The sequence below is a fragment of the Anser anser genome, assembly GCF_964211835.1.
Source record: "Anser anser genome assembly, chromosome: 25".
NCBI lineage: Eukaryota > Metazoa > Chordata > Aves > Anseriformes > Anatidae > Anser > Anser anser.
This window is the reverse complement of record NC_139746.1, coordinates 6086426-6337673: the sequence shown is the minus strand read 5'-3', so window position 1 is coordinate 6337673 and position 251248 is coordinate 6086426. Positions and strand designations below refer to the sequence as shown.

At 49.3% G+C, this 251248-nt stretch overlaps 9 protein-coding genes and 2 long non-coding RNA genes across 32 annotated transcripts; 6 read left to right on the top strand and 5 right to left on the bottom strand.

Annotated features, from left to right (window-relative positions):
* The first annotated feature begins 9222 nt into the window (after positions 1-9222).
* Positions 9223-22012, top strand: LOC310886292 (3-galactosyl-N-acetylglucosaminide 4-alpha-L-fucosyltransferase FUT3-like). The gene is made up of 2 exons (XM_083810690.1): positions 9223-9521; positions 12304-22012. The coding sequence occupies exon 2, from the start codon at positions 12312-12314 to the stop codon at positions 13398-13400; it is 1089 nt and encodes a 362-aa protein (XP_083666816.1). The 5' UTR covers positions 9223-9521; positions 12304-12311; the 3' UTR covers positions 13401-22012.
* Positions 22013-24371: 2359 nt separating this feature from the next.
* Positions 24372-78940, bottom strand: NRTN (neurturin). 4 transcript variants are annotated; one of them, XM_083810687.1, is made up of 14 exons: positions 76484-78940; positions 74351-74435; positions 73556-73711; positions 71322-71937; positions 71095-71195; positions 70353-70595; positions 66925-68785; positions 65404-65560; positions 58928-59077; positions 58272-58516; positions 54401-54521; positions 44376-44657; positions 28469-28799; positions 24372-26981 (listed from the first exon to the last, which is right to left on the bottom strand). In XM_083810687.1, exons 11-14 carry the CDS (start codon positions 54410-54412, stop codon positions 26533-26535), a joined length of 1074 nt encoding a protein of 357 aa, XP_083666813.1. In that variant the 5' UTR covers positions 54413-54521; positions 58272-58516; positions 58928-59077; positions 65404-65560; positions 66925-68785; positions 70353-70595; positions 71095-71195; positions 71322-71937; positions 73556-73711; positions 74351-74435; positions 76484-78940; the 3' UTR covers positions 24372-26532. The 4 variants fall into 4 exon arrangements, with proteins under 4 accessions (XP_083666813.1, XP_083666814.1, XP_083666811.1 ...); XM_083810688.1 differs by lacking the exons at positions 44376-44657; positions 54401-54521; positions 58272-58516; ... (7 more) ...; positions 74351-74435; positions 76484-78940 and adding an exon at positions 42039-42610 and having other exon boundaries at positions 28469-28708; XM_083810685.1 differs by lacking the exons at positions 44376-44657; positions 54401-54521; positions 58272-58516; ... (7 more) ...; positions 74351-74435; positions 76484-78940 and adding an exon at positions 42039-42607.
* LOC310886293 lies at positions 51804-53141 on the top strand. The gene is made up of 2 exons (XR_014575263.1): positions 51804-52018; positions 52091-53141. It is a non-coding gene; the product is annotated as an uncharacterized lncRNA (long non-coding RNA).
* Positions 78941-78985: 45 nt separating the features above from the next.
* Positions 78986-86279, top strand: DUS3L (dihydrouridine synthase 3 like). Of its 2 annotated transcripts, XM_083810682.1 has the most exons (13): positions 78986-79089; positions 79341-79638; positions 80070-80654; positions 81296-81337; positions 81433-81585; positions 81682-81798; positions 82150-82215; positions 82303-82413; positions 83038-83134; positions 83693-83768; positions 84065-84253; positions 84349-84477; positions 86092-86279. In XM_083810682.1, the coding sequence occupies exons 1-13, from the start codon at positions 79019-79021 to the stop codon at positions 86162-86164; spliced, it is 2007 nt and encodes a 668-aa protein (XP_083666808.1). In that variant the 5' UTR covers positions 78986-79018; the 3' UTR covers positions 86165-86279. The 2 variants fall into 2 exon arrangements, with proteins under 2 accessions (XP_083666808.1, XP_083666809.1); XM_083810683.1 differs by lacking the exon at positions 86092-86279 and having other exon boundaries at positions 84330-84464.
* Positions 86280-88498: 2219 nt separating this feature from the next.
* Positions 88499-91040, top strand: PRR22 (proline rich 22). The gene is made up of 4 exons (XM_083810689.1): positions 88499-88623; positions 88720-88867; positions 89022-89105; positions 89237-91040. The coding sequence occupies exons 2-4, from the start codon at positions 88765-88767 to the stop codon at positions 90142-90144; spliced, it is 1095 nt and encodes a 364-aa protein (XP_083666815.1). The 5' UTR covers positions 88499-88623; positions 88720-88764; the 3' UTR covers positions 90145-91040.
* Positions 91041-91191: 151 nt separating this feature from the next.
* On the bottom strand, positions 91192-93590 carry LOC310886289 (la-related protein 6-like). The gene is made up of 4 exons (XM_083810684.1): positions 93337-93590; positions 93000-93176; positions 92556-92766; positions 91192-92305 (listed from the first exon to the last, which is right to left on the bottom strand). Exons 2-4 carry the CDS (start codon positions 93164-93166, stop codon positions 91295-91297), a joined length of 1389 nt encoding a protein of 462 aa, XP_083666810.1. The 5' UTR covers positions 93167-93176; positions 93337-93590; the 3' UTR covers positions 91192-91294.
* A 723-nt stretch (positions 93591-94313) lies between these two features.
* Positions 94314-154177, bottom strand: RFX2 (regulatory factor X2). Of its 8 annotated transcripts, none has more exons than XM_083810674.1 (18): positions 151156-151198; positions 125014-125123; positions 122213-122302; positions 121123-121202; positions 120130-120394; positions 115195-115269; positions 109757-109938; positions 106941-107060; positions 105764-105879; positions 104740-104858; positions 104304-104416; positions 102127-102278; positions 101151-101248; positions 100353-100502; positions 98680-98888; positions 98199-98352; positions 96518-96560; positions 94314-96364 (listed from the first exon to the last, which is right to left on the bottom strand). In XM_083810674.1, the coding sequence occupies exons 1-18, from the start codon at positions 151181-151183 to the stop codon at positions 96255-96257; spliced, it is 2214 nt and encodes a 737-aa protein (XP_083666800.1). In that variant the 5' UTR covers positions 151184-151198; the 3' UTR covers positions 94314-96254. The 8 variants fall into 8 exon arrangements, with proteins under 8 accessions (XP_083666800.1, XP_083666801.1, XP_083666805.1 ...); XM_083810676.1 differs by lacking the exon at positions 151156-151198 and adding an exon at positions 154022-154177 and having other exon boundaries at positions 94315-96364; positions 125014-125126; XM_083810677.1 differs by lacking the exon at positions 151156-151198 and adding an exon at positions 154022-154166 and having other exon boundaries at positions 94315-96364.
* An 8539-nt stretch (positions 154178-162716) lies between these two features.
* Positions 162717-165248, top strand: LOC310886247. 2 transcript variants are annotated; one of them, XR_014575253.1, is made up of 4 exons: positions 162717-163140; positions 163433-163515; positions 163767-165008; positions 165125-165248. It is a non-coding gene; the product is annotated as an uncharacterized lncRNA (long non-coding RNA). The 2 variants fall into 2 exon arrangements; XR_014575254.1 differs by having other exon boundaries at positions 163433-165008.
* A 2140-nt stretch (positions 165249-167388) lies between these two features.
* Positions 167389-184969, top strand: ACSBG2 (acyl-CoA synthetase bubblegum family member 2). Of its 5 annotated transcripts, none has more exons than XM_083810573.1 (15): positions 167389-167531; positions 171417-171546; positions 173878-173957; positions 174427-174668; positions 176204-176292; positions 176869-176989; positions 177441-177521; positions 178008-178157; positions 178358-178534; positions 179212-179393; positions 179661-179894; positions 180597-180814; positions 181771-181910; positions 182736-182982; positions 183355-184969. In XM_083810573.1, exons 2-15 carry the CDS (start codon positions 171422-171424, stop codon positions 183462-183464), a joined length of 2196 nt encoding a protein of 731 aa, XP_083666699.1. In that variant the 5' UTR covers positions 167389-167531; positions 171417-171421; the 3' UTR covers positions 183465-184969. The 5 variants fall into 5 exon arrangements, with proteins under 5 accessions (XP_083666699.1, XP_083666701.1, XP_083666698.1 ...); XM_083810575.1 differs by lacking the exon at positions 167389-167531 and adding an exon at positions 167713-168044; XM_083810572.1 differs by lacking the exon at positions 167389-167531 and adding an exon at positions 170626-171048.
* A 572-nt stretch (positions 184970-185541) lies between these two features.
* MLLT1 (MLLT1 super elongation complex subunit) lies at positions 185542-218424 on the bottom strand. Of its 3 annotated transcripts, none has more exons than XM_083810578.1 (12): positions 218210-218424; positions 214781-214961; positions 211460-211542; positions 202848-202991; positions 201132-201257; positions 198704-199248; positions 194964-195061; positions 194036-194147; positions 192606-192705; positions 192308-192379; positions 190437-190508; positions 185542-189949 (listed from the first exon to the last, which is right to left on the bottom strand). In XM_083810578.1, the coding sequence occupies exons 1-12, from the start codon at positions 218219-218221 to the stop codon at positions 189821-189823; spliced, it is 1674 nt and encodes a 557-aa protein (XP_083666704.1). In that variant the 5' UTR covers positions 218222-218424; the 3' UTR covers positions 185542-189820. The 3 variants fall into 3 exon arrangements, with proteins under 3 accessions (XP_083666704.1, XP_083666702.1, XP_083666703.1); XM_083810576.1 differs by lacking the exon at positions 218210-218424 and adding an exon at positions 217435-217707; XM_083810577.1 differs by lacking the exon at positions 218210-218424 and adding an exon at positions 217435-217704 and having other exon boundaries at positions 194964-195051; positions 198703-199248.
* A 13766-nt stretch (positions 218425-232190) lies between these two features.
* On the bottom strand, positions 232191-245273 carry ACER1 (alkaline ceramidase 1). Of its 4 annotated transcripts, none has more exons than XM_083810718.1 (7): positions 244937-245273; positions 242915-243014; positions 236095-236209; positions 235581-235719; positions 234375-234512; positions 233617-233754; positions 232191-232806 (listed from the first exon to the last, which is right to left on the bottom strand). In XM_083810718.1, the coding sequence occupies exons 2-7, from the start codon at positions 243005-243007 to the stop codon at positions 232638-232640; spliced, it is 792 nt and encodes a 263-aa protein (XP_083666844.1). In that variant the 5' UTR covers positions 243008-243014; positions 244937-245273; the 3' UTR covers positions 232191-232637. The 4 variants fall into 4 exon arrangements, with proteins under 4 accessions (XP_083666844.1, XP_083666842.1, XP_083666843.1 ...); XM_083810716.1 differs by having other exon boundaries at positions 242915-243018; positions 244937-245272; XM_083810717.1 differs by lacking the exon at positions 244937-245273 and adding an exon at positions 243156-243416 and having other exon boundaries at positions 242915-243018.
* Positions 245274-251248: the final 5975 nt, after the last annotated feature.

The window sequence follows — 251248 nt, the reverse complement described above, 5'->3', positions numbered from 1 at the left end:
CATCTCGTGTACTTCCAGGAGGGATGTCTTTGCCTGGCAAGTGTTTGACACCATGCAGAGGGGATGCTTGTATATCCAGGATGTTCCAGAACTCAGACCCAATGCAGGCACCAAAAATAAGAGAAGACAAAAATAATTTCAAATAAAGCTTGACTCTTAAAAGCAATAAGTAACCTTGAGCAGATGCTGGCTTGCTCTTAATCTAATTATTTATCAGCAGGCCTGTGCAGTGCTGGGAGGAAAGACACACCAACCCCATCTTGTTGGAAAATGGGGCTTCAGCTTCTTCTGGCTTTTGGGTTCCAGCTGTGCCCCAAATTCAGTAGAGCTCTCCAGAAACATGATGTCTGCAGGCAGGTCAGCAGCATGGGTGAGCTCCCTATCCAAGGGCATGCTCTACAACCTGAGGGTACTGGTTGTGACCTGCCTCGTGCATGGTTCAAAGCACTTGGATGGTGACATTTAGCTCTAAAGTATAAGGTCTTGAATTTCTTTGGCCCAAAGCTGCTGCAGTGTTTTCTTTTTGAGTTCTGTGGTGCAGGCTCTTGGGGAAAAGCCTCCTACAGTCCAGCATGCTCATTTTACAGCCTCTTTCCCTGTCCAGAGTATTGCAGGGCTTTGCGCCCTGGCCAGGACGTGGCTTATGGGATGCCACAGCCTTTGGGGTACCCCAAAGGCAGAGCAAGCTGGACTGTCTGCCTGTCCACCCCACTGTGCCTGAGGAGAAACCTCTCGGGAGGTGGTTGAACAGAGCAGGCTTTGGTCTCCTTGCAGCAGACCAGCAGGCTTTGGTCTCCTTGGTCTCCTTCAGGCTATTTGGCCACATGGACCTGCTGCAAGAGGCTCAACTGAGCTTCACTGTCAGCATCCCAAGCAAGTGGCCACTGTTGGGTCTCAGGTCTCAGCATCTCTGGACAGCAGTAGGAAAGCTGACAGAAGGCAAGCCCTGTCCACTCACTGTGATGGCAGTTAAAGTATTTCTGGAGGAGCGCCCTTTCCAGAGTAAATTGTTGGCAACCATGCACTAATTCTCTTTTCATAAACAAAGCAAAGGAGATAAAAGCAGCAGTCTCGTCTGCCTCCACCTTCTCCCTCTAGCACAGTGCCTCGTGCCCTTGCACACCCAGTCCCGCATCTGGAGCTCATTGTGCACAGCTGCTGGGAGGAGGCAGATGGGAACCAGCTGAGTCTCCCTCCACACTGCCACCAGGTCCAAGTATGGTCCTCATGAGGGAATGTGTGAACAGTGCCCCACTTGGGTCAGGGGCCTTGGTTCAGATTGATGGCAGCTGAAGCATTGAAAAGCTGGGTGGTTCAGTCAACCTGTAAGCAGAAAAGTGAATGCAATGCACTGCCAAGGTGGCTGCAGTCTATTTGTAACAGCCAGAACAGCCTCAGATTTGCTCTGTCCCATTCCTCCCTCTCAACCAGCAGTGGCCAAGTGCTCATAAACATCCTGTTTGGGAGATCTTGTGTGTGCCCTGAATTTTGTCTTATCCCTAATGCAAACCTGTCATGGGCAACATGACCAGGGTGTTTCTCTCAGACGCTGCAATGGTGTGGTCAACTTGGGAGCTGAAACCTTAAGCTTCGGTTTTGGGAAGTTATTAGGAAGGCTGATTTGAACTTTTTGCAGTCAATGGTCATTGCAGTTGGATATCTCCACACAGGAAGATTTTAGTGGGGGGAAAAAAAACATACGACCACAATGGAAATGTTTGCATTTTCCCTTTGCAAGAGAAACATTTTCCACTTGGGGACTGGAAGTCACTTCTGTTTAGAAACTTGAGGACAGTACAGTACAATGTGAAAATAAACAGCAAAGTAGCCCAAGTCACTGCAGCCTAAAATGAAACATTGCCAAATAAATTAAACAGAGCCTCCTGATTGGCCCAAACTGAGATCCTGAGAACTGGAATAGACACCTTAACTGATTCCGGGCTCCACCAAAGCTTTTTCAGGGCATCGCCCAGGGGATTCTGCCACTGTTCTGGGGCACGATATCTGGGGGGGGGGGGGGGGAGGGGAGGGAACCATGGTGCTCACTTGGACTTGTCAACCCTGTAGAGAAATGGTGTTTTAACCAAGTCTGAATATAACAGATGGCAGCTGGGAGCTGGTCTCTCCTGGCATGGGATTGTGCCTGCCCAGACCCAGCTCCCCTAATCACTCCTGCCTCATCAGGGTTTGTTCTGTGCTTTCCTGACAAGCCATAGCTAGGGTGCTGGTTTTCATTAGCTGAAGGCAGGTGGTTCACTGCTTCATTCCCTCTTCCATCCTTAGGAAAGGTTCAAGGAAATAACTTGAGTCGAGCACACTCTGGGAACTCCTAAATGGTCCTCTCTGCAGGAGTCAAATTTTAGAGTAGTGTGTCCTGGGTTACTCTTTGCAATCTGAGACCTGCGGTACTTCAGCTACACCTTTACTTGTTTATCTAGATTCCCTCTGAAACCAGAGATGTGTCGCTAGCATGGTCCCCACTATAATTCGATTAGTTACGTTTTCAGTGACTTGCCTATTACATTTTCTCATTCTAGTCCCTCCTTTTGCCTTTTCTTGGAAAAAACAGATATTGTGCATACGAGGGGTCATTGCTGAATCTTATTTCTTCTGGCAACCCAAGTGTGCAGCTGGAGACCTGGATTCAACTGCAAGCAGGCCATCTCCAGGGTACAGTCCAGCCTTTTCAAAGGATGCTTTGCAAGGGTGTGTCCAGCATCTGGTAAAACCCAATCTTCTTCTTCTCCAGTTTAGGCTGTTTTCTTATATGTGGGTAGCTGTGCCTTGTCTTTGCAATCCCACCCCACCCCCAAAACACTTGGGATCCTGACTACACAGTGGCTAAAGTAGAGCCACTGGGTGTGAAAGAGCTTGGGGAGCTAGTGGGAGCTGCACATGCTGCCGTGGAAGAGATGGTGAGTTGGTGCTGGAGGTAACCTCTAGTAACCTCACCCACTCCACAGACTGACAGTGCGTCCACCCATCAGCCCATAAGTGGTACCTGGACCCACATCCAAACCTCAACTATAAAAGGAACGACTGTGTTTTTTCCCTTCCTTGCATGCTAAATGATTTTCATCTGTTGGCTTTTCTTTCTTTCTTTCTTTTTCTTTCTTTCTTTTTCTTTCTTTCTTTTTCTTTCTTTCTTTCTTTCTTTCTTTCTTTCTTTCTTTCTTTCTTTCTTTCTTTCTTTCTTTCTTTCTTTCTTTTTCTATTTTTCTTTCTCTTTCTTTCTTTCTTTCTTTCTTTCTTTCTTTCTTTCTTTCTTTTTCTCTTTTTCTTTCTCTTTCTTTCTTTCTTTTTCTCTTTTTCTTTCTCTTTCTTTCTTTCTTTCTTTCTTTCTTTCTTTCTTTCTTTCTTTCTTTCTTTCTTTCTTTCTTTCTTTCTTTCTTTTTTCTTTTTTTTTTCCACAGAACCACAGCAGACAAATGACAAATCACCCTTAATCCACCTGAACTGCTAAATCTCTTGGTAATCCCTCTTCAGCACATCTCCTATGCTGCTCCCCTACAACAGACCTTCTTGGTACCATTAATCAGTGACTCTGGCTCCCGCCTGCCTCATGGTACGTGCCTATGCAGGGAGACTCTCTCATTTATAAAACTTGGGGACCTCCCACAGTTTCCCATTCCCCGTGACCTTGGCGAAGGGGTCAGTGCACAGAATAAACCGGTTGAGAGGGAAGGTCCTAATATTTATATGGGAAGCCATTAGCAGGCAATATCTTATCTACCTTCTGTTTTGAAGTGGAGGCTGAGGGCGATAGCATTGGAGCTGCCTCTGAATGCCCTGACATGCTCTGTTTTGCCATCCACGCTCACAGTTGGGTTATAGCATGTTCTTATTGTTGCAGGAAGAGAGTGATGGGTGCAGGAGGATTTCAGAGAGGGAAAAAAAAAAAGAAAAAAAAAAAAGAGCTCAGATCCCTAACTGCTGAATTTTAAAGCCACACAAAAGCTCCCAAATCTATCCTGATACCTCCTCGGACAATGTGTTTTAGCCAGCTGGTCCCTGTGTGGATGATGTCCTGTTCTACAATGAGGCAGGCCTAGCTGGAGGATGGAGTGATCTTTCCTGGTCTTAGAACGTATTAACCTATGAAATAGCTGTAGTCTTGTGATCTCTCCTGAGCCTTCCCCAGATGTTGAGCATAGCTTTGAATGCAGAGGTGGTCAAATATTTTCTCCAGCAGAAAATGTCATGGAGAGTCTTTGGCAGTGAAGAAGAAAATGAAGATGAATGTGAAGATCCAGCAGTGGTGAGGTTCCTGCAGGACTTTTCATGTGAGAGGAGAGGCAGTGACTCCCTGAGAAGACAGGCACATAGGGCATGGAGGACCAGCAGGCATGCGGATGCTGGGTAGGTAGAATATCTAAACTGCAGCAATATTGCACACTGCTTTTCTGTAGGAAATGTGGCAAAAACCAAACCAGAACCAAGCTGAAGAATGAGGCAGAGGGATTCCAAATTCCCTGATATTTTACTTGTTAAATCTTCAGGAAAAAGAACCCTCTGCTCCTAGGCTGCTGTGTAGCTGTGGATATAACTTCATAGTACCCTTTTATCCAGTCTGTATCCTCATATGATGCTGAGAGTCCAGGTTGGGCTGGGAATGGGAACAGAAGCTTAGACATAATGAGACTCATTGGAAGCAGCAAAGTCGTTGGCATTGGGTTACCTCCAGTCTGCAGATTCATGGTAGCTGGGGTCAAAAACCACCAGTAATATCCAGGCAAAGGCTGGAAAAGTCTGCAAGAGTGAGGGAAAACCGACCTCACCACGTAGTTCACCAGTCTGAGAAAAGCGAATTCCCAGAGCCAAGAGAATGGTTGCTCCTCCTTTCCACTCCTTTCTGAAAGCCCAGCATGGGATGGTTTCACATGGAACAGAAGAAATCCATTTTCTAAACCAGAAAGTTGCCTCTTGGCAGCGTTCTGATTACATGTATGCGTTTAAAAATCAGGCTGTCCTGCACCCATGAGGGATGTTTCTATGTTCCTGTGTAGCTTTTGTTCTAGTTAAGTATCCGGATCTGTCTATTTGAATTGTTTGTACCAAGATGGATTTCTGAGGTGTTACTATTTGTAGTTGCTGAAATTCTACCCTGACACCATCACATGCTGATTACTAAATGCTGAGAAATGTAGGATCTTGGCTCTTAACCTGGGAAAGACACTTGATGACTTCAAGGAACAGGCAGGCCGGGGACCGATCAGGGGGAGGCGGTACACCACATGTTGGCCTGCTGCTGAACCAGGGAAGGAAGCATAAATTGTCAGAGAGAACACAGGGTTTTGCCTAAGTTACAGATGCCCATTTGCTGGATGGGCCAGGTCAAACATGAGTTCGTTGATGTGATAAACCAGGGCTCTGTTCATGTAACTGGGGAAGGGCCTGGTGTGGAGTAGCTGCACAGGGAAATAATCTTTATGTGGGCCAAATCTGCTTCTTTGTGCACCCAGAAAGATGCTGGAGACACACAGCATGTCTTGTTCCCAAAGCTGGTGGGAAACACCCCTCATTTCCTCCCAAGAAGGATGCTGGAGCCTTTCAGCACCACATGTGAACATGGCCCAGGCAAGCGGGGACATTGTCACTGGCATCTGGCATGGTTCAACTCTGAGTGCAGCACAAACAGTTGTTGTTTTGTTCTTCTAAAAGGAAATAGTACATTGTTGGGAGAGCAAACAGTTCATAACCTTCCTACACCACTCCCTGCCACTCTCCTGGAGGCTGGATCCCGTGGGTAGGGCTGTGGACCCAGGCTCCGGCAAAGAGTTAGACCCATGCCAAAGGTGTTGCTCTCCAGGAGGAGCCGTGGTTCCAGTGAGTGTGCAAAAGTGGTGATATAATATAGATAGGGCAAAAACATGGGGCTGTCTGACAGACAGTAGTAACATACTTGGCCACCCAAGGAGGCAGATGGCTAAGGGGGTGCAGGGTTTTGGGAACTGTTGGTGTTAAGGGCTGGCTGCCAACCTCATGCTTCCATCCCATTCTCTCTGCTGCCATGAAAGGGCTCTGGATCAGGTATAGCTAAATTCATTCTCAGCGGCTATATCTTTTCACTCTCCTGTTACCAGTCTTTGCCATGAGATGGGTCTGGCCTAGATGATCAGAAACCCATTGTTGGATGCCAACCAGGGCATGGGGTTATATGGTGAGGCACAAAAAACATGCTCGGTATCTTAGGACCTGTTGTACATTTGGGATTAGAAGCCTCCCATCTCCCTGATCTTCCTCCCTTACACTGGAAACCCACATGAGAAATTTGGCACAGTGAGAGTGCCTACCGGTACTCCTTTTATGTCTGTACGGGCAAAAAAGCTGAGGGTGATGAAGGGCAGCACCACCAGTCATCATGTTCGGACAGGACCTACCCATCCTACATGCTGAGGCCCAGCTGCATGTTTGGGACTACCACTGGAGCCATGCAGATATTTGCCTGTTGATGATCATATCCCAAAACATTTTTGTTCCTGTAAAGCCTTGAGAAAATGTTCTGCAGGAGATGTACAGGGAGCGGCTAGGAACTGCAGCTGTGAGTGCCCCAGGCAGAGTTCCCCGGTGAGATTTTGTGAAGTAATTCTGCATTCCTCCTGCTGCTTTGCCCTGCTTTTACACTTTGCTGTCAGCTGAAAGTGACTGGAGCAAAGAGATGTAGTGTTGTTCTCTGGTAGACTCTGCAGAAGTTTTTCAAAGGAATTGGAGGTACATGAAGACCTTTTTCCAGTTGTTTTTACTGTGAACATGTAATGCCTTGTCTTAAATGCCTTGGTTCTAGCAGAGGTATATTGCTGATGGGACTGTGAGACACATGTCATGTCCTCTTGGAGTCTCTGTCTTGGGACAAGGTGTCTGGTTGGAGTAATGCCTCCAACAATTCATCCCTTGTCTTCAGATGCTACATATGCAATGGGAAACTAAATGGAGACAGAGCATAGATTTAAACGTTGTCCTGTTATTGTCTGTACTGCACAAACCTTGGCAAAATTTTAGCTCGTTCCAACAAGTGCTCTTTGAACAGCATACAGACATGGTCTAAGGATAGTCCAGGGCCAGGACCATTCCCAGCGAACAGCCTGAATGTCGCTGCAGTGGACTGGAGAAAGCAGTGGGGATGGAAGCCAAGCTGGGTCACTTGGCCTCGGGGACAAAAAGTACTCTCTGTCCCATTTGTTTAGTAATGTAGATTAATCCAGTGTATTTTCAAATCTATTGCTGTGCATTATCTGCTGTGGACTAACTGTGCTAGGTGACCTCTTTGAAGGCAAATGATCTTAACTCTTCACATTCTCGCATCTCTGGGTAAGTAACACAAATTGCCCCACATAGAGTTCAGCCCTCACATTTTCCTGTACTCACCTGGGTGAGTGCTCAGCACCCAACACTCTGCAGTTGTTTGCTGGGTCAAGACAGGACAGTAACCAGGAAGCTTCTCTAAAACACGGCCTTATTTGTCTTCAGATGTAGGGATTGCTAGGACTGTGAATCATATAGCAATAAATCTTCATGTTAGCCATGTTTGGTCATGCCAATTCTGTTACCTTTGTTCCATCTGTGTTATAGCCTCACATCACCTTCTCTAGTAAGTGACCTGTCACAGCACTACATGTGTGCCACTCAGAACAATTCTCCATTCACAGCTTCATGACTTGTTTTCCACAGCTTCCCCACATGTTTTCAGTTGTTTAATTTACATTGACTACTCCTGCTAATTCAAGTTCCTTGTGGCCCTGTTTTTCAGGGGTACAAAAGTCTTGAATTTTCTATCTGCCTGAAGCTTCTCGTCTGATGCTACAGGATCCTTTGACGCAGAGCATCCTACAGTGTGTGAAAATTCAAATCTTTCTCCTCCACAGCCCTGAATAAAACTGCATCTGGGGACATCTGTGTATGCAGGGGTCTGCATTTGTGCTGCCGGCTGCAGAACTCATATAGCCTCAGGAAGAAAGCTGAGTAGTGCCTGAACATCATGACTGCATCTACCCTCGTAGGACAAGTCTAGTCTCCTGAGGCTAACCAGTATGGCTGGGCTGGGCTCATACTAAAGAAATCCTTTTGCCATCAAGGAGTATCCACATGCAAACTACCTTTAGGGAATGGTTGCTTGCTATTGTAATTCCCAAACAGCATCTGAGTCGTGTCTGGCATAGTGCTAGCTGGATCAGGCCAGACTTGAACCATGGGCCATTCCAAATTTTAGCCTCTGGATGAATTTAACCCAGAGCCTGTGCCCTCATGCTGTATGATTTACTAGCATAGGTGTAGCCTTTGTCATAGGGAAAGGGCAAGAAGTCACAGTTCCTCATGTGTGGAGTTCTAGGCAGAGAAGTTGAATGGCTGGTGCCTTCTTGGGCCTAGATGAGGAGCTGTAAAACCTCAGGGTGAGCAAACCATGAGTTATGTCCCCCATCCTCATTCCATGGCATATTTTTTGCTCTTATCTGTGCTGGAGTGCACCCAGGTCTGCAGGAGGCACCTGGACACACTTCAGGGGACTTCCAGCTCTGTCCCAGGAAACACACAACTACTGATAGAACTGTAAAATCTTCCACACACCCCTACTGCCCACTTGCAATCCCCTTGCCCACCCAAAACACTCCAAACTTTCATTAAAACTTTCTGTGAATTTCATCCTCCACCAACTAACCATATTTACTGTTGACTATATTTAAGCCTGATAATAACACATAATGGCTTTTTTTGTTCCAGCCAAGTGCAGCGAAGCTCGATGCTAGATCAATTCACTCTGGCCATAGCGAACAAACAGCCTCTCCATGTCCACAGACCGTGATGTACAATGCATATTCACCTGGGCTGGAGACACTCCAAAGCAAGGTCTGTGCTGCTGAACACAGGAGGGATCCCCTAGCCAGTCTTGCTCAGGTGCTCTTCTCTGAAGCTCAAAGTGATCCCTGAAGTTATCAGTCTCATGATGTGCTTCAGCTCAAGGTCCTGGAAAGGTGGCTAGAAGATAAGACCTGGCATGGGAATGGAGGCAGCTGTGTCATGAAGTCTGTTGGTTGGCAGGGGGACTCATAGACCTGGTGCCTAGACCTCTACTAGCTAGCCTTCCCCATCCTTCCCAAACAGAGATGTCCTTCTGTGACACAAGATGCAGAAGAAAGCATATCACATGTAAATCCTGGGGCCTGAGACTGCAAAGGAAGCAAACTAGTGCATGTGTAGAGGTGCTTTCAGTCATGAGCTATGCTTTAACCACAAGCAATGTCAGGGCTGCTTTTTTTATTATTATTTGTTCTTTAATTTGTCAGAGGAATCTGTCCTGGCTTCAGGACCATAATGGTCTTCATTATTGGGTGACGTATGTCTCGTAGCAGCTCAGTTCAAGGTGCTCAGTTCTCATAGCACACTCAGTTCAAGGTGCAGCGGAACACCTAGAACACGCCACTGATCCCTCCCCACGTCCTTGCTTTACTTTTTTCTTTTCCTGGTTGTGTCATTCACTTCAGTACTCCCCTACACAATTCACTTTCACACCGGGACCAAGCCTAGAGGTGAGTTGCAACATTCTTTTCTTTTTTCGATAGATATTGGAAGAGAGAGGGGCACTGGGCGCATCCAGGAGGGGGGATCTGAAGACATCTCCTTTCACCTCTGTTTGCAGGGAGGTGTTTTTTCCTTCTGTACTTTCATATCAAGCCTAGCAGTAGTATAGGTGCAACTGATATACAAGATAAGAAGTGAAAGGTGCCAGTCCCGCCAGCTTCTTCCAGAAATCCTGTTGTTGGAAATTTTACCGCTACCTGTAAAACCATTGTGGGGTGCAGGATGGTGCTGTATATGTTTCTTTGTCCTTAGGTCAATGCTGCGAATAAGGGGTAGAAAAACAAGCATGCAGTCAAGTCTGTCCTGTTAAACTTCTCTAAGAACTGTAAAAGCAACAAGACCCAGACTTTGGGACACAGACTGCAGCCCCATGCTCTTGGAGACCACAGCAACTGCAGAAAGAGCAAGTAAATCAGTGAGAGCAATGTGGGTGTTGCAGAGCTGAAAAACCAGAACTATTATCGGTACAGAAGGGCAGCTAGCAGGAAGCTGGTGATTAAAGGGCAAAGGTTTGTGCTACGACAGAGGCTGTCAGACATCATGGGAGGTAGTCACATAAGAGCTGGCTGTGCCCTACTATTCACAGGACACTGAAGAAAAACACAGTTACAAAGAACACCATTAGTTAGTACAGATAAACCATTTGGGGGGAGAATGCAACAGTAAGCAAATGGTTTTAGTACTCAAGGACCGTGATTATTTTTGAGCACAGTGGGGTAGCAGGATGGCGGTAATAAAAGGGATGGTGGGTCTGTTGATTCTGAGTCCTTGGCTTATAGGCAAGCCAAACAGAAAAAAAATGTTAAAGACTGCTAATTAAGAAAGCTAAATTCATTTTGCATCCCCAGCGCCAAGCAATAGACAGCAACCAGTCACAGAGAGGCATGCTGCTTAACAAAATGGCAGCAAAAAATGGTGGCACCTTGTCCTAAAAGGGCGATGCCTTTTTCTAAAATGGCAGCAAAATCAAAATGGCGCCGCTGCCCCACCCTTGCATGTACGTGTGTGGAGAAAGGCCTTCAAGGCTGCTGCATGTCCTGGTCCTGCCAGCCAATGACAGCAGAGCATGTGAGAAAGGGTGCGGGGTTTCTGGAGTAAATGGCTGCTGAGGCTTGCAGCAGAGCTGGGTAGTGGGACCGTGGGCCTGCACTGGCCCCAGGTACTGCTGTGGGCACCTCGGTGCCCACACGGGCCTGAGGAACTTTCCTCATGGGAAATGAGTGGTGGCAGAAAGGGGCTGACAAGAAAAGGTGGTGGGTGGTGGTGAAGGAAAGGCTGGGGTCGGTGGCAAGACATCTGTGCCTCATGGGAGTGTGGGTGTGCTGGCACCCTGTGTGTGGTGCTCTAGTGGTGACCTGTCTGCAAAGAGAATGCTGGAGGTAGAATCATAGAATCATAGAATATCCGGAATTGGAAGGGACCCATAAGGATCATCGAGTCCAACTCCTGGCACCACACAGGTCTACCCCAAAATTCAGACCATATGACTGAGAGCACAGTCCAAACGCTTCTTAAAGTCCGACAGGCTTGGTGCAGTGGCTGCTTCCCTGGGGAGCCTGTTCCAGTGCACAACAAGCCTCTCAGTGAAGAACCTCTTCCTGATGTCTAGCCTAAACCTCCCCTGCCACAGCTTGACGCTATTCCCACGGGTCCTATCACTGGTGACTAAAGAGAATAGATCGGTGCCTGCCCCTCCACTCCCCCTCGTGAGGAAGCTGTAGGCCGTGATGAGGTCTCCCCTCAGCCTCCTTTTTTCCAGGCTGAACAGGCCGAGTGACCTCAGCTGCTCCTCTTCCCCTCTGGGCCCTTCAACAACCCCGTAGCCCTCCTCTGGACACTCTCCAACAGTTTCACATCCTTTTTGTACTGGGGTGCCCAGAACTGCACACAGTACTCGAGGTTAAGGCAGCAACAGCGCAGAGTAGAGCGGGACAATCACTTCCCTCGACCGACTAGCAATGCCATGCTTGATGAACCCCAGGGTATGGTTGGCCCTCCTGGCTGCCAGGGCACACTGCTGGCTCATATTCAGCTTGCTGTCAATCACAATCCCCAGATCCCTCTCTATGGGGCTGCTCTCCAGCGTCTTGTCGCCCAGTCTGTACGTATAGCCAGGGTTACCCTTTCCCAGGTGCAGTACCCAGCACTTGATCTTGTTAAACTTCATGTGATTGGTGATCGCCCAGCTCTCCAATCTGTCCAGATCTTTCTGCAAGGCCTTTCCACCCTCAACAGAGTCTACAACTCCTCCAAGTTTAGTGTCATCGGCAAATTTGCTCAAAATACCTTCTAGTCCTCCATCCAAATCATTTATAAAAACATTGAAGATGACTGGCCCTAAAACGGAGCCTTGAGGGACCCCAGTAGTGACCATCCACCACACTGATGAGGCCCCATTTACCACAACACTTTGAGCCCTACCTGTCAGCCAATTGCTCACCCATCGCATGATGTTTTTGTTTAGCTGTATGCTGGACATTTTGTCCAGTAGGATCCTATGGGAAACTGTGTCAAAAGCTTTACTGAAATCCAAAAAGATCACATCAGCTGGTTTCCCTGAGGTAAATGTACCTCAGGTCTTCTTGCTATTGCCCAAGCCCCTCTGCGTACCCCCCTTCCTCTTCCCCCACCCCCCCACCCCACCCCCAGCTACACAGTGCACCCAGAGCCATGGCCATGCTGGGGTCAGTGTGTACCCATCACTCAGTGCCCTGTCTGTGGCGTTTGCAGATCCATTCATGGAGCTCATGGAAGGGAAGAAGATCTCATGGAAGAAATTCCTCATCTTTTTCCTCTTCAGCTTCGTATTCAGCTCCTGCCTCTTTGTTTCTCTTCATCAGTTCAGGACTCCCAAGCCAGAAGATCACAGTTCCCATCTCTCTACTCAAATGCCTCTTGCTGAAAATACCAGCACCCCACCAAAGAGTGAGCACAGGCTGACCATCCTGCTGTGGAGTTGGCCCTTCGGGCAACACTTTAATTTCAGAAACTGCTCAGAGTTATTTGGCACACCAGACTGTTACTTCACGGTCAACCGCAGCTGGTCCCAAAAGGCAGATGCTGTGATTATGCATCACAGGGATATATGTTGGGACACAAAAAGACTGGCCCAGATCCCCAGACCCCCATCCCAGCGCTGGATCTGGTTCAACTTGGAGTCTCCAAGTCACTCTCCAAACTTAGGTGCCATGGACAACCTCTTCAACCTGACTATGTCATACCGAAGAGATTCAGACATCTTCAGCCCTTACGGGGACCTGCAGCTCCTCAGCCAGCCCCAGCCCTTCAACATCCCATCCAAGACCAAGATGGTAGCTTGGGTAGTGAGCAATTGGCAAGTAGGCTCCCGCCGGGTAAAGTACTACCAGGAGCTGAAGAAATACATCGCTGTGGATGTCTATGGGCAGCATCACTTGCCCCTGCCCAGGGACAAGCTTCTTCCCACTGTGTCCCAGTACAATTTCTACTTGGCCTTTGAGAACTCACAGCACGAAGACTACATCACTGAGAAGCTCTGGATGAACGCTTTGTCCTCTGGCACTGTCCCTGTTGTGCTGGGGCCGCCCCGAGAAAACTACGAGCGCTTCTTGCCCCCTGACTCCTTCATCCATGTCGATGACTTTCCCAGCGCCAGTGACCTGGCACAGTACCTGTGGGAGCTGAGCAGGGACACTGAGCGATACCAGCACTACTTTCAGTGGCGCAAGTGGCTGAAGCCTGTGGTGGTGACCGGCTGGGCCCTGCAGGTCTGCAGAGCCTGTCACTTCCTGCAGACAACAGAGACCAGATACCGGGTTGTGCCCGATCTGTCTGAGTGGTTCGTGTAACTGCTGTTTGCTCAGCTCTCTGCTCTGTTGTGATCATTTGTTCCTTGCTGGGGTTGCAATTCTGTGGGTGAAATAGCAATATATAGATCATAAACCTGTTTCAAGGACTTTGTACTGTGCAAAAGTCCCACTGAAAGTGGCAGCCACATTGTGTGGCTGCCTGCTGCTGCAGGATGGCCAGGTCATGACCCTGGTTTGCCTCAGGCCCTCCCTGACTGCCTCTGGGGTGCTGCATCAAGATGCTCAACAGGCTGGAAACTACTCACTTTATTTTACAAGTCTGGGTTTTTTTTGGACAGCTTAGTAAGGCAGCGTGGGTTTGAGAAAGGGTCTGACAGAAGCACAATGGTGTAGGTGAGGTGCTGAGGATGCCCCTGAAAGCACTGTGATGTTTGAGCACCCGTAGCACCCTGTGGTAAGGAGATGCTCAGCAGGGCCATGTGATGTGCTGCCTCCTCCCGGGTGCCTGGACATGGCAACTTCTGGCAGCAGCTGATGCCTCTAGGCCGTGTGTTTCTGTGTTTGACCTCTATCAAGATTCCTGCTGCTGTTCAGGTCATACCACTGGAAACTTTCCAAGTTGGGGAGCCCCATTGCGTGGAGATGGGGGATCCAGCTCTGCCTTCCCAGGTTCCCTGCTGATACCTCCAGACATCCAGTGTGTTTCCCCAGTTGCTGCTGAGCCCAGAGCTGAGGTTTTCAAAGGTCTGTCCTAGCCCCAAGATATTTCCATGAGGAAAGTCAGCTCAAAGTCCAGCTCTGTGTATAGAGATATAATTGTTTTCTCCATCAGTAGCATTTAGTAAAGATTTCCAAAGAATTCCCTGTACATTTCCTTTTGCAGTCATGCTATATCAGATGGTCCATCCGCAAGACCTTAGCTTTAGGATTGAGAGTCCCTTATTTTCATTAGTGGCCTTTTCCACCACCACCACCACCCTTTTTTTTTTTTCCTCTGCTTTGCAGATTGGTTGAATATATTGATCATCACAAGCCTAAAAGTAAATCCTTCACTCTGAAATCTGAACTTTTATCCCCTCCCACTGTTAGAGTCTTGAAGAACCTTTGCTGGAACTTAGTGAACCCCTTTGAAAATTCAAGTAGCGAAATGTACCACATCGTCTTTAGCCATGGGCTTGCTAACTCCTTAAAATAAGATCAATATACTTGTCACATCAATAAAAATTGATGAATTTTTATTGCCTAATAATTGTTTCTGCCCCTGCCTTGGCTGCCTACAGACACACACCTCCCTCCTCCTTTAGCCCATAGCTCTTGGATGCATCAGCCAACCCTGATGTTCTTCCCACCTTTAAAGCCTGTTCAGTTCAGAGCAAGTGGAGAAATTCCAGATATTAACACTATTAACTGAGCTGGTATGGATCTGAAATAGAGATAAATAATATTCTACAGGTGAGCTCAGTGAGCAGTCTCTTCCTGTTGATGGGTGGCACTGGGGAGTTGGAATGGATGGTTGCTCATTTCACTGCTCTTGCTAGATTTGGGAGATGACACCTGTCCCAGGGTTAAATCCTTCTGCCTTAAGACTGCCATTGAGAAAGCTTCAACTTTGAGCATTGGCTTACAGCACTGCTTTTCTCTGGCACTGCCAGCAAAACTGATTACAAAATGGAGTGGTTGATTAAACCAAGCAGCAACAGGGCCCTGCGCATGCAGGCACAAAGTCCAGCTGCTTGAAAAGTATGTTCCCATTAAAAAAAGCAAATGTAAATTTACAGGAGCTGTTAGAGCTGACCTGTGCTGCATGTGTGAACACAGACAAGAGGAGCTTGCTCATGGCTTTAACCAACATCATATAAAAAGCCTTCCCTGGAAGACACCACAGTGTAAAGCCCCATGAACACCTTCAGATCACCTGTAGTATTTTTTGCTAGCCTGTTTTGAAGGGATGTGCTGTGGAGAGGAAGGGGAGTTTGCAATTGTCCTAGTTCCAGTTAGGACAGAGTTAATTTTCCTCATAGTAGCTGGTAGGGTGCTATGTTTTGGATTAGGATGAGAAGAGCGCTGATAACATGCTGATGTTTTAATTGTTGCAGAGCAGTGTTTACACCAGGCCAAGGACTTTTCGGCTTCTCGCTCTGTCCTGCCAGCGAGCAGGCTGGGGGTGCAGCAGGAGCTGGGAGGGGACAGACCCAGGACAGCTGACCCAAACTGGCCAAAGGGGTATTCCATACCATCTGACGTCATGCTAAACAATATATAGGGGTGGCTGGCCGGGGTGGGGGGCCTGCTGCTCGGGGATAGGCTGGGCATTGGTCAGCGGGTGGTGAGCAATTGCATTGTGCATCACTTGTTTCTTACAGATTATTATTATTAATACTATTATCATTATCACTATTATTATTATTGCTATTATTATATTCCTGTCTTAATAAACTGTCTTTATCTCAACTCACAGGCTTCACTTTCCCGTTTCTCTCCCCCATCCCAGAGAGGGAGGGGGGAGGGTGAGCGAACGGCTGTGTGGTGTTTAGCTGCCAGCCGGGTTAAACCACAACAGCAATGTAGGTTGTATTGGGGCTGGACATGCAGTTTTAGTCCTGCTGGAGGCTTGGTGTTGGTGTTTACTGAGATCACTCTGCACATTCAATAGATGTCTTAACAAACAGCCAATTCAGTTCCAGCTTGGATCTCTTTCCTTTAAGCAACCTCCCTTCCAATGGGGAAGCCAATGCTTGTGAATAGGGGCTTCACTGCACACCCCCAAGAACTGTTTGCACAGCCCCTCACCTGGCTGGGGGTGCTGGTTGCCACTCCTTGCCATGAGCTGCACCCAAGGCTGCCTGTGGCCCTCTGGAGTGAAACGTGCCCTGGACTGCCTGAAATTCTCCGTAACGAACCCACTAGCAACAAGTGAGTATTACCAACAGCATGTCAGCAAGGCAGGCTGAGTGGAAATTACAATGCAGCAATGTCATTAAAAAGGTTAAGCTTCCATCAAGCTGCCTTAGTGGTCTCCTCAGAAATAAACTATACTGCTTGGTGATGTCAAGAGATCAAGGAACATTGTTATCTGTCATGAAACGTAGGCATAGCAGGAGCGCTGGGAGCCCACCCAGCGCAGTGCTATGGAGCAGGTTGATTTAGGTCCTCACTCGGGTTGGTTTACAGAGGAGCTCAGGACAAGGAGGCAATGTTTCACCATGAGCTGCTGAAATTACAGGATTGCATCAGTTCAAAGAACAAAGGGACAAATTCCACCCCCACCCCCACCCCCCAAAAAAAAAATATATCACCAAGAACCACTTAACGGAAAAACATCCTCCTACCTGCTGGTTTAGGACATCCCCAAGTTGAAAAAAAAAAAAAAAAAAAAAAGGTTAAAAATGCCTTTCTAGAGCCTGTTCTGGGAAGGCACAAAGCATGGCCCTGCAGCCTTGGGCTGAGATGCCTTCCCCCATGTACGGACCGTGTCAGAGCTGGCACTGGTGGCACTTTCTGGCAATGCCACACTGTGGTGGCAACACACCCTGGGAGCGAGGAAACACAACCATTTTTGCAGAGCCTGGGTGGGGAAAGCCCCTCTAGTGTGGGGATGGAAGGGGAGCCAGCTACCCTGGTGGTCTGCAGGGAAGAGGGGCAGCGGAGGGACTGGATTTAAAACAACTGCTGGGGGTATGTCAAGAGAGTGAAAAGAAAAAAAAAAAATCTGGAAATTTTCAGTTTGTAAATCCAAAGCATGTAAATCACATTGCTGAGTTGTGAGGAAGAACCTTTTGCAACCTAGAGCAGTTTTCAAGTGGAAGGAAATGCCTTTCCCAGCATGAAAAACTCCTCAATGGTGAAGGGAAGCCCCAGGCTAGGGAGGCATGCTCTGCAGCAGGAGGAGCATTCCTGCAAGGCAAAATGATCTCTGTGGCTGATGACAGGTGACGCCACCTCACCTCAGAGCAGTGGCCAGCTTTGAGGTGTCAAAATGAGTACTGATGGAGGGAGGTGTTGAATTGCAGGAGAGCACCTGAAAGAGCTTTGTACTGTTTGTCATAGGCAGCCATGGGGACAGGGCTTGACACGTGCATTCAGTAGATGTTCTGCCTGCAGAGAGGGCCAATTCTCTCCAGTTTGGGCTATTTCCCCTTGTGGATAAACCCTTTTCCAACCACAGGGAAACCCAAACATAATGTATCCATCCCCCTTAACGGCTATTGCTGCTGCAGCCCCTCCAGCCATTGCCAGGGTGTGCTTTGGGAGAGCCTGCTCTGTGGAACAGCTGCAAGAAATCCCATTATTGCCTTGTCAGCCTCATAAGCCTGACTGCCTTTGCAGATAGATTCCTGCAGTCATTTGATACCTGTTATAAAGAGACGCATCCTGCAGGTTTTTGGACTCTGGATAGGGAATGGCAGCACCAGGGGGATCAACTCCTGCCTTTTGTGCTTGAGCCTGGGGTTTTTCTGGGAGCTCGAGGCCAGTGGGAGCAGGTTGGCTTTTATGAGCGTGGTTGCTGCTGGTGATTGCTTTTGGTTTATGACTGATTATCAAGTGCAGAGATGTTTGGCTCCCTGCTCTCGGTGGAGCTGCCATGGTGTTGTACCCAGTTGCATCAGTGTTAATACCAGAGCAGACATCCTGACTGGGTCAGCCTCATCCCTCCATGAGGCCCAGGGTCTCCAGGGTCCTGGGGGAGACCTGGGGGAGCCACAGGGCTCCTGCTGATCCCGAGGCCAGCCAGCCTCTGAGGCTGAAGGAGCAAAGGCTAAATACATATGCAGAGAGCAGTTTTATCAATGCTGACCTCACCCTCAGCCCCCAAATTGTACCACAGCCTTTGAGAGCGTGACAAAAAATACGAATTTGTGTGTCCTTGAAGCATTCAGGCCTGAGGATACCATGGGGCTTTGTTGGAGCTGGCCCCCAGCCAGGCTTAAACCATGGGCCTCGAGGAGGGGCTGGTAGGGACGCGGGGACGGCAGGACAAAATATAGCACAAACCACCCCGCAGGGATGCCTGTGGGTGACACAGAGCCATGCACAGGCTGAATTTGTTACGGGATGGGAAAGCTGACACCGCAACTGGGAAACTCTGGAAGAGGCAACTTAATCGAAGGAAACATCTGGAAGTCTGTGCCAGGGCCTGGGGCTGGGAGACCGCACTGAAAAGCCTCAGTCCTGGAACGCTGGTGCTGGGGTTTGCAGCCTCCTTGCCCAAAAGGTTTTTCCCATCTGCACCCACTTGGGTAAATGCCATATGCCAGTGCAAGGGCTGCTTCAGTCCCTCACAAAGATGATATGAAAATGCCTCAGTTCCTCCAAACCTCCCCTGTTTTTACCCAAAGGTGACAGGAGTCAGACTGAAATGTTTCCAGCTGACTCTTTTGGGCAGAGATGGTTCAAAAAGCAGGGAAGGGGAGAGGTTTAGAGGGGTATTTCCCCCAAAGAAGAGCAAAAGGCTGATCCTCATGGGGAACTGGGGAGATAATAACATAAAAAATTGAGTTTTGGGGGCAGGGTGTAAGTATAACTTTGCAATCTAAGGCTCGGGGTGGTCAGCCTTCAGCAGTGCTGGCAGGGCACGGGGAGCGGTGCAGGGTTCTCTCCCTCTGCTGGGGATGGGAAAGGGCAGTGGCCACTGACCCCAACCATTTCCAGAGCTTAGGTAATAGCCCAGTGCAGGGGACAGGAAACTGCTGTCCTGGCAGAGGGTGAAGCTGCTGTCTGCAGCCCCATTGAGCACCCACAGACTTTGCATCCATGGGACCCCTGCCCAGCAGAGCCACCAGGGCCATAAGAGAGTGGAGAGAAGAGGCGAGGCAGAGCTTGGGAGAAACAAATCCTCACCCACCCAGTGCAGTTTGCAATTTGGGAGGGTAACAAAAATGTCTTGGATACACCAAAACCCTGCAAATGCAGCAGCTGGAGCTTTCCGTGCTGAAGAGCTTCATCACAGCCAGGTTTGTCTTCAGTGCATGAAGGTGCCTGAACCAGCCCTGTAAAATCAATTATTTCCAGCTTTCTGAGCCTACAGGCAGATACTCACCGTGCTTTAGAAACTTGCTTCTCTTTTTGTCTGATGATACTGGGAGAGGGAACATGAGACTATGAAGACTGTTTTCTCCACAGCTGTCTAGCACCGCTGAGCTCCCTCCTTCCCTTGCCGCAAATCCCCAGCAGCAGCTGAAGCAACAGTTATTAGTGTTCCTGGACTTCACATCATTGGTATTGCCTTCTAGGAAAGAGATATGGGGAAAGACACATCTATATATATGCTTGATTTTTTTTATTTTTTTTTTTCTGGAGGCAGGCAAACTGTACACTCTGGTCTTCACTTTTATTGTGGGCTTTCCAGTTTGAAGTGTGGCTGGGTTTATTTTCCCACGGTATTTCTTACCAGGAGGTAATTGTGAGACGCTCAAACCATTCAGTGGGGTTGAGCACCCTCAGCATCCCATTTCCTAGCTGTTTCTTCTTCCATTTAACAATGAAGAAATGAGTACAGTACATCTTTTGGGAGCTTGGGATTTCAAGCTGGGGCTTTAAAGCAAGCATCAGCCAGTGAAACTCTCCCACATACACTATGCAAGCAGGCAACATACACCCAATCTCCAAGAAATTGCACTCAAAATCTGTGCAGCCCCAGCCCAGCAGCACATTCGCCTGCATGCTGTTGCCTGCAAACATTGTTTTCTTTCTATTTTTTTTGTTCTCTTGAACGAGTCAGATTTTCCAAGCAGCCCTCTCCAATTTGGTCATTATAACTTCAGTTTGTCCTCTTTCTTCCTTTCTTCCTTCCTTCCTTTCTTCCTTCCTTTCTTTCTTCCTTCCTTTCTTTCTTTTCTTTTCTTTTCTTTTCTTTTCTTTTCTTTTCTTTTCTTTTCTTTTCTTTTCTTTTCTTTTCTTTTCTTTTCTTTTCTTTTCTTTTTTCTTTTCTTTTCTTTTCTTTTCTTTTCTTTTCTTTTCTTTTCTTTTCTTTTCTTTTCTTTTCTTTTCTTTCTCTTTCTTCCTTTCTTCCTTCCTTTCTTCCTTCCTTTCTTCCTTTCTCTCTTTCCTTTCTCTCTCTTTCTCTTTCTATTTTCTTTCTTTCTCTCTCTCTCTCTTTCTCTCTCTCTTTCTCTCTTTCCTTCTCTCTTTCTCTCTTCCTCTTTCTTTCTCTCTCTCTCTCTCTCTTTCCTTCTCTCTCTTTCTTTCTTTCTTTCCTTCTTTCTTTTCTTCTTTCCTTTTCTTTTCTTTTCCTGGACAGGCTGGCAGTGGGATTACAGCCTTTCTCAGCTTCTTCAGCACACGCACACACACACGCACGCACACGTACAAGGATTTATGAGTCTCAAAAGATGCTTCATAAAATATTTACAGAGCAGAGCTTCAAGTGTGAGCATTTGACTCGGCCACGAGCCGTCCATGGCTGTCAGGCCTCTGGGTGGCATGATGGGGGGAATATAAACAGACCTTTTTTTCCATTCCCCAAAAAAAAACGCTATAAACCTTTGTGATTCAAAAGTGTTTTAGCATATTTTTTTTTGGTTCTTCCCCCCTCTACCCGGTGCCAGGGGCTTTGCTCAAGATGGAGCAGTTTTGTTTACAAATGTAGGAACTTGTACCCATGGGCATGCGATAGCTGCAGCCTATTTTTCAATGAAAAAAAAAAAAGTGTTTTTCTGGACAGACTCAGGGGGTGTTATGCTTTTACAGGACACTGCTGCAGGCTCTTCCCACCGCTCCATGAATGTGGTGGCAGCGTAAACAACTTACGGCTTAATCATGTGTTAAAACGAGCAACACATTAAATGCGGGAGATGCTCAATGTAATAACTGGGGGCAGCACTTGTTCAATGGGGGCAGTGATCACTGTGAGAGGCTGATGCCTGTTCAGTGCGGTCAGGAAGTTCGAAGCAGGGTTCGAATGCCCTGCAGATCTGGGGTGGGCACAGCGCTGCCCATGCCCGCAGCATGGAAACATGTCTGCATGCTGAACTTGGCTGGGATTCCAAACTGCAGCATTTCCCCCAAAGTGAAATATAAACCATCATAATCATCCTAATATGAAGAGCAACAGAGCCTCAGCCAATGCCTGTTGCTGACTGTGAGGTGTTTTCCCTATAAAATAAAACATGCTTCTAACCTCAGTGCTGCTTCCGGATAAGCAAATGAAATGTTTTTCTGGCTGACTGTATCTAAACCTTGCATCTTCTTCTCTTCTCTTCTCTTCTCTTCTCTTCTCTTCTCTTCTCTTCTCTTCTCTTCTCTTCTCTTCTCTTCTCTTCTCTTCTCTTCTCTTCTCTTCTCTTCTCTTCTCTTCTCTTCTCTTCTCTTCTCTTCTCTTCTCTTCTCTTCTCTTCTCTCTTCTCTTCTCTTCTCTTCTCTCCTCTCCTCTCCTCTCTCCTCTCTCCTCTCTCCTCTCTCCTCTCCTCTCTTTTTTCTTTTCTTTTCTTTTTTTGGACATGATTTTGTCAGAATCAGTGCGTCCCTATGGGTCACTTCGGCTGGAACAAGCCTTTGCGCCAACCCAACTGAAAAAGCCTTTACAAGCAGGAAGCAAGGACAATGATTCATGTGGCCAAACCAATACAAACCCATGCAGGCAATGCCCCAGTCCCGGTAACATTTTTAATTGGTGGTTTTGCATAAATATTGTTTTACGATGATGGAATAAAAGAAATGGGGGCTGTTGGCAGGAAACTGGAGCTTCTGCCACTCCTCCCTGCTTTCCGGAAAGAAAAGCTAAATTTCCCATTTCCCTGCCCATCCTAATGCCGTGCTGCTATCATTTACACATAGGCAGCAGTAAAAGATGAACGACAGAGAAATCAATGTAATTCTCCTTTTATTTTGACTTTACCATGAGTATGTAACAGTATCACACCCGAGTTTATGTTTGTTTAAAAAAAATCATACTGTATTTTTTCCCATTGTTTAGAATAAATGGTAAAAATGTAATAAATGTAAACTGCACTTGGCACCATTTGGATCAATAAATAAAATATTAATAAAAAAAAGAGAGAGAAAGAACGCATTACGTAGATGGCACACTATGGTATCTAAATAAATAACATAAGTTACTTTGAATAAATAGAGCGTATCTAAAATATAGATGCATTGCATCAACTTCTGCAGATGGTCGGTCAGACCCAACAATACCAGAAGGGAAATGGATTTACGCAGACAGTGCCGAGCAGAGTCATGGAGACAGGGCTGCCTCCACTCGTGCCCACCCTGCTCCCACCTGCAGCTGCCAAACCTCTGCTTTTTTTTTTTTCCCCTTTTTTCCTTTTTTTTTCCTCTTCTTGGGCCTCAAGTTTGAGGCTACGCCTTGTTTAACCAAGAACAAAAACATGTGGTAGCCCTATTTATTGAGAGAAGGCAGCTGAGGTTTTGAATACCAACGAAAAATAATTTGTCTTGATAAACTGGGAAAAATTATTTCTTCCCAGCAAGTTTCTGGACCTGTTTAAATAAGGAACACGACGTTTGCCAGTGCTTTCATCGAGTGGAAACAATGATGTTAGGCCCATTTCCCCCTCACAGATACCAAATCGGGAGTGAGCCCGTTGTCAGCAAATGGGATCCCGACTGATGCAAGTGACAGGCGGAGCCGAGCCAGAGCCAGCGCTGCTGCGCCTCGCGTGCCTCCGGCACCGGCCAGCATTACACAAACACAGGCGCGTTCATATAGAGATGTGTATAGTAAAACACAATGAAACGTCCCATAACTCATTGTTGGAGAGCCGGGATAACATAACACTCATATTTTGTGCTGTCACAACCACCAGAATAGTTTTAAACATCTCGTTGTGTTTCCAAACCTCCTGAGTTTTCAAACGCTGCGAAACACCCTTGCCTCCTGCCCTTGTGGGTGATGCTGAAGCAAGGCTGCAGCAGCGGATAGGCAAGCTGCAAGAAGAGACACACAAAAATCCTAAAACCACCCCCCGACAGATGTGACACACCATTGTTATTATTAACAATAAGTAATGCATGGGATGACAAGGAAGGGAGCCAGATGAGGTTTCGCTGTAGCTTTGAGGAGGGAATTTTCCATCCTTTTGCCTTTTCTGCATTGTAGACATTCTTACAGACAGCTCCAGCTCCTATTACAGCAGAGAGGGCCGTAGAAATGGAAAGCATTAGGGAAATATCAGTATTTCTATTGGAACCACATTTCCCTGCCCAGGCAGCAGCGGCACAGCACAGGACGATGCGGGCTGGGCGATGCTCCTGCAGCGGCACAGGGGGACTCAGTGTCACCAAGAGGACAGCCCCAAGCAACATGCACGACAGCGACACGCAAGCCAAAACCACCCTCAGGCGACAGCCGCAACAGTTGCGCTCGGCCCCGGTACTTCTCCAGGAGTCGTGTGGCTGTGAAGCCCAGCTGCAGCCCAGCTGCACTCCAAAAACCCCGCGCTCAGCGCACTCAGCCGCTGCGCCGTCAGCAGTGAATGTCAGCCACTTCCCCTGCTCCTCTGCGCAGGCGGGATGCCGATGGGGTGAAAAAGACAAGGCCGGAGGGGGTGGGGGGGGGTGGGAGATAAAGATTCAGCACAGCTTTTTGCATTGATTTGCAGCATGCACGCAGTGCATTGGGTTTTCCCTCATGGGTCCGAACTTTTGGGGTTGCAAGCTGGACATGTGCCATGCATGGGTGCGCCAGGGAGGGTTTTGCAGCTGGAGGGGCTGGGGTGCCCGAGCCCCCTCACCTCCCCACTGCTCCCAGCCAGGGGCGAGCAGGAGGATGGGACCTTTGGCCTCATACCTCATGCCAGGTCTGCTCTCAGCAGGCACTGCTGAGCTCTTGCACATCGCAGCACCCTAAAACCCTCTGATATTTCTCAAAACTTTCCACAAACAGGCTGTAAACAGACACTTGGGCAATGCAGCAGCTCTGAAATCCCACAAGCACCTCCCTGGGCTCAGGATAATGCAGGCAGGGGCAGCTGCAGGGAGTCCAGCTGCAAACCCTCCTTACATGGGCCCGGTGCTGCACTGCTGCTGCAGCACCTTCCCTTCCTTTAGCGCTCGAGTTCCTGCTTTTTTTTTTTTTTTAACTGGAGGCTTCTGCAACAAAACTAATTTTAGTTTTATAGTAGTAAGAACTGGAAAGCACCCAAGCCCTTGAGAGTGCCGTTATTATTATTAGATTTGGGTGTATTTTATTTTTTTTTAGTCAGGAGTGAGCCGCTTATCTGCCATGAGCAACCACACTGATAGTGCCCCTCTGCTGCCTCCATTCTACTCCTACTGCACAGCCCCTGGCTGCTTATTTTGGGGGGCATCTTTCTCATTCCCCTCCCATGCAGCCCTCACGTTGCTGCAGCACTTTGCAAAAGCGTTTTGCGAGCAGCCAGCTCCGCGCACCTGCAATGTCACACAGCTTTTGCCATCTCAGCAGCATTTGTGTCCCAGGGTGCATCCACCCGTGCCAGTGCCCCACAGACAGGCTTCACACCCCATGCCCACGGCACCATCTCCTTTTCCCAGTGGTGAGGGGGAAAACTCAGTGTTACAGAATGCAGGCTGCTTTCACGGGGACGCTGGGTGCACGGCCAGCCCTGCTGAAGGATGGTGTTTACATTGCGTCGCTACATCCTGGCTCCACTCAGCCAAGAGCGGCCGCTGGATGGAAAGCACAAAGCCAGCCCGGCCCCATGCAGGGGTCAGGCCGCTGCCGCCCCCCCAGCCTCCCACTGCCTGCCCTGTCGGGGGGGAGCCAGGGGCTGCTGCGTCCCAGGTCTGCACCCCAAAATCCCACATAGCCCCTGGAGCAGCACAACTGCTCCCCGCTCCATCACACAGCTGGGCCAGGAGCGGGGCCACCACTGCCATCGGGGCTGTGAGCAGAGCGTTTTCACTCGCGGTGGTTAATGCCCAGGACATGACACCAATATTCTCCTTCTGTTTATGATTTGCTTTTTCTGGGAAGAAGGCCAAGGGGAGAAAACCCATCAATCCCAGGCAACAAATTTAGCCTGCCCAGAGAATGCAAAAGTCTGCGGTCTCATTTATTTCTCCGCAGAGTAAACAAGAGTGACACTGCTGTAAATGCGAACCGTAGCCAAAGCCCAGGCCTGAGCCTTCTCCCGCGCACAATTCGAGCCCCACCACCCTGCAAGGCGATGGGAATTACACCCGTGCCGCATCTGGCAGGGCCAGTCTGGCTTTCGGGGGATCCCAAACCATGGGTGCTCCCAGCCACGCTGCCAACCCAGCTTTGCCAGTGGTCTCGTGGTGCTTTGTCCCCTCCCTGGTGGTGGTACATCTCCAGCCCCACTGCCCGCAGAGGGGTTGAGAGGTTAATCCAGTTACTTCAGATTATCCCGAGTTTTAAAAAGACAAGCCCAGGCTGCGGAGTGTGAGGTGATCACAAAGAGGGCACAAGCGGGCACAGGGAGCGGAGCCAGACCCTTTCCCCATAGCACAAACCAGTGTCCATGCAGCTCCGCTCCACACCGGGGAATCTGGGGGCATGGGACCACCCCTGTGCAGCGTAGGGACCCCAGCGTGGCTGCAGTGAAACCAGGGAACCCCACACACAGGGCAGCTTCAGCCCGTGGGGCTCAGCCCCCGCCTGAGGGCACCCGCAGCTGTTTAACACTCCCTGTGCCCGTAACACCCCCCGTAACACGCACTGTGCTTGTAGCACATCCTGTTCAGCACCATGGCACCACCTGCACAGCCCTGCAGTGCAGCCTCTTGCTCCTACCGCCCCACGCACCCTGGACTCATCACCTCCGTGCAGTTCACACCTGCTTTGCACCCCCCCCCTTCAGCTGGTGATCTGTCCCGTACGTGTGACACGCTGTGTTCAACACACCCCATGTGCATGCACCCCAAGCTTGCGAAGTGCCCTGCGTGCACAGCACACCCTGCGCATGTGTTGCACACCCACTGGCACCCCTAGACCACCCCTCAATGACTGCAGCCTCCGACGGCACTTACAGCTTCCTCTACAGTCCTGTACAGTCACATCACACGTGTACGTGAGCCAGGAAGCAGCGCTTGGGAATAAACGAGCATCGCAGTCTCTTCTCCTCCCACAGCCGCCACTGCCCCAAATGGGAAGAATCCCTGGGGCAGGCAGCGGTGCAGGGCCCGTCCCCATCCTCACCACAGACCGTGGCCCCTTGGCCTCGCTGCCGGTGGTTCTGGGGCATCGCCTCCGCCTGGCCGCCCCGGCCCTTCACACACAGCCACACTCCTTGGCCGAGAGCTCGTTGACGGTGTAGTAACGGTTGTAGGCATCCAAGAAGGAGACGTCGTCGTCATAGGAAAGTGGCCGGCAGCAGGGCCGAGCCCGGACCTTCTCCTTCCTGATCCTCCTCTTGCTGCGTACACTCTTCAGCGAGAGGTCGTAGTTCCTGACGGCTGCATCACAGGTGCCGCTGCAGTAGCGGAACAGCACCGTCTCATCTGACTCATAGCCCAGGCCCAGCTCGCTGACGCTTACCTCCAACTCCTTCAGGGCGCAGGGTTTGTGGCGAGCTCGTGCGCGCTTCATGCGGTTGCCCGCCTTGGGGAAGAGTGGCAGCTCATGGCCGCCTGAGTTCATGGCCTGGCTGTAGCGCTCCACCAGTGCCGAGATGAGCTGCCGGATCTCCCCCTCCGTGTAGCTCTCGAACAAGCTGCTGTCTGCAAGAAAAGGGGCGGCCATTAGCAGGTGTTCCCCCTGGTGGGTGTCCCCCGGAGCTGTGGATGTACCCCAGTGCTGGCTCCCTGCTCCCTCCATGCAAGGTTTCCCAGAAAATTGCAAAATTGAGCTCGACAACATGTTGCTAAACCACAGTGGCTGCTTGAACCAGCCCTTGGCCGTGAGGACAGGGAAGACACAGGGCCAGTAGCCACTGCGGGGCCACTCAGTGCCCCGGCCAGGTCGCACCCTGCATGCACGGGGCTGAGACCCCGTGGAGGTTCCTTGTGCTGCTGCCACCGCCACTGCCTGCAAAAAGTCAGGACCCACAAAAAAAACACACGCAACTCCCTCCCCTTTCTTTCTATTGTCTGTTTTTTCCCCTGCCCAGAGCTGTCCCAAACAGCCTCTTTCCCTGCACAACATCAAGCGCATGCTTAAAAGTGAAATTTGGGGGACAGAAAGCAGTACTACTATCTGTTGTGCTCGTCCTTTCCAGATGGCAAGTGGCAGCACTGCTGTGGCTAGGGATCAGGCAGCAGAGCTGCTCCAGCAGGAGCATGACACCAGGGCGTGAGCAGCAATGGGGGCACAGGCGGGTGCTGGCACCTGCAGGTGGACACGGGAGGACCCTGCGCCTCCACCAAGCAGCACAGGGGAATTAACGGTGCCAGCGATGGTCCTCGGTGGCATCACCCCAACTTGCAGATGTGCAAAAACATGGGTGAACTGCCTGGTCCCCACCACGAGGTGATGCTGCAGAAAAGCCACGATGGGGTGGTGAGAAACACCGACAAATTGAATATTTGTGATGATTCCCTGTTGCCTCAGCGAAAGGGCTGCCCAACAAATCCCTGTGCACACAACCATGGCCATGGCCAACAAGCAGACAGTGTCCGACACTGCTGGCAACATCTTTGTCCCTTTATCCTAACTCTGAGGCTAGGCTTGGTCCAACTCAGTGCCAGGAGAAGCATGGAAACGAGGAGAAAAGCATAATTTGACAGCTTGTCATCAATTTCAAAATTTCAAACCAAAAAGTTGTTCTTCTCGTTTGGAATAAAAGCAAACATGCCTGGGATTTCCAGCAAGTGCAAAGGGACGAGCGCAGCTTTGGGGGAAGTCGCTGCCTCGCAGCAGGATGGAGCTGTTCCCCCTTGCTTTGAGCTCCCATTTGACATTTCGCATTTTTAAAAACAGCATGGAAATTAAAAGGAAAAAAAAGAAAAAAAGCCATTTGGTGAAAAAAAAAAAAAGAAAAAAAAAGCAGCTTCTTTGCATTAAAATGAGCTGTTTGCATTTGGTTTCCCTGCATGAAGAGCTGATGTGCTTGCACAAAGCTTTGTTGCCCGGAGGCTGCGTTTTCCATGCATGGTTTTCTAGGGACCAGTGCCTCCTGACCCGGCTCCTTGCTAAACGCTTGTAACCCGCAGATGCAGGAGCAAGAGAGGGAAGGGAGGCAGCAGGGTGAGCACGCCTGGGTGAACACCTGAGGGCACGGTGGTGTCTATGGGCTCAGCCTCAGGCGAGCTGAAAACAGCCTCCGCTGGTGTTGAGCAGCCGGGGCGCGGGCGCAGCAGCTTACACTGGGCGAGCAGCGAGCTGTGGCGTGGCAGGGCCCGGGGGGGTCTCCGCGGAGCCGCCGGCAGTGAAGAGGAGGATGCCCGTGAGGACAGCGAGGAAGGCAAGGGGCTGTATGTCCGGCTTCCGTTGAACATGTCTCTACAAACTAAAATGGATAACATGGAACTGAGGAGCATCGATGCAATGGCTGCAAACTTCCATACCTTCATCTTAGAGCAAGTCAGAACATTGAAACTCTGCAAAACAGGCAAAACAAATATCCTTATTATACGGCCTTCGCCCGTGGCCCCCTCTCTCACCCCCAGCCCCGTGTCTCCAGCCCATCCCCTCCACCCCCGAGACTGGTCCAGCTTTGCGGTGGGGAAACTGAGGCACAGAGATGTGCTGAAGCCCCAGGCTGTGCTGCGCAGGGAAAAGGCAAAGGTGGCTCTTGGCTGGTGTGTCCCAGTTGGTGACAGCGGGGACAAGGAGATGTCCTCGTCCCATGCATCCCTTACAGCAGGCAGCCTCATCAGATGCATTTAAGCCTCCTTTCTGGTGCCTGGATCTCCATGTCGTGCTGGGGCCGATACCCCAACGGGTGGCTGCGAGTAAAGGACGGACAAAGCCACGTCCCACCCCCGCTCCATCGTCCTCACCCTGCACTGAGCTCCGCTACAGCCTGCTCTGCCCCCGCCAGCCACCGGCTCACCCAGAGCCCAGACCCCACTGGGGTTCAGGGTTATGCTGCCTGACCTCTGCACAAATCCCTGCCCCGCCAGTGGACCAACACAGCTGCCCCCGCTCTGTCAAAACTAGCGAAAAATCACAAAAACCTCAAGAACAGCCCTGGTGCATCCCGGCATCCAGCAACGCAGTGGGCAGGAGCAGCACCAGCACGCAGGGACCACAGGCAGGCCAAAATTCGGGGCTGCAGCGCGGGAGACAAACCTTGCAGGCGGCTGGGACGAGGCAGCGGATGCCCTTACCTGACACCGCTGGATTTTGTCCATCCAAAGCAGGTTGGACGTGGTAGGATTTGAGAGGCGCCAGCGCAACCCTGCTGGGCCGTGGGAGGTCGGGTCCGAATGCCTGCTGGCGAGCTGTCAGCCATTAAATCCCCATCAATGCCAGCCGTCGGAAAGCGGCACTGACTCGCAGTCGCCTCCCAGCCCCTTTTTCTCATTTCAGCTCCTCGCAAACTCCAAACATTTCTCCTTTTTAAATAAATTTTCCACAGGGGGGAGGGGATGGGAGGGGGAAGAAGAGAAGGGGAAAAAAAAAATACCCACTGCCCAGTTTAGCAATATTTGCCAAATAGAATTTACTGGGGGAAAATGTTTATTTTAAAATGGAATTTGACAGATTCACTTTTACCATTATTGTGGAAAACAATGAGAATGCTGTCCCATTGCCAGCAACACTTTATTTTACAGGATGCAGATAATTACATGTTAACTAATAGTAATTACATGCCCTGTAGGTTACAAGATAATTGTATAACCCAGCCAGAGTCTAAATATTTTCAACTGGGCTATAAACAATGCCAAGATAGAAAAAGAATAGTTTAGCCATATAAGGAGGTAAGAGCATGAAATCCTGCCGTGGTACCAGGAGGCAGTGCTGGCTGAGACACCGAGCCGATAAGCACCCGCTGCAAAACTCGTGCTGTGGCTTCACGAGTCGGGGCAAGTGCTCGCAGCTGGCTCATGGGGTGGGCACACACAGGGTGGACGGTGCTGGCCCCATGAGCCCCAGCAAAGCTGCCACAGGGAGGATGATTGTGGCCATTGGGTGTTTGCCCCACCATTAATCACAATGATTAAGTGCCTTGAAGCTGAGATTTCGCCTGTGAGTCAAGAGCTCAAGCAACTGGCAGGAGTGGGGAACAGGCACCAAAAACACTCACGGGCGTCAAATAGATCCCAGCGAGGCATCATGGCATGGCTGCTAAAGCACGCAGGGCTGAGAAAATTGCAGTTCACTCTCCAACAGCATGCAAAATGAAGGGGAATAAAAGCCTTAGGAAGAAACAGCTGCCTCAAGGGAAACATGCAGCGGCAGCTTTGGATGCGGGGAAGGGACATGGCCCGTGGTGCCACTCTGACAGCGGTAGTACAGGGTCCGAGCCAGGCAGGAGAGGCCATGGGCAGGGGCAGAGGCAGGGGCAGGGGCAGCACCACATGGCCAGCCGGCTGCAGGGAAGGGCCTCTGGCTCATTTTGAGCCCATAACATTTTAGCAGGGCGGTTTCAGCCTTGCCGCACATCCCATAAAACAGCCTCCTATTTCGGCAGCCAGAAATTGTGTCCCCCACCCGCTTGCTGGTGACCTTTCAAAAGACCAGAACCCTGGCTCCAGTGTGCAAAACAATAATAAAATATATATATATATATTCCAGTCTCTGCCTTCAGTTTCTCTTGCTCTAAAAAGCCACAGCCTACATGTGGCAACCCATGGGGAAAGCTGAAATTCGAGGGGGAGAAAAGGAAAAGTGCGCACACGCATCACAGCCCATGACTCACCCAGGCTGATGCTTGAACTGCGCCCTCCTGTCTTTTTGGTTTCCACCTATTCTAAACCCAATCCCAGCAACAATAAATAATTGTGAGTGCTCAGGGCTTCTGACACAAAGCTGTGACTGGACAGCCCCACACCAACAGGCACCGGCCCCCAGCTGCTTCCACGGGTGGCACTGCTCTGCTGGGCCCTGCTCAGACATCAGGGAAAGCCCACCAGGTGCAGCCCCTTCCCTGTCCCCATCCCCATAGCCTTCTCCCTTTTCCTCCCTCCTGCAAAAGAAGTTGGGGCACCCCAAGGACTGGATCTGCTGGGATGAGCATTTGTGGTGCCCAAAGTTTGGTCCCACTGGCACAGCCAGCAAGGAAACATCAGGGTCTTCCCAGCCCAGACCTTGCAGTCCCAGCAGGGCCTCGCTGCTGCTGCTGCTCCAGTCTCTTTGCCATTTCTCTGCAATGCAAAGGCGCAGGCACTGCCTAGCATCACCAGACCCAGGCCGACATGCTCAGCAGGGCAGGGTGACTGTCACAAGTCTCCGGGGTCAGGCTCTGCCACACGCCGTGCCCCAGACATACAGAACCACCACTGGGCTCCATGCTTGCAGCTTGTCCCACTGGCTCAAAGCCATTTTGTAGAAATGAGGGTGTGGAGCTAGGACGGCTCAGGGACACAGCCTTGACCGAGGGTGCCCGGTGCTTGTGCAGCCGCACCAAATGCCCTCCTGTCCCCAGGCAAACCGAGCATGCCCCGGGCACCCCGCTCCACTCTTGCTGCAGCTCTCTGGGATCCAAACCCCATCAGGCAGCAATGGTTTCACGGGCTGTTGCCACTGCAGGCTGTTCCTGCGCGTTTACATCAGCCCTGCCATACGGCCATGCTGCAGCAATGCGTGGGGACCCATGCCCTTGGCTTGCTGCAAAGAGGTTTTGGGGCTGAGTCCTGGCAGGGTTTGGGCACTCGCAGCTACGTTACAGCCCCATTATGCTCCTGGGCTTGATGAAAGGCCAAAGGCCTTTTCTCTCCCGTTTTCTGGAGAACAGCCCAAAAGTGCCGTATTCTCCTGCATCCTCCTGATAATCCATCAATTTGACCGTACAAATCCAGCCACGCTGTGCCTGCTGCCAAGCAGGAAACTCAATCCTGAAGGAGAAAACCCTTCCATCAGCCCCACTTTGCAGGAGCCAAGCACCAAAACCAAGCCCATGCTCCACCAGCCTCCTCCACAGATGCTCCACAGGTGGAAGAGATGAGGATCCATGTCCTGACAAACTGGAAATTTCACAAAAAACAACAGACAGCAGCACGGCCAAGGCTCATCACTTGCCGAGACTGGAGAGAAGCAGATGGTGATCTTGGCTCCCCTCTGCTGCGGCCGAGCCATGGGGCAAGCTCTCTGCACCTCTGCCTTGCTCCTAGCAGGGCTTCCGATTTCCACCCGAAGGAGCAAGTCCACCCCTCAGCCCTACAGACCCCCTCTGCAGTGCTTCGTTGCCCCCACTGCTCAGTAAAACACAGGATCAGCAGAGCCTGATTTCCAGTCGGAGTTTTCTTCACTCCAGCTTCCAAGCACTCGTGTTTCTGCTGCCTTTCCCTGAGAAACGGGAAAGCAGCGCTCCCGTTCCACAGACGGCACAGAACCCAAACGTATTTTGGGCTGCTTGGGCTTTGCCTGCTTCTCATGCTCTCAGGTTTTCTCAGAGCTCTTGTTTTCCTAACCACATCCAGTTTTCAAGCAGACTCTCACAATGTGCTTCAGGTGTCTGCCAGCTCCTCAAATCCTCAGCTCCCAATGGTGCAAGGTGAGGGGCAGAAGCCAGGGTTCATTCTTTTACCCTAAATCCTCCTTCCTGGGCGGAGGGAGGGGGAAGAGGAGATGTGCAAACTTTCGGTCCTTGGGCTTCAAAGCCCAGAAGCCAGAGCACCCAAAAGACATTATATTGTAAGTATGTCATAAATTTTCAGTCGATTCATGCTTCTGGGCATTGATTCATTATTTTCAAGCGCTCAGACTCGGCCACGCCATGAGAATGGATGAGACCATAGAGTGGCCGAGGTTTTTGGCAAATGAAACACTTGGAAAGATCAAGGCCTTGACGGGACATCAGAGAGAGTTTCCACCTGCCACACTGTTTATTTTAGTGCCTTAAATGGGAGCCAAGCTGCTTTGAAATCCTGGCTCCTCATGACTCACTCTGCAGGAATTAAACAATTTCCATCCCGACTCCATGCTGCAGCAGAGCAGCTCCGGGGCTGCGGCGCTCGTGGATCCTGCAGCCCTGGGTTCCCAGTGTGGCCCCACACCAAGGATGGCACTGGAGAAGCCTCTAGAGTGAGCAGCTCCCAGAGGCCAAAATACTGATGGTGGGGATGGGGACACCATGGTGTCCAGACAGACTTTTCCTCAAATGTTTCCTAAGTTCCTGACCTGCTCTTTGGAAATACAGCCCCCAAATGGCATCGGTGCATCTGAAAGCAGCAGGGTGGATGCTGTGCTGAGAAAGGCTGCAGTGAGACCGCCAATGTTGCAGGGTCAGAACAGCCCCAAAATGGCAAAACTGGTGGAAAAATGGGGAGCATCAAAAGGAAAAATGCCCCAAGCCCTGACCTGAGCTTAACTGTTGAATTTTCCTGCTCTTTTGACAGTAATCATAGGCAGTAAGGAGAGGAAGACAGAAGATATCCCCATCTCCAGCTCTGTTCCGAGGGTTGCTCTGGGGACACAGGATGAGCGCCACCGTCCCCATGCTGGTGACCCCTCGCAGAGAGCAGCCAGGGACACGGGGCACCCTACAAGAACCACACGCGAATTTCAGGCACCCAGGCGGGGTGAGGGCTCTTGGGCTGCTCAGCACTTCAAAGGCAAAAATCAGCAGTGCCCAGGGAGTATCTCCAACCACACAGCGGCCGCCAGTCTCCAGCCGCTCACTCCCTCCCCAGCTCTCCCCACAGGCTCTAACTAAAACCAGAGCCCGCACTCCACATGGTTCTGCTTTTGCCTAAGTGAAAACCGGCCTGGCACGAGGAGCTCCAGAGCTCTCCCTGCAGCTCAACTTTCCCTCCTTCACCTCCCAAAGGGCCGACCGCAGGGAAGCCAGCCCCTTGTCCCCTTGCTGCTCTGGGCGCCCGCAGAAGCCCTGCCCCGCCACAGTCTCCGCAGAAGCCATAGGGGCTAGGAGGAGGCCAGAAGGGGCCAGGCACTGCTGGCGGTGCAGAGGCCAGCGGCCAAGCATGCAAAGCCGCAGCAAGCTGCGTTGCTCCCACACTGACATGACATCTACATTCAGCCTGAATCAGGACAGGATTGGTTTACGTCCCTTTAAACAGATGGCAAAAAAAATTAAAAAATTTAAATCCCAAAACCAAATGAAACAAAACAAACCCCACAAAGCCACCATGGTTAAAATTAAATTAATAAAAGGCCTTGCCAAGCCCGTGTGATGCAGCCGAGGGCAGAGGGATGGAGCAGCAGCATCCACACTGCGCACCAAGCCATTGCAGTGGAGGGATGCCAAGGCTTGACTGTGGGTGTGGGGTCTCAGAGCAAGCAGCCAGGCTGGGGCACAGCTTCCCGGCCCCACTGAGCTGCCCCCAGGTTGCTGCCACCAGACTGAGCGGCCACGCTCTGGTCCCCATCCATACTGCCACTGCTTCCCTCGCTTCGGACTTCAGGAAGCGAAAGCAGCTTAAAAGCAGCCACCTTGCTGCCACCTCCCCACCCAGGGTGCCATGTCACCCAGCCATGGAGCTGGCAGCCACAGGACACGCCACGGCCCCACCACAGCCCCATTCTCTTGGCCTCAGCCCAGGAGCCTGCGGCACTGATGGGGACAGAGCAAACCTCAGCTGCCATCATCCCCACCACCTGGCAATGTCCCTGCTGATGTCCCCATCGCTTGGCACCTCTGCCAAGGGGGTGACTCCTTTAAAGCGTTTTATAACCTTTATAAGCTGAGTCAGTCAGTTCCAAGCAGCAGCAGAAACCGCCCTTTGTGATAAGAGATGGGTAATTAGAGATAAAATTACAGGAAAATGCTTCCTGATTGTATCGCTCAGTGTCAGCCAGAGCAGGGAGCTTGTGACAACGTGAAATCGCTCCTCTGGCAGGGAGAAAGGTGGGAATAAACAGAGACTGCAAAACAAAATGCTGAGATAACAAACAAACAAAATCAACAACAACACAGAAATGACTGTTTGCTAGTGGGCGGAGAAAATAAAAAATACGGTGTGAAATCCTTCCTGTCAATCTCAGGAGAATTCTCCCCAGAATCTTTCCCTGCAGCAAACCCAGGATGGTTCCTGTAGCCCTGCAGGAAATCAGTGATAACTCGAGCCAAAAAAACACCAGCAAGAGTGCACAGGCACTCAAGGGTGCTGGCAAACAGCGCTGCCACGAGCCCGGTCTGAGCACCCACCACAGCCTCCTGCATTGCCCAGCAGAACTTCTGCAGCCCCAAATGTCCCACTCCTGCGAAAACCTGATCCAAATGACAGTTTTTTTGGAGTGACGAGCCACCCTCTGACACTAAATAACCATGTGATGCCAGAAAGGGGTGGTTTTTTGAAGGAAACTAATTACTGTGGCTTGTTTGAACAATCCCAGTGCCTCAGGAAATAGGGTTAAAAGCTTAAATTTTGGCAGAGGGACTGAGCCCGGGCCCCAGATGTGCTCTCCTCTGGGCCAATTTCGACACTGCTGGTATCTACACACTGCTATGGCACCTGGCCCCTGACAGGGCAGAGCCTCCTCCTGCCCCAGCCAGGGGAAGCCACAGTGGGACCAGGCGGGCACAGCAGCACAGGGGCAGTGGGATGCCAGGGGAACGTCATCTGTGGCCGCTCTTGTCTTCTCCACTTGGCAGAGTTTTCCTTCTTTGCAGCCCCAGCCAGCGTCATGGTACATGGCGGGTGGCCTTGCTGCACCATGCCTCAGTTTCCCCACTGCAAAAATGCCCTTGGAGCATGACGGCCCTTGAGGGACACCACGTATTATTTCCCACCACCTTGACAAACAGGGTGGCGAAAGCAAGACCGCAGGCACTCGTGATGCCACTTCAAGCCTGGCACTGGGGAATCCCTCCATCTCCGCTGCCCTTTTCCTGATATCTGTTGTTTCTGCCCAGAAGGATCAGGCTTGTCAAGGTGCCCACCAGGGATTACAATGCTTTGCTGAGGGCAGGGAGACCCGATAGAGGTTTGTAAATCCAATTTGCACTAAACCCTTCCAGTGGGTTTTGGACGGTGCATAGCCTAATATCACATTAGCATTTACTGTCCGACTCCAGCAGCAGCTGCCGACATATTGAAGCACTTAGCGCTGCTCCAGAGCTAACAAATGAGGAATTCCTCCCGAGACGGCAACAGCGGCACGCTGGGAACGGAAATTTCGGCAACCCCGAAAGGTTGGTTTGGAGGAGGTTCAAAGTCGGGAGATGCTGGGATGAAGAGGGCTGCAGACGACAGGAGCAGGGTAAATAGCGGTGGGGCTGCGCGGCGCAGCACGTCACAGCCGCCTGGACCTTTGCATGCTCAGACGCCGATGCGGCCGCACCACACCACGGCAGTGCCGCCTGCAGCAGTCAGCCGCATCCCCGCGACCTGCCCGACGTCCTCCTGGTCCAGGGCTTCCCGTGTGGGCTAGGAGGAGCCACGCAGATTCCAGAAGCGCAGTGCTTCACTCTCTGAGCCCCGCCACCAAGCCCCGGAGGTCCCAGGATGGTGACACTCCAGTCTGTCCTGCCTGGCTGTGTCTCCTGCTGCTCGGGATCGGTACCAGCAGAGGCAGGAGCATGGCCTCAGCAGGACAAGGAGGGCAATGGCCATCAGTCCTTCCCCAACAGCTTGTCCCCCCCCCTCGACCTCCCACCTGCCTTGCAACGCTGAGCACAACCCCAATTTCCCTGGCTGTGGCCCATGCCAACCTCCAGACCCCCCTCACCTTCCCCGTACCTATCTGCGGCCTGGGCAGCCCTGCTCCAGCCCTCACCGTGCGGGACGTTGCAAAGGGGCAGATGTCGCGGCGGGGCTGCCGGCACTGCCCGTGGCAATAGGAAATTAAAGAAAGCGCTGCTGGAAGATAACGGCATGGCGGTTGGAGGAAGAGCCCCAGCAGGAAGAGGGATTGCTGCACATCTCCTTTGCGCTGCCTGCGGGAGCAGAGCTGGCAGGCACGGCCAAGCCGCCAGCCCCGTGGACAAGATCATCTGTCCCTGATCCATTCCTGGAGAAGGGTGGGAGCCAGACCCCATCCCCTGCAAGCCCCAGGCTGGGGAGCTCGCACCCCGAGTGATGCTCTTCCAGGGGCATGGCACTGCCAGCATCCCATGGGGTCCCGGCCGCCACTGCCCCATAACGCTGGCTCCTTGCTCAGCAGGCTCATGCCACCCAGATCCTGACTGGCTCCTTGCAGCCCCCCCAGGCTGCCTCCCCAGATGTGGGTGGGCACTGAACAGGAGCATCATCCCCTGCTGGGGCTTGGGACCGTGGCACTTGCATCCAGTGTGGCTCAGCAGAGCTGGCGGCGGACTCTTGCCTCCTTCAGCCACATGCGGCGGCTCCGCTGCTGGCACCGTCCCTCCCAGATGGCTCTGTGGAGCTGCTAAGCCTCAAAAATGCACTCTTAATAAGCCAGCACCACTTAACGAAGACAGCAGCTGCCCTATTAAATCGGAAGTGAGCCTTTCCTCAGGGACAGGGGCTGGTGGCCCTGGGCGGGACAGAGCGCCTGATCAGAGGACTAAAGGTGCTGCGGTTTGTCTCCGTGGCACCAGCACTGGTCCCCTGCCTTGCATGGGGGCATGCCATTTGCCTCTTTGTTCACCCTGGAGAGGGCAGCAGAGAGGGAAAGCCCCAGGGAAACACGAAATGTCCCCATGGTGCCTTGCTGGGAGCATCCCCTGGCTGCTCCTCACAATGCTGCCACCACTCGGGGACCATGGTGCCACTGGGATGGGGTTGTGGGGATGTGGGGGCTCAGACAGATGCTCCTGCTGGGGCCAGGAGGGCTGAAGGGCAGGACTGGGGCTCTGCCCCACCCCTGGGTGCCAGGAACAGCGCAGCCGCTCGACCACCACCCACCTTCACCAAGTCCAACAGCCCGGGTGCTTTACAGGGGAGGTTCAGGGAGCAACAACCGCCAGCAATAAATACACCACGTGCTCCCCGCCAGCCCCGTCTGGCCACAGCCAACAACAACATCATTAAAAGCAAAGAAGCCACCAAAAGCCATGCTGTTGCCTGGTCACTGATTTGAGCACTCGGTGCTTTTGCAGACAGCTCTGCTGCTGTGAGCAAGCCCCAGAGATCGGCAGGAGTGGCTCTCGGCCCCAGGACACAACCAACGTGCGTTTACTGGTGCCCAAACTGAACTGCCAGGGCCTGGAGTGAGCAGGGGCGCTGGGCTGTCAGCCCTCCTCAGCCCTGGAAGCTCTGGGGCTGGCTGCTTGCTCAGCCCATCCCCAAAATCCCATGGACTGTTTGCTTGCTTTAAATAGGCTTTGAGAATTGGCTTTGCTCAGTTCCTTCCGGGACACATTTTCTTCCTTGAGAAGGACATGGGATGGGCTTGCAGACCTCCTCAGCCCTCCAACGCTGCCTGAAAACCCCACTAAGGTGAACTCGAGGGCTCTCTGGAGCCCGGAGTCCTGTTATGGCAAACTGCACTTGTGGGCAATGTCCTTGCTCAGCACCAGGCATCTCCCAGGAGAGCTCACGGTTGCGATCCGAGCACTGTGCAGCCAGGTCCTGGTGCCACAAAGAGCTGCTGAAACAGAGCGAAACGCAGCTGCTGCCCTAGGCTGCTGCTGCTGCACCGGGGCTGTGCCAGGATACGGCCCCTGGCAGCACTGCGTCCCCAGTGAGGCCAGGCAGGGCTGCGCTGCCACCTCCCCGCAGCCTGGTGCCTGCACACTCGGCCTGGATAATGTTCAAAGGAAACCTATTCTGCTGGAAAAATGTGGTTCCATCCAAATCAAAACGTTTCACAAAAACCAGCAGGGATGTGACTGACATTTCTTATTAGGGGACGGACATGCTGGCAACGTGGCCTTTGAACAGCTGCAGAAGGAAATGCTTTTTGTCATCATTTGAGAACAACGCGGTGGCAAATGATTGTTTCAATTTAGCTCTTTGGATGCTAAGTTACAAAGTGAGCCTGTTTCGGGTTTCGTGACAAAGAAGCAAGGGGAGTGAAACTGCTTGTGGCATTTCCCTTCCCCAGGCAGTGGTGGAGGGGCTGGCTCGTTCCCCGTGCTGGGGATGCTCCTTCCTACAAGAGCGTCCCAGCACAACCAGCAGGAGCAAGTTTGGGTTTTCTCTTCCCCTCCTCCAGGCTCAGTGGGAAAAGACCATTCCAAACTGGCCAAATCACAGAAAAAGCTGAGGTGGGGGGGATTCCTCCGGTCTGACCAGCGAACAGTGGGGCTGGAGTAGACCCCTCGCCCAGACCCCGGGCCTGCATCGCTGCAGCAACTTTTGGGGGTGCTGAGGGACCCCGGGCATGGCTGGGGGGGTGGGGGGTGCGGGGAGAGATCCTTGCCACCAGCCCAAGCAAGCTGGGCCCTGAGAGCTGCCAGAGCAGGACCATGTGCTGCTGCCCCTGTTGGGCTTTGCAAAGGGTCGGTTCCTGCCAGCAGGACTGTGCACATGTGCTTTAGCTTAGACCAGCAATGAAAATGCCTGCGGCACCAGGGGAAAAAACACAGTGGTAAAACACACCAGTCCTGAGCTGCCCGACTGCACCTCCCGCAACGGGCACTGCGTGCCTGGCCCGTCCTTCCCCCTCCCGGCATCTCCCACTCAGTCAAGATTTGGCCCCACTGGGTACCACAGGCTGCTCTGGAGGGGGAGGCTGGCATCACCAGGCAGCTGCCAGGTCTTCGTGACCCCAAACCCACCCCTGCATGGGCACGTCACAGGATGGGGACCTCCTGGATAGGAAGCTGCCTGCCTCATGTGCTTAATGCCACCACGCCAGGCATGTGCATGGCATGTGGCGCTGGGGACAGTCAAGGTGATGCCTACTCTGGCCACACTACCAGCTGGGCTTCACTTCAGGCTACATACAAGGTACATTGGCCTCAGAAAGTGGATATTGCAAATCTTAGATCCTCCCTCGCAGCCTCCCCAGGGCTGGAAGTCAACCTTAAAAGCACACTCCGGAGAACCAAGCCTGACAGAGTTGTAGCAGCACAGCACAGCCCTGGGAGCGGGGTTTTACCAGGCAAGCAGGGAGAGCACTGAGCTGTGATTCACGTCTGCACCGTGGGAGGGCACCCAGTGCAGCTGCTGCCAGCCCTGCTCCGCGCCCAGCACCGCTGAGCACCCAGGGGTGCCCACATCCCAGGTACCGCAGCCGGGATGCTGGAGCAGCGCCAGCCTGCCTGTCCCCGGCTGTGTCGCAGCAAAGCTGGGCCAGGTCCTCTGGCTTACGGCTCAGGGGCTGGATGCCACAAGGGTGCTGGGTTCTCTCCTCACCCTACCAAATTCTGCAGCCCCACAGCCCAAGAGGAGCCCGGCCCCAGCACAGCGAGTGCCTCCTCTGCATGACAAATCCTGCTCCAAGCGGCTGCAGCTGTGGCTCACTGCACAGCTAGGGGGATACGGCACAGTGTCCCCCAGGGGTACACTGCACCTCCTTTGCTCCTCCCTGCAGGCAAGGCAGGAGCTGGACCAGGACTGAGCTAGCACTGCAAGATCCAGTGCTATTAAAAAAACATGAGATGTAGAAACAAAAAAAGTCTCTTTTCCCCACAGCCCAGCACTGGACCTGCTGGTGGAGGCATAGGACGGCCTGCAGCCCACCCTGGCTAGCGGGTAGGTGTCCGGTGATGCCCCCAAGGACGCTCGCGCCAGGAACCGCCACATCCCAGAGCAAGGCTCCCGCACAGCATCGCCAGCTCTGCTTCACAGCTGGGGACAGTGCTGCAGCAGGAGGCTCTGGGGCAGAACCTGAGGCCCAGTTACAAGCGGCAGCTTAAAAAAACAAACAAAAAAAAAAAGGCAAGTGCTCAAGCCTCCTAAAATCTTGTGCAGACCCCCCACCCCCCCCGGCTTCTCCACCTGGTTGCTCTGCTCTGCATCTTGCAGCATCTCAGCCGCTCCTACTCTTAAAGCCAGGAGCACACACGAATGTGGGAGTCTGAATTTGGGATCCACAGGTGATCCTGGCTTCAGAACCAGGACTTCAGTGCGTGGCTGGGACCCACACATCACTTTTGACAGCCATCAGCCATTCCTCCCACTGCAATAAAGCATGCCCTCGACCCAGCGCCGAATTGTGGATTGGCTCCCCAAGCAATGCTAGGATTTAAATCAGTGCTGGCTACAAGCTACCATATATGTGCAATAAAGACATCTGAGGTCTAGGTTGTTTTTTTAAAGCCTTCGTACAGACCACAGCAAGAGCGGGAAATTCCCTCCCTCGATGCTGGGGTGAAATTCGCCTCCTAGCCCCTGCTAAGCTCTGGATGCAGAAACCGCAGCTCAGAGGCGGCTGAACGCTGGCAGCTAGAGCTGGGAGAAGGTGACGGGGTTGCAGATGCAGGCAGACCGGCCACAGAGCCTTCCGTTTCTTAAACTAATATTTAGACAGGACACATTTCCCCCCCCCCACCCCACCCCCCCATGTGAACAAACTGCACCCTGAGCCGTCCTCGCCGTGTTTGCGTTTCTGCGCAGCGGGACGGTCTCCAAGTATGAAGCAAACTCCCTCAGCAGCCCCGAAGGCCGCCCCGGCACCGAGCGGGAGGTGGGTGGCTGGGGCCAGCCCCGTTTTTCGGGCTGCTCCCCCCCGGGGCGAGGGGCTGTGGCCCCCGGCCCGGTCCCACCGGGGTCCGGTGGGGGTTCCCAGGACCGGGGCTCAGCACCTCCGTGGCGCAGGGTCCTGGGGCTCGCCTGAGGTCCCCGGAGGAGCCCCTTCGGCCGTGGGCAGGATCCGTGCCAGGCTCGGAACAGGTGCTCTGTCCCCGTCGCGGGGCTTACCTGGACGCCGAGCCGGAGCGCAGCGCTCAGCGGCGGCTCCGTGCCGGGACCGGGACACGCGTGGGACCGGGGGCCGCCATGAGAAGGCTCGGCACGGCACGGCACGGCACGGCTCGGCACGCTTGGGTTCAGACCGGCACGGCTCGCTCTGGCTCGGTTCAGCTCTGGCACGGCTCGGCTCTGGCACGGCACGGCTGGAGCACAGCACGGCTCGGCTCGGCACGGCACGGGAGGAGGGGGGCCGACGGGGGGGGAAACTCGGCCACCGCCTCCTCCCCGCGGCGGGGGGCGGGTTTGGAACGGGCCGGCTCCTGCGCCCCGCCCGGGCCCGCCTCCGCCCAGTCCCGGGCTGCGCTGCGGGGCCGATCCCGGTGGCGGTGCCGCCCGCAGCCTCACGCTCCCCCCCCCCCACCTCCACCCCCCCGGGCAGGAGGCACCGGTTTCTTTTCCTCCCCCCGTTGCTCCCCCCGCATCCTCGGGGCCGCCCCGCACCGGGTGCCCGGACCGCGGGGCTCCGAGCATCCCCCCCGCCGGTACCCGCAGCCCCGGCACGGAGCAGTTCCCGATGAGTCCCGGAGCCGGCTGAGCCCCCCCCGCCCCCCGCAGCCCTCGGGATTCTTCACCTGCTGGAGGTACTGGTGGGGAGATTTCAGCGTGCCGTCCGAAGCTAATCCCCCCCGCCCCCCCGCCTTTGCAGCGCTTTCCCCCCAAAATGTTTACTAAATTGCTGCTTGCGGGTCACAAACTAACACCCTTCACGTGCAACACGTTTGGTTTTCATGTCACACCATTTTATCTAATCCCAAAGGTTCCTTTTCTTTTGCAGCTTTGCAGGAGAGAAAGAAAGAGTTCAGAGCAGCCTGGTGACAAGCCCCCCCCCACCCCCCCCAGCCTCTAATACACGCAGCACTCAGCCAGGCTTGGGGACAGTGAAAGAGCAGGGTGACAAATATCTAAGCTACGAGCTCCTGGCCCCAGCTGTAGCGATGCTCTAATATGGCAATTTGGGAGAAGTTATTTCTAATAATAAATAAATCCAGGTCAGTAATACAAAGAGCAATGTCAAGGAATTTAAATCCTACAAGAAACAACTTTTAATTTAGGGCAAATCCAGGACTCCGGCTGCTTGATGTGCTGCAGTCCCTCAGCCTGGCCAAGACCAGAGGGGCTGCAGCTGTCCCATTGTAGCCCTATTTGGGGGGAACGGAGCCCCTGGCAGCACCCACAGCTGAAGCCTGCATGCCTCAGGGTCAGGGTGGCCTTAGTGGGGATGTCTCAGAAGAGCCAGGGACACCCCATTCCCATCTCTGTCACTTTTCAGCTGTCTCCTACTGGGACAAACACTTCCCCAGCTGCATTCATCCCCATGTCCTCTCACCCCAGCGCCCGCAGGATTGGTTTAAGCATCCCTGTTCCTCCCCTGTCGCCACACAGGTAATGGCAGTCTCCTGTGTGATGACCCCACAAAGACAGTTTGGGTAAAAAAGAAAAAAAAAAAAAAAAAGCAGAAAGCACCATTGCTTCTCCTTCTCATGGGCTCGGTTAGAAAAAGAGAGTGCTTGCTGCTGTTTGCCCTGACACCATTACTCTCCAGAGTTAACAGCCAGTTGGTGGGTACCAGCAGACCCCACCTCTCTGTGCTTTTGCTGGAGCCTCTCTGCAAAATCCAGTGCACGCCACAGCACCAGATTTAGAGCCAGGCAAAGCTTTCCGATGTGGGAAACCAGCAGTGTGTACAAATAGGCATTGCCACAAAGCCACTCAGCTTAATGACTTTTTCCATCGTACAGAAATGCTTTGCTTACACGCTCCCTTCCTCCAGCCCCCCAAAAGTGTCTTTGTGTTTGTTTTCTGGCAGGTTTGGGAAGAAACGCGATCCGTGTTTTCCGTTGGCCGTTGTGCAACGCGGAGGGCACAGGCTGGGGCAGGCCGTGAGTGCCGCGGGTGCCGGGGGGGCAGGCACGTGCGCCCGCGCTCCCAGCTGGGGCACCCCTAGCACCTGGCTGCGGGCTGGGAGGGTTCCAGCTTTCCTGGAAACCATTGCATGTCGCACGGAACAAACAAACAAACAAGGACGCAGCACAGAACACTTCCATTTTCATAAGTGAGAAAGAGAAATCCTGTTTATACAGATATTTGTGGAAAAGCACTGGGAAGAAAACAAAGAGCAGAGCTAATTAACTTGCATGTGGGGTGGTAACTTGGCAGCCACAGGGCCAAGGGAGACCTGCTTGCTTTGGGGGACAGATTACAGCCAAGCTAAATGTCACCCTTTGCTCAGACACCCCCAGGTGTCCCTTCTGACTGTCACCACCCTGCAATCCCCAAAATACTCACCCAGCCCAGCTGGAAACTCCAGCAGAGCATTACCATGGGCTTGGGATGAGGGATGCCCGGCGTCTTGTGCTGCCCGGTACCACGAGTGATCCCAGGGGCGGGCAGGGTGGGCGCAGGGTGCATGCATTGAGTCCTCTTCCCAGCATGGAGGAACGCCGTGCCGACATGCGTCTTGTCTGCCTCGCCGGCACGCTCACCGAGGCTGACTGCTTCCAGCTGCCGGTTTAGTCTCATTTCACTTGTTGGGCTCAGGATCCACCTGAAATCAGTTGCTGGCCTTTCCTAGAATTAAACAAAATTTGGAGAAAAATAATAAAAAAATAAAAAATAAAGAGACGTGTTGAGGAACAGCAAGGAGAATCCTTGAAAGCCCCCAGGAGGCATGTGTAGCTGGCTCCAGCAGCATCTCCTGTGGCCGTGGCTCCTCTCTGTGCTCTCCCATCCAAGCAGAGCTTTGCCCTGATGGAAATCAGGATGTTGCATTGTGATGTGCGTGCCGGAGATGCAGAAGAGATTAAAAAAAAAAAAAAAAAAAAAAGAGCCAAATCTGGCTTTGGGAGGGGCATATGTGCCCTTCAAAAGCAAACCATGCTGGGGCAGACCCGCCCAGGCACAGATGAAGATATTTGCCAGAACTGCTCTTGGCATGAGGTGCTCTGGGAGGAAATGTCCATAGGAAATGCAGGGATCGGAGGTCTAGAGGGGAGAAACTTAGCACTCCCCTAATGGCTGGCTCATTCCTTCTCCTGTCTTCCTCCTATTTGTTTTTGCAAGTATTAATATGCTGGGACTGTTTTCTTTAGTACACGCTGGGTCCAGAGGGTTTCACTGGGGGTCTGGGATCTGGGTGACCTCCCCAGAGTGGTCTGCGGAGCCTGGCCCACGGTCACCATGGGTCCCCAGGGCGCTGGGACGAGTGGTGGTGATGGGTGCTGTTGGGCCGGTGATGCTGCCCGGCTGGCACCCCCAGCCCTGCCACACTGGCCACGCCATGCAGACCCCTGGGAGCCTTGCAGGTCTGGACATAAGTGTTGTTCTTCTCTCCGAAATGAGGAGGCTCCACCTTGACGCGGCCAGCTGCTCTGCAAGCAGCATCGCACGGCACCCTCATGGTCTGCAACCAGCAGAAGGCAACAGCTGTCCTGCCAAAACCCCAGTAGCTGCTAAACAAACAACTTAATGCAAAACAGCCTCAATGGAGCAGGAGTAAACGTGCCCAAGAAAGCGTCGAAGACATTACAGAGCCACAGCAAAAGCACATGACGTTGCAAAGGCTTTGCTGAGTGATCAGGAAACACAGCCTGGGACAATTTGCATCTTTTATTTTAACTAAAATTTTCCTAATGACGTGTGTAGTATGTTTAGTGATACGTAGTTTCCATCTACCCTGGGGAGTTTGCAAAGAGCCCAAATGTCAGGCTGGTCAGTTCTGCAGCCAGTGAGTGCCCGTCCCCACACCTTGTCCTTTGCAGGCTGTGTCTGGCAGGGCTGGCAGCAGCCCCTTCTATCTAAAGAGCCAGAAGTCCAGAGAGTAACCTAGTGGGCTCTGGCTTTAGGAGGAGGTTTGGGAGCTGCTGCTATTTGGCTTGACTGCCTCCTCTTGACCAGTCAAGCTATCCTTGATCCAGTTGGGTTTAAACTGGCCCCAAGCTCATGCCTTGCAGGATAACAGCAATCTGGGAGCAGAGCCCGGAGAGTTCCCTCTGCTCCTCGAGTGCTTCCTGGTTGCCGTTTGCACAAGGAGCCTGGAAAGGCTGCACAGTGGAGCCCAACAGGCACGCTGGCCCCGCAGAGATGCGGGGCTGGCAGGGAAAGCAGCCCATGTGCAGCCACCCAAGCAAATATGCACAACCCAGTGCCCCAAGGGCTGCATCTGCCCCATGTTGTGCACCTTCCCTGTGCAGCCCCAGGATGCTCCTGGCAGCGTGACCCCATGTGGTTGCTCATGCTGGAGGTGGGGAGGCCAGGAGCGGTGCCCTGCCAAGGCTGGAGGCTTGTATGAGCTGCTGCCACTCCAGATATGAGCAATTGGGATGCGCCCTGGCCTCGTGCGGTCTCTGGGGAGGCACATCCAGGCTCCACTTGTGTGCTCACCTCCTCCGTGTGATGCTCCCCAGCCCGGGCACACTGAGCCTGTCCAGCGCCAGGAGCTGGTGAGGAAACTGGGATGGCTCTGAGCAGCAGCATGCCGGGCTCTTGCTTCCTCCCTGCTCCACATGACAGAGCCTGATGCACGCAGTGTGCAACCCAGCGGTGTCAGCTGCAGCCCTGGCCAGAGCCCTGGTGCCAGGTACCATGCGCAATGATGTCTCAGACATCTTCCCTGTGCAGACATCTCTGCAGAACCATGAGAATCTCTGGGTTCCCACCTCAGGTTACTGTTCCCCTGGGCTCCCTCTCACAGCCTCACTTGCCCACCAGCCCTCCAGGAGATTACCAAGTTCAGGCTTGAGGGCTGGAGGGAGAGGAGATGCTGTGAACCACTGGAATGGAGTAAAAAATTGGGAACAGCCGGAAAGTACATGGTACATAATGTCACACTCAAAATCTACCATGAACAAGTGTCCGTAAACACTGAGGGGGAAAATCTAAGCAATTAAGTCATTTTCAATGTCAAATAGCTCATGGACCCCACATTTGGACATGACAGATGAACAAAAACATAGACATTAAAAATTCCTGAAAACTAACAAAGGAACAATGATTAATTTCTCTCTGTTCCAGGGCAATCACATTATATACACACAAAGGAGTCATAAAAATTCCTGGATGACGGAACAAAATCCTTACAGAGCTCCACAGATAAAATACAACCACCCTGGAAGGAGCTGGAACGGTCCTCGGAGGGAGCGTGCCTTAGGCTGGCTGTTACGTATCGTGCTGGAGAAAACACCTTCCCTGGAGAACATGCCCGTGTCCCAGCTGCGGCGAGGGGACGAGGCCCCGCGGTGGAGAGCCCCAGCAGCTGCCGGCATCGCTCCCTGGCTGCACGCAGCCTGGGGAGGGTTGAGCTGAGGACGTGGCCGTGGCAGCGCCAAGCACGTGCGGTGCAGGTGGAGGAGGGAGGGAAGCAGGTCCTGCGGCAGCAGGTGAGGAGGTCAGCACCCGGCCCTGCTGCTGCCCACTGAAACCTCCTGGAGCCCTGGATCCTGGCGCTGAGGGCTGCAAGAAAAATGAAGGGATAAAGGCAAATCACTTCAACCCAAGAGGGGGTTTCGTTCTTCAATTAAGAGGAAGATATTCCAAACCAAAACCACAAAGAAAATATCATTAAGAGAGGCCACAGTTTTGCTCAGTGACTGTTCACGGGCTTTCTGTGGGATGTTTTTCATCAGAAATGGATGTTTAGTCTGCAAAATTACTTAAGGAGGGTGCTGAGCAGTGCCAGGGGCAGAAGGGAGTTTAGGGGCTGCCTCTGCACTCCATGGCAGGCAGCGCAGGCACATACCAGGGGGACCGTCCCTCCAAGCACAGTAAACGTCCTCCCTTGGCAGCAAGCCCAGCATGGGGCCCCCCTTTGTCATCCCTTGCCTGCCCTCGCCACCACGTCCCAAGTGACCCCAGCCTCACCGGAGGCTGCAGCGCAGCTCTGTGCCCGCTCCTGGTTCACACCACGCTGCAAAGATGAGGACATCGCTCCCATGTCCTAATGGGCCCTGAAACTTTGGGATGCTCAGGATACCCATGCTCCTGTCTGGGAAAAGTAACAGAGGAAAAAAAAAAAAGAAAAAAAAAAAAGCAGGGGCTTGTGGCAAAATGTGGAACCATTCCAGAAATGGCAAAATGCATTTTTGGAGCAAGAGGATCAGGCAGGAGCCTGGGCATGCTCTCGCCCACAGTGCAGGGCCAGGGCAGCGGGGTTGCCTCCACCCCAGCAGGTCCCCGCAGCAGCCGCGTCCCCACCCTGGCCATCGCTGGCAGCAGCGGTGCCGGCGCCCTCCCTGGCCAGGAGAGGTGTGCCGGGCGAGAGCCATGGCAACTCTTACACAAAGTGTCAACAAAATCAGCAAAATAATGACTTTCTCATGAAGACTCCGGGGAGGCAGGAAGGCCTCAGGCCAGACCTGCCTGCTATAAAACAGGCTTTAAAATTTTTCAGCGGCGGCTGAAGCAGAACTGAGACGAGGGCTTGCTCCGGCTCCCTCACCTCCCAGCCAGGCATGGGATGGGCCAGCTGGCAGGGAAGGAGGCAGTGCCAGTCCCTGCCCAGCCTGGGGATGGGAGAGGGACATCTCAGATTAATCCTGGCTTTCATTTGGCATACATCTTGAAAAACAGTTTTCCTTTAAACAAATCCAGTGGTGTCAAAAATAAATAAATAAATAAATAAATAAATATTAATGGAAAAATTCAGCTAGAAGGCAGTTTTCTCAGATGCGTGTGAAACGCTCCTCCTTCGCAGGCTGTCACGGACAGCTCTGCACCTTCTGCGCGAGCAAGGCAGCTCCTCCTGCTGTGCCACTCAGCAGGGACTCAATTACACATATGAAGCCAACCCGGCCAAAACGCAGCCCAGAAGGGTTTGACACAAAGTTGGGAACCTGCCAAGAAATTCCTAATTGAAAGTAGTTACCGAAATATCTATCAGTGGGGTCTCTGCCTGTGAACCCCTGTCTGTAACGGTGAATTATGAGCATGCTCTGGTTTGAAATGAGGCAGAGTAAAACTAATCATATTTTTATGAGCCCCTTTTCCTCCCGCACGGGCTGAGCTTTGAGCACATGCTGTGCAGCAGAAGAGCGGCTGTTTTGCCTTTTTCCTTATCCATCTCCTTCGTGGAGTGACAGGTCAGATTATTGCCGGATCAAGCTGCACGCTGCCGTAAATCGTGTCCCCGGAGCCCCTTGGGCAGGCAGGCAGCACCAGGCTGGCAGGAGTGCAGCCACAGCACAGGGCTTTCTCCCACATCCACCACTTTCCTCCGGCCCCAGCCGTCCCCAGGGGCTGGAGGTCTGTGGGGCTGTGCCCAGGGCTGTGCTGCCGCGCGGTAATGAGCCGCCGAGAAGGATCCTGCCTGCTGCCTGCTGCGGCTATCTCCAAAGGGCTGTTTCACACCTCCTCATGCGCGAAGGTCACAGACCAGATGTTCTCTGTCAGCAGTCAGGTCCTAGTGCATTTTAAACTGGATTTAAGCCCTGCAGTCAAAACCACCTTCAGTTGCTCACAGGGAAGGGAAATTCATTCTTCGGGTGGCTGGGAACGCTCCCTTGCAGGGAAGGGGATGAATGCTGTTGCTGAAGGAGCGATGCTATGAGCAGTCTCTGGGACACAGAGCAGTGCTCGCCTTCCTGAGGTCTCTTCCAAAATCACAGAATCACAGAATCACAGAATCGAAGGGGTTGGAAGGGACCTCGAAAGATCATCGGGTCCAACCCCCCCTGCCAAAGCAGGCTCCTTAGAGCAGGCTGCCCAGGCAGGCGTCCAGACGTGAAACAGCTGTGGGCAGCCAGAGGTGCCCAGCTCTGGATGAGCACAGGCAGCCTGGGCACCACAGCAACACACTTCATCTTCCACCGGGCAGAGCAAGGATGCCGGCAGCTCAGCTACCAAATTGCTACACCCTGGGGAGCCCAAGCCCCTGCAACGCTGCAAGAAATCCCCCCAGGTACAGGCGGGCTCCCTGCACCCCTCAGGTCACCACGAAGCTCTGCATCCTGCAGGATGGCCCTTGGTGAGCTTCCAGAGCTGACCTCAGCTGCTTTGCAGCCACGGGCTTGGGGGCTGCCGGTCAAAAACCACCAACCAGAATTGGCTCTGCAACAGGATCGGTGCCAGTGGTGGCAGGAGAAGAAGCCCTGCAGGGAATTTGGGGAGCTCAGGCTGGTGCCTGCCTGCACGAAGAGGCCCAGCAGCTGCCTGCACACTCGCTGTGGGTCCTCAGGGCTCAGTCCTGCCCACAAGGCCACGGCCACACTCTGCTGCAGTTTTGCTGGGGGAAGAGATTTTGGCAGAGTTTTGATTTTGGCCCTGAAGGGGGGAGGGTTGGGATAACCTCAGGGCCGCCTCCTGTACAATCCCCTGCCACAGAAATGGGGAGGCCATGAATTTACAGGTGCCTGGCAGGTCTGCAAATATACCACTCAGATCAGTTGGCTGCTTTTGTCAGTGTTTATTTGATTTTTGTCTTGATATTAGGGCCCCTCACTACAAGAAGGACATCAAGGTGCTGGAGTGTGTCCAAAGAAGAGCAACAAAGGGTGAAGGGTCTGGAGAATAAGTCTTGTGAGGAGCGGCTGATGAGCTGGGGTTGTTTAGCTTGGAGAAGAGAAGGCTCAGGGGAGACCTTATTGTACTTTACAACTACCTCAAAGGAGGTTGTAGAGAGGTGGGGACTGGGCTCTTCTCCCAAGCACTGAGTGGTAAGATGAGAGGAAATGGCATCAAGTTGCATCAGGGGAGGCTTAGGTTGGATATTAGGGGAAATGTTGTTACCGGAAGGGTTGTGCAGCACTGGAACAGGCTGCCCAGGGAAGTGGTTGAGCCACCATCCCTGGAGGTCTTCAAGAAACGTGGAGATGTAGAACTCAGTAGCATGGTTTAGTGGTGGACTTGGCAGTACTAGGTTAAAGGTCGGACTGGATGATCTTAGAGGTCTTTTCCAACCTGAATGCTTCTATGACTCTCTAAAATTAAACACTAGCTCACAGCAGGGCCTTGCACTGCATGTAGACAGACTTTGCCCAAAGAGATGCAAAGCAGCCAGGGGAAGAAGGACTTTGTACACCCAGATGGAGCAGGAGAGGTTTCCAAACACCTGAGGCATTAACATGATGCTGAGCCACAACACCTTCCCAAGCCAAGCGATGGAGCCGGCTGCACACTTGCTCGGCAGCAGCGTAGAACAGGGTGGATTCGCTAAAACCACCAGAGATGCCCACTCCCCGCAGCCAAGCACCCTGCCCCAGGACACACGGACAGGCTCTGTGCCCCCCAGGGCCCAAACCCCCCATGCTGGAGCCATCACCACCACTGCGGGAACATGGTCAGCAGCCAGGGACCAGTGGCATCACCAGAACAGACAAATGTCCACAGCACCACTGGCAGAGGACACGTCGCTGCTGACTGTAGGAAGGCCTCTGGACGTGACATGTTTGAGAACACATTTCTCTGCTGACAAACAACGCACCCGGAAAGGTGACTGCACCAGTAGGAAAGCACTCTGTTTCATCTTCGTAATGCATAGCAAAAAATAAAAATACAAAAAATTGATTTCAGAGCCAGCCTTTCTCAGCCCTCTGGGCTGCTATCAAGATACGCAGCACTTATACCCCCCTTCCTCCACTGCCCACTCCACAGCCAATAAATCCTTCTCTTCATTAAACACTGCAGGTCTCAATTAATTAAATGAGCAAAACAACCACAGCCCCTTCAGCAATTAGAGAAGTGGCTGGGTAATTAGATGGAATGTTAATTTAATTTCCAGGAGGGGGAAAGGAAAAGAAAGAAATGAAAAGAAGGAAAGGAAGAACGAGTAAATTGGATTACATTTGACAAGAGGGAAATTAAAAGTCACTTAATCATAGAGCAATTAAAGAAAGATTCCTGACCTGTGTAGCTGGAAAAAAGAACCTAGAAGGACAGGACCACCAGCTTGTGTTGTGAATGATGCTCACTCAGATGCGACGCCAGCTGAAGGCCCCCATGTACGTGGATTTGTACATGGCTGCCTGTGGTAACATCCACCCTGGCTTAACCTTACCTTTCTTCTCCATTAGGGAAGCGGGAGAAGGCTGCTGGCCGGCAAACCACAGCTTCATCCTGGCCCTACCTCCAGCTAATGCTCTTATCAGCCCTCCCCAGCCCAGTAAGATCAGCCATCCCCCGCCAGGAGAAACAGAAATTCAAGGCGAGCCCGAGGCCGTGCTGCGGGGAGCGGATGCTGTTTTTCAACCACTGCGAGCATTACCCGGTAATAACCTCGCCCTGCACCACCAGTGTGCTGTGATGGGTGCCACATGCGCCTTGTCCCTTCCTGGGCACGGCCACCACGTCGCACACTGCCCCAGCGCCGCACCCGGCGAGGGGCAGGAGCTGAATGCATGGAGGCAATGGAGCTGCCCCAGCACAGCTCCTGGCAGCCTCCTGCCTTATCCCAGCCTGCGGCAACGTTCAGAGATAAAGGCAGGTTTTGTTCGGTTTAATAAGAGCTGGCGTGGCAGAGCCTCTTGCTGCCAAGGGCTGGCAGGCTGATTAATTAATCCACTTACCGCTGGCACCGGGAGGCAGCTCCTCGGCAGCACCACACGGGGACCCTGGGGAGGAGCAGCAGCAACGGGGCTGCTGAGAAAGGATGGGGACATTTCCTCCCTGCAGCGCTTTCCCTCCTGGGGCCCAATCCTGCCACCCGCACCTCTCCCTTTGGGTGCTGAGCCAGGGCTGGAGTGCAGGAGGGCAGAGCTGGGTCCCCATCCTGGCATGACTGTGTTCAGCAAGGACAGCCCATTCTGCAGTGTCCCTTCCCCATCCTTCATCAGGCTCAGCTCATAGCTCATAGCTCATCAAAGGCAAAACAAAGAGAAGTTAAATTTCGTTTAATGCAGAACATCTCCCTTCGGTAGTGACACGGAGGGCTGCAGCAAGGGAGGGAACATTCGCCCAAGTGGCTCCAGTGACCTCTTGCAAACGCAAAATCATCTAGCTGCAGAGCTGAAGGCATCAAACCCTCCAGGGCTAAACTGCCTGAGACAACAGCAAGGGCTTTGCAGAGTGTAAAACAGGGAGTTTATGCCCCAACAGTCATTTGGGAAGCAGCAGATTGCTCACTAACACTGATAGTCTGATTTTATTACAGAAACCTATGTGAAACAAAGCAGAGACCTGTGCAGCGCTCCGCACGCAGCCGGCAAGCAGCTCGCCAGGCTGCAAACGCCAGCGCTAATTCTAGTACCTACAACTCACCAGCTTTTAATTATGATGTGGCACATTCACAGGAGTCCAGCAGGAAAAATATTTTCCACCAGACAGACAGCTGAGTCTGAGTGCTTATTCCAAGGCTGGAAGCAGCAGTGGCAGTCAGTGAATGGAGGCAGAGCAGCGACTCAGAGCACCAGGAGGTGGCACGGGACAGCTGGATGGCCCCCACGCCACTGGCACGTGCCGGGCAGGCGCTGCGCTCGCGTGTGCCAAGGGAGAAGGCGGGCAGGCAGAGGCTGATGTGGCGGAGCTGGGACCCAGCCGTTGAGAGACAGGTTGGGGAAGGTGGAGCTGCAGCAGCACCCCAGCATGCCCCACCACATCCTGGGCGGCTGCACCCATGGGCGGCTCAAGGTGCTCCCCCTGTCCCCTGCCCGCTCGGCTCCCTGTAGCTCTGCCTGGTTCCACCTCCCCATCCCCACCACGCCGGGGGCCTCAAAATCCTTCTGGGTGTCTCTGGGGAGGGAACCATTGTGTGCACACTGCAGTGGCGTGGAATTTAGCATTTGCTCCCGCTGACAGTCCCGGGGCGAGGCACACAACCGCTCCTGGGGTTTTGCAGAGGTTGCATGAGCTCCACGTGCCCTTGGGATGCCACTGCCCTTCAGTGTTTATTTGCTCAGCAGTAATTATAGCAGCGTAATTATAATCAGCACTCATTTCCATAAAGAATCACTTTTCTTGGCTTCTGGGCCCCCCCCTGCTCCCCAGCCACTTGCCAAGACAAACCTTATGAACCTGACAGTGCCAGTTCGCTTTGTTTCTGCACAAAAAACAACATGATGGGGCACGAGGGTATAGGGAATTGGGTGGGTGGGGGGTGAGGGCAAAAGCCCCACTCCCACTCAGCCACTCAACTTGGCGGCCATCCCCCGGGCAAAACGCTGCTTGGGAAAGCTGGGAGCACAGCCGTGTTTACAGCCGCTGTCCTGGGGAGCTGCACGGCCGCGCTGCACCTCCTGCTCATGAATTAACAGCCAGCCAGCTCCAGCCCATCAATTCCCATGTTTGTACAGACCAGTGGGAACATTGCTGGCGTGCTTGCTCCTCGTTGCCTGCAAAAACAAGCGTGGATTTGCTGGATCAAGCATTGGGCAAGGGTCAAAACTCACCTTTTTGAGCATGTGCAGATCTTGAGGCCATCGGCTACTGACAGGTTAAAAGGTGTCCAGAGACAGAAGCTTGTCCTGAGTTCTCTTCGTTCCGTGCATCAGGCTGACTTGGCTTCTGCTCCTGAGAAACCAAAGACAAGTCTGTGAGCATGAGGCTGATTTTCAGGACTGTCCCTGCCTCAGCTTTTAAATAAAGCCCAGGGTTTTGTGTGAGCTTGGTGCAGGACTGCTGAAAACAGCTGCAAAAAAGCCTTCTCATCCACAAAACCTGCAGATGAAAATATTTACATTTTCTTCCTGTGCTTTCATGGTTTGCTTGAAATAAAAAAAGAAGCATTTTCATTTAGGAAAACAGTTTGCTTTTTTTTTTTTTGAGGAAAAAAAAAAAAACAAAGGTTGATTGACCTCTTCAAAAATTCAGTAGGTGAGGATGAAGCTGGTAGATAAAACTGCTGTTTTTCGAATCAGGTGCTTCAGTAAGCACTTGGAGAGCTGCTGTTGAAAAGCAGCTCTAAACAGGAGGATTTTCACTGCTGCCGCACATCATCCCTGTCAATCCTTGCCCTCACCTCGCCAGCTAAAACACTAATCCAAGCTTTTTGGCAGATCTACGAAAGCGGGGACTTGTTGGTGCAAGAAGCCTAAAGGGAGCAGCTCCCTGGTTCCAGGGCAAGACGAGGGAGCAGGGGCTGGGGGGTGCCGATGTCTAGCCACCACCCACTGGTGCCACAGGTGGAGCAGCAGTGTGCTGGCGGAGCAGGGGCTCCAGCAGCCTCAGCCTCTGCCTTGGCTGCCTTTCTGGACAGCTCGCGTGAGATACAGCCCCATGCGTGCCAGGGTTATGCTGGATAAAATCATCCAGGGCTTGTTCCCAGCCCCCCCTGCCGAGCCCCCCTTGCTTGCCCCGCTGCACTGCGGCCAGCTGGGCACGGGGCCTGACTGGGCAGACAGGGGGGAACTTTATTTATTTATTTATTTGTTTGTTTATTTGTTTATTTATTAACTTTTTTCCCAGGGCTTTTTTGGATTTAAATAGGATCAGGAAGGCAGGAAGAGTCTGGTCACAAGGGAGAGGATGTCCCTGCCTGTCTGCCCCTGGAGAGCACTTGTCTGGGCTTCCCGGCGCTCAGCCCCTGCTCCCTGGGATTTGTTTCCTGTCCGATGACGATAAGTCTCTCCTCACTTTTCCTCGCGCAGGGGGATCTTGCTACAGGGAGATCGCCCTGAGCCAGCCATGGAAGCTGGGGATGGTTTGCTGGGCACTTCATTTGTGTTTTAAGAGATGCTCCCAAATCACACTCAGCTCAAGTGCCTTCTCCTTCCTCTCCAGCAACACCTTGATGTAGGAGATGCTCCTGAGCCCGTGCGTTACTGAGCTGCTGGGCCCACCTCCAAAGCAGGGCCAGCACCAGTCAGGTGGCTTCGAGCCCAACAAAGGAGCTGCTGAATAGCTGGCAGAGCTCAGCCAGGGACTAATACTTTTTCACAAGCTGTTTACATTGCAGAGATGTCACAAATCATTCCCAGGCAGCTGGTGTGCAGGTGAGGCTGGCTCGGAGGGCGGCCGAGGTGCCTACAGAGACGCAGACAGCAGCCATGCAGGACGAGCGGCTCCAAGGTTTTCAATGATTTCATTGATTTCATTGATTGTGTCAGTCTCAAGGAAACGACGTTTGGGAAATAAAAGCAACAAAGCTCATCGCTGCTGCAGTTCCCAGCTACCAAGGTCAGTCAATAAGCAAAGCAGCTGGTTTGGGAAAGGGCTGGAGCAAAGCAAGGCTGGAAAGCAAGGACGCCTGCCATAAAAACCCTGGAGCTCCCAGACATGGTGGGGTTTTGATGCCCCAGGTGCCACCAGCAGCATTACAGCAGCGGGCAGCTGCTTCTCCTCTGGGACTTCGGTGCTTTCCCGCAGCTCCTCGGGCTGCAAGCCAAAACTGCGCAGGGTTAACAAATTAAAGAGATTTCATCCCGACCCGCAGCAGCCTCATCCCCAGACACATTTGACCCTGAGGTCCCCCCATGCCCATCCCAGCCTGGGGTGCCGCGAGGACGCTGCGGCAGGGCAGCTGCGCCCGCCCTGCCGTCTGCTTGCGTTCGTTAGCGCTGATTGCTCCTGCGGGCTTGGAGCCAGACTGAAACCTCGTCTCCGGAGGATACATTTTTAGACAGTTTACAGAATCTGGCTTCCTGCTTTTAAATATCTTGGGTTCTTTTGTTTCCTGTCACCTGGAAAGTAGGTGTGAGAAAAGTCCTTGTCCCCGAGTGACTCTGTGGGTGCTCTCGCAACCTCTGCAGGGAGCCAGGAGCGAAGCACCCTGTGGCACCAACATGCCGTGGAACAGGACAGGAGCGCTGTCCAAGCACAGGCAGATGGAGTGAAATAAAACAGCCAAAGGACCTCCAGGGACCAAAGGGACCAGGCCGTGCCTGTGCTGTGTCACCCTCTTGGGGCACAGAGCCACTCACACGCACAGTAGAGCCCAGCGCCACGCGAGCAATCTGCACCCTGCATTTCTCCTGGCCATCCCTCATTTTGGGGATCCCTTCAGTGACCAGGACGTGGCCACAGAGCCAGAGCAGCTGCCGAGGCGTGGGTCAGAGCCAGGTGCGCCCAGGCAGCACGGCACAAAGCAGGCTCTGTCCCGAGCATCTGCCTGGCACGAGGCACACTGGCACGGCCGCGCTGGCATGGCCACCACTGGGGAGCTGCAGGGGAGGCTCCGTGGCCTCAGGGGAGCAGTCAGAAGGCCTCTGCCAGCTCTGGGCTTCTCTTCCCACTGCTGGCTTAGGGGAGCTTTGGAGATGGCACTTGTCCCTGCACCATCCTCCTCATTCCTTTCTTCAGGGAGGCAACAAGTGTTTTTTCCGCAGGCAATTTTACATCAAGTGATGTTTGCTGGAGCAGGAAAAATGCATTTTTCTTACGCTGAAACCCTGTCAAAAGCTCTGGAAAACCATGTGTATTCTCTCTTTAGCAGCAGCTGCTGTCAGCAGCTTGGCACCCATCTGCACTCAAAGCCTGGGCTCAGAAGCCCAGCCCCAGGAGCTCACCCCTGCTCTTCCCTGGCTCAGCTCCCTGGGGGAGCCCCAGACCCCCAGCCCCCAGGGATGTTGCAACAGGGCTGTGGGGAGAGCTGAAGCTTCTCAGAGCCGCTGGAACATGAGAAGCAAAGCAGGAAGGCTCCTGAGGCTGTGGCCAGCTCAGTGGCAAGGGGATGCTGTGGTGCAGGCACCACGATAAGCCATCCCCATTCAGCCATGAGCTCTGCCCCAGCTCCTGCACCATAAGGGATGAAGCAAGGCATGAACCTAAGGAGAAGACTCTAAGCCTTGGGAGAAAAGGGATTTTGGAGCTCTGCTTGCAGCAACTCCAGCTGGAGGAGCCCAAGCACCTCTGCCTGCAGGATGCCCATGGTACGCCAGCACAGAGCGGGGTGGAGGATCCCCAAGGTGCCCCTTGCACCCCTCACGAGGACCCCTGTCACCAGCCACACCGGGGCCAGGCCTGCCCCAAGCCCTGGGCCACGGAGGCTGCATCCTGGCCTTTTGTTCTCGACAAGGGAGCGTGTGGGCAATTGGGTGCCAGCCACAAGAGCTTGTGCTGGTGCCTGCTTCCTCCCTTGGCACGCAGCAGTGCCGGGCGCCGCTGGCCAACTCCTGCTTGCGTAAACAGCCCAAGTAACGAAGATAAACGAGGCTGAGTGGCAGGGGAGGGCAGCACGGCGGCTGCCAGCCAGCCCTCCATGATTCAGGGCACGCTTAAGGGCTCCGGGGCCACACATTTGCCTGGGAACAACAGGACAACAGCATCCTGGGAGGTGCTTTATGAGTTGCCTTAGAAGGCCCAACACCCCTTTGGATTCAGTACCTGGGCTCGGTAGGCGGGAGCTTTCTCTTGTTCACTGGGTGCTCATAGCACAGGGTTGAGGCTGGGTTTCTACATGGCTCAGCCCAAGAGGGAGTGCTGTCCCTGCCTCCACGTTGCTTGTCCAGGGAGGTCGACATCCCTTCGGTCCACAGTGGCAGTCAGAGAACACTGGTCCTGGCAGTGACTCCGATGCTTCCCACTGATGCTGTCTCAGCCCTGGGGGGTCTGTGTCTGAGATGTATCTGCTAAGGGATACAAGAGGTTAACATTTAAAAAGACTGTCTTGAGCCGAGCTAATGCCATGGCAGAACAGAGCACCCATGCCAAGAAGCTTATCTGAGGCTCTTTGTGAACAAAGTGAACCCTGGAAGGTGGCGAGGCTCAGCGACGGGGAGCAGGGATGCACGCCAAGATCACTGCCTCTGGCCAGAGCAGAAATTTCCATCTTAGAGAGGAGCCACCCCGTTTCGATAACGCACACAGTTTCCAGCTGCGCTGCTCACCGTGGTGAGGACCAAGTCATGGCCCTGGCCCCCAGGAGCTGCCGGCATGACCTGGGGCAGCGTCACACGGCTCCGATGGGCTCTCATACCCAGTGCTCATGCTGCTTCCAAGAGGCAGAGCAAGGCAAAGTGTATAAATCAAGCCATTCTCACCTAAAAGTTGCTCTATGACAGGGACAGGAACTGGACACCCCAACCAAAAGACATCTGTTGGGGCAGTAGCTCCCAGGCACAGCACAGGGCAGGCATTCTCCCTCCAATGTGGCACATCCAGGGCTCTTTGCTGACTCCTCCAGCTTCTACCTTGGGACAGAAAATGGGAACATGGGAGAGCCCCGTGCCCACCTGCAGCCTCTGCAGTGACACGGTGCCTGTGCTTGCCCGCTTTGCACACTGCAGGTTGAAGCTCCCGCAGAAACCTCGCATTGTGCCGCATAGATACAATGAGCCTTTCAGCCCTCATAACCTCTGGAAATAAGCTTGAATGAGCTGTATGTCTGATGAACGGGTGGGAAAATCTAGGAGCAGCCAGAATTTCACAGAGGCCCCGACTCGAACTTTCTGCTTCCCAAATCCTCCTGAGGCAGCGCGGGTTGGGAATGGAAAGAGAGCGACTCCAGCCCAGCGCTCTTTCCATCCCAGCACCCAGCAGAGTCGATAAAAATCAGCTGTGACTGAGCGCAGCCCGCCCGTAATTGTGTGTTTATTTTTAATCGGGTGAATTGGTGGCTCAGCACTGAGCTGGGCCCTGCTGATTCCAGGAAACTTAATCCGCAGATCGGTCCTCCGCAGCTACCGTGCGGCCGCAGAGTGACCGTGGACCGGGAGCCGCAGGCAGCTGGAAGCAGCCCCGTTCAGCTGGGGCTTTGCTGCACCCCACAGCTGGAAAAGCCCCCGCAGCCCTGGGCTAAGCTCTCCAGGCCAAGGGTAAATGCAGCAGGTTATTTTGGAGGGGAGAGGAGGTGCAAGGCAGCCATGCCCGGCTTCTCCTGGTGTAAACCACCCTGTCCACCTGAGGCCAGGGGATGGGGTGAATGGCACAAGAGTCTCCTGCTGGTACCACGCTGCTCCTAGCACCCTGCCCAGATTTCCTTTAGGCTCCTAAATCAGTGCAGGAGGCTCCCAAAACATTTAATTCCCCATCTGTGGAACAGCAGCAGAAGAATAGGTCTGCCCGCTCCTCAGAGAGGCCAACAGAGAAGGGCTGGTGCGGAAAGCTCCCCGTTAGGAGCAGGCTGCACTGCCCTTATCCTCAGCACAGCTCTCCAGCTGATCCCCAGAGCAGCAGCTGGGTTCATCTCCACAGAGAGCTTGCTTTCAGCAATCCACGGCCAGCCTACCTTCCTGCTTCTGTTCTCTGTCCCTCTCAGTGGCCACCGGGGTGTGCGGCGGTTGGGAGGTGACAGGGCAGGGGGACTACAAGCGCTCTGCAGCATTTGGCCAGCTCAGGATGTGCTGAAGTTGGAGCTAAGGGTGCTCCTGGGCCATGCAGACCACCAGGTTCCTGCCACTGCAGCTCATGTAATGGAGTTTGGCTTTCTCAAAGGATTCCCCATTAGTAATAGGTTTATCTTGATTTTTACTTTCCTTCCTTTGCAAAAACTCTGTTTGGACAATGAACAGCAACATCCTTGCTCCATACGGATGGGGATTAAAATGAGCAGACGCTTGTTTGCTCATGCTAGCCAGGGAACTGGACCTAAAACATTCAGCAGCGAGTTTGTCTTTTCCCAGCTGGAGACTTCCCACAGCATGTCTGGAAGCCGGGTGCTGTGCCCGCCCAGCCCCTGACACACAGGGAGCCCCCACATGTGGTCCACGAGCAAAAGGCATCCCCTGGTGGACCTTAAGCCTTGCTAAAGGTAACCATGCAGGTCAGGATAGAAATTTTGTAGCTGCTTATGGCCATGGAAGTAACGATGCCGAGGGCCAGGAGGATCAGAGCTGATCCTTCCTGATGCCTGGAGGGTGAGCTGCACTGGCCACGAGCTGCAGCTGCTTCCTTGCATGGGCTGGCCAGTTCTTATGGAATTGGGGTCAAAGGGGCCACTCTTGGCATGCTCAGAAGGAGCTGCTGTTGCAGAAGATTCCCGGGAAGCCAGTCCCACCCCGCTGCCTGCTGGCCAGCACCCACAGGCACTGGCTGCCTGAATGGAGGAGGGAGGCACCAGGCAGGAGGCTCTCCTGCCACGGAGGCTTCCCTCCAGTTCTTGTGTTACTGAAGACATTTGCTGAAGGAAGAAGAATGAATAAATAACAAAGGCGTGTGCCAACAGATGGGCTCTAGTTTGTATTCTCAGAGGTGCTGGCTGTTTCTGAGATTATTCCCTCTCCTTGGCCAAAAGGAGAGGATCAAGGGAGCCAAGCACCTCAGGGCTGCTTCTCAAGGTGATGGCAGATTATCCGGCTTTTTTGCTCATCACCAGCTCTAGCTGCAAGGACTGACAGAGCTGCTGCCCTCAGACCTGTGCTAAAAGACACAACCTTGCCTGGGCACAAGGACGCGGAGATCAGCCTCTAGCACACATTCATGCACTGCATCGCTGGGGCACAGGAGCCACCTGGCTTTTGTCCGAGCAAAGGCTGGGGGTTCCTTGCTGCAGACCCCGCTCACACCCACACCTGCACCCATGGCGCAGCAGAAATTCACTGCGGCACAGCCGAGGACCGGGTGGGGAAGGAACAGAATCGATGGCACTGTGGGGGAACAACACCCAGCACCAAGCAGAGCCCAGGGCACTGAACGAGCCTCATCCAGACCTGCTGCTGTCAGTCAGGAGCAAATGGGGTGAAGGTATCCGGGGAAACTCGTGGTCCCAGATCCCCCACCCCATGCACCAGCTGCCAGCATCTGAGGCTGTGGGATGGGGACAGGGAAAGTGGCCCTGCCGGTGCCCAGCCAGCCCTTGCACTGTGGCTGAGCCCCGCTCACGGGCAGCGCTGCTGGATAACGGATAACTCATTAAGCAAATTCCTCGCTGCATGTTCTGTTTTCCTAGAGCCCCAGCCAGACCCCAAGACTATTTATCTTGGCTTTGAAGTCTCCGCCCCTCACTGTGCAGCATGAACATGTAACCGCAGAGGTTTAACAGAAACCGGAGCAGAAACCACCACCAAGGCTTGCAGGCGAGGGGCCCGTCCGATGCCTGCAGCTCAGAGCTGTGTTAACCGCTGTCCTGGATGGCACCAACCGGGGCTCCCAGACCCACTGGTGAAGGAAGGGCAGGATGCACAGGGAGCAGGTGTCAGTGCTGATACCTTCACCCCACCGGCCCTACCCTGCAGCCCTGGGTCATGGGGCTTCACCCCAAGTCCAGCACAGCCCTGTCCTGCAGGCATGGAGTGGTGACTTCTGCAATCCCCAGACAGCAGCCCCCATCCCTCCCCTCTGGGCAGATTTCCTGCTTCTCCGTTATCTGCAGCAGCAAGAAATCCTGCCCCAGGGCTCTCCTGTGCTTGCTTTCCTTTCCTGGCACAACAGTGTGCCAGGCACTGCACACCTCTGGTGCCAGGTGGGTTCCCCTTCTCTTGGAAGACTTGGAAGAAAAGACAAGAATCAAGACAGAGCAGCCTCACTGGTCTGTTGAAGTCCAGAGCAAAAACCTGCTGCCCTGATGACTGCCAAGCATCAGGGAAAGCCTCACCTGCTGCTGTCAAACCAAAGCCCAGGCAGCAAGATTTTGCTCCATGAGCTCCCCAGAAGCTCGTCCACTCTGATGTCAAGCAACTCCAGCACTGAGGTTCCCTTGCTCCCATTAGGAGACTCTGAGGCCACACCTACAGAACAGATTTTACACGGCTCTTCCTTATCCGCTTGGATTTCAACCCAACTGGGACCATCTGGTGTCAATGGCTGTGCAGAGGTTCCCAATTCAGCTGAAACAAGACCTGAGGTCTGCTCAGCCTCAACTGCGTACCATGGCTGCAGCAGTTTCACAATAAAGCAAGGTCAGGATACGGCTGCGTGGTGGGCTTTGAGTCCCAGCATTTATGCATGACAGCCTCGAGTGAGTCACGGCTGTCCCCGGGGACATAGAGCAGACTTTGTGGTGGTCGAGGGTTGGACCTTTACCACCCGGCCAAAATCTGAGGCGCAGGGGACAAAGCCCTGCTCGGCTCCAGGTTCCCTCACCAGCCTTTTGTCCTTTCCCGCATCCAGAAGCTACTGTGAACGCAAAACACGTCGACATCCCAGGGGGGCTCTGGCTCCCAGCCAAGAGGCAGATCTGTTACCGGAGCAGCCTGGTGAGCTGGGGCCAGGGCCTTGGCGCAGCTCTGCACAGCCAGGGCTCATTTCCGAGCAGGGAGGCAATGATCTAGCCTTCACTCCCCATGAGCGGATGAAATCTGCCTTGAATTTAAACTCAATAAGCTCAGCCCGGCCCTAAAAACCGCAATTGAAACTTCGCAGTGAAAGCCAGCGTGTTTCGAATAATGCATCGCTAAGGATTCCCCGGTCCCTATCACTCCTGAGCCTGTGCAAAGCATACAGAGAGACGCACGGGTGAGCGGAGGTGCTGCTGAGCCCAGTTGTGTTTGCAGAGCAGGGTTAGAAGCGGCTGCACCGCTTTCCTCCCCTCCCCAGGCCACCTGCAGAGCTCCGCAGCATGCGTCTGCTGCTGGAGCTCATCTAGGGGCCGATTTTCTGATTTACTCCGCCATGGACTGCTCCGGTGGCAGCAGGGAGACCTGGGACTGGAAAACCAGTTTGCGGGGATAAATCTCTCTTAAAATCTTCTTGCATCCTGAAACCTTGTGCCTGGACAGAAACAAATGAAGTGTGTGACATTGAAAAATGAGAACGGCAATGAGAGAGCATGCAGGGAATCAGAGGGCTGGCAAGCAAAGCACAGTTTGCGAGACGCTACAGTGGCCAGACTCAGTCCAGCACCCAGGCCAACGCCTCTGAACTGGCCGAAAACACAGCTCTCACCCTCTGTTGGTTTCATTACATTTTGGACTTTCTTAGCCATGGAAAGGGCCCTGCTGCTGTGCTGGGGTTGAGGAAGGCATCCTCAGCCCATCAGCTGAGCCACCAGAGCAAGGTCCAGATCCCTCAGAGGGCTGGAGGTATCTTGGAGCCTTGTGCCTCCAATTCCCACTTAAAAGCAGCCCAAGGAAGCTTTGAAGCTACCTATCCTGGCTGAACCGGCCAAACCTCCCTCTTCATCAGCAATCTGACGTTCTTCCACGTATTTCTCGCCACCCAACAGGGGTGAGAGCTGGTTTCCTTCATCCAGAAATTCTCACAAATGAGATAAAATTATTTCCTGAGCAAGATAGTGGCCAAAGCCCCCCAGCAGCTCATGAACGCTAATTTAATGAGAATTTTTGTTCCAAATATAATTCACAGCTAATATCTGGCATGAAATACTCAAAAGAGAATGAGCAGATCCCAGCCTTGAGCAACAGAATAGGGGCTGATTTCCTTTTAGTCTATATACACACACATGCATATATATGTAATATATAAATATATATAAGTATATTCATATATACAGAGAGTGAGGGAGAGCTTTTGCAAACCTGTTTGGACTCCCTAGATGTACAAAACTCACAAACCAGCAGGCCCTCATTGTAAAATTTCAATGCAGTAATTCTCAGAACCATAAAGCGCTCACAGAACTGGAATGGGACGAGCCCCGTGTTTGCTGGCACCGCTGGGGAGGACAGGAGGGTTCATCAATCTTCATTCTCATTAGCACTGAAAAGAATGTCCAACTGCACTCCTGATGGAGAGAGCAGCATCTCACAGCTTTCAACACCCTAAGCTGGTGCAGGAGAGGAGCAAATCAAAACCAGAGGGTGGCAAGCAGGGTGTGAAGGAAGGACTGGCTGCCAGGCAGGGAGGGATGCACATGGAGCAGCCACCAACAGGCTGCTGAGCCCCCTTTCCTTCAGTGAAATTCCTTTAGACAGGCAACAGAGCAGAGAATGCTGAGCTGGGTCCTGAGCATGACTCACAGGGACCAGGCAGTGCCACTGTCACAGCATGGGACCTGGTACCTGGCCCCAAATCCCCCCCACACACACACCAGAGCTCTGCACCCAGCCCTCGGGACACCGTTAGCACTCTATGCCCTCAGCTCATTAAACGTATGAAATTTCTAGATGAAAATAATAATAATAATAGTAGTCAGGCCTGTTTCTAACCTTGGGTGGCTTTGCTTTCTGCTTTTGCCATTTTGCTCTTAACGACTCCCAGAGCTAAGATGCCAAGAGAAGGATTGATATTCATACTAGCTCATTCAGGGATATTGGGCTGAATTTTTTATTGGGGTCAGGAGTAAAGACTTCTATTTTTTCAAGCCCAGGGAAAGCATGTTCAGGTTGATAAATATCTGTCAGCAAAAACCATTAGCTGATTGTATGAACTACAAGGGGAAAAGAAAAGACAAAAAAGCCCTGTCATTCCCAGGGGAGCTGCTCAATGGTCTTTTCCTCCATGTAGATTTCTGTAACACTTTTCAGTGTTTTCTGCAGGACTGCACATGCTCTGGTCTATTAAAGGGACAGATATCAGAACCTGTATAAAACAACAAGCTTTATTCATTCAAAAATCTCAGTTAAGTAGCTGTTCAGCATCAGCTTCTCCTTTTGGTTCTCCCTGACACAGAGGACGGGATTACCTTTGCTGCAGACCCAGCACCTGCATCAGGAACCCATGGCATCCTCTTCAGCACAGGCAACAGGCAGGGAGCCCAAATGGGCCAGGCACCCACGGAGCCTCAGGGATCCTTATTTCCTGCAGTAAGGAACAGCCCTTCTGCGTCTCAATTTCCCCTTCTGTAAAATAAAAATCACAACTCTTTCTGAGCCCCCTTCAAGCAATTCATGCAGTTGACCGAAGCCCTCACAAACGTGCAAAGGTGTTGGGGTTTTTAGAGTCATTCTGAAAGCTTCAGTTTCCAGAGTGATCCCACACCTCTAGGTGACGTTTATGAACACTTGGGGTCATAGAGAGAACCCCAGAATTATCACCCCAAAAGCCTTAGAACTAAACGTCAATGAAAAAGGATGCTCGTTATTTCCTCTCTAACCTGCTTGGTTTTTAATAAAACCAGGCAGTTTATGACAGATCGGGGAGAGGCAGTGATTTATCACATTGAAATAATTGGGGTCAGCAATGTTGCTACAGTTCTCGGGAAATGCCGGTCTATGCTGTCTTTCCTTTTGGTAGAGTTGGCAGCAGCGAAAACCACGATTTACTGCAGCAAAGGTTTATATCTAATCCTCTCTGTAATCTCTTACTCCAGGAAACTTCAGGATACCGGGGGTGGGAAGCAGGCTTAACCTCAAGCTCAGGACTCGCAGGGGGAGCACCAGGATGGGTGCTGCAGGGCCGATCCTTGCCACTGCACATCACAGCTCATGCAAGACCACGGCAGGAGGGAGCAGGGTGGGCGCAGAGCTCACACAGTCCCTCCTGCCCCACCGCCTCCCTTCTCCTGGGAGGTAGCTGCAGAGCCAGCACCGCCCCAGCACGTCACCTTTGTTGAGAAAAGCCAGGCATGTAATAAAGCAGAGAACTAATTGCCCCCAGGGGGCTTGTTAAGGCCAGCAGGAAATCCTGCGGGGCCAAGAGAGCACTTGTGGAAGCACCAGGAGGTCACACTGCCAGAGATCCCCGGGCTACAGCACGGTGATACCGGGGTAGGGCCAGGCTCTGTGGGGCTCAGGGGGAGCACGGTGAGATGGCCGCCCTCCCCACCAGGTGCAATAGTGGCTCAGGTTGCTTCCCAGCAGGAATCACAGCATGGTTAGGGTTGGAAGCGACCTTAAAGATCGCCTCCTCCACTCCTGCCATGGGCACGACCCCCCCAGCAGCCCAGGCTGCCCCCAGCCCCATCCAGCCTGGCCTTGGGCACTGCCAGGGCCAATTCCTTACCTACTGAAGAAGTCCACCCTTCAAAGCCATCTCTCTCTAATTCAGAGACAAGGATGTTGTGGCAGACCGTGTCAACAGCCTTACACACTTACTTTTACGGAGAATGAGAACCACAGACCTCAGGGGGGCTTGGGCTGCCCCTATCAATTAGGCACTGCTGAAAACAGCAGTGAAAGCCAGCCTCCTTTCCCGCCCCCCCATCCCATAATCCTAGGCAGGTTTTGCTCCCACCTAATTAGTCCTGCTAACGAGAGGCCATTACCTCATGGGATGAGGGCCCCACGCAACAGGAAGCTCTGGTGACCGGGGCGACATTGCTCTTCGAGGCCTCTTGTCCACAGCTCATCCCGCGCAGGAGCAGCAGTGAAGAGATAAGGAGCCCCTGAGGCCTGGTGGAAACTCTGACAAGGAGTCTATTTTGGGCTGGCCTGGCCAGTTCCCGCTCTGATGGGCCTGGGACGAGCCCGACCTCACGTCTCAGGGATCTGCTGCCCACATCCCACTTGTCTGCTGCTCACCGCACGCTCACGGTCTGCCGGCCTCAGTCCCCACTGGCACGCAAATCCCTGACACGGCAGCATCGCTCTGCTTGCCTGGACACAGGCTGTGGCTCCATGACTCAGTTCACCAAATGCCTCCCCTGGACCAGGAGCTCTCAGAGGGAAAGAGAGCTGGGATGCGGCCAGCACTCATTCCTCACCACGTCCTTGCAAAGATGGGAAATAGGCAGCCATGCTTTAGAGCAGCCCAGCCTATTTTGGGGAGAGACAAGGGGAAACCATGAGCAAATCTGATATGGAGAGGCAGACACGAGGCAAGCTGCTGACATTTACTTGGTGTCAGGATGATGAGGCTGGTGCCAGAAAGCAGTGGTGCCAGAGCGTGGCAGTGCACTGAGCAGGGGATGCCTGCACCCTTCACCAGCCCTTGCTGGGTACTGGGGAGGACAGATCTTGCTCAAAGCTGATCTGGGGCTGAGGAGAAGAAAGGACAGCTAGTAAAAAGAGAGGCAAAGACATCTGCTGCCTACTCCAGGAAAAAAAAAAAAAAGCAGGTTTCTAGGGATCAGAAAGAGGAGGAGTCAGTGAGCATGATGGGGCAGTGCTTGGGAGCTGGGCTGCCAGGATATGGGAACCACATGGCAGACAGCTGGGGACAGGCGCTGGGATCCATCCTGGGTGCTCTGGAAGCAGGGGAAGGGCACAGGGAGCCCTGGCGGTTAAGTAGGGATGTAGGAAGGAGAATTAAGCAATGGGCCCAAGGCTTTGCAAACTATAAACACTGTGATGGAGGAGCTTTGTACTCAAAATAAGCAAAGGCAAATTAAAGAGGGAATTGGGGGAAGTAAAAGGCAACAGTTGGGGAAAGAGACTGAGCAAAGATGAGCAGCCAGCATCAGGTGAAGAGAAAGCTCTTCTCTGGTTCTTGCGGAGGTGCATGGGAAACAGAAGCCTGAAAAAGGGTGCGGAAAAAGGAACAAATGAGGGCAGGGCAGGCAACAAAAGAGGGGCCCCAGGAACCTCCTGGGAAGTTTTTCAGAGCTTCCAAGCAGAGGTGAAAGAGCTGGTGTGCAGGAAGACAGACATAATTTCTGATGCAGGAGCCAGTTTGAGAAGTAGGACCTTGGCTTCTGGCTGGGTTTTTGGACAAGCCAGCTCCAGTGTCAGTGGCCTTGCTGGAACCAGGCCACAGAAGCAAAATTCACAAAGCCACAACAGGTACTGATGGGTGTCCCCATACCGAGCAGGGAGCTTTGGTCCTTGCCTCTGAGGCAGGAAGGCAATGAAGCTGCCTGCAAATCCCATTGTGAGAACACATTACCCTTAAGTCCATGAGGGTAAGGGTCCATACAGAGGCACCAGCTTGCCCAGCATGCAGGATGATGGTCACCCTCATGGTGTTGCTCCAGGTGCAGAGAAACCTCCTCCCATAAGATCTGTTTTCTACTCCCTTGCCATTCTCAGGTGTGATAGGTGGTTTGGAGGAGTTTCCAAGCTCTGCTGCATCCTTCTCCCCACACCAAATGGCCATGTGGTCCATTGCCTTCTCCTTCCTCTGGATCCCAGCTCCATCCACAGCTCCTCCGGGGCAGAGGTCGATATTCTGCATACCAGGGTCCACCTCTGGGAGCAGAACAACACAAATAACATAAGTGGCTTCTTTAGATTCAGGATGCACCAGCAACTCTTTACAGTGCTGCAAAGCCTGGGAAAGTTTTATCCAGCCAAGATGCTAATCAGCGCTACAGCAAACTGTTGAGTCAGGAAAACAGAAGTGCAAGATTGATTTGCAGGAAGCAAAAGGCCAGATGCCTTTACATGGGCTCCACTTTCACCCAGCCCAACAGGTTTCATGATATATTCCTCTGGGGTCCCTGAGCTCCTGCACCATCCCACAGCAGCCTCATTCCCCAGGGCTGCGGTCCACTCAATTAGTCAGCCCTACAAGCTCTCTGCAGTTCTTCACGATGGACCTGCATTGATCTGCCCCAGCTCTTAGGTTTCGATCTCCATTTATCAGGCCTTCACATTCTTTTAATCCCATCTCAGCCCTCCCCCAAAGTGTTGAGATAAAAGGCAGGCTGGGAAGGCTGATAAAAGGGAACTGAACAAATCCATTAATGCTGTTTCTGTGCCAGGAATTACAAACCCCAGTCCATGTTAATTATGCTTGCCAGCCAGAGCCTCAAGACAGCAAAGCACGAAAGTAAAGTCACCCTCACTCAAAACTCGTCCTGAGAAAAAGCAACATCTGGAGGACCAGGACTCGTTGGTTTTTACTCCATGTGAGGGCATTGATTTGTTGAGTTTGGGCACACAGGTCAAAGATGGGTGCTCCAACCTGAGCAGCAACAGTGCTGATCCCCAGGCAAGACAAACCAGCAGAAAAAAGTCACTTCAGCTTCTTTCTTTGGCAGCAGGAACTTTATGGCAAGAAGAATAAATTCCGCAGAGCCCACATGGAGCTGCTCCGTGCTACCACGGTATGTGCATCAGGGTACGAACCCTGGCCAGGGGGTGGTGAGAAACAAGAGCCAAAAGACACAGGATAAGAAGCACACATTGAGTATGTGCAGGGCCCCTTACAGAACTGAGCCACCATGTGTCCAGCACTGAAGGGACAATTCTCATCCTGCAAGATGTTTCAGGATCTCTAGGAAAAAAAAAAAAAACCACACACAACAAACTAGCTCACCAAACTCCAAATCACAGGAAAAGCCAAATTCAGAACATTTTGTCAAAGCACTAAATCAGAGAGTGGGGGGGCAACTTACCAGGTCAACTGGAACATGCTTTAATTGCAACCTTTGGAAAAAAGTGTCCTTGTATAAATGGAGATTAATGGACTTTTAAAAAGACAAAGTTGCTTTAGTCTAAACCCTCCCCTCCCCATTTTCCTTGGTACATTGCCTAATGGATGTGTCAACAATGTCAAAACCAACAAAAACTATTAAAATACACTCATCCAACCAACACCCTCTCTGGAACAGCTTCAGATTTTAATTGATATCTTCCAAAAAACAAATCCTTTCTCAGGAAAAATAAACCACAGCCACTTCAGGGAGAAACACGATAAGATCTGCCCATGATGCCACTGTTTACAAGAGGCATAGGCAGGAACCTAGGTCACTGGGCAGGACCACAGCACCAAACACACTGGCACAGAAGAGCACAAAGCATCAGCGATTACCTGATTTCATCCTGGCCCCTACAGTTTTCACCACCCGGGGCTTTTCTCCTTTTTGAGCAGGCATTTGGGCTCCTGATGTTTGCTGCTCCAGGCCCTGGGACGCTGCCACCCGCCCTGGAGCCAGTCCCAGTGCCGCAAGCAGGCATCGCGGAAAAGGCTCATGGTTCTCCTCCTTCCTGGAAGAAGCGCCCGTTGACAAGGCGCTCAGTCTTCCTCTCAGCTCCCACTTGAGCAGTCTGAGGGCTCGTTAGAAAATAGAACTAATTATGCTTGATGGATAGGGACTGGGGACTATTACTCATCACTGTGCAGCAGACACCATACAGCACACCGCGCAGAAGAATTCAGCTGCAACCACTGCGGCTGCACAGCGCGCAACCAGCCCAAGCCTCCACTGCTCCCCAGCAAGAGGCTGCAGGGTGGGGAGGGCAAGTTTAGGCGCTTTTGGTTACATCGCATTAGTCTCCTGACACCCAAAACAAGAGTGGGGCCTTGCTGCGGCAGGAGCTGCAGGGCCACAGAGTAAAACATTGTCAGAAGCAACCTAAGCTCTACAGCAGCAATGAATTTGAGGCAGTTTGCTGGCTGAAAAATCCTTGGGCTCACAACAGCACATAGCTGGCATAGGTCAAAGGAAATCACAAGAACTGAGTCTAAAATTTTAAGTCCATGGAAGTGAAGTATCCCCCCTCAAGGAAAGCAGGCGGTTTCCCGGTTCATGTCATTTTCAAAGTTGTCCCACCTTCTCTGAGACTGGGAAAGAACATCCCACCCAGGAGGACACCAGCAGTCCAGGCTCCTGCTCAGGCATTTTACTCTTTGCACATGGTTAAGGCCGCAGAACTGTGGAAGAAAATAACAGAGCTCTGAATAAAACCCAAGCCTCTCAACTCCCACACAGTATATGAGCTGCAAACAACTCTCTGAGCTCTTCTGTACAGGTATCGACCTCAACAGCTTGGAGATTACCTGGCAGGAGGAATTAGGGCTTTCATATTAGAGCAGATGAAGGAGATGCAACAGAATGGGCCAGGGTTACTTAGCACTCGCACTCTGTTTCAGTTCTGTAGGTTGCAGGCAGCTTAGCTCAGACCACAGAACGCAGCCTGCTCCAGAAACACCTGCTAAGTAAATGGTCCTGCCCCAGGAAAGGAGAAAAACAAATAGGATCAGCCAGAACAGTGCCTCAGACCAGTTCTCTGTAATCACACCAAGGTTGCATCAGTGCAAAGGAGAGAAAAGCAGCATGAGGCCACGGAGGCAGCTCATGGGAAAATGCATTTAAGGAAAGTGATGGTTAACCAGACTGGAGGAGGAGGAGGGAAGGTGTGCAAAGCACTCCTCCCCCAGACTGCAGTCAGGAAAATCGCCTTTTGCTTTAGCTCTCCCACATCAGGTCATCTGGGAGCAAGCCCCTGAGGACAGAGACTTTGTCAAGTGTCTGTCTCACTGCTTGCCTTGCGGCAGGTGCCACCACTCCTGCTAAGCACCATTCCACTTAGCGATCCGTCAGCGCTTATCTGGCCATGTGGCATCTTAATCTGCTGTCATCCTATCCTTCGAAGCGATGGAGCTGCAGCAAGGTCTGCGGGGTGAGATAAAGGTGCCTTCAGCAGCCCATCACCACAGCCCAGCCCCAAAACTGGGGCACACAGCTGGGCTAGCTGGTGCCAGAGCAGCATTGCCCCTCGCAGCTCAGCATTGCTGCACCCTGTCCTGCAGCACCCTCAGCACCCACTCCTCTAGCATGCTCATAACCCCCCTCTCATGGCAAGCACACAGCCCACTGCACCCCAACCCCACACAGGAAAGGCATTTCCAGCACCAGAATCCAGTGCCTCTGGATTCCCAGGGCACTTTAGAGGCTCTGCCACTGAAGCAGAGGGGTATCAGAGTTCTGTAGGATGCAGCAGCTGCAGGGAGACAGCCAGAGCCTCCTGGGGCAGGGGCAACCACAGGGGAGTGAGCTTTGCAACAGCACTTCAGGGACCACGATCCTACCTTCACCCAGGAAAGGGAACGCCATTCCTTTAAGTAAAGCTTTGGGAAAACCTTCACCTGTTCTTAAAACTGAATGACTCTATGGCATAGCTGTTTTACAGCTGGACGGGCGTGCATTGTTCAAGTGCCTGCGTTAGCAATCTGCCTCGTAGGTCAAAAACTGCATGAACAGGCTCTGCCTGCCTGCTCCTGACTCACTTTAGGGTGGCTTTCAAGGATTTACTTAAAGCAAGGTTATATTCTTAGTGCTTTCGCAAGCTGCTTGCTCCTTTTGACATGGAACCCGTCCCTCTGCTGCTCTGCTGAGCAGAAGCTGTGCTGGGAGTGGGAGAAGCCCTTGTGCACTGACCTGTTATAGCCCCTTCAGCATGTACACACCTCTCATACCCCTGCTTCTCCCTGCAGGGCCCCACATCACCCCACACCTGCCCCCTTCCCCACAAGCACTGCAGCACACTGCCACAGTGCTCCCACCGAGCTCACTGATGGGCAGGAGACCTCCCAGAGAAGGGGCAAATGTGGGTCCTAAACAAAGCCAGTCACCTCCGGGGAACTCACAGGAATTCGGTACTCGTGACATATCTCGCCTTGGCCAAACGCTGCTGCAACCAGCCAAGGGCTTTGACTTCTTTTGCGATTTGGGGAGCACATGCTCTCAGCCAGGAGTGCAGCCAGGGCAGAGCTGAGCCAGCCTTCAGAGCTTGTCCCTGCTGAGGGGGACATAGGGGGTGGCAGGGAAGCCATTGGACAGGCAGCTTTCCAGTCCAGGAAGGAGAGCATCAGGGCTCTCACAGCACATGCTGCAGCCTCCTCGCTCCCTAGCAGTACAGTGAGTTCTGGGAGCTCAGCTCACGTTCAGGCTCCAAGACCCCAGCCAAAGCCCATTTGCTTTCTTCTGGACTTTTCACACCCTGGGGCTTGCTAAGGTCAACGTGGAAGCAGCTAGCGGCTGCTCTCAGTGCCGCTAAGTCCTTCACCCTCCAACTGCACGAGCAGAGCTGCCAGCAGCTGCTTGAGCACAACAGAAAGCCAGGAGGGGTGGTTTGTCCTGTGTAAGCACCCTAAAGCTCACATATGATATTCATTACAACCGCTAAACTAAAGCCTTTTGCTGTGGGAGGGAAGAGCAACATCCTTCCATCTCAAAGGAAACAAACTCTCTGCAGATAATACTGCCAGCTCATGTGCCTTTCCCCACTCACTTGCGAGAATGGCTCCTCTTTTCTTGCAGAAGGGCCAAGCTAGCCTGTAAGTCACACCGATGCCAGCCAAGCACGTGCTCTGTGGCCAAGCTGAAGGTGCAGGAAGGCTGCAGTCACCACGCAGGCACGGATCACTCTGAGGCACTGCAGGGCAATCTGGAGGGGCACAGAAATGAAACAGATCCCCTAAAACAGATGGACCTCATCACCTATTTAGGAAGAGGAGGAAAAAGTAGAGAGTCAATGAGCCAGATGCTAGGAAGGGCTTTGGATAAAACCAGTGCTGAGATTCTCAGCCCTTCCTGGGCTGGCAATGCACAAGCAGAGGGATGGGGTTCTGCTGCCTCACTACTGTCCCCAGGGTAACATCTGTCCCCAAGCAGGGCAGTTCCCAGGGCCACTGCAAGGGGAAAACCATGGTTGAAGCTCAGGAATGTCCACACTGACGAGCAGAAGGGCATGCTTAAGCCAGCATTTCCCTCTCCTCAGTACCCACCACTGGGAGCAACCCTGCTGCAGTCACACAGGCCACGCTAAGTGTGATTAACAAACTAAACAAAACCATCTGTGACCCTAAAAATCAACACATGTTGTTCCCCTTACTCACACAGGCAAAACAGGCATGGGGACAAACAGACAATGAAGAAGACCCCAGCCAATTTGCAGATTCCGCAGCTCATTTTGTGGGGGCAAGATGCTCATTTTCCTCCTCCAAATCCAGCTGCTTCATCGCTCACCTGGGATCCAGTAAACGCCTCGTGCTGGGGACCACGAGGGACCAGCAGGGAGCATTACCTCGGGTTTGCCATGGGTGGAACTGCTGGGCCTTCTGGAGAAGATCCTGCACCACCACTCTGTAGCACCAAAGCTTCATCCAAACCTGAGAAGGACACGGAAGAGCACAAGTCTCACAGCCTGAGCATGCAGGAGCACCCAACACACATGCGTATGCCTTTCAGCTTACACCCAGCATGGGAAAGGGCAGGGACACCCCTTGTGGTGTCCTGGGGTGAGCAGCAGCAAGACCATGCAGCGTAGACACAGCCCCAGCCACCTGGGCAGGACCAAGCAGCAAGGAATGGAAGGATGAACACAGGGGAGTGAATGAGATCTCAGCTGGTAAGCAGGGCAGAGATCAAGCTATTATTCATCAATGATGGGAAAAGTCACCAAAATAGAAGTTTTGGAAGCTTCCAAAACTATTTGTAAAGTGGGGCCAAATTTGTCTAATAGCTTCAGCCAAAATGGGGGAAATAATTAGAAAAACATTGAAATGCATCATTTTTAGTTCTTTTTTTTTCCTCTAACTGAAACATCTGACTTCGGAAATGATGAAACATTTTAGTCGCAGCAGGATCTTGGAGCCTTTGTCCCAGCGAAACAGAAATGTTTATTCGGTTTGTCACTTATTGACTGAGTTAAATGTCAGAAGGAAATCTCAGTGTTGCTTTTTCATGTAAAAATAAAAATTAAAAAAGTACAAAAAGATTTCATCTGGTGGCAGAGGGCATTAGAAGAGGCCAGATAAAGGCACGCACCTTGCCTGCCCAGACCCTCACCCTGCCTTGAAACCACAAGAGAGGACTGAGCCCTTTGAGGTTAGCCAAGGCAACCACAGGGGTCAGGTCAGAGGACAGGAGCCTCAACCTCACCAGCCTATGGAGCTGCCCCAAAATGGCCCTAGGAAGAGTATGGTTGAGCATGGTGAAGGCTGGGGCGTCTAAATGGCCACCAGAAAGGTGATCAAAGGCTGCTCGAATCCCCAGGCTTCCAGAAGGAGAGAGTGCTGGGTCCTTCCCCACTGCCATGCCCACCGCACCCCATCTCCTCCATCATGCAGAGCAGCCTCTGCCAAGCGCTCAGCCTCTCCCGTGGCTGCTGCCTCAGCCCCTCATTGTTTTAGGGTCTGATGAAAAGATCTGGGGCCTTCTCCAAACTTTACTAATGAAGGGCTGAGCACCACCTCCAGGGGACTTGGGCTCCCACCACACCCAAGTCAGCCCCAGTCACTTGCACATTTCCCTTGGAAGTCCCTGCCCGCGCACCAGGCTTGATGGTGCCAACCCAAGACTGCCCACCACAGTGCATTACTGCAGTTTCTCCCTCCCAGGAACTACCACCCCTCTTGCCCTTATCACAGACAATACAACATCCCCAATGGACCCTGAACTCCAATCCCCTTCCAGGGGATTGACGGCCTGTCCCAAAACCACACAGGCCTTGCCCAGATAATGACCTTTAACTATCCCATCCGTGGGCCAAATGCTAAGTCAGCACTCTGAGCAGCTCATAAAAAAGCCAAGAGAGAAATACAGGAAGAGATATTTTTCTCAACACCATCACACAACTGCCTGCCTGAAGCTTGGCCAAGCCATTTACAACCGTTTGAGGAGCACACCCCATTTCCACAGCATCCCACACAGGTTTTCTTGAGGCACTGTGCCATGGGGTACAGAGAACCCCAGGTGCATCCTCAGGAACTGGCAGGCACTGGGAGGAGACCAAGATCTGGTGATTACAGCAAGGAGCAAACTGGGAGCTGGGGATGAAACCAGAGCCGGGAAACATTTAAGCTTTAATCTTGGAATCAGCTTCCTGATAGTAGATTTATGAGCATCAGGAATAGTCTCCTTTGCAAAAGGCTAGAAGCTCTGTTGCACGGGGTTTTATGAACAAGACTGAATAAAAGAGGAGGCAATAGACACGAGGAATGGATTTTGCTTTGACCAAAAGATGGATAGGACCCAGTGGCTTGCTTCCAGCTCTGGCTGCTCTGCTCATACATAACCAAAAAAATCTCACACCTGCCTTCCATGACATTTGCCCATGTACACGATTAACCAGCAAGGGTTGTCAGAACATTATTGCACTGCTATGAAAGGCATCCAAACAAATGTCACCAGGCCAAATTTCTATCCCCACTCTCACCCACTGCAGCTGTGGAGGTGACATCTCAGAGCTGCTGCAGAACCTCATTTATCAGCTAACGCCTGGGTGTAGTAGCCAGAACCAGGGGCTTGACACATCCGACTTTTGTGTGGGAGCCCGTGGAAGGTGTATTTTCGTTAATACATGCGTCTTGTTTAACTTGGACATTGAAGTAGCTGAACTTTTTCTGACTTGGTTACTCTTGTATATACATATCACACTTTCCTGTAATCAACCTTTCCTTCTTCCCCTGACTTGGCCTTTTCCAGTATGCTATTGGTTTGCTCCAAAGCTGCTCTAGTGCTGCTGGTGGACGTTAAGCCCAGCTCTGGCAACCAAAGCACTTGCCCACGGAAGCAGCCACTCATTCCCCTGCCTGCTGACAGCCTCAGCACCACCAGAGTACAGCAAGGGGTGAAAGAACTGAAGCAGCCAGAAAGCAAAGTACATCCCTGTATTTAGCAGAGATCCCTGACTTCTTCCACCCCGGGTGAGCATCAAGATGCTCAGCTACATGCAGCCAAGCCCCCATGGCACCACACACGAGTAATCGTGCTGCAGCACAGCATGCCCAACACACAGCACAATGCACTTGCGGCTGGCTCCAACTGGGTGCCCCAGGGGCTGCAGCAGTGCTGGCCGTGCCAGGGGCTTTGTGCTCCTCTCACAGCCTCTACCAGTGTCTGACAGAAAGCTTGCCTGAGGCTTAGTCTCATAAAACCACTGCACCAGTACCCTGAGAGGAGATGAGATGTGAAAGTCTGACCTCAGCCGAGTACTGCAAGTCAAAAGCACTCCGACTTCAGGCTTGCTGCCCCAAGAAAACATCAGTGAAATCACTTCATTAATCCCCAGGGCCTCATTTCCTTCCTTCCTTCCCTCAGCCAAGTTGAAGCTTAAAATAGTATTCTACATTCCTCATATTTCTCTCCAAAACTAATTAATATCCAATCAGCTAAAAGTTCTCCTCACAGCAGCTTGTCTCAGTCCTGCAACCTGCCCACCCGCAGCAACAGCCTCAGCAGAAGCACCCTACCAGGCTCCCAGATGTTCCCAAAAGACATTTCTGATGGAATATCTGGAGAAAACTGCATTAAGGCAACAGAAAGCAGGAAAACACCAAAATTAAAGCCCCACGTGCAATTCTACCCCTGTCCTATGTGCATACACAACCCTTGCATGCCCATAAACACACTGCAGTAATCCCCCAACACCACAAGAACAGCTGCTCACCACCAGCTTCTAGCAGCCCCTGAAGGCAGAACCACAAGGTACCTTCTCCCTCCTCTGGCTGGTACCTGCGCTCCAGCAGAAAACAAACCATGCTCCTGCCAGCTCTCCTGGGCTCACGGCAAGGAAGAGGCAATTTCTTATCCTGACAAAAGGGTCCAGCAAGGCCCTTGGGCACAGCGCAGGGGCAAAGAAAGAAAATGGAGATGTTCCTGCCTTCATTTAGATTTCACAGATATTTCTCTCCCTTTTGGCAGCCAGGGCTAAGCACAAATCAATTGAGAAGGCTGCATGGATAACACATTACAGCTGCAAGAAAGGGACGGGAACCTGAGCTGGAAAGGAAGGGAAGCAAAGCCTCCTGCAGGAGAGCTCCCAAGTCATCACCCAATGAAGCATCAAGCCCCACACTACAAGGTATTTCTTACTCAAAGCCCAGGGGTACTATGTGCACATCTGGAGGATTGCAGATGCTTCTTGCGTGCAAGGAACATAGACCAAGAAAGAGGCTGTGACAAGTGCTGCAAATGCATGGAAAGATACAGCAGCAACGCAGGAGGGTGATCTCATATGTGTATAAGTCTCTCACTGAACAGAGGCTTTACACATTGGTTTATTTTTAAAGCCCCAACTTCTAACCCCAGACCAAACACAAGGGCAGAATCCATACTCCAGCCAATCTCCGGAGCACCAGCCATGCACATAGTTAGGGACGGCCTCCTCAGCACAAGTACCAGGAGCACAGAGCAGCATCACAGGCCTGTGCTCAGTTTTACAGTGGCTCCAGCCCATTGCAGAAGAAAACCCCAATCCCCAGGGACAAAGTGACCTTGTCTCACGTTCCACCATCATTTACACAGCCCAACTGGTGCAGTATTTTTCACCTCCTCCTGCTGACAGCCACCCACAGGCAGCACACCCAAAGCCTCCCCTAGGGCAGCCCCAAGACACGATGAGACCAGGGGCACCTCCTGTCCCTTTGCCATCACCAGTCCCATCCCTCAGGCCACAGCACCAAGGTTTCACTCCGGGCTGGGACATGGAACAGAGAAATCCACAGCAGAGCTGGGAGAGACAGAGCGAGGCCAGAGGCCCCCTCAATGCCCAAGGGGCCAGCACAGCGCCACCCTACAAGGCAGACACACCAACCCCAGCAAGCCCAGAGCCTCCCACCAGCCCAAACCTAGCCCCTCACAGCACCCCCTCACGGCGTACTACACCCCAGCCACCACCACCCCGCCCAGCCCACCACACTGAAAGCGCCCGGCTTCAGCCCGGTCTTTTATACCCACACCCGGTCACGTGATGCACGTCATCGCCGCGTGCGGCAACAAGATGGCGGCGGCGGCGGCAGGGGTGGCACCGGTCCAGGCGCGGTGGGTGCGCGATCGGGGGCGGGGGGGGGGGGGGCAGCGGCCCCGGGGCCCTGTGAGGGCCGGGCCCGGCCCGATCCCTGGGCTCCTCTCGGTGGGGTGGGGTGGGGTGGGAGCGGGCTGCGGCCCGCGGGGGTATCAGGGTTTCCCACCTCCGGTGCTGTTTTATGGAGGTGTGGGACTGGGGCCGGGGCCGGGGCCGGGGCCGGAGCCGGGGCCGGTTCGGGCTCCTAACGGCCTGTCTGGGGCTGCAGCTTCGTCGCCTCCAAGGAGCAGTTCCACGCCTACCTGAGGGCCAGCGGCGAGCATGGAGACGGAGAGGCTGAGGAGGAGGAGGAGGAGGAGGAAGAGGTTGGCAGCGAGCAGAGCGAACCCCCTGCGAAACGAGGGAGGCTGAGCGAGCACGGCCTGGGTGCAGAGAGCCCAGAGGGTGCTGGGGAAGGGGAGGAGGTGCCCGTGGAGAGGAAGCGAGCCCGGGGGCAGAACAAGAGCAGGCCGTGCATGAAGCCGAACCACTACGAGAAGAGCAGGCTGTGCCCGTCAGTAACGCAGGTACGAAGTGGGGTCCCGCTCAGCTTTGCCCTGGGGGGTTCGTTTATTTTTTGGTCTTGGAAAATGCGTTCTGGAGGATTGAAGGTAGAGGTTGAAGGCAAACTCCCAGCAGGAAGGCGCTGAGGCAGAACTGCTTCAGTTGACTTGTTGGGAGAATGTGTAACAAGGTGAGGCTGAACAGGACAAGGCAGCTTTTCCAAGGCCATAAAGCTAAAACATCTTCTCAAGTACTCAGTATTCCCCAGCATGTTCCTGGGAGCAGTTCATGGCATTCCCAACATCATCCAGTGTCTGACAGATGCTCACTGCAGTTTTGTCCCCTCTCCAGCCTGGGGTGGACCCAGGCTCGCGTCAGTGGTGGTAGAAAGTACAGGCATGCATGTGTGCAGGTGGAGGGCAGAGGTTTTAATCTCCTCTCTTATTATTTTCAGGGCTGTGCAGACAAGTGCTACTTTGGCTCACGGTGCCGCTTCCTTCATGACATCAGTGAATACATGGCCACGAAGCCGGCTGATCTAGGGCACAGCTGCGTGCTCTTTGAAACCTTTGGCAAGTGCATTTATGGCGTCACCTGCCGCTTTGCCAAGGCCCACCTTGGGGATGGCTACCAAAACATCATCAACACAGACCTGACCAAGCAGTGGGAGGGGAAGTCACTGGTGAGAAACAACCTCTCCAAGGACCTCCAGCAACAGCTGCGCAAGAAGAAATTTAGCTTCAAGAAGGCTGATGAGTACCTCCGCAGTCTGGCCAAGCCCCACAACAACGGTGGGAAGGGAGGCAAAGCCCTGGGGTGCTCTGCAGAGGATCAAGAGGTGTCCAACTGCACGACGCCCCAGGAAGGCCTGGGAGACACCTCAGAATGTCTGGTGCTACCAGAGGAGGGAGGAGATCCCAAACCAGCTGCCTTGCAGAGTCCCATCCCCACAGAGGGTGAGGGGGGATGTCCCATCAAAACAGCTGGCTTGGTGACAGATGAAGACATTGTAAAGCTGCGGCCATGTGAGAAGAAGAAGGTGAGCGGTGAGAATTTGGTCAAGGGCTGCTGTCTTTCGTATCCCTGCCAAGTGGTTGAGATTGTCCTTAGGAAGACAGAAGAGACAGCTGGGTGAGAGGCAGGCAGAGGACAGAGCTGCCTGGAGACCACGTTACTGTCATGAGAGGGGAAAGGCATGGGCAGGTGAGCTGTTGGGGCCGTGGCGATGTTGTTGGAAGGGTGAGAACTGAGAGGAGATTCAGCCCCTTGCACATGAAAGAGAGTAGGAGCTGAGCTCTCAGTGAGGGTGGAAATGATCTGCAGGGAAAGCTGGGGCTGGTAGATCTGCGTGTACTGCACGGTGCTCTCCGGCCCAGCATTGCCTCCTTCCTCACCTCTGTCGTGGTGTCCGTTAGCCAGTCTAGCATCCTGCTAAATCTCTAACTGCTTTGAGTTTTCTCCAAGCTGAGCAGTGAAAACAATTGAGCAGTTAAAGTTTCTGGTTCTTTTACTGAAATGTCAGGGAATAGTTGAGGTTCTTGAACAAAAACAGTGATTTTCTGGGTTTCCACTGAGTTTTCTCAAGGCAGGTGATAAAATCACTGATTGGAATCTCCTCCAGTTTAACCACTGCTGGTTCAGCTCTGCTAACATGCTCCTTCATCCCTGGTTATTTTCCAGTTGGAAATCCAAGGCAAGCTCTACTTGGCTCCATTGACCACGGTAGGTAACTAAGTCCTTTTGTCAAAATTTGACTTTATCACATTTGGAACAGAGCAAATCTCGTGATTAACCCGTCTCTTTGCTGTCTCTTTCAGTGTGGTAACCTCCCTTTCCGAAGGATATGCAAACGCTTTGGGGCAGACGTCACCTGTGGAGAGATGGCTGTGTGCACAAACCTGCTTCAGGGCCAGTCCTCTGAGTGGGCTCTCCTCAAACGGCACCACACTGAAGACGTTTTTGGGGTGCAGGTAACTGCTGTCATCTTGGTAGCCTGACAGATGGTATTTCAGTTCTGAGGAGAAAAGCTGCTGCTTGAACTCATACAAACTGTCCCCCTTTGGTAGCTGGAGGGAGCGTTTCCAGACACAATGACCAAATGTGCAGAGCTCCTGAACCAGACAATTGATGTGGACTTTGTGGACATCAATGTTGGGTGTCCCATTGACCTGGTTTACAAGAAGGTAAGAAGTTCTGCAGCATGTCCTGTTTCTGTCAATAGATACTTGTCTTTTGCCTCATCCCCTGCTACCTGATCTGCTCCTGCCAGTTTGATCCAGAGCTCCCAGTTCATTTATGGACTCCAGTGAGGGGGCCCATAAGCTGTTCAAAGAGCAGAGGAAGGTTGGCTGTCTCTTCCATCCAGCAGCAGGCAGAAGCCAGGAGGGAAGAAGGTGTATTTTTTGTTGTTGAAGCATCCCCCTCATCTGAATCTGGAGAGGTTCCAAGTCTTAGTTGCATTTCCTAAGTGGAGGGCTGCTCTTTGCGGTGCAAGGAGGCAGAAAGTCTTCACGGTGCCACCTTTCTTTCTCCAGGGAGGAGGCTGTGCTCTGATGACTCGGACCAACAAGTTTGAACAGATTGTCCGAGGGATGAACTTGGTGAGTCAGAGCACCTGCTACCAGCAGGAGATAAGCTGGTGGAGCAACCTCCTGCCCCAGCCTGGCCTTACTCTGCCCTCTCTGCAGGTGCTGGACGTCCCGCTGACCGTGAAGATACGGACAGGGGTGCAAGAAAAGATTAATGTGGCTCATAAAATAATCCCCAAGCTCCGGGAGTGGGGCGCATCCATGGTGACGGTAAGGGGTTACTTGCTGTGGCATGAAGATTGTTGGCTGGTGTCTGGGGAGCTCTGCTTGCATATCAGCCTAGAGCACAATGTGGGGGTGACCTTACCCCTTCCCCACAGCTGACTAGCTCTTCCAAACACCTTTGATCATCTGTGTACTACCTTTTAGTGATTTCTCCTAGTAAGAGAGACAAATTCAGATGCACATGTATCTAGGACATTGTCCTAGATTGTCTTGAACCTTGTATCTATTATAAAAGGAGATGGCTGCTGCAGTGCTTTGAAACAGAAGCTTCATTCAAATAAGCCTCATTATGGCAGGGCTGGGGACTCACTTGCATGGGGATGAGTTCCTGCCCACAGTGACTATTCCCTTTCACTGCGAACTGTCACTTCTTGCTCTGGCTTGCAAATAGCCCAGACATTACTCAGAAAGCTTCCAGCGCTGTCTCAGCCCTGCTAACCGCTTCTGCAGCCCAGTCTGTTAGCAGCTGGCTGGACTGTACACCTAGAAGAATCCTTTACCCCATCCTGTTGGTGTTGCTTTTGTTGAAGCATGTTCCTCCAGTGTTCACGTCCTACGCTATGCTTCCTTTGTGGCTTTTGGTGAGGTCTCTATAACTTCTTTCCCCAGCTTCATGGCCGGTCCAGGGAACAGCGGTACACAAGGGTTGCTGACTGGGACTACATAGCAGAATGTGCTAAAATAGCAAGCCCCATGCCTCTTTTTGGTAGGTGTTGCTGGTTTATTGGGTCTGAGATGTGCTGCAATATCTGGTTTGAAAAATATTATTTAAAAAACATGCACAACAAAACACAAGCCCCCAAGGACATTCAGCCAGGGGGCAAGGTTGGAGTGTCCCTACCACTGCCCATGACTCCACAGAGGGAGTGAAGTGCGTGAGTCTTGTGCATCTCAGTTTTGCAGATGTGCATGGGGCCAGACGTGGTGAGTACTGAGCAAAGCAGGAGTGGAGGGGACAGGCAGGACACAAAACAACTTTTCAGTAGGTGCTTCCTCCTGTGGGCACCATGGCACAGAGAGTCCCAGAGGGTAGGAGTCGGGAGTGTAGAAGAAGAGAGGAGAAGGCTCTGTTCCTCCTTGTAATGGGAACATTAATCAGAAACATTCCTGAGAGTCTCTAAACATGAGTCCTGGAGCCTCTTTGGACAGTGTGGCTCCTGGACACAGTGTCCATTCTGAATTTTATCCCATGCCTGGATTATCTCATTTTGACTTGCCCTGGTGCAGCGCTTTGACCTCTGGCTTCTCTCTCCCTTCTGCACAGGAAACGGTGATATTTTGTCTTTTGAAGATGCTAATCAAGCCATGCAGATGGGTGTTTCAGGAATTATGATTGCAAGGCAAGTGGCTGCACTTCCCCTTTGCTTCTGGGCCCTGTTGATGCAGGAGTAAAAAATCAATTAAAAAATATCTAAACTAACCCAAAACACGAGAAGAGTTTCCTCTTTGTGTAATTACTCTTTGAAACTTGGTACAGTCAGTGTATCTGTGAGAACTCATAGCAGCCTTATGTTGAAATTGAAAGCTTTTAAAGTATCACTGGCTGGCAAGTAAGAGCTGGAAAGTCTTTAAGTTGGTTGGCATCTTCAGAAGCATCAGTCACAGGAATAACGATGCACATTTTATTTTGCTGCAGAGGAGCACTAATCAAACCATGGCTTTTCACTGAAATTAAGGAACAGAGGCACTGGGATATTTCCTCCAGTGAGAGATTTGATATCCTTAAAGACTTCAGCAACTATGGCCTTGAGCACTGGGGATCAGATACTCAGGGAGTTGAAAAGACCAGGAAGTTCCTGCTGGAATGGCTCTCATTTCTGTGCAGGTAATTGTGCCCACCTGGGAGAATCTTTTCCACAGCAAGGCCATACCCTTTGAACAGTAGCACACAGTGTCATCAGCATTTATATTTCATTGTAGGTATATTCCAGTTGGATTATTAGAACACCTACCTCAGAAAATCAACGAGCGGCCACCTTACTACATTGGGAGAGACTATCTGGAGACACTGATGGCAAGCCAAAATGTGGATGATTGGATTAAGATCAGGTAACAAAGCATTGAATTTCACTTAAATTGCTAGGTTGTGACATAGCAGAGTCCCACAAAGTCCCTGTGTCTGCATGCATCTTCCAAAGAGCGGTGATGACTCCTTCCCACAAGCTCAAGAGGCTGTAAGAAACCAGCAAGGGTTAACGGGTGCTTTAATTGGAGGTTTTAAGTGAGCTTGAAGTTGCCATAAAGAGCTTTCACTCCCTGCATCTGCCTCAGCAGCATTCAGTACCCGCTGCAAATCTAAAACAGCTCACCTCTCTCATGACACACTCTTCATCCTGGGACAGTCGTAGGAACCAACAGAGGGGAGTGCAGTGATGGGACAGCTCAGGCTTTCAGCTCTGTTTCTCTGCACTTTGTGCAGACAGTCCCGCTTGGCCAGGCTGCACGGATGCCAAGCAGGAAAGCAGCCCCCATCCCCAGTTCAGAAGAACTGAGCATATCCCCCATTTTTTAGCATCTGATTTCTGAGTTTGTGCAACAGAGTGCAGGCAACTGCTTTTCCCCACATCTGTGAGACCTCAGGTACTGGCTGGGAAGTGACTTAACAAGCTCACAGCCAGCTAAAATGAGAGCTCAGGCAGCACAGCCAGCTGCTATTTCCCATGTCATGGAAACAGATTAACAAAAATAGAGCATGGCTACAAGCTTCTCTATTTTTTGCTAATCCTCATCCATTTTGTTAGTATTGGGAACAGCTGCCTAAACCCAAATTACATTGAGTTTTAATCAGAATTTTTAAATGCCATTTTTCAAGCAGAACCTGCCCACACTAGGCTGTGCAAAGCTTTGTAACCTGTGCTCTTTGCAGGGCCATGTAATAGACACTTACAGCCATAAGAACTCAAAATTTTGGATCAGATTAGGTTTATTCATTAAAGCTTGTTTAGGAGCTGCTAAGGAGATGCTAACCCAAGTCAGGAGTCCTCCAAGCATACCCTGTTCTGCTTTTGAGCTGTAGATTCACAGCTTCTCATTATGCAATTATATGCCCTGCTGGGATACTCTCTGCTGACATGTCTTATGGAAAGTTTTAGTGATGCTATGTTGAATGAGCATCCAGGAAATACGTTAAGCCTCCTTGACTATAAAGAAAATTACTCTGCACTGAAAACTCAATGTGGGTTCCAAAGTGTGAAATAGTTAAAGTCTTAAGCTAGGATAAGTCGCAATAGCACTGGCTTACATCATTTTAGGATCCAACCTTAATACTTTTTGGCACTAACAGAGTTTTGGCTCTGCACGAGCACAGCAAGAGGTGGAGAGGAGCTTTCAGAGGCTTGTGTTGATTCTAAGCATGTGGTTGCCAGCCGTGAGGCTGGTGTTCGGGTCACCAAACTTAGAAACCCATTTTGGCATCGACTCTCAGTGACTCCCCAGCAGCAAGGGCATTGCCAATACCTGGAGCTTGCATCCCTCCAGTGCTGTGGTTCAGGGTTAAAGCTCAGCGCTAGGGCCAGTTGCATGCAGCAACACTTCACATTTTCAGGAGGGTAAAAGCTTAATTTGGATACATCTGGCTGTAGTAACCGTTGCTGTAGAGCCAGGGGGCCATGCGGGTGGGTAGCAGTGGCTCTGCTGTACTAACCTTATTTTTTTTTCCTTCAGTGAGCTGCTTCTGGGACGTGTACCTACCAACTTCACCTTCCTGCCTAAACACAAGGCAAATTCCTACAGATAGGACTGATGAGGCAGTTTCCTATGGCATCGAGTCAAGGGAAGGCATTAACGTGGTGTGTGTTGCAGAGCAGGTTGCTCAGCTACGCAAATAAATGAAATAAAGTTTTATGTTTTTAGAAGTGTGGTTGCTTTCTTGCCCTGAGCATCATTGCCTGCCACAAGTTGCACAGCAGATGGCCTCACACTTGTGTAGTCTTGCAGCCAGAGGTGCCTCACTGACAGAGAGCAATCTGTTTAATTAACAGGATACAGGCCAGGAGAGATCTTCAGCCTCCAGTTCACAGTGGGAGTTGTCCCAACCACCCCACCCCACATGCTCTTCACATTGTGGGAGCAAGAGGCCTCTGTTCCTACCAGGATATGCTTGGTAGTGCCAAATCCTTCGTGTAGGGGGAGGGGATGTACTGACACAATCCCCAGGGGTCCTGTAGAGCACAAACAGACCTAGTGTCCCAGCATCTGATGTTGTGCAGAGTTCTGTCCCTTCTTGGGAGCAGGCACTTGCCATTTCTTGGATGTCAAGTGCCTGGGGGAAGCACGGCGCCTCTGAGGGCTTTGCTGGGGGAGGGGGATTCAGAGCTGCTGTTTTTCCATCACAAATTTCCCTTGAGCAAAGGATAAATGAAAGCAGGGCGAGTGACATCGCATACGCGACCTTCCCTAGCTCCCTCAAGGTCTTTCTCTAGGTTTGGATCACTTGAACAAATGCAGCATGTGAAGGCTGCCAAGCACAGGAAACAGCCACAAATGCACTTGCCCTGTGGCATGAGGACTCACTCCACAGATACAGCTTGTCAGTGAGGGGCAGCCGCAAGCCAGACAGCTCACGTCCATGACAGCTCAGCTGAAGCAGCTTGTTCCTTTTCCTCCTAAAAAGCCTGCAGCTCATGCGAGGTAGAGCCATGCACCACAACAGTGGGCGCTTCTTTCATGCTCAAAGAGCATAGCTGTTTGAATGAACTTCCTGAGCAAGCAGCGCTGAGTGTTTTTCCTGGTGGTGATGAGCAATGTTCACATGCTGCCTGGCATCGCTCTGCCACCAAGGAGGTCTGGTTCAGCTCTGGAGCTGAGGTTCGGGGCTCACAGGGCAGTGGAACACGTGGGGAGGAACACACAGACCCTGTTAGCTTCCCCATGGGTACAGCCTCACTGGAGAGAAGGAAACAGAATGGGACCTCCAAAAAAATTCTTTTAAAAAGCCACAGCTGCAAAATTTAAGCCAGGCCACCCTCACAAGGTGCCTTGATCTGGGAGCACATGGGGAGCAGACACATTTAGGGGCAGTGGGTTCAAGGGCAGGGACAGGGTGGGAGGACAGGTGGCCTGTGGCAGAGCCCAGCACTCCTGGGCAGCTTTCCAAGGCAGCTCTTGCTCAGCTGACGCTCGCACACTGTGATGTCAAGGCTCGCACCAAAAGTCATTAAATTAATGATATCCCTGTCCCAGCCTACGTGGGAAACCTGTGCACCCATGCATCTGGCAGAGGCTCTGGGCACACCGGAGGGTAGAGGCTGGGCAAAGTGACAACAACAGACTTCTTAACCAACATCCCTCTGCGCCAGGCAGCGAACATCCCCACCAGCCCCACAACACCCTGGGACCCTAGATGGGGCTCCACACACAGCCCCAGACGTGCACAGCCCTGCAGTGGGTGCAGCGCCCGCGGGACCCTCTGCGACGTCCCCAGCTCTGCCTGGTTCACCCTCAGCAGCCCACAGCCCCGGGCACAAAGGCTGTGACAACGCCTTGGTTTGCCTTTGTTCTGCAGCAAAACTTTTGCTACTCAACAGGGGCTTCATTTGGGGCACACGGGATCACAAGCACATTGCAAAAAAAAAATAAAAATAAAAAAGAAGGGAGGAAGGGGAAAAAAAAAGGCAGCACGAGAAGAGGGAATAAACAGCATCTTCAGAAATATCTTCCAAAAGAAAGAGAGTGGTTACCATTTCACAGCCCGTTTACCAACACCCTTGAGCGCCCGTGGGTTCGCACAGGGCAACAGCACACCCAGGCAGGGGAGGACCAAAGCTCCCGGCACCGCAGCCGGACCCCGCTGCCCAAAACAACAAAAATAAAATAAAATAAAATAAAATAAATAAAGTCAGCAGCAAACGCAGGGAGAGGAGACAGCGGCTCCAGGGCGCTGCTGCTGGGCATTCCGCCGGCGTCTCAGCAGCTGCGGGCAGGGCGAGCGCTCCATCTCCCGGCCGCGCCGCGCAGCGCCTGCACCCGCTGGGGGCGTCCCCAGGGTGAGCCCTGCCGGGCCGCGGGTGCCCCCTCCCCCGCTCCATCCCCGTGCCCCCGACCTTACCAGGCCGTTCCTGTCCCCAGCAGCCCCACGCTGTCCCCACGCGTCCCGCCGCAGTCCCCAAAAGAGGCTCCCAGGCTGCTCCGGGCTGTATTTCGTGATGGCAACAAGCCCCAGGCTCTGCCCCGTCAGCACCCTACAACTGCCTGCAGGTGTGGGGGCACCGCAGCCCGATTAACCATTTCTCTCCCTGGGGAAGCTGGGAGGGGTGGGGTTGGAACACGGCAAGCCCTCACGTTCCTTCCTAGGAGACCCTCAAACAGGAGCAGCCAGACCCAGAGTCGTTACCGGCCATGGAGCCGCCAGCCCCGCGGCAGCCGCCCCGCGGCCACCAGCGCCCCCAGGCACCCTGGCCCCTTCAGCCATTCGTCCTCATGGAAAACTTCTACCCTGCAGGTAGGGTCCGGCCCTGCGGCCCGCAGGTGCTCGAAGGAAAAACTTGCATCCCTTCCTCCGTCGCATCCTGCCCTCCTCCTCGTGCCCCTCATGCCCCCACCCTGCTACTGGAGGTGACTGATGGCGGTTCCTTGTCTCTCTCTCTCTCTTCCAGGCTTGCCTAACCCCAGGCTGGAGCACCCTTTCCAGGCACCCCCAGCTGTGGTGGCACCCGGCATGCCCCGGGCCCCCCGCCCAGGTTTGGTGTCCCCCTGTCCCCTGACAGCGTATGGGCTCAGCGAGCCTGGGGCAGCCTGGGGAGGGAGCAGAGGGGGTGTCCAAGGAGCACCCCCCCCCCCAAGCTCCTACAGCTCCCACCCGACCCTGCAGGTCTCCAGATGGCTCCGTGCGGCTGCTTCTTCGACCCCCGCGTCTTCCGCATAGAGTGGACCACCACCAACCTCCCCTCACCAGCCACCTTCACGCCCGTCAGCTCCGCTTCGCAGCCCGCCGCTGCCCCACGGGGTCCCCAGAGCTGCGGGGCCCCCCCAGCCCCGGTGCCCCCCCTGCGGCTCTTCGTGCCCTATGACCCTCAGGGGAGAGTGGCAGCCCCTGCCCCCCCGGTGCTGCCACCATCCCTCCCCAGCTTCCAGCACCTGGAGGGGCAGCTTCGGCAGATAAATCTGCCCAGCACAGCTGTCCCCACAGGGGCACCCATGGGTGGGGGCATCCCCCTGGGCAGCAATGTCCCTGAGGGCAGCAGCATCCCCCTGAATGGTGGCAACCCTGCTGGTGGTGACGCAGCCCTGGGCAACTCTGTCATTCCTCATACCCAAGCAATGGGGGATGCCCCAGAGAGCCCAGACATGTCGCTGCCTGAGGAGGTGCTGCTGGAGGAGGCCATGAGGCTCTTTGACTGTTCCCTGGGGGCAGGGGCGGGGAGCCAGGACAGTCCCAGCAGTGTCCCCATACCCGAGGACCCCAGTGTCACCAACAGCTCCAACCCCTGCTACGACATCAGCTCACTCTTGCTGCCCGAGGAGATGCTGTCTTCTGACTACAGCATCCCCGAGGCCTCCAATGCCATCCTGAGCATGGAGCACCTTGAGGAGATCAGGCTGAACCCAGAGGATCCGCAGTCGGACCTGCCAGTGCTGCCGTCACCACAGGACAACGTGTTTCATCCCAACACCACGCTGGAAAAGCGAGGGAAAAAGCGGCGTAACACATCATTGCCAAAAAAAGGCAGCAAGCGCAAAGCCTCCGCAACCAGCGCTGGGGTGGGAGGGCAGCACTAAACCCATTGTAGGGGTGGGAGGGACAGGGAGAGAGATGAAGGGGATAAGAATGTAGTAGGTTAGCTTTTGTCTTCTTTTTTTTTTCCCTATTAAAAGTTAATTATTCAGAACTGTATGGGACTCCATGCCTGCGGGGGTGGAGGAAATGCAGAGGCACCAGGAAATGACAGAGGTACAAAATCAACACTGAGCCCCAAACAAGAGCCACTAAGCCATCCCCAGGATTAAGCCATCACCAGCAAGGCAGACAAATGTAGCAGGTAGCCCCCAGTCCCTTTGGGGGGGCTCTTTGGTGGGACAGGCCAGGACAGACAGGTCCATGCAGGACTCTCAAACACAGCCACACATGGGAAGTAGCATCCCCAGCCCTGCCCTGAGTCCCTGGAATGAGGACAGGGGACAAAAAACGCTGTACTGCCTTCACATTGAGCACAGCCAGCATCCCCTCTCATAGGGGCAGGGTCAATGCAAAGCCCTTATAAACCTCAAACTAATTCCCATTCTTGGGTCCCACCAGACTCAGCTCTAGAGCCTGGCTCGTCCTCACTGCTGCAGGAAAATAAACCCCAAATGACCCAAAGAATGGCGAGGGATGGAGTTGGTGGCAGGCAATACCCTTCTCCCCTTGTCTGGCTGCACCTTGGGCAGCCACAACACCAGGAAAGTAAGGAAAAAGACATCAAGGAAAACATCAGAAATAAATAAATCACTGCCACAGCCAGAAATTGCCTGGAAACTTCATCTCACTTTATTGAACATTTCACATCCGAGCTCCACAACTTTACACCAATGCATTCAACAGCACCTTCAGGAGGCAGCGCTGTCCTGCCATGCTCATGCAGGAGCTCTCAGTGTCCCCATTGTCACTGGCCCCAGGGACGTGGGGGGACCCAACATGATGGGATCCCAGCAGCATCACCCAGAGCTGGCCTGGGCCCTGGCAGGAGTGGTGGCTGCCGGCCTGAGCATGGCGCTGGGTTCTTCTGGTGCTCAGCACCTCAGCTCGCACGCTGCTCTGCCCCGAGCATCCTCGCCCCAAAACAGCTGCACTGCCACCGCCCGCGGCTCTCTGGGCCACAAAGAGATTCTGCTTGACACAATAAGGCAAAACAAAACCAAAAAAATCCCCAAACCAAAACCAAAAGGAGCCTTAGTGCCTGAGGACAAGTTTTCCTCTCCCAATGCTGTTGTAGAAGCCCTTGGTGCCATCAGGCCCATGTGGCAGGCGAAGCACACCAGCACGGAGGCCGAGGGACTCAGACACCTGCTTCACAGCCAGGGGATTCCCAGGAGGCGATTTGGCATCCAGAGAGGGGCCAGGGGTTGCACTGCTGCCCCAGGGTGCCCACGCACCTACCCCACTCCCCCAGCCAAAATCGAGGCCCTGGGAGCTCTCGGGGCTGGAGCCAAGGCCAAAGCAGCCACCAGTGCTCAGCTCAGTGGTTAGCGGAGGAAAGACCTTGCTGGTGAGGAGCGACCTGGCAAAGGTGCTGCCAAAGGAGCCAGGCTTGAAGCCACTGTGGCCATCGGGCCAGGAGGGTGTCGAGAGGAGGAGAGGCAACGAGGCCTGGGCCGTGTCTGACTCCGGGGAACTGCATAGCAAGGAGTCCCCAAGGCTGTAAGGGAACGTCTCAGCCGCTGCTGCCTGTGCCTTCCATCCCAGCATCTCCTCCACCGCCGCCGCCTCCCTCTCAGCCCCGCTTTTCTTCTTCGAGCCCTTCCCTGAGAGCCGCACCACCCGGATGCTCTCAGAGCCAGGGCGGCTCAGGTCCTCAAAGGCCCTGCGGGCGCTCTCCAAGCTCTCATACTCCACCAGCGCACAGCAGCGGCTCAGCAGCTCGGGGAAGCGCACCGTGTATTTCCGTACATCCGAGGGCAGCTTCCTGCCTGGCCTCAGGATGCGGATGGAGGCGATGGCGCCAAAGGGGCTGAACATCCTCGTGATGGTCTCAATGAAGTTCTTCTGGAGCGGCGGCAGCGCGCCCAGCTCCTGAGGCAGCGGGTCCCAGGCCAGGAGCAATTTGCTGGGGGGGATGCTCAGCAGGGACTCGGGGAGGGGGACCCGCCGCCTCACTTTGGTGCCCTCCTCATTCACCTCCAGCAGCTCCGAGAACTGCAGGGCGTAGAGCGTGAGCCGCCAGTCACGCGTGAGGTATTTCACCTGCGGGGGCAAAGGAGGCCACTGCATTCCCTGGCAGTCCAGGCAGGCTGCAGCCCCCTCACCCCAAAGTCACAGCAGGGCAACAACCCCCTTCACCCAAGCACCCCTGGGGGCTAGAGGAGAAGGTCCCCAAGGCCCCCAGCAATAAGCCACAGCTCCTCTGTACTCCATGCCACCAGTGCTTCCTCACAGTCCTCTGGTCCAACTACAGCCTCCACATGGAGGCTGCCTCCTGCCACAACCAGCCTACCTTCTTGAAGGATGTGAGCAGCTTGATGCTGACAAAGCCCATCTTGTTCTTCTGGACGTGCTTCAGGAGGAAGGCATCCTTGGCCAGGTTCTCATCAGAGAGGTAGAACTCTACCTGGGACACAATCCTCCGGACCAGCTGTGGGTCAGGGATGGAGTAGCTGCAGTCGAACAGGTCAGGACTCAAAGCATCGCTCACATCACAGAAGCTCCTGGGGGAGCAACAGGGACACGGGTGTGAGCTGGTGGCCTTCAGGATGCACAGCACTGCCCTGTCCCAGCAGCAACAGCACAGGTGGCAGAGGTGCCAGGAAGGCCTAGGCCCATCAGCCTGGGAGCCACAAACCTAAACCTATCTCAGACAAGGGTCTCGGGATAAGCACAAAACAAGACCAGGGCTCATTCCCCCCCCCCCCCCCCCCCCCCCATCCCCATGGCCACGCACCCACTGAAGCTCTCGAAGAAGTCATCCTGGCCGAGCAGGGTGAGCGAGCGGCTCCGAGGCGGACGGAGATGCAGCCCAGGGAAGGAATTTCTTTGCGCTTGCAGAGTGGTGCTGCAGCCAGGCTGGGAACCGAGCCCCAGGGCAACCACAGAACTATGCGATGACATGGTCCTTCATCTGGGACACCACACAGGAGAAGGGTGGTGCTGGGGTGGTTTCTGGCCACAGAGAGCCCCAGGGCAGAGCACAGCCCTAGGGCAGAGGCCAGCCCTGGGCAGCAGCCCCAGCCCCAGCCCAGGGATGGGGGAGAGGGGGCAGCCCTGTGCAGTGCCCTTACCTGCTTGGCACGGTAGAGGGGAAGAGTGGGAAGTCCTGGCACTACATCCTAGACAGCTGCAGGCAGCAGACCCCCAGCCCTCCCACCTCCAAACTAAGGCTCCTAAAAGACAGAGGGGGTGGGGTGGGGGGAGGGGGGAGAAGAAAAGAAAAAGAGAAAGAAAAATCCCTGGGGGTTCTCAAGCTGCTGGTTTATAAAAGAAACTGCTCAGAAGGGGCCCAGCAGTCAGGGCCCTGCCCGGCCAAGCCCCGCCAGGTGCCAGCTGAAGCACATCTGAGGGTTAAGCAGCCCCAGCTGAGCCCCATGACCTCTGCAGGTGCTGGGCAGGGGAGGCAGAGGAGGGTCAGGCAGCAGGACCCCACTGCAAGGGGCATCTCAGCCCCTGCCTCAGTTTCCCTGTCTTGTGCAGGGACAGTAACAAACATGCACAAGGAGGGTTCAGCCCCGGGCAGTGCTCACGCTCCTAGTGCTGCCAGGGTGACAGGCAAAGGTCTTTATGCCCCATGCCCATGAGAGGAAGCAGAAAATCCCTTAAAAAGAGTTGAAGCCCAGGCCATGCACCCCTCAGGAGGAGTGACACATTGGGGCAGGATGGCCCATGGCTTCAGTAGGAGGTAGGGAAGGAGGCTGGGGATGAAACTCATCCCTGTGGCTTGAGCCTTCGACAGGGGCTGCCCACCTCTTGCTGGGGCCTGATCCAGCTGCACCTTAGCCCATCTGTCCAGAGGGAGAGGGAAGGGAGCAAGAAGGGTGCAGGGAGCCTTCCCCTTCCTGAGGCGTTAGAGCAGGAATGATCCCGTCCTTAGTCACATCCCTGTCTCACTGCTCCCATCCTCCACAATTAGTCTGGGAGCTGTAATTAGTCATTGCCTCTTATGGCCTTGTTCTTAGCAGCAGCCTGAGCTTTTGGCTTCTTCTCTCTGTGAAATCTGGTGTAATAGGTACGTTCCCCACCTCCTTTCAGTGATTAAAGAAGAAATAGGACCACCACAGCTATTGTACAGGCCTGAGCATTTGATATATGTTTATTGCTATTCAGGTTTAGCTGGGAATTTTGTGCATGTGGGGTTTAGGTGGTTATCCAGACTCCTTGCACGGTGCTGCACTGTTCCAGAGCATCTTGCTTGCATGTCCGTGGTGAGCAGGAGGTGGCTGGCTTCGGTCGGTAGGGGCTGCAAAGAAGAGCCAATGCACCAGCTGGAGTTTTCACACTCTGTGGGAGCAGGGGAGTATAAGACTTCGTTGCTCAGTTGTGGTTTTTTTGACTATTTGATCTCATCAGCAGGATCTGAAGTGCAGACACTGACCCAGGGAGTATTCATTGTCATTATTTACAAATATATCCAGCTTTCTCATTTGTCTCCTGCTACTTTGATATGAGACATTTACAGACAGACATCACCCTGACAGACAACAGCATAGGACAGTAAGAGGGAAAGATGTGCCACTGTACACACTTTCTTTTTACTTTCCATTAGCAATTTTTCTTAAAGTGTCACAAGTACCTTAGTACCACTTTGAATGAGTAAGTATTATATTTGGATAGAATATACTCTGATATGCAAATGTACATGAGGCCCCTGGAAAAGCTCACATCAAATACCATATAAAACATCATTAGAAATAATTATAATAAAAGCTATTTATGACACAGCCTTTATTCACAGACAGGTTTGCCCTGGGGCTTTGTTTTTGCAGTTTGGCTTGATGACAGCCCCCCCACCAGCCCTGCCGTCGGCGACCACACAGACCTCGTGGGGTCAGAGCCCCGGCTCAGCCCTGCAGGAGCCAGTGCAGCAACAGCGCGGGAGCAGGGGAAGCGAAGCAGCGAGGGAAACGCCACCGCGGTGCTGAGCATGGCACTGGCCAGGGCCCACGGAGAGCCCCTCGCTGCTGCAGGGCCAGGGCTGAGCACTGCGGGAAGCAGGCACGCTGCCCACCCTAAGGCACTGCGGTCGCACACCCCTTGCCCGCGCTCTGGACACACGCCCACGTGCGGGGCCACGTCAGTATTTTAGCAAGACATCAAGCAAGAATTGTGCAGAACCTGCTGGGAGCTCAGGGTGTGGGATCATCCCTTCTGCGTGGGTACCCTGGCGAGGATGGGGATGCCCCCATCTCACGGTCATGGGCATCAGAGCCAGCTTTGTGGCCAGCTGCTGCGTCCTCAGAGTCCTTTGGTATCTTGAGTTGGCCTGACAGTGTCCCAGGATCATTCGCAGATGGAACACACAGCTGGCAAGACACAGGTGCAGCAGGGAGCACTCGTCCCATAGTCCCAGAGCGCGTTGTGCACTGCTCGGCAGGGACCAAGTCACGGCACAGCCTGGAGTCCTCCGGGTGGGTTCAAGAGATGCACAGTACGTGTGTGCCCAGCACGAACGATTTGGCAAAGTCAGAGCCAGGACAGTGTCTTGAAAGTCTGTAGGAGAAGGGTCAGGCATTTTTCCTTCCTCTTGGGCACTGATTGGTTCAAGTTTGTATCACAGTGAAGTCTGAGAAGTGGGGAAGGAACCCAAACCACCTTCCCTGAAAGAGAAAGCCTCATGTGCCCCTCCATCATCCCCCTGTTTGGCTGGGCGCAGCCTCTCCTCACCAGGCACATCCAATTCGTCATGAACCATGGAGGCTTTGCACTCTCTTTAGCAGACTTTGGACCTTCACCCTCCACCCAGCAGCCATGCTACTGCTGCTGCTGGCAGAGAGCTGGGGGCAGGCAGGCGTCCGTCCCACGCGCTCTTCGTACACGGACAAAGCGCAGCCCCCTCCCACTGCCCACCCCAGCTCACCACCCACAGCCCTTCCTCAAACAGCAGTAAACATATAGAGAAACTAAGAGGCACTAGTAGCGCAGACGCGGGGAGACTCAGGTTTGCAGATCAAACGTCGTCCAGCCAGAGAAAAGCCAAGTCCCCGTGTTAGATCTCCTGCAGCGAGTGGCCGGCATCGCTGCGTTCTCGCTTCACGAGTGGCTCCCCCACACTCCGGGAATCCATGTCCACCTCGCTGCCCAGATCACTGATGTCATCTGCAAAGGACAGGGCTCAGATTCAGAGAGGTCCCTAGGGACAAGAGGTCCTATTTCCCAATGGAGTGGGGTGGAAAAGCCAGTACAAGGTTCCCCCTCCCACAGTGACTCAACCCCGGCCCCGCAGGACTTCCCTCAAGGGAGAGGAGGTACCTTTGTCCAGCAGTGTTGGGGACATGGATGTGAGGTCACTGAACTGAAAGAGAAAGGAGTTACAAGGTAAGTGAGGATTATGGACACCCAAGGCACCTGCTGGCATCTGTTTCCAAGCAATTCTAACAAGCAGTTTAAGCACTCGGGAGAAACCACGAGCAGTGCCAGTGGCAAAAAGCAGAAAGCAAAAACAACCACTTCTTTTGGGGATAAGTCTGCCGGTCTCATTTAAACCTCTGGGCAAATATAAAACACAAAAATCCAGGACAAGATCAAGTTCTTGGAAAAGGGCATAAGGAGAAAGTGTTCTGTCTCCCACATCATGATCAAGTGCTGCCACAAACACCTGGCCAGGGCACTGCACAAGGATGGTGCCACTTCTCCAGCTCTCTGCACCTCAGGCTGCTGCTCAGATGTGCCATCTTTCACCTCTCCTGGACTCTACCAGCACTCCAACTCCACACAGCTCTATGCAAAGTTCTTTCATTCATGCCAGGAAAGTGCTTTGGCTTGCAAGGCCACGATACCAAGTGATACCAGAGAGCCAGTGACATATTTGGTTCTGGAGATGTGTTGTCTCCCTCTGTGATAAGGTCTGAAACTAAAGTACTGTAACAATAATGCTGGAAAGTCATGCAGCGTTGAGCAGCAGAAGGAACTGAAAACAGCAGGAATTATAATGTGAGCAATGGAAATGGAAGAATACAATTCATTGTCTTTTGCTAGGAAGAATCAGCCTCCTCCTGGAGAACAGAAATACTGCAAGTGTTTAATGAAGGAGAAGCAAAACCTGAAGGATGAAAGCCTCCCACAGCTAGGTTTTGCTGGAAGCTACTCTCTTCCTTTCATGTTTCTTTAATATCAGTGAAGACAGAGGTTTTGCAGGGAATAGTGGGAATAGTGGGAATAGTGGGAATTCACATTCACATTCATTTCTTCTTTCCATGGAAAGAGGAAAACAGTATGAGCTTCAAGGAGCAAATGAGATCAGTTTTAATCTAACAGTAGTTTCTTTATTGCTTTCACAGGTTGACCTTTTAAATCTGGGCATTTCAGAATGAAAAGTTGGAAGCAGCTTCAGCTAGGCAGGACAGGACCTGTTTGCAAGCCAGGCACCATGCTTACTGTCTGACTTGTAACGAAAAAAATATAAAAATAAAAACCTGAAAAGCCAACCATCTATCATTTATTTCTCTTCTTCACATCAAAAATGGAGAGAGTGGCTGACTGTGCATGCAGCTCTGGGGTTTGCAGAGGGGTCTGAAGAAGTTACGTGCACAGACCCAATGAAAATTGTAGGGAAGGCAACTTTTGGACATTTTGCTTTTGGTTAGGTTTTGTGTTTGATGAGACTTGGCTATGGCAGGACCCCTAAAATCAGGGTTGGTACCCAAAGATTACAGAGAGAAGTGGGTGGGTCAATTTCCTCCCTCCTCCAGGCCTCTGAATCCCAGCTGATGCTCATCTGCCCCAAAAACCATCAGCTCAGTTTTTAGCAATCCATGAGAAAAGATGCTCAGGTAGCTGGATCCTTGTGCCAAGCACCCAAAATACCTCAGTAAATCCTTCAGCAAAGATGGTTATAAAACATGTTCAGGGCACAGCGTTGTTTGTGAACCAGTCATGCCCCTTTACACGCTGCTTAGTTTGGGTTTGTTACTAGGGAATGAACAATTCTCACCTCTCCCATTACGGCAATCGGCGTCTCCCCTGTTGCCTGGGCAACACGATGCTCCACCAGATAAAACATGTATTCATCATAGAGCAGGCGAATCAGGTGGAAGGAACCAAAGCTGGCAGCACTGCGCAAGGTGAGGTCGCGGATCACCATGGAGCTGGAGAATGGATGGGAAACAAAATATTTGGGACTTGCTTTACACTTGCATCATGGCTGATGTGAATTCTTGACCCTGAGGGTACTATGGGACATGGTGCTCTATTTCTAAAGAGTATCAAAAGCACTTTAAGAAATTAGTTGATGGAGCATCCTATCCCCATCCCAAAAGGATACAGGTGACAACACTGCTTTCTGCACCAGGGCAGAGCAACAATCAACCAGAATTTCATGAGTGTAAAGAACTTGGCTTTGGCTTTTCAAGAAACACATTTACATGCCCTAGGCCAGATACAGAAATATCCCCAAAACGAGAAAGAAAATGTACCTATAAAAGGACCATTTCAACAGGAACTGCCTGGCTGCCTTTGGGAAGCTGGGACTGCCCTCATGATGCTTCAGGACCTGAGTAACGACATTATCCAGCCAACTAGCCCACTGGTCCAGGGAGCTCTGCTGTTGCAGAGTGAGCTTGAAATCCTGCTCCAGCTTCTGTACCATGCCTTCCTCGCACTGGCATACCCATGAGGCTTGCTCCTGCTCGGGAAAAAGGGCTGACAGTCACTCATGCAAAGACTTCTTCTATTCCACAGTTTTTGGTACTTCCCAGACCAGGAATTTAACTTCATTTCTAGTAGGCAAGGACTCCAAACCAGCTCTGAAACACATCTCCTCCAATCTGTCCTGATGTAGTGGGTTTACGTGGCAAGGTTTTGGTAGCAGGGGGGCATAGGGGTGGCTGCTGTGAGAAGAATCCAGAAGCTGCCCCGTGTTAGATAAGGGCCCCGCTGCAGACCAGAGCCAGGCCAATAAGTGATGTTGTTTGCGCCTCTGTGAGAGCAGATTTAAGAAAGGGGAAAAAAAATACTGCTGGGGAACAGCAGCTGGGAGAGAGAGAGGAGTGAGGAACAGCCTTGCAGGCGCCAAGGTCAGTGAGGAAGGAGGGGGAGAGGTGCTCCAGGTGCCGGAGCAGAAGTCCCTGCATCCTGTGGTGAGGCCCATGGTGAAGCAGGCTGTCCCCCTGCAGCCCATGGAGTACAACAGTGAAGCAGGGTTCCACGCTGCAGCCCGTGGAGGAGACCACGGCGGAGCAGGTGGACCTGCACTGACAGAGGCTGCAGCCTGTGGAGGACCCCTGCCGGAGCAGATTCTGGGCCGGAGCTGCAGCCCGTGGAGAGGAGCCCACGCAGGAGCAGGGGTCTGGGGGGAGCTGCTGCCCGTGGGAGACCCAGGTTGGAGCAATTGCTCCTGATGGTTGGACCCCGTGGTACGGAGCCATATCTGGAGCAGTTCTTGAAGAGCTGCAGCCTGTGCGAAGCCCCCGCAGGATCAGTTCGGGAAGGATGGCATCCCGTGGGAGGGACCCCACAGCGCAGGGGACGAGAGTGACCGACAAGGAGCAGCGGAGACGAAGTGCCATAGACTGACCACAGCTCCCATTCCCCCCATTCCCCTGTGCTGCTCAAGGGGAGAAGGTGAAAGAGGGCAGAGGAGGGGAAGGCATTTTTGGTTTCTTTCCTTTGTTTCTCACTTCTCTAGCTTGTTAGTAATAGGCAATAAATCTTGCTGTCTCCCTACTCTGAGTCTGTTTTGCCCATCACAATAATTGTTGAGTGATCTCCCCATCCTTATCTCAACCCTTGAGCCCTTTGTGTGGTATTTAATTCCCCTTCCCCTTTGAGGAGGGAGAGTGAGAGAGCAGCTGTGTTGGAACTCAGCTGCCCACCCAAGTAAAACCTCCACACCTGACCACAGTACAATATTATTATTATTAGAACTATATTATTGTTGGTAGTAGCACTTATTACAGAAGTTTCTTAGTACTTTCTGCACTATCTGCAATGAGATGGCAGACTTACCTGGAAAACTAACAGCAAAACCTTACGTTAAATTGTTTACCTAATTGCTTTTTCATATTGGAAATAAGATGCTGGTTAGTAGCAAATGGCCTCATTAGGGAGTTCTCGGCAACATGGCCCGGGAAAAGATACTGTAAGTTACCTGCACATTGGCAAAGTCGACCCGATTGAGATCGCTGAGCATCTGGTTTATCTGGGAAGTGTTCTGCAGCACCGCACGAGCAGCCTGAGCCAGGTGGTTCAGGGATGTGTATCTCCGTAACGTCTGGGCAAAGGCACTAACTACCCCAACCTGCAGCAGAGCAGAGCACACAGGGCACCGTGACCAGGATGCTGTGGGTCTCAGGGACAAACTTTTCTCAACGCTGAGCTCAAGCATGCAACACACATCAGCTGGCATAACCTGCACAGTCTCACCCACACTGCTGTCCAACGTGAAGGCATGCACTCCCCAACAGCACTTTTGCAGTGTCTACTGCATCTTGCAAAACAGCCTCTGCATTTCTTTTTCTTTAAAACTATAAGATTTCATATTCTGCTTCCCACATTGGCAAGGTAGGGATAGGCTACAAGAATCCATGGTGTTATAAGAGGGGGAGTAGGAGCCTTATATTCAATCTCTGCAATGCCATTCAGTCTGTGAGGTGTCCTGCACTTTCTAGTAGGAGAGCATCATTCCAGTGCAAAGATTTTCTTCCAGAAAGCCTTGTCTGCAATTGCAGGGCATGGGAATGGCTCAATAGACAGAGCATCATCGGCTGCTACAAAAGAATTGCCCCACCTCTCTCCCGCTCCTGGTTCAGAATTATTCATTACACTGTGTTAGTTTGGAGTACACATAGCCAAACCCCAGTAGTGATTTCCAGTCACTGTGGGAAAGCACAACATGCACACACATTCAGTTCATCTCCCTGACCTGCAACATGCTCCCTCCGCTTACCTTTGTCTGGACAATCTGGGGGGGGAATTCGCTCATTGCATTCATCAGCCACCCTTCCAAACTCTTGGCAAAATTACGGATCGCCTGTGTAAGTGTGCCTGCAAAGAAGTCTGCAGAGTTACAAAGGCTGTTCCACATTGTCTTTATACACCACTTTTCTAGCTCAGGACTGCTGTGGAAAGCACAGCCACTGATTCGGTAGCTGCAATCTCAACCCAGCATCCTGGAAATCAGCCAGGTCCCAAAATGAACTCACACAGCTCCTTTTCTTATTTGTGGCTCATCTGAGCATTTTCCAAATGTTGAGACATGCTCTTTAAAGACACACATGTGCCCCAGCATGCAGACTGACAGCAGCAGCTCAGAGGGACGTGGTTCTACAGAACTGCTCAGCCCAGCCTGTGGCCAAGCTGCGGCCCTGGGGAGGCTGACGCACACACCTCAGTGAGCAGCCAAATCAGATGGAAAACCCTCCATAACCCACCACTAATCTCCCAAATGAAAGATGACCCCAAGTTTCCAGGAGGTGCAGTAGGGGACCACATGGTCCTATGTAAACAAAGATACTATCTCCAAGGAAACATCTCACAAGGATTAGCCACGCTTACAACAGCTTGTGGTGCATTAAGTCTTTGATTTTACCTTGACTCGTAGCCAAAGCAGGAGATGTGATATGCAATGAACCAAATTTTAAAAGACCTGGGAATTTCCAGGGGCCACAAAATACTGTCTATACAGAGCAATGCTGCATAAGGTATAATGTTTTAGCCAAAAAGTATTAGCTTGTATTCAAAACAAAAATGTCTAAATCAGCTTCTACAATGGAAATCTTTGTGGCAAGTGGTAGCCAGCCAAGGTGAGTCATGGACTGCTGTTCTCCAGACATCCGGTGACTCAAGAGCAATCCAGCAAGGAGCCAGAGCGGAGCAGGAGGCAGGACTACCCATGTCCTCCCAGTCTCTCTGCAGATACTCACTGGGCACCGGTCGGAGCACATCTGGGATGAGAATTTCCACCAGGGCCTGGTACAAGATGTGATCGCAGCTTCTCATCCACTTGAGGATAGGTTCGTATTTACACAGAGTGATCAGCTTATCTTTTGGGAGGGTTCCTTCGTGTTCTTCTTCGCTGCATGAAAAAGGAGGCAGCATTAGAAGGTGGTTCTGCATATGTTCACACTTCACCTGGATTTCTAATGTCAGTTTTCAGCAGAAAAAAAAAAAACACCAACAATTCACATTTCTTTCAAAAGAAGATGTTGGACTGATCTTCTCTGACTCTGCAATGACCTGTCTGTCTATGCATTCAGACCTCTGACTGCAGTTTTACCTCAAATATGTATCTCCTTGTGCTTGGCCTCCCTTTGCTTCCTCCATCTTCAGCCTCACTTACCTTTCACAGTGCACGCGTGTTCATGTGTTTCTGGCAACTGTCCTTCAGCACAGCTTCTTCAGCAATAGCTGCAGCTATTTCCAAACCCTTCACACCTTTCTCCTCTTCCCTCTGCTCTAAACTGCTATGTGGCAAGGGTGACAAATGTTTGCAACCAGTGCTGTTTGAGCAGATTAGCCATTGTTGATAGACACTACGAACAGCTTCAAGGTGTTCAGCACCTTTAAATGCAGAATGCTTTCATAAGGAAAAAGATTTGGGGTTGTGATGAGAATTGAGCAAATTGTCTCCAGCTGAATGAAGTCAACCGAGTCTGCATTAATTTCACTTTATAGATGTATGGAAACTTTTTATGCATGATTAAGGCAGAAGATATTTGGTTAAACAATAAGCAGAGGAAACTGAAGCCTTAATGCGCTGCCAGAGCACCAAGAGCTGCCAGAGCTATTAAGACACTACACTGGGAACTGGGAACTTGCAGGGAACTTTTCCCATGCATGACATCAAAAAAATTAAAGCCAAACCTTTGACATACTATAAGGAGGTACTTATATACTCTGTCTGAGCAGTTTTAGTAAATTAACTAAACAGGCATACTCCTAGAACACTCACATGGAAAAATCAGCCACAAAGCACCTAAACTTTCTGTTAAGTGGAACCAGGTTCTGCATTTTATCATACTTTCAACCAGCTTGGCACTTTGATAATACTTCATTTTTATGTTTGTATATATATAAAATGGGGGACAGAATGCTTTCTTTACCTGTCTTGATTATTAGTGGCATGCAGAGGTACTAGAGCACACTCCCCTACCAAGACAAGCTAGTTTAGATAGAGCTCTGCAGAAACGCTGCCTCCAGTATCCACGTGAATCTACTCGTACCTAGCACAGCTCTCTGCTGCGTTGCCATATGCCTTGCAGATATACCCTTAAGTAAAAAGGTTTTTGAAACCATCAGATAGCATTCTATGCAGCAAAATATCCATCGGATAACATCTATTGAGAGCAACGGGGCCATATTCTAGAGATTATTATGGGGTATTGCCTTAATATTCAAACTTTTACCATTTTTCTTCTGAATATAAAACATCAGTATCTGAAATCTTTGTATAATTAGTGTAAGTGGACAACACAAATTTTCAATATACATTTTAACAAGAAACCTTCACCTTTTCAATTCTATTTCCCTTCCCATCTCTTGGCAGCAGACTACCAAAGCATAAAGGAAGAAGAATAGGCAATAACAATGAGCCAGACAAAAATACAAAGCCAGGATCAGAGTAGCTCAGTTTGTCATTATCTTCCTCAAGACATGAGACACTTAAAGATTTGGACAGCCACCCAAATAAGCGAGCCAGCCTAGTTTTCACTAAAACCTCAGTGTCTGAGATGTCATGGTACAGAGATATTTAATGGCACAGAATTGTAACTTTCTGTTCCTGTCGAACATTTACAAAAGCAGTTTCCCATTCTCATTCATCTAAATTGTCCCTCTATTTTGGATTAGCATTTGTTACAGGAGGCATAAGGCATGTCATAGATGTACATCAACACAGCAGATGCTTTCCTCTGAGGTCTGCATTTTGTGTGGACATTACAATGTTAAACTTCTGACACTCTTTATAAAGATTCTGCAAGGAAGAAGATATTTTCAAATCCTACAATGCATTCAAAATGTCTAGTGAAGCTGAAAACACTTCATGCATTTTTAAAAGATAAAATACCACAAAAAGTGGATCATTCAGAAATAATCAAAGTACCTGGATGGCAGGGCAGTAGAGCCATCACTAGATGGTGTTTTAGGACTCCAGAAGGATTGCCACAGTTTCTCAATGTAATGAAACTGAAGGTTCATTACAACATCCAAAGTTGCCTAACAACAAAGAACACATCTCATTAGCTGCTCTGTTAGCATCTTGTCACATAATGTCAGCATAAATTTCATGTGCTGCCATTTAGATTAAATAATTTACAAGAAAAACAACTGGAAGTGCATTGTTTTAATAATCAGCATAACATAAAACAGGTCACACAATGAAGAAACAACATTAAGTGCAATATCTGAGTTGCAATACCTAACAAATCACACATTCCCTATGATGTTCGAGCTTTTCCTGAGAGCAGGATGTGAGAAGAGCACACGAATAATGTCCCATATCATTTAATAAATCAATTAAAAATATTAAAAGTAATCACCTCACAGTGGCGCCTGTAAAGAAGCTGCAGAGTTTTCACGTCATTCATGGTGACCCCTTCTTGTAAGAGGATGTTGCCTAGATCAGGGGCTGGGAACTCAGGAAAGACATGGGTTACATCTGGGGAAAAAGATGGGAAAGATGTCCAAGATGAGGAGCGCTCAGTTACGCAGGACTACAGTCAAGTACAAGATGCTGCTGTCACTGGTGGCTGTCTTTCATGTTTCATCTGGTGATGAAACTGGTGAAATGAGACTGATACTCTAGTACTTCCCTGGTTCATACCATTACAATGGGCAAAAAGTAAAAAACTGCAGTCCATATATTCAGCGTGGAAAGGAGAATGGTTTCTTTCTCTTTGTAATAAAAGAAACAAGAATACATTGTCCTAATCTAGTGTGCTTCCCATTATATTTTCTCCAAAGCCTGAAAAAGACTCTTTGGAAATTTGGGAGTACAATGGACAATACACCTGGATAGCCGATATATCAGGAGTGCTTTTATTTCAGATAACGCTTGGAACTGGCTGGGATTTTGTATCTCTACTGGAGATTATGGAAACATGTAGATCCATGACCAGCAATACCACAAGCAGAACCTGTTTCCCAAGGAGAGGCCTCGTATGGATCTTCTGTAGTCAAATGAACATTGCAGCCTCCTCTCCTGGTGGGCCAATGACCAGAATCGTTCTGCTTCCCCTACCTCCCTGCTTTAACAAGGCTCTTCAGGATTCATGGCTTAGATATCTCTACTCCTTCCATCTAATTTGTTTAAAATTGCTCTGAATACATTTTTAGAGGGAACTGACAGACCCAATGGCACGAGGAAAAAGGCTTCCTGTGGGTACAGGAGTTAGCAAACAAACACAGCAAACATGACTTTATAAGAGCTTGTTAGACTACTGCAGGTTTTTTAGAAAAAGAAGAAATACAGGGCAGCCAGGGGGTCCTGGAAAAGGCCTTCCTTCCTCTGACGATTATAACCCCAGACATGAGACATTGAATCCATCAAAGCAGTCTCCTCACCTATGAACTGCTGATGATGCTGACTTTGAGCAGCAACCGATTGCTCCGGGGTAGTGTGCAGGTTGCTGTTGGACCCAGTTTCTGCCATGCCATCCATCTTCTGAGCCGGTCTGTACCTACATTTAGAGCATGCCTTCGTATTTACACAGGCACAAGCAAACACATACACGTTACTTTCACAGTCATACTGTGAAAGACAGGGACACCTACAAAGTCATGACACTGTAGAATGCTTATTTAAGAAGTTATATGCACTCATCATGTAGTAAGTGAGGTTACAGTCAAGGCCAGCATTTTGAGGGCGGACTGTTTATATTACCAGCTCAAGACTGGGAATGAGAACCTCCTTTTGAAAAGTTCTCCCCGGGAGAGGATTAAAGGGGTTAAGAAGTTTGCCCAAGGTGACAGAAAAAAAAAAAAGAAAAACAAAGAAAAAACAAAGAAAAAAAAAAGAAAAGAAAATGAGAAGCAGAGCTGGAGTGGGTGCCAGAGTACACACTCTGGAGCTGATTTTAGATTTGCTTTCTGTTTGGGAGCTGAAGAAATGAATTCCTCTGCTCCTTCTTCACTTCAGCAAGAACCAGAAGTGTCAACGCTTCCAGGAGACAGTTCCAAATTCCTTTGCACATTGTGTTTTTATTCAAGGTTGCTCAGACACAAGACTAACCGTGGCACTGTCTAACTTGCACTGCTACACCAAAAAATAATAAAATAAAATAAAATAAAATAAAATAAAATAAAATAAAATAAAATAAAATAAAATAATAAAATAAAATAAAATAAAATAAAATAAAATAAAATAAAATAAAATAAAATAAAATAAAATAAAATAAACCAACACAAGCCACATGTCCTTTCCTCTGATGAGGCACAAATAACTCCAGAGCTGAAGTCCTAAACTACTGAGTCACAGGGATGCAGTAAGAAGCGGTACATACCGTAGTAGTCTCTGCAGCAGCAGGCTGAATTCAAGCCACTGGCAAACAGAACAGGCAGATAAATGCAGTTTGGCGAGCCAGAATTTCCCTTTGACCCTTCCAGTACTCAGACTGGCCAGTACCTTTTTAACAGCTCAGCTATGGGCTCTGGCACTTCAGCAGCAATCGGATTTGCCCCATCCCAATGTGCTCCCCCTAACCCCAAGCACGCCCAGCCCCAAGGGGCCAGGAGCTCCTACCTCTGCTTCTGGTGGATGGGCTGCTGCCTCATGGCCATGTACTGCGTGTCCTCCTGCAAGCGGTTCAGTGGAGACTCTGGCTTCAGACGGATCCCATAATAATGATATTTGGAGTTTCCCCTGCAAGTATCAGCGTTGAAATTGCTCAGTGCCAGCAGGTCAATGGGAGCAACACCGTAGCCCTGCAATTTACTCTTGGGCTTGTTTTGACAATACACACACTTCTTACAGTGCACGTTTGTTTGCTGCCAAGCGTTGTTTGAATGGCTGAACTAATGAATGTCATCATCCCCTATGAAATTTAGAAGAACACGTCGCAAAGTTCAATGACATCCACACTTAAAATCTGGCAAAGTTTGTTCCAAGCTACCAATGGTAACTGGAGAAGAACCGACAAGTGTTACAATACACAGTGTTATTAAAGAGAATGACAGAGACCTCAAGGGACACTTTGCCCTTTGATTAGAGTTTAAGAACTTGCTTTTATATAAAAACAAAACTTCCATCTTTATCTAGAGTTGGATGAAAAACAAGCCTGACCGAATGGTCAACTACAATAGGAAAGCCATTTCTCTGTTGCACGCACTTTTACAGCAACGGCAAGAAGCTTTGATCTGCTTTTGTCTTGGGAGTTGCTCATTTTTGTAGTTTTGTAAAAAACTGAAAGATTTTGTAAGCAAAAGTGGCTACACTTCTGTTTCCATTGCTGGTCCTTAAAGCTGCTCTGATACTCCTCAGGAGAAATTCTTTCCATCCATCACATCAGACAGATGTGTCAAATCAAGTTTTCCCAACAAAATAGAATTTTTCAAGTCCACGATGGTGGACAGCTGTTTCCATATTTATGGAGGTGTATCGTACCTTTTCAAGCATCCACATTTTGAATTTTAAGTGTTTTTGTTGCTGTTGTTTAATGACAAGTTTTCAAGGTTAACCAAAACCCTTTAGTGATGGACTTCGGGATGCCATGGCCCAAAATTTTACAAAAGAAGAGTATATAATAAACACCTAATATTTATGCCACAGGAGGCAGATATAAAAATAAGTTTAAATTTCTAAGAACTGGCCATCAATCGCCTTATTTTTACAAAAGAAAATAGACACTACTAGATAATTTATAACCTTAATATAGAATGATATGAAAGTAAGTAGCATTATCATAAGCTGAACTAAAACGTTCTGTAATTTCCACAGAGTGTTTTTTATTCCGATCTTTTATTCTAGCTTTCAGTGAAATAAAATTCTGAAATACCAGAATGCTGCTGGTCTGAAACTCCACTTTCTGACTATTTTTGTTTCCAAGTTCAATAATCTTTTAGGTCACAAAACAGAAGTTGCAGGATTCTAGGGCAGCTGTTGGGACTTTGAATTTTTCCTTCCTTGATAGGTCTAAAGAATTTTACTCCTCTGAAGAAATTACTTCAGAGCTTTTATACTTGAACCCGTCTACAGAAATCCAAACTCTCCCCTGCTCTTCCCATGACTGTTACCTCCCCATTCCAGCTGTGGAATGCTCCAGACACATCTGGTTTTGTTCTCCTCTGAAAGCCCAGTCATCCAGGCTTGAATTTTATTATAAAAAGTTATACAATCAGAGCAATCACTGTTTCTCTAGCGTATTAGCTACTTTGTAAAATTAGAACCTGGGATAAAATGCAGAGTCAGCTGTATGGGCTGTGCATATACTTTGGATGTTCCCTCGAAGGACACATGCCTTTGCAGAAAGTATACTTTCTTAAGTTTTCCTTTTTTTTGTAACGCTATATGGAACTTTGATGTTTAAAACCAACAGTTGTCACAAGATTCAGCCTGCTGCTTTGTGAATTTCAGAAATAAGCCATCTAAATCTGTGCTGGGATGACTGCACACCTTGTCTGCATCATGGTTTTGGACACAGGTTCTGTTCCCACTTGTGATAGAGAACTTTCCTGGACCCAAAGGGAGGAACCGCTGCCCTGCAGCAGAACGCTGGGCTCTGCAGCTGACAGTGGCAATCACGATCAAGAGGGACTTCATCTTTGTGAGACAGTAATGGAATGACAAGCAGCCTGGGTTCAAATAAAATATTCTTAGACTCCTTTGGAAATGGGGTTAGATCAAATTCAGATGTGTGACTGGACAATGTGTTGTCACCAGAGCCCCAGAACGTCTGAAATTAACTTTATTGTCAAACTTCTCATGCTGCTGATTCACGTTCAGAAAGTAGCTTTGCTTCACAGAACACGGAAGTTACTTCTGTGCTTTAGAATAGCATTTTTTTTTCCACAACACAATGCTTGGTAATTTCTACACATCTCAGAAGAAAGACCTGTGCCTGCTAAATTACACTTCGTAGATTTTCAGTGCATATGAGAGAAATTGCAGATCATGCAAGAACAGTGCAATGATTTTTTTTTCTGCAAAATGCGAGGCCACGGGTTCTGTTCTTGAAAGCAAACCACAGCTCCTAAAATTAGCAGCAGTATTAAATGTTTGCTTTTAATTAACCCCTTCTACAGGGAGCAGTACAGCACCCTGGCAGCCACGTACACGGTAGGGGAAGGCAAGATGTAGCTGAGTTCAGGAGCCTGCTACTCCTCACCTCTGACAACCCAGCCAGCATCCCTTGCCTGCTTGCACCTTGCTACCGAAAGCACATTGAGAACATCTCCAGCTCATCCGCTGCCTGCAGGACAGCGTTTAACACAGTGCAAGATAACACTGGACTTGACTGGGGTCCCTGGAGCAACACTGCTTCCCGGCTCTTTCAGAAGTAATGGCACAAGCAGCAGGAAAGGGGAAGCAAGCTGCTTCCCTGTTCACCACTCCATACCAACCTGGTTCCCAGGCGGCGAGTCCTCAGCCCCATGAACACCGACCGGATGAGTTTTCCGAAGGAAGCGGCGTTCACCGGGTCCAGTTTGTGCTCCTGGCAGTGCCGCAGGTAGTGGTTGTACAGAGAGCTCCTGGGAAGGCTAACGCCTTCCGCTGTCTCATAGTTGTCCAACAACCACTGGAGCTTTAGGCATGGAAGACATAAATAAAGAAAGAATATGAGAAAGTCTAAAGAGGGCCGGAACAGGCTACATAAAACAACATGGATGCTTAATGTCAGGAGCACGTATCTGACATCAGGAGTTCAAGAGAACTTAACACTCTGTAGTTCATTCATATCAGTGATATTTACGGCAGCTGCATTTTTAAAAGAATAAAAGGACACTGACCAAAGCTAATAACCCAAACAAAAACGTTATCAGATTTTGCTGTAGCACAAAAATCTGTCTGCCATCGCAGCGTCCATCTTGCATTTGGATTAACTTATGTGGGGCCAAAATAAAGCTGTAAGGACTCATGTTTTCCAGGAATGAAGACGTTAAAATACTACCTAGGATGAATAAATTTTAGGGGAAATAAATATGCTGCAAAGTTTTTATTCATTTGAAGATTGGCGTATTTGCAGCTGTTCCCCTACCAATAAATGGTTAACAAATGAAACTTGACAATCTGAGGGGATTCTGCTTATTATTTTTAACAAAATTATTGTCTGAACTTCCTCTGACATTTCTGTTGATTAAAGTTTGCAATTAGATATAAATTATTTATATCCAGACAGTCTGAGAGAGCAGGTCAGGCACAAAATGGCAGCACAGGAATTAAAATACAAAAAGACAAAAACCCAATCTCCTTTAATTGGTTAAACAACACTTTCAGTATCAATAAAATAAGTGTTATTTTAAGTGGATTTTTGAAGGAACTAGATTTACAAATGGATTAAAATCAATAGCTTTGGTAGGAGTCCTTTCACTGTCATCAAGGACGTTTGGGATTAACATTTTTAAGACCTCTCTACATCCAGACCTCTACACATGCACGCATGTACAGGAGGTGTAGCTCCACCGGATGCAGCTGCATTCACACCAGATTAGTGGTAAAATAAAGTCAGGTTATGGATGTCAAAATATTGTCTGCATCATCTCCTTACAACAAATAATTCAAGCATATACTGTAGTTAAGCATAAACTCAGAAACTGGCCTAGAAATCAGTGGGATTTAACCATATACCTGGATGTGAAAGTTGGCCTGTGCTTAAATCCTCCCCACTCCTACTGCAATAACTGGCTTTTTTCTATTAATCTTCCCTTGGTGAAACTTTAGGGTCCCAATTCACCACTATATACCTTGAGTTTTATATCAGTAACTCTGTGAAAATACAACCCGCAACGTGCAATGGCATCTCTGACACCTCACTCAGCTGAGTTATTTTCAGTTTCTGTAGTTCACATCCAACTTTGCTCTCATACAAATCCTTTTGAGCTCTAAGCTATCAGCACCCACGGACGTTCTGTGTATTTGTCATTCACGTACTCAAACTTCTGCTATGTCAAAGGAGCTGAATCCAAAGACGTACAGTTAAAACTATTTTGTTCATGAGTTGGCTTTGATGCAAAGTGTGCTGCAGTTGCAATGACCGTGTCCATCGGTTGTGGCGGGCCCTGGAGCCCCCAGAGCTGGAAGAAGAAAAACCTCTTGGTTGCTGCCCCCGTCCTGCTTCTCACCGAGCTGCACGTCCCCTTCCCACCTTCCTCCAGTCACACGTCCCCTAGGGGCTGCAATTCACAGCCGGAGAACTTTCCGAAATCCAAAGGCCATAGCCCTAAGAGGTGGCGTTTGCTCATACGGTGCCCCTTCGTGCTCCTGTCTGCAGGAAGAGGCATCGCTGGGTGCCCCTGAAAGGCCACTCTGGAGCCCTGGGGCTCCAATCAACCCGTCCATTAAGCTGCCTCTAACAAAAGAGGACCCCAGTGTTCATGACATAAAAGACCAGCAGGAGCTCTGTTTTTAATTAGTCCACATCCATGCTTGTTTTGGCCCATCCCCGTATTTAAAAAATTAATGATTAAGAAGGTTCATTGTTTTTAACCATTTGTTTTATTTATCCTATGGAAGATAATGAACGTGAAACAGTTATTTCTGCTCTTCTAAACCTGTTCTAATTCCAAGCCTTAAAAAAATATTGCATGTTACTATGGGAAATTCAGATATAGATAAAGCCCTCTCATTTAAATTTGATCCTGGACATTTTTACTCTAATCCTAGAATATTCCCTTCATCTTTCAGCATTCTTTTTTTCTGCAAGTGTCTTTTTATATTCCTTTAAACATTACAGAGCTTGACAATACGAACTCTTGCTATTGAATTGGAATTTTATTATGAAATGCACAAAAGGGATTAAAAAAGAAATCTGTCAGAATATAAATAATTTTCAAAACATGATTTTTGCTCTTCCTGCATTAATAATAACATACTGGGCACTTAAAATGAGAACATTAAGTATTCTTCCCATTTGTATTCCTTGTTCTGTTTACTTTTTGAATTTTGCTTGGTTGTGACAATGACAAGATACTCGAAAGTTTCTGTTTATATTACGATCAGGTTCCAATAAAATCACTATGCAGCTGTATGCTGCTTTGTTTGTGTTATAAGCACTGCAGGGGAACATTTCCATTTTATTTTTACTTAGACTTTATTTCTACTGAGTGTCTGTTTTGATTTAAAAAAACAAATCTTTAAAAAAAACCTTGATTCGAGGAGGGCTCTTGAAAGGTGGAAGAAGGGACACAGAGGGCTGTCGGAGAAAGGAAGAAGGCCCAGGTTTTGAGAGGTTTTGTTATGGACACTTCTGGGAAACCGAACAAAGCAATGAAGACACACGCTTGTGGTGCACGTGCGGGGGGCTTCATCCGGGGCTGGGAAGTCCCCCTGCCGTCTGGCTTGGCCTGGACCCTGACCCACACCTCCTTCTTGCTCCCTCTCCCCCTTCTGCAATTAAAGTTCCTCAAAACCGATCATTTGCCTGAAAAGTCTCTTTTCTAGACGAAGTGCCCACCACCACTGGTCAGTGCCTTTTGAGCAGGTCGCTGAGCGCCGAGCCCGAGCCACCCTGGCAGGTGAGCTGGAGCTGCCGCGCTCACCTCCTTCCTGCCCCACGCAGGGGCATCCTATTCCTCCCCCTGCCGAGGGACAAGCATTCCCTCTGCAGGCCCTTCCTTCTCTGCTGTCCGGTCTCCTTTCAGGTGTTTCCACCTAGACGCCATTTGGGGATCAGATCCTTGCCTCACTAAAGTTAGGGGAGAAACTCCATCGGTAGTACCTGCCCCTTCCTGCCTAAGAGCCCAAAGATGTGTTTGTTCATTTATTTTTTTCACAAGCAGTGAGGAAAAAAATACATTTTTCTCCTTCTCCTGTGAATGCTAAGGACACCCAGGGCCCCGAGCAGGTACTCCAGTGCATCCAGTCACTTCTCCATGTGCCTAGTTTAGGCACTCCTGTGAAAACTGCAGTCACCTTCCTCCAATTTCTTTGCATCATCTGCAAGCTCGTAATTGGCAAAGAACCAATCCTCTGACCCAGCGCCTCTGGAGTACACTTGTAAGTAGAGCTTTTTCAGAAACAGTAATAGATTGACACAATTTCATTAGAAACATCATGTGTCACTGGGGTATTAACATTAGCTTTGGATTCTAGATCTGATATTTCAAGTGCACTTAAATAACCTCTCAGAGTTTTTGAGGCTAAATTAAGTTATTAAGAGTGGCTCCTTTTACCATGGAATTTGTATAAACAGTGTTATGTAAAAAAATCCCTTTTGACTGAAATACCTTTACTTTCCCTTTTTAATTTTTTTAAAAACTAACCTGACATGAAACATCTGCTCATGGCAACAAAACAAACCATTATGCTAAGAATTCACAGATTTACAAAACGTGAAGTTTAAAATGAAGGACAGAACACTTGATGAAAAATTCTGCTCCATAGCCACGCGCCTGTGAGGTATCTTCTTGGCTTTAGAATTTGTAAGGGCACTTAAGCCTTACGCCGAACTCTAAACGGTGACCTGGGCAGAGAGACCTTATGTTCTTTATTTCTACCCTGCAGGACAAAGGTCGCGTAGATCTGATAGGAGGCTGGATCTGGCCCCAACTCCAGCCTGCTTAGCCTGTGGTCAGACGAAATCTCTTTTCTATCTTCACTTTCTTTCCTTTGTCCTTTTTCCTTTTTTTTAAACCTTGCTCAATACCATACCACTACCTGCCCCGTCCTGTTCCGCTCTGCCCTTCTCTGCACTGTGATGAACAAGAAAAATCTGCAGAACGATGGTACCTGTAGCCAAATCTGTGTGGCACTCAGGGGCACTGCACAGGTGCATGAGCACGGCCACAGCCTGGGAAGGGACGGATGCACATGTATGCTCAGAACAGGAACTAAAAGCCTGACGCTGCAGTTTTGTATTTCCCCAGCTACAACAAGGAACCTTCGATTTCTAGAACTTGGAAATAAGGATCAAACTCATCCAGGAGCCCAGGCCTGAAGTTTGGCATCAGCTTAAGAGAATCAGACCATTAGGTTCAATGTTCCTTTAATTTTCTCAGGTTATTTCTCTAGGGTGAAGAGGACAAACATACCCAAGAATGATAACATATCTACTCCCAAATACAAAGCAAGAGGAAATCTGTTAGAATAAGGAAGTACCACGTTGTGCATTGTGAGTTATCGGAGCAGAACATGCTTCAGCCTAATCCAAAACACAATGAAGAAAAGGCAAATCCAACAACTTCAATAACATTTGAATTAGACTCTTCAAATCTGACACAAGCATGTGCTCACCGTTAAGCATTACTGCGTGGGAGCCATAAACCACGATGCAGAAGACCCTGAGTAGGCCCAGTAGAATAGTGGGAACTTCACACAAAGCAGGGAAATTGTTGGCATAGTAAGAAAAGAGAGGTCTAGCAAATGGGTTTAGCATAGCATTGTAACAGTAATGGTCTTCCTGAGGCACAGAAAGAGGCAATAAAGGCATTCATTCACAGGAGCAGGATTTTGGTACGCAGTATTTAGGGGATATTTGTCATGATTCACTCCGAGTTATTGCTGTAGAATTGCAAGTTATTTTCCAGCCATCTTTAAATTCCACTGAAAGGAAAGAACTTCCTCAGATGTGTTTATCTAATTGCCAGCAATTTCCATTGCAAGGCAGAAGAAATAAATAAACATAGGGTAGAGGCAGTTAACACAATCCAGAGCATCTCATAAACAAACATTAACATCATGGCAGTTTTTGCAAATTCTTTTTTCTTGGGAATGGGCTGCTTTGGGCAGCACAGCAGAATCACAGGCTGTTTTGAGTGACTCGTGCTATTGAATACACCAAACGGCTACAAATAATGCTCCTACCAAAGCAGGAAAGAGGTTGTAAATTCTGATTGCAACTTACATGGCTGTTGAGCAAACTGCTTTTGTGTGATGTAATCCCTTCATTTTTTTGTAGGTTTTCAATCGCCATTTCAAGCTAAAGAAAATATGCACGGGAAAAAAAAAAGGAAAAAAAGAAAAAGAAAGGAAATCAGATAGTTAGCAACAGCCAAGATTGTATCTTTATTAATATTTGAATGATTAATGCTTTATATCAACAAGCTTGTGAAAAAGAGGCAAGTAGATGAGGCACAGTCCTTATGGGATGAAGCTGAAAAGGCATTATTGTACAGCATGCAAACTAACAACACAGCAACGATCCCTGTTAGGGTGAAAGGGTGAGACTAGGGGACTTTTGATCTTCCACTATGTGTGTTGCCCATTATAAACAAGAAGCAGTTTTCCTTCTCCTCTCCCCTTCATGCCTAGACCAAAACACCACCATACAGACACGTTGCAGCAGGTCAAAGCAGACTTGCTGCAGAGGAGGTGCATTTTACCCAGATCTTTTACGGAAAACTGGGATGAATTAACTTTGGTTCTTATTATTTCTTAAAAATTTGGCAAAGAACTGAAGGCAACTAAATAAAACAGAGGCACCAGGAGAGTTTACACCAGGAGTGTGTAAGCTGGAATGGATACGAGATCTTTGCTACCAAGCAGAACTGTTATTGGGCTCATTTCCACTGATCTCAGAGCTTCTGCAGCTAGCATAACAGAGAGGCATTCTGGCCTCTAAAGAGCCCTCTTGCTTTCCTCCAACCTCACTCAGCTTCTAGCCTAGCTCTTGCTGCTGCCCTGTGTTCAGACCCTCTCCTAGACCCTTCTTGGCTTGTCATGTCTATTCCTGGGCCTCCCTCGGCAGTCTCTGGCAAACTACTGCATAGAAGGCTGCTGGTCCAGAGCTCCAGTGCTCGTGAGCATGAGGGTTTTGTGAATGAGGAAATAAAAAAAAAAACCCTCAGTTTGAGGGACTGGCAGTTTCCTGCAAGTTCCTGCTGCTTCCAGTATGTGTTCTCAAAACCCCATTACCTGTGACCTGTTAGTGTAGGCAGGACAAGGTGGCATGCTGTAAAACTTGCAATCAGTAGCTATCTCTAGCAAATTTACTGTCATCATTTAACATGCATTGTTGTGCACGTATCTATAGGTGCATGCACAAAGCATCACATCTGCACGATCATCTGTCAGCGTATGCCCTCTTTCACACACAAGCTAGCTCCCTATACTCCAGTTTGCACTGACTTATAGCATGGCAAAGACAAATGCAGAGAAAAAAACAGCCATTTACAAAACCAAGCTCTATCAGAGAGGTGAGAGAACAGAAAAAATCAGATCTAACTTCTGAAGCAACATTGAACAACCCAACACCGTTTTTGCAATATCCATGTCTGAAGGTGACACTCTGCCCAAGCACCTCCAGCATAAAAAACTGAGACAAAACTTTTTTATGCTGAGGGTGACGGAGCACTGAAACGGGCTGCCCAGGGGGCTGTGGGGTCTCCTTCTCTGGAGACATTCAAAACCCGCCTGGATGTGTTCCTGTGTGACATGATCCAGGTGTTCCTGCTCCGGCAGAGGGGGTTGGACTAGATGATCTTTCAAGGTCCCTTCCAATCCCTAATATTCTGTGGTTCTGTGAAATCCCTTGGTTCTGCCCCAAAGTGGCATCATTGCGGCACCTATCAGGAATGTATCAGTGAATCCAAAAAAGGGTCAGTCCAGGACTATGTTTCAGTGGGTTTTGAGAAAACTGTTCAGCATACCATGATGTACCATGAGGAACCAAAACTCATCAGCACAGCCTGATTGCTGATGCAGCTTTCAGGAAATGAGTCAAGGTGTCAGAGGGAGACACCAGTTCCTTCCTCTGCTGAAGGGGCAGAGACAGCTGAGCAGCACAGTGCCCATTGAGCAATGCCTCTTACGCAAGCACAGAAACACTACTCGTCCTTTTGGCATTTTGCTATTGCTCAATACAAATGGACACCTTACACGTGCAGAAACAAGTATTAGAGGGGAAAGACTGGAAACTCATAAGCTGTCCTGCATGAAGGTGAGCTTTTTGACAAAGGAACATTTCAATATCTGCTTGACTAGAATGGGTGCTAAATTTCTTGACTGTGAAGTTCCTGAGGTATGTATCAGCCAAAATCACCGACAACATTTCACTGATGAAATGTTGTCCAGCAACACTCATTAAAGGACAGCTGCTCTGTTCTCTTTCCCCCATCCTAGGACACAGGGACAGACTGAAGTTGTGAGTCTGCCTAGAGTGATCCAGAAGGTGTAAGACAAGCTGACTTAAAGCTTGTTCATTCATTTTCCAGCCACAGCTGGACACATTGGCAACAACTCTCATCTACTGCTCACTATCTGCTGGACAAACAAACAAACAAACTGTCCAAGAAAGGGACTGGAGTGCACTGGGCTAGAGATCAAGTTACTGAGAGTCAAAAGGACCAGAAGGAAGACAGTTCTAAGTACCTACTTATGGGAGTTCTCAAGGATTTCCTCTCTTGGCCTAGCTTAGTTTAAATGAAGATTAATAGTGGTCTGTTAGCACAGACCCTGAATGGAGCTGCATGATGTTCTGTTCCAGCCTATTTGATGGAGCAGAACATCGTTATTCCAGCAGATATGGATGATGCTGTTGTGTTGTGTGTAATTTATTTTTTTTTTAAGATTTTATTTTAGTGTATATACAGTCTTTACCAAACATCCCCCAGCCTCTTGAGGAAGCTCCAGCTCTTACCCCATTGCTAATTCTGAGGTGCCGCCTTGCTCCCACTCTCCTCCGAAGAAACATTCCTTGCTCTCCCCTTTGAGGTCTCAGTGTTGGCTCTGTCACAAGTGCTCACCACCCTCCAAGCCCTCTTGCTTCCCCATTCCTTGTAGCATTTCCATCACTGCTCTCACATTGCTGGTCACTTTGATATCCAACCCCAACATTACATGCCTGAGGCCACATGCAAATAGTTCTTCCTTGTCTACATCTGCATGAGCTGTAGTCTTCTTTCTCTCCACTGCTAAAGTTCATAATCCTGCCCCAAATACATTTTGCCATGACTGTAGCCTCTCTGGCCTCTTCAATACCAAGTTTCCCTATTTGCTGTTTAAGCAAGGCACTGCAAATAAAAATAATGTTCCTACCCATTGACTTGATATAGTCCTTGCTTTCCCCTACCTGTCCACCCATTATTATGTGAAATTCAAAGTAGCTGTCATGGTTCTGAATGTTCCTGAGAGCTCTGCTCTGTCTCCCGTCAACTCTGGTCTGTGCTGAAAGAACTGAAAGCCACAGATAGACACATCCCTGTACTGTCTTCCAGACAAGCATCCATGCACTACTTAACCCTCTTAAGCCCCTCCACAAGAGTCACTGACATTTGTACAGTTCATTCCTACATGCAACAGAGTGAATTTATTTCAGATGCATTTTCATAAAAGTCAGTTCCTAAATTCTTTTTTTCCTGAATGGCTTATTGTATGTGATAGACAGCTACAAAATAAATCTGTTCATGGGACATTTCTACTGACATATATTCTACTTGGGCTTTTTACATTGTGCCTGTCACCATGGAAATAATAATAAAAAAAGTTATGTTGTGCAGCTTTGCAAGATGCAGTCCCACGCAGGTGACAAGATCAGCAGCTACTTCCTTCAAAATAACAAGCATGAGCAAAATCAGAGGAAGGTCCAATGCTAGTTATTAACTGTGAGTAATTAAAACACACGCAATTCTCACACAAGAAATGAGCTCCTGCTAATCCAAATGAATCTGACTTTTATTCCTATAGCTCCCACCACACATTTCCTCTTTCACCCACAGCTAAGGGCTTTTCCCATAGATAGCTACTTCTTCCTAAGGCAGAACACATTCACTGCAGGATCAAAGACAACCTTTCCAGACACAAAGATTCAAAAACTTTAAAGTTTGTACTTTAAAACTCTGTGGGACAACAAAGTGAGCCTTGTTGGCCAGATTTTCAAGAGTAGTCAGTAGCAAACAGCCCCTATTTTTCTCCCTAAGTAGCGCTGTTCCTGTTTTAAAATCCAGCCACATACACTCAGTCACACCTACATTTGTATACAAGCATATACACACACAGGTCAGTCTGGAAAGGAAAGTGAACACTGTCCCAGAAGAACACAAGTTCCAACCTATTCTTGGCAGCAGTTGCTACTCAGACTTTGTAGATTCTCAGACAGAAGCCCTGATTGCTTCTAGCTGCAGAAAGGCTATTTTAGGTTAATAGTTTTACCCTTCTGAGTCCCATACAGTTGTGCTTCTAAACCCAGCACCTCGGCTGACAGTTGGAAGGACATGATTAAAAAAAATCAGAGCTTTAAAACATTTCTGTTTGATCAGTATTGTCCATAAAATACATTTTCTATAATATATGGCAAAGACAGAATACACAATGGTGTAGGAGAATTAAAAAGGCTTTTCAGTCACTGTGCATTTAGAATGATCAGCTTGACACATCTGTAGTAATTATTCACTGGGTTAATAATGGACTTTTCAGGTCTCTTCATAATGAAGAATCTGTTTATATATTTCTTTGCTTTGTATAAGCCAAGCCTCATGTTCAGATGTTACACGTACTAGAAAATGTAAATATAGACAATTCTTTTGAATTGGAAAGCCAAAACATTCTGCTTGGAAAGAAAAACAAAATCACCAAGAATGTTATCTCCATGCTGCATAATTGCAGCATGTGAATGATCTGCTCAGAAAGTTTGACAAGCCTCTGCCCACTGGTAAGAGACATCCCAAATTCCTCCTGAAAAATATCTGTAGTACACCAGTGTCTATTCTCTTGCTTGCACTTGCATAACGTTATACAGACATATACACAGTGCTAATGATAGGAGATTTTATTTTCTGAAGGCTTTTCAGTTCCCTTGGAACAATTCCGGGCCCCGAGCTGTGACATCTGCAGAGCTACATACCGTTGCTGGAGAGGAGCGTGAAGTATGTGACAGAGAATGTCTAGTGTTTTCCATCCCCCCATGAATGAGATAGGCTCCCGAGCTGGAGAGGATCGGACTTCCCCCAATGTCCATGGTGATGCCCACCATGTTGTGAGAGGGAATGGCTGTAGGAGAGGATGCCGCTGTAGTCACCTGAGCTCCACCTCCCTGAGGTTCGAAATAGGAAGCTGCACTGCTGGGGGCGTAAATCTGAGCTTCGGTGTTGTAGGAGTAGGCAGCTCGTCTATCAAAGGAACAACAGCGTTAGGACATGGAGCACAAGCTGATGGCGAGGAGCTTACAGATCTAATGTCATGGACAGAGGCTTCTGCAATCTGGACCACGTTTTAAAAAAGGCCTCGACTCCACTGTCAGTGGAATTTGCACCACTGAAATTGAACTCTGCCATAAAAGTCAATTCTGACAACATTAATCGGTCCTGTGACAGCCCTGAAGCAAAGACCCACAGCCACAGCCTGTCCCAGCAGTGTGAGTGCACGCAGAGCCCTGGAGTCATTTTGCAGCCATCTCACTCGACCTAAATGCAGAGGCTGAGAGCATCCCAGCGGGCAGCAGAGGCAGCAGGACCTAACCAGGAACACAAAAGGGGGCCCAGCAGAGAGGGGCAAGATGATGCCTTACCAAGCCCCTTTCTTCCTATAGAAATTCTGCTTTGGTTCCTAAGGCTGCACCACACGGTGGGATAAGGAGAGGAAAGCACAGGATCGTTTCATATTAGGGAGAGAAAAATTCCCTGAAACACCTCTTCCATGAGGACATCACCTCCACCAAGGCTAGAGTCTGGCACCCACACACCCAATTCAGCACATAAAACAGTTCCTTTTCTTCCTCCTTTTAATGGCAGCCAGGGCCAGCAGCAGTGTTGGAGGGGAAGAAGCCTGGAAGGACCAAACTGCTCAGACCCAGCAGGGAGGGGAAATGGGCTCAGAACAGAGAACAAAAGACTCTTACATGGTTCCGTTGGTATAGACAGCTTCTCCTCCTTCCACATACTGGACCTGGGATGGATATACATGCTGCACGGATTGCACCTGAAACAAGCATCATAAGCCTGAGTTACAGGTATGTTATTGCCTTGGAACAGGGGGAGAAATTACATATTACATCCTTAACTTTGAAGCTTACCTTGACACTTAGGCTTTCTCTAAAAATAAAAAATAAAAAAACAACAACAAACAAATTTTAAAAAAAACAACACATATGTCCCAACGGACATATTTATTTTAAAAGGTCAAATTAAAATAAATAAATAAGAAGTTGCTCCATGAGCAGTGGAAACAATGGAGCTGGGTTTCCTCTGCACACATGTCTCAGGGCTGGTTCTCTGTTGACTAACCAGGGTGAGATCATGCTGCAGCCTTTCCTTCAGAGAGGAGGTTGGCAGTGTCCATCTGCATCCCAGCCCCTTCTTGTTGGTCTGGGAGGTATGTGGTTGCCCTTTGTCAAGTTTTTCTGAAACTGAGTAACCAAATAAAAAATCGCTAGAGGAAAAAGTCAAGAGAATCAGACTCACTGTCCACATGAGGCAGCACCACATATGCCTGGTTTCTTAGGAAACAAGGGCTGCAAAAGGCAAAGTTCAGATAAATAAAAACACTTGCATGGCTCTCTGCAACCCAACCTTTCTACAAAGCCACAAGTAGTCAATATATTTGCTTGTGTAATTAAAAAATAATCCCAAACACTTTGCCTCTAAAAAATTTTTACTGAGGATTATTGCTTTTTAAGTGGCAATTAAAAGCATCCATCAAATCTTCAAACATATGCAAGACACCTGCTACAGTAAAGGTTCTTTCCAAACCTTAAATATTTTGAGAGTTTCTTTTATTATCAGTCTGAGAAGGAGAGAGAGAGATGGAGAAAGCTGCTCTCACAGTGATCTCCAGGTCTCTGGATGCACACAGCTGTTTAATTAACAGTATGGATTTTTCTAAGGAGATATTTGACACAGTTTCAAATTCGGTGTGGGACATAGCAGACAGGGAGAGCCAGTCCTGCTGACCCAGAGTGGCTGTGTGGTGTCTCACCGCGGAGACATTACCTGTTGTGGAACCTGCTGAACTCTGGGAACAGAGATTTGCTGCATCTGCGCTCCTTTGGGAGCGGAGCCTGCTGCTTGGACCAAAACCCTCTGAAAGAAGAAGATACATTAACACACGCTTACTTCCAGTTTGCAGTTAGTCTGTAACATGGATATTCCCTTTCAAACTTTCATGGAAAGCTTGCAGCTACTCCAAAGGCAGCAGAACCCCTTCCTTAGCGCCCCTATGGCCCCCTATCCCTCCAGCGTAACCTGCATCAACACCAGCATGAACTCAGATACCTGAACTGGGGAAAAGCAGAGAGCTGGATCCACACTTTCTGAATTTCTCCATGGAAAACAATAGAGCAACAGCAAACAGCTGATTGACAGGAGGCACTCAACAGGAGGAATTCAACAGGAGTTCAACAGGAGGTTCAGCTGCAGCCAAACAAGAACCACTCCTCACATGTTCACATTTTCCTCCTATGGCTGCAAAGATGCTTCTTTTGTTCCTGCTATACCAAAGCACAATCTGTCTCCCGTGATATGAAATCACTCTGCAAGGTGCCACAGCAATTACGGTTTCCACCAGCACCAAAGCTCAGGGGGTTCTGCATCTCCCTTTAGTGCCACCAAGGGCACAGACGTGCTTTGTGCTACCCTTGCCTTACACCTGACTTTCTGTTTGAGGCTGCACGCGAGTCCTGAAGAGTGCAAAGCACCTTGCAGATCCAGTAAAACAAATGTGGAGCCACAGTGGATGGAAATAAATGATTCAGTGAGGCCCATGGGAACAGAGCCTAGGATACTGGCATGAAAGTAAGAAAGGAAACATTCAAGCCAAATATCTGTATGGCACTTTAAACTGATGAGGACCTTCTCCAAGGAAACAGTCATCCTCTGTGGCTTGAAGCTTTAAAAATATCCAGCAGACTGGGCCAACAGAACAAACAGCTGCAAAACAATCCCACGAGTCCTAGAAGAGACCTTGACAATTACTGGCTACCATATATATATTGATGATTTTTAGCCCTCTGACAACCTCCCAGCATGTCCTTTGTAACGAGACAGAAGTTTTGTTCTAGGAGAATTACAAGATTATGACAACTGACCAGATTTTTAGGCAGCTCCTAAATCACAGTCCCCAGGCTCACTTTCAGAAAGTCTGTACACTTTTGAGATCCTGCAGCTGAGCCAGTGCTAAGGACGCGTGCAGTTATGCCAGCCATCACTTTGCCTATTTTCTTTCCAAAAGAGGCTGTAATCAGTGCATGGCGGAGCATTAAAAGCCCTTTTTCAAGTCAGGTCTTGACAATGCCAACTGCATCAAAGTCTCAGTGAGAATTATTCTTTTCTTCTACTTTTCATCCTTTCTCTGTCATTGCTTTTACCAAACGACACATCTCTCTCCTTTGGCACAGCTGCCCAGCTCAGCTACTTTTGTAATTCATCACCACCTGCCTGGTTACTCCTACTAGCTTCTAACCAGAAAAAAAAAAAATCATCCCCAACCTGTAAGATGAGGCCATCCTGTTCATACAGCCTCCTCTCACACTGAAAGGTGGACCAGTGATCAACAACACCAAAGGCTTCAGCCTCGCACCAGTCACGCTGCCTGTAGTTCATTCCTAGTATTTTCTTTGTCCTGCTGGTGAGAATGGAAGGTTCTCTAGATGTTCCTCCTCTTCGGCTCTCTTCCAAGATCCTCTGGGTCTTCCTTAATCCACAGAGTTCCACGTGGGATGCTGTGTCATGACAACAGCACCAGGAAAGGCTGGACAGAACTTCGGGAACTTCATAATCCAAAGCTGAAGGGTCTTCTTAACTTCTTGAACGTTGTCACAGTCAAATTCACACTAAGACTGATGATCCCTAAGATACTTTACGCTACTGATCATCATCACAATACAAGCAGGAAACAACACCCAGGGAAATCAACGCTGGGAAGGCTGATTTAAAGACGACAGCAGGCTGGCCAAACACATGCTGAGTGGCACGATGTGGATGTCCATGTCCCAGCAGACCAAAGGCTCCTACCAATTCACAAGTTTAAGTTGTTGCCTTCCATCGGGATCCAATGGCAGCTACTTCTGCTCACTTGGGAGTTGAAGAAGGGTGTAGCTGGGCTACACCCACCCATCCTTTTATCCTTCCAGCTTCCTTAACTGCCACAGAAAGTTCTTTTGATAGTTCCCCAAATGCCATAAAAAGGAACCAGTTATGCTTAACACTTCCCGTTTTGCATTAGGTAGTTTTCATTCATCAGTTGAAGCTATCATTTCTCTCCTATCAAGAGACCTTCCAAGAGCATTGTATTCATGCAAATGAATCATGAATTTTCCCCCTCTCTCGAATTTAAAATGTCAGGATCCACCTACCAAAGGAAGAGGCTAGCATGTGGCTCCTCCACCCACTCCTGCCCCAGCACTCCCAGCCCCCCTCTTCTGATGAACTTGATGCCTTTTTGTTAGAGATGCCTTTAAGGACAGTTCTATTTTCTGCTGCTTTTACTGACAAAACAAATAACGACAGCAGGATATTACACTGAAACAACCACCAAGCTGGCACAAAGTGATTTCCTTAGGTAGCTAATTTGAAAATCCAAATCTCATGTTTTAAAGCTTGTGTGTTTGTAGGGCTAACCCAGGCAAATACCTATGGCCTCGATCAACACAATCTCCAGGCTCTTTCTCACCGCTGCCTCAACAAGCTGATTATCAATCCCCTCCTCCCAGATAAAGCCCTGGATTCATATACTTCTACCAGTAAAAGAGGGCTCTTCTCCATGGAAACAGCGCTACCAGCTGTGCATACGTTACCTGCTGCGAGGCTGGCACCGGCTGCACTACTGGAGCTTGGGCTGATGCAGAAGCGTGAAGCGCCACGGAAGCTGCTGGGTCTGATCCACCCTCTGAACTCTGCATGCTCACTGCTGGAGAGAGCAGAAGGGACATCAGCCAGGGAAAGCACAGCTCCGCTCGCCCAACACCGCCGGGAGCCCAAGGAACCTGTGTCTAAAAGGAGCAAAATCCCAGTGGAAGATCCAGGGGAAACGCTAGGAAGGAAGGTAGCTACCTTCCTACACAGAGGGCTCTTTTTAGTCTTGGATCTAATTTTAATGCATTATTATATTAAGAAAAAAGAAAGTTGCACAATTGTTCCGCAGAAAGGGGAGGGAAGGAACAGAAAATGCTCTTCTAAATATAACAAAAAAGTAGCATTGGAAAATTATTGTGTCATAGTGAGGGATAACTACAGATCTGTAAGAGTAAGAACATGTTTTAAAAAACGTTTCTTCTCCCCCTCTGCTTTATCATGTCTAACTAGTGCAAAATTTTTATTGAAACTAAGTACATGCCTGGGGCTTAGCTAATGCTTTCAGTTTGAAAGTGGGGTGGCGGATTCAGGGGTATAATCGCAACCAGTGATCAAACATGAATAGAGAAAGAACAGCGGCTGAGTGCCGTTTGAAAGCCCCAAACCACCCCCACAAAGAAACACCCCCGCCCTCCCCAGCTCCCATCAAGGTGCCAACCCTCCCATTACCCCGTCCCAGCGCCCACCCAGCATCGCTCGGCTCGGCTGCCCCGTCCTGGGGACAGGGGAGAACCCTGCGGGCACGGAGAGGGGCTGAGCCCCCGTGGAGCCACGTCCCGAGGGCAGCCAAGGTTTGGGTTTTTGATATGATATGGAGAGGTGGAAAAGTCTTTTTGCACTATTTCTTAGGAAAGTTGCTGTCTAAAACTATTTCCAGAGTGTTTCTGCTGTCACTTCCGAACCATAAGATTCTGAAATACCCAGATTTTGAGCGGTGTCATTTCTCCTTTCTCAGCCCTGCTGCTGCATGCAACGCAGCCTCACAGCAACGGTGTGAAATCCTTTCAGTTTTATTTCCCCCCTCCTTCCAGTATTTAAACTTCTCCCTCAACTTTGTGCAATTTAAGAGACAAAAGAGAAAATGACAAACTGTGGGATGCTGTGGACAGTGCTCACTTGATAGCTCTATGTGGTGCAATTGAACAGAGAGGGGAGGTGAAGGTACAAAAACATTACACATTTACTCTCCTTCAGCCATTGAAAGAAAAAAATCAGATTCTTCACAAAAGAGTTTTTAAGATTTTTTCCAATTAGTGCTGACCCCATATTCCCATGCTGCACATTAGACATTAAAGCAATTACTCCCCTAACTTCACCCCAAGCCCACAGCTTGCAAGCAATTTTCTCTTCCACATCTTTCTACATCTAGGAGAAAGGGCAGATAAGGAGCAGGAGCGCTCCAGGTACAGCCACCAGATTAACTCCACAGCCCAAAAACAAGGGGAGGAAACGCAGCCCCTGCTCGCAGCCCCGCCAAGCCCCAGGCCCCGTGCACGGGCTGTCCTTCGGGGACTTGCTTGGCTGCTTCGTGGAACCAGAACATCAGCGCCTGCTTCTTCACATCGCCACCCGGGGAAGGGGTTTGAAATAATAGCCTCATGTGCAAAGACCCCAGTTGCAATAGCACCATGGGATCACAAAAATAATAGTTCTCCCCATAAATTAAAGAAATAGCCTCCTGCCTGTTGCAGCCTACCAAAATTATTTGCCACTGGCCAGCACTGCACCATTGGAGGCAAGTTTATAAAGCCACAGCAGACCAGAGGGTAACGGTTAGCGTAATGCTTATTCTCATAAATTCACAAGGGTGTTTTATCTCTGTGTTTTATCATTCATACCCAGGGCTCCACTCGCCAGTGGTCTAAGTTTTTGTGAATGGAAACTATAGCATGGCGAGTGTAAGAATATAGCATGGTGAGGATATAAAAGAAAACTGGGTAAGTTGCCAGGTTTATTTTAATGACCTATTTGAGAGTGGTTCTGACAGGGTCAGATCTGGGCAGTTCAGGTCTGCAGAAAGGTCTCTTAAAGTGTAGCTGTAAGCATCCCTTCCAAGTGTCCTTTCCTGATACCGAGAAATGACCACCCGCCCATCTCTGCTGATAAACTTTGTCTTCTGGTTTCCCTCCATGAACAAAAGAGAGCAGAGAGAGGCAGAAAGGGGGGAAGATGAATGGTCAGCTGCCAAAATAAATCACCAACGTTATTGTCGGATTCATTACAAAAGACAGGCTCTGTTACTGATGACAACAAAGCTAGACACAAAGAACCCAATGAAACCTGCAGCTGGTACTTCCAGACAAGGTAGACAGACACCAAAGTACCGGACCCCCTGAAGCACACGTACAAGACATTATTATTTTGTTTATTAGTAGAACATCCTGGATAGAGAATAATTCATTTCCCACTAAAGCCATCTTGTGCATCCTGAGAGCTGGAGGGACAGAAACGTGTATGCCATCTGCTAGTACTAATTTGTGCTTCTGAAACACTGATAACATAAACAGGATTCCTGCACTGAGAAACCACGGCAAGGGGCTACAAAACGGTGCCTGTGTCCCGGGTGTGCAGTACTGAGTGAGCCGGCACACCGGCCAGTATTGCTGAGCATGACTCAAGCTCAGCATCAGCTCTGGAGGAGGAAGCCTGGGACCTTCCACCTTGTCTGTCACCTCCCACAGGTGAGAAAGTTTTACGGCGTTCTGGATCACTTGCTCCTAAGAGACTCAGTGGCTCAGAAGCAAGCCCCATCCCTTCCCCAAAGCAGCAGCCCCAGGGGCTCAGCCCAGCACCGCATGCGTCCTGCTCCCGGCTGGAGGGCGCCGTACCTCTCCCAGCTGCAGGGCTCAACAGGGATAGTAAAGGTGTCTCGTGGCTTCTGACAGCCGTTGACGGCGTGACAGCTTGGCAGCCCCCTCGGTACCAGTGAGTTTGCACAAATGGAGGAACAAATCGGTACTAAACAAAGCCACCGGCGGGTCACAGAGAGGAGGAGCATCTCCAGCCGACTTTCTCAGCATCAGGGCTCCTCACAGGGAGCAAGAAGACAACTCAGTAATTTTTACCAGGGGAGTCAGCAGAAGGGATCTGACCTGGCATAAGAAATACAACTGGAGGGATCGGGGCCCTATTCAGATGCTTGCATTTCAGGTACAGACAAGTTCAAAACTCCAGTTGCTCAACCTGCTTATGATGTCACGGGCGGCACCAAGCGCGCTGCTGCGGAAGGCATTGCAGACATCTGAATTCCAGCTTGCATCATCACTGCATGAATCAGGCCGATAGCAAGGCTGCTGCGCTCTGGAAACCTTCTGTTTACACACAGCTATCTTGGTATCCAAGCAAACAGCAGCGACAGGAAAGGAAATACAGAAAAAGCTAATAACTTCTGGGTGCTATTTCTGGGTCTGCCACCAACTTGCTCTGTGACCTTGAACAGGATGCTTCCCCTTTCCTATGCTTCAATTTTCCCACTCCTAAAAAAGTGATCCTACTCCCCTACGTAAGGTATTTGTCAAGCACTGGTCTCAGAGAGCTGTCAAAGTCTGAATGCATTTGAGAAAGACAAGTAGTAATGCTGCAAGCCTTGAGGGCTGATAAAGCTCCAATTGTTACTGTTTCATTCATAAATCTCACCACCTTCATGTAAATAACCTTGCCTTTTTTAATCTATCCTGCCTAAACCAGCTCCAAAACGCTGGAAAAACAGAGATAAGGGGAGCATTTCAAAATGTGTTCCACACTCTAGGTTGCACTGAGAAGCAGGGAGCATCCGAAGGCTGTCACATGCCTTCCTCTTGCTGGTCAGCAGGAGCCTGGAGGGGAAGCCGCGCTCCTGAAAAAAAGCTGCAGGATAGGGGCCGAGCAGCAGCGCCCACAGCAGCGCCCACAGGGCACTCACAGCCCATGAGCTCCACGAGCCAGGGCTTGGCAAAACGCAGCGATTCAGAGGAACTGCAAGTATTTTTCCACGGAACGCTTTAATATAAACTAACAGCTCCTGAATGCTCAAACAAAAAAGTTTCAGCGCTAAACGCTGGGACCTCAGATGCCTAATAACTGCTGCTGATTAGAGCCAGAGCAGGGAGTTTGCCCCAAAGAAAGCATGTGGTTTATTTTTCTGTTGTGCTCTGGTCCTCATTCAGCCGGACCCACGAGCACACGGCTGTCGTAGCCCTCCCAGGCACTTGGAGACAAAAAAAGAGATGATGCAAGTCCCTGCCAGCCTGGGCCAGCCTATGTGCTTGGTGTCTCAGTTCTAGAAGCAAATGTCACCACTCAAAGTGTATCGACCCCCTTTATTTTATTTATTTCATTTCATTTCATTTCTTTTCATTTCATTTCATTTTTCGTAAGAGCAGCCTTACATAAGGCAGGAAGTTCCCGGGGGTGGGACTGGCACACTGCTTTGATTCTCACGGGTGAAAACTGTTTGTGAGAAGATTCATGTATGGTATTTAGGTCTTGTATTTACATATTCCGATTTTTTTTAAGTGAAAATGTAAAACACATGAGCTACCCTACACCAACAAACAGTGAATGCCTTTTTTGAATCCAGAATAATTGTTCAATCATACTAGTGTTGCTTTCAAAACATTAAAATTGCTTCTGTTTCACCGAATTACTTGCTCATTTGAAGGTAAAAAAACATATCATGAACTATTTTTTGGTAGGGAAAATTTGAATTTGCTTTTCAAAGCATATTTTGTCATCCTTTGAGCTCATTTAAACTTTTTTAATTCCTTTATTCCGTCTTTTTTTTGACAGAACTTTTGAAACAGAAAGCAATACTGGGAATTACTAAGGAAAAGGAAAATATCTTGGATGAGTTTGTTGTTGTTTTTAATAAAAATAGTTGATAATTCTACCTCTGGGACAAGGTTTCTCAGCCATTTATTTTTAAGCTTTACAGTAAACCTTGGTGGATATTACCTCTGCTGGGCAATTCCACTGACCCTCTATTTGCCATTTGGAAATGGGCTCAACAGCTACTTCTCAAAGGGGATTTCTGGAATTTAAATGTGGGGCATAAAAATCCGCTAGGAAAATAACTGCGCTGAAGTCCAGGAATCAATGGTAAACCAAACATTTGAAGATTGAAGAATGTATCCATGCCTTTCATTTCAAATTAAGATAGAAAGGTGGGAAATGTTTATTTTTCCAGGCAAACCTGCTATAATTATGCCTTCCTTTTTTATTTCTGATGGTGTCTATTCTTTAAACAGGAAGCAAATGCCAATACAATTAGCTCTCCAGCTAAAATGAGGCATCCTGAACTTTTAATCATTACCTGCACCCGTTGTCAGACACATCCTATAGCATAAAGATAAAAACTGAGGCTAGAATGCATACGGTTGTGGGGAAAGAGAGGAGCTTGGTCCCATCGAGCTGCATGGCTACAAAGATGGCACAGATGGATGTACCAGAACTGCAGGAAAAAAAAGAGCTGGCTGTGATTGCTACCGGCATTTTATAGTAAACTTCACCCTAAATTAATGCGGTAGGTAACCTTTGTGTCTCTTTAACATTACCACGAGTTAATGAGATCCGGTACACCCAACAGCCAGGAGGCTCAACTGTGCACAGTTTGTGCTCCGAGGTTCCTTTTTCTTCAGGGGACTTCAGGCTGACCAGGGGGTAAAATAATCAGGGAATCGCATAGTCACATTTCCATATACAAGGTCATGATACAGCTCTGAGTTTTGTAAAGAAATCTCATGATACCTGGTATTTTACCAAGAACCCCAGTCTTTGGAAACAAGTGGTAATAGGAAGGTTGTAGTTTAATCTGAAAAAATGAACTATTTCTCATCCATAACACTGACTTGCTGGATCTAAATTCAAATCCGTTTTTGCTTTTTTTTTTTTCTGTTTGGTTGGTTTTGTACATTTTTTGCATATTTGAAAGGAAGGTTTACAATTTAAAATAGTTATTTGGTTTCTGGAACTTTTTTCAAGCTGGCTTGGAGCTTAAATAAATAGGAAAAACAGAATGGCAATAATGGAATTCAGAAGAAATAAAAGTGCTATTTAACCACCATGTGCTATACAAGCTCTAAATGGTATTTTGTCCCTTGTGTATTGATAAACTTGACTATAGAAAAAGGAACTAGGGTTTCTACATTTAATATATTGACTACTCAGAACCCTCAATACTCTCAAAAGTGATCGAAAATAATAAAAGGAATGAGAGAAACAGCAGATTTTTACTTTCTTTTCTAGCAGATGCACACAATCCATTGACTTTATCCACCACTCTCTATGCCACATCTATTTTATTCAAGAAGGTTTTCTTTAGTATTTTCCGTTTCATTCAACATTTTTGGCATAGTCTCTATTTAATAATTTGCCCTGAAAAGGCATTATTTGTGTTTTAACTGCAGCACAGAAAGGAAGTGTCTGTATTTGGAAAAAAGTTTTTTTATATTATGTGAATAAAAATGCGTTCGCATGAATTGTACCACTATAGAGCAAATATTTGTATTAAAACCAGCTTACTTCCTGCCTCCACATGCATCTTTAATTCCTGCTGTGCCTGTCTCCAAAGCATGATATCTCCAAGAAATAACAGGTGTTTCCCTGAAATTCCTATCGGTAAAATAGGTTTTTTTTTTTTTCCCATTGCCCATAAAACCCAGAAGGCAGAGGGGCCCATGAGCAGGAACAGAAGGCTGCTGCCATGCAGCTCTGAGCTGAGACAAAGGACAAACGTGCTCCTACGTCTGCGCCCCGTATCCCACCTTGGGAAAACAGGATTCCAGCGCACCCGTCAGTGAAACCAGAAGAAACTCATGACCTTCAGGTGGTTGAACCAGAGAACTTGCTCTAGCAGCACCTGTGTTCAGGATTACAGTTACAGTGTCCTTCAGACAATACAGTGGAGGCTTGGAGAGCAAAGCTTCTGCCACGTATCAGGGATGTTGTACGTATCAGGTACGTATGGCTGCTTAGCACCTGAACCTCATCCTTATCCAAAACGTTATATATCTGGCAACCATGATACACCAGACAGACAGGAGCTGGCACCTGAGCAAGCTCATCTAAAGGGTGTCCCGAACCACATGTCATAACCTTTAGCCTTTTAATAAGCAGTGGTATGTGGAGGGGATAGAAGGGGGAAAGCAAATATGACAAGGAACTTGATAATAAGCTGATTCTGGAGAGGCTGCTTATTAAATTGCTTCAAAATGATATAAACAGAGAAGGCACCAGAGCCTTCCACTGATTAGGTTAAATTAATTTAAAACAGAAGCAAACGCTGCTTGTCTAAGAGCTTTAGTTACCTGGAAACACAGATAAACCCAAAACATGGGTTTCGAGGGCAGCAGGCAGTATAGCTGTTTTTTTCAGAAACATGGTCCTCATGGAAAAACACAAATTTGGAAACAGCTTTTATTAGCAGTAGTTAATAATATACTGAAATACAAATATACACTCAGTCTTTAACTGGATTTCATGGAATCAAGTCATGTAATATATATATGCACACATACATACGTAACCGGTGTGTGACAGCAGCTCAGTAATCTTTGCTGTTTCTTTAAAAGTAACTTTCATGGAGGCAGGAGAGAGCTAGGAATGTATCTGTGCTGGCTGTCTAATCGGAGTTTCCTTAAGAGCCATCTGAGGCCGAACAGCAGAAGCTGCGATGGTTTAACGTTGCTGGCGGCAGCGTGACGACAAATCCCGTGCGTGCAGATCGCAGACCTGAACATGGGCACAGTAACTTCGTGAACCTCCCTCCCATACACAAACCAGCCCCGTTTTCTTTTCAGCTTAACAATTCGAACACTCTCCAAGTGCCAAAAGCAGGACCGGATTCCTTCAGACCTGAACACATCCCTTCTGGAGTGTGGCAACACAAGGACCAGCACCCTGCCCGTTTACTGCTGTGCTGCTTTGCACCCTTGGCCTCCTGATAGCCTTACCTGCAAGAGCCCCAGTGGTTTGGTCTCAAGAAAAAGTTCAACAGCTTCCAGATTTTTAGACTGGCACAGCCGGGTCAACAAGTGCTTGAAAATCCTTGTTTGCATCCTATTAGCTAGCTAATTGACTTCAGAAAAGTTTTGCTACAGCCATGGCAAATAACGCTGCCCAAGAAACAACTTCTGGACACGTGCTGAGCAGTCAGGATGCCTTCACATCTGGAAGGAGGAAAAAAGAGTCACACAGTACACTCTGTTCCACATGCAGGCCTTTCGGGCACCACACGCATTGGCACTACGTGGTGAAAGCAAGCCCTGGTTCTGGGCTCAAATTAATCATCTTCCCATATTTTTAATGCACACACTGTAGGGTTTCCCAGCACTGTGATTCAACAGGGGAAATGCGGTGCGTTAGGCAAAACCCTGGCACAAAAGCACTTGAGAGCTTCCTTACCAGGACGAACCCTCGAGGTGCAGTCGTGCACTGAACCAGAGCACCTGGCAGCTTGGCCCCAGCAGGCTGCAGCCCCCAGCACTGCCCCAGGTACCCGAACACACCTCAGCCTTCCCCGGTGGGATAATGGGCTGTGCCGTGATGCTGGACGCTCGACGGTGCTTTGGCAAGGCCCACTTGTACAGCCTGTCCCATGGCAGGAGACTGGAATATGGAATGTCCCTTATTTTACATTAACTCCAAGGGCACAGCAGAATCTAAACCCGTATGTTCATCGGGCCTCATTTTTTACTTGTTTAGACTAGCCAGTCCTTTCAATGGTCTCAAGGCTAGCTGCCCTTTTGACAATTCCCGTGTGAAGCAGGCAAGTTGCTGCAGTATTTCATTGAGATGTGGGACGGCAGCAGCAGCTGTTTCCACCGTGCCCATCTGGTAAACGGCAAACGCAGAAGTAACCACTGCCAGCGCAGCTCCACATGCTGTTATTTATTTATATAGCACCATTTCCAAGCGTTGTGGTGCTTAACAAAGTTAAGCAGAACAAGCCACAAACATAAACTGTGGCCATTCAGAAACGAGACAACTTTAAATCAGATTTTAAAGCAGCAGCTGAACTCAGGGGAGAGACTTCATCATGCGGTGCATGAAAATATGGTGCGAGGCGGGGAAAGGAGCAGTCAGGAGCATTACAACTGCTGCAGGTTTGTACCTGGTGGTTTGAGAAGCCGGAAAGGAGTCAGGGCAAGGAAAGGAACATGAAGTGGTTGAGTACTTTGCTCAAATGTCTGCACAAGCCTTGTCTGCACCGTCCTTCCATCTATGCCTGAGATGCTCCTCCAGGCTGTGTCACCTGCTCCGGGACTGGTGCTACTGGGGTAGGAGCACCACAGCCCTCTGGGGGTCTCAAGGGGGTCTTGCCCTCTGTGCAGTGGCTCGTGCTGCAGCAAAACCTCCCACAGGGCAAAAAGGACCCGAGGCTCTCAAAGAGTCTCTTGGGTCCAGCTCTTCTCATGAGTTTGGGATTCGCTTGCCAATGCTACTACGGTATTCCTTTTGCACATACAGTAAAAAAAATCACATTGCCTGTGTGCGTTCGCAAGCGTGCTCATCCAGGGGTCACAGGCTGGCGAGGGGTTGCAAGCTGCAGCTGCCAGCTCTGTCCCTGCAGTGCTAGGTGCGTGCTGCACCTAGCAGCTTGGGAACATGCATGTGAACACCGTGCACTTGGAGGAAGGCACGGCTGTATTTTTGGTGAGAACAGGAATAGGACAGAAGCATTCTAGATGGATGGGAGAAGACAAAGGCTTCAAACTTGCGCCAGTCTGGCAGCTCACGCTTTGCAGCAGTTGTGTCCGGAAAGAAAAAGAACTGTTACCGAACAAGAATGAACGGAGTTATAACTCCTCTCGGGACAAGGAATTCCTGAAGGCAGTGCTTTTGGCTGGGAGAGGCGAGCGGGTGCCTTTCCGACAGCCACCTCAGCCCACAGAGCCTCCAGGCTCTGCTCTGGCCAGCGGAGGGGCAGACGCAGATGGCCCCGCTCTGTTTCTCCCATCCTCCGAGCAGCAGCGTGAAGCTCGGCTCTAAAAGCACGTCCTCGGCGCTGCTCTGACAGCCCGAGACCGTGCCAAGCCTATCGAGCCGACTGGGACGCCTGGAGTCGTTTCGAATCCCATAACCACTGTGTGGCGGAGAGGGGGGGCAGCAGGACAGTCAGCTTTAGCCCTAATTCCAAGCACCTGGGGGAACGTGGGGGTAAACGCGGCCCCATCCGGGCTCTGTGCGAGTACCAGCAGGCCCAACGGCGTGGGCCGGCGAGCAAAGGGGCCCGCGGCCCGCGGCCGGGCGGAAGGCGCCTGCAGATGTTGGGTGACGAAGCGGGGCCGGGCGCCCTGGCGCGCGCGGCTGCGATGTTTGGGGAGCAACAAGGGTTGCTAGAGGAGACGGAGCCCGCTCCCGCGTCCAGGGCGCGTTGCTGCGCGACGCGGGGAACACTTCCCAAACCAAACAATGCCAGGCCCGCTGGTCCCCAGCGCGCGCCGCCGGGGCGAGAGCGCACTAAATATGTCAGCGGGTATTTTCAGAAGCCCGGGGAGGATCGAAAAATAGTGCTCTTTGCTATAGTAACTGAACGGGGGGGGGGGGGGGGGGAGCCCGGGGGCCTGGGGGTGTGCGTTAGGTGCTCGATTTTTTGTTGTTTTTTTTTAAATCTTTTTTTTTTTTTCAAAGTAAACGGATTTAGAACCCTTTAAAACAAACGCCCAGGAAAGGAACTTTTTTAAAATTTCTTTTTTCCGAATGTTATTAACCTCTTTTAGAAAGGGTAACAAGCAGCCCTCCCCTGGGGCTTGCTGTCCAGGGAAGCCCCGCACAGGCACCCCACGGACACAGCTACCCAGACAGACAAACCCCACAATTTCTCTGGCTTTTTTTTTTTTTTTCCCTCCGCTTATTTGTAGAGTCCTAAAAATTTCCCAGGAGAACTGGTGATCCCTTTTCACGGGGGATGCAGCTGGCTTAGGGCAGGTTTGCTTTTCATTGTGGTACCTGGGGGTCCTGGGCTCCCCAGGATGTCAGCACTGGGAGTCAGCTCTGGTTTGATGGAGAGGAGAAACACACCTGAAAGATTTTTCTTCTCATTCCATGAGCACGGGGAACTAATTTAAATTAATTACTTCCCAATTTTTAAATTAAAATTTGAGGCAACTAATCACAAGCAAAAATTCAAAACCACAGGATTTTAAGGGAGAGCTTACACCCTATAGAAATAGAGACTTTTGTTGGGCTGGTGGAAACGAGTCATTGTCCTGAGCGCAGTGGTACGATCTAAAACACAAAAGTTCTGCTGTGCTTGCTAATCATCATTAAGGACATGCGCTGCTGTCATAGTCTCCCAAATTCAATAGGAACAGAATTGGGGCAGAATTTGTCCCTCCTACTTTTAAATTTAAGCCTGGGCACGGGCATCCCATCAGCTCACCTTCACAGTGATTAGTGCTAAACCTTATCACTGCAGGAAGTGCAGGGTGCTGTCAGTGTCTCCTTTGTGCCAGTTCCTCTGGGCTTTTTCTCCTACCAGCACAGTCCAGGGCACTGCAGCAGGCCTGCAGGAAGGCGCTCACTTCTCCGAGGCAGATGGCACGAAAAGCAGAAATCACCCGTCCATTGTATTTAAGAAGTGTTCTAGTACTGAGTACTTTTTGCAGGGTCTTCTGGAAATTCTGTTCTTTATTGCAGGATTTGATTTTCAAACTATGGCTGACCTCAGCCACCAAAGCACTCCTCAGTCTTCTAGCAGGCGACTGCATGTATCATTTATCTCCTTCTCAGAGGCAGTCGCAGGCCTCCTGCTCTCCAGAAGGGGAGGCCCCGGAACATTTTGGAGCAGGCTGGTGATCTTGTGCTCATGATGCTCAGAGTGGCATTCAACAGAGAGCAGCGGCCCATGCAAGAGCCAGGAGCTGAGCACAGCTTGGCACCTTAAAAATGACAACTGAAAACTAAGAAACGTCAGTACTTGAAGCATCTCCCCAGCAAAGCAACAGAATGCACATCATTTGCGGCGATTTGAGGTGAAATGGTAGCATTTACACTCAGTACGGAAAGTAAACTCAAACTCCTTGACACTGTCCTCTTCCTTATCTATTGCCTTATGGTAGACTTCAGTCTCCAAGCTGCATGAGATACGGTTAAAAGATGCCTTAACGTTGCGACCTTTGGCCAAGTAAAGGACTTCCACAGATGATTCTGGCTAAGAGGAACACCGCTGCCACGACAGTGGGGCAAGCACAGATGACCAGAACCTACCTCCTGATACCTCCAGTCCCACTGAAACGCCAGTGAGGCACGCCAGAATCCGCTGTCTAGACCCTGCTGCCCCTCAGTCTTTCCACCAAAGCTACCAGAGCGATCTCTTGGCTGGCGTCAGCCCAGGTCCTATCAACTCAGAGCGCAGGAGGCTCGCTGCCATGAAAGAGCCACTGTTCTTACTCCTTATTAAGATGGGCAAACTAAGTCCAAGACTTTTCTCTTTCCACTCCTTTCTGCTAAGTGCCCTCGTTCCTGCCTTTAATATGCTAAAAAGTTACTCTGGGATGAGGAAAATACATTAACGTTGAGAGCTGACACCTCTCTTATCGTGGGGAGGGGGGGGGGGGGGCGGGTTACAGCTTCAGTTTCGGGAGTCCTGTTACTCCCACAGAGCTGTACCTGCCAGGAAGAAGCTTCAGGCTTTCTAACTTAAAGCATCACAAAGAACCCAATTTCACTATTTAAACAGTCAGCCTTCCTGATTTTTATCTCCTAGTGGTTTTTAATACAGCCTTATAGTCCTGGGGATTTCTGGCCTCATGTAGGAGGGGGGGGTTATTCACAATCATGTACTAGCTGAACTTCCTTTTCTATCCCCCAAAGTATCCTTCTACTTTTGCTTTCCAGAAAATGCAACCCACATCCACTTCTTGCGATGCTGGAAGAGTTAAGTGTGACTGCAGATGCTATTTCCAGTCTATAGAGCATTTACTGCCTGTGCTGAGCAGTATATTGAGGAGACCATGAAATTCTAACAATCTACAGACTGCTGGAGATACAGTCTTAAATAGAAGGAAAAAGTCGCTTTGAGAGGTTTTTGCCCATTCTGTCTCCAGAAACCATACAAAACTTTAACACCTCCCTTTAGCTAAAGCTTTCCAAGTAACACTTGAAAAACTGAAAAGGAAAAACAGACGGGGGCGGGGGAGTGGCCGGCGATGATCCGACAGAGCTAAAATATCCATTAGTGGTAAATTCCACCACCTCCTCCCCCTCCAAAAACCCAAGTGCACGGGTCGGATTCCACCCGCGAGCCGAGAACCCAGCTCCAGCCACCCTCACCCAGAGAGGCCTTTTGATTCTCCTGCTTGTCTCGGCGGCTGCTAGGCAACCCGCGCAGCAGCGCTGCTCATATGCATTAAGTATTAACTATTATTTCATTCCTTCCCCCTTTTCCTACAAAAAGGCAGCGACCTCAATTCCCAGCAGACCGTTCTCACCCCAAAGCCAACGCTGGCTGAGCTCGGCTGGAAACGGAGGCAGAGCCACGGAGGGGTTGAGGACGCCCAGGTTACTCAGCCCCGCGGGATGCTCTCGATGCAGGAGCTTTGGGCTTCACGGGGTTTCCAGCACCCAGCAGTAGCCCCCTGCCCCGAGCGCCCTCGTTTTTGGTGTGCCAGGATACGCAGCCACCCTCTGGGGGTAACGGCCTCTCCGTGCAAGGACTCCCAAACCCTTGTTTCAGTTTTGTGCCCAGAGTGAAGGGGGGCAAACAACCCCGCTGCTCCTGCTGCACAGAAGTGCCGTGAAAGAAGAGACTCATGTTAAAACATGGAAAGATGTCCGTCCTTCAGGGCTTGTAGCTTTCCGTGTGATGATAAAGCCCTCATTGTGCCAAGACAAGGCTGTAAAGCAGGGGAGGCAGAAGCAATGCAGTTGCCCTGTCCAAGTGAAAGCTAAGGTAGAACCTGACAGACGACAAGGAGACCTGACCCTGAACCAGCTCCGCTACCATTTGGCAAGCATCACCTCCATCTCCACAAAAGGCAACTCTTCTGGAGACTTCAGTAGGTATTTTGCTTGAAAGAAAACAAAAATCAAAACTGTGACAGAACAAAAGAAGGTAGGTAAGAGTTGCTGGCGTTCAGAAGTGGCAGGGGAAGATGCTTCAGGTCAGCAAAAAACCTGGGAGGCTTACTGCTCGAAGTCAACCATACAGCTTGTCATCAGAGCACGGCTTGGGTTGGAAGGGACGGACCTCATTCATCACTCAGTTCTAACCCCCCTGCCACAGACAAGGACACCAACCACGAGATCAGGTTGCTCAGGGCCTCATCTATCCTGGCCTTGAACACCTCCAGGGATGGGGCACCCACAACCTCTCTGGGCGACCTGTTCCAGTGCCTCACCACCGCCCTCACAGCTTCACAGTGAACGGAAGGCATCGATACAACAAAAATAGGGTAACAGCTCCTGGAGGACACAACGATAACATGGGAGGCACTCTCCAAATTACTTGGCATTTTTGGATTTAAGCGTCTCGTATCTGAAGAGCAAAAAAAGTGTGAACAGTCTTAGGGCAAGAATGTTTTATGCCAATAAGTGAGCCATCAAAAACCAAGCAGTAGCAAGGTAAAAAGTCTCGTCTAAGTTTCTTTCATCTGTCTCTGCTAGGATACCTCCCAAGTCCAAACAGGATCACAAGACCATGCCTCTATCAATAACTAGTCCAGCTCCTCCCTTCCTTCCCCAAAGCACGCATGCGTGTGCACGCAGGAAAAACGGGGCTGCTAGAAACCAGGGAACTGCAGCTCCCGAACCAGCAGCAGCATTACTTTCACTGAGTTTTCCCCAGCTGTGGTAGATATTTTAAGTGCTGCGTGTGTATGTCCAGCTTGATCAGCAGTGCAGTAAGAGGATCTAGAAGGCTGGCATTTGAAGAGAGCCTCAGCATACGCTCTGCCGAGGGATTGTGCCCCTCTGGGGGGCTGTCCCCCACCACACAACACCAAGATCGACACATCCTGCTTCTGAGAGCTCGGTCCCAAACTTAGCGATGCTCCTGGATCAGGAGCGGTTGCCAGAACAACCTGTCATAGCAGAGAAAGGTGCTGCTAAGGACGATGACATCTCAGGAAGAGCGGATGCCAACAAATTTTCACCTGCAAGGCGAGGGCATGGCAAGGAGCAGCCTGCGCGCAGCTGCTACCCTGGAACCAGAGCACTCTTCAAGCCCAGTGACATTTCTGAGTAATTACCAAACCTTAAGATCCATTATGATGTTAATTTGCTGGCTGGCTTTGCAGGAAAGTGTAATTAGATGTTGTGTAGCTGCGATACAAACTGGGAGGAATGCTAGGAATGCCCGAGCTTACAAACTGGGCAGCAGCAGGATGGAGCAGAGCCCACGCAGGGACGGTGAGGAGCCCACGCACACCTCCAGCACCTCCTGAGCTGTAAAAGGATCCCGGGCGCAGGGCCTGCTCTCCACCCCACTCCCCGGCTGCACAAAGGCCCCACTGCAGCCACAACACCAGAGGTGACCAAGGCGAGGAGGGCATCAGGTGCGCCGAGCTTTACACCCTTGCTCTCCTCCCCACATGGGTACCACTCCATCTCCTACTTCACATTTCCTCATTCCAAACCAAGGAAATAGGATCTGCCTTAACCGAGAGCATCCTACTGATTTATGTCTCTAGCCTCATTCAGGTTTTCAGGCTAGATGTTTTAATAGAAGCCAGACAGAAAATGTTTGTTTTTCAAATTATGAGACATTTTCAGGGCTGGGGTAGCACTTGTAAGCAACAATAGTGGCCTGCAGCTGAGGATGACAAAACCTTTTAAAATTAAAACAAATTTCTTTACACACAATGACTGCCCATTTCACAACTAAGAGACATAATAATGGCTTTTTTTAACAAAAAAATACTAATGTCACAGCACATTTGGAACCACAAGCAGCCATCATTTCATTTCTGAAACATACCTATTAAAAGGGCTGCCAGATTTGATATAAATTTTCCTCCATAAAATGAACTGATTAAATGAAAACTAAATTGGAGTCCCTATAGCTCTGTAACAGTAAACTTCATGTAACAGTTTTGCAATTTGCAGATGGAAGCATGGAATAGTTTATTCATTTGCAGTCTAATGCAAGAAACTAATTACTCTGCAAAATAATATTCTGTAAACTATCAATAGCATCTAAATTAGGCAAGGGTGGAAAAACACATTTATCTCCTCTAGAAAGGAAAGCTGTCAGCTCTGAGAGCAGAGTAACTACCCTCCTAAGGCCAAAGAATCAGCATAGCAAATGCCAATTAAAAAAAAAATACGCAGCACCATTTGCAAAGAGAAGTTTTCTAGGAATACTTTTTCAGTCAAAAATACTAAAAGCACTGTACAAAGGAGAAAAAAAAAGGCAAAAAAGCAGAGCGAGAAACAATATGATAAGCATCATCATCTTCTCCTGGAAGAATGCATGGTGAGTTGGATCGACCTGACAAAGGCAAGTTACTGCCCGCAAGACACAGTGGTTGGGACATCTCCTTGTTCTTATTTAATGGATGTTTCAAATGGTGACAGCCTGCCGTGCTTGTTCGCTCAGGCTCAGTTTAAGTGGTGAGAGACGCCCAGAGTTGGCTGAGGGTCCCTCCTGTGCCACCAAAGGTCCACATGGACCTCACCAGCAGCCACCTAACCAAGAGCCAGAATGTTCTTGGTCCCCTGTAAGGAAGCCCCCCAGATTTTTATTCTTAAAACAAATGAATGAGATGGCCACTGCAGGGGAGGAATCGGGGCTCCTGAAGGAATGTGGAGCTCCCTCGGCTCGCCAGATGTTTGCAAATTCACACAAAGAGCCTAGTTAACAGTTCAAGGATTAATGAAACTTGTTCTTGTTGTAAGCAAGGTCAGTCTCCCTTGCAGACACCACAGCTTAGGAGACTTTTGTATCAAAGCTGGATAAAGCAGGAGTAGCTCCTTTCTTCCTGGAACAATAAGGGAGGTGCAAAGATGCTGTCTGAGCTGCAGCACCTGGAAAACAAAGCCTACAGAAGCACAAGCTGAACAGTGCGGTCTGAAGCATCCTCCAGAGCTGCCTGAAGCACTCACCCATGCTGGTTTTGCCTTTTTTTTTTTTTTAAAGCAAAAAGCACGTGGCAGAAAATAGTGAATTGCTCTGAGTACTCAGTGGCAACTCTCCCCTTATTCTACTGCAAAGAACAATGAAGATTTGTCATTAAATGGAGAGGGAGATCAGTTTGAGACATTAGGAGTCAAAATCCTGCTCCTCTGTGTGGGCTGGTAAGCTTTCAATGGATTTTTTCAATAGGAGAGATTGCACAGGTGGCTTGATTAAATCACCTCAGACTGATTCTCCTCTCTAAGCTGTGCGGCTTAAAAAGCATCAGAGGGATCAGTCAGCATTCACATCTTCCAGTGGTATTGAGCATTTACTTTTTTTCTTTTTAAATTATGAATTGTTTAGCTATTGACCCATTACTGCTCTCCACCATTTTTTCTATCATTAACTGAATTGCATAAAACCAGTCTTTAAAAAGCAAACCAGAAGGTATGTGATAACACTGATCTCCCCATATTCTTCCTCTTTGCAGCTTTCATCCCCAACAAGACAAAGAGGGGAAAAAAAAAACACTTAGGAAAGGCAGAGAGTACAGGTTGAGAAGCATTAACTGTGGATGGTTTTTGGCACTGCCAGATGAAACTCATTTATTCTGTTACTCAAAGCATGGGGCTGGGGTTTCTACAACATCCCTACTTGACCCTTTCGTACTCCCTGACTCATAGGTCTCTCATGGGCTATGATCCAAAGGTATTTACAAGAGAAACGTGCTTCAAACAACTCGAAGCATTTTCAAAAAGCTTGCAATGCCTCTTGGAGAGCCTCAGTGAGGCAGGTAGCCAGTAAGGACCACTGCACTGCCAATTTTAAAAGCAGGATGATTTGCGCCCTTAAAAAGCAATTAACCTGTTCTGGCTCATTTATTTATTGAGAAGAGATTCGGGTGGGGAAGAGAGGGAAGAGTTTCTTTGCTGCAGCCAGATGGAATTCCAAATCTAGACAGTTTAGTCAGTGAGCTAAGGGGAAGATGTCAAAACATGCTTTCCATTAATGTAACAGCAGAAAACACCACTGGTTTCAGATACTATATACAAACAATTACTGTTCTGCTAACAGAATCCATGCCAATACGAGGGATTTTATACCCATAGTTAGTTTAAACTAACAGCAACAGAGTTGTAAGTCAGCAATATGGTATTTTATTCTTAAATATTTGCTCGGGATGCTACTTGACATCAGACTTCAGTCAAAATAAACTTTAGCAAGCGATATGTTACATGATCCCATCTGCCTATTTCAAAGGCAAAAAAGAAAGTAGATTTTGTTAAATCTGAATTTCCAGGTTCAGCCTTCTAACAGGAAGCTCAGGTTCTGTTCTTGTTCTGATTTACATCGTGCTAAACCAAATGGATTTAGTTCAGTGCTATAGGTCAGAGAAATACATCCAATAAAGACATTAACGGCATATATATATTTAAATCAAGTATGACAATTTTCTTTGTGGAGTTCTACTTACTGCAGATGGAGGAAAAAAAGAAGACACCAGCGTCTTTCTACATCTGCACTTAAACTGCTGAAGCAAAAAGCACTCCAGTAGAACTAATGCAAACTGTAATGCACATTGATTTATTTTTTTTTTCCTCCCGTGATAGCTACACGCCAAAAAAGTCAGCTAACTGAACGGCCAACATTGACATGAAGCTTTTGAGGGCTCTTTCAAAGGCACAATTCAAATAACAGACTCAGAAGAATACCACAAGCAGTTTGTCTGAAGTTCACAAAAGACATTGTTGTGTCTGTCTTAGATACAGTTGCAGCAATGATGCTTGAAGCCATTAGCAAAGAACAACAACAACAAAATCATGTCCGCAACCTTGATCTCCAGTTCTGCGAGAGCACACACACGTGCATCCCAGCGAGAGCTTTTTTTGTGCTTCTGCAGTGAGAAAACACTGACTGTTGTTACAAACTCATGAAAAGGCACCAGCACAGAGATTAGTTTAACTTCCAAAGGAGGTTTTCAACGCGCTGTTGTCTCAGAGGAATAGCACAATCGATGCACTGTACCCAGCCGAGTGAGATTTCTGCAGGGCAGAGAGTAGGGCAGACTTAAAACTAAAATCCTCTGTTACGACATCATTAGACACACCTATTATTGCGTACCTTCTGTAACTGATCCTGAATTTTCCATTCACCAGCACATGCTACTGCTGATTTGGGGGAAGATGATGCTTCCAGGAAAAGACAGTAGGCTCAACCCTTTTCTGAAATTTCTGGTACAAGCTGCTAATTTTAATAGACCTAAGAAAAAGGTACGAAAATTATTTCATAAAGGTCACAGGCTATCAGTTCTTACCATCTCTCAATTCACTATGAGCCTAGCATGGCTACAAGCCAGAAGTGTAAAATAGAAATACATCCATACACAATCTACTTTTCTCCAACAGAAGCATCTAACGTTCCGGGTAATCACACGATTCAATCCTCATATATGAAGAAACCAGTTAGAAACTGGGAAGATGCATTCACACCACAAAACATTTTGTCATCCAACATCAGAATGTAAGTTCAACCAAGTAGCTGCCAAAATAAAAGCTATGACAAAAATTCCTTAATAATAGACTAATAAGAGACTCATCACCAAAGCATTAGGTAATTCTTCAGGGAACATGAATAAGAATTACAATGTATGATGTATTGATTTAGTTATTTGGTGGTACTTAGGAAAAGAGCTTGAGTTTTAAGGACAAGAGGTTAGAATACAGCTGTAAAAATTCAATCCCCAACATAAATCGTCTCTTGAAATGTGCAGAGAGGGAGTTTCACTGAAACTCTCATGTTTCGCATCAGATACTGCAAACAGAGCAGCATATAACAGAGTTTTAGCTCTTGTATAGATCATGCTCCCAAATATTTTTGTTCAAAAGTTTACTTTTTGAATGCGCTCTACAAAATGTGCTCACTTGGGTTATAAAACAAGCTGGAGAATCAGAATACTGGAGTCACTTGAGCAAAAACTTGCCCAATCACTCTGCTCCCCAGAAGCATCTCTCAAATTAAGGAATTTCTAAGTTCTCTCCTGTCCTGCACTCTGAGTTTTCAAGACTGAAACATGGCTCTGAGTGTGGTTTCAGCATCTTTACCAGCTAGCACCCTGCAACTTCTCCAGCCCTCTGACAAGGGAAGAACAAAGTGGGGAGTCGCAGCCTCCAAGCAGGTGCTTCTCGTGGATAGCAGCTCCCACGAAGACGAGGGGAGCCAAAAAGGCAGCACTTGCACCAAGCGCTTCTCAAAGGAGGACACGGAGCAGCCACAGCCGGGTTAGGTCACTCCTCTGCTCTCAGTGTCCTCGTGGCAAAGGCAAGACTTTCTGCACTAAATATCCTGAAAGGGCATGAAGCAAAGCAATAATGACACTATCGAAAAAATGCACGTTTGTTTGATTTTGATCAGCGAGTAAAGCGCCAATCATTTAAGAATTTCAAAGCACTCTACAAATAAATATTAATTCTTCCAAGACTACTCATCTCAACTTTCTGGCTCCCAGAAAAACACAGGTATTGAATTTTTTCCCTAATGCAAAATGGAAACGAAAGCAGAGCAATGGAAGCAGAGTTTCCCACGCAGACTCAGCAGCCGCAGTAGATGAGGAGCCGGGAGCAGCAGCCGGGAGCTGCTCCATCAGAGATGAAATTCATGCCCCACAGCACAGGGAGCCCCATGGGGCACAGGGCTCCCATGGAAAGCCAGCGAGGACCGAGTCTCGAGGCAAGGAGACACATCAGAAACACGGAAGCAGCACCCTTCAGTGTAGCTTATTTGGAGCTATGCTATATTATAATTTATACACGTTTGTCTACATATTTTAAAATAGATCTCTACACATAGACATACAAATGTAGCTCCAGTGTCTGAATTAACACATGGAGAGATTTTGTTGACGGACGTGCCCTCAGATATTTTGATATTAAAGTGTTTCCTCTCAGTCCTCATTAAGGCAGAGATGATTAGCACTTCTTACACGAGCTATGAAGACATGGTACCTGTGGAATTAAAGTCAAAGCACATTTCCCTGCAGGGCAACAGTAGGGGATTTAAAAACTCCTAAGCATTACAGTAAGGTGCAGAGTGTTTTTCCAGGTGTTTGCAGCCAGGAAACATGCAGAGAACTAACCGGTCCACAGCTTGCATTTGAGAGACTTGCCCCACTGGCCCGTAACCCGGGGCAGCAGACGATGGAACGAGCAGAAAGGCATTGCCTGGCCCTTACTCTAGTGTCCCCAGGGGGGCATTAAGGACCAGAAATACCAGCTCCCAAAAAATCAACTCCAAAATCAGGGTCTGCGGTTTATTAAACACCGACACCACAGCTCCCTTGTCTGTGTGTTTCCACCCCGCGGGTAAGGGAGGGCGTTTGCTCTCGGCGGAGCAGATATCTGTCAGGGTTCTGTGTCTCAGCGACCCTAAAGATCCTCCACATTCTGCAGGCCAGCACTCGAAGACACATTGGGCTTTTCCCTGGTAACCAAAGGCTGTGGCTACAGCCGTTCCCCCAACAAGCAGGAGGATTACGCAGCAGGCAGCAGATGAGGCACAGCACTGGAATGTCTTGGACAGGGGCTGCAGCAGGAGGTTGCTGCGACCAGAGCACGCTGCCAGCACGAAATCTTTAACCCCCATCTTTTCGTAAAATAATCTTTCCTCTGCCTGTATCAGCACTTTGGGGCAGAGACCGGCCCCGCTGTACCGCTTGCAGCACTCCAGATAATGTATTCACAGCTTACACTGGGGTTCCTGGCACTATAGCAGCTCAAACACTAATGATTTCTAATTGATATTAGAGAAGAAATCTGAAAGAAGCTACATTTCCTTAGTGCCTCTACCTCAAGCCAGATTATGTTGTAGACCAACTCTGAGGTTTACCTGGATACTGAAATTCTGAGAACACACAGAATACAGTTTATTAAATGCTACAGAAATGTTGAATCCACTTTTTTTATTATTATTTAGAAAAAAAAATGTGTTTTCTTTAAGTTCTACGCAACAGCTAGATTGGGAAGAATGAAAATGTCAAAACCAGCAGTGGCAATAATCAAAAAGCACTTTTGGTGCCCCTGTATAACTTGAAACAGAAATTATCTGTCTTTAAACCCCTTACCTCACACAATTGTCTCTCATGTTTGCAGCATACCAGACAATACTCCAAAATGTCAGTGCGTGTTTGTCAGCGCTGCAAGCAGAAGCCCCGACCACCCAGCGGCTCCTATCTGGTAAATGTTATCTGGTCAAGGTGTCGGGAGCAATCTCATGGAAGATACAGGAGACGTTTTCCCTCGAGGAGGAACATCTACACCAACAGACCTCTGGGCTAAGCCACAAGCAGGAGCAGCCTCTGCTTGTATGACGCCCAGCTCCAGTCAGGGTGCTGCAGGTTGTTAGCCTCAGCAAGTGAAGGTAGCAGAGGTGGCGCCTAGAACATGGAGGGCAAATTTTGCACTTACAGTGTTATGGAAGGTTATTAATAGAGAGAAAGAAAGCTGCATTCTGAGTTCAAACAACCGTGGAGGACAGGTCACTCTTTCTTCAAGAGTTTTAAGACCTGGGTGAGAGATTTCACTTCTCTAGTGAGTGCAAGTCCCCTGAACAATGCCAAGCATCTACCACATTAAAAGGAACAAATATTTGCTAGGAAGAGGTAAGCCCTGAAGATTAGCTGGATGACCAGAAGCCAGTATTTCCCTTACGATCTGTACTATGAAAGAAAGATTTCCTCCCATGATTGGTCATTTATGGTCATGACTATTTGAAAAGATCCACATTTCATGTTCTTCTGGGAGATGAGGGCAGAAGATTAAACATCACATAAAATATTTTGTTTAAATGCAAAGACTGAAGATAAATTAGAGAGAACTGGTCCATTTGCACTTACCCACATCTGCCCCAGTGTTTCACATCCCAGGGCTGGATTTCAGATTGAGTTTTGGCTGTACCTTCCAGACCACTCGGGGTGGGAGGGAAGAGAAAGAAGAAAGATATCCTAGCACAGAGCAGGCAGGTTACACTCAGAATGTTACTAAACTCTTGCCTTCTCTTGCACAGTTTTGGGTATTACCTGTCTCCATGAGGTTCCTTTTTCTAAAGCATGTTGCACACCCAGCATCCCAAATACCCTCCAAAAGGGATTAGAAGAAATAAAATAACTAATGCAATTCCCCAAACAAGTTGGATGTTTGACCAGCTGTATGTGTTTAGCCAGAAACTATCCCGAATAGTTGCAGGGTTGTCATGGCAGCAATGGGATCTTAAGCTAATACTAAAGAACAACCTAAAAATGACTAACCAGAGGGCAGCTAGAGGAAATTGCTCATTACTCTTCGGTTGCTTGTTTATAATCGTTCCACCTGCACTTTTTCCTTTTTCCCCCCTCTTTCCTTGATGTTTCTTGTCAGTCTTCACTAATGACATCTCCAAAAGAAGGAGCACCCTCAATTACGTGCTCAGTTCACTGGGGGCCTTGACTTGCATTAACCTCGAAGACCCACCAGCCACGTGACTCCAGTGCTTCACAGGCAATTCTCCTGAACAACTGATGCATCACCACATAGGATCAGTGTTGATTTCACCTTAGCACTTCCAAACAAGCTAGGCACTTAAAAAACCACAGCTCTGGAGACAGAACCCCCTTCCTTCACACCCAGATTCACTCATACCCCAGGGACTTCACTCAAACGTAGCACGCCAGCCGAGGAGACACGTGTGGATTTGCAGCACGCCTGCCGGTGCACAGGCACGTGTTCAGCTCCAAAAGGAAGGGAAAAACACACTCCAAAGGTGCACAGGAGAAACTGTAACCATGAATCTCTTCTTCTTGTGACGCCAGGAGCCACTGCTGCTGTTGTGTCGCAGGAGATACAAAAAAAACAAAACAAAACAAAAAAAACTCTCAGCATGGATGCAGCAAGCAACAGAAAGCTGTGTAGCAGCTGGGCCAGCAGGACAGCCCCTGGGCAGCAGCGCCCACAGAAGCATCCGTGCCTCCTGGTTTTGCTTTGCTTCTGCTCATGACTGGCCGGGAGTCTCTCCGCCTCCCCTGAAAGCATGGGGAAGGTGTCAGGCGTTGGCCCTTCCTCCCCTCTGGCGATTCCTACCTGTCTTCCAGTATTTTCTGCATAATGAATGGAGGCTTTGTAAAGAGCAGATAGCCCAAAGAAGTTGGGCTAAGTCATCGCTGAGCCGCAGAAGGCAGGGACGTGCTGATCTTCACGGCGTGCTGTCATTTGTCCTCATGCGGGCCAGCAGTCCTGCGCACGAAGGCAGAGAAGAACCACCTCGAACAGAAGGAACGATTCGTGGAGACTGGACGCTTACAACGCCAACCACCAAAACGACATGTTGGTGCAGGGTATGGCCAGTTGGTACAATTCCTTCTCCCATGCTGAGGATTTCCTTCAGCAAAGTATTGATTTGGGACAAGGAAAGAAAGAAGCCGATTCTTTTTTGTATTTGCTTATATAAAGTCCTCGCTGGCACAGCATCCTGTGACCCCTGTTTCTTTGAAAGCAACTGCAACATTCAGTCGCTAATCTCATTCAAAGCCCTGTCGCTATGACACCTTCATACTATGCTGAGACTTCTAAGCCATTTGTTAAACTCAGAAAAAGAAATTCTTAATTTCTTAGTAGAAATCTCGTTTCGAAAAAAGAAAACGCACTCAGCAATTGCCTTTAAATTACTTTTCAAATGCCTTCATTTGGCACTTCTACAGCTCTTAAATCCTGTAGAACACCAGATTAACAAAAACAAAACCAGTCATAAGGTTTGGGAAGAGGCTCGCTCCTCTTGCGCTTCAGAATTCTCCTTGTAAACATAGTGCTGGACAGAGGCTGCCGTACCCCCGGGTCATAAGCGAGCACGGAGGTCATTGGAAGAGGAAGACTTTCAGTCATGGACACGAAGCCACATGTCTACAGGCAGCCAAAGGTTATTCTAACAAGTCGGCTGAACTATGCAAATTTTAACTTTTTCTAGTCCTTGCTTTAGCTGGGTGAATCACAAACACGGCAATCTTTCATAAAAAGATGACCCAAAGCTGAAGGTGTTGGTTCTTCTCCCTCGATCCCCTGACTGGAAGTGGTTTGTGTACGATGTGCGTTGAATAACTGCCTCTACGCTTTCTGCGATGCGAGAAGGGATTAACTGCAGGCAGTGCCCTGAACAAAGAGGAATCCTCTTGTACAGTGTATTAAGGGGTACGTGGCTTGTGCTGAAGACTTTTCTTGTCCGTTTGCATATTATTGGCATAATTAGTTCACACGCTAGTTAGGCAGAGACGGCCTGACAGAAGAAAGCCAGCACATTCTTAGACAATAAGGCGGGTTTGTGAACATTTGAACGCAAGGATAGAGATCGGCCAGCACAAACAAACCACAGCACCTCGTCTCAGGGCACAGCTCGCAGGAAGAAGCCCCGCGTGTGCTCCAAGTCCCAGCGGCACAGCCCCGGAGCTGGGGGCTGCGTGCCCATGCTCCTCTCCCAGGGCACACAGTCAGGACGCGGCGTTGCTCCAGCTGGCTGCCGGCCCGGCCGTAACCGTGCTGGCGTTTGTTGCACGGGAGAGGATGGGGGGGGACGGATGCTGGTTTAAATAGAAGCTCTGGCCCAGAAGGCGGGTGGTAAGATAAGCCTGTTGAATCAGCACTGCCCTCCCCGTTCTGTGACTCTGCACACCGCGGGTGCACTTCAATTTCAAGTGCTAAAACCGACCGAGGGAAACAGGCGAGGATGCAATACATGGGCTTTGGTTATAGGCTCATATTAAAAGCAAAACCGTGTTCTGATTAAACTTAACAGCTGTCAATGCTCCGAGGTGTTACAAGTACGAGACTATTTAAAGACAATGACTGGCGCCATCTATTTTACTTTGACAGAGCTAGGAAAAGCGACGCTTATTAACCGCTGACTGAAGCTCTAAATTGATGTCAGCTCTGAAGATGTTTTTGTCACAAAAAGGTAGAGAAATAACAACAGCAAGTGCAGAAGTAACTTTTAGTGGCCATGAATACACTTAACTGAAGAAGCACAAGAGCTGGACCTGTTGGAGCGGGTCCAGAGGAGGCCATGGGGATGCTCAGGGGCTGGAGCAGCTCTGCTAGGAACGGGTGGAGAGAGAAGGCTCCGGGGAGACCTCACAGCGGCGGGCCAGTGCCTAAAGGGGCTGCAGGAGAGACGGGGAGGGACTCTTGTCAGGGGGTGTAGGGATAGGACAAGGGGGGGGGTGGCTTGAAATGAAAAGAGGGGAGATTTAGATCAGATAGAAGGAAGAAATTCTTCCCTCTGAGGGCGGTGAGGCCCTGGCTGAGGCTGCCCCGAGGAGCTGTGGGTGCCCCATCCCTGGCAGTGCCCAAGGCCAGGCTGGATGGGGCTGGGGGCAGCCTGGGCTGCTGGGGGGGTCGTGCCCATGGCAGGGGTGGGATGGGGTGGGCTTTGAGGTCCCTTCCAACCATTCTATGATTCCTTATTTTCCAACAGAAAGCAAGGACACACAACAGCTGTTGACGTCACTGGAGGCAATACCTGTTCACGTCTTCATGAATTACAGCCCTAGATTACAATTTCATATTTACACAGGCAAAAGGATAGAGCAAGTGCATTTCAGATGTACGCACAGATACGCGTGTAACACGTGATTTAACACTGACTCTGAGGACCTTGCTCAGCCTCAGGCCTTGGCACAGGAGCCCCTTTCCCTTCCTTCCCCTCTGCAGGCAACTCAACAGGGCACGTTGTGCCAAGCCACCTCACAAGGATGGGCCTCAATCTACACACCCGACATCCAAATTTACGTGACAAACACACAAAACACTCTTTGAGAAGGCAGATCTCAGAGTAAGGCTGCAGCCCAGCCTTGGGTTTTTGCGCTCCGTCTTGGGCCCTTCCACAGGGAACAGAGCTGGAAGGCAGGGCCCCAGGACGGGGACATGGTACTATGAGAGGAATTCATGAGATGCAAATGGCACAGCAGGGAAATGCAAAGCAGGGACTGCCTGTGGGAGTCCCATGTGAAGTTTGACAGACCTGGCTCTTGCATTCCTCTGTAGCACTGGATGCTCCTTATCACCACCTCTGAATTCACTGGTATCATTCCCATTTTGCAGAAAGCAAGTAGGGACAAAGAAATTCCAGTTGTCAACCCTCACTTGCTTTTGCGTGTTTTCAGCCGTCGGGCCAATTACACGAGAATCCCAGCTTCCCTTTGAAAAGATGAGCGTTTCCAAACCCTGCTGGTACAGGTACAGCTTTGAGAACCTGAACTCTAAAGACTTAAACCAAAAAACAGAGCACACCCACAACATTATACACCAAAAGGCAAGCGCAAAATGCCCCACAGAATTCAAACAAATCTCAGGTCCCTTGGTACAGCAATACCGAGATGGCAAGAATCAGCTTCTTCTTTTTCCTCTTTTTAAATACAATTTCCAAAATGAAACAGGGGGTACCGCCGTGGGAGCCACCACCCGCCAGCCCTGCTGTCAGGCATCCACCACCACAATTTGGTCCTCTGAGCGTGGCTTTTCCTCACCTGCCTTTGGCCATCCGGAGGTCAGACATCTCGCTTTGCCCATCCTAGGCTTCCTCAAAGAGAGGGACAGGCACCTTGGCCTTGGCCAACCCAAGCCATCTTCAAACAGACAACCATGGGAAAAGCCCTCTGAGATGCCTCCCCCACACACCAGCAGCCTTTCACTAGGCAAAGAACTTGAAAATAGTTCTTGAAAACCCGAGACTGGAGCAAATTCAACTTAAACCAACTGAAGCAAACCCCATCAGAAAGTCTGAGTGGAGGCGCAGAATGAACCCCGGTGCGGGGGAGACAAAGTTTTATATTTTGACCGAAGTCGTTTCCCCTCCCAGACCAGGGATTGCTGCGTATTCTCAAATGATTTGTAGCAGAGAGAGAGAGTTGGAAAGGTTGGGCAGAAACAGATGAGAAAAGCCTTGACTAACGTCTCTGAAACTGGGTACGATCAGGTTAAAAATAACCCCAGAGCTAAAGTATAAAGCACTTTGAAAAATTATTCTTTATTCCTTTGATAACTACGCCTTGCTTCCTTCAAAAGCAACCTCCCTCCAAAAAAAAAAAAAAACAAAAACAAAAAAAAAAGGATTAGTTTCGTATCTAAGTCAAAGAACGGAAAGATTTGGTCAAACTGCAGGAACTCCTGCTCGAGGCAGGCACCAGCCCAGCCCAGCAGGGGAAGCGGCCGGGGTGGCAGCGGGCTTGCCTCCCGGGAACCGAGGCCCCAGGTCCGGAGGAGGGCAGGGGCCGGAGGTCGGGCTCGGTTCTCTCCCGGCCGAACACCGGTGCTGGCACCAGGGGGATTTTTTTTTTTGGGGGGGTGGGGAAGAAAAGCGGCGAAACGGCCGCAAGTTGGGACCGCCCGAGCGCAGCGAAGGCTCCGCGCCGCCTCCTCCGAGGCAGCCGGGACCGGGGGGAGACCGGGGGGCACCGAGGGGGGGGAGCACCGGGGGGGGACCAGGAGGAGCCTGGAGAGCACCGGATGGAACGGGGCGGGGGGGGAACCCGGGGAGAGACTGGAGGGAACCGGGGAGCACCGTGGGGAAACCGGGGCGGGGCACCGGGGAGTACTGGGGAGCACTGGGGGGGCACCGGGGAGTCACCGGGAGCCACAGCGGGGCCTCCTCCCGGAACTTCCCCGAGCCGCCCTGCCCGTTCCCCGCTCCTCCCTGGGGGACTCTCTGGGGGCCGACCCCCGCGGCCCCGCGGGGCGCTGCCAGCGTGCGGACCGGGGATCCCCACAGCCGCCCCCCGGCCCCGCAGCGATGCCCTAACACCCCCCCCCCATCACACCCTAACTCGCTCCGCTCCCCCCTTACCAGCGGGACACCCCCCCGCCTCGGGTCCGGTCCGGCCCGCTCCCCCCCGGGGCCCCGCTCACCTCGTGCCCTCCCCGCCGGGCTCCGCCGCCCTCGGGCCGCCGGGGCTGCGCGGCGCTGCCGTTGGCAGGGAACAGTCGCCAGGGCTACGGTCACTATGGCGCCTCGCGCCGGGTCTCGAGGCAACTGTTGCTACCCTCCTCCCCCCCCCGCCCAGCACGTCACAGCCCAACCGCGCCCGCCCTCGGAGGGGGGGGGGGTGGACGGGGGGGGGGCACGCGGCAAGGCGCCGCCCGTTGGTTGGCGCGGAGGCCTGTCGGTCAAAGGGAAGGGAGGGGATCTTGTGGGGGTTGGCCAATGGGGAGGGGGAGAAGGCGGGGCAGAGAGTTGGCGCGCGCTTTGGCGGGAGCGGGGGGGGGGCGAGGGAGGGAATCGGTGTGGGGCGGGGCGGGGGGAGGGAGCGGAGGGGGGCGGGGGCGAGATGGGGGCGCTGGGGTGGTAGGGACAAAGTGGGGGCACTGGGGGACAAGATAGGGGCACTGGGGTGGCGGGGACGAGACGGGGGGAGGAATGAGGATGATGCAGGGTTGAGGCAAGTGGGCAAGAGAGTGGACAAAGGGGGGACACTGAGGTGACTGAGGACAACTGGTGCGAAGGGAGGCCAGTGGAGTGACAGGACTGAGGTAGCAGGGAGAAGGGGGTGCACTGGGGTGACAGGGAGAAGTTGGGGGCACTGGGGTGGCGGGGACAAGATGGGGCTGAGGCAATGGGGACAAGTTGGAGGAGGAGGTAGCGAGGACGATGCGAGTTTGAGGCAAGTGGGGGCAAACGGATTGAGATGGCCGGGACAAGAGTGGAGACAAAGAGGGGACACTGAGGTGACAGGGACAAAATGGGGCTGAGGTGACGGGCAAGATGGACGCTGAGGTGATTGCGGACGGTGGTTGTGGAAGAGGTTGGTGGAGTGACAGGACTGAGGTGACAGGGACAAGATGGGGCGAGGTGGTGGGGACACATCGGGCACTGAGGTGACTGAGGACAGGGGAGACAGGGGAGGTGGGATGAGGCAGCGAGGGGCTGAGAGCAGCGAGGACGCCTCGGATGGGGATGGGGAGAGGTGGGCGACAGAGAAGGGAGGTGCAGGGGGAGGAAAGGGACCCTGAGAGGGGCTGGTGGAGCCGGGGTGACGGGTGACAGGGACCAGTGGGCGCAGGAGGAGGTGAGAGCTCAGGTTGGAGGCAGTGGGCAGTGAAGGGCTCTTCTGGAGGAAAGGGCCTGCTGAAGAGGGGCTGAGGGTGGGCACAGGCCCGTCTCTGCCATGTCAGGGCAGTAGCACAGGTCCTCTGCCTCGTGCATGGCCGTGGGGACGTGTGAGGAAGGTGAATGGCGAGGATGGCATGAGGACTTGTGTGGCATGAAGTACAGATAGCTCATGGTTTGGATCATGGTTGTGTCTGGACGCTCCACACAAATCAGTGAGCCTGTGAGCTCCACATTCTTTATCAAAAAAAAAAAAAAAGTTATTTTTCCTATATTAAATATTAAAAAGTTCCTGTTGGCTCATGGGTAACTGGCAAAAATCTCTGGAAGCAGACTCCTCTATTAGCTGCATTTCTGTTCCCTTGCCCCTTTCCGCCCAGCGACATTTGCATGTAAACAGCTTCTTTGTTTCCGAAGAGTTCGTTAGCTTCTGCTGCTTGTTTCTCCGTACCTGAACTAATAATTCTCCATGACATCAAAACCGTTCCCATAGAGACCGATCATGAAGTCACAAACAACAAACAGAGGATTAGAGACTGGAGTGGTGTACAGGCAGCTGATGTAGACAGGGATCAGGAATCCTGTTTTAATGCAAATTCTTTAGGAATAAAAGCGAATTGTTGTGTAGCATCACTGCATGCTGTTGCACAGCTTCCACTTCTCAGCCCAGAACCGGCTGCACTTCTGCTGGGGGTGGAATAACATAGTTGGAGTGTTTGAAGTTATGCTTGGGGGATGTGGTGGATAAGGGTAGGAGCGGTATAAGTTGTCACACGACACTGAGTTATCTGATTTAACAGCAAATGTTTCTTGATGGAGTGTTAGTCACAGGTTTTAAGGAACCAGTTAAGAAACAGTCTACGAAACGCTTGGCTCTAACTCTTTCCTGCTGTAGCAGGAATTTTCTGGTGAGCCAAGTCAGTGCACGGAGCCAGAGAGGGTATTGAGGAGACATCTACTGGCTGAAGTGAGCTCTGAGGAACTGCTATTTGGGTCTGCGTTGAGTAGGTAAATTTGCAGAATCCTGAGTGCTCGGATATATATTTGCATGTGACTGGCATTGCAGGGCTTTGGGATACTACACTGGGGAAAACCACCTACCACACCAGTAGCTGTGCAAGGTTGGAAGATGAAACTGATATTTTTACACTGTTGGTGGTGAGGGAAACAAAACCTAAACTACAGTCTGTGGATGCAGAGAATTGCAAAAGCAGCAGCTACTTCACTTCTACTCTTCCTATAAATGAATGTCTCCTCTACGTTGATAGGTGTTATCAGCAAGAATAACCGCTTTGCATTCTTGGAAACAATTCAGCCTGGAAGTGCAGCAGAATTTATCAGGTGGGGTTTCCTTAAAATCCCTTCCTAGCGTGAAGCACAGAGGAGAAAAATGAGAGAGACTCAAAAGAGTTTGCTCTATGAAGAAGGGTATGTGTAGCCTTAGGCTTACATTTTAATCTTGACATGAAGTTCTTGCCTCTGGCACAGTGGCAAGTGTCCTGAATGCATAGACTAAAATCTGTCCATGATGGTGAGCTTTATTCCTTCATCCTGGGGGAGGAAAAAGACTGTTTGGTAGTGCACATCACAAATTCTGTCCCTCCTGGGTGGGAATGGTCCTCTGGATACAGATTCCTATAAAAGCAAATCAGTGCGTGCAACCTTTTCCAGGTAGTTAAACCAACTCCCTTGGAAACAATTATCGACTAGTTGCAAGAACCCCAGCTCCCACTAACCCATCTTGACCCACTCAATTTGCAAAGAGAGGCAAATTCTCTGGTCTTCTGTCATTTCATGCAGGCTGAGTTTTGTGTTTGTCCCTGAGAAAGAGAGGTCGAAGGAAACACTGATATCACTACTTATGTGAAGCTTTTGATCATTGTCACCTTGCATTGTAATAAGCGACAACTTTAATTGTACTTGAAAATTAAAATGTTTCCATTGTTCAAAATCTAAAAGGTTTCTCTTTATAACAAAAGGAGGATGATGAGGATGAGGATGAGGATACTGGTCATGGCTTTGTGGTTAAGTATAGTTTTTGCTCCTAAAGAAGGAATTATTAATGAAGGCACAGATTTAAAAAGAAGAAGGGATGTTTCCTGCCACTTATTCAAGGTAACTGCAGCAGGAGAGCACGTCAACCTAACTGCTTCAGAGCTGGCCCGGTCCACACAGAGTTCACCCAGTTCTGCATCCCAGGCACTTCTTTCCAGTCTAAAAGTCCAAGGGGTCTGGTACAGACCTGAGGTGGCTGTAAGTCTTATTTTAATCACAGAAGCTTTTAAGAGGAGAGAGAGGCACTCTGCTCCCCACTTCCTATCCTGTTTATTTTAATTCCGGCAGTAAGTCCTGCATAATGAAAAGTGATACGTGCTCTAGGTCAGTCTCTGTTCTCTGAATGGTTTTGGAAAGCAGGTGCTGCCAAGGAAAGCAACATTTTTAATAAAGCTTTATGGAAAACATTCGTGTTTTCTTTTGTTTTCTTTTTTTTATTTTCCTTTTTTTTTTTTTTCCTTAGCGATACCCAGCAGAATCTCTGCATGCATTTTTCAATGGCTTAGAAAAATCCCCATCAGGTATTTCAACAAGAATGAAGAGAATCACCATATTGACATGGAATAAAGAGGTTTTATGATGAAGTTTGCTGTAACGTTTTCTGAAAAGTATGTCACTATCTAAGCCAAGGAAGTGTGTGGAATTTGTACCCATGGAGATTCCAATAACACAGTCAGCTTCAAACCCACAGGATTATTTGTTTTCTTACCTAACTTACCAGGAAAAGGGTTACTGGAAAAGAGGGAGAAAGAGAAAGAGAGTGAGGTAATATAAATCAGAGACTGGACGTTGGAGGAATGAGGAAGGCTTGCTGATTAAAATTTGATCTGTCCACAGATTTGGGGTTAGTTTTCAGGAGGCTGCCATGAGTTATACAGGAAAAAATTCCCAGAACTGAGTCGTGTGTGTGAGCTCCAGAGACATGCTGGATAAAATGTTCACAAATTCCAAAGAAAAATTAGTCTTCTTTTAATGGATTGTAGTCCTTAAGCCAAGGTTATTTAAAAATAGAAAGGTTCACATGAAGGTGTCATTGCTTAATAACAGTGAAATAGAAAAATAGAGATGGGAATAGTTTATGAGAAGTCATTTAATACACATAAACGTCACCAAAAGGCAGGACCTACTTTACTCTTGTTTTACCTGACAGGTTTTTTAACCTTACCTACCCTTAAGGCTTCCTAATGGTGGTGAGCCCAATCTCTCCTTAGCCACGGTATTTCAACTTTAACTGTCCTTACAGCTGGGCAGGTTCCCCTCCCCATCTCCTGCCTAAATCTCACTTGTTGCAGTTCAAGTTCCTCCCCGTTGTTCTGTTCACACTGGAAATGGGAACCATTTATATCTTTTTTTTTATAGCACCTTCCAATGTGTCTGAAGATTGCTCTCTTTTCTCCCCCAAATCTCTTGTTTTCTGAATTAAAAAAAACATTTCTAAAAATTATTTTCTGTAAGAAAAATCCAGCTCTCTCCTACAGAAGCGCTATGTAAGTAGATGTTTTTCATCCTGCAGTTATGTGGTCACTTATTCCAGCTTAAGCACAGTGCTATGCATTTGGTCGTGTTGAATTGAATCAGGCTTATTTCAGATCATTGCTCAAATTTATTTAATGAAATCCTTCACAAGCGCACGCAGCCCTTCACAGTCCAGCATTGCCTGCAACATGGTGTCGCAGATCTGTTATTGCTTTAGTTTTTAGGGCAGGATTGTTCTCTGCTTCGCCTCTTGCGTGGCATCTGTGCCTCCGCTAAACAAATGTAAACCACTTTCTGATATATTCTTACGGTTTTAGAAGTGTCAATTGTTACATGAAATCCTGCCAGCAATATCCTGAAATGCTTTCTAACGTCCAGACTACAACCTTTGATAAAGTACCTGAAACCCTGGAAGTCAGCCAGCTCCCGCCTGGGAACCTGGGTGGTAATCACAGGGTTGTTATTTTTAATTAGGACCTGTCTGTCATTTGTTGTGTCGAGCCGGTCACTGGAATTAATTTTTCCTCGTTTCTTGCACCTGTTGCATAAGCCAAATCTCCGTGCTTTCATTTCAGCCTGCGTGGATCTGGTGGAAGCAGTCTGCTTTTAAGGAAGCTGTTGGTAAAGAAAGCAAAGAAACGAGGCCGGTTCGCGAGGTGCTGCGCTTGCTGCAGTTATAATAGCTCCTACCCACAGGAGGGCAGCTGTAACACAGTTAAATCCCATTTCATAATCACTGCTCAGAGGACCTGTCTGAATTGATTTGACTAAAAAAGTTTAACAAAAAATAGTCTTACCTGCAAGGGGAATAGGATCCCTTGAAATTTCATGCATATCTGTGAAAAATGTAGTTTTGGTGGCTGATAATGAAAGCTTAAATGAAATTATTGCCTTGAATTGTTTTGCTGATAAAATGAAAACTTTCTCAGAAGATTAAAAACAAAGCAAAAATCTTTTTTTCTTCGTCTTTTTTTTTTTTCCTTAAAAAATGTTTGCCTGTGTTCAGCCAGATCTCATGAGGAGAATCCTTGTTTTTATACAGGCACCAACCCACACAGCACCTTACTATCTGAAAGCTTTCTGTGTCAAGTTCACCCCTGTCAATGTCAGATTTTACTGCTGAGTGATCTCAGTGCATGTGATGTACAATACAAGGTGTCTTGAACTGGTGGCTCCCTCTGTCCATTTTATCAAAGCACAAACAGCATCATCCAATGCAAGCTAAGAATCATAGAATCATAGAATATCCCAAGCTGGAAGGGACCCACATGGATCATCGAGTCCAACTCCTGGCACCACACAGGTCTACCCAAAATTTTAGACCATGTGACTAAGTGCACAGTCCAAACGCTTCTGAAATTCAGACAGGCTTGGTGCAGTGACTACTTCCCTGGGGGTTGTCTGAACAGAGGTAATATATTTATTTATTTATTTATTAATACATTAGTGATAAAATTTAACAACGATTTTCAATTGTGATGCAGATGGGATATGTTCTATTTTTGTAGGGAGGTTGCTGCTCAGAAGGGACACTTGAGAACAGCTACTCCCAAGAAAACCCCTTGAAACAACTGACAGCGAACTGAAACAGTGGCTTTTCCTGCACGGAGCTGCCACATCTGTCAAGCACTGCAGCATATTGGGTGAGTGCCTGCTCAAATCGTAGCCCTAGGAATGTTGTCTTCTACCTCATAAATTTCTGAATTTGCTGCTGGTCCGATCACAACTCTCTTCAGTGCCTTTGGCTGGACTTAAAAGGAGCAATCTGTTGACCGTCGTCGTTCCAAGGCCATACTGGAATTTCCGAATGGCACCATAGTGTACGTCCTCTTCTGCCAGCACACTCTGCCTTCACATTTCTGCAGCAGTAAAGTGAATTCAGGGCTGCAATTATTCTAACATTACAGGCACAGTCCCGTCATGTAAGCACAGCAGAGCACTGCTGCTTTCCCTTCAGCCTTATCTAAATTTAGAGAGAACAGGCAAGCCCTGAAGATAAAAGAAAGTGCATTCGGCCCTTCTCTTGCCCTTCTTGTGTCTCCTTTGGGTGGCAGCAAGTGTCACAACAGCCTGCAGCAAAATGCAGAGTGCGGCCAGGCAGGAGGCAGTGCGCAGTGCCTGGTGTACCTGTTTGCGTTGTGCTCTGCTTGGAGTGGGGACGTCGGTCTGAATGACTGCAAGCCTCAAGAAATGCAGGCTTCCTGGCTCGCTGCTTGAGCCTGTGGACTTGGGCTGTACTCTTTGAACAGGTTACTAGTCTCAACCTTGTGTCTTCACCCTGACAGGTTTTTTTTCAGCACAGCTAGAAAACCAAGTGCTCTCTGACTACGGAAATTTCCTTTTTGTACAATTAAAGGACTAAGCATTTATCCAGGGTTTATCTGCTTGGTTTTATCTGGGGTTTTATCTGCTTGGTTTGGCCATCGCTGTCTAAAAATTCTGGGGAAAAAAAACAAACACTGTGTACTGCCATGGAAAAAGCAGCGCACACTGCCATGGCAAATGTGGGTGTACGTGCAACACCCAGCAGGGAGCAGCGCCTCCTCGCCTTGCAGGAGCTAGGAGAGGATGTGTCCACAACTTGGACGTAACCAAAGACTGTCATATTGATATAAGTAAATCAATATAGCTTGTGTCAACACAGCTTCTGTATGGAGGCAATGTTTGTGTAAAAACTCAACGCCTGAACAGTCCTGGCACAAGATTTCAGTGGAACAGAGAAATTCCCTTCTGTAAAATACAGAACTTCCTTTCTGTTGCATTGAGTTTAAATTACTCTCCCTGCTTCTCACATAACCACAGGCAGGTCGGGAGGGAGAAACCAGCAGCCCTGGGAGGGAATGGCATATAGGGTCACTGAGCAAAGGGCATGGGGTGATATGACAGAGATGGAACATAAAATCAACGAAACAGAGCATAGGTGGGGTTACCTCCAGCACCTGCAGGTAAGGAAGGAAGCGCTTGAAAGGCACTTACATAGAGAAATCCCCCAAAATCCTTCTAGAAAGTCAACATGCTGGGGTGCCTGTACAGAAATTCAGGAAATATGGGAAATAAATGAGGTGAGTTAGAGATGTGTGTGGTTGCAAGGCCACAGCCTTGCTGGGATCACAGAGGTGTGTGGGATGGCTCCCATGGCTGCAGTGGTGCAATGGAGGGGTACAGGCTTTTTAGGAGGGATAGGCTGGAAAGCGGGGCATAAGCAGTCCAGGCAGTTTCTGGAGTGTGTTGACAACTTCCTCACCCAAGCAACAGAGGAATCAACAAGGAAAGGTGCTCTGTTAGAGGCTGAGGCCAATGAGGATATAGTTTATATTTCCGTGTTTAGTCAGTGCAGCAGTGTTCACTGGGACTGCAGAAAAAGAAACCCCAAGAACAAAACAGAAAAATTCCTCCCCCCAAGCTGTTACTGCTGTTGTTTCTAAAAATGCCTTGCTTTAATGCAGCTATGCTGGCAAAATAATAATAATAATAATAATAATAATAATAATAATAATAATAAATGCTGTTTGGGCTTTTACTTTTTTTTTTTTTTCCCCTAGCTTAATATTAGTAATGGACAACTTCTGGTTGAAGATGCTACACCTGCATCAGTTTGTTGTATCCTAACAGGTAGGGTTATTTTTCCCACCTCTCTCCTGGCAGAATAACGTGTGACTACTGCCCAGTCTACAGCTGTGCAAAACCAGTCATTAGCCCAAACCACCTCTTTCTGTGTTTTACACTAAGGTTATATGCTTTCCCAACACAGATGCACTGCTGGAAAGATTACTGCCATAAATTTGCATTGCCTTCTCATGCATTTTGGAGGTGAATGTTACCAGTTGTGAAGTTGAGAAATGATCACCAAAATTATTATCAGACAAAATCAGCTGCCTTAATTCAGGCAAGCTAGTTACACTACTTAAACCATATCAGTTGCTTTTGTCTGGAATGATATAACAAACATTTATGCACCAGCAAATCGACAGGGCTGAGAGCCAGCAGCTGTGGGGAAGTGGGTAGTGGCCTGGGCTGAGCTTTTTGCTCCTTGGCCTGCTGGGTCCCAAAGAGGTGTGATCTGCTCTCATGTAGGTGGGAAGGGTTGTTGGGTTTCTGTGGTGGTGGCCTGCTGAAAGGACAGCAGCAAATGACTTCAGTTGTACGTAAATGAGGTGTAGCTGACTCTTTAAGGCTTTGGCAAACAAGCTGTAGTGAACTTTGTTGTATCCATCCTCATTTTTCTATTCACACTGTCATCTGTGCAGCAGTGCCAATAGAAAGGTATGGCTGCTTTTCCGCGCTGCCACTCCGTGTGCAGCCTGGATTTGTAGCCCAGACTGGCAGCAAAGCGAGTCTGAGCTACGATGCTGTGAACTGCAGCACCTCAGGTAAACGGGGGCAATGAGAGGTAAGAACTGTTCCAGCTGCTATAGAATGATTTCCTGGATTGGACCATTGAGGGGGAGTTTTCTTCAATTAAAAAAAAAATATATATATATATATATGTTGTTGGGAATTGTGCTGCTGTAGCTTTTTAGGCCCAGCTGGCTACCCTTTAAGGAGGATCAGCATTAGGGTGGAGAATGAAAGGCTGTTCTCACTTGATGTAGTGTAACTTGCTTGTTGGGGTTGAATTATTCTGAAAACCAAACCATGGTAGGACAACCACTTCCCATCTGCCTATCCTGTGAATATTTCAGGTCACTTCTTCCCTCCTGAGTTGTGAAAAAGTTGAAATTTAGAACCTAAATATTAAACAGAAAGATTCAGCTTGTTTATACGGGTAAGTCAGGAATTTTTGTTTGTTTTACTAGAGGGAGTTTGTTTTTTAAAAAAATATGAAAATAATTACTAACTAGCCCCATGGATTATTAATATTTCAGACTATTATAGAGGCATAGGTCTTGCGTTATACTCCAAGTACGGTCAATTCATTAGCAGTGGTTTTTCTTGTTCATGTTGCCTCAAAGCACACAGTATGATATCTGGTCTCTGCTGTAATCAAGTGAGAGAGCATGTTTCTGTGTCTTACAGTAATTACACATTCATCCCCTTTCTTGGTTACAACACTGTGTAAATGGTGAGGACAGACGAGGCGCAGCCTTTTTCTGCTTTGGGCTAGACATGCCTGGTAAACATTGTGACACCGTTGCAACAAAGTCCGTCGACTGGGTAATCATGAAGCAAGCCTGCTGTTTTTATCCTACAGTAGCGAGAAAGAAGATGTAATTTTTTACTGAAGTTCCTGAAATGCAGCTGCTTTTTTTTTTCCCTGAGATGCTGGAAACATCTCCACTCTTCTGCACTTAACTTCTCCATGCATCTACTTTTGCATTAAATCCTCTTGAAAAAGTGGAATCACCTGTGGTGGGCATAAATAACATCCTAATATGGTTTTAGTTTTAGTGTTCAGGGGTTATAGAAAAGATTTCTAAAGAGAAGTGATATCAAGCATCAAATGAAATGACTATATAGGCTAGAAATTCTAATCCTGCACTGCCTTTCACGCTTCATAAAGGTGTATGCAATATACTATTGTTTATATGTTGTGTAAAACAGTGGACGGCTTTAACCTATACTGTGTTGCTTCATAGGCCCACTAGAGTGAAGGTTTTAATGAGTATTAAAGAATAAAAAGGTATTTGAGGTATACCGTTTGCTACAGTTTTATTTATGAGAACAAAACTGCAGAAGGGTCGCCTTGCAGACTGGCTTTACTGAATCAGCTAGATAAAGGACAAATTAACACCTGCTGTCCTGGTGAAGACTCTGTGGCTTTGTTGAAGCTATGTTGATTTGTGAGAGATGAGATTTGGGTATGGATCCACACCTTAATTTGGGATTTTAGTGGGTTTTATTTTCTTTTTTCCTTCAGAGAGGCCTACACCTATTTGCTGTAGACCCTTTTCAAATGACCAGGAAGATGCTACAAGTCGTTGGTGGGAAAGATGACATGAGTTGTTGAGTTCAGAAATGCTGGTGCTATAAACAAACTCTTCTGTCTCCCTCGCTTCCTTGTGACCGCTTATTTACTGCCCTGTTTTCTCAGCACATTCATTCTTCCCATGTCGTCCTTCTTGTGGAAGCTGATGAAATGGTGCATTGGCTGCTCACCCCCCCCTCGTGTTATCTTTGAAGTCATTGACCTGAGGTGCAACTACACTTTGGGTTAAGTCACTTGCTACAAGTAACCCTGGAGTTGGAAATTTCTGAACTTTATTGGAGAATAGCTTACGGATCCGATGCCAGGGATGAACTGGGAGGGTGATGAAAGCGGTAAGTTGTGTAAACTGTCTTGGGTCATGTAAATGGGCAGATACGACTTGTTCCGTATGGCGAATGATTTAGCTAAGTAAGAAGCTAATTTCCACTCTCCCTCTCGGTGTTCACAGCTGTATTAAGAGATGTTTCTTTGGTTAGAAGAGGAAAGAATCTGCAAACTGAATTTATTCCGTTCTTCCAGGAAGCAGAGTGACTTTCTGTAGGTCACAGGAAACAGGTTTGTAACCAAAGTCGGGTGACCTGACATGCACAAACATGAAGTACCAGTGTCCCAGTCTGCGTTTATCCTGGACTTTGTTAAGGCTTTTATCTTACCTCTCTCATGTTGTGAGAGACACCTCTGTCCTTGTTGGTGTCATACTCCATCTTAGTTGATCCTGTATTATTAACAGAGCTTCTTAACTTGCAGCCATCTCCTCTCCTCCCACAATCTTCTGGTGTCACTTTTAAGAGCAACTCAGCACAGTAATGGAAAGGCTAGCTCAAAGGGGAACAGTTTGCTGTGTTGTGGTTTTTGTTGTTGTTGTTTGTTTGTTTGTTTTATTATTATTTTTATTTATTTTTAGCATTTCTTGAATACCCTGTATTTGCCTGGTGTCTTCTGGAAGCTTGTTCCACAGTCAGACTCTGTAGCCAAGAACTCCTCCTCTTTCCCTCATGATCTCTCATGCTTTGGGATCTGTTTTGGGCAGGACAGCAGATGCGATAGTTCTTCAATCTGTGTCAAACTAAAATTAGAACTCCTCACTAGCATTTCACAGCTTCATTAATTTCGAAAAATCTGTATATGCTCTAATGTGTCCAAATCATTTAAACAATTAATTTAAATTGTTAGGTCTGCTTTACATATAACTTATATACAATTCATCCTGGCTGCAATTTTCATGGCATGAAATTTCAGTGAGATCAGGCTCGTGCTGGTGATCTAACCAAGTGCTGCCTGCAAAAAGCTTCCAGCCTGGTCAGGCCTAGCCAGCCAGTGCAGAAGTTCTTCTCAGGTGAGTGATTCTGCACTGCTCGGGCTTCCTTCCAGTGTTCCTTGGGCCAACTTGCTTTGGTTGCCTGGGAAATGAGAACCCTGGGACTTGCTTGAGTTAATGGATTGTATACATAGAGCCAGCAAAGGTGATACTTGATAAAGGGCACAGTCACTCTGGTGCGTTCACCGCCCCAGGAGTTCAAGCTCAACTACTCCATCTTTATTTAGAAAAGGCTAGGGCAGTCAGCACTAACAGTTCGTGTACACAAGAGCTTGCTCTTGGGACAAGGGAGGAGCTGATCCTCTGCAGGCAGCCAGAATGGCCACTGTCCTCCTCATGGCAGATGCGTGAGCACCACCTGTGTTTCTGCATCATGTGCTTTGCTCTCCTCTGGTCCTTTGCCAGCAGCGTGGTCCCCTTTGGCTCCGGGACTGACAAGGGTTGTGCAGACACGCTGACATCTACCTCGGTAGTGTTGCAACCTTGCTCTGATAAACAAGCAAAAAAAAAAAAAAAGCAACTTGCCTAAGGTCGCTTGTTGGCTCAGGGCATTACTGAAAATAGAACTGGCTGCTCCTGCCCCATCAGTTAACCTTTGGGCTGTGCCACTGAATCTTTTTTTGGGTCTCTGAGAACGATCTGCCCCGCGTCGGCACAGAAGGTGCTACCTAGTGACTGGGGCATGACTGGGGCGGGAGGGTTAGCGGTCCTCTAAGCTCGCCGATCCCCCCAGCTCCCTGGATGCCGTCCGTGTCCTCGCTCTGCAGTGTAAATCCCCGCGTGGATCCAAACACGGCCACGCGAGGGCTTGGCCGGGCCACGCGTGGAGCGGATGAGGTTGCTGGGGCAGGGAGGGGAACGGCCCCTGGGCCTTGCGATGTGGGGCTCCAGGGCTGGCTTGGCAGCACCAGCACCGCTCCCCTCAGCACCGGCTGCGGCCCCAGCTGCGGCCCCGCTCTGCTGGCAGGAGCCCAGCCGCATCCTCCCCACCCTGTAGCAGCGGGAATAATGGCCCTGCGGGGTAGGAAAGGCAGGAAAAAGAAACACAGTTTGGAGGAATTTGGGGCTCTGCAGGCCAGCAGCAGCGATTAACGCGGGGGTGCAGCCCGGCCGCCTAACGCCACAATGAAAAGCCGGGCGCCAGCAGCTGCCAACGACCCGGCCGCCGCTCTTCTTGTGGCAACAAAAAAAAAAAAAAAAAAAGAAACAAAGCTGGGCCCGGGAGGGAGCCCCCGCTTCGCCCCGCTCTCCTCTTCCAGCTCCGGGGGGCACGGAGCCCTCAGCCCCTCCCCGGTTTCCCCCTGCCCCCCTCCCTCAGCCCCTCCCCGGTTCCCCCCTGCCCCCCTCCCGCCCCCCGGTTCCCGGCTCGAGCCCCGAGGGGTCGATGACCGCAGGTGACCCCCGGAAGGAGGGGGCGTGGCCCCGCCGCTCTTGGCCACGCCCCTTCCAGTCCCGCGCGCCCTTAAGGGGCCCCGCGTGGCGGCGCGCGGCAGCCGCGGTGGGGGGCGTCTCGCGCGCGCGCGTTCCCGCTCCTGAGGTAACGGCGCGTGCGCGGGGCGGGCCGGGCCGGGGAGGCGCGCGCGCGGCGTGCGTGAGGGGAGCGGGGGCTGGGGGAGGGGCGGGCGGCTGCCAGCAGCGGGCCCTTGGGGGGGCTCCGGGGGGGGGGGCTCCGGGGGCCCGCGCTGTGGAGACGCCCAGAGCCCGCCTTGGTGCCCCAGCTGGCCGGGGGGATGCTGACTCGGTCTCCGGAGGTTCCTCCAGCCCCAGCCGTGCCCTGGTGCCGTGCCCGAAATGCGCGGGGATGCCTCGGTAGCAGCGGTGCCGCCAGGTCCGGGCCTGGCTGGCCCCGAACAGCGGTGAAATAAAGCCCTGGGTGCGGTGGGGGCTGGCAGGGGCGCACCTGCCGCGTCTCAAAACGCGTTTCTGTGCCTCATTTCTGTGCTGCTTGTGCGCGTGTGAGGGAATTTCCCTTCACAGCCCGCTGCGTGCAGATCACGCAGGAAAACGAATAGCAGTTTAGGAAAAGAGGAACTCAGAAAGCGGCCCTCTGGTGAGTCACAGTGGGGAATTCACCGAAAATATCCCAGCGCTCTGGAGGAGCGAGCTGCGTCAAACTCGGAGCAGCCGGTTACGTGCTGGCTGACGTGGCGGAGGGACCGCGTGCCCTGGGCTCTGCCCTGCGCTGAGCCCTCCGGCCCTGCGGTGCTGGCACATGCCGGCCCTCTTCTGGGGGCAGGAAAGCCGTGGGTCCGGCTGCCGGAAGGTTTTCCATAGCTAAACCTATTTACTGAAGGTCTTGCTATGGGCGGCTTCATTAACCTGAAATTCAGCTCTCTGAAAGCACTGCAGCAGAGTCGTCGAGAGTCTGCATCGTGTGCTCACCCTGCGGGGGCTGGGGTTTATTTCCCCCGTGCTTTTCCTGCAGCACTTCACCACAGTGGCCTGTGGTCAGCGGGGCTGTCCCGGAGAAAACTTCTGGTGCTTAGAAGCTTATAACACTGCCTCTTCAAAAACAAAGTTTATCTAGGAGAGGAAAAGCGGGTTGCTCGGCGGCTGTTTCCTCACTTAATAAATCTTCAGGGAAAACAAAAAGGTCAAGTTTCAATTTGGGTGGAAAGCTGGAGAGGGAGGGAGATAATGCGGCGGTCTCCTCGAGCTGGTTTGCGCAACAAAAACTGGACAGGATCAGAGGTGCTACCCGTATGAGCACAAGGAAAATAAAACAGTAACCGGGAGAAAAGGGGGCCTGTGCTAGCAAATGTTAGGATGACTGATGAACACACGCAGCAAGCTTAACTTGAACTGCTGTTTTTGAGGCTCTGTGTGTGTGTTTTGAGTGAAGGCACGTTCAGGCTCAGTTATAAACAAAATGTTCACCTCTGTAGCTGTGGCTGTCACAAGTGTGCCTGCAGTCCAGCTCTGCAGCGCTTTCTGTGGATAGTTCACATCCTTCCAGCCCTTGCAGGAAACAGCTCGCCCTCCAAGCAGAAGGTGGTTTGCAGTCAGATGGCTTAAGCTTTCACACAGCTGTAATTACAAGGGCGGTTGCTTTCACCAGGCTTTTGTTAGGGTGTGTGTTCCTCATGTTCCTACCAACTGTGGCATGTTAGTGTGTTACTTCCCTTAGAAACAGCGTGTGGCAAGAGAGGATAGCTCCTGATCCTGCTCACCCGCCCATCGAGCTACCATGAGAGTCAAGTCAGGCTCTGGTGAGCGCCTGTGCGTCTTCCCTGTCTTCCAGCAGCTTGTGTAGCGCAGCTGGGGACGTGACAAAGCATCGCGAGAGGAAGGGCTGTTGCTACATTGCTTAGCAGAGCTGATCAGAGTATATGTAGTGGCAGTTGGTTTGTTTCTAACCGAAATTTGTTACAGAAAATGAACTACCGTTGTGGGATCCCTGTGGCCTGTGTTCACAAAGAGAACTTGCACAGCTAGGTTGCACTTCAGCTTTCTGCTTGTGTGCTTATGTTTCATGGCACAAGTGTCCAAAAATTCCGCTACTGCTTGTGCGTGCTGGTGCAACTCTTCTCTTGGTGTCGGGGGCCACGTGGCACTGACATGTGGATTCTCCTTGAAAAACCCAGTCTGCTGGGCATGGTGGAGGCAGTGATAACCGCGGTGCTTCTCCCAGGACCTGCAGGCTGTGCAGCCTCATGTCTGTGCTCTGCGTGCCATATCCAGCCTGCTTGCGGATCCAGCAGGGACACCCTGTCCTCGGGGTCACCCCCGGGATGTGCGCTGCAGCGGGGGCAGGCCCCGTGGCTGCTGGTTCCAGTAAGTTCTTTCTCCTCTCAGGACTCCCCGAGAGACGGAGGGGTGGTGGTGCTGCCGCCGGCTGGCTCCACGCCGTCTGCAAACTGACATGCTCTTCTAGATGTGGGTTTGAGCTCCTCCAGGCTGGGGAGGGGACGAAACCCACTCTTCCACGGGCTGGGTGACTGCTGCTAGCAGTAAGCTACTCCGTACAGATAATGCAGATAACGCACCTTTTTTCGCAGCTGCCTTATCAAAAGAACAAAATAAACCGCTCCGGTGCTGTAGTCTAGAATGGGGGCATTGGGCAACGTCTGCCACGAACCTCAGAGCTTTAGAGATGGGTTTTGGAGATGTGCCTCTCTCAGCTGCGTGTGAATTGAACTATTTTTGCAGTCTGAATCGTAGCCTGTAGCAAGCAGAGCACAAATCGAGCACCATCGCGTCCTTGCGTAGATGAGGAATCGGGAGGAGGGGATGTGCTTTTTTGGGATAGAAGGAGGCTTGTGTGCTGGGAATTGTGGCTGGCCGTGCCTTCGCCCACTGCTGTTGGGGGCAGGACGCTGCACAGGCACATCCTCCTGCAGCCCCAGCTTAGCTAATATCAGATTCATTAGATAAAGGGCTCTTTCCTTTTGTTAATATCTGTCATCAGTCAGCCAAATGTGCTCCTCACATTGCCTGCTTTAAATTGCTCTGTCTAATGTCGGTATGAAATACTGTGCTAAAACCTTCTTTTTAAAAAGATGAAGGATAGTAAGATTCATCTCCAATCAGTTAGAAATTCATTGAAGCAATTAAAGCTCCGCCTGCCAAGTGACGAGCATCAAAGGCTGTTGAATATAAACCTTACATAAAATCAACGTTGCTTTCAGGATTAGAAAACGCTTCGTTTGGGTGACGAAACCCCCGCTGAAAGCAGCGTAGGAGCCGCTGAGAGCGCAGCGGCTGCCGGGTGCTGATTTTTACCAGAACAGTTTTTTAGGTCCCCAGGGAGCGGGCGTGCAGCGGGCACTGCACCCCAGCAGCTGCCCTGGGTGCGCTGTGGGGAGCCAAAGGAACCCCAACGCTCCCGCACCCCGAGAGCCGAGCGCGGCGGGCAGGCGCAGGGCCAGAGCTTCCTCATTAGGCGGCAGTGTGGGGTGACGGGCTGCTTCCAATTGCGAGGCAGAGAGCACATGACATAAGATGCTCCAGATCTGCCTCGTGGGCGCTAGTTTAAAAATAAAGGATATTACACGTCGCTGCTCGTCCGGAGAGGCTGCGGGAGGAGAGGCTGCACAAAGGCGAGGCGATGCGTTGTAAGGCTGCAGCGGAGCCCTGCGGTGGGTGGTTTGGGGGAGGTCTGAGAGCTAAGCCTTAACGTTCGGGGCAAAAGAGTGCAAATGTAAGCGTTAATCTCGTGGTGCTTTTTCAAAACTGTAATGGTCAAGCTCATTTTCAGGTGTGAGAATGGATGCATAATCTTAATTCTGATCAGGCTTTTCAAACAAGCCGAGCTTAATGTGAAGGGCACTTCATCCACTTACAGAATTTACCGTATTTCATACAAATACAGCAGTCTTGAGTCATATCTGCTTTGGAATTGTCTTTGTCAGATAGCTGCATCAATGAAAGCTGATTTCACTGTAGTATTTGATTCTATTTTAATTTTAAACTGTTTTTACAGGGACAATGCTGTGTGAATCAGATGCACGTATGGCACTTACAGAACCTGTCCCCACAGCTTATCTTAATGTGGATGCTCAAGGAAACTGCAAGGTGTCATTGGATGATGCACTGGTCAACTCTTCAGCTAGGTTTGTCTAATTTAAGATTTTATTTTCTTCTGTGGTGACCTGTATACATAGGGTACAGCTCATATTCTAGCGTGTTTACTTAGATTAACTGGGACATTAAGATTTTTAGAAGAAATTTCGAACTTTTTTTTAACTAATTCCAAAATCCAAAAGCTGAATCTATAATCTCGCTGATCAAGTATATGAAATACCTAGCAAGTACTACATGCGTTGGGAAGCATCACTGTACTGTAAACAAGAGGTGTGCCTCATTAGGGGACAGCTTGTGTGCAGTACCTGTGCTGATTTTTATCCATCTAGGCAACCTGATTGGCAGTAAATCTAAATAACCTCATAATAAAGAGTAGGTTGGTAGCTAAGGGTCTAAATCTCACCACAGTGTGATAGGATATAGCTGACAGACTTCCAAGACTCTCTTTACCTAATTTTTGGGGGCTATGTTGGAATTATATGTAGTAAGAGGAAGAAAAAAAAGATGACTTTTGGTTCACTGTAACGGAAATAGCTGCAGGGGTTTTTGCTCGTTTTACTGAGTCACTTCCATGCTTTGTCCACAAAAGCAGGTGGAGAAATGATGCAGAACTACTGTAACTGAGGGTTAATTTGTGTTGGAAAATGTTCTCAGTAACAGTGAGCAAATACATAGTAGAGAAGATCTTGTAATCCTTTTTGGAGAAAAGAAGAAAGCTGAGTTACATACCTCTGGTTTGTAGTTTGCAGATTAGATACAAGCGATTCTGCTTTTGGACAGTACTCAGGAGTAGCAAAGTCAAAGCTCCATGCCTTAAATCCTATCCTATGTGCAAAGCCATGAGTTGATTACCCCCTAAGAAGTTCAGAGGAAATGTAAAATGGAGGGAAGCAACTTACGTCTTAGACTGAAATTCACAAGGTGGCTGATTCGTCTTCCCTTTAATCCAGTAGAAGGGGAAGAAATTATGAGGCTTGGGTGGCACCCTGCCGGCGATAGGCTGAAGGGTTCGTGTGGGACCAGGCGTGTCCTGCTGAGTGACAGCAGAGTTGGCAGGCCATCTTTCTGCCAGGGAGCTGCACCGTTAGACAGGACTCGGCCACCCCGTCCATGATGTCTGTGATGTCACGGGCACGCGGCCCCTTCTGGAAGACCACCGAGGAATCAGACCTTGGAAGAAACTTCACACCAGAAGTCGCAGTGAAGGAAGAGTGAATACCTAGTGCTGACATGAAGAAACAAACGCTTCCATGACGGCCTCGAGCAGAGGACCCGTCTCAGGGCTGTTTGGCAAGGCAAGATGGAGCTTTGTTTCTCTGGAGTATGATCTTGAGAATCGTAATGCTTGGGCCTTGGTGCTAAGGTGATGGTACAGATGCGGTTTGCCCAGGGTGGAGGAACAAATGTTGTCTGCTTGTAGCGTGGAGGTGTGATATGTCATTTGGTGGGCAGAGCATGGAGACTCGAATAGCAAATCTCACAGGGTCTGGCTTCCAACTCATGGCCTGAAGTGGGACGTGTGACTTAATTATTCCATATCCTCGTCACTTACGGCTTTGAGAAAGTCTGTTTTGGAAAAGGACAGAGGAAGAACACTGTTCTACAAACGCAGGCAGGAGGTGCTTTAATGGCTCTTGCAAGACTGAAAGTAAAAAGGGCAACCACAGATACCACAGTGCAAACTCCTTGCGAGGAGCACAGCTGAAGTAGATAGAGGGGATGTGTCTGAGAGTGCCTGCTCAATTTCTGCACAAACAGCTGGCGCGAGCCTGATGTACTAACTTTATTAGGAATACCTAAGAACAGGATTTCCTGTTAAATCAATTTCCTGCTCTTAGCTGGCCTTGCTTTCTGCAGGAAATCTCTATGGGTTTTTCCCCAGGGTCACCGGGGTGATGGCTGTGCTGCACAGGAGCACGGCCTTGGGGCGCTGCCGCCTTCCTTAGGCTCGCACAGCGCAGATCGGAGAAAAGCACCAGATCTGTGTGCCCCTTTCTGTCCCCGCCTCTCTCACTGCTGTAGTCTGTTTCAGGCGTGCAGAGCAGACCTGTGGTATTAAATTATCGCTGCATCGTGGATGTCATGTTCATGGGTTCTTCTGCAGCTAGTTTTACGGTTAGAGCGACATACACATGTTCAAAAGCAGTGCAGGCAAAGACCACGCACTTGCCGAGGCGGGCATGTTTCATTGGTGCCTGAGCTAGTAAAATTAATAAAGCCAGCTACAAAACATCAGAAACCACTCATCTTTGCTTGACATGCAAGGCTTAATGTAATTCAGTGATGGGGTGAGTATGGCTAAGGCATTCTTCATCCAGTGTGCTAAAGTCTATCCAGTGCTAATTACTTTTGCCTCGCAGAGCTGTTGAGGTCTACAACACTGAGACAGTTGAAGATACTAAGACAGAGGGATCTCAGATGAACAAGCTTGGTTTCAAATGTAAGTAGAAAGAATGTTTAGTTACTGTTACGTGCATAAAATTATTATTTAAATGAGAGAGTAGTTTACAAAACCATAACGTTGGAGGAGGGAATTCAACTAGCGGGGTAGTCTGTCCAGAAGCCTCTAGAACATAGACTTTAAAGCACTGGTGTGCTCCAAGGAGTAAAGTAGTTAGTATCACTAATGCATATCTACCAGGTAATCATGTACTATTTATTTTAATAATAAAGAAATAAGTGACAGGAAGATTTAGGTTAGAAGGGGAGGTAAATGGAAAACATTAAACAAAATTTTGAATGTGCTTTAGAGGCTTCATCTCTGAGTCTTGTTCTAAAATAGTGGGGGAAAAGGGTGGGGGGGGGAGCTGTTAGCATTTGCTTTTACTTCGATACTTGTATTTATATTTCTGTTATGGCAGAAAGCAATTTCTAAATATGAGATGTTGAATATTTTTCTTTCAAACCAGCCTCTTCACCTCCTCCCTCCAGTGTGTGGACAACACAACGAGATGGAGAAGTCAGACTGAGGATGGATGAGCAGGGCATAGGCAGTGAGGCACCAAAGACTGTTCATGATCTATTCCAGGAAGCTACTAATAAATATGGTGACTATTATGCTCTTGCATCCAAGAAAGGTGGCCAGTGGATAAAGCTAACTTACAAGATGTACTATGACGAGTGCTGTAAAGCAGCCAAAAGCTTTCTGAAGGTGAGCTTTTGTTGAATTCTACTCCGTATTCATGGTCAGCAGTTTAACTGCTGAAATGGCTGGAATCAGCTGTATCTTACACTTACAAATTCTCTGAATGTTGATGAGCCTTAAAGTGACAGGGAAAGTGGCTGACCCACCAGAAGGCTGCGCTGCCATCCAGTGGGACCTCGACAGGTCGGGAGAGTGGGCGGGGAGGAACTTAATGAAGTATAACGAGGACAAGTGTAGAGTCAAGAACAAGGCAAGAACAACCCCAGACACCAGGATAAGCTGGGCACTGCCCTGCTGGAGAGCAGTGAAGGGGAGAGGGACCTGGGGGTCCTGGTGGACAGCCGGATGACCATGAGCCAGCACCGTGCCCTTGTGGCCAGGAAGGCCGATGGCATCCTGGGCTGTATCAGAAGGGGGGTGGTTAGTAGGTCGAGAGAGGTTCTCCTCCCCCTCTACTCTGCCCTGGTGAGACCACATCTAGAATATTGTGTCCAGTTCTGGGCCCCTCAGTTCCAGAAGGACAGGGAACTGCTTGAGAGAGTCCAACACAGAGCCACGAGGATGATGAAGGCAGTGGAACATCTCCCTTACGGGGAAAGACTGAGGGAGCTGGGGCTCTTTAGCTTGGAGGAGACTGAGGGGTGACCTTATTAATGTTTATAAATAGGTAAAGGGTGATTGTCAGGAGGATGGGGCCAGGCTCTTCTCAGTGACATCCAATGGTAGAACAAGGGGCAATGGGTGCAAGCTGAAACATAGGAGGGAGGTTCTGCTTAAATATGAGACAAAACTTTTTCATGGCGAGGGTGACGGAGCACTGGAACAGGCTGCCCAGGGGGGTTGCAGAGTCTCCTTCTCTGGAGACTTTCAAAACCCACCTGGATGCATTCCTGTGTGACCTGATCCAGGTGTTCCTGCTCCGGCAAGGGGATTGGACTAGATGATCTTTCAAGGTCCCTTCCAATCCCTAATATTCTGTGATTCTGTGAATTACTTGAACATGCCATGAACATCTTGGTCATTACTACAGTGTTTTTGTTTGAATTTCATACAAATCGCTTCCACATTCAAGTAAACAAAAAATATTTAGGAAAACCTTTAAGGAGGGGTATTTGAGACGTGGCAAACCTGGACAAAGCCCCTCATAAGGCTTGTAAATTTTCTTCTTTCCAGGAAAAAACTCAATGGAACGCTTATGAATTCAACTTAAATAACCAAACCGGCTGAGCCATGTACTTGTACAGTCTTGGGTGTTAAGACAGATTGAGAGAGAGAAAACAACGTTATGTGTTCTTCTTGTTATCATTAGGAAGTCTTATTTCCTAAAGTTAAGGCCACTCTTTTGTTTGTTTTTCCCTTCCACTCATACTGTGGGATCTTCCGGTATACGTACTTCCACTGTCTCTGGTGCAAAACCAGAGAACAGCTGAAGCAGATTGAAAGGCTTGGACTTCAGCAGCTGGATTTTCATAGCCTCTGTTAACTCTAAGCATTCTTCAAAGGACAAACAAGATTGCTGTAATCTCATCTCTTGTTTACAGCTGGGACTAGAGCGTTTCCATGGAGTGTGCCTCTTGGGATTTAATTCTCCAGAGTGGTTTATTGCTGACATTGGAGCTATCCTTGCAGGGTAAGAAAGAGTGTTGTCTCTTGACATGCATTTTGCTTTAGCCTTCAGATAGTAATTTCATTATTCATGTGAGAAGGTGTTTTTGGTTTAAAACAAAACAAGTGCTGCTTACATTTGAATTTAATGAGGATAGCTAGAACCTAAACTCTCTTTACTTCATTATGAATTAATAAGACAAAAAAAAACCATATTTTAGCTAGAAAAAACACATTCTCTCTTAAAATGAACAGTAGGTTAAACCAAAAATATGCTTATTTGCATTTTGGTTAAAATATGATGTTGGAAAAGGTCAGAGTATCGAAATCCAGTGCTGTGATAGCTGTCTTCCATCTGACACACTTTGGCCATTCACCATTCATTACACCGTTCTGACCCTACCTATGACCAGAAATGAGCCTTTGCTCTTGGAACTAAGCTTTCCACTTATCGTTGTTGCTTTATGGGATGTTCTGCCTATGGTTCTTCCTCTGTTAAAGTTTGAATTGGTATGATTTTTTTTTCCTGCCAGCAGCTTTGCTTATCCTCTAATTCTGTGTTTTTCTTTTCTTTTTTTTTTTCTTCTTTTCTTTTTTGTAGTGGTCTTGCCGTCGGTATCTACACTACAAACTCTCCTGAGGCCTGTCATTATGTAGCAGAGAACAGCAGTGCTAACATTGCGGTTGTGGAAAACCATAAACAGCTGCAGAAAATCTTAGAAGTAAATACACTTGTTAAATGACTGGAAGCTTTGTGTCCTGTTGATAGATACGGGAGGGTAAAGCTACCTGAGGGGGAATACTGGATCTGAAAGCAGAGGTGAACCGATCGAGCCTGCTTGGTGTTCACTGTTCAAACCCAATGAGTGATCACTTGTGCTAAATCTCATTAAAGTTAAAGGGTGGTTCCGCAGAGTAGCAAAGCCTTGAGCTTAAAGTATGACAAGCCAAAATGAAAAAATAAAAATCCCCTAGGTCGGCTGGCAACATCCCAGTCCAAACCATTACCGTCTCTACTGAGGTTTCCCTCTTCTCTTTCAATAAGACAAATGAGATTCTCTTAGCTTTACTTCAAATGGCAAGTAGCAGGTGCATGTTAAGTGGTGGGTAACTTCGGCTTAAAAAGAACAAGGGGGATTTGCTCCTTCTCATGGATCTCTCTTCTTAACACAGGTTCAGCATAAACTACCTCATTTGAAAGCTATTGTCCAGTATGGGGAAGAGCTAAAAGAGAAGAGACCAAACCTGTATTCTGTAAGTAATGGGCATCTTACTGGCTTGTAAATAACGGCTGTGTTTAGCTGATGGCTTCAAGCAACCATCACCTTCTACAGGACTGTCATAAATAATGCAAGTTTATGTTGATTACAGTGAGGGAACGCTTGCCTAGCTGAAGTGGTAGATGTACACTGTTGTTCAAATCCATATTGTAAGGGAAGGGTGCTAGCATGCTGACCTCTGCTAGGCAGCTTCAGGTCCCATAGTTACTCCTGCTTGGCACTCCCAGTGAATGCCAGGGTTGCCTACAGAGTTGGGAAGCTTCTTCAAGGTAGATCTGTCTCCCTTTCTGTTTCTTGCCATGCCTCTTGTGACAGACAGAAAATACGGTGGGTCTGGCAGATTCTGTTGCAGGTTTGGACTTTGAAAACAGTTCCCTTCTCTTCATGTATAGCAAAGGGTTTAATTTCATTTGTCAGCACTGGCGTGTAAAGTGATCAAGTTCTTTTCTTTTGTACACAGTGGAGAGAGTTCATGGACCTTGGCAAAGATGTTCCAGACGCTCAGCTCCGTGAAATCATTGACTCGCAGAAGCCTAACCAGTGCTGTACGCTAATATATACCTCAGGGACAACTGGACAGCCAAAGGGAGTAATGCTCAGTCATGACAACGTAAGTATCTCTTTGTGTAGGTGCCCATTCTAAGAACTGTGACCTTAGGTAGGTGCTGAGGGACTGCAGAGATCGGCTGAAGAACGTGCCTGATCTGAAGATCACAGGAAGCTGTAGGCTCTTTTCGTGAGCTGCACATTCTGTGTTGTACCTGCTCAGAAGGGCTGCCACTTAATATAGAGTTGTGTTCTTGTTAACAGTTGACATGGACATCATTAGCAGCAGGACGTTCCATAACGCTGGCAGAAGCTACAGAAAAGCAAGAGCTGGTGGTCAGCTATCTGCCTCTCAGTCATGTTGCCGCACAGATGACGGATATTTGGTTATCAATTACATTTGGAGCACAAGTTTTCTTTGCTCAGCCAGATGCATTAAAGGTAAAAACATAAGACAAAAAAAACTTATGTTTGTCCACCTGCTTGTGGTTAGGGGTGTGCACTTTAAAACAAACCTTGCTGACTTAACACAGCCTTCAGAATCATGAGATAACTTAGTTTATTTGTCCAGTGGCAGACTGCTCCTATTTAAGGGTCAATTGGTTTGAAGAATGTGGCCAGTCTGACCTTTGCCTTTTGACTCCGTGTTACAAGCTAGGATGATGAGCTGACCAAGCACTTCGCAACTAGGAGCTTCTTGGTGACTCACCTGACACCAGTTCTCTGCCCTGATAGCTTGGTTGAGCAACAGCTTTGTATTTGCTCTGTCCATATTGCAAAATGCCACCACCATTAAGTCTGTGTTCTGGAAAGAGAACGACTCTTGTCCTGATGCTGTGTCAGCATGGGCACTGAGGGTATCGACCCTTGCTGTCTTGTCAGAACCACTGTGGAATGTGAATGCTTCTGGGGCTCTTTTCACTTGTGGAACATGGCAGGAAGAAAACTGGTATTGCCCAGTGCTGCTTTGTTCGCGCTCGGCAGCAGCAACACTTCAGTTGAAAATGAGCAATTCCTCAAAATTAAGAGTAGTTGTAGGTCTTGGCTAGTGGCCAGTGCTGATCTGGTATCTGTACAAAATCTCTTTTGAAAGCCTTATAAAATTCTGTTCCACTCAGGGCACCTTGGTAGACACCCTGCGGGAGGTGAGGCCAACTGCGTTTTTGGGAGTTCCTCGTGTCTGGGAAAAAATGGAAGAAAGAATGAAATCTGTTGGTGCAAAATCATCAATGCTCAAAAGAAAAGTGGCATCGTGGGCCAAGGAAGTCGGGTTACAGACAAACCTGAAGTGGATGAACGGGTAATTAAAAGCTACACTTAAGGGGTGTTACGAATGTTAGAGCTTTAGCATTGGATCAGTAATTATATCCCACATAAAAGTCCTGACTCGTGGACATTAAAAGCCAAAAGTAGTGCTGGGGCCAGAGGGTGGGCAGCAAGGGCTGGAGGCAGGAGTCATTTGTATTTATCTATTTCACTGAATAAGCCAAAATAGGAGATGGATGAAAGAGGATGGGAAGGAGTTTTACTTTCTGACTGAGGTCCTGTAACAACGTTTGTTCCACAGGTATTCTGAAGTCCCAGTGAACTTCCGCTTAGCCAGGCACCTGGTGTACAAGAAGGTTCGAAAGGCCATTGGGCTGGATCGCTGCACAAAGTGCTACTCCGGAGCCGCTCCAATAACCAGAGAGACGCTGGAATTCTTTTTAAGTCTGAACATTCCTGTGTATGAACTGTATGGCATGAGCGAGAGCTCTGGGCCTCACACAGTCTCTCTACCTCACGCGTTCAAGTTTACCAGGTAAATAACTTTGTGAGTGGAGCACAGCTGACTGGGAGGAACAGAGTTACTTTAAGGTTTCTGGTGCATCTGGCTTGCTTGGCTCACCTGATGCAGCTCAGCCCCAGTCTTGCAGCCAGTAAGCAGTCGCTAGGGAGCCAGTTCCTCTGGCCCACGTATTGCAGACGATGAGATCTGCCAAAGGCACCGGCAGTGTTACTTAAATTTAACTTGGCCTGGATTCTCTAGGAACAGAGGAGGAAACAAGGGATTTGTGGGAAGAAAGAATCAGTAACTAATGTAGGTTAGAGTTTACCGTACTGCATTTATTCATTTGACGTTAAGACTACTCTGTTGCTTTGAACAGCCTGTTCAGTCCCCATGTGTTTAGTCTGCAAGGTGAATATTACCATCAGTAAAAGTTAGCTACCAAGAACATAAATCTTCTAACTCAAAGCTCAGGTGCTTGAGAGCAATAGATGGAAAGCATGGGCGTGAACACTGATCTCTCTGCAGTAACAACTTCCTGTAGTTTCTTACATGTAGGCAGATGTCTTAAGTTTTAAAGTTCCCTGCTGAAGCAGTTGTAATAAAAGCCTGCCTGGCTTGGTTCAGACACTTCAGATTGAGTGAGTACTTCTACAGTCTCACTCTTAAATTCAGTAGCTGAGCAGCAAAAATAATTCTAAAAAATGCTTTGGGTTTGTGTTGTCTTTGTTTAAGCTGTGGAAAGGAAATGACAGGCTGCCGGACACTGATCCATAACCCAGATGAAGATGGCAATGGGGAGATCTGCTTTTCAGGAAGGCACATCTTCATGGGCTACTTGAACATGGAAGAGAAAACCAAAGAGGCAATTGATGAGGATGGCTGGCTGCATTCAGGTGACCTTGGCAAGTGTGATAAAGATGGATTCCTTTACATCACTGGCAGAATTAAAGGTAATGCAGCCTATCGCTTGTTTGTTTTGAGGTTGCACAGTACTATGATACGATATGTCAGACCTTGGTAGTTGTGTGGTTGTGGCTTGCACAGAAAGATACTACTTTTAGATACTACTTCTGAAGTTTTTCATATGAATATGGCTGCAATGTGTGCTGCCACTGAGCATGTGACAAGGCATGTGATGGAAGGAGAAGGCTGACCACTGAAACCAGTGTGTGTTTGCAGAGTGAGGAAGAAATCCTCTGATTTCAGAGGCAGTAGTTAGTGCTTCGTTGACTTGTTATGCAGTGCTGGACCTGCCTGGGTCCAGCTGTGTGTACTGCCAGCTCCCTCTGGTTTCAGCTAGCTTTGCTAGTTAACCTGTAAGGGAAAACAATAGCTTAATGCCGTTCTGAAAATGGCTTGCAGCAACACAGCTCTTGGGACACCGCTCTGACCAACACCAAACAAATCTAATTTCATGCAAGACTCCAATCATTAAAAAGAGATAAATGGTCATGCAAAGGGACTGCTTTAAGAAATCTGTAAGAGACAGACAAGAAAGGGAGGCTCATCTCTGCTCCATAACATGCTGTGTGTAGCTTTAAAAACTCTGCTTTGCCTCAGCAAATTTTTAACTCAAATTTCTGAACAACTTGGTTAACAACTTGAATTCCCTAGAGCTTAAGGTGGCTGTGGTATGGTACTGAGGTGCTCATACTCCAGACCCCATGTTCTCCAGCTGCAAACATCTGTGGAGCATTAAGGCAACTTTTGCTGTGTGCTTGCACACCTTAGTTTCATCTCTCCTCACCTGGCTGGAGTCTTCCTGGTTTGCTTTCTTCCCTGGATATTGGGATACGGACTCATTATTTGATCTGTGTAGCCACAAAGGTACTATAAAATCATTTCAGATTGTGAAGGAAGGAAGAGGGGAGCTGTAAGCATTAATCAAGATTTGGCTCTTTTCCAGAGCTCATCATCACAGCAGGAGGTGAGAATATTCCTCCCGTTCCAATTGAGGATGCTGTAAAAGAGGCCGTTCCCATCATTAGCAATGCAATGTTGGTTGGAGACAAAGCAAAATTCCTTGCTATGCTTCTAACACTAAAGGTGGGTTTGATTCTGCCTATTTAGTGGATAAAAGGGTGGGCATCTACCAGGGATGGGGCTGAAAAGACATAGAGACTATTTTGCGTGCATCTAATACCGTGTGGAAGATGATTGTTAGGTGTTCTGCGATGACTGCTGGAGCCTAGAGGCATCTTGCAGCATGACTTGCAGCTGAGCTGCAAACACCACTTGTAACTGTACAAAAAAACGAGCACTTGCCATCTGATCAGACAGTAAGGTTCTGCTGTTTGGAGCAACTGCTTATCTCTGTACGATATCAGACAGAAAGCAGAAAGAAATGGTACTAAAAGACACAGAAGTCAGACTGAAAAAAGAAACCTTCTGTGTTTCTTACCCATATTTCAGTATCTCCCAGAGATGTCTGGACAGTAATGAGATGTCCGTGACTTTTTAAGATGCTGGCTTTAAACTCCACAGTGACACATGGTGGCCTTTACTGACTCTTCTGCCTAGGACCAGAGAGCCCCTGCAGGCTAGTGGCTTCTCAGGCAAGTGGTAATTGCTCATTAGCGAGACTCTTGACAGCCACCCTCCTTGCCCTTGTGCAAGAGATGCTGTGCCAGGCTCTGGAGCTGGTGCTGCTGCACTTGCCTGAGTCAGGTGCTGCCTCTGTTGTCTTCCAGCAGCCAGCGGTGCTGCTGTGGAGTGTAGGGAAGTAAAGCTCTGGCCTCAGAGGCAGGATCCTGCCATATCCTCTCCTAATTTAGGAGAGCACAGGAAGAATTTGGATGATGAGTTCTGTACCCTGCTTATTACTGCGAAGGGAATCAAGTGTTTAGCAATATAAAGTGACTTGTCTTGCAGTGCAACATAGATGTAGAAAGTGGGGAGCCAGGAGATGACCTCACTCCAGAAGCTATTGAATTCTGCCAAAAACTGGGCAGCAAGGCTACAAAAGTCTCTGAAATCATAAGCAGCAAAGACAAGGCTATCTATGCAGCTATCCAGAAGGGAATTTCAGCAGTCAACGAGAGAGCTGTCTCAAATGCTCAGAAAGTCCAGAAGTGGGTTATTCTGGAGAAGGACTTCTCTCTCTTTGGTGGAGAGCTTGGTGAGTAGTGCGCGGGGCACTGGGGATTACCTTGTGAACCCCCAGCCCTTGCTTGCTGTGGCTGGAGCACGTCACAGTGCCAGGGAAGGTGGGATGGGTTATTCGGGACTTCCTGACCCTGCCTGGTGGTACTGAGCTCAGCAGTCCGTACTCTTGGGAATGTGCTGCCGGTTGCAGGGTGGTTGTGCTGTTTCTGTTCATGGGGGAAGGGAGGTGTTGTTAATCACAAAGAGCAATTTAGAAGTCAATGTCTGTTCACATGCTCTGAAGCCTCCTCCAGGCTTGCTTCAATCTAATATTGATTTATGCCTCAAAATGACGCCTGCTGTAGCGCTGCCACCATTACAGCCCCATGTTGTGGTTTTTCCACAGGCCCAACAATGAAACTGAAGAGACCAGTGGTGGCACAGAAGTATAAAGACCAAATCGATCAGTTTTATATGGATACGCCGACCACAACAGAGAACGCTCTTAGGCGGTAACATGGCAGCTTTGTGACGTGGTAGAAACTTTCCCTGTTGTGTGAGTGTGCTGTCAGCCTAGGCTTCCCGTGAAGGAGTCAGTGGGTTCTGTTGAAATAAATGAGGCTTGGCTATCATGCAGACTCCCTGAATTGCTTAGCTGTATGTTTTTTGGCCTTCTTACTGCAGTAAGTTTGATTGTGCCCGGTTTCCTATGTGTATATTCAAATGCTGAGATATTCCTGAATATGTCTGCTTTGCATTTGTCTTTTCCTTTTTTATGAGGGCCATGCATTTAACTTATAAGTTCATAGTGTGTTGTCTTAACCAAAGTTTTCTTTTCCTGAGTTGAATGTAAAACAATCAGGAACTGCATTTTTCCTGATACATGGAGAAGGCAGATTCTTTTTAGAGTGGTATACTTCTTTTTTCCCTTGATGCATGTTTAATTGCATGCTGGTGACATCTGAATTATTTTAAATCTCTTTACCGACAAACTGTCTTCTGTCAAACAAGGCAAATGCTGTGTGACTACACACCCTAAGCCTGTATGTGGAACCTGGGGTTTACTGGGTTTGTCTGTGCAATATTTTGAATGTTTCAGTGTCTTGAGTTATTATGAAGCCATAAATTATAGTGCTATAGTAGTATACATGGACTGTGTTCTGAAAGCATTCCACAAAGGGATTATTTGAAAAGCTGTGTATGTGTGTGTAACCTATCTGTATGCTTACAATCAGAGAAATGTTGTTTAGAGCATCCTGGAACAGGTGGAACTCCAGAGCTGTGGGGCTGGGTTCCAGAAGCAGGATGTGTACACGTGTGGAGTGGAGCCTGCAGAGGGCGCTGAATTGCTACAGGGCTGCTCAGTCCTCCAGGCGAATCTCCCATTCCAGCCACTGTGAAGGCCCACCACAGCGAGGTCATTAGAAGCCTCCAGCAAAGCTGGGCAGAAGTACACGTCAACAATAGCTCCTGAAGGCCACGGGTGGTTCTGCAAAGCTTATTGCTGTATGCCCATTACCTGGAGGGACTTTAATCACCTTAGCAAATGAAGGATAGCTTGTAAAATTGCTTATTTCAAACTAGAAATCATTACAAGTGGAACAGTTGTACTCTGATTCTGGATATTGTTTCCCTGGACAAAGGAGGAGCAGCCAGAGATGTCAGGTGCTTTGATTGGAAGTGGCATGCAGGGGAGAAGCAACTACACTATTAAATAATGCAAATAGCTTAAATGAGCTGCAAGGCCCTGGCTCTGTACCTGCAGCACTGGTATCAAAACCTTGCTGTGGGACCGCAGGGCAGGGTGGTTTTTACAGTTTGGTCTGGACTCACTACCCCAGCAAGCAGCTCAGTGAAATACCACTTGCGCACTTGCCTGCAGCATTGGCATGGAGGTATGGGCAATGCACAGTTGGCCCTACAGTCCCTCTTGTGCAGCTGTATTCTCAGCTACGTGAGTCTGCAATGTCTTGACTTTCAGAGAAATGCCTAATAAATAAACTCTGCAGTTTGTGTCTCAATGCTTCAGTGGTTTTTGCAAAACAATGCTCAGTGCTCAAGTTGTTGAGATCAAGGTCTGTGGTGTCTGGGTGGGGAGCAGCAAAAGGCAACTCTCCCTTACCACAGCTAGCTTTATAAGAACCCTTCTCTGTAAGTAGTGAGCTCAAAGACACTGCCCTCAGCAGGAGAGAGAGGAGAGCAACACAATACAGAGTCTGCAGAATGGGAATTTGTCACAGCCTGCAGCAGAGGAAGGCCCGAGCTGGAGCTCTGCCTCGCTGAGCTGTGTGTGAGAGACTGCAGGCACCACAGCGCTCTGGCTGCCACCAGGTGGGGGATGACATCAAGCTGTACAGCTGCCCCCTGCACCCAGGAGGGGCATGGCCCTGCTGCTGTTCCTGCTGCCCTGCAGCAGCTCCTCCACCCTGCACAGCCCTGGTTTGTGCCCAGCAGGGCCCCACGCCTGCACTGCTGCCTTCAGCCCCCAGCAAGAACAGCTTCTGTTTTGACAGAAAACATTTAGGTAACGAGGTGCTGGGGGGAAGCCTTCTGTCCACAGAGAAGCAAAACAATGAACAAAACAACAAAAAAATTGAAGTTTTACTTTTCCATCTTACTTTATTTCACTTTTTCTAGAAAATTCCTCCATAGTTCCACAAATTTAACAAAAAGGTTTAAAATTCAGGACAAACAATCCTGTAATGTATTACAAACATGATTTTTTTTTTTTTAATCTTGAAGTTAGTCTTGGGCCAGCTGAATTTCTTACAGCCGAGTGAAGAATTCATTTCCCAACACAACTTTTAAAATCCTCAAGTGACAAGGTATTTAATACCTTGATTCTAGGCAGAAATACAATTAAAAATTATCTAGAAGTTGAAGTACTTACATTTTCTTTAGGAGTGCAAACTCATCTCTTCAGTTTTTGATGGCTATTTCATGCCCCCATGAAAGCAACACCAATCATTTTTCATCTGTTTCGAAGTAATACTCACACCAGGTGTACAGTGGCTGTCTCTAGCATCAGCGTGCCAAGCAGCGTGTGGCAGGCAGCTGGGCTAGCGCAGAGATGCTCCAAGTACACTGACCGCGCTCTAGTGCATCCGAGAATGTGACAGCTGAGGCTTGCAGAACCAGAGTCACTTGGGTCCCTGCTCGAAGGGAATGGGATGGGGCAAGCTCCAGAGGGGACGTTTAAACCTCTCACCATCAAATACTCTCAAGATCTGACAAAAACTTGTTTCTGGATTGTTGCATCAATTTCTTTGCTAGTTCTGATGCTTCCACCACACACAGCAGTATAAGAACTGGTGGCAAAAATCATTGCACTTCCATGTATTCAGCCTGACCACAGCATAGCCAGTCTCATCACCAACGTATCCAATGTTCCTGAGCTGGCGTTCTGAGAGCCAGCCAGCCTATCCTTTTTTTTTTTTCTTTTTTATCTTAATAGTAAATGTCAGTAATCAAAGCCTCAAGGCTTAATACATACCAGACCAAGACAACAGGAAAGCACTCCTGACCCCTCTTTTGCCCTTTAAATACAAAGGCCAAGGACAAAGGAAAAGCTGTGTCCTGATCTTACCTCCAACACGATTCAATTCAAAGCAACTCTGAACAACTCTGAAAGCCTTCAGACTGGTCAGCACTTGTTCATGCCTTCAGTAACAAGATGAAGGACACAGAAAAGTAACAGTTCTGCCCATTTTCCTTGGAAAAACCATTATGGCTAGAAGTCAATTTTGGATTCTTTTTTTTTTTTCCTTTTTTAAATAATGCAAGCTACTACACATCCTCGAAGACCTGAAGCAATGCTGACTGCAGCACTGCCCCCTCCTTCCTATTGTACAATAATCCATCCATGCTCTCAAGAGTGACACAAGAACAAACACTTTATCCACAAATACCTGTACACGGCATGTTCAGAACAGCATTCAGCCAGCCTATAGAGAATCTACACAGGGAACTCGTTCATATGTAACTAGAAGGGGACACAAGATGAGGCCCAAATTTGACAAATCTTGGGTTTGCAGAGTCATTCCTCCTGTGGTCCCCAATGCTACCACATACCCCAAAAAACAACAACTCTGTAGAACAACTAAGTACTTGCAAGAAACCTTTTAGTAACAAATCAGCATGTGCACACAATGGAGAACTATTGCTGGGGGAACAATCCTATTTCGGGTTTTCAAGGAGATTATAAACAGTCTAAAAAAATCCATGTGTAAAATACTTCTTATAAAAACAAAATTCCCATCAATGCTCATTAGACTTCACGAATAAAGTCGGTTCCAGGACAGGACGATGCCACAGCCTTGGGCAGGAGCCCCATGCGCCTCCAGCCGAGTTCAGGAACACCTTCCCACGTGTGTTCTTGGACTAGCTGGCAGCGGTGACGCCTCAGACCTTAACATGCGAAGGGGACACAAGGGTGGTGGCACCTCCAGTCCCTTGTGGTTACTCTGCAGGCTACTGATAGTCCCAGGAGAAACACTGCCAGGGTGGGCAACACGGACACAAGAGCTATAGGAGTTAATTACCCCAGCGGAGAGGAGCAAAGACCTAGGGAGATCTCAGGCTTGGGCTAGCCACCAGCACTGTTCTGCACCTTCGGGGACAGGGGAGTGTCACCAACCCTGCCCGTTGGCAGCAGGAGGCACCACGTGCCAGGGGCTTTTCCACGTGCCCAGGGAGCCCAGCATGGGGCTGTGGCGGCCAAGCAAGACTCGCTTCCTCCGTGCCACAGACCCAGCAGGGACCACGAGCAGTTCAAGCGTACCCACCGCGCCTGGCACCGCAAACGGGCGAATCCGTGAACGCTCGTGGACTGCGGCTGCTGTCCTCCAGCATGCGGCACTCGCTGCCAACCAAGGCCATCGCAGCTCCTCCTCTTCCAGCCATCCTCCACCTCCTCAATGTACATTTGCACACAGGGTTTCTATCCAGGCTTGGCATTGTTCATCAGGAAAAAAACAGCTGAGATCACTGTTGTGACAGGGTACGCACCTGGCATGAGCTTGATTATTTTTTTTATATATATATGTATATACACACACGAGACACATGAAAGATGGTACAAAGACAAAATTAATGGGAATCGGGTCAACATGACCCAACTCAAACAAGCTTATCATCATATTGCCACTTAAGTTGATTAGTTGCAACATTTCCATGATAAAGAAAGGGGTAACCCAAAACAAGGGATTGCGATTTCATGATGGAGAAGGGACAGCAAACCCAGGAACAATGCAACTCCCCAGTTCCCACACGGGGCTCTTACAGACACAGGAGATGCGTTCATGAGCAGAGGGCTCCTCAGAACTGCTGCTCTCCTCCTCACTGCCAGCAGCCACTTAACATTTGGCAAAAGCTTACACACTGATTGGAAAAAAAGAAGCATTCTTCAAAAATAAAAAATACTGGATTTAGGAAACAGGAGTGTAATACAGTTTTGATAGGAGCTACAGGACTTTCCCCACACCCAGCCAGCATACAGACAACACCTGAAGTCCATGCTAGTTTAACTAGAGATAGATGAAAGATTCTGGATTAGTGTTCACTGTTTCCTGCCATTTCTTGAGCAGGTGCGAGGTGAGGGGAGAGGGAGGAGGAAACAAACCTGATTTCACTTGGTTGTTACATCAGTGTTTTCCAGATGCGTCCCAAAATAAAACTCCCCCTTGTTTTGGTTTTCCCAAAGTACAGCCACTACTATAGGGGCCACTGTAGGAGATTCCTCTTTGAGAACATAGAACAAAACCAATCACATATTTTGGCAAAGTTATTAAACACTGACAAATGAAAAAGACAACAGGTGAGTCCCTTTCAGAGCACAAAATGCTTTGAAGATTGCTGTTCAGCTTTCATACACTAAAAATTGTCCACAAGAGGCATTTTAACAAACAAGTCAAATCTTATTAAGCGCCCTTCCCCTGCCATAGCCATTAAAAAACATAACAGAAAAACACACCCTTAAAATCGTAAGACCCAACTAGGCCCTTCTTATACATACAGTACATACATATATATAATATATATATAAAATATACAGCTTACAGTTTTGTAGTCCTATTACAGTTAAAGCAGACTGAAAGGAGTGAGACTTTGTTTAGGAGCTCAGATCAGCAAACAAGACGTCTCAAAACCCCAGCGGGAGACAGCAGATTCGAGAGGCCTCTTCAAAGAGCACGAACGGTCTCTCCAGGAAGCTGAAACAGAGTAAGGTCCTGCGTGTGGAACGATGCCCTGCAGGAGTTGGGAGCCAAATTACAGCAGCGCTCTGTACCAAACTGCGGCAGAACTTGCAAGTGATCAAACCTGGAATCTGTCCACTTTCCCCCACAACAGACCAACAAGACCCCTGGGAAGCCTCCTGCACCATCAGCCTCTCGGCTAGCTTTGTAAAAGCCAATCCTGCTTACACGTCACGAATGCTTCATCACAGAGCTGGAGGAAATCGGACTCACTAGAGCTCCGCAGGCAGGCTGGTCCCAAGATTTAGTGAAGAAAACATCGTCCACACTTCTTAAGCTCTCCGAGACGCCTGAAAATCTGTTCTTAAAACACAGTTTCTTGAAGTAAAACCAGAAGTATCGGCGCTGCAGCTAGGTGCAGCGCGTCTTTTGCTCTACTCAGGACCTGTGCCCAAGTGGACTTATGAAGCTAGGGAGGACAGACTCAGCAATACGGGTGCTTGTTTGAAGCCTACAAGAAAGTGCAGCTGGCTGTGCATTCATAGAGCATGGCTGTTCTCTAAGGCAGTGCTTCGGGTGAATCGAGAGAATAAGAAGGCCTAGTTCCATGGGTTCGTTTCCTGGTACCAATAAACGGGATTTCTGGTTTCAAAAGCAGCCTGCTTCTAAGGCCAAGCGTCATGTTGCTACTGCTTCCAAGTAGCTCTGCAGCTTACGGACGGTTGTCTCATCCAGGGAGAAGAGGTCAAAGTCAAAGGTTGTGTTGGTAACGTTAAAATGCCCGGTTTCCTCAATGAGATTTACAATCTGTAGAGAAAGGAGACAAGCAACAACATATAGAGAGAGCCCATCAAGATTAAGTACACTGGAAGGGCCAGCAGATACAAAGCAACCCATCCAGTCCTCCTCTTATCCCTTTAGAAAAGCCTCGGGGACATGTGTCTCTCGCAAGAAGGAAATCGCCCAGAAAAGCAAACCAGCTCTTCCTGCACTCCTGACTAGCTCAGTCTGGAAGGTGACCTGGGCATGTGCTTCCTTTTCAGTTACACTGAGATTGCCCAGCTTTGGGACAGCTAGCAGGATGACGAGAGGAAGATGGACGCTTCTGTACCTTTTCCAACAAAAGCATTGCATGCACACCTGATTTTTTTTCTATGTATCTGCTTTCAAAGTAAACCAGACCCTCTCATGAAGGAGAGGCAAGTGAAAGGTCACAGGGGTCTGCCTGAGACCCTTGGACACCAAGTTTACCAGAGTACAACGGCCTGCCAGAAAGCTGACAAATGATCTCTACCTGCTGTAGCACATTGCGCTCTCGTAGTGCCATTAGTCGCCTGTGAAGCTCCACTAATTCATCAGTGTAGGCCTGTAAGGGAGGCATGAACAGAAACAGTGACATACACGGCATGTTTGTACAGCTGCCAAAGTGACTTTCCTAGCCAGGATCAGAGGAACTCAAGGCCCTTTCACACATGTTCCTATTCTCAACTTTACCCCCCCGGCCCCCCCCTTTTTTTTTTTTTACTGCCTCCTCTATCAAGGACTGGGGGACTATAGACTTCGTGGAAATACAGATGGTCTGAATACCAACAACTAGGCTATTAAATGACACCAATAAATAAGCACCTGCCTCCAGCTTTAAGACATGATCAGAACCTTTGAGCTCACCTGTAACCAGCTTTAAGACACTGCCAAGAACTTTGAGCTTACAGGACCTCAACAAGGTGAAATCCTTCAACAAGGTCAACTTCAGAGCAAGTTCTTCATCAGCGGGTTGTACTAATAACTACCCATTACCTGAAGACACCTGCACCAATGCTCCGTGATCAACACCCTAGCAATCTGGGCACCTATTTGTGCTCAGGTGAGAAAAAAAAATTGAGTGCGCTCTGTTCCCAGTTAGTTTTCCATACACCACAATGGGAAATGCGGGATTGTTTACAAGCTCAGTATCATTTTAATTGTTCATATACATGGGTTTGTTTGGTTGTTTTTGTGTCATTGGTTTTGTTTTTTAATTTAAGCAGCCAACAAGGCAAGTTCCTGGCACACTATTGCTCACAGGGGATAGGCTCTTAATCTCTAAAGCTGGCCCAGAGTTGCTCATGTACGTATCAGCAAAGCTGAACTCATTTATGTAATTGTACCAAGGCAAAAAAAATTGTGAAACATGCTCCTCCTTAGCACGTCTACACAGAAAAAAGCATTTTTCCCCAAACACCCAAATAGTATTGAATGCTATACATTCTGGAAAAGCTAATATCTTTTATAAAAACACTGACAGTTGTAAAAGCTGGTGACAATTTCAGGCATTCTCTCTCTCTTCAATGGCTCTCACGGGTGTCCCGTTCTATCTGTATTAAGAAGTCTAATAAAAGATACCATTTCCTACAAACCTTTTCTCAGATAAGCCCTCTCAGCTATGTTTAACAGTATTCAGTGGCAGAAAATTTTGTAGCCAGCAGGAAACTCAGATGCAAGTATCTCCAAGATCACACTTAAACCTAACATTAAGCAATTAACCTGTGATCTGTTATCCCGTTGAAAATGTGTTAAAACAGGAAAGTACGAGAGCTACAGATTGATTCCGTGATTAGAAAGAAGTATTAAGCTCCCGCTTAATTGATTTATGAGAAAAATCACGGGGGGGGGGGGGGGGGGGGGGACGACTTTCTGGACAACTTGGGATTCGACTATTTGCTTGCACGTCAGCCATTCTTTAGGAGAACATACACTGCTTGACTCTCCCTGGAGGAAAGAAAAGAAGGGAGTTTCATTGAACAAAGGTTTCAACTATAACAGCAAAGTAGAGCCTCGAAAAAATCCTTAATTTATAAGATCAAAGACAGATGAAAACTGTCTTTTAATGAAGAAGCACTCACCACTGCAGCAGTGGCCACACCAATGGTTCAGACAAAGGGCAAGCATAGAACAATTTTAATATTTTGCACATGGAAAAGACCTGGGGGTCTATCTAATATACACAATTTCTTTAGCGTTACTCTCCAAAGTCTATCCTTTCAGCATCTGTTTTTCATTATACTCAAGCCATTAACCTGCCAAGGCAGAATAATCTGAACATGCTAGGCTGGCTCGAATTATTTTCTACAGAGAAATGTTAGCGAGCATCCAACAGTTCCATGATACGCAAATTCTCAAACATACCTTGTCGTACGTTCCCTTCTTCAGGATCTTTTCTGGCTTGTTACAAGACTCTGGGCTTTTTCTTCCAGATGCCTGAGGGTAAAACAAATCAACATCAGGGACCAAAAGTAGTTCAGACAAAATGATGGCTTAATGGTTTGGATGCACAGCACTGAATCAGGAGAAATTACCTCTCTGATGAAGAAAGCGAAATAAGGGAAGCATCAGTGCAAGCCAGAACTAGCATCACGGATTGAACACGATGCAGGAACCAGCACTGGTGGAAAGCAATTTTGCACGGGCACATAGGATGCAATACCTTATTATTTGCTGCGGGCAGTTTCTGACCAGGAGGCGGCTCTCGACTTGGCAGGCAGGAGTCCGCACTGTTATCACTATCACTGTCGCTAAGGCTCAGTCTGAAAAACAAGGAGCACAGAATTAGCGTCAACAGGCAACGGGAAACATATCTAACTGTGTGTGGTTCAGCTGACAGCTAAGTGAAACAGAAACAATGCCCGCTCTTTCTGTTCTTTATTACAGGCTACCAAATTGTCTGAGACAAAGTCAATCTGTAATTCCCAAGAACGTCCTTTTTCCACACCTGACATCACCTTTGCCATCTTCCATTTCCTGGGCAGGCAAAAGAGACAGCTTTAGTTTACACGTTACAGCTAGCAGTTCAGCTCTCCCATACTCGCGTTGCCTTCGAATAACCAAGTACCACCTGATTTTTGCAAATGGCAACTGCTTTTTGTGGGAATTCATTCAAAACAGAGTATTTGCTCAAGAGAGGCTTGTCAACATCTCCACGGAGAACCCAAGCAATAAAAAAATGTATCTATTTGGTGTTTCTGCTATGTCGTGACACGTCTGAGATTTCACAGAATCACAGAACGGCTGAGGTTGGAAGGGACCTCTCAAGATCATCTAGTCCAACCCCCTGCCGAGTAGGATCACCTAGAGCATTCACCTAGATTTCCTCTTTATTCTCATGCCATACAGAGGAAGGTATCCTACTTTTGATGAGTTTGAAAAATATATTTATTACCTATCCCCTTAAAGGTCAAAAAAAAAAAACCTCTTTAAAATCTCTCAGTTCCTGTTTAGCTGATAATGACAGAGTGCAACAGATTTTTTTGGTGAACGCAAGCACTACTTAAAATTTGCAGCTGCTATCTAGGCCAAGGCATTTGGTTTCAAATATTCAGCCTAAGACTTCAGATTTTGGCTGCATCAGTGTTTCCTGAGGGGAGAAGGATGAAATTCAACTATTTCCATTGACAAAAGCAGGAAACAGCTGTTAACCAAGTCCCATAGGAGTCAAGTAACCAACTGCCTGCATGCGCCATCAGTGAAGACACAGCAAGAAGAGCACACATGCCGACAGCCTCCACAACACTCCTCTAATCTCTGCAGATCAAAGCTGTCACACACCATTCAGCTCACCAGAGATCTGAAGATGACAATTAGGTGATTATTTTAAGGGGCTCAGTCACCAACACCTGCAAGCTCAACACACACCACTTCCCAGTAGCTCCCTCTTTCAGCTTCAGTGATCTCTCCTTATCCAATTCTGTTCTCACCCTGCTGCTTTCATCGACACATCTGCTCATTCGCTTCTTCTCTCCCGCCTTCCTCTCACGCACAGCCCTGTCACTTTGATTCCTCCAAACAGAGGGCATGCAAAAATACCAAACATGGAGGGCAAAGAGACAGCAAACATCTTTCTTCGTGATTTGGTACCACCTGGAATCCCGGCTGACTGGGTTTGCTTTGACTGCTGCCTCTTCTCCGGAGGAGCTGTCATCATCATCCGACTCCTCCGACTGCAGATCTTCCACCATGGAGCGCAGCGGGCCTAGGATCAGAGGGGAGAAAGCAGGTCAGCACTGACCTAGGACACACGGCAGAACTCCACCTGAACTCCCTGATCTAAATTGGATTAGTTATCATTAAGATCAATCAAGATTTCTTGGGAAGAATACCCTGGTATTTTCATTTTGCACAGAGAAGTTGCCAAAAGAACGCATTCTAATCTCAAAAGTCAAGCAGAATTGACAAACATCCCGATTTCTGTAAAGCACTCTACTCCACCATAACCCTCCCACTCTCTCCTGCAATGAAAACAAAAGGACACGTTCTTCAGGCATTTGGGGACTATTTTAAATGTCACTCAATAGAGCGTATCCGTAGTAATACTGCATGTGTTAGGGTTAGAACACTTATTATTGCCACAGTACATCTCTTTGGATTATCAGTGGAGAAATCAGAAAAAGACAACCTGTTATGCACTAGCCAAATGATGAATGCCACATCTCTAATTTTTAGTAAAACATATATGGCATTGGAGGAGAAATTCTGATGATGCTATAGATCAAGCAGCAACACACACATTTATAAACTGAGACAGAAACCAAAGTCAACAGGGAGAAAGCCAAATCCAGAGAGATACCCTACTCATAAATTAACTGCCCAAACAAGAAATGTACTTGTTCATAACTACACTATGACATTATTGCCTTTTCTTGCTGAAACATCACAGCTTCAACACACAGTTCCATAAAAGAAAGCGTATTAGCCTTGTATATGGCACTGGGGAAACAGATCTAATTCTCATGAGCCTTTTAATATTATGCAAGGAAGACTTTAACAAATTTTATTTCTTGCAACACACCTTGACTGTGGTTCTGTGATGGCTCGAAATCAGAGTCAGAGCTGGAGTCGGAGCTGGAGCTGGAGTTGGAAGGGCTGGACTGGACAGACTTAACCCCCCATAAAATGGAAAAAAAAGAAGAAATCTTAACCCTTCTAATCTGGAGAGTCAGCACAGAGCACAAAGCACAGTGAGACAGAAGCATATGAGCACTCTAAAACACCATACATCACCGAATGCAATTCGCAGAGTTACAGAAAATACACAAAGGCAAGGTACATAAAAACATTTGTGAAAACTTCAGTGCGCTGTAGCCCAGCACACTTGGGCAGCAGCATCAAAAGCTCCCAACAAAATCCTTCACGCCAGGAGTTTCAAATAATCTCAGTGATGAAAAATAGCACCTGAAAAATGCCAAAGTGAAAAAAAAACACCTTACTGTGAAATGCAAAAGATGACTGGCATGCAACCCAGCACAATTGTCAACGCTTTCTTTTAAAAAGCGTTCGTTTTTTCCAGACCTGTATGTATTTTAACCCACCGACATTCTCTGATCACCTCTTATTCGTCATTAGATGTGGAAAAGATACCTGTCCTACCGAACTCATTTAACTCCAAAATTTAAAGATATCCCAACTTTTGAGAACGCCCTCAAAACAGTTATTTCTACACTGATGTTAGTGATCCACTGGATTGTTTCCAGTTTCTTCTGAAAACCTAACAAAAAACAGCTAAACTCTTGTGAAACCAGCTCCGCTGGCAGTAGTGGGCAGTAAACGCGTGAGTAAAAGAAGTGTTACAGACTACTGCTCCTAATGACATCCAGAAGCCAAGTTTTAGTGCTCTGGAAGTTTTTGAGCACAAGATCAGCTGTTGCACAGCCTTGGCGTGCTTTAGCGCACAGGACCACGAGGTGGCAGAGAAAGCAAATCAACTATTTCCTCCCCGACAGCAGGAGCGACTGTTATAATCGTCTCCAAGGTTTTTACTCTCTTGGTGGAATCTAGTTTAAAGATTCTTGATGTACTGTAACAGCACAGTTCTGTTTGCTTGTCTTTGAGTAACTCCCTGGAAATGTAGCATTTCAATTCCACTCCTGAGAATCCACCTACAATTTCTGCTATCAAATCCTGATGCTAGAAAAAAAAAAAAAAACTCACATTGCCACTGATCAATGAGCTTTATTACAGAAGATGTTAATACTGCAAGAACAATACTGTCAACAGGTAAAGAGGCACGTCTGCAGCTTTGGGCATTGATTGGTGAAAGCTGCAGGATTTTCATCCCAATACTGTCCCCCTTCCCTATAGTTTATCACTAAAGATTAGAGTTGCATTTATTCAACTCCTACAAAAGGAAAAGGGGTGGACACAGGACGTTAAAAATAGGTATTATTACCCTTGTGAATTATTCAGTAGCAAAGCAGAATAATTTAGCGATGCCAATATCCATGTGCTGCACTCTGCAGCGTACGTGTTTGTCTAGCAAAATTACAGCAAAGAGCAACATTTTCAAGATGAGAGTGCGCAGCTCCCGTTTCTTTCTCAGATTCCACCTTATCATCCTTCACTCCTGATAATCTAGCAGGTGTTCCCCTAAAAAGACTTAATGGGGCTTGAGAAGCAGAAGCCAGAAGTTGTAAAGCCCCCCGCCCTTCTCCTTTTGCCACTGACTGTATTGGCTATTTCAACCAGCTAGCAGGCATCCCGCTAGACGCGCTCCGCATGCTTGGGCTGCCGTTACTGTCACCGTGATATGACAAAAGCGTATGCTAACAAAGGAAAAAAGCGATCCTGCCCTCACATCTCAGCCTCTCCCTTTTGTCAGCACTAGCATTTAGGCAGCCAAGCATGAGGCCAGATCAGGGAACTGGTCTTGATGGAAAAAAAGAATACACAAAAAGGAACAACTAACTTTCAGCAGGAGCTGAAATGGAAGGAGGAACTCCTCCAGCCCATTGCAAAGTCACACGAGCTCTCACGCCAGCAGCACAAATGAGAGCAAGACCGTTCCTTTCAACAGCAGCCTGCAAAGATGTCAACTCAAAGCAATCGTGGGGCTGCAGCCTCAGAGCATGTTGCACAATACGTTGGCTTCAGCAGCAAAGCTGATTTAAGAGTTTCCGGGCCCCGGTCCACCTCCAGCTGCTCATTCACTTTAGTGATGTGGCTTACCACACAGAGCCACAAACAGCTGTACCAGCACAAACGATGGAGTAGCAAACTGCAGTGTTGGGAGCAGAAAGACCCCCCCAAGGATGGAAAAGGAACTCGGTCTTCTCTGCTGATGCCAATGCATTATGCAGTTATATCCCTAAGCTTCAAATTCCACAGAAACCTAAGCTGAGCTGACGGGCAGCTGCCACAGCTCCCCCTCCATCGCACTGAGTATTCCTATCCTCCTCCTGGGCAGGCACTCAAATAGCTCTGTAAGGCATCCAACAGACACCAGAGCTGGTGCAAGAGAGGACACAGAAGCATACAGAGCTTGGTGGGGGCAAGACAGGACTGCAGTAGACACCGTGGAACCACAACCACAGTTGGTGGTTTCACAGAACAGTCTTAACAATGCTATCAGCTTACAGCTGCATGGCAAGTCCCAGGGGACAGACACCTAAGAAATAAGGAGCTACAAGACATTCAGGCCTTCGAGAGCACCAGAGGAGAGAAGCTTGTAGTGACATGCACAGAGACGAGGGGCTGATGCACTTTCAGGTACAAGGTTTAAAGTGGAGAGGAGCTGGTTCTTTTTAATCCACAAGCTTCACGCTCAATCAATCTGGAAAAATCTTTGCAGAGTAACTTAAATTAGCACCTCCCTAATAAACTCTTCTATTGGGAATCTTCTGCAAAAGCCCTTTCTGAAGTAAACACATCAATACTTCCTGTATTGTGGTGCTGATTAAATCGTAATCCAAGTTGCCCCTAGGAAATTCACTCTAGTAAAACAAATCCTTCTAAAAGCGGTCAGTAGTAAGCAGTTCAAAAACTCATGTGACCTTATCCTGTGAAACCTATCAGAAGACATATAGCTTCTTTAGAGTAACCAGAATATGCAGGAAAAGTAGTCAGTTTGGGTTGGGTTGTGCCTTTCAATTCCTTTTTTTGCCTTCTTTGGGTAAACAATTTTCAGAAGATAGAGGGTGAGGAATGTTCTTACTTGTAAAAAGGAAAAAAACATTTAGACAGCTTTTAAAAATAGTAGTAGAATAACAATTTGATTTGTTTTACAACACAATTTATTTAGATTTAATGGCATGTGGTTGTATTTTGAGCCTTAGCCAATAACATTTCTCACAGGCTATGTCAGGAATAGAGTTATTTACATTTATATACTGTTTCTGAAAAAAATAAATCCCTAAAGCTATTCACTCAATTTCTGAATTAAGATCAGGTTCAAAAACATTATATTATCATAAGCAGGTAGAAAGCCTGTCTACACCTACTATACTCTTGCTCTGTCAATGTCCTTGCAGGGAATGAACGAGATGCCATAACCCTAAACTCCGACATTTAGACAACCGTGCTTGCAGATAAACCTGCACAGCACTGCGTATCTGAACCGGGGGGTAAGCCAGGTAGCTGCAGTGATTAATACTGACCAGATTTTCAAACAGTAGTTTGTCTGAGATCTAGCCCAGACAAGCGTGTGCCAATCTGATTCTTGGTCTTGTCTGAGGGAATAATTCTGACTGTCTTCTCATGCAGGGATTTAAGCATCGTGACATAAAAAATCTGGTAAAGGACCAATCCCTACTCACCTCTGACTTGAAAGAAGTTTCATCTTCTGAATTTGACTCCTCCATTTCCACAGGCTTTTTGATCTCCTTGGCCTCACTTTCAGATTTTACCTTTTCCACTTTGGCATTCATCTTCTCCTTGGTTGGTTTCTTCTCTGGATATGAGGAAGACGAGGTTCTGGGAGATGTCCCCAGAATATTCTTTACCCCTTTGGAGCTACTCTTTTTTTGTTTTTTGGCACTAGGCTTTGGTGACTCCACATTGGAGGGCCTCTTGCTGGAAGACTTTAATTCCGGCTGTGGCCCACCCTTTGGAGAAGTGTTCTCCAGTTTGGTCTCCTTCACGGCCAGTTTTGGTTCCTTGAAAGCAGCTTTTGGAGGCGCCTTCTCCTCCTTAGGCAGTTTGTTCTCAGTTGGTTTTCTGGAGGAGTCCTTCAAAGGCTTGTTTTGTTCTCTTTCAAGGTCTTTGGAAGAGTTTTTGCTCTCAGAGTCTTTTCTTGGCCTCTCTCTGTGCTCCTTGGTTACTTTGTGTGGCTTGGATGCCTTGCTACTTTCCTTGTTTGCATCCTAAGTATTAGTAACAGAAATATGCGAGCTAGGTATGAAATTGAAATTCTACACAGAATTAAAAAAAACCACACTCATATCACACTGAAGCACCTTGTTTCTTGTAGACTTACACCCTCTGTTGCCAAATGTACTCATCTACCTCCGAGGCAGACATCTAGATTTCCCTACAGTTGACGGACAGAAATTGACAGTATGCACTTCAACATCTACCTCAGGACAGGACGAAACACGTTTCACAAACACGTGTTCCTTCCCATGGCTTATAAAGGGAGGCTACGTATTCAATTCAGATTAAATCTGCAGGGTTAACATCTGAAGCCAGATAAGAGGAAACCCATTCAGGTAGTGTTATACAAAGTTATACTTCACACCAAGTTTGAGGAAAAAACAGTCCCATTTCTTTGATTTCTTTTTTACATTAAATACATCCACAGCAAATGCAAGCTATGGTCACAGCCTAACTTTAAACTCACCACGTCAACCACACGGCAACTTAAAAATACTCAATTCCCCCACAACTGCAAGAGAGCCAGCGCCTCTGATACTTGCAGGCATTTCCATCAACTTTAATCAGAGATTTAAACAGCAGACACTGGAGTACGAACTGGATGTGCTGAGATGCAAACGCGCACACACCTCTGAGGGCAATCTGGGGGAAGCGATGCAGGTGACTTACTGTCTCTTTAGCTACCGGCAATTTTCACCAGAGCTTGTGTCAGAGCCCTTTATTCCTCTTTTGTCTTCTGTTTTCTAATGCTTAATTCCTGACCAAAATTTAGTCAGCCACTAATAGTTAAGTCATCCTTATTCCGTTTCATAATGTCAACATCAGAAGTCATGACTGAAGTGCCCCAAGTGTTTAGAGCCTTGAAGAAAACGGGTATTGGAATTGTATTACACCATAAAATGGATTGCTGTTAATATTTGTGACTGTTCAGACTGATAAAAGAGTATGTAATCTGCTTCAAAGCGCACTGCCCATGGATTGCTTCTGCTATGTAGAATTACAGAAAAGTAGCTTTATTACACAAGTAAAAAAGAAAACTTAAGCTTCTTCTGAAGTCTCAAGAACCAGATACTGCTGAGGCAAACATCAAATCTTGAAATCATAGCTTGACCAAATGCAGCATATTTTATGCTTTTTCCACCACTATGCCAAGTAGTCCTAATGACAGAGGAAGTGCTGACTCTCTGCTCAGCCTTGCTGCTAAGAGACTGAAATCCCACAGGAATTAGAGCACAGCTTTACATAACAGTGAAAGATCCACACGATTCATCTTCAGCATTGAGGACAAGTCAAAACAATCAGAGAGGACTCGATACAACTTTATCTGCTACTACAGTTCAGCAGGAAGATATGGTTCACCAATAATTCCCAGTCTTGGGCATTTAATTTTCTTTCAAAATGTCTTCGTAGATAAGCTTACCAAATCATGAATAGGCTTCCTAAATTTAGAGGGCAAGTAAATTATTGATGCAGTTAACATTCTAAGTTCCAGAACATTAGCTGGTTTGGAACTGTGAGTGCATATTTAGGTACAAATTTCCAAAGCAGTCTTCACTGCATTACTCTGGTATAAAATAAGAAAAAAAAAAAAAAAAAACCTGAATTCTTACACTGACAATTCTTATTTCAAGCTTACACAGGATGACAATTTCTGTCTCCGATGACTCCACCTCCTTGTATTTACTAGGAAATGGACACCCCTACTAGGAAAAAATGGCACGGGAAAAGAGGCCAATGTAGACTTCCTAAAGACTGAACTACAGAGTACAAGGACAAAGTTTTCAGAATTAGAAGTAGCCAGAACGAGCTCTTATTCGCAGAGTTGTGAGAGACTTCTTCACCTCAAAATGATGAAAAAGCGGGTTTCACTGACCTTTGACCCGTGGGATGGTTTGTTCTTCTTAGGATCAGAGAAGGCAGAGAGTGGTATTGTGGGTAACATAGGATAATCGGGACTTGGCCTTGAAACTGTTTCTGCTCCTTCTGGCATTACCATCACCTAGTAACAGAGAGGGAAAAAACTATGTATGAGAAAAGGTGAGCATACTATTAACACATGATTATACTAAGTCACTTGCCCAGTTAACACACTAATTCATCTTTTAGATTATTTTTTCCCCACCCTAAAGGCCATAAAAGTTATTGTCTAGGCAGTTCCAGTTAAGATGCTCAGTCTCAAGGCAACTCCTGAAATACTGAACATGAAAACCACAACAATTCAAAGGCAATCTGTGGCATCAAGTACCTTTCCTAAAGGGACCTCCAATATTCTGAGTAAAAGCAGGCAACAGAGCTCTGGACAAAAACCTGTGTTCTGCTGCAAATGCTCTTACTTTGCAAACAGGTACCCAGGGAAATCTGAAAGGAATGAGCAAGACTTCACTCGTTCAGGAAAAAAAAGAAAAAAGTAGACCTTGGGTATCTATCTCCCTCGGCAAGATCTTAAGAAGTGCTGACCTCTATGAAACAGCTTTCCTTCTTACCTCCCGTATATTCTGTCAGAGTAACCCTATGGAAAAGTTCCACCAAAAGTGATTCACCATTGAAACAACTTAATACTTAAGGAACACAATAATGAGCTATTAAAATCCTAAAGTGTAAATGATTTTCTAGCCATCCCTTGGCTGAAATAAGCACCATCTTCTTCGTGCCCAATACAGAAAAGCACTGGCATTCTGAGGAAGATCTGGACAGATCCGCTTGGAATACTTACTACACTTGAGATTTATTATTGACAAACTTCCCCACTTTTTTTTTTTTTAATTGTTCAGGTTAGAAAGATATTTTTTGGAAGAAAGTTTTGCCAGCAGTTAAGACCATTTTGAATAAAGTCCTTAAAGAAAACAGAATTATGCATTACTATATATGGGGTGTCTCAGAGTCGTGACAACCTCTGGTTAAAAACTTTATGCACTCCGTGGCCTTTACTAATTTACCTACATCTTGTAGTTACTTAAGGCTAATTTCTTTAGTCTATCACTGCATATTAATTTCCCAGAAGTAACAGTTTACCCAACAACTATGTGTAGTAACCCATAACCTTATCATGGCTTCAAGAATACAGCTTTTTCCTCCCACACCCATTTTTACTCTAAGTTCTACAGCACTTTTCCTTACTTTTTAATTAGCTAAGCCACAAGCAGCCAAACCCAGCTTTAGAGGACATTTACTGACCAACAAATGCTATCTGCTGATCTTTCCTGTGGCAAAGATTAGTAAGGAATACACTGGAAGCCTCTCCCTTTTCTACACACATAGGGCTCACGACACTAGGAAGGTCAACGATAACTGACTGCCTGATGGACATCATGCAACACCCACAGATCTCCATTTCCAGAGGGGCTTTACTGCTTGGATGTTAAAAGTGATATTTAAATTGAAAATAAAGTACCACCGATCACAAAAGCAGTGACTTCATTCTGCTTCTAGTGCTGCTCCATAACCAGGAATAAAAACTGCTAGAGGTCTTTAAGTGAACATAGAAAACTATAGCTTACTTGGCTGCAGGTAAAAAGAAACCTCAGAACAAAACTAAATCACACAAATTTTAACAGAAAGTCTTCAGATCTCCAGTTCCTCTGGCACTTACCCCTCCAGCCCTAATAAGTTTGCGTCTGAATTCCTTGGTGGGGTTGTTGAAAGTCAGTTTCTCACAACGAAGGTGGTTCACTGGTGGATTTCCCTCCAAATTCAAAAACAGGTCGTATGTGAAACAAACCTTTTTCGGCTCCTCCTAAAAACAAGACAGACTTTGGGAAAAAGGAAGAAGTTTGGCAAGCACCCTAAGTCAGAGGATGCAGAGAGTCGCTCCTGAGAATCCCAAATAAACCACCAAATAAGTGTTGCATTCATAGTTTTTCATCATGAGATCAGAGAGCTTTCCAAAGCTGGAAAATAAACTATTTGTCCCTAAAACACCCACAGTTAACACACCTCTCACCAGAAAGTCAGGCATGTCTTTCCACTGCAAAAGAAATGCACAGAGAAGAATACTGACTGACAATTATCTGTTTAAAGGCACTGACATAATCCCTGGAAAGCAAATTCACAATCTTTATCCACTATTTCGCTTTCACTAAAATTCAGATCTCATCTTCTCTGGGAAGCAACTGAACTATAACCATCAATATTATGAAAAACAGAATCCTTTATTTAGGGAGGACAGCTTCTGAACTCACAGGATCTCTGTGGGTACTGAGAAAAGATTAACCACAATTATAAAAGGATGACTCATTTTGTAAAATCCTTTTCAATATGCATATTGCAGGAGTTGAATGGGAAGATATCCTAGGCTTTTGAACTTTCCAAGGGCACTTTCACTGAAGAAATCCACAGTTTGTATGCATGCTGGGGATCGTTCGCGCCTCACTGGTTCTGTTCCACCTGCTGTAGAAGCACAGCAAACACTACGCGTTCGCTGTACAGAAGACTGGAAATCCCTTCCTTCCCAACCCCGAATTGCAATTATTTCATACTATTTCTGTAGTGCAAAATATTGACACGCCATTTCCTAGTGTTTTCTTGCATTCTGCATTTCAGGACGAAAACTCCAAAGTGGCAAAACAGACTCCCCTGTTACAGTACATTCAGTATTTACATGAATGCATCCCATATGCCTCATTCAATGCGCAACATCAAGCAGCTGCACAGCAGTCTTTTCCACAATTCATATCCAGCAGCTTGATTTCCTGGTGTAGTTGCATTGTTGTATGGGAACAGATGCCGCAGGCTTCCAGCCCAAGCCATTAGATTTGCTGAAAATAGGTTGAAGCGTCAAACAGCTTCAGACCACACCAATTCCTGCTGTTTGCTTGGGGGATGCCAGCATCAAAATCAGTTTGAATTGGTTTACAAATCTGGTTTACATCAAAATCAGTACCATAAGCCCACCTGGGAGTTAAGGTCTTGCATCCTAACTTTCCAAACAGGGAAAGGCAGACATCTAAGCAGCCACATACAATAAGAGAAGTCTCACATTAACAAACAAGAGCATGCTACCAACACAAGGGTCTTCAGAATGTCTCTTGGAAAAGTCCTGAAGAATCCAGGTATACTTGAAAGCGTTCAGTGTCTGCTAAAACATACGAATGGGAAGAAGAAAATATACTTGCCAAATACATCGCCTTGTCATTTTCTTCTTTGCTACAAGGATGTTCTCATTAACTGCATCATTAGGGAGCTCTGCATGTGCGTGCTTACACGAGTTAAAACAGCAGCTGTAGAGGGTCCCTCAAAGTCTAATAAACTTAAATGAAGGATGACTAGAAATTCAAATGTGGCCTAAGAATTGTTTCTAAAACGTGTTCCTAGTTTACAACATGGAATTGATTGATCTCGGATACATTAGCAAAAGCAGGCTTTAGTCAAAGGCTGTTATGGCACATTATCAGAACTCCGCTGTGTCGTTTGCCTGTTTGCTTTCAGAGCAGGAGAATGGAATAGAAGATTAATTCCCCTTTTATCTTAGCTATTCCATTTTTTATACGGACTCTAAAGTATCAGAGAAGTTCCCAAATATGTACCAGACCTCTGTGATGAGCTTTCACTTATTGCAAAATTAAGACACTTTCTAAATGTGACTTTCTCCAACTCTGAGATCATGACCCTTCTGGGAAGCAAGCCCTAGCCAAGTACCATGATCATTAAAATATCCTTTGTATCGTCTCAGGACATCAGAAGCCCCCCATCTAAGTGAACAGTTAAGATTACAGCACTCCTAAAAGAACAAGTACAAAAGTCTCAAAGCTAGAAGCTGCAAATAAACATTCTTTACTGCCTTCACTGACTGCTAATGATTACAGCTCAAGGCACTCCAAAGCTTAACCCATCCGGTCTTCCCTCAAAGGTTCTCCCCTCTAAACAACCATTAAGAGGGGAGGAGAAAAAAAAAGAAGAAAGCCAAAGAAAATATCCCTCAATTGACCTGGGTCCACACATCCTCCAACTTTAAACAGAATGCCACACTGAATCCTCAGCGTCACACTTCAAAACCTTTTTGAATAAGATGTTGGGATCCACACATCCTCCAGGCAGTTTGTTTTCCTGCTGCAGCGCCACTTTCTATGCTCCTGCTTGAGCATAATCTGCATAGGAGAGCCACGCTTTTTACCCTTCCACGATTCTACCTTCTCATATTCAATCCTTGTTGTTAAGTAAAACTAAGAAGAGGAGAAACTTAGTTCCTGTGAATATTTCGCTGCCTTCTGAGACCGTAAGCTTTTCTAAAGGGCCTTACTTCCAAGAAAGGCTTTAGAAAGGACAGGAATTTACAATTAGCAGATATTGCTGCCTTTCAGGTTAAAATTCAACGGTCAATTTGGGTGTGAAACGGTTAACCTGGCATGGGATGTCTGAGTAAGGCCACCCTGAACCTCAGTCCGTATCTGCTCCTTAAATCTCAGATGCAAGGGAAGAAAAGAGAAGCATGTAGTGCTGAGCGAGGGCCCAGCCATATCTGCAGCCGCTGTAAGTTTCCCTCCATCCACTGAATTCCGCCTGCTGCAGCGCCGATCTCCAAACCTGAGCACATTGTGCTTTATTTTTACTGTTTTCCAGCTTCCTGTCTGCACCGACTGCCAGTGCAGTTACGAATACCGGAGCAGCTTTAGTTTTCCTTCGAGTTCTGAAGTAAAGGGTTAAAGTTCTTTTGGCACTTTTCGTTAGAGCAGGAATTTTTCAAAGTCTTTTGTTAAAATTTCCTTGTCCTGTTTTTAAGGCAGGGTGTGCCCTTTGCCACTTAACACAAATCAAAAGAATTTCACTGGTAGCGTGCACATAAAGCTCATAAATCACTTTTAGAAAGCCATAAAACAAAATTATCTACAAAAATCTAGCACACCAAGGAAGCAGCCTCATGGTTATTCAATAACCATAACATCTAACAGGACTTCCCTTTTGCCACAGATCCAGCCTGACAGAGTCATTTATCCGTAACCAGTTCATAACGTCTGTATAAATGAACCCCTAGCCTGCACAACCCGTCTGACTACTCTTCCCTCCCGCTTTAGGACAGGACATTTAAAAGTGAATAGAGCAATATACATTTTTAAAGCAAGTCGCCGGCCTTATGTCGCGCTCTGCTGGCAAGGCCATCCTTATTTTATTAAACCCTGTAAAACCTCACAAAAGATAACAGAGGACAGCTTTTTGGAACTGTCCCCCATTCGAAGCCAATTGCTTTCTTTGAAAAATCAGGAAAATGTACTCACTGCTCCAATACAAGTATTTAATAATCTACCAGCTCTTACAAACCCAAGATACGATGCTGGGAAGGCTGCTGGGTTTGACAATGCCTCCTTGCCAGGCACTGCAACCTCTCCAGCACATGAAGAGCCGTGTCGACGTGCCAAACACTGGCTACAGACACAGCACGGGTACTTTCGCCAGGACGGGTGGAAGAATGGATGCACTGATAACACCTATCATCTTAGGACGGAAAAATTAAAAAAAAAAAAAAAAAGCATCGCTCAGCTGCACACAAGGAAGCGCTTCAGGTTTGCTACGTAAGGTGATACAGACCTAAAAGATGGGAGCTTGCACTCAAAGCACTGACAGTGACAAGTTTTACTCCGTCCACAACTTACAGCAACCGCGAGTAAACAGCAACAGGCGAAATCACCTCCTCCTCTCCTCAAACCTGCACAGACCCTGCCCCCGTAACACAGGGATTTGAAGAAAATCAAGCGCTTTGCCTAAATACAGGCATTTCAGCAGCCTTCCTCAGGAGTACCGGTCCAGCTAACACCTTTCTGATGGCACAGCCCTGATCCTCATCTGTCTGGCCGTATTTGCGCCCACACACAATGTCTCCACTGAGCTCCTACTCTGAAAGACAGGATCAAATAATTTTTCCCTTCAGTATTTTACATGCATTTTACGTAGCACTTTCTCCAACTACTGCAGAATGGGGGAAGCATACATGTTTTTATCCTGAACGTAACTGGAAGAATCAAACGGATTTCTCTGCTGTCCTCACGTGCCTCCCTTTTCACTACTAAAAAAACCCTAGGTTACATGTATTCCGTTGGGTAAATGCTGGAAGCCTTCTCTCTCATCTTGCAATGGGAAGGTCCTGCCTGTTACAGGCTTCAACACATCTCATCCACGTTGCGTTCAAATAGCCTGCCTTACATTAGAACAACATGAATGCACAGAGAAGACCTAATTTCATTAGGATGCAAAAACGTAACAGTGACTGAGTACCAAAGTCAAGCCTGTGCTACAGCCTCCAGATTAAAACGTACACCACCATGAGAGATGTATTTGGAGACAACAACGCCGTGAAAAAAAATCTCAAGATCGTTGAAATTAGGTGGGGAAGAGAGAAGGAGAAGAGTATCAGAAAAACAGTAACGTGTTTATTGTACCCAGCTTGTATTGATTCAAGCACCAGAAGCCACTAACAGCAGCCCTCGTTACAGAAAGAAACACAAAGGATTTAAAAATAGGAATAACATACTAACATTTCAGTCCAAAAATTCCCAAGTGATCTAGCATCACTAGTCAACCCTGCTTTCAAAATCTTTACTATTTAACCTGCTAAGATCCTGGCATTTATTTCCCACGCTGAGCTGCAGAGGCTCGAGCTGGCAACCAACACCAGAGGAGATCGCAGGCTGGACGGCCTCTAGAAGGGACTCTCCAAAAGAGCCAAATACACAAACTCCCAAGGTTCAGAGCAATATTCAAGTATTTTCTGCTATTCGGATGGCAAGACCGAGAAAACACCTACTTAACGAGGAACTAAATTACAGCACAGGAAGGCCAAACACATGCCAACAAGGCCTAACCACATTTGTACAGGAGGAGAACAGGCTCTTGCACCTTTTCTAATCCTCTGCTGACACTTCCCTGTCTGACAGAAAGGCATCAAAAGCTCCAGCAGGGCCAAGAGCACTGACTCTCCTACTCCTAACAGGCAAAGAAGTATTCTAGCACAGAGGAGAGCTAATGGGCAGTTTTATGCAAACTTGCCTAAAGAAAATCCCTGATGAAGTTCGCTAAAACCATTCTTAATCCAATCTTAGTAAAAGTTTCTTAGCAGTGAGCATGCCCGCGTTTCTTTAGCCAAAGCAAAGAGAACGCTGGCTCTGACAATCACTATTTATCATCCCAGTACCAAATTAGAACGGAGAAAGGAAACTGCTAAGAAAGGCGGCTTAAACTGCAGAAAAAAAGTTTCAGCCAACCATGGCAAAGATCAACCTTCAAAGATTACTTCACTCCCTCTTTAAATCCTTTTTCTTCTCACCTTTACAAAGCTAAACATGCATCGATAAACAAATCCCAAAGCCTTTACAGCTCTTGTTTCAGCTGAGAGGACACACTTCACTCATCAACAAAAACGTGCTAGAATGTAGGGAGCATATGGCCCGAGAGAACCGCCCGCCCCGTCCTGTCCGGTCCTCGATAAAACACTGCGTCTTCTATCCAATCCCAGAACCAATCCATAATATCTACTTGAAAAGACTTAGTCAAGGATAAGTCCCAAATGCTGTAATCAATTCAGAACAATATATGCTCCCCACACAACAGCTGATCCCCACCAGTGTCAACAGGTTTACAGAGATCAGGGTGAACATATGGCCTTTAAGTAGTAAATACTTATTTGTATGGTGCTTTAAAGTCGCGTTCTTCAATGAAGGAGAAAACGAACTGTATTCTAAGCCTCGGCCATTTCTCCTCCTCTTTCCCAAACATTTTAATTTCTACTCTATCCCAGTCTTTGCAGCAGTATTCACCTCGTAGTTTCCTTCAACCCCGCTCACTGAAAATAATCACCCAACTCTTTGTATTTCAGGTCAGTAGCAGCACTGGGCAATAGCTGTTGGATGAAAGCGATTCTTCATGTTGGGCAACTTCTAAACTTCCAGCCATCACAAGTACCGAGCTGAACTTCCAAATGGGCAGAGAATACAACATTTGCTGACATAGGGATGGAAAAACTACTATAAAGAAATAAAAGCAAACTTCAAGTGACTTCAATATAGCTTCCATATTGCAACCTCCTGGCTGAACCCAGAAACATTTCTCTGGACAAACAATGTGCTGGGAGACCGAAGCTATCACGTTCTCCCTCAACCACTGCCTGCCCCAGTCTAATACTGGGAGTACTGGCAGAATTAATTAGTTGACTGATTAATTAAAAGTGGAAGAGAAATTGTCCACAATACTTGCATGTAAAAAATAGGGCAAAGGTAAGCGTTTCAAAGATCTCAAAGTAGTTTCAAGGATAAATTTACAACTAAAACTATTTTCCTACCTACTTTTCACACTTCTAAAGACCAAAAGCCTTCTCCCAAATTAACTGCTGCTTCCATTGTTTCCACTACAACAGAGGCCACCTATTTCCCTTATTTATAAAAGCCACCATATCCCTATTGCTAGAAAGAACAACTATGCCGTCACGTGTTTATAGAAACAATGGGAAGTGATGACCCCAGCGTGTGTGAAACCAAGTTATCCTCAGAAAAGCTGCCAGTTCCATATTCTGTGAGGAGCGCATGAATACAGGGAACGGAGAGAAAAAAGCACACAAATGCAGACAGTCAATACAAACAAGTGCACCTACAGGAAGATGCAGGAGAGGCAGAAATGAGAGAGTAGGATCTGAGGACGTGCGAAAGGCAAAGCCACGGGAGACCCACAGGAAAAGGGCAAGTGTGAGAAAAGACTGGGTGAGAAAAGGAAGGGGAAAAAGGTAAGAGTAGAAACAAAGCATATCTCACCCATCACAATCATTAGGGGTTCCCATTGCAAACAGCACGGAAACGCTCCTGGTTTTTGGTCGAGAATGGAAAGGTAGATTTTGAACCTGAACTGAGCCAATGTACAAACTACTTTTAAGCTTTTGAGATGTGTTTTTGTTGTTCTTGTTTTGGTGCTGGTTTTTTTTTGTTTTTATTTTTGGTTTTTTGTTTTGTTTTTTATTCACGTCAGTTTTCAGTGTGTGCCAAAAAAGCTGCTTCTATCAACAACTTCCATCCCCTACCCTTTAACTGCCATTTCTCTTCACATCCCTTTGGCTTACCCCGCCCACCCAAAAGAAAGTAGCAGGCAAAACCTTCTTGTAGTAGTTGCTCAGTCACGTTATTTGGCTTGTTACAAACTCAGACTCGAAGTGGGGCAAAAGCAACGTAGTAGACCAAAAAAACTCCTGATTATTCACAAATGACACCACCAGAGTGTACTGTGCTAGATTAGGGCAAGAAGAAAACGATAGAAACATCTGCAGGAGGTATACTCGGAAAGACACTGAAGCTAAATAGAATTATTACAAATGGTCTGCTGTACGCATAACCCGGGGCTTGTTCTAGAGGGTCGAGGGGATGGGGGTACATTGCTGGAAGGTGGCTTAACATTCACATTTTAGTTTATCGAGGTTCCCTTGCGGGAATAATAACCAGAATAGGTTTTTTGGTGGTTTCTTTTGGGAAAGTAGTAATCAAAACCAGAAAGATTAAGTATCTATGCTTAACAAAACAATTTAACTGAAACTGAGCTAATACGAATGCAAGTGGCCAAATCCCTGCTTTCATAACCTTCTTCAAGTCATGTAGCGTGTGACCTCTGTGGTAAGACTTAAAGCAAGTAATAAATCCCAAATTTTAACTTTCAAACATTCGTTGGCAATACATCTTAAGATTTAAAATATTTAATGTTTTCTTTTTTTGGAAGAGTACTGAAGCAGGACAACAATATTTTTAACACAGCCATAAATAACTCTTCTCTATATGCAAATTGCTGTCTTGGGCCAATATAAATTTTATACCTGTACAGTTATTTTAATAAAAATTGCAAAGAAAAAAAATCCATTTTTAAATATATTGCCAGTCAACAACATTTTAAAATGTATATAAAATCAGCGTTTTACATTGATTTACTTCCACATTTGCATGAAACACTTTAAACTGTTTTACTATTATCTGCTGGGGAGAAGCTTGCCACAAGTGGTACAATCTCTGTTCAGAATCTCTAGGACCATCGCGTTGTCCTGATATTACCTTTCTATACAATTCCATTTCTGCCAAAAGCTTTCTTTTGAAGTCTGGCAAGAGCTTCCAACTCCCAGTTAAATTCTATTTATTAGAGTAATAAAAAACACACACATAAAACAGTCACATAATTTAGAGTCTTTCTGTCAGGCAGTTTCAGTCTCTGGCACATCTCAAAACAATTAGAAGACCAGAAATCAGATTCTACCTTATTTTTGAAGTACACTTCAATGGGCATAATGAACCCTGCGTAGCCAGACTCCTCCACTTTGTAAGGGGGCTCCTTGCACACTGAAAAGAGAATATACGAATGTTAATTTTGAATATAATGCAACTTAATCTGACCTGAAAATGAGTTGCAAGATGAGAAATGTGCCTCCAACAACTCAAGACTCATTTAAAACACTGACCTTTGTGGGAAATAAAAAAAAAGCAAAGCAAAACAAGATGGTGGTCATGGGCTTAGTTAGGAAAACGAAAATCTGTTCTTAGCTCCTCCCATAGAAAGGAAACATAAAACACACTCTGTGCCAGAGTCTCTGTAAGATTCTTCCCCCTCTCCTTTTTGCAGTGATACAATTACAGTTCTGTGCTGTTCCACAACAATGTAAACTGCCAGTTAAAGCCGTCCTGCAAAAAAACGCAAGAACTCAGAAGGGGAGAACTTGCACAGTGTGCAGAGGTAAAATTGACCTTGATGCCAACATTTATTCCTCAAAACCCCACAATGTGCAAGCACGTTTTTTTTTTTCCCCCCTTGAAATGTTCTCCTGCAATGCTTAATCTTCATAATTACGTAATAAATATACATACTATATGCTGCTTCACCCAAACCTCGTAACAAACCTGAAGGGCACGGAAAGGCAATGATATGCTTCACATGCAAGTAAAGGGAGAACAGTGAAACACTTTGCCGCTAGGGTCACGGTGCTGCCTGCTGCAGATACGTCGACTGCGAAAGTTAATCACTTCTAAGAAATTAACCTCCGTGCTTCCTGCCTCAGTTCCTCCTGTCCTACTACCTGTTGTATCGGTGTGTTACTGAACCCTTCGTGTCCTCTATCACTGTGTTTCAGCACAGTGATAGGCAGCTCAAAGGATTCTCGGTGCGTTTGGCCGTGGCACAGATATACAGAACAGCTGCCAGGAGAAACACGAGACCAGCACAGATATTCTCCCTCTCAGGAACCGGATGCACTTGCATACAATTCACGTGCTACAATACATGTAAATGAAGTCAATAAATCAATTAGGGGAATTCAGTGCAAGTGTTTTTACTTTCTCTAAAAAATTCCAAGTCATCAATATGATTAAGAAACAGTACCTTAAACCTAAAAAGGACAGAAATTATTTTTCTTTAATGTTAATGTTGCTTTAATGTTTCTTTAATATTAACCCCGGCTCTAAGCACTTTTACCATCGTACAGGTTCTAGTAAGCAGTACTGAAAACTCAACTGTGGAAAAAAAAAGTGGATCTGAAAATAATCAAAATCCCTAGACTTGCTTTAACTTGAATTTCATATAAACTCCTACAATCGGGGGGGGGGGGGGAAGCACAAAACCCAAGAACCGTGCCAATATGGCATCAGGAATCTTAAGTTTATTTGCCAAGCAGCCTTTGTTGTTCCTTTGCTGCCCTATTCTAACAAGTTAAAATTACTCCACAAGCAACCAGCCAGCAGCACAAGCCTACCAGTAGACTTTGCTTCAAGTAAGAGAGAATCATTTGAAGAAGCCCTTCAAACAGATCTAGAACTAGTATGCATATGCCCCACAATTTATGTACAATCCACTACTTGGTCAAAAGCATAGTAGCTTTATAAGCGAGCTTAAGAAAGCTTTTAAAACCTAGGAAACAGGAAAACTCTCTCTCTAAAGGTAGATGACACGGCAACCTACTGAGCAAAGACAATGGACTATCCCAACACAGTTGTTTGTAGTAATGTAATTACACTGGATGACAAGAATTGTGGCACAGCAGATTGTAACTTCTGTTCTACGAATTAGCTTCCAGCTCAGTACTGCGCTGCCTTATCATACATCAGTTTTACAGCATCAGTTCGAAGAAGATATTAACATCCACACCAGATTCACATCCTTGTGAGCTGAACACCTCTCAGTTGCTTTCCTCCGTGGACTCTCGCAAATAAGCAACACGGTAGGAAGTGCTAAGACATCCTGCACGACCAGCAGTCTTCCAAAAAAGTACTTCAGAGAACGCCCATTCCCAAGTAATTTATAGCGGTACTCCTAGGCAGCCAGCACTCCTGGTAACACTACGTAACAACAACACTGCAGATGCCGTTAACACGATCTTAAATAGATTTAAGTCCCTGCTGCTGCCGAGAAGGGCAATTCCTGCTCCTCCACCTCAACCACACGTTCCAGCTGCCCCAAGCCAACAATAAGGTTCGTGGTGCTGCACAGTCAGGAAGAGCAAAGAACTGATCCAGCACAAAGTCACATTACAATTCCGATGTTCTCCCCAGCCGGATCAGCTCCCCAGCCTTGCTGACTGCACAGCACCTACCGCAAATACATCACAGAATGTCCTGTGTTGGAAGGGACCCCCAAGGTTCATCAAGTCCAACTCCTGGCTCTGCACAGGACCACCCAAAAATCAGACCATGTCTGCAAGCGGCATCCAAACGCGTCCTGAATTCTGACAGCTCGGTGCTGTGCCCGCTGCCCTGGGCAGCCTGTCCCAGTGCCCGACCACCCTCTGGGTGCAGAACCTTTCCCTAACACCCAGCCTGACCCTCCCCTGTCCCAGCTCCATGCCGTTCCCTCGGGTCCTGTCGCTGTCCCCAGAGAGCAGAGCTCAGCACCTGCCCCTCCGCTCCCCTCGTGAGAAAGCTGCAGGCTGCCGTGAGGCCTCCCCTCGGCCTCCTCTGCTCTGGGCTGAACAAACCAAGGGACCTCAGTTACACCTCATACATCTTCCCCTCCAGACCCTTCACCACTTTGTTGCCCTCCCCTGGGCACTCTCTAGTGTGCACACACACCCGTGCAGCTGAAATGTACTGAGGCAGAGACCCCCCTTCGGCTGCAGTGAATTCTGTTGCCTTAAATACCTTAACTACCCGCGCTGGCACCCTGCAGGAGTCCTCACAGCTACTTAGGGACTGATGCAGAAGCTTACTTACTCCAGTAAATACACTAGCACTGTAGGAGGGCCACTCATCCTTCACATGCTTCCAGCTTTTGTTGGCCAGCATTAACAAACCACTCCCCCTTCGCCTTTTGTACCAGGAATTACCTTCACCTGGCAGTGTCTGGAGGACGTGCACATACTAATGCTTACAGAAGAGAAAGCATCTCACCTCCAAACCTTTCATCAGAAGAAAGGTCCCATTCTCCCTGCCCTTCCTCAAACAAAGATGGTAAAGGTTAAGGCAAGCGCACGCAATATAGGTTTTGTTCCTCCAGAGGAGATTTTACAAAAACCTGATAGAACAAGACAACCCACACCGCACAGTGCTGTCTCACACCGAAGACCCAATAACCCGCCTTCAAACCTTGACTCACCTCGCTTGGGTTTCGGGAAGCTCTCGTGCAGGCGGAAGACCACCCTTTCCACAAAGTGCTGGATGTCGCACTGCTCCGGGCCACGGACAAACACCATCCAGTCATGAGTGAACCCTTCGGTGGTGGGCTTTTTCCGCAGTTGGGCCCGGTGCCCCAGCTCCAATTTGACTTGAACCGTGCACTGTTTGAGGACAGAGGTAAGGCCATAAGCAAAATGGAACAGATTACGTGGGATGCCTAACGGTGAGCCCCACAGACAGAAGACACTAGATAACCACAGGGGAAGAATACAACAGCCTCCACCAAGAGATTAGTCTCATTCTGAAGACTGGTGCTGGCAACCAGAAAAGGCACCAAAAATAGATCCTAGCACCACTTCATACCTATTTTTCCCCTAATATTAGCACTGCAGAGAAAGCAGCTGTAGAAGAGGAATACGTTTATCTGCCTCACTTATCAAATAAATTGTCGGCAAAGTCTAATTGCAGAATTTTTATTTCTAGAAAGTGTCAGAGAGAGAACTTGATGTTCGCAGCTTACAGAATTCACAGCGCTAACAGAAAACTAATCTTAAAACAGGAAAAATCAAGTCACAAATTGGTGGCTTTTGATATTGTCAGGAATGTGTAATTCAGTAGAACACAGCTACAATCCTCCATTCTTCTAAATACATTTTATTAACACACTTTCACACACAAAGCCAATGTATAATATGCCTGTACAATATCCGATACTAAAATGACCTGATTCTGATTTGCAGTCTCGAATCCTACTCTAATCAGAGAAGAACAGAAGCAGGAAAGGTGTATTCAGTGTCTCCCTCAGAGTTTAAAAAAAAATCCTATTAAATGTCTTAAAAAACAGATTAAATTAAATTGTGAAGATGCACATATTCCTGGCGACTTCACAGTCAGAAAAAAGCAAATGAATTAAAAAAGACGTAACAGAGGAAAAAGCAAGTAAGATTCAGACACAAGTTACAGCAAACAAATCTTAGGGCACGATTTCTAGAGATGGAATCGCACCTAAAGTGTCTGACTCCTTACTGGGTTAATTTGGTGCACACGCGTTACACAAACTCGACCAGCAGCACAGCCATCTCAAACTAAACCACCAAATTCAGCTTCAGGAACTGGAAGTTTATTAAAAACGGGGGAGTGGGGGGGCCTGGTTTTTAATCCTCACATCCTTCTTCACCTCAGACTTGAAAATAATGCCTTGTTCTTTCTGGCAATTCCCAATTAGGAAAGGCAACATTATTTGTCATTATCTATAACACAAGTGGACGCAGAGCCAACCTGAGGGCATGACGTTAAACAACGAACAAAAACCAAAAGCTTCCCAAGCTCCAGACAAATGCTTAGGGAAAGCATTACCCCTATTTTCTCACTGAGAAACTGCAACAGAAAACACAACCACGATTAATGCTCAAAAACCATTTTCTGTGTCCGGCCTGACATTTCATCAGAGTATGATTTTCAGAGTAAGGTTAATACTTTCCGAAAAAGCCCAAGTCACTTTATCTCCGTACGCTTTTTTCTTTGTAGAAGGATCACACAGAAAGTCTTCAGAGTACCAGGCATCAAAGCCTGATCTCCCAAATTACAGTCCAGTGCTAATTTCAACTATAAACCTTAGCACAGCCTTTCAAGCAATTATCTTTACAGTAAAATAGCCCCAGCCGCCATCCAACGCATCAACACTAACACTTGGGGACAAACTCGTCTCATCAATTGCTTCACCTGTTTTAGTGAAACATTCCTTTAGATTACCTTCCTCTGCAAGTCCTCTTGGCAGGCCATTTTCCCTCTTTTGTGCGTTAGGGCTCATCTACACTGGCTCCATCTCACTCCTGCACTAAAACCAACGCTGCATGGCCGCCTGTTCTTCCACACCACGTTACGGAAGAAGAAAAAAGGCAAGGTGTTTGGCTCAAAGCGCCGCAATCTTTCCCAGGGTGGAAGTGCATTATGCAGAGACTGTCTGCCGACAGCCTGGGCTCACCTCGGAGGGTGCTCGTGGGCACGCTTTATTTGGGAACGTCCCACTGCTCAGGCAGGCATTTGCATCAACTGATCCAGTCTGTTCTGCAGCCTCACGTTATCAATTCCATAATTACCCTTTAAATTTTGCTACCGTTGCCAGTTACTAGCCCTCTCCCGAGAAGTGCAAATGGCTGTCACTCTACAGAATTTGCCTTTCTAGTTGAAACGGCTGAGAAATTTTAGCTGAGAAACAGATGGGACTATGTGGAAGAGAACAAAATTAAACATAAAAAAAAAGAACTGTTTAGCTGAGAGGGAAAGTTGTACTTGCTATACTCCTCACAGATCAGTCCAATTAACAAGCTCTATGAATTAAGCCAGAAGTTGAAACACATTTGAAAATAAGATCTCCCAACATAACAAACATCCAAAGTTGCTCCACTGAAAACGGAGTGTTTCTTTTTCTTTCCCTCAAGCATGTCTCTCAACAAAGGGAAACCAGGATCCTATTCAAACGATTTGTAATAATACAAAGGAGTCTGCTTTTCAACTTAATAAACGCTCTGTAGCGCGCTCTGGTATTTGTTTGATGCGCTAATTGCCTGAAAGCCATGACCAGTCCCCGTTCGGTCTCCTTCGGGTTATTATTCACGGGGTAGCGGGCCTTACCTCGCCAGCCCGGGGGTGACCCGCTAGCAGCCCGCACGCCAGCTTCGCACACAAAAGGCCTGCACCAGCCTGCCGTGGCGAGCCCAGGTGAACTTCCAGCATTCCTCCTCCTCCTCTCGCCGAGGCACCGCAGCGCCGCTGCCGGGGGCTGCCCGCCGCCGCCACCGCCCCCCCGGGAAGGAACCCGGGGCAGGATCGTGCGGGAAGCGCGGGGCCACCCCCCGCCGGGGCGAGGCTGCTGCGCGGCCGCCCATGAAGGGGCGAGGGCTCAGCAACACACACACACACACACACACCCCCCGCAAAAAAAAAAAAAAAAAAAAAAAGAGGGGAAGGGGGGGAGGCAAAGGGAGGGGGAGGCTGCCCGAAATGGGGGGGGTCCCGAAATGGGGGGGGGGGAGGCGAGGGGCGGAATGGGGGGAGGAGGCAAGAAAAAGGGGGAGGTGCCCTAAAGGGGGGGGGGCAGAAAGGGGGGGGGGAGAAAGAGGGGAGGATGCCCGAAATAGTAGGGGGGGGAGGCGAAAAGGGGGGGCTACCCGAAAAGGGGGAGGGGGTTACCCGAAAGGGGGGGGAATTACCAGAAAAGGGGGGGGGGGGGCACGATGCTGCCAGCTCCAGCAGGGGCGACGCAGTCCCCTCCTCTCCCTGTGCGGCCCCCCCCTCCCGGTGCTGGGGTCCCACCCCCCATCCCCCCGTGTGTGTGTTTTCGGGGGGGGGGGGGGGGAGGCGCCCAGGATCACCCCCCCCAGCAGCACGGCCCCACCGCCCCCCTCACCTGATTGTCCATGGCTGGGTGCAGCGCTGCGGGCCCCACTCGCTCGCTCGCTGCCCGCCGCGGCGGTTCGGCTGCCGGTCGGCGGGGGGGGCCCTCGGATCTCCCCCCCCCCCCTTTTTTTTTTTTTTTTTTAACTCTTCTCCCCCCACCCCCCCTCCCCACCCCACAGCCTCGCTGCTGCTTCCTCTCCTCCTCCTCGGCCGCGGCCCCTCACGGCCCCGCCGCCCGCCTCATTGTGTGTCACTCACAGGCACCAGCCCCGCCGCCACCACCCGCCCCCCCCCCACCCCCGCCGCCCGCCCCGCGGAACCGGAAACCGCCGCCGCCAGACGGGCACCCGCCCTCCAGCCAACGGCAGCGCCGCTTCCCGCCTCTGGGCGGGGCTTCCGCCCGGGAGCCGCCGGCCTCCCCCGCCTCCTCTTGACGGGCGGGCGGAGCGTCCAATGGGAGGCGGGCGGGATGCTGAGGGGGCGGGGGAAAGGGTGGGGCTCCCGGTGGGTCAAGCGGGGAGTGGGAGGCGGGGCTTCGCCGCCCCCCTCAGCCCCCCCCTCCCCCCACCCGCCCGCCCGTTTCCCCCCATCAGCCAGCGGCGGGCGCGGTGCTGCGGCGCTCTCCTGCCCGGGCTCCAGCGGCGTTGCCGGTCCCGCTTACCGGTCCCCTCCCTTAATACCCCTGAGCAGGGTGCTGCTCGGCTGCTGACCGCCGCTAGGACCGGTGTTCAGGCCTTGTTGCGCGCCCGAGCTGCGCCAAGCCGCCCTTTTGCCTCTGTCGTCCTATTCATCCCAGCCGCCGGCGGCTGCGGATCTCACCCGTTTATTAATTTCCTACACAAATGAGCTGAGAACAAGTGAAACCGCAGGGCCCGGTACAGCGGACTCTGCTGTGTGGAATGGCTGGGCAGGGCTAAGCCCATACTGGGGAGGAAGCCAGCGGCACTGTGCTCCCTCAGCTGCTGGTTTTCCTTGTTCTCCCTTCGTCTCCTTCCTCATTTTCCCTCCATCTCTCCCCCTTGTTTCCTTCTGTCTCCATTATTTCTCTCTATATCTCCTTCATTCTCCTATGTTCCCCCTCAGTCTCCATCATTTTTCCCTTACTGTCCTTCATTTTCCCTTATTGTCCCCCATTTTCCCTATTTCTCCCTCCTTCTTCATGCTCCCTTGTTCGCCATCTCCCTATTTTTCCCATTGCTCGCCCTCATTTCTCCTTAATGTCTGTCATTTTTCTTGCAGTTCCCCCATTTTCCCTTGCTTTACTTCATTTTTCCCCTTGCTCTCTCATCTCCTCTTAATTACCGTTAATCTTCCTCACTATTTTTCAGTCTCCCTAATTTTACCCCCAATCTCCCTTATTTTCTTTCAGTGTACCCCTTTTCCCTTAGTCTCACTTGTTTTCACTTGCTGTCACTCATTTCCTTTCATTTTCCCCTCAGTTTCTCTCACCACCCCTCAGTGTCCCCCATTTTCCCTCAATATCTTTCATTTTTCTCCCTTTCTCTGTCATTTTCCACTTGATCTCCCTCATTTTCCCCTCACACACCCTCACTTTCCTTCTTAATCCCCCATTTTCCCCTCAGTTTCTCTCATTTTACCTCAGCGTCCCCCATTTTCCCTCATGAGTTCTTATTTTCTCCCCTTTCTGCTTCATTTTCCTCAGTCTTCCTCATTCTCCCCTCACACACCTTCAGTTTCCCTCAGGGTCCACCATTTTCCCTTAGTGTTCCCCTTTTTCCCTCAGCGTCCCCTATTTTCCCTCAATAGCGCTCATTTTCTCCCCCTTCTCCTTCATTTTCCTCTCAGTCTCCCTCGTTCTCCCTTCATACACCTTCAATTTCCCGCAATGTCCCCCATTTTCCCCACAGTTTCTCTCATTTTCCCTCATCAGCCCTCATTTTCTCCCCTTTCTCCTTCATTTTCCTTTCAGTCTCCCTCATTCTCCCCTCACACACCTTCAGTTTCCCTCAGGGTCCACCATTTCCCCTCAATGTCCCCCATTTTCCCTTAGCGTCCCCCTTTTTCCCTCAGCGTCCCTCATTTCCCCTCAATAGCACTCATTTTCTCCCCTTTCTCCTTCATTTTCCTCTCAGTCTCCCTCGTTCTCCCTTCATACACCTTCAATTTCCTGCAGTGTCCCCCATTTTCCCCACAGTTTCTCTCATTTTCCCTCATCAGCCCTCATTTTCTCCCCTTTCTCCTTCATTTTCCTCTCGGTCTCCCTCATTCTTCCCTCACGCACCTTCAGTTTCCCCCACTCTCCCCCATTTTCCTTCTGTGTCCCCCATTTTCCCTCACTTTTTTCTCATTTTCCCTCAGCGTCCCCCATTTTCCCTCAATAGCACTCATTTTCTCCCCTTTCCCCTTCATTTTCCTCTCGGTCTCCCTCGCTCCCCCCTCGCACGCCTTCATTTTCCCTCAGTGTCCCCCGTTCCCCTCGGCCGCTCCCCCCACCCCATCTCCCTCTCTTCCCCCCTTTGTCCCTCCTCCTTCCCCCACACACCTTCATTTCCCCTCCTCCCCCGGCTCCCCCCATTTCTCCCGCTTTCCCCCCGGCCTCCCTCGTCCCCCGGCGGCCGGCCCCGCGGGTCGCCCTGCCCGGGGCTCGCCGCGGTAGAGACCGGGGGGAAGCGAGGGGTGCTCGCCGCGGAGCGCCTCGGCGGCGAACGATATCTCGGGTTTGGCCCGGAGCGAGCGGATTTGCAATGCAAATGCTCCGAGGGATTCCTTCAGAGAGGCAGCGGTTATCGGCCGCGGGCTCAGCTGGGTGACGAGCCCGGAGGTCACCGTCGTGGCTGAGAAAGGAGCCGCTGGCTGCGGCCGAGGCACCGTTAGCAGCCGCCCGCCCTGCAAACGCGGTTTTCTCAGCCCCGCTGCTGACTCCGAGCGCGACATTTGCATCTGAAAAGTGGCGTTTTGTTTACGTTTTCTCCCGACTCTCAGTGACAAGTTGTTTCGCTCGATTTCGTGAGCCTTAAATTAACGGAGGGCTGCCGTTACAAGTGCAATTTGTGGCTGTTCCTGAGCAAATTTTCTCTTAGGAGGAAAGCAGAATTTTTCTTCGTGCGGGTTTCTTGAAATAGTTTGTTGATCTCTGTAAGGCAGCAGAAAAATGCATGTTAGCCAATAATGCTGTGTGTGTTGCTAACTGATAGCCACAGGCAAGGATTAGTCAGTTCCCAAATCATTCTAAAGAGCCAGTTTACCTCATCAGCTTGATAGAAGATATTAGTAAAGCAAAATGCTTAATCGCTTCAGTTAACAACAACAACAAAAAGAGCCTGATTTGGATTCTTCTTTTAAGCGCTCCGGTTCTAATTTTCCATGTTCCTGTCTGATGCAGGCCCAAGAGACATCTCCTCGGACAGTCTCTTTTCTTCTCTGTTGAGACAAGGCCTCTTTCTCTGGGGGTTCTCATTGATACCTTTAATTGTGGACATTATTCCCATGCACATGACTCTTAGAGCTAAGTCTTTTATTTCCTAACTCCCAGTCCTTACTATTCATTCTCAGCCTCATCACAGCCCTTACTCGTTATGAGCTCCCAGGGCTGGATCTTTCCTGAACATGTCTCCCTCTTCCACAAGTGGAGGGTTCGACTGCACTCTTACTCTGTTGAATGTGGTCCAAATGCAAGAAGTGTTGCTCAGACACACAAGACCCTGAACTTTTCTCTTTCCCACAAAGTTGTCTGTTACATCCCGTGCAACTTCGTTAGTTTTTTTTTTTTAATTTTGATTCCCATCGGTGAAAATTTTTGGGTGCCTTTGTTTTTCCCCAGCTCGTTGTTGCTCTCCCAGTGCAGGACCCAGGCTGACCTCCAACTTCGGCACTGCATTTCCCCAGCTATATTTACGTCTGCTGGCTGGGACGCAAGTCACTGCTCCAGGTTTTCTGTGGCCTAGGATGGGACCCAAGCACTTCCAAGTCAGGGATGGGAAACCCTGGATTAGGCATCTCAGCTTCCACTTTCTCAGGAGGGAAAAGCACCCAGAGAGGCAGTCCAATACCTGGCCATGAAACTGCGTTGTACTGAAGAAGCTGGGGTGCCACATTCAGAGAATGCATGTCATTACATCGATGCGTGCTCCAAACCAGCACCCCTGGAGTCATGCGAGTGGATCAGCTTAAACTGTGCCAGGATACTTCTTTACATGCAACTGTGAAAGCACTCTAGGAGAGAAATTCCTACAACCAGCATTAGCTGCACCAGCTCTTTCCTGTTCTGAACAGTTTCCAGCCCAATGAGTGATCAAGTGCACCCCCAATTTTCTTTTGAAGCTAAAAAAAAAAAAAAAAAAAAAAAAGAAACACCCTGCAGCCAAGGGTAAAAAAAATTGCTAGTCTCTACAGGAGAGAGTGTTGGGAGTTTCAGGTGCTGGTTGTGCTGGGGAAGGTGTAGCCAGCAGCCACCCAGGCTCCTCCAAACTTCTAATTTTGCAGGGACATCTCAAACTAACGAGCTGTCAGCTGAGTGCCTTCGCACCCAAGGCAGCCGTGGGCTGAGCTCCTGTTTCTTTATATCTATTCCAGCAACTTCTGGGTTTTGCAATAAGCGTCTGCAAATCCAATTAGCGTCTTTCTTTGTGGCACTGTATTCTGGCAGAGATCTGCTGTGTTGCTGCCATCTACAGTAGGGCCAGTGCCAATGGATAAGAAACAGATCCGATCTGCATATTCAAATATGCAAATGAAGCACGACAGCTCTCCCTAATTTTTGTTTGGGCTTTTTATTTTTCTTTTGAAAGCCTTGCTTCAGAGATCCTTGTCTTGGGCTGAAAGGTGTGTGTTTCATCCCGCTTGGCCCACAGTATGCCAAGGGCTGGTTCTGTCCCCTGAGAGCTGGGGATCATGGAAAATAAAGTGGAGAAAAGACTTTGCACTGCACCTGTCTCTGCCTTGGCCAGATAAACACAGGACTGGAAATAATTCTGCGGTGTTTCACCCAGCACAGACTAATCTACAGTCCTGGGAAAGTATAACACACCCTTTCTCATTCCTGCCTGTACACACCATGACTGTTCTACAGGCCAAACCTCACCATTCTTGGGGAGCATCGGTGAAGGAGGTGACAACTGGGGTGTCTGGAAAGAAATTAGTCCTAGTGCTTCAGTGGGAAGGTCACGTCACGTGCAACCTGGGACAGCATAGCCCTCGCTCAGGTGTCTACAGATACCTCCTGGCCAGCTGGCCAGCTCCTGGCAGATCCTGCTCCAACTTTCCGGAGGTTCTGCCTGGGGAGCAGGCAACAGACATCAGAACAGTTTCTGGAGACGCCTCCTCTTCCTCCCGTGCTGCTCCCCTCCTCCTCAGTTCTCCCTTCTCTGCAGGAATGCAACATTGACCCCCAAACACACACAAGCACCCCTCTTGCAGCCCCCCCAGGCATGTAACCCAAGCCACCCAAATTGTTTACTTGCCAGCCTGCTCTCATTCTGCAGCAAAAGTTCTTTCCTGTAGGCTTGGCATCTCTCACTGGGATGGCTGGCTGACAAATCCGCTCTAAGGCCCTATCGTCTACTGATATGTATGTGTGTGTGGATGTCTGTGCGTAAATTATATACACAGCAGCCAGCCTCTTGTCTAACCCTGTCTTGCCCTTCCTATCTCTGGAGAAGCAAGTTTGTTTTACTGTTTATTGCCATTCATCATTATTTTCTCTTTACTCTTTTAGCTGCATCTTCCCCTTTCCCACTCTGAGCCGAAGACCACAAGTTCTGTGGTCAGTCTGTACTTTGAGTGGCTTGGACACCAGCCAGCCAACAAGGAAGGCTGTCCCCAGCACGTAGAGTCAGACAGCGTAGAAAAAATGACCTTGTAATTGTCCTATGGACTTCAAGATTAAGACAGAGATCTTGCATTTGAGCAGAGTTTCTCTGAGAAAATACACACCTCAGCATTGTGTCCATGTGCAACACTACTGAGTGGAAAGACCCCTAAATCCTCTTCTGGACCTATGTAAGTCACTTACCAGCTGCAAAATGATTACAGTGGTCCTTGTCTACTTTCATGAAGCGTATCTGATGAGCCAAGTACTCTGTGGTGTTTCCAAGATGAACATAACCGCAATCAAAACAGACAACTGACGATGTTTTAAGTATTAAGGGCTGCATATCTTTCTTCTGGTACTTACCATGGGTTTGCCAACAACAGTGTCATATCTTTACTTACAGCCTCAGAAAAAGTCCTGAACCAGAATTCAAGAGAGGATTTGGTTTTTCTGAGCACTGAGGGAGCTGGGTGTTGGTTCGGTTCGTGTACTGCTGTCCATGGCCTTTGTCATCCTTAGTTCATGCCAAAGGCTCAGCGTAGGATTCGTCCGTGTTGGCTGCCATGAAGAAAACAAAACAGGTAGTGAAAAAGAGAGAAATCTGTGAGTGAGAAGACCTAAGTTCTGCAGCAATGCTGCTTCTGAAGTAGCAGGGCTCCTGTTTTGCTAATCAGCATTTGGATCCCTGCAGGGAAGCATGTTCATTTGAATCAGCTGTTAATCCCAGCAATATTTATTCTTTTAAAAATGATTTCACTTTGCCTGTTCTCTGCCTTCCCCTCCTTCTCCAATTCACACTCCGCACTGTGGTATTCACAGCACATATTTAACACCAGGATAGTACAGTGAAAGTCCAGATTGTTAATAGCCAAAACCTCTGATTGCCAGAAAGATACTAGTAGCAACTACTAGCTACATCTGGGAAAAATTACAGACAGCTTGGAAATTCTTTAGTTCCCTTATTAATGAAGGACTTAGTAGAAAAAAACACTGTAATACAATTTAGCTTAACTAAGTTCTTTTGTGCCTGAGGAAAATCTAAATTATAGCTTACTATAGCTACTGAAAAATGCAAAAGGCTTTTAGTGTACAATAACCCTCCAAACCAGAAGGAAGAGGGAAAAATTTCTTAGTAAGCGGGAACACAATGAGAATTTATTTTTTGCTTTCTGTGTATTTAGTGCTGGTGAAAAGAGACGGATGAATAGTCACAAATACGTCATGTCCCTTGCAGATGCAACATGGGCAGCACAAACGTCCTCAAACTGCTCCGCCAACGTGCTTCAATTCTGAATGAGAAGGACCAGCTTTCTGGGTGAGAAAGGAGTTCGTCTCTATTCAGTCCCTGACCCTTCTGATCGAGGCTGTTAATGAAGGGGCCTCATTAACACCAAAGGTGAGGTTGGCATTATAATGTAGCTACTGGTCCACTGCAGGCTGAACTGACACCTATCAATTCCTTCTGCCTGGCTATTGAGCAGCCGTCGGATGACAATACCTTTCCCTTGCACTCTGCAGACAGAGGTCAGGTTTGGCCAAGTGATGTAACGGTCTGTGTCGTGCCAATCCCACCAGCCGGCTGGACCCGCCACGAAGAGCATTTCACAGCCTGGATTTGTCCAGCACTGAATACGAGCTGCCAGCCTGGAGAAGACGGGCCCAGGCACCTTATGTGCCTGTTGGAGCAAGCACAAGAGTGGTTCAACAGGAGGGAGGGAGGTTCACTGCTGAAATGTGTGTCTGCTTTGCATGTGCCTTCTTGCAGTTGATGCCAAAGTCGTTGAAAGATGATCATCTGCATGGTCAGACAGAGGCCAGCTTCAGAGTGGTGAAGGTCACTCTAGACGGGATAGCCTTTAGACGACTGAAAAATATCAGGGGAAAATAGCTTGAAAAATAGGACATGACAGGAGGAGATCAGCAGCAGGATCTGACTAGTACCAAAAAACCTGTTCTGAATCTTTTCTGGACTGAAAAGAGAGTCCAAAATGGGAGAAGGAATTACTATCCTAGACAAATACCATGTCTGATATATAACCTCTCCCCAGCCAAGGTATTCCCAGTGTCTGTAGTTTTCCAGGGCTCTACTGCAGAGGTCTTGTGACTGCATACCCATGCTTGCCATGCTTCTGAGCACCCTGACCTATGGCTTGCACAGTGTGCTGCCTTTTCCTCTTGTGGACTGGTGTTCCCTCTCTTTCCAGCCCCAGTTGCTCAGCTTGGTGGTTTTCAGAGCAACTGGCCATTTCCATCCTGGTAGTTTGGTCCTCTCAATACTGAGAGCAGGCTGTGAGACATCCCAGAGCTCAGGGAGTGGCATTTCACAATCTGTAACATTCAAATTAATGGGAATTTCTGATGTTTGTGGATTCTGGGTCAGCTGCTCTCATGACAGTTTCCACCAAAAGTAGGCAGTTTTGCTGGAACTATATGAAATGAGCTTTTTTGTGGCTTTCACCTATTTACACAGCAACTGGAGGTGGGGTCGCCACATATGTAAATCTATGCAAACCAGCTGTAATCTAGCTAGCTCAGGTAGGACACCAGTTGAGATAATCCCCCACACCGCAGTACATGCAAACTTGCCTGTGTCTCAGGGAATTTGGCTGGCAATACCATGCTGAAATTTGTATCACTGAAACTTAATCATTATCACTGATATCGCTACCCATGAGACAATAGCGCACCTGATCTCACCAAAATCCTATCTTGGCAGTGTAGCATTTCTCAAATGCCTTGAAGCTTGATTTTGTTCCATAAAGGCCCAGCCAGCATGGTTTCAAGAGAGTCGGGTTGGAATATAAAACAACATAGGCATGCAACAAATACTATTTAAACCAACACAGAGAGAATTGAGGACTGTCTGTGTAGCTACACTGTGAAGGCAGAGCTGTAACAAATACTGTCCATTTGTTACTCAGGCATCAGAGCAAAGTATTGTAATACGTGCTTATGAGTGAGTCCATTACATGTACATTTTATATGCTATCAATATTTTAGCTGAATGAAGAATACAATCAATTTGGACACATTTCACGTAATTCTGAAATGCATTGTGTAAACATTGCAGATGTAGGCCATTTTCCTCCACTGCCTGTGCATTTTTATATGCTGTGAAGTCTATTTTAAATATATGCGTGAAATGTGTCATGAAACATCTGACATATGTGGAAAACATATTACCGTACCGTATGGGCAGTGTATAAGGTCGCTTGTGAACAGCTTGAAAACAGCAATCATTTGCATATGGATATATAGCTGTTTGTATTACGATACCATCATAAGGGAATAAGGGGTATGTCCCAGGTCTACATGGGTCACTGGCAATGGCAGTACTGTTGGGCTCATGATGAATAAAGTTATGGGAACAAATAGAAATAACTAAAGTGTTTGGTGCCTAGACATTTGCGTCAGTTTTTCATAACATGGCAATTCATAGAGTCCTGTGAAAGGTAAGGCACAATAAGCCAGAGAGCAAAATCATGTTTTTAATGACCTTTTAGGATATTTTGATCATTAAATGTTATCCTTGTTCAAGGCACTTCTTCTCTGTGCCAACTGTTACAGAGAAGATCCTGCTCTCTCTTTCAAGCATCCACTTCAGCCTGGACTGGTACTCTGAGCTGAATCGTCTTAGTGCACATTAAGGATGGTACAAATGGGGTCAGACCCTGTCTTTAATCTCTGTATGTCTTTCCGTCAGGATGGTGAATGTTATTGTGTTACATTAGTAAATCTTTAAGTCTGATAGGATGAATCATGATGAATAAGAAATCCAACTTGTTGCCATTTTTGTTCCATTTCACAGATTCAGTTTTGATTTCACTTGGCAGTATTCTGGTGGATGTTAATGCTTGGCAGTATTAGGATAGTAAACAACAAAATCTCACATATATTAATTTTTGCATTTTCACATTACGGTTCTTTGTTGATTCATTTTTAGATTGGTCCCAGCAAGCACTTAGAGAAATGTTGCAGTTTGCACTTTATTGGCATTACATGGCACTATTTCTGGCTTCAGCCCAGCAAAATGTATTCTTAAATGTAAGCAAGTGCCATTGATATCAATAGAAATATTCATATTCTTAAAATTAAACATATGCTTAAGCATTTTAGTGAACTGAGACATCTGGTCTCTTATGGAAGGCCTGTCTAAATCAATGCAGCATCAGATGCAGATTGTGAATTTTATAACCTGGTGCACAATTGGATGTTGCTTTTGGTAAATACTTCAGAATTTGAGATAAATCTTTTCCTTTTGTTAAACATGCGTGATAGTGAAACTAAGTGTACCATTTCAGGAGAACAACCTGATTCAATTTTACTTTTAAACACATTTATAGAGAAACATGCTTAAGTGAGGTGATGAATTGGAACCCAAGTGACTGAATGTTCATAGAAAGTGAATAAGAACAAATGGAGAACGGCCCTAACTGACACCATGTTCTGAGCTGCAACATGAAGGCACAGAAAAATTAATCCTTCCATTTTAGGTATTTTGATAGCAGCCCTTACTAGAGAATTGAAGTTATGTGAAACCACTTTATCAGACAAATGTGAACTGCTTGGTTTTCTTCTGAAAAGAACAGTGAAAAATGTGTTTCTAAGTGGAAACAAATCATGAGGCTTTATAGAAACAGCTGAAAACATCATTTGATCTTTTAATCAAAAATCTTTTTTGTCAACCAGTTGATTTGACCACGTAACAGCCATGCTTCTCCTTACTAAGGAACAACATTTACCCACGTCTCCTCTATGATCACTGATTGAAACTGGCCCTGATTATGTGTGCAGCCACTGTGTGAGCTAACACAGAAAGACATAGGCAGGGCACCACAAGACCCTGACTGCTGGAAACACGGGTACATAATGTTCATTGAAATACGACTTTCACCTAATCAGGACTTAAACCTTTCATCTGTCCAAAACAACCACTAACATGTGGAAAATCCTGGTATTTGATTATGGCCCTACAGCTAGTTTTGTCTTATATAAAAAGTGGATAGGTAAAACAGTGAAAAAATTAGACATCTTTTTTCCTAGCAGTTGTGATGTGGGCGTGACAGAATTGCCAGCCCCTGAGTTGGAAATCCTGAGTCAAATCTCAAAAGTAGCACTTAGAATCGAAAGGACAAGGCTTTTAGAGGTAATAATTCTTAGAGCCTATCCCTTTCCTTCCTGAGTTTCGCAGCCCTTTGCAGTCATGCTTTCAAACTTTGACTGCTGACCTAGGAGATCAAAACCGAAAAAAGTTTAAGATGAGTTAATGTTGTTTTAATATGACTCCAGAAAAAGGGTTCTTTAAGTCAATCATAAAGATTGCCAGGCTTGCAATAAAATCCCAGAACCTAGCGACATCCTTTCCGTGTTTCAAAACTACTGTTTTCTTTTCTCTTTGAGACAGTTAGCAAATAAAGATCTTTGCAAATGGCACAAGAGGCACTCCAGTGAAGCAATTTCTTCTCCTGGCATTGTTAAGAGCAGGGGCCAGGTTATTATTAAATACTTTTGCATTATTTATGCAGGTCCCTGAATGTGCAATGTCCTTTACAGATAAATCACTCTGCCTTGAAAAGTTTCCAGTCTGCAGGCCAAATCCTGCAGTGTAAATCTATAGCAGCAGGAGGCAATTTGGTGCAGCAGAACAGGTAAATGTTAATCCTTGATCCTGCAGGACTGGTGTGTTATCAACATTATTAGTTCATTTGTGTTGCAATTGCACCAAATAGACTCAACTGATGCTGCCGTTTCACAACCTCTTTAATCTGGAATGAGTTGAAAGCAGCAGCCTAGCCTCTCTGTCCTCTTCCTCATTCCTGCTCCGTCTCTTCCCTCTTTTCTTGTGGTTGAGGCAGCCACATGGCAAACCAAATCAGGAAAATGATCCGGGTTAAGGCTCATCTGGCAAAAATAAGGGAAGGAAGGGTTTAATTTTGACCAGTCCTAACTCAGATCCCGAGCGCGTGGGTTTGCAGCTCTTCCTGCCCTGCCAATTTCCTGCTTTGCTGAGCATGCTGGCTGCTTGCACCCAGCAAGGCATGGCTCAGGGGTACCCCCAGAGCTCCCCAGGGATTTGGGGGTCAAGAAGGGGCCAGTGTTGCCTTTAGTCCTCTGAGGGCTCCCAGCCGTACCCCTCCATCATGCCGGTCATTCCTGCGGGACCCCTTTTCATTCAGAAATGCCACAACTCATTTTTATGGGGTGTTTGTCGGCTCTGCAGTGCAGGCTGCACCCGCAGCCGGGAGCTGTAGCTCCCTGGCAGGAAGGGCAGGGTGTCCCCTGCAGCTCAGGGACATTTTGGAGGTGCGAGACTAGCTTCAGAGAACCCTGAGCAGCACTGGCATGCCCGGACCACAGTCACGTACCGGTGTCAGGGCAGCTTCACTCTCAGGCTGTGGCCCCGCTTGGAGCAGGAGGCCCTGCCTCGGGCACTGCAGTCCTTCTAAAGCTGCTTTGTGGGTTTCTTTTCTTTTCTCTCTCTCTCTTCCCCCTGCACCCCCCGCACCCTCCCCTCCCAAGTTCCCAGGGCTGGGGATTCAGCTTCTGGCTTCATCCAGAAATCCCTGAGGGTTTCAGATCCCCACGAGGCCTCTCAATGTCTTGATCTGCTTGAATAGGCATTTTTAACGTGGCCCCGGCTGTCATCGGGGCCTGTTACAGTCACTCAACTGCAGCAACATTGTTCTCCAGGCAGCGGTGCCTGGGACACCTCCCTTATTACCATACCACACGGGGGGATTTTGCCGCTGGGTTTCTCCCCAGAGCATCGCACCCACTCCTCAGCCGGCGGTGGGGTAATTCACCCTCCTCGCCCGTGCCTCAGCCTCCATCCCTGCGTGGCTCTCAGCATCCCCAGGCCGTGGGGCTGCTGGCGCCCGTCCATCTCCGTTGGTCCCCCTCGGAGGCGAAGGTGACCCCCTTTTCCTGTGCCAGGCTCCCTGGCAACGCGGCCTTTCTTCGCGAGCGGCCTCCTCCACCCCCTGACGGGGAGCAGGGCTGTGAAAGCCCCGCTGCACTTTTGAACTTGCTGCCGGCGCGCTCAGTGGCTGCGCAGGACTGCGGCGGCGGAGGGGCCGGGCCCAGCAGGGACCCGGTGCAATTGCCCAGAAGTTATTAATAGGCTGCAGAAGAATGTGATGGGCTGGGGAAAGGGCTGAGGCGGGGGGAGAAGTGGGAGCGAAGCGGGGAGGGCGAGTGAAAGGGAGACGGGGTGATGGGGGAGAGGCAAGAGTGATGGCAGGCGAGAGAGACAAAGAGGCCGACTGAGGGAGCGGGAGGCGAGGGCAGACAAAGGCCGGGCCCTGGGTGCCCCGGGCCGCTGTCTCGGTGGTGGCTGTGCTGGTGGAGAGGTGGCTGTGCCCACCGCCGGGGGACAGGGATGGTAGGGGAACCAGGCCTGTGGGGTTCAGCCCTCGCGTAGGGTGAAAAATGAAATATTGCCTGGGGTTCATGAGCCAAACTTGCCATCTAGTGGCTCTGGGGACCATTGCAGAGGGACCCGTGAGGCATCCGAGCAACGTGCGTTGCAGTGGGCTGTGCAGCGCCATCTTCTTCGGGGCAAAGCCCAAAGTGCTTCTGCTTTTGCTTTACTTTTGCCCCAAAAGCCTGTGGTTCCCCAGAGTGACATTACCTTGCCGTGGCTGTATTGCAGGGAGCCAACCTCAGCCTCTTAGCCAGCCTCTTGGTGCCCTCCAGAGGGTCCCCACCAACTGTGCAAGGACCCAGGCCCCTGACATGGTTTAACTTGTCCCTGTAATGCAGCAAGGCTCGGAGAACAGCAGCACATCCCACAGCCACAGGAGCAACTTCTTTGCCATCATGCTTTGGGGAGAACCTGGAAAGTATTGCTCTGGACCCTTGGCACAGCAACGGTCTTTCTCTGAGGCTTTACATCTTCTCTCTGTCCTTGCAAATGTGCTGGCACATTTATCTAATATTCTAGCTCCTCACCTCGCCCTCTGCCACCAGCCAGCATTTTTGGTAAGCAGGGGAGTGTCCAAGTTACACAGTGGGAGCTGTCAGAGCTGGGGAGGAACAAGGGCTGGAGGGGCTGAAGAATGGGTAGAGCCTAGGGTAGAGCACCTTAAGAGGCCAGCAGAGCCTCTTGGGCTGTCACTCAGGAGGATATCCCCAGATCAGAATGAGCTTTGGCTGCCTTGAGTGACTGTCAGATAAAGGGGCATATGGTGCAGTCAGGGGAAAGGAAGGGATTCAGTGCAAGTCAGTGTCCATTTCTTTAATGCACAGCTCTCCTGAGCAAAACCACATCCATCAATAAATAAAATTAATAATAATAATTAGAGCAGCCCCAACAAACCCATCTGTCACCAGTTAGGCTTCTGTCTTCTCGGCTGCGCCCTTGTCAGCAAGGGGTGCCGCAGCTTGACTAATGCAGAAGACACAGAAGAAGCACGGTCTCCCTCCCCTTCTCAGGGGGGATCCGCCGGAGGAGGAGATCCCGGAGGTTGCTCTGGGCAGTCTTCCAAGACTGGGGACTCCCACCCTCCTCCATGCCCAGCATCACGAGGCCTCAGCTGCTCCCTGCCCCATCCACTAGCCACCTTGCCCTTGTCCGAGGAACAGGCACACAGCCGAGGTGTTCCTCATGCAGACGCACGTGTGTACATCACGCACCCCGTGCCCGAGGGACGCCTGAGGGCAGCCGGCTCTAGCACTGCTTGTGGGGCTCCTCCAGGGCAACGTAAGGCACCACGACAGGCCAGGAGTCACTGGGCCAATATCCCAGCTTTGGTTTGAATGTTGGCATCTCGTAGTTGACGTCAAAGTAGATGACCAGCGGGAAGCAGTAGAGGAGGGACACAGCTATCAGCACGTGCCTGGCAAGAAACCCAAAAAGACATGTGTGGGACAGGGTAACTCAGCCTGCCCCTCATGCACCTTGTGACGGTGTACGGCTGGTGCTGTCACTGTGAGGCTACAGCCAGGGGGTATGGCAACAGCCGGCAAAGGTTCCAGACCCATGATGCACATTAGAGCTGCAGGGAATGCGGGTCCTGCAGGGCTCGTGCCTATGGGGAAATCCCAGAGGAGCTCTGTGGGCTGGGGCTGGGCAATTCCCTGCACAGAGAGGATGGTGTGACACATGGGACTTAAACCCCAGACCAAACCACCCATTTCACCTTGCCTAGCTTAGCTCGGTCTGGGTATCCAGCCCAGTCATCCCAGTGATCTGTGAGAATGAATCTGAGAATGCACGCTGGGCATGGCACTTACAGCAACACTTGGGCAGGCGCTGAAACATCTTGCTCAAGCAAATCACTGTCTTTCAGTTTGGATATTAAAGTAAAGAACATTGCACTTGACGTTGCTGCCTGGGAGCAGATGCAGTGTTTTGAAAGCAAGAAGCTTAGCTGGAGTAGTTTTAGAACAATTTCACTTGCAAAACACCGTTTGGCTGGTGCGGAGGAGGTAAGGGATATTAAGCAGTGATTAAGGCAAATCCTTGGGCTGAGGCCAGGGTGAGGAGCAGCATCGATAGTGACAGAGGAAAGGGGAGAGGGCTGGGCAGAGATACAGCTGCTTCTTCGTCAAGTATCACATCCCTCCTGCCCTTCCTCATCCTCCGTGCCCCTTCAGCTCCTGAAATGTCTGAGCCAGGCTTCCTGCCTCTCCACTGGAGCTCTTACCAGAAGCTGTGGAAGTAGGGGAAGCTGATCGCCTGCCAGAGCCAGCAAAGCCACCTGTCACTTAACCAGCTGGTGATGGCCAGTGCCCACCACACGACCATGGCTGCAGCCATCCGGTGAACCCGTTTGTCATTGCACCTGGAAGACACAGTGAGAGGAGAGGGAGAAGGAAAGGAAAGTGAGTGAAAGTGAGTGCCGGAAGAAAAGTGAGTGAAAGAGGGCCGGTAAGTTCTTGCTGCAGGTACTAATGCAACAGGGCAGAACTCAGTGGGTTTCTGCTGGAGACTATTCATCAGACCACAAGAACTGGAGAAGTGTGGCTCTGGTGAGAGGGTTTCTGACTTTCTGTGGGTGAGGATGATGCTCAGAGATGCTGATGCACCTTTGCCTTTCTCCATGGATCCTGATGGGTTCCCCCCGACCCCATGCTGGCTCCCAAGTCCCAGGCTAAAGGGGTACGAGCTGCAGATGGCAGCTGAGGAGAAGATGTACTTGGCCCATCGACTGCCCCATGCTGCATGGCACCTGGGTCAGACATCCTTCTTGTATCCCACTGCCCACAGCCCTGCCTGTGCCTCTTCCCAGGTCCCTCCCAGGCTGCCCCCATCCTTTGTACAGCTGATAGTCCAACGTGTGCCTGAAGAACCCTTGGACTCCATTCACTGTTGTGCACTGAGCTGTGCAGAGTCCCTGCTATGTGGCAGCCTGCCAGGAGCGTGCAGTGGACCTGCAGATGAACCTCTCAGCCTCCTCCTTACTTTTTCAGCTCACACCATGTCAGGTACAGCAGGTGGAAGGCGATGCAGTTGAGTGCATAGGCGTTGAAGGCTGGTTTGATGAAGGACATCAAGGTACTGACCACAGTGGTGACACCACTCAACCAGAAGAAATGCTTCCTAAAGGGGAGACAGAGTAGACAGAGTTGGGAGTGAGTTTCAGTGTCCCCAGGGTTCGCAGTACAGCAGGTGAAGGATTGGAGAGGTCCTGGTCGTTGCCTGAGAGAGGAAGCCACTCCCCAGCACCTCCAACCTGTTTGCACGTGGCCTGGCAGGAAGGCTGGGGTATCTGCTCCCTCTTTCTCAAGAAGAGAGCAGAAAAGGGCTCTGCCAAAGGTCCCCCAGTTAGTCCAGGGCAGAGCTGGGAACACAGCCCAGGAGGCGACTTGTGCCCTGTCGTGGCGATGCCAGGGACAGGCGTGGAGGCAGAGGCATGGAGCTTTGCACAGGGAAGGGTCGCAAAGCGGGGCTTCGGCAGTGCAAACATGCAGATTCGGGCTGACTGAACAACAATGGGGCTCGGAGAGGCCTTTCACATGCAAATCCCTTCCCAAGTCCCTTCCCCTCTCCCTGCCTCCCCCAGCCATGTCTCCACAGTGAACTCCTGGTGACCTCCTCGTTGGCATGGGAGGAGCAGACTCGGAGCAGGCTTTTGCACGGCTTCTGGGCTAGCTCAGAAGGCTCCAGCAAGCCTGCCAGGATGGGAGCATCCTCCTAGCAAACCCCTGCTGAGCTCCTCTTTCTGTCGATCTGTGCTCGCCCGGTCTCCCCATCCATCCTGCTGAGCTGCCCTAGCCCTGCTGCAAACATGGAGTGTTACCTTGTACCAGCTTGGCCTGTGGGAAACCCCATTAACCTTCAGGGAAAGCTCTCTGTGGATGGCAGGGGATGCTGTGACGGTTAGTCAGCGTGGGTAATTGAATGTCAGTGCTCAGGAACACTAATTTCCTAGTTGGTATAAAGCCCCCAGGTCCTGCATGTCCCCAGATGGTTCTGTGCTCCCCTCCAAAAATTTACACAAACAGGAGCAGTCCCCATGTTCCTAACAGAGCCATCCCCAGGCTTGCCCACTCCAGCCACACCACCTGCAAGGAGCAGCTTGCCCAAATCTCTGTCTTTTGAAACCGTTCATGCAAAGTCTCCTGCACAGCTTCGTGAAGACAGCAGCTGTGTCCCAATGAGTCGTACCTGCTCTTAATGCACCTGGGGAAGTAAACCTTTGGGTACCAGAAGGAATACGCCACAGCCAGCGTCCAGAGGATGGAGAGCTCGTCCAAGAGCTGTCCCACATAGCTCAGAGTCATGTGGAAGTACATGGAGAAGACACCTGTAAGGAGCAAGGACAGCTTGTGTCAGCAAAACTCTGTGCTAGCAGAAGCCAACCTGGCCTGGGAAGTACTTGGGGACAATTCCTAAAGACACGCCATTCCTGAAGGGCAGGGCATGGACCTCGGCATGGATGGAGGCCTGAATGAGTCTGTTCACAGAGCACCGCAGGGTTTTACCAGGCTGGAAGCTGTGTGCCCACAGCCAGTGGGAGCCATGAGCTGCAGGGCTTCACACGGAAATGGCTGTCCAGTTTCCCACCCCAGCTTGTTCCTGTGCTTTGGCCACTAAAAACCAGTCTCCAAAGCTAAAGGTATCATGGATAAATGGTCAGGTACTCTGGCCACCTGCCTGATCTCACGATGTTGGCACTCACCTACGCAGAGGAGCAGACCAGAGACAAAGTACATGGGCACAGCGCGCTGCTGGCAGTACTGCCGGTTCAGGTAGAGCAGGGCAGCCGAAAGGACAAAGAAGCTGACATTGCTGATCTGGAAAACAAGAGGCACATTCAGCTTATTGCATGATCTTGGGCAAGTCCCATCCCACCTTGTGCCTCCGTATCTCCCCATGCGAAGAGGATACTGATCTCTTGTGGAAAGCATCGCGTGGAGGCAGGTATTGCTCTTGGCACAGGAGTAGGGCAGAGGCGTTTCTCGAGACGCAAGGCTGGAACTGGAAGGGCAGCTATTGCTGCGACAGGTGGCTGCAGAGGGCTGTGCCCTCTGTGCAAGTACCTCTGAGGACAGCAAGCCCAGGGGAAGCTGCTGTGCCCCTTTCCGATGATGGTTCAGCTTTGGCTGCCCAGTGTATTCAAGCCATGGCTCTGCTGTTTGAAGCCATCTCCTGTGGCACGGGTGTGCCAGAAGCTCCCTAGCTGGCTGCTGCCCCCCTTGGCCAGCAGCCACCCCACTGTGAGGGGCTGGTGGGCACGTGGAGCTGGGCCACGCTGCCAGCTGCAGCCAGGGAAACCGTCGTGTGCTGGGCACGGGCGCAGGACCAGCAGGAGATCAGAGGTGGGAGCTGGACCTGGGTGCCACCCTCTGGTGGCAGGTGCAAAGCCACCTGGCCTGGAGGGGAAAGGACTCCGGACACCAGTAATTACGTGAACTCATAAACCTCCTTTGAACATACTTTGCAAATGAACGCAGCAGGATTATTCGTCCCTGTTTGCTACCTCTGAAAAACTGCTTCGTTGACAGGCTTCGTTCTGTCTGGGGCAGAGGGGATGGTGCTGGGGCTCAGCCTGCTGCTGACAGTGCCAATGCTTCAGGGAACAGCAGGCGCTGATGGGGAAAATGTGGGAGCTGGGGAGGAGCAGGGAGTGCCCGAAGCCTGGACCCATCTGCTGGATCAGGCATTCTCCACCCTGCAGCAATGAGGGAAAGAAGTTTGAAAGTTCCCTTACCTCTGTGGGTTCTTAGCTTGGCACTTTCGCTTGATTGTGCAAACCCAGTAAAGGGTATATCACAGGGAAGTTCGGGCTCCCCAGGGGAAACCTTTACTGCTCATGGAAGGTTGGGGCTCTGGTACCACGTTTTACCTGCAGGCAGCTTTGTGGGGCTTTGGAAGAGCAGGGCAGAGCCATCTGCTGTGGTGCCATTTGGCCAGCCACCAGGATGACTTTTATCTCGCCCTGCCAGTCCTTTTCCTTTCATCTTCCAGCCAGACGCCGTCCCAGACCCCAGGCCTGGAATCTGACCCCACAGCTGGAGTCTCACCCCTCAGCAGCCCCGGTGTGCTCCAGGTAAATTGCAAAATCGAAGCTTGGCTTGTGGTGTCCCGTGGGATCTGAGTTTACGGTAAGAGGGCTGCAAATCACAGGGATGTTGTCATATGTATGAAACACACCCTCTCGTATTCCAGGGGGAAGCACATTTCACACTTAATGTAAGGCCTCTATTCCCTTTAACACACAGAGATCAATCCTGAATTTCACCGCGGTTTTCACAAAACGAGTTGATGCGCCTATTAATAGCAATTCTCAGGCCAAATGTATTGGTTTTCTACAGGTGCTTAGAGCCAAATCCAGGCCTGTGTCCTTTCCAGCTATGAGAAGGGAAGTGCTGATCCCACTTGCATGCTTGAGGTCAAACATTTCGGAAATGATCAAGAAACCAAACCGCATATTAAAGTAAAAACTGCGTTGCAAACACTTCTTTTTTTTTTTTTTTTTCCTGTGAAATGGTTAAAGAGGCTTTTGGAAAACAGGTGGGGATGGCAAAAAGAGAGCAAATGCTTGCAGAAGAGGCAACAGTGCAAGTGCCAGCACGCACGACAAAGTGAGGAAATGCAGGAATTTGAGATTGCATATAGGGAGGTCTGAATCCCTGCTGCAGTGGGCATTGCAACAGTGCCATTAATTACATGATAGCAACATTATCGCTTCATTAACTCCGTATCAGAAGTGCAAGATCAGATATCAGAAGGGAGTGATAACCGGGGGATCTGTGCCAGCAGAGTTGTGGAGGTTGCAGTGATTCCTCACGGAGCAGCCAGGCTCAGAGCTTAGGGGAGAACCGCTAGAAAACCGCAGCTCGGGGGTGACACGGGGTCTTCATCACTCATCGGATCCTAGCCCTGATTTTGCAAATGCTGTGTTTTATCATCCCTTTAAGATGTGGCAATCTCCATCTCTAATTTGGCTGGAAGGGATTTGCTCCCAGTGCGAGCACCGGGAAGTTTTTCCAGAGTCTCTGCTCACCCTTAGCCCCCCAGCACAGCTTCTGCTTGTACCTGGCTCACTCTGGCAGGGAGGCAGCGCCTCACTCCGCCTGCCCTGGACGGGAGACAAGAGATTGGTGCCGGAGCCAAGGCGTGGACTGACCTGCAAGAGCTACTGAGCCCTGCAAAATGACCGTGCGAGCTCACAGCCGTGTCCCACTTCCTAATGAGTGTGAGTTATTGCTCCAGGTGCCTGAGCCAAGCCTATGCTGGCATTTGCTTCTTTCACTAGGAGCAAAGCAAGACTGGGATCAGTGACATGGCTCTAATCCTGGTGCATTAACAGGATCATGGGAAAGGCCCCAGGGTCTGTGCAACGCACACTGTGCAGCCTAAAAGGAAGGGAGAGACCTGCAGAGAACCTGTCTGCTTCTCCATCCACAGCAGGGTGAGAACGAGCCTCTGATGTGGACTGGGACACCAGGAGCTGGTTTGCAGAGCTCTACCTGCCCTGTGAGCATGGCAAGGGGACAACAGCAGCCTGGGTCCAGAGGAGGACCTCAATAACACCCAGAGGCAGGAGCAGCTCTGCTACAAAGACAGGCTGGGAGCTGGGGGCGTTCGGAGAGAGAAGGCTCCGGGGAGACCTCACAGCGGCGGGCCAGTGCCTGAAGAGGCTGCAGGAGAGACGGGGAGGGACTCTGTGTCAGGGGGTGTAGGGATAGGACAAGGGGGGGGAGGGGGCTTGAAATGAAAAGAGGGGAGATTTAGATCAGATAGAAGGAAGAAATTCTTCCCCCTGAGGGTGGTGAGGCCCTGGCTGAGGCTGCCCCGAGGAGCTGTGGGTGCAGTGGATGGGGCTGGGGGCAGCCTGGGCCGCTGGAGGGGTCGTGCCCATGGCAGGGGTGGGACGGGGTGGGCTTTGAGGTCCCTTCCAACCCAAACCTCTCCATGCTTCTCTGATCCTGTGATTTTCTGCAGTGAAAGGATATTTCTAAAAGCCTCGTTGGAGCGCACTCATACACTTAAAGGCCAACAAACCAGCTTTAGCTAACAGAAAAGCCCACGGGGCCAAAGACAGAAGCGAGTATCTCAGAGGCTATCCAGACCTGTATAGCAAGTTCCTAATAGCCAGCCCTGCGCGCCAAAGCTGAGGCTGCCTGCCCTGCCATCGCAGTGTCACACCGGTGCTTTGGGGCAGGAACAGCGTGCAGCGTGCGGGGCGAGGAGCTGCCCTTCTGCACAGGAGCTGCCGGGCAGGCGAGCACGGGAGGCGTCCGTGCCGCCACAGGGCCGTGCAGGAAGCCAGGGCGTACAGCACGGCTCTGACACGCTCGGAAGTGAGTGCTTCTCTGGGCGTATCTGGGTGATTTGCACCTGCAGTCGGGCTTATCGGCATTGATCGATGAAGTGTCCGGGAGCTCTGGATATGCAGCAGTGTCAGAGCTCCTGCTGCTTTGCCAGAAACTGCTGAGGATCTAGAAGTCGTTACCAGCATCCTCATCAGTCATTTCAGGAAAGAAAGGAGGGTAGAATGACAGGTCCCTGACGGATGACCCTCATGTAGCACAATACTTTTCTCCTACAAACAGCCAGAAGACAATAAATTTCTGGGTCACTGAGTCACTATAAATAGTTGGCACTTTGTTGCTGAACTGCAGTATGATCATGAGCCACAAAGTATTAATTATTAGGGACTTAATGATATTGTTTACATTCTCCGTTCATACCCCCAGTGCTTATTTCTAATGAAAAGCATCCAATCCAAGCAGGGCTGAGAGTGAGTGCGGCTGGCACAGAGCAATTCTCAGCAGCACATTGCTGCTGCTGGCACAAAGCTACCCGACCTGAGCCCCGGGCAGCGTTGGGAAGAAGACGTTGCAGGGGATGCTCCATTAGGAAGCCCCGTTGGTTTAGTGGTGCAGGAGCCTTGGGTAGGAGCTGGCTGGATTCCCAGCTCGTCTAAAACTCTGGCAAGCCGATGCTGAAGTCGATATTAAGATAATTGTCTCTGGGCAGAGCAGAGAGATAAGGCCCATAAAGCCTGCCGCAGGGAGGAAGCAATCTGAACGTGGGTACCAAATGAATGGAGGAGAGAAGGGAGAGAGACCAGGGCAGTTGAGATCGCATCTGAGACGGTGCCCTGAGCCCAGGCTGGGTCTGCAGCATGCTGCCAGCCGGCAGGGCCTGCAGGAGATCTCAGCCTGGTCTGATTTCCGTAGTCCCCTCATTAGGGCACATTGCAAGGGACGTGGCTGTGTGAGGGAGCCCGAAGCACGGAGAGGGCTCCCCCAGTGCTGCTGCAAGGCTGAGGCAATGCCAGCCAGTGTGCGAGGACTGAGGGGTGATGCCCATTTGGTGATTATCCTGCCTGCTTTTGGTTACCAGGTCTGGCCCTGAGCATGGCGTAGCTTTGGGGGATGCTGTCAGATGCTCAGACAGCAGCGCTTTCGTGTAGGGTTGCTCTTTTTTCTCCCTTTGCTTGGAGAGAAGACCACACACCAGCCCTGGTGCAAGGCATGTCTCGATCTCTGCTGCTTCCCTAAACAGGAATCACACCTTAAGCCAGAAACTGCAGGAGTGGTACCATCCGCTCCTCCACTGCACAGGCACTTGGCTGAGCTCCTCGGGTTGGTAAAAGTGAACCTGGCAAGAAGGAGATCAGCACAGGGACAAAAGAAGCCCTTTCTCGGCTGGGAAGAAGGTGCCCCATGTTCAGATCAGGGAGGAACAAGGGCTAGTTTAATACCAGAAAAAATCCTGCGGGGTTTGCTCTGCCCTCATCGCTCAGCATCGCTCTATTTTGCACCTGCGCGGAGACGTGTGTTGGACAAGTTTTCCTGTCCTGGAGGGAAGCTGTGTCTGAGTCCTGCCACGTGGAAATTCATCCCGACAAGCCTGTGGCTCAATGCCGGCGTAGTGCGGAGGCACGGAGGATGGCTGCAGCTAGTAGGGACCTCAGTCCGGAACTAGGCACCGGGGTAAGGTTCTCAGGAGCAGCTCACAATTTAGAAGCCTTTGTCACACAGCAACCCAGAGTTAATGTTTTATGGGAATTGGAGGACTTTGGGTCCCAAGAAAGATAGTTATGCATCTGGACACACCGACTGGTGTCCAGCAGTATGCTGCAGGGAAGTCAAACACGTGAGTGCTTTTGTTGAGCTCCTGAGATGCTTCTTGGTGTGCTAAGGATCCTGAGCCACTTGGACCGGCTGGGTGTAAATCATGATCCTTGTGAAAATGGGGTCTCAGCTCCAAAGACACATTTGAAAAATGCTGCCTGTGTACTAAACTTGGAGCTTAGGCAAATGTATCTCCCAGCATGAATTCTGATTTTAGAAGCCTCACTTTCAGACTTCCTGCAGAAATCAGCCCCTTTCCAGTGTTGCCACCGAGACTCCAAAACTCAGAGGCATTTGGCATTTCCAGCTACATTTGACATGCTGCAGTGAGTATCAGTGATTTCTCCACCCCCCTGCTCTGCAGCTCTTCACCCGTCCAGCAGGGATGCGGTGCCAGTGAACAGGTATCAGCACAACACATTCAACTGGATGCTGGAGGGGAGCAGGATTTGGTCTGGACCAGCAGATCTTTATTTGTTAACTGTCTCAAAGAGCAGGGACTAGACACAATGTGAGCATCCCTCCTCTGAGACCCCAGCAGGGCAATTAGAGCTGGGGAGCTGCGGGATTCAGGTGGAGGAATTATCATTATTATAGGCAATTTATTAAAAGCAGGAAATATTTAAAAAAAAAAAAAAGGAAAAGACATTTCCATGGGAAACAAGAAGTTCTAGTGTTAGACAGTAATTGCTAAAGGTTGTAAACAAGGCCTTTGGAAGGTTGTAAATCTGCATGCCTCACACCCCTGCCAGCCCATAATTGCACTGAGGCAGAGGGACGCGCTCGCGGACAGCGGTTATCTACCGAGTCCTCCGCAGACAAATGCGGGCGCATCCAGCCACGCTTAAGCCAGGGGGCTGCATTCGAGGGACTGGTGCTAGATGGAGCTTGGATTACAAAGGGGATCACAGGAGGTGAAACTGGCTCACTCGTCAGCTTTTCTCTGCCTGGAGTTCCGGATTCCCAACCCGCCCGACACGGTTCATGCAAGCACTGTCTCTCGTTTTGCCACTCCTGTACATTTAACTGGAATATATGAGCCCTGTATGGGACTTACCCCAGTTGGCAGGAGAGCTGCAGGACTGGTATAACAGGATCTCACAAATCTGGGCTAAGGAGCACTGCCAGACTGCTCAGTGGGAACTCAGCCCCACGCGTGCCCAAAGGATCCCCAGCCCCAGCCCGCTTGGTGGGCAGCTGCCTGCAGTACGCAACGAAAGCCCTGTGATTCACCTGAAGCTCAGAAAACGTTCCCCGCACAAACACCCTCCAACACAGGCACATTCAGAGGAGCAAGCAGCAGGAGAGGAAAAAAGGCTGCCCTGTCTCATCTCCCAGGTGCAGCTCCTGGGTGCCCCCAGCCGTCCCCCTTCACGCCCCCGCCTGCCCCTTGGACGCGCCTGCACTCACGGTGTTGTAGTACTCTGCAATGACTGTCGAGTGCTCAAAGTTGCCTTCACACCAGTCGACTTCGGCGCTCTGGTAGGAGAATATGCTCGGCATCGTCGGGCTGCCTTTGCAGAAGGAAGAGGAGCGGGTTAGTTATGCAGCTGGGGAAGGAGCACGCTGCACACCCAAAGGGAAAGGGGAGACGCGCTCTGCCTGCCTGCCCCTTGCACACGCGCGTGCTCGTGTTGCACAGCATCCTTACCCTGCTATGAAAGACTCATCCTCTTCCCAGCACATATCACATTGCAGATATTTCCTGCTCTCTCCTCACGATCAGGAGTAACAAATCACCCTAGGAAATGGTCTTGAACTCTGAGCCTGGGAACGGTCGTCGCAGCCCCATCCACGGCATTAACATCCCTCAGCGGGGGTCATCTCTGCCACATCATGCTTCCCCATTTCAGCCCTGCCCTTGTCACCCTGTCTTCTCCCTCTGCTTCACTTTCTTTATGACTCAGATCTCGCTGCCAAGAGGACTTCCCCACACCTCATGGGTTGTGCGCTACCTTTTGGGAGTGGAGCTCCACAGGGTTTATTGCTCATTGGCTCTGTCCTTGTTAGTCGTTTCTTAGCATCCTCCCCAGGGCTGGAGCTTGTCTTGCGCGGTGTGAGCACCAATATCATCCCTGGGTGTTCCCAGAGTCCTGGGGCACAGAGCAAAGGCCCGGGGATGTCTCATTGCCAGCAGTGATTTCCCTTTGTGTGCGCCTCCTGTGCAAGCCCCGTCCTTGCAGCTCAGTGAAAGGCATCAGAGCTTCATGCTCCGGGTGGCTCCGCACTGCAGGAGCCCCAGGACCTCTGGCAGAGGCAGAATCTGCATTTAAAAGCAGGATTCTAGAAAAAAAAAAAAATCTAACCTTTTTTTTCCATTATTCTTCCCCGTGCTAAAGACTTCCCCATCCTCAATGTGCACATCATTTCTCATCCCTCTTTCATTCCTCTGGAAAAGTAAAATTTTCATCAAGTTTCTCATTTGCCGCATTTTGTTAGAAATCCTTGAGGCTTTAGAGCTGTCCTATAGGCTGACGGACAGCTAAAGAGATGGGTGCCAAGCTTAGTGGTGTTTGGGAACACCGTCCAAACCCCAGTGGCTGGGTATTTGGTATGCAAGAGCCCCAGAAAATCCCTGGAGCAGGTGGAGCCCTGGGCACACTGCAGGCTCCGCAGAGGGAGCAGGCGGCAGCGTGACACCGACCACGCCGACGGCATCCTGGAGCTCCTGAGGCACAGGCGGAAAGGGTCAGAAAGCAGAGCTTTCTGCTCTTCGAAAACCCTTTCAGCATTGAATCTAGCACAGGGAAGGGAAGTTTATCTTAAAATCACTCATCAGCTGGTGGTGTTCTTATGGAGAAACAGCCAAGTCCCTGTTTGCAGCGGTGCCAGCTGAGTAACACCACAGAGCTGAGCGGCGGCAGTAGGTGTGCAGTGGTGTGAGGCAACCGCAGCTTCCTCTGCCTCTCTTCCCAAGAAGAATTTCAAAGGGAGAAAGCCGGGAGTAGCACTAACACAAACAAGCTTGTCTACAGGCTCCTGCTTCTACCGAATAAACTGACTTGTGGATAAACCTCCACTGCTCTTTTCCAATTGCAAGTTCGCGATGCCCCCTCGGTGATCCAGGCTGGGGGGTTCCCCAGTGCAGCTGAGCCCCAAGCAGCACGAAGTAGACGGCAGGCAGATTGGGCTGAGGTCTGACTCTTTGTGATCCGTGTTTCCGCGTGCTCATCTGCACCGCAGCGACCCTCTCCCGATCCCCGGTGTTCTGCGTTATGTGCTTACAGCAGTGCAAGCGGTTGCACCGGGTAAGAGCAGAATCAGACCCAAGAGGGTAAAGCCCATCTCCCAGCTGAGCTGACCTCAGTCAAGAGGTGGCGAGGGGACGGTGGAGACATGAGGCAGAGGCAGCAAAAGGGAAGGGAAAAGCAGCGCCCAGAGCACCCAGCGGCCGCTCACTCACTGCTCACCTCTCACCCCAGCCCAGCTTACCTGTGTTCCCTTGGGACGGAGCACGCGGAGAGGTGAAGTGTCAGGAGCTCCAAGGTTTCCAGCAGAGCTGGAGCCACAACCTGCCCGGCCACCCTAGCTCTGCAGGAGCACCCACGGCGTGAGCTCACCGGGAGCAGCCGCCAGGAAATAGCCTTGCTCTGACTCTAGGGACAGCTTTGGGATGCGAAGAGAGCCATGAGCACCCTCCAGGCAAAGCTCCCAGTCCCCCAGAGGAAACATATTGGCTGGAGGGTTTATATCTGTGCTCCCAAATGGGCAGGGGCACAGAGGGAGGGCAGAGAAGCGTGAGCTGGAAGGGTTGGAAGAGCGGGTAGAAATGCAGTCTGAAATCATCAGCGTGCCCCTAGGCAGGTTACCTGCGCACGCGCACACGCCCCAACCCTAACCCTGTTTCTCCCAAGGGAGGGACCGAGCTGTACAGCCTCCCTTCGAGATCTGGTTAAAAAACAATAAAACAAATTTCACCCAGAAACAAACACTCAGCAAGCTGATGCTGCCTCATTTTCAGGGATTAAATTTGAGCCACTTTTCAACTTTTCCCCAATTGCTGCTATACATTATGTTCCCCAAAATAAATCACACTTCCTCTAGCTGGTATATTTTGTTATTTAGTTAAAGAATTGGCTGAATGGGACACCTTTGGGTGACTGCTTTGCAAACCTTTTCCTCTGGAATCCCATTCAGGATACCATGAAAATTGGCAGCGATTATACTTTTCCCAAAGACCAAAATCTTTTTCCTCTACATAGGGTTGGGAGAAGAAGAAACACGTTGCTTTCTTAAACATAAAAGCTTATTATTTGGCCAGCTCCTCCTGTTGGAGCAGGGGAGACACCGGGCTCAGCATCACCAGGCAGGGTCCAACCAAGACCTGAGGTGTCCCCATCCCTGTCTGTGTCCTTACTGAGGGTCACAGCTGCCTCTGCTGTGACATTTCCAGGCATCCTGGGCTGGATTTGCCCTGAGGCCTGGCTCTCTGGGAAGCTTAGCCATTTATTTTTATACTTCTATAAAAAGGAACTCACCTGGGAGATGCCAGGGCTTACAAAAGCCTCACAAATCCACATAGATTTTGAAATGAGAGGGTAATTAACCTCTGAAACAGCTTATCTTACAACACGGTTGAGTCGCCGTTACATGCGACTAAGTCGAGGCTGGCTGTCTTTCTAGGACAGACGCCGCGGCTCGATGCAGGCGCTCAGAGCAGCGAGCTGCTCCCTGCCCTGGATGCCTGCACCACGGTGCTGGAGGAGCACGGGGGGGGAATTTGCTTCTCATTCGATTCCAGCTCCTAGATGAACCACGGGAGTACGAGACGGATGGGCGCGCGTGCTGAAGGAAGGCACCCGGTTCCCCAGGGGATCGCAGCGAGAAGCAAGCGCTGGCTCGTCCCTCACACCACGGGGGGAGGCAGCCAAGGGCCAGTCTCCACCAAGGAGGGGATTTGGAAATGAGGCAGGTCATCGCCAGGCACATGATGCCTGGCTCATGCAAACGTCTTTGAAAACAATGAGTTTTCCCACCCCAAAACCTCTGGCATCCTTGGCATGACCAACGCACATGAGCATCACTGATGTGTCCTGTGCTACACAGCAAGTAAGTAACCGGGGAGGATGTCAGGAATCTGCATCTTCCCTGATTCATCAGTAAGCAGCGTTCAGGTCACAGGGAGAGAGGCTGATTTCCTGGTGAGTCTTCCGTCCGGCTCCACCTAATGGCTACAGCCTCCTGCCTGTGGCCAGCAGGGCCTGGGGCTGGGGGGTGGGCTGGAGGGGCAGGGGGTCCTGCTCAGATGCGTCGCTTCTGCCCCCGGATCCACAGGGAAACCTCACAGGGGAGGTTTGTTCCTCACCCTCTCCCCTCAGCTCTTCCCTCCTTGCTACCCAGGACTGATGCCATTGTGCAGGACCCCACATCCCGGCAGCATCCCGGGCTTCGTGGGGCAGGAGTTGCTGTGATGTGGGAAGCCCCTGGGCCAGCTGGGAGCTGGCGGTGGAAGCGGCTGGGACTTCTGCAGGATCCGAGCCTGCAGCCTCAGGGTCCTGCTGCTCATTGAGCCCGGCCCTCCCCTGCCTTGTCCCATGGCCCCTCGCGTGGAGGTTTCCACCTGGACTGCTGGTGACGGGGAATTTAGCTTTAAAAAGCCCATCTGGAGAAGCTGTGGCTCAAAGACACGTGCCTGCATTCGTTGCCCTGCTCAGTGTGGGGCTGGGACTGCCGGCAGAGGGGCCGGCAGGGTGAGGTGGGAGCGCTGGCGTCCCTCGTCCCAGCTGCTGTTTGCTCAGCACGCGTGAGTCAGAGCCCCGGGGGGGAAGGAGACGAAATGACTTAGCCCAATTCTCACAGCAAGGCAGCGGGCGAGTCGGGAAGGGAACCCAGGCATTTTGGTTCCCTGGCACCCTGCTCCATCACTCTGCCTGTGTCCAGGAAGGGCCTGAAGCAGCCCAGACAGGCTCCGTCCTGCTGCCGGCTGCTTTGCTCTGGGTATGTGCCTTTAGCTCCAGGGCTGCAATCTCTTGCTGTCGGGTATAAAAACACAGGGAAGTGACCTGGGAGCCTTGCTAATGCTGAACAATTAGATAATCCCTGTCATCCACAGCTCCACAGGGCAGGAATTGCAGCCTCTGCTTGGTTTGGAAGCTGTTTAGCAAATCATGGTCTGGAAGAAATAACAGCAGCAGGAGACACGCTAAAGCTGGATGAGGTTCGCGCAGCCAAATGAAAGCATTTGTCTCCATTGCTGCTGCACAGCCTAGCGGGAGCAATGTACCCACTCTTATTCACATCTGCAGAGCTGTAAATATCTGTTTCTTCACCACACAGGGCAGGGGCTCCAGGCAACCAAAAAGCATCAGTAGTGACAGCAAAGACGAATCGCACCCCACGCGAGGTGTGGCTTCCAAGTCTCAAATGTCTGCAACACCTGCTCTTTACAACATCGTGGTCCTGTCCTTGTGCAAGCCAGTCTCCAGAGGAGCAGGGCACAAGCCTTGTCAGGCCCTAGAGGGTTGCTCTCAGGGTCCAAGAGCAATTCCCCACTAATCCATCATCATTGAGCAATCACCCAGGCACTCTATTATCTTCACTCCAGGCAGGATGCCGTACCAGTCAACCCAATAGTCTTTGCCAATCTGACCACCCCGTGCTTGTTTTGAAATCCAGGCAGGTTTAGAACAAATGGTTTAATTGCTAATAGTAACAGCAATAGTAGTAATAATTAAAGGAAGTTCTCCCAGTGCTGTCATCTGTCACATGCACCTCTCAGGGCAGCCGTGTACACGCTGCAGACTTCGGCTTGCGTAACTCAGCGGGAGGTGCGGGGTGTGTGGGTGCTAAGCAGGGGCTTTTCTCTTTCTTCCCTTCTTGTAGATGAAAGTACAGGCTATGTACATCAGGAGAGAGAAAATCCCCTTATTCGCAGCAGCACTGTAACAGCTCCAGCAGGGCTCTCCCCACACAGCTGCAGGACATGAGAGCGGCTCAAGTCCTGGGAAGTTTCAAATTTAGCAGAATCCGAGCAGGGCAGAGCCTCTCGCCAAATCAAGCCCCTGCATCCTGCAGCCTCTCATCCTTTCTTGCTTGGAGGAATCCCGACCCTAAAGAGACCTGAAAATGGAAAGAGATGAAGAGAAAACTCCTTTTTGCTCAGGCTGAGCCTGTAGCTTTACATCACAGCTGACAGAAGCTTGGCAGGGCTTTGCACCCAGGTAGTCGTGTTTATCGAACGCTGCAATCCTTTCTCAGAGTGGCGCAAAGCTTTGGCAGGAGCAGACAGTGATGATTTGTGCAAGTCCTGCGAGACCGAATAGCAGAGTCGGCAACAGGCCTTAGGAACCAGGGGCTTCCTCAGCCAAGGCCATCTCTGAGGGCTCGAAGGGAGACCCTCGGCCCCTCTTTACTCTCTGCTGGGCAGAAAGCAGGAGCTGCTGCCTCTGTTTCAGGCAGGGAGAATTCCCCAGGGTCCCCCTCCCCACGCACTGCACCTGAAGAAGGACAAGGTAAAGCCTGGGGAATTTGTGCCTTTGTTAAAAATCCACAAGCCCCTAAGAAGGCAGATCAAAGGCTTGCCTCTGACCCTGTCGGTGGCAGGATCCGTCTTTTCAAAGGACTATAAGGAAGAAGGCAGCACTGCTGGGAAAACCTCTTGGAAGAGTTTGTCACCAGAAACAGCAAAGCCTGAGAAGGGCATGGAAGTGCCACCAGCGCCCACAGAGCAGATCTGCTGGGAGTGCTGGAGGGGCTATGTCCAGCTCTTGTAATTCCCAGTTTGTTGCCTGGCCTCTGAGACCATGAGGGAGACCATCTCCATCCTCTTGCAGCCACTGCCTGGCACAAACTGCCCTCTTCTTTCCTAAAGCAGATGAGTTACTCTCGTAGCAGAGAGCATCCTTTGTGGTTCCAACTCAGTCTTGACGGATAACAAGCAATGCCTCTGTCCTCCCGCGAGTTATTTAACGGCCTCTGCCTCTGGACCCGTGTGCAGGCGATGGCCTGAGCGCAGCTGCCTGCACAATAAAACACATTCACATCAGGACCACTCCACTCTCTTGTAGCCCCTCTTCTCGGTGGCCTTAATACCGAGATGGATGTATCCCTGGAGGTCGCTCCAAATCCACGCACGAGGGTCTGACACCATCCCATCGTGCAGCCGCAGCTGGGAGATACGAAGTGGAGAGTGGCGTGAAGGAGGGAGCCCACAGGGTCCTGCAGCTCTGGTACTGGTGCGTGGCTGCTTCCTAAGCTCAGCTTCACCCCAAGCAGCACCCGTGTGAGCGGGTTTCTGCCCACACCCTCTGCAGGGAGGGCGAGGGTTGCACAACGCCCGGTGACAGCGGAGGAGGCTGCTCTGGGAACCCAGCCCCCAGGCTAGGTCCTTGCCTATCTCCGCAGCGCAGCCCCACTGAGATTTGGCATTGCGATGGGAACAGGGAGATGGAGCCATCCCACCTCTCCCCGTAGCACCCGTGGGACTATTACCCAATGAGCAGAGTTTCCCAAATCCTCTTTGCATGTCCTGAAAACTCATGGCAGCCAACGTGCAGAGCACAGCGGCCCCCATCACGCTCGGGGCTTTGCGGAGGTGATGAGGACAAGCTCCAGCACATCTGGAGATGCTCTTGTTGTGGTGTTGCTCCTGCGAATAACAAGAACATTAGCACAAACTCTGCAAATCAGGGGCAAGGGCAGCTTTGGCTGAGCTGGGCTGTGACAGTGGAGAAGTTCTGATTTTTCCTGTCTGTAGAGGCCTGAAATTCAGACAAGCCAAATAGGTGGAGGGGCAGGATGCTTTTAAGCCTGGAAGCAGGACTTTTTGTGGTGTCAGAGACGAGGCTTAGTGAGGGCTGTAAAGCCTGACCCAGGGAAGGGGATTTCTGCTGGAAAGACCCCAGGGTTCACACATCAGTGGCCACGCTGCACAAGCTGGCAGAGTCTTGATGCAGTCAAACATAGCCCAGGTAGTAGGAAAATAGTGCAGGGGCAGGGATGCAGTGGGTGTTAGGGATATTTCAAAGGGTATTCTTTCAACCATATTTTTTAGATACAAAGCAACGATCAGCGGCATTTGAGAATCCTATACGTGGACTTTGTGTCTGTTTGCTTGCATGTGTCCTAAGTCTTCTGGGCTGAAGTGTCCAACACAGCTCCTGGGGGACGAGGGGTGTTTCACGGGGCGGCCCTGGAGGTGTCCATGCCAGCAGACCCAGTCACACTTAATCCCAGCATTAGTGGTGCATCTCGGTGCCTGAGGCACCTGAGGTTTATTTCCTGCCTGTGTTGCGTGCTTTCTGTAATCTCCTTGGGACAGGTTTTCTCTGTGGTCTCCCTGGATGTTGACTCCTCACAGGGGATCCAAAATCGTGCGGTGCACACAGCAGTAATAGCCATAATGATAGTCCCTAGCACTGTTATTGTTTGGTCCGGCTGAGCTGGGAGACATTACAGAGCTGGCAAAAACAGTAATTATCTGTTGCCTTCCTTTTTTTTTTTTTTTTTTTTTTTTAAGCCAAGTATTGCAAACAGCCTGGGGGTGCTGGGGCAGCGCAGAGGCGATAAGGATAACCGTGTGGGGTGAGGCGGGTGCTGCAGCTGGGCTGCAGGAAGCCCCATCTCCCCAAATCCCACCCCAGACACATCCCTGCTGCCTCTCCCCGTTCTCCCTGCGGCTGTAGCGGGACACGTTACCACCCGTTTCCAGGCGCTGATGGGGTGGGAAGGATGCTGAGTGTAGCTGCTGGGAGAAGCTGGCCTGAAAGGCGCTGGTTCCCTGCAGGGTGGTGGAGGACAAACAGC

Excerpts from the sequence above, each read along its gene's own strand:
- ACER1 (XM_083810715.1), bottom strand. The coding sequence starts at position 243,190 with ATGTGCTGGGAAGAGGATGAGTCTTTCATAGCAGG. Across the intron at positions 233,755-234,374 it reads ACATGGTGTGAGCTGAAAAA|GTGCAATGACAAACGGGTTC; the intron begins GTAAGGAGGAGG and ends TGTGTCTTCCAG. Across the intron at positions 232,807-233,616 it reads CCCTACTTCCACAGCTTCTG|GCACGTGCTGATAGCTGTGT; the intron begins GTAAGAGCTCCA and ends GTTTCTTGCCAG.
- RFX2 (XM_083810674.1), bottom strand. The coding sequence starts at position 151,183 with ATGGCCTCCTCTGGACCCGCTCCAACAG. Across the intron at positions 120,395-121,122 it reads GTCTATACCAACGGAACCAT|ACGAGCTGCCTACTCCTACA; the intron begins GTAAGAGTCTTT and ends TTCCTTTGATAG. Across the intron at positions 98,889-100,352 it reads TCGACTTTGCCAATGTGCAG|GAGCAAGCCTCATGGGTATG; the intron begins GTAACTTACAGT and ends TTTCCCGAGCAG.
- PRR22 (XM_083810689.1), top strand. The coding sequence starts at position 88,765 with ATGGAGCCGCCAGCCCCGCGGCAGCCGCCCCGCGGCCACCAGCGCCCC. Across the intron at positions 88,868-89,021 it reads GGAAAACTTCTACCCTGCAG|GCTTGCCTAACCCCAGGCTG; the intron begins GTAGGGTCCGGC and ends TCTCTCTTCCAG. Across the intron at positions 89,106-89,236 it reads GCCCCGGGCCCCCCGCCCAG|GTCTCCAGATGGCTCCGTGC; the intron begins GTTTGGTGTCCC and ends CCGACCCTGCAG.
- ACSBG2 (XM_083810571.1), top strand. The coding sequence starts at position 171,042 with ATGCGTTGTAAGGCTGCAGCGGAGCCCTGCG. Across the intron at positions 174,669-176,203 it reads CAGCCAAAAGCTTTCTGAAG|CTGGGACTAGAGCGTTTCCA; the intron begins GTGAGCTTTTGT and ends TCTTGTTTACAG. Across the intron at positions 181,911-182,735 it reads CTATGCTTCTAACACTAAAG|TGCAACATAGATGTAGAAAG; the intron begins GTGGGTTTGATT and ends CTTGTCTTGCAG.
- MLLT1 (XM_083810576.1), bottom strand. The coding sequence starts at position 217,536 with ATGCTGGAAGTTCACCTGGGCTCGCCACGGCAGGCTGGTGCAGGCCTT. Across the intron at positions 201,258-202,847 it reads AACTTATTAGGGCTGGAGGG|GTGATGGTAATGCCAGAAGG; the intron begins GTAAGTGCCAGA and ends CTCTGTTACTAG. Across the intron at positions 192,380-192,605 it reads TGCCCGCAGCAAATAATAAG|GCATCTGGAAGAAAAAGCCC; the intron begins GTATTGCATCCT and ends TTTTACCCTCAG.
- LOC310886289 (XM_083810684.1), bottom strand. The coding sequence starts at position 93,166 with ATGTCATCGCATAGTTCTGTGGTTGCCCTGGGGCTCGGTTCCCAGCCT. Across the intron at positions 92,767-92,999 it reads TTCTTCGAGAGCTTCAGTGG|GAGCTTCTGTGATGTGAGCG; the intron begins GTGCGTGGCCAT and ends TTGCTCCCCCAG. Across the intron at positions 92,306-92,555 it reads TGCTCACATCCTTCAAGAAG|GTGAAATACCTCACGCGTGA; the intron begins GTAGGCTGGTTG and ends TTGCCCCCGCAG.
- LOC310886292 (XM_083810690.1), top strand. The coding sequence starts at position 12,312 with ATGGAGCTCATGGAAGGGAAGAAGATCTCATGGAAGAAATTCCTCATC.
- NRTN (XM_083810685.1), bottom strand. The coding sequence starts at position 42,560 with ATGCTCGGAGCCCCGCGGTCCGGGCACCCGGTGCGGGGCGGCCCCGAG. Across the intron at positions 28,800-42,038 it reads CGCTCCGGCTCGGCGTCCAG|AGTTTCAATGTTCTGACTTG; the intron begins GTAAGCCCCGCG and ends CCTGTTTTGCAG. Across the intron at positions 26,982-28,468 it reads AGACACCACCGTGCCCTCAG|ACAGCAGCTTGTTCGAGAGC; the intron begins GTGTTCACCCAG and ends CTTTTCTTGCAG.
- DUS3L (XM_083810682.1), top strand. The coding sequence starts at position 79,019 with ATGCACGTCATCGCCGCGTGCGGCAACAAGATGGCGGCGGCGGCGGCA. Across the intron at positions 81,338-81,432 it reads ACTTGGCTCCATTGACCACG|TGTGGTAACCTCCCTTTCCG; the intron begins GTAGGTAACTAA and ends TGTCTCTTTCAG. Across the intron at positions 82,216-82,302 it reads TTGTCCGAGGGATGAACTTG|GTGCTGGACGTCCCGCTGAC; the intron begins GTGAGTCAGAGC and ends CCCTCTCTGCAG.